At 33.2% G+C, this 203,738-nt stretch overlaps 10 protein-coding genes and 2 non-coding genes across 17 annotated transcripts; 7 read left to right on the forward strand and 5 right to left on the reverse strand.

Annotated features, from left to right (window-relative positions):
• Nucleotides 1–16,177: 16,177 nt before the first annotated feature.
• Nucleotides 16,178–16,628, reverse strand: LOC108727603 (uncharacterized). Its single transcript, XM_018455781.1, is given in 4 exon segments — nt 16,178–16,450; nt 16,453–16,473; nt 16,476–16,504; nt 16,586–16,628. Coding segments are annotated over 4 exon segments (366 nt in total).
• Nucleotides 16,629–51,994: 35,366 nt separating this feature from the next.
• Nucleotides 51,995–88,858, forward strand: kay (transcription factor kayak). Of its 3 annotated transcripts, none has more exons than XM_018455784.1 (3): nt 51,995–52,351; nt 86,278–86,706; nt 86,983–88,858. In XM_018455784.1, the coding sequence occupies exons 1-3, from the start codon at nt 52,220–52,222 to the stop codon at nt 87,556–87,558; spliced, it is 1,137 nt and encodes a 378-aa protein (XP_018311286.1). In that variant the 5' UTR covers nt 51,995–52,219; the 3' UTR covers nt 87,559–88,858. The 3 variants fall into 3 exon arrangements, with proteins under 3 accessions (XP_018311286.1, XP_018311287.1, XP_018311288.1); XM_018455785.1 differs by lacking the exon at nt 51,995–52,351 and adding an exon at nt 61,107–61,477; XM_018455786.1 differs by lacking the exon at nt 51,995–52,351 and adding an exon at nt 78,680–79,095.
• Nucleotides 88,461–92,108, reverse strand: mRRF2 (mitochondrial ribosome recycling factor 2). Of its 2 annotated transcripts, none has more exons than XM_018455783.1 (5): nt 92,068–92,108; nt 91,395–91,593; nt 89,504–91,275; nt 89,154–89,300; nt 88,461–89,080 (listed from the first exon to the last, which is right to left on the reverse strand). In XM_018455783.1, exons 2-5 carry the CDS (start codon nt 91,543–91,545, stop codon nt 88,919–88,921), a joined length of 2,232 nt encoding a protein of 743 aa, XP_018311285.1. In that variant the 5' UTR covers nt 91,546–91,593; nt 92,068–92,108; the 3' UTR covers nt 88,461–88,918. The 2 variants fall into 2 exon arrangements, with proteins under 2 accessions (XP_018311285.1, XP_018311284.1); XM_018455782.1 differs by lacking the exon at nt 92,068–92,108 and adding an exon at nt 91,915–91,950.
• Nucleotides 92,109–92,170: 62 nt separating this feature from the next.
• LOC108727609 (uncharacterized protein C45G9.7) lies at nt 92,171–95,194 on the forward strand. Its single transcript, XM_018455791.1, has 3 exons — nt 92,171–92,516; nt 93,531–93,659; nt 94,658–95,194. The coding sequence occupies exons 1-3, from the start codon at nt 92,460–92,462 to the stop codon at nt 94,844–94,846; spliced, it is 375 nt and encodes a 124-aa protein (XP_018311293.1). The 5' UTR covers nt 92,171–92,459; the 3' UTR covers nt 94,847–95,194.
• Nucleotides 95,195–99,940: 4,746 nt separating this feature from the next.
• Nucleotides 99,941–106,041, reverse strand: retm (real-time). Its single transcript, XM_018455790.1, has 15 exons — nt 105,814–106,041; nt 105,320–105,469; nt 104,968–105,099; nt 104,662–104,790; nt 104,433–104,536; nt 104,065–104,144; nt 103,684–103,986; nt 103,460–103,548; nt 103,244–103,381; nt 102,975–103,095; nt 102,775–102,899; nt 101,313–101,559; nt 101,090–101,205; nt 100,230–100,372; nt 99,941–100,161 (listed from the first exon to the last, which is right to left on the reverse strand). Exons 1-15 carry the CDS (start codon nt 105,874–105,876, stop codon nt 100,092–100,094), a joined length of 2,010 nt encoding a protein of 669 aa, XP_018311292.1. The 5' UTR covers nt 105,877–106,041; the 3' UTR covers nt 99,941–100,091.
• Nucleotides 106,042–107,239: 1,198 nt separating this feature from the next.
• LOC108727601 (uncharacterized) lies at nt 107,240–108,026 on the forward strand. The gene is made up of 2 exons (XM_018455778.1): nt 107,240–107,748; nt 107,946–108,026. The coding sequence occupies exons 1-2, from the start codon at nt 107,427–107,429 to the stop codon at nt 107,978–107,980; spliced, it is 357 nt and encodes a 118-aa protein (XP_018311280.1). The 5' UTR covers nt 107,240–107,426; the 3' UTR covers nt 107,981–108,026.
• Nucleotides 108,019–109,995, forward strand: Gint3 (GDI interacting protein 3). The gene is made up of 5 exons (XM_018455777.1): nt 108,019–108,105; nt 108,481–108,630; nt 108,754–109,162; nt 109,247–109,512; nt 109,594–109,995. Exons 1-5 carry the CDS (start codon nt 108,029–108,031, stop codon nt 109,979–109,981), a joined length of 1,290 nt encoding a protein of 429 aa, XP_018311279.1. The 5' UTR covers nt 108,019–108,028; the 3' UTR covers nt 109,982–109,995.
• Nucleotides 109,996–118,759: 8,764 nt separating this feature from the next.
• Nucleotides 118,760–188,115, forward strand: ec (ubiquitin specific peptidase echinus). 3 transcript variants are annotated; one of them, XM_018455787.1, is made up of 11 exons: nt 118,760–118,815; nt 138,577–138,817; nt 168,542–168,634; nt 178,474–178,608; nt 179,624–179,788; nt 182,030–182,164; nt 182,505–182,774; nt 182,865–183,239; nt 183,364–183,783; nt 183,921–184,221; nt 184,302–188,115. In XM_018455787.1, exons 2-11 carry the CDS (start codon nt 138,602–138,604, stop codon nt 188,000–188,002), a joined length of 5,811 nt encoding a protein of 1,936 aa, XP_018311289.1. In that variant the 5' UTR covers nt 118,760–118,815; nt 138,577–138,601; the 3' UTR covers nt 188,003–188,115. The 3 variants fall into 3 exon arrangements, with proteins under 3 accessions (XP_018311289.1, XP_018311291.1, XP_018311290.1); XM_018455789.1 differs by lacking the exons at nt 118,760–118,815; nt 138,577–138,817 and adding an exon at nt 165,048–165,194; XM_018455788.1 differs by lacking the exons at nt 118,760–118,815; nt 138,577–138,817; nt 168,542–168,634 and adding an exon at nt 176,066–176,305.
• Nucleotides 128,414–129,118, reverse strand: LOC108727599 (uncharacterized). Its single transcript, XM_018455776.1, has one exon. It carries the CDS (start codon nt 129,116–129,118, stop codon nt 128,414–128,416), a length of 705 nt encoding a protein of 234 aa, XP_018311278.1.
• TRNAE-CUC (transfer RNA glutamic acid (anticodon CUC)) lies at nt 135,558–135,629 on the reverse strand. Its single transcript has one exon. It is a non-coding gene; the product is annotated as a tRNA-Glu (tRNA).
• Nucleotides 135,727–135,798, forward strand: TRNAE-CUC (transfer RNA glutamic acid (anticodon CUC)). The gene has a single exon. It is a non-coding gene; the product is annotated as a tRNA-Glu (tRNA).
• A 4,932-nt stretch (nt 188,116–193,047) lies between the features above and the next one.
• LOC108727602 (mannosyl-oligosaccharide alpha-1,2-mannosidase IA) lies at nt 193,048–197,836 on the forward strand. The gene is made up of 2 exons (XM_018455780.1): nt 193,048–193,551; nt 197,546–197,836. Exons 1-2 carry the CDS (start codon nt 193,165–193,167, stop codon nt 197,834–197,836), a joined length of 678 nt encoding a protein of 225 aa, XP_018311282.1. The 5' UTR covers nt 193,048–193,164.
• Nucleotides 197,837–203,738: the final 5,902 nt, after the last annotated feature.

Genomic DNA, 203,738 nt, shown 5'->3' on the forward strand with positions numbered 1-203,738 from the left:
TTCATCTTTTTAAATATTCTTATTATATAAATAACATTAATTATATTTTAATATAATATTTGTAAAGACGTAGTGTTAATTATAGAGAAAAGAAACAAAGAGCGCGATAAAAGACATCAATTTCAAAAAAATTAAAATTAAAAAAGATATTAAATATATGAAGGAGAAGATAGCGCAGAGTAATAAACTTCAACCATCCCGACCAACGCGTTCTCAAATCATACAACGATATCGATCACTTTTGTCTAGAGTTCAATGTTAGGTCGAGTACTCGACCTCAATGAGGCTCAATCGTGACTTAAACGTCGGAGGATCTCATCGACTTCCGGCCAATCAACGGTGAAACAATGTTCACTAGAATTCATGAAGGCTTTAAAAGCGGTCCATCTATGTTACAAAGCGAGATAAGCGACTGCATTTACGGTAGCGCGGCTCCTTCTATTCGAAAACAGTCTACCGCCGAAAGCCGCAACAGAATTGAATACATTCCCGTATACACGTATGCATCTGCATATTTATCGGACGCAGTAATGCACCAGTTGATAACGACAGATGCGCCCTTGCTGTCGAAGCGAGGCCGACGCATTGAATGAAATTCCTTCGCGCATTTCAAATTATTATGCAGGAATTCGCGTCAAACAAACTGCATGTTTACATTCATAGAGGAGGCCCGCACTAATTACATGGATAATTGAGTTCCGGCGAAATGAGTTGGTTTTCACATATGTTGTAGCTAACAATAATGTGATGAACAAAAAATAATATGGTTTCTTGAGTTACAGTGAGTTTTACGTTTCTGATATTCGAAGAACTATCCATTATGTGAGCCATGTGTATATAACATTTTTTTGTTCACCACATTATAAGTTACAACGTGAAAACCAACTCATTTCACCGAGACCCAATTTTCCGTGTAATTAGTACGGAGTCCTTTAAATTAAACGAAACTGTTCTACGGACGCATTATTTGTGTGTAATTAAAATTTCACGGATTTGTTTATTTACCATAGAATATTTAATTGTGTCCGTAGCATTATTATGTATTCATTATAAACTGTAATACATCGTTAATAAGATATATTCGTCATTACATATTTGTGTCATTACATATATATTGCGTTTGTTCATAAAAATTTTAATTACAGTAGAATTATTCGCACGGGACTGCCGTTAATAATGACAAATTACGTAGTTTTGTTAATCTTGTTAGGCCTACAAGAATACTTTGTCCGTAACGAGAAACAACAACTTTATGCAAACGTATGTATGTATGGCATAATATGTCGCTGTCCCATTGCAGTTAGTTGTAGATTCTAAAGATTACGATCGTATACGTATTGTGTGCAAAAATTTTCCAGCGTTCTCAATTTTCACGCTGTCCAATAAAGAAAATTTGAAACATGACCAAGCAATAAAATGACGAGGATAACACGTGACCAAAATTTTATATTTAGACTACGTGGATTTAGAGACGAAATCTTACACATATATATATAATGTATACAAATATTTTATCTCAAAGGCCCATATAAGCCAAATGTAGATTCAAGTCTCGTGCAATGTTATCGGCATCAATTCTGTTGTCTGATTATGTACCAAATGTTTTATATTGGATATATAGTATATGTATATACACATATATATATATGTATATATATGTCCTTATGGTATTATGATTTGTGTTCTATTTGAAACTCTGTGACAACAAGATTTAAGACTATACCCAAAGATGACTTTTCACAGAGTTTTCCACAAGTTATACGAACATTGTCAGAAGTGTATTATCTCTAGGAGAGATTACTTTGAAGGACGTTAAAGGTCATTTGTATATTAATTAAGTGGTGTTTATTCTATCATAATATTCACTAAACTTTATTGCCACCCACATGTATATGTATAATATATATTCGTTATATGTATACACTTATCGAAATATTTATATAATTCATTCTACTTTAAAAAAAAGAGATTATTTCTACAATGTACATTTCTTTCTAAGTGATTATATTTTAAACAGTTTGTATGAAATAGGATTAAAATTACTTTTACAAGATTGCTAATCATATAGGTATTTGCGAAGAAAAAACACGTGCACTGGTGTGTCGATAGGCTGACAAAATGGTTTATCGTAAAAGCAAAGAGAAGTTATTTCCGTGCGTGACACTTTTTACGTGCGACCGTAAAATAGCCTACGGCCGAGGGATTATCCTTCGGGACACGCGTCGGGACATTCTGCCGCTTTTTAACGATCTCTAACGAAATTCAGGAACACCGGAGCGTACTCGATTGGGGCGGGGAAGAAACCTGATAGAAAACACGTCCGTTGAATGGCGAACGCGGACGATCGTGTCTTGACCAGAAATTGAAACTGGTATAATTAGAATGAGTTTAATTTTCCACATTGCGAACAAGACAAGAAGGATGCTCTTCAACAATGAGAATATTTCACATAAGTTCGCAAGCCATTGACGGTTGGACTTAAATAAAAGCTCAACAACATAGCGATGTATTTTAGTGAAGTCGTACTTTGTCATCTGTTAAACTTCAATATATTTAAATCTTCGGTTTATAATTTATAATACGTAAAATCCATTTTAAATCTCTGACTCACGTCAAATTTCAAAATAAAATTCTATTTATAATTTCCTTGCTGTTTTTTTTATATGTTTTATATATTTTGAGTGTTATGAAATGTGTTTATTATACAACACATAAACTTATAAGTAGGGTTCTATTCTGAATTCGTTAGTATATAATTCAGAACAGAGAGAACCCCTATAGAATTCTGAATTCTGATTAATTTTAAATTGTTTAAAGAAGAATATAATAATATAATATTATAATATTAATATTATCTATATATCAAAATGGTTATTTTGTCACAAAATAATTTTCACTATGTTCATGCACAAATTTATTAAATTATGAGTAACCTTGGCATGTGCTTCGTGCACGAGAATTATACTTTCGCTCGCGTGAGCTCTCTTTTCCGTGAGCGCCAGATCTACAGCGTGTCTATGCTTCCCTGCCGTCTCCCCAAGTGACTTGATAAAATACGAGGACATTCGGCGGACATTACTCTTTCAATAATCTTTTTGCCGAGACGCCAAGAGATGAAGTATCATGTTGACGACGGGCGTCGCTCCCGTGTGACAAGAAGAAGGCCGACGCCGACGCTGCGACGAGGCGTTCCGCCGTGTGGAGGTCGAGATGTTTCGAAAGTTAATAATATAACAAAGCACAAGCGAGAGCAGAGCAAGTACGTCCACTCTACAGATCCTTGAGCAAAGTCCTCCGACAGAAACGACCTTCTTTAAGGTCCAATCGTTCGTCTTCGTTGCAAAATTTTTGATAGTCGTGAGTAATAATGATTGACAATAAGACAATAATAATAAATAATTAAATATTCATGACTTATGAACTCCCTCATCTCTCTCTCTCTCTCCCTCATATATCTCTCTCTCTCTCCTTTGATTATAAATAATTTAATAATTACATAATCCATCTATTGCTTGTAGTTCTTGTATAAATGAGGTAGGGTGTTTATGCAACGCTAAGATCATTTCGCGAGGACAGCTCAACATGAAGCTACGCAATGCAATGCGCATACGCACATGTGTGATTTTACGATTGCAGATTATGCGCACTAAAGAAGAGACATGCATGCTTCGCGGGTCTAAACTAGTTTAATACGTCCAATTAATCTAATCATGCCCGACTGTTATTTGTCCCGTGCGAGCACCGTTTTACGTAATACGGAGCAGAGTTTTCAACGAAGCTATCTGTTTGCTTGTAAACACACTCGGAAATTGATTGTCGTCTATACGTATCGCAAGATGAAAAGAGACCTCGACAATTTCTTGATTACGTCTACAATAATCTTATTGATATGAATATAATAATCACATTTTAATTTCAAACTTTCTGTTCGTAATGATCTTGTTATTGTCAGCTCACAATCTCAAGAGAAGTCATGTTTCGCTCTCAGCGGAATAAATATTTTTCTAGAAAAAGTATGCGGATTATTTTATAAATCGTCAAAATAATTTTCTTCCTTAATTAAAATTTTAAACTAAAATATTAATTATTTAATCTTTTATATTAACGTTATCAAAAAAAAAAAAAAAATAATTAAAAAGTAGAATAAATATAAAAAAATTAAATCAATGAGAATTTAAAAGCTATGGGTATTTTTCACGCGCTTTATGCATATTAATACGTTTCAATGTTGTCGATTCACTTTGAAACATTCCACTGATTTATGTTGAATCACATTAAACGTATCCCTTTGGCTCGTATGTTGGCCGCGATAACGCAGGTCACCATTAGCGGAGTTAAGTAAAGCCAGGCGTAAATTCGTAAATGGACGTAATACAAGCGCGTGCACAGTGATGCTTCACAAACGCGATTGCCTCGTGCAATCTGCATACCTAAATACACGCGGCGAGTGCTTGTAAACCTACTTGACCCATTTACCCGATGACCTCGTCGCAAGAGATTTCTGAAGAGAGTATATCTACCTAATGGCGCGGGCGAACTTGTTCCTTGAGTCAAGAACACCGATTATTTTGCCTTTTTTTCTCTTATATTTTGAGAAACAATACTGTAACACAGATTCAAGACGCGGACGGGCGTGCCCTTCGGAATTATTTCACGGACGGTGCCACACAATGTAAAATAAAATATCAAACATCCGAACATCAAACAGTATATCAAACAGTAACTAATTTCAAAAATCTGCAAGAGATAATTTTTTACAAGTAAAAAGACTTACTTATATGCTTAAAAAAATAAAATATAACAAATAAACTATAAAGTAGATAAAAGAGAGTTGGCTTAATAAATATACGGAAGAAAATTAGAACTCTTAAATATTTATGAAACATATTTTCGAATTTTCGATACTAAAAATTACGCCGTGTAAACGTATCTACATAAATTTTAGCATAAAGTCGATTCAAAAGTTTAGCACCGGAATTCACGACACTAAGTGCAAGTTAGCAATAAGTTTTAAAGTACCTACGTGACATCCTCGAAATTTCTTACGGCGCACTTAATGCTCAAGGTGGATTCCCGGAGAATTTGTTCGAAATAGGTAAGTAGGGTACGGCGACGTCATATCCTTCGCTCTGTCCCTCGGTAAATCGATTCCTCGTGCCGGGCGATTCCAGCTTGGAGAAACGTTCGAACAGGAAGTACGAAATGAACGCGCGCCCAATAATTTAATCAGGAAACTTCCGCCAGCTTACGCGACTATGCATTTCTTGCAGTTGCCATCTGACGTATCTCCGACTCCATGCGCAGAAGAAGCCGGCAGAGAATCTTCTAGCTCGCGAGGATCTTGGACACGTATCCGCATCGTAATTCCGTGGACGTGCTCAGACGAGAATATCTTAAGCTTGGGATTAATTTATGATAAAAATCTTTAAGAATATATGCGATTAAATCGATTTTACGGATATTAAGAAATATATTTAGCTATACTTCTAATTTCTACGGAAAAATAATTCTTTTCTTTTTAGTATATTTTTTGTTAAAATAAAAAGATCGACAACTTCGAGGAATTTTATGAAGATAGCATTATAAATAACATTTATAATGAGATTATTTACCTTTGAATAATAATGAGATGATAATATGAAGCGAGGTGAAGGATTAATTCTAATGAAATAACCGCAAAATGAATGCATAATTCATTCGCATTATAACTTTAAACGTTCGTTAGAAATAAAAACTATGCGAATTTTATTAGGAAGAAAAATAATTGATTTAAATGTGAAACACACACACACAAGAAAAGTGAGATATCTCGCGATAAAATTTCGTGGCGCATATTCTATCGGTCTTCTCTTAATATCGTAATAATTTTGTAGAAATAGTTTACAATGACGAAAGTGTCACAGGACGACGATATTTCCAGACAGGTCGACCGAACGTTTTCGAAGGTGAAGACCTCGGGAATGCGATCTAAATTTGCGGTCATCTTGCATACATCTGTGTATATGTGAATACGTGCATGCCGATATGTATGCACGATAAGTACATACGCGTGCACATATGTATTCGATAGCAGATGGCAACTCGATAGCAATAGATGCGGTGGCACATCCCAGCCGCTGCCGCTATGCATACGTGTGAGTGCATCCTCACATAAAGGGGCGGCGTCGGCTGCTCCTTTGTTTTCTCTCGATATAAGAGCGACCTACCGGAACAATCGATGGTTCTCGTTACCGATCTGAACTCGATATTGACCGTGACCTTGATGGCCAGGTATAGTAAGCTTTTTCTACGGGTAGCGAAAAAGGACTTTTTGCTAAAAGCGTACACGGAAAAAACGATTTGCTGAGGTATCTAAAAATTTAACTACATACAGACCTAAAAATAAATGTTATTGGACTATCAAAATGATATAGGACGTTCAAGCTGATTGATAGAATATAAAAATGTTTTGCAGTATTGCTCATCATTGCTTTAGTTTTCTACATAATATTTTAATGGTCTAATTAAATTATTTTCAGATTTATAAGTAAAATTTGTTTGTAGCTACATTTCTAGATATTACAGCAAAATCGTTCTTTCCGTGTATGACAATATCAAGTATCCATGCGAAAAGATAGTTTCAATTCCTTTATATGCCTAAATAATTATAGCTGTTTCCTCAAAAATTATAAATTTTTATGACAAAAAGAATCATTTATCTGGCCATAAAAAATTATAATTTCTGAAAGTCTGTAGATACATATATGAGGCATGCCACAAGAAAATGTAACTTGTAAGTGCTAAAGTAAGTAAATTGTAAGTACTAAAATTGTATAAATGCATTTTATTGTATATGAATGATCTATAAGTACTATGTTCTATTACATATTAATATATATATATATATATATATTCACTCTTAGTTACTGTAAATAATAACAAGACTTACAATATTTTCATTTGTATTTTTACTTGAAATGTTCCGAAATTTGAACTACATTAACAATTTTTTTTAAATGTAAACGTAATTAATAATTTTTATATATCTTTAGTTGAGATAATTTTTTGTAAAATTTTTTAAATGATAATTTTCAAGAAAATCAATTTTCCCTTTCTCCTGAAAAATAAAAAAATAACACTTGCAATATATTTGCTACGACGCACCTCACATGTTATCATTGTTTCATTTAAAAGAACTAATAAAACTATCAAAAGTAAGGTATTAATAGCCGAAATAAATCACAAAAAGCGACATACAAAGGTAGCGAAATTTTTTCATGAGATTCATATTTCATAACTGCGTATATGCAGTTTATATGATGAATTATTTGAAGCACGAATGATGTAAGTTCATAATATAAATTGTTCTTTGAGTATAAAATTATATAATAAAATAAACTTTACATATTATAAAACCTATTCTTATTTCAAATGACTCACATGTGAAACATGTGACATAGCATACATCGTCAGTAATAAATTCAAATACACAAACATGTTTAATGCAAGTTAAAATCCTAGAATTTAAAATGCCATCCAAGTAGACGCCTTTAACATAAATATTGTCATTTCTAAAATCTTGAGAATTACTAATAAAAGCTTATCAATAAAACGATCAGAAATATAAAAAATTATCTTTGTATTTTTAGACACCCTAAATGTGATAATCCACCTTCAACGCGTGTACATGTCAAAAAGTGAAATTGGGACATCGAATAATTATTCCCTGCTAAACGACGCGCCGAATTGTTCCACCTATATACAATACCTATCAAATATCTCTATTTATACGACGTATGCATCACGTAGGTAACGTCTATACAAAGTGGCTGTATCGTTGACCGAAATTATACATATACCGGATATGGAAGTGACGTCTTTGGTCGTCTGTTCCCAATGTATCTGTCGCATCCATGACACGATTCGGAAATCCATAACATGTATTACAAGCGGCTAATGTGTCGCTATATATATCTACAGTTTATTGCACCATATGCATTGAAATGGATAGTGTGTAATAATGGAAAAAAACAATGGTAACAAAATATTAACATTTTTAATAAAGAAAAAGAAGTATCTATCACATCTTTACGTTAAAGTACCTCGTACTGATTATGTGGAAAATTGGATCCCGGTGACATAATTAGAAATGGGTTAATTTTCGTATAATAGTTCAATTCACGTATAATAGCTTATAATGTGTTAAATGGAAGTTATTCGAAAGATATAGCTGAATAAGACTGTGAAAGGTTAATGCTGCAGTATCATAAGTATTGATGAATTTACTTTCTCGTTTATTATTCCTCAATCTTACACATATATGTCATTTATTACTAATTTTCCCATAATAAAAGATGATTTGAAATCATTCTAGAAAAGAATCGGGCAAAAGACTCCGCAATAATTATATAGAAAATTGAGTTTTGATGAAATGAGTTAGTTTTCATGTATAATATAACTTAGAGTATCGTGAACAGAAGATATAGTCATAGACACAAGTAATGGATAATTTTGCAGCTATGTGTGCTCATGTAAACACAAGCTTTATATCTTTGATACACTAGCTCGAAAACTATTCATTATTGAGCCTTCTATGACATCTTTTGTTCACCACATTGCATTGTAAGTTACGTAAAATCTAACTCATTTTATCAGAACCAAATTTTCCAATTAGTGTGGAATCCTTTGCCTGATGGTTTTTTCTAGACTATCTTATTCAAACTATCTGTCGTTGATATTAAAATAACCAAATTATGATTAGAATAACATAATTATTAAATGAAAAAGTAAAAAAGTTTTCGTTAGTTACATATCAATAAAATAATATGTTATACGTACCAAACATTTTTTTCAGTGTAGCATTAACCTTTCACAGTTTTTTCATAAAGCTGTTTTTTAAAATATATAAATTCCTTCCTATAATAAGAGTCTTTCTATTTAATTTACTCATCTAATTAAATTGAGAACAAAATACATTTCGCTTATTAGTAAAAAATAATTTGGATCGTAAAGAGTTAATGCCACAATACCATATGATTTTTAAAAGACAATTTTAATTCAATGCAAGAATATCCAAGCGATAGTCAATGTAGAAATGAAATAAGAAAGATCCGAGCTACTCCATAGAGAAATCTCAAGTTATTCAACTCTTGTATTAATCAACATGCGCAGAAATAACAAAACAGACAACGTGAGTGCGAATTGTTCGATTGGTCTATCCATCGCGTGGAATTTCGAGGTGGAAAAATAAATTCGGTCCTCCATAAAGTGGAAACTGCTGCGGAAGACAGCGAGGATGAAAAAATGCGGACTGGTCCGGCGATAAAGCAAACAAACACGAGCCTGGAGAACTCGAGCACGAGATAATTTATAGTATCGGACGTGAAGCTGACCCAACGGCGAACGAGGGGTCAGGGTCGTGCAGAGGAACGAGTTGGCGAGTTCGTCGGCCACTATATAGGTGATGGCTATTTAATAACTTTCCCTCTCATTTTATATGACAAAAAAAGGTCGAAATCGGATCACGAAAGATTGGATAACGAGTTGCGCGCGCGAGTCGGATAATCGCAGGCCCAGCGGATAAATCATTAGTCTGAGGCCACGCCACCGCCGCAATATTTGCCCGAGAAACACGAGATTGGAAGAAATTCCCATGACATTCTATCTGGCAATTTCAAGCGAATGTATAATTATTATTATAATTATTACATAAATCTCCGACTTCAAAATTAAAATTGCTCTTAAGTCGTCTGTGACGGGCTGATTTTAAATAAGATTTTTTTGTTACTGCTTAAAACGCTTCAATAGGGGACGCCCATATCCATCAGATATCAGTATTTTTTTCTGAAAAGAGCTGATATGATAATGTATTATAAAAGTGGATAATAATCAGAACCTACGACCGCCATCTGCTGGGTACACTTTATACTATACAGTGTCCGGCTTATCCGGTCTTATGGTAATGGCGGTTTCACGCCGCTCATTTATTAAAATGATCGATAATCCTTACTTTATAATGTAACACGCGCCATACACCGAGTCAAGTATGACCCGTTTCGAAGAAAAAAAATTCCCGTGCAAAACTTATGCGCCCAGTTCATGAAGCTTTCTACAATATTAACTCCATTTCCGACAACATTGTGCGAACAATAGCGCGACATTAAATAATTACAATACAATTTGTATGACACAATATACTGTACTGCAAAGTTTACATATTAAATATTAAATGCATCACGAAACATTTTAGTTAAATACAAAATAAGATTTACTCAACTAGAAAAATGCGCACAAATTTTAATCAAGAATAATATGACACACAGAAGTATCTAGCGCAAACAAGATCTCTCTAGAACAACTTTATTACTGTCTCGGAATCCCGTTTCGAAATCCACAAGACTTACATTACTAAACATAAAAAGCTGAAAGATAAATTTACGATGGCATAATTTTCGAAGTACTTATTTAAAATATTTCAAATTCACAAATCTATCGTAAGTTCATCGCAAGCATTAAATTTATTCAAAATATATAATATTCTGAATCCTAATAAATTTAATATTTTAAATACAATACTTTAATCGAGATTATTATTAAATTAAGACACATTCGATATACTCATTATATAAAATCGTTCCTTGAATCAATTTATAATATTCTTATAATATTCTTCGAAAAAAAATAAATTCTTGTTTTAAATATACAATAATGAGTTTTCTAAATTTGTAGTAAGTATATTTTAAGATTATTATCAAGAAAACATTCTTTGTTAAAAATAACCGTTATTTAAAAGGAAAAAAATTAATTGAGTTATCACTTTTCTTAGTAATTAAGAGATCTTTTTCTATGTGTTTTTATACTCTCGCGTCAATATATAAATTCTTTTCTTATAACGCTTCTTTTAAACACTTTTCTCAAAATAAACCATTATTTCATTGCAATTAAAAAATAAGAGAAATATACAGCACATTAAAGCAATATTGCAATAACATTACAACGTTCTAGCAATATTAAAATAACATTGCAAACATCGTAGCAATATTGCTGCAAACTTGTGTGCTATATGGGTATATTACTCTGTTTTCATCTACTCTTATAATTCTTACATCTTCATGTAAAAAAGCTCATTTAACGGTGTAATACCATCAGTAGCGTTTATTATAACGTCCTAAAGTAAATCCTTTAAGAGCGTAGAAGAAAATTACGCGCGGCTGACGAGGAAGGCGAGGTAGAAAATAAACTACAAAGGGATGCAAAGTAGAGGGGTCGTGCGGATTAAAAATGAAGTCTGCCAATTTCCATTTCGTAAATCACGCGGCAATACTCACTGCCAAGCGAATCCGCCGGTGATTCCTTCTCGCAGCCGATCCTTGAGGCTCCGTTGCCTAGAAGGGATGGTGTCTTCCGGTTTAATAGGCGGCCCACCGCCGCCACCACCGGCACCGCTGCCGCCACCGGAGAATAACGCCATACCTTCCGCGTTTCGATAACGTCGATTGTCGAATTGCACTTGACACTCCTCGCGATCCCCGCGATCTCTCTCCTCGCGTCAACAGTTTCACATCGCGTATCGGACAGGCATGATCGAAGCCGCTGATCGACGTATTTCGAGCGGCTGTTTGAAACTGTTCCTACTCCAGATTTATTATTATTTTAGATATTTAAAGAACTCGACTCGCGCGTCGAAAGCTCGGTCCGATTTTCGATCGGTCGCGTCGACAATCAAAGTTCCTTCTCGGGAACGTGCGCGAAAAACACTCGCGAGCGGAGCTTCGGTGAGCTTCGATAGCGGTTATCGTGCACCAGGGTTATCGTCACATGCAAACACTAATTCGCCGATCCGTAATGATCAGCGAATCGATCGGACTTCACTGACGTTGTACTTGTCGCCAACGAGCGTATCAGCTGCACAGGCAGACACGAACGAGCCGCGAACGAATCGCGGCCAAGACGACATCTGATGATGACCGTTGGCAGCGACGTCACTCACCTCTCTTATATTTCCCTCCGCGTCTCACCTCTGACATGGTGCCAATTGTCGCAAATCCCCGGCACACCACGAGTCTACAGGAGCAATCAAATTCAGTTAACTCTTTGATAAATGCGGACGTGACAGCGAATTCACTTCGACAGAAACACGTTTGTTGCGATTATTTCCGAAATTAATAGAAAAAAATGAAATATTGATACGAATCTATATTTTTTCGCGAAATAAATATTTTAATTTTCTAAAATTTAAACGTACTTAATGAACAATTTATGACAACAGATCATCCTAAAAGTGTTTATAAGACTCTTGAAATTAAACGATAAGGACCTCAAAACATAAAAATTCTGAAATATTACTAATTTTATTAAATGGTATCGAGTATCATTCTAGTATTGATTTGAAACGTTTGATGGCACTTCATAAATTTAATTATCTTAATCTACTTATATTAATAATATTTAATAATTTTGGGGCGTTATTTCATTAAATATCGTAGCCAATGAACCATTATTTAAAATATAAATAACACACACATTGTTCAAACCAACGAAAACTCTTTCTATGAAGTCTTATAAAAGAATTAAAAAATTTAATCTCTCCTTCTTTTTTCTTTCTCATTTTTATAAAATGTATGTTCTTTTTTCGCAAAATAAAAAATTTCATGCTAGAAAAAAATTCGTTTTTGTAGTTAGAACTTATTGAGCAATCTTTTACACTCAGAGAAAAACATAGCGATAGCAAATATAATATATATGTAGGTGACTTACAAATTTTTTATCATGTAGGATTAAATTAATGTTGCAATAATTGTAAAATAGTTTATTCAACTATGTGTGTGTGCATGTGTACTTCAATTCTACACATAAAACTTTTATAGTTATTACCTATGTGTAGTTTGCTACCACTATATATCTTTCTCTCTGAGCGTACTTTTACGATTATTCATCGTGATGTAATTTGTATACAATTGATAAAGCTTCTTAATAATTGATAATTAATTACTGGAACAATATTTCTTATTAAGAATATTTCTTATTAAGAGAGAGAACTGAAAGCAAAATAAAAACACTTACATATGATAAATGAATCAGACGGTAGCAAAATGAAATAACACGGGATGTTACCGATGAAAATGATACCGGTGTCGTATACTTAATGTATTCACGTGTCTCCACGCGTTTTAATCTTTTTACGTTATCTCACGTTGCGACAACGCTACGCGAGAACTGCGCACTCATCAAAATAATAACAAAACGTGAACAAAAAACGTATTTATCAGCACAGTTAAAAACTAACCTGTGTGAGATACACACGCACGCACGCACGCACACAGGGTGTTAATTAAGTATGTTGCCATACTCAACAGAGCGATTCTTTGGTTTATTTCAAGTAAAAAGGTTCATATAAACATGTGTCCTAAACGGCTTAGTTTCCGAAATAAAAAAATTTAAACGTGTAGTAATAATCTGTTTATTTGAAAGAAATACAGCTGAACTAGTCAAAAACTAGTCAAAAGCTAGTCAAAAAAACTAGTCAAAAACAGAAAAAAAAATAAATAAAAAATAGGCTTCAGTTCTTCTGATGAAATAAAACAATTAGATGAATTGTTGAAAACGTGTGTACAAGCTAACTGACCCGCAGCAACATCAAAACTGAAATCTATTTTTGATTTTGTGACTTTGACTTTGTCACTTTATTTACGGTTGTGCGAATGGTAACTCACGTGAAGCAAGGCATATTTATGCAGGAAGATATCTCCAACGCAATTTACCGTTTCGTCAAACATTTGCGAACATTCACCTGTATTTCGGAAACTAAGCCGTTTAGGACACATGTTTATAATATTTATATAGACTTTTTTACTTGAAATAAACCAAAGAATCGCTCTGTTGAGTATGGCAACATACTTAACTAAAATCCTGTATATATAGTTACAAAATATGTTTTCTGACAACCATTGTGTTTTCTTGAACAGTTAGCCTCCCCCCCATACCTTTAATGATCGAATCATGAAACGCTGTTTTATATCGAAAGGATATTTCCAAATATTAATTTAATAATCATTCGTTATTTATTGATATATAAATATGCATTTGTAAATTTCAAAGAAACTCGCCTTCAGCTTTGCAAATGCAATCCATCGTTAAAACGTGTATTTTTGTCGATTCATCATAAAAATATACAGACGATCGAGGATTGAGAAAAGAAATGGAGGGTAAACGAGTAATCCGAGAAGGAATTGTCAGAAAAAAAAGAAGAAGTGCCGTTAAGAATGCCAGGAGAAACTGATCGCTGAAGATGGATCGAACATCCTTGTAGACGTTCGAGATAATCAATCAACCGATCTTCTTGACAGACAGCTCTAGTCGCAGGATAACATAACGATCTACGGATGTTCTTACAGCCACGATAGGAGGCTTTCAAAGGAAGAATGAATTGAATTTACAATACAGTCGATAATATATATGTTCACGTTAAACATAAAATCGCTTTATACATATAGTAAATCATAATTTATATTACGATTTATTTTACTTCAGTAACGTTTTATACGGTTTTATGTGGTTGAACATTACTCTTGTCCTAAACGCTCGACATAAAAAAGCAAGAAGATTTTTAATGCATCGACGTGTACACGGTCATCTCGATTCTAAAGGCAGGGCGATCAAATCGAACATAACAACCTCGGTTAAACTTTATTACGTCGAGCTCTGCGCGTATAGTCAAGGCCGCGACGATGATAACAGTCGATCTTAATTATATGGAAATCGAGCAGAGTCTTATTGTTCAGTTGAGACATAATGATTTCCTTTGAAACAGCTGCGACCGTTCGAGTAGAACACAATGATCAAAGTCGAATGTTAGAATATTTAGGTAAAACGTTTATCAAAATATTATATTAATTCTATCATAACTTAATTATGTTTATCAAAGCAGTTGTTATCATCGTAACGTCATAATTTCGATAGCACGATAGATAATTTTACTATAACGCTCCCTCACTTCAAAAGACACAATTAAAAAACGAAAAATATTTTCGATTATTATTTAAGAATGAGTTAAGTAAACATTAATATCAAAGGTGAGCTAAATAATTATTCATTTTACCACATTTTACATTCCAAACAGTCCATCCACAAATTTTTATATTAATTTAATACAAAATGAAGAGATATATTAGAAAGTAGAAATAAACATTAAGTGAAAATTAACACAAGAAATGTAACACTTTGACCAAAGGAAGCAAATTGTAAGAATATATTTCTTCAATAAAATTAACGCTTATCTTTTATTCATTTATCTTAGAATTTACGTTTTAAAACTATATTATTTTTATGTTATCTATTTGTTTACTTACTCATTGTGTTATTTTAACATTAAGAAATGTTAAATATCAATTTAACTTAAAATATTTACATAATCACAGTATGATAAATTAATACTCGAGTATGTTAACAATTCAACACAAAATTCCTTTAAATTTAAGTTTAATTTTTTTAATTTTAAAGACCAGTTTCAATACAAATACAGAATGTATGTTTTTTACTATATAATTTAACTTCATAAAAAATCAAAATCGTCACAATTCAAAAAGATAGATTATTTTAAAAGTTGTGAAATGAAAATGATAAAAATAACATTTGATGTTAAGAATTAGAAATTATAATATTCTTTTTGCGATATTATTCGATTTAGTTAACAATTTTCTGTCAAGTTGAAAAATAGTTTTTCTCCTTTTCTGAGAAATTTCATTTTTTGAGTTATATACTTTTGAAGCAAGGAAGCGATAATTCCATTGTAAATATACAACACTCTTATGTTAGTTTCCTAAATTTTATTTGGTTGCACTTTAGAACACCTATAGTTTATATATAATAGTGTTAAAAAATTGAATAATTAAAAAAATAAATATTTTGAGAATCAACGATCAAAATAGCATCCATTACATGATCTTTTTAAAACGTTAATCTCCATGTTTGACAACTCGGTGATTTATAAAGAAAGTTTATCAAGCACGCTCGATGAATCAGAACGAAAAGTTTCAAAGTAGCTATCTGCTTTCAGGATCATCGTACGTTTGTCTACCCTATACCAAAGGTATCTACGTCAGCGTTTCGAGAGCCGCTTCAATGGCCTTGTAACATATACAAAGGGCGACCTATAAAATCCGCAACACACAGTTCAACCGACATTACAGCGAAAACTCGACTACAGGGAGTTACATGTGGCGACGAATTTTCCGGTGCGGAAATTCCCGTCGTTGCCGATACGACGACGACGGGCTTTTGTATCTCGCTCAAGGGCGTTATCAAGGTTAAGGTCACAATCAAGGTCGTGCCAGTAGCAGCCGTTAATCCCGGTCCTCGTTCCTCGTGGTGAACACACCGGCCTACGCCTCTCCATGTCGAAAGCCTCCCAGTATTGATCTCTCTTCGCCCACCAAACTCGACCAATCCCAGCTGGCATTGCATGGTAACCAACATGCTCCGCCACGTTTTCCGAAGAGAACCAACCTACCGCGGGAGTCCCTACTACCTAAACATTCAAAAAATTCCGTGATAGCCGATACTAAAGCCGCGATTTAATTCGCCGACACGCCGCGCTTCTCGTGCGTACCCTCGGGCGTCGTCGACCTTCGTCCAAATCGCGTGACGATCATCGTCAGGGAGACCTTCAATCTACGATCAGCGTTTAAGTACTGCCTGTTTAATTGTTTACTACTTTTTACTACGGTTACTTAGTCGTTCATTTGATTTAGCAGTTAATGAGAGCTAAAGGACTCTAATTATTACAATTTTTAAGCGTCATAATAATCGATTACTCTCTTTTAGTTAACTTATAGTTCATCTCTTTTTTGATATTATAAGCTGTAAAAATTAAGATAGAAATACGAAGTAGAAATTTTTTATGTAAGTGCTACATATATAAAAGTCTAGTTCGTTACACAGCAAAGCATTAATAATAAAGATGGCCAGAGAAACGAGCAAAATATTAAAAAATAGTAACTGCAATTTATTCATATATCAATAATATGAGAAATAGAATGAACATTCCGCGTATCCTCTGAATCTTTTTCAGTTAGTATATAAATAAAAAATTAAAACTAAACTACAACTTTGACTTTTCTGATAAGTAATGAACAGATTCTAAATACGTAATGGTTTATAAAATTTGTATAAAGATCACTGGAATACATAAAATATAATAATCACTGAAATTCGAAATATAAACATATGCAGATATCAGAAAATTCTAACTTTTTTAATTATTGCCAAAATAAAATAAAATCTACATTGATATTCAAATCTCAATAATACGATAACGCAATATCGTTATCTTTTATATAATTAATAAAATATAACATTTCTGATAACGTTAGGTGAAACGCGACCTTGACACATCTCAACGAAAGCGGGTCATTCTCATGCATTCCCTTGAAACTCCTACACTTACATTTGGCCCAACAAGATGTTCTAGGTAGGTATTGCGCGATTGTTTCGGAAAGTAGGCCATACTCGGCCTACTGCAATCGTAAGGACACTGCACCTGCGCGTCGCAGTATCGCGTGGGTCTATTAAGTGTGCTTATGTGCTTCCTACAATTTATCTACTCGAAATCTTACAATTCATTAACCATTTTCTATTAATCAACCAAAAAATAAACTAAAAAAATTAGATGAATTGAGTTAACTAAAAGAGAATAATCGATCATTGTTATGCATAATAATAGTAATAGTTATAGTTATATATATTCTTTAGCTCTCATTCTCATCAATTCATTAACGTATTTCGAAGCATCATTCTTCAAGATTGCTTTTCTTGTCGACATGAAACTTTCGCTAAACTCTGCTATTTAACTAAAAAATTTCAGCTCAAATGAAATTATTAATCTACAATGAGCTTTCGAATTTGTCAATTGCAAAATAGCTACAATTACTAATTGACAATAGAAATGTCTATTTCGGGTGACATCCACAAATTGATGAGCGATCGTTTTACGCCACTACATAAAAATTCGAACAAAAATTCCAAAATCTATACAAATCTATACGGTTCAATTAATCGAAGCATGATAAATAAGACCGTATAAATCAAAGGCCATTGCAACAAATATCTCGCTAATCTCTCTGATCGTATTAAAATATAATAAATTTTTGCATTTAATAAATTAATGCGTGACCAGTTCTACAGCTTTCTGCGTGATATATACAATGTATATGATATTTGAATATATGTTTTTTTATAGGAAAAAGAGAAAATCGTACATATTGCAAATCTGCTAAATGCACTCGAGCTTTTTGCATAGAAAAAAAAATATGTAATTCCATTTTAATTGTATAACTATATCTATATATTCGAAATAATAAATTGGAATATGCAATATGTTTGCGTTATATTAATACATATTGCATGGTAAACATTACAAATATACTTGTATATATCAAACATGTATGGAACTATAAAAACAGCTGTTAACAATTAAAAAAAAAGGAAACGATGTCTGCCTCCATTCATTTGTACATTTTTTCTCTTTTTTGCTATGACGTTATGTAATTTTATACAATCTTCTCCTGTTTCGAACTCATCTATTCCATTATATGACATGCCGAAACGCAACAGAATTGAGCAGACTTTGCTATGACAATGCAGATAAGAATTTCCATAGTCGTCACGTAACTGTATCCCAGTGTTCTACCTCGTGTCTCAGTTTCGTATCAAATCTACCCAAGTATTTTGCGAGTAAATCGCACGCAAAGGCATCCCTAAGGGAAATACCTACGCACACAAATCCGTCTCAAAATTCATGAAATTTTAAGATCTTGTGAATTAAAATTCTAGATTAAAGATTCCAGAAATTTTACACATATAATATCCAAAGCTCTCCAAAATGAAAAGTTAAAATTCGCAAACAAAAAGAGAAAGTTAAATGTTATTTCTTATTAAAAATTCAGTAACGATAATTTCTGAAGTGCCTACTAAATAATAAATACTGAAAGCAACATTTCAAGAATGATTGCCAAAATACACGTGTATTTTGTAATAAAACGTTATTAGAAATGACAGATAAATAACTGTCACAGTTTTCTTTTAATTTGTTGGTACCACAAAGAATCTTGAAAAAAAAAATTTTTTAAGCATTTTTTAAGAAATCTCTACGATATACTATTGTATATCAACAAATTAAATAACGATTGTAAAATAGATTACATCGACAAGCGAGGAATGTATCCATATGGAAGAACACGCTGGTGCCGAGTTTGCCCAAGCTTTCGTCAAAATCAAAATGCCAGTTGCCTCACCCCGGCCGCGGCCGGAGGCCGATACGTGAGTCGAATCTACTCGTAGAAAATATCAGAGAGGGAAATAAACGTTTATCGAGGGCGCGAGAGAAACAATAAAAATAACTTGGAAGCTTTCCCGAGAGGCCGAGATGTTCAGCAAACATGTTAACACAGGCAGAGGTTCTCAAACACTCCCCAACGCCTAATTTTGTATCCTTTCAACCACGCCCAGTGCATATGAGCTATATGTATTACAGTAGTACATATAGCAATAGCAATGTATATCGATGAGAGAGAGAAATGCTATACATTAGATTGGTACAAAAAAGGTTTGTCATGTTTATCGAATAAAGATAAAAACAAAATCGAAACAAAATTACCGCCACGCGCTTCACAGTATGCTCTTTTTACTGCACCTATAGAGAAACTTTTCAATTCCCTTTTCGCAGAACTTCGATTTTCAGACTTTATTTAACACAAAGCTAAATGGAAAAATCCATCTGATGATAGATCTTTTGTACCAGTCTAAACTATAGTAACAATATGTAAAATGTAAAAATTACATATTTTCGTTATTACATTTATGAAATGTAATAATGTACGAAGATCGCTATCGTACACATGGAAAGAATAGTTTTGCTAAAATATCTAAAAATTTAGTTAGATACAAATCTGAAAATAATGTTGGAATCATTAAAATAATTATGTAAAACGCTCAAGTTGATTGCTATAATGTCAAAACTTTTTGCAGCATTATTGTTATTATGCTTCAATTTCCTACATAATTATTTTGATGGTTCAGTAAAATATATCTATCTAAATTTTTAGATATTTCAGAAAAATTATTCTTTTCGTGTAATTGTACGAAATTAATAAAAAAAACTAATAAAAGAAACAAAAATCAAATGATAAACTTTCAAACCTGGAATGCGAAAATGTACGAAAAAGAAATAGGTCACGTACGAATGAGTTAAATGATTCGGCCGCCGGCATTAACCTCCATAATACACTGACCTATCATTCATTTTATCTCGAGCCTACATAGCGCGAGCATGTTGCAAACGTTATCCGGTACGGTGCAATGTTTCGTAGCACGTAGTGCATATTGGATTACAATGAATCCTCTTATGATGTGGCGCAAAGCTCTCAAGGTTGTACTGCGACCTTTGCCATTATCAACAACGAATCGCGAAAAAGTAAGCCCTCACTATATAACTCGGAGCGAGGAGTCCTCGGAACTCCAGGAGGATCTCTTGCCGTCTTATTCCAGTTCGGTAAATCGCGAATATTCGTGAATGTTGCACAACTGAATTTACTTGTTATCTACGATGCAACGGTATTACGTCTTACGCAAGTACAAATATTGATGTGAGTAATAAATATTGAATCGAAACAAAAGTAGCATTACTTCATTTGTATCATGTCTACATATTTTCGCCTAGCACACCATTCTATAAAGCAAAGTTTCAGCTTTAAGAACCTGTTTTTTAATTGCAGTACGATGATTTTTAACGAGTCAATTTTGAGCAATCAAAGTCTCAAAGTGTTTCTTTTATTTAATCTGCAATAATTTAGTATTATAATAAAAAATCTTAAGAACATTTCTTAAATAAAAGATGATTTTGTAGAGAAAACTTTCACGTCAATGTCGAAAATTTTCCATTTTGTGTAGCTCGTAGTTTTCCATATATAAAAATTATTAAACTTAGAAATTCAAAAGATACAGTGACAGAATGCAAAAGAGATAGTGACTTTTCGAAAATATAAATTTTAAGTTTTAAAACTACTTTTTTTTTATTTAAATCTCATTTATTTTTCACGAAGTTACAGCTGCTTGATATTTAAAGTTCGTAGCTACGAACTTATGTTCCAACCCCAATACATATCATATCGTGATTTATTGTTATTGTTATACATATTTGCGTCATCATATTGCATTTCTTATTCTATATTATTGTTAAATTATTATTGTTAAATTTTTATGGCGGATTTATTTATTTATTTATTACGCACTCGTGCCGAATTCATTAATATTAATTGTAGCTAAAATATTGATTAAAGCTCTGCGTGTATATGTATATTTATGTACATGTATATGTACACATATATACAAATTCAATACATAAAGTTTACTTTAGGACATATTTATTATTCACGATAAAACTTTGTACACAATTCGTTTCACGTTAATGGCATAAACTTTTATATTCTCTGTCGTTTCTTATCCCCGGTTTTAGACTTGCCGCATTATTCGTGAAACAATCAGAAACGAGGCGTCTCTTCGTTGCGCAAGTCGGACTTCTAGCGAAATATGTAATGAACGTTCCTGCAGCTGCACCTGCCCACACGCGGACAACAAGGCTCATATATGTAAATGCCCCTCGTTATTATACGAGATGTCGCGACAATATAAAAATGATGCAGCTGCATCCGTAAAATCCTTCCCACCAACACGGGGTGCACTAATAAAAAGAAAAAAAATGAAAAAGAAAAAAGATATAAAGCATTATTGGGGAAAAATCGTGTGCCAAATCGTGGATTATGTTTTGTCACTTTTGCATTAACATCTACATAAAATCTTTGCATGTCGCGAAAAAAATACCGAGAAATCGTGCATTGTTTTTTAAATCTAATGCAGAAGATGTGTTTCGAAAAAGAAACATAATTATTTAATATTTCTTTTGTATGTAACACTTCAAGTATATATTGTAAGGAAATTAATATTTCAAGCTGGAAACATTAAAAGAAACTCATAATCAGCAGTAAGCTCTTTTTTTATTTTTTAAAATATTGTTATATCAAGTATCTAAGTGGGTTTAATTGTTAATCTTATTTTCTTATTCTTATTATTTTTAATTAGATTTGATAGAATTATGCTATGTTTCCCTTTTTCTTCAAATGTGTGTTTATCATACTACTGTTCACAAAAATATGTATGTACATAATGTACATGTATGTTGCATGAATGTATATAAACATCTACAACAAAGTTTAAATCCATGGATTTACTAAGCCTAAGTAATTGTGCGGATCAGTCGCCTTCGTGGGAAACAGCATTAATTTATAAATAAGTTATTTCTTATTTTTATCTTTTAAGCTTTTTTTTATATATATATATACTATTACGTTATATACTATGACCAGTAGAACTTTAAACTTGATTCTTTTTCTTCTTGTTATATATTATAATATAGTGATAAGAATGCCGACTTGAAGGATTAATAATGAATAGATTATGAACTGATTACCGCAAAACTAAACATTTGCATTTCCATTATCAAACTATACAATAATCTGTGTATACATACGATGTTCATACAAAAAAATGTCATTTTTACTCATTTATGTCGTTATTGCGCTTGACAACTCATTTTTCATCGACCAAAATTACAAACATTAATCCAGACGCAACACACCGCAATATCGACGCGCTGTCTGCGGTCGATAGAAAAAAAAGACAATGAATATGAGCAAAGTGGGGCGCGTTAATGAATTTCCTTATCAAATCAGAGCAGCATCGTGCCACGAGTCGCTATTATTATCTCTCTCATCGATCAATACGACGTATAGCCGTAGTGCACGACGACTTGCAAATAACACCAAAACAGCTATGCGCAGGAACCTCACCCGCGGACATTCATTTATACCGAGGCTCGCTTTGGCAAAAAAAAATTCCGAGAGATGAAGATACGTGTTTCGTCCGTGGAACATTCGCGTTTTTAATTGGTATCGAAAAGGGGAAAACAACGAGATAAAGCACCGTATACATATATTCGCACTGCGCATCTCGCGCTAAATGCGGCTGTCAGTTTTTCACTCTGACACTGAATATATATTTTTCACGATAGATAAATCTCAGAGTAACATACACTCGGTAAAAAAACTCGCAAATTCGAAAGTTACAATTTGTCTCAAAAACAATCCTTTATAAAATATTGTTTTGAATCTTCTTAGTATTTTTTTTTGTTTTCACATATAATATTATTTAGCAGTAGATTTATTCTTTTTCCACAAATAATTTTCATATATAATAATAATAATATTATATATATAATTTTTATATGCAATAAATTAAATTAAATTTCCCGAAATATAACTATATATCCTTCTATATTAATTTCTATAATACTCTCTATATAAAATCATATCCATATTAAAATTACAAATAAAATATCGACATTTTAAGTAATTTTATCATTAAAACTTTTGACACAATCACAGAAATAAATTCACGTCTGCGCTCGTACGTTACTTCCGGCAGATTCTGGCGAGTGGTATGTCACTTAGAATCATCTGGACGGATTAATCACCCGAGCGAGTCGGCTTCATTAATCGCGATAATTTTACAAACGACCGCGCCTACGCCAATTTCCACAGCCGGTATTTTTCTCATCCGGCAGAGAATCCCATTAGGAGACACGCGATATAGACCGCGAGATAAATAAAACGGCGTATCATAAAAATTATTCTATCATAATAAATGATTCTATCGTAATAAATTTGCATCCATATAAGTACTTTGTTAAGGTATTACAAAGACAATATTCCTTAAATAACTGAACTGCATTTTATTTCACATAACCGAGTTTTTTTTTCTAAAATCACAATTTTACTATTTATTTTCTGCAAATTTTTTCATAATGATGATATTTTCTCGGAATTTCACTGATTGGACACGAAAACGAACACATTAATCCCTGACTTCTGTATATTGGCCAGACTATTGTAGTCCAATTTAACAAATTTAATTAGTTCGACTGGGATGGCTCTCGTTAGTAAAGAACAAAGGACACAAAGCGACACAAACGAAAGATATAACAAGAAAAACGCTTTTCTGCTGGTAATGAAATATTTTGTACACGGGCGTATTTTACTATCTTGTCGACACAAGAATCGAGGTCAGTACGATGTATGGATTAAAATGTACTTAATATGTAATACTTTCTATACGTGCGCTACAATAATCCCCCATATGAGAACTATGAGAGAATTATTCTTAATTTCACCGCTTTCTATGAAAAGCTTTTTATAATCAAATGCTATTAAGAATCATGCGTACTGTCCACAAGATGCGTAACACAAGATGATTTGTTTGCTTTTGAATTAATGTCAGATTTGTCATTTCATTTTGATTTGTCGAAATTGCGATGCTGACTCCGCACGAAACAAATCTGTTTCTAGACGGATACAAATTAGGAAACTTCAAAACACGATTTTAATGATTAAACGGATTAAACTCAGATATGATCAGAATTTTCTGGTCCGTCCATTTTCAATCAAAAATTTTTCTCAGTCTAAGTTCGCTAAACAATAAATTCAGAAATAAAGTAATTTTAAATAGTTATGTTCATCTTAATTTTCAATCACAGTATTAATTCCTTATATTAAAGTACGAAAGAAGAAAAGCAATTCAAAACGTATTTTATCTGTTAACTTAAAGAGAATAGCTTGTGAAGGAAAAGAAATAAAAGGATGTCTCGAATAGATGTCACGCAATGCAACGCACCGTTTTGATTCGACATTAATGCAAAACGTTCGAATGATCTCCGGCAAGGGTGAAGGTTATTATCCTTCGCTGGCAGAATTCCAACAGTCAAGTGTATTCGAGAAGAGTGCTTCTCGGCGTACTTAACCCTCGGTAGATTGAAAAGCGATAAAGCTCATCCTCCCCTTTCACCACTCGTCGCGACGATGCGCGCCTTAATAAATCCTGTTATTCGATCTCGAGGAGATCGACTCGTTCTTTTATCTCTTGCAGATCGTCTCAATAAAGTCTTCCCATTGCATTCCCATGGTGTTTCCGCGTCGCGTCTTGTTATTAAAATGTAAGAAAGATAAAGAGAAAAAGAGAGAAAAAGAGGAAAAAACGGATCAAGAGAAATGAGATTGTCCGAATACCGTACACAAGCACTATTTTGTGCTAAACAAACTAGACACGTGGCTAAAGCACGTGTTTCGAAAAATTCGCAATAGAAATAGACAAACTAGTACGCCTAACACAAATATTTACTACAATAATTAATCTTCTTCTAACTTTTATTTTTTATTAGTTAATATAAAAAAATGAAATTTACTTTTTAAATATCTTTATATTTATGTATATATTTGTTTCTGCCTTCATTGAAATATAGCACACACAATCATTTAAATATTTTTTACATTTTTTCTATTTTATTATATTTAAAAAAAAAAGAAAAATTATATAAAAAATTTGTAAAATTTTTTAACAAACGTTTCATATATTTTTAGCAAACGGTAAGTATACTAAAAATAAATATATCAACTCATTTAAATCACAAGAAATACTATAATTGTCCATCAGGGCATAATTACGCAAATTATATTACTTTATGCTTCAATGATCTGCATTTCTTTTCGCGCGGAATGAAACAAGTGTGTATTTCTTTTTCATTCTATCGACGAGGCGTAAAAGTTAATAGAAGTCTACGTGAGTGTAATTATGCGTAGTGATTATTATCGCGATAATTGCCTATGTATCAGCATGGAAATGACTGACTATATTGAAAAGATTCATCCAAAAGGATACACCAGCTCCGATTTCACGATTACGAGCGCGGCCTTGAGTTCACTCGATTTTATTTTGTCAACGATGCATATTTTCTCAAATATTCTAGCGTGAGAAAACATAAAAGTTGACGAACAAAACTTTGCGCGCGCGAACGCGTGAGTGATTATCATCGCCGTAATTGTCCATCGTGTCGGTATGGAAATCGCTTTTTATCAGTCCCGTCATCGTGCGCGCGCTTAACGGCGTGTTAATGCCTGCTTAATCAAGAAATATCCTGGTTCTCGGTAAGGGCCACGTTTAGAACGACCGTTTAAGATTTATTTGCGTGCACGTCAATGATACGTCAGTAGTACGTCAATAGCACATCACTCCCTGCTATTGTTTACAAGTTTACATGTAAGAATGCATTGGGACCTTCGCCTTTAACATTTATGTAAATCTCGATACGTACGTAGATCTTATCACTGAACATTTACTGCAAATAAGCAAAAAAGAGATCTTTTTTTATCACACGACGGTTGTCAATTAACTAAAAATAAAATAAAATAAAGTAGACATGTAATGTAATATTATGTCTACTATTATAAGCTCAGCCGTTATAACTGACAGAAAATTGCGACTGTAAATGCGAGGAGTGTTAATTTTAAAGATAAATTCTGCAGTCAATTTGAATTTTCAATTAAACTGTCAAAGCCTCAATATATTCACAAAATATTCATTATTTACGAATATGCAGACTTAATGTGGGCAGATTTATCGACTTAAAGGCCCGTCTACAATACAGTAGTAAGCTTGGTTTAAGAAGAAAGAGTAAGAAATAAAATTAATTTATTTCGCTTACGCCTACATCTACTCTAAACTCTTACATCTATACTCTTACTTCTTAAACCAAGCTTACTACGTATATTGTAGACGGGCCTTAATGTAGACAGATTTACTCGCCTCATGAGTGAAACAAACAAATCTCGTGTTTCCTCCCGAAAAGCAATGTTAATAATTCCGTTGTTCCCGCAAAAAGAGCAGTCAAGAGACAAGGTAGTGTCTCGTATGTAAAACTAATGTCATACTACTTGAGCATTCTCTACCTTATTTCTCCAACTTATCTCGAAATCGCTTGAAATCGTGCATACGCATTTAGCAATTCACGTTTATCCCTTTCATTTCCATCTCTACTTAACCGTTCGACAAAGTCATCCGTAAGATAATTTCCTGCTTTTTCTTAGCAACAGAAACCTAAGATTAATTAACATACGAACAGATAACCGAGCCTAAAGAGAATCATACGCGTTCATTCAGCGCAACCCCCTTCTTCACCTGTGGTTAACCGTTGCAACAAAGCCGAAGAGATAAACGGAATCAACAAACTGACTCTATGGTCTCCTTTAAGACTGCAGCACTGAGAGCCAAGGTTAACTACGCATAAAGTTAACAGAGAAACTGGTTATAAACAAACGCGACGCAATCGAGATAGTGCATGGAGAACCGAACGCGATCGAATAAAGTCCTCGCGGAAGGATCGTCGCGAGGTAACTGACGTTTCACCGACGTTCAAACGGAAGCGCGCACCCTCCGCGCTTCGGGGCACCCTCCCGCTCTACCAGCGAGGTAACCTTTCCCACCCCTCGGACCGAACGCGTCACGGCCTAACCCACCCTCAACGACCCCAGGACCGTAGCCATCCCGTCAAGTGGAGACTCCACCTCCCTTCGCTACTCGTGTGTCTCGTCCGCCCGTCCCTTACGACGCAGATGGACGGGATCTGTTGTCGAGTTGCCAACGGAATGGACTCCTCCTCGTTTACCCGCCATTGTCTTACTCGTCAGTGTCGTCGCGACGATGGATTGAGAAATTGCGTCGAACAAAAAACGATAAGAAAGAGTCTTGGCACGAGTACCTTCTTGTGAACCGCTTCGATCTTTATTTCACCGTAAAAACATCACTGCCACGCCGTCGATATGTCGTCACGTCAATTCAACGACTGTAAAACGCTTTAAAACACTTTGCAACGAGAACAAGCATTATAAAGGATGCTTTAGATTCTTTAGAAACTAGGATCGCTGTAAAAGCAGTATGTTTAATTCAGAATCGACAAATGATAATGATTTTCACTTATACTTGAAACAAAAACAAAGTTAGATCAATACCTATTTAAGTACGCATTGCAATCGAAGATTGATCATTTCCGATGTTAAACTCTCGTAAAATCCTATATGTTAAATACATAACATTTCTGTCATTTACTGTAATAAATGTCATTTCAGATATGATTTCCTACATTAGCAGATGTATCGAGTAATCGATGAAACTTCTAGCACTAATACAAAGATAAACAAAGTACACCCATATGCATCGATGATAAAAATAATACATGGCAAAAATGTGCATCAACGGAGTGAAGTTAAAGCATCTAACTAACGCGAGCAGATACTTAATTCGTTCTCGATAACGCGCAAATCGAGTACACGGATCATTGCAACTTTCTCGAAGGCTGAAGAGGGTCAGACAGCGTGGGAGGACGGTACTCAGTAAGGGAAAAAGGAAACGAGAGAGCAGGTGTATGTGTATCTGTGAGAAAGAGAGAGAAAAAGAGAAAGATAAAAAGAGCAGGGGGAGGATACAGAGTGAGAAAGAGAGAGAGAAAGGACAGTAAGAGGGCGCAGTAAATGGAGAAGCACTGTATATAGACTCGAAAAGTCAAGAGAAGAGCGGAGGGTTGGTCGATGCCGCAAGGTCGTTCGGTATCGACGGTCTCCCCAGTCCCCTCTTGCCCAGAATGTCCCGATCCAATTGACGTTTCGTTACTCTACCACGATTCATTGAGGGCGAGAGTGTGACAGACGTTTCTAACCATCGGCATAAATCACACACCAAAGGTGCTACCAAAGGTGTGACTCTACTCGATACTTTGTCACCCATGTCGAGGCCAAGGTACCAATATATTCAATGTTAGGTCAGAGATAATCGATACAGTGATAGTTTTCAACAATAAACGTGTTTAGAAATTATAATAATTTCAGTTATAGTCGTTAAATCATGAAGAAAATGTCAGATAACGTCGTTAAAAATATAAATAGTTGATCATCATCTATATGAAGCATTCTTCTGAAATTTTACTCAATTATTGCATTCTTTTTAAATTAATGGGAAATTTATGCACCATTAAAATGTTCAATAAAAAGCAATATAATGTAAAGAAATAATAATTAAGTATAAAAGTTTAATTCGAATTCTCTCAAGAATTTCTTCGTTTTAATAATTAATCTCCAAGTTCCTATTACTCAAGTTGATCCTATCATAAGATTCTACTAGAATCAATCTCAAATCTGATATTTCAAGGAGATAACTCGATGCTAGAAAGCTCATCAGCTGATCGGCCGATCGATGTCACACGTGATTAGATAATCGTGATTAAAAAGTCATATCATCACAACATCGCTATGGCATCGTTTGCCAGCCAACTAACAAAGTCCGTCGCTATCTATTAATAGCGAAATCCATCGCTGGAATTATTATTCTCGCGATATTACCCTACTAGGCGTGCATACACCTCTGTCAATGTCAGTTTATCCGTAACCCTTCGCTACGAACTATGAGAACATTACTGATGCACAATCTGAAAGCATAGCAGCAAATGCTAAATTAGCGATAAATCGCGATGATATGGCTAAATGCATCTAATGTAGTAGATGCGTGTGAGATAGATCTAACATTATATTCACACACATTACATAATATATAAATATTATAAAATATATACTTTTACTACACAGAGAAAAAAAATTTTACTAATATAGTATATTTTATCTTATTGTGATCATCAATTTTTATATAAACAACAAGGAATTTACTATAAATTTATTAAATAAAAATTATTTCAATAAGTTTATTTAATTTTATTTATTTAATTAATTAATTTTAATTCCGAACAATTACTTATAGTATAAGCAAAATTTAAACTTCTACATTAAACACGCAATAGCAGCAATTTGCTGCGTCAGCAAAATTCTTTTTTATCGTGTATGTTTTATGCAGTAAATATCTACGTCCAGATATATTTCTCTCTAAAGACCTATATCGGTAAATAAGATATTTATAAAACTATGTTAATACATACATTAACATTTGTTCCTTTACATTACCGAGTAAAACAATCTACATGTTCGACATTCCGATTGAAAACAGTTGCGCACCCATTACATTGATCGTTTATCAGTCTACCATTAACCGTTGAACGACTAATTATAATTGTACCATTGAATATGCCTCGTGAGTTTTATATAAAAGCGTACCCCACGTTTTATAGAAGACCTTGGACGTCAGTGCAACGAGAGGATATAATGAAAACGTGAAGCTCGACGAATCGAAAATAGAAAAAAGTGGAGAATATGTTCAAGCGACAAGGTCATCTTTAATGAGAATTCGGGCAATTTTTTTCCATTTGTTTCACAAAATTACGATTAAAATTTGAAAATAAAACTCAATCTGACGAATCTCTAATTGACTATTTTCTTAAATCATGTCCAACTAAACACGAACAAATATGAACGAACGACTGCTTCCATGAGTACTTACAATGTTGTTCACACTCATCAATAGTCATCAAAGTATATTTTTTCTTCACTCCTAATTGTTCGTAATCGTTACTTGTCCTACATTCGATTTTTGCTATGTATTTGAAAAATCATTTAATCCTTAACAATAGATTTTCTCAAACGATAGGTTTTGTAAACATTCATAACATTATATAATACTTAAATGGCGTATTCCAAGATTAATTGATCGAAAAATATAAAATATAAAATATCAAGGTAATATAGTTCTACAAGATAATTCTTGAATGATATGCGCCCAATGTTAGCCGTGCTCTCATATGGAGTTCGCGCACTAATGTCCTAACTGTGCTTATACATGTATCTATGTCATCTATTATTGATTTTCATGGCTCAAGTGATATTGACTTTTATTGCTCAGCTGATTTTGTCATTCGGTTTCTCTTGTGCAGGTATTTATGTGTACCTACTCTAAACGATTAATTCGGTATGCATAAAAATAATAAATAATAAATAAATAATGTTCATTCCTGTATATACCTATATATTAATATATGAGTACATAAGTACCCATATTAATCTAACGTCGCGTCGCAGTCGTTTGTTGTTAGTAATGCTTCTCGAATCTTTTTCTCCTTCTCTCTCGTTCATCCATTCTATAACATTTACGTAGTACTTACTCGCAACGTGTTGAATTATACGGTCACGCGAACATTAATTACCAAAATGTAGGATTATGTAACATTTCCGACGTTAATCGCGCGCAACATGTAATTTATTGCATTATGATGAAAAAAATAATACGGAAATATAATTACAGTGTAATCGCACGAAATCGATCTGTTCGACCTCACATTGTCTCATAATTAGTGAGGTCGAACAGATCGATTCCATACGATTACACTGTAAACTACGGACGAATCTCGAGGTGGATAAATCATAGACATATATTAATCAAATTTATGTTATGCGATTGACAAGTGTTTAAAAAATACAAAATTAGTTACAATTATACTCATTACGCACAATAGATTTCATACCTGTGATATTCAAAAAAATTAATAACTAAAAGATTGGAGTTAAGTAATAAAGTCAAATTAATGTTAATAAAGCTACTAACAATAAAATGCAATGGACCGGCCGAAAATACGCAATCAAAAATTTATATTACATACCATAATACTGAACAATACAACACAAAATTTCGAATGTATAAATTCCGAAAAGTACACGTATTGTTAACAAATAATAGAAACGCCACGGCTTTACGTTATCTGAATTATTCAACCTGACGCGCAATTCGCGTATTATTCCACAGTCTTAATAAAAAAAAAAGTAGATTGCAATTAAACCAGCGAAGAATTCAAAGCGCAACGTGAGATACATTTAAATTCAAGAAATTATCAAAGAAATTATTATCACGCGTAATTACCATAAAATAACCATTTGTAATTTCCATATTCATCGTATCGATACTACTTCGAGTTGATAAATTACGTGTAATAGCTGCTTCGATAGGCAGTTGTCGTTTCAATACGTTTACGACGGATACTTTAAATCTAACATTTATTTAAAGAATAAAATTTACCCTCGTTTTAATCGAAAAAACATTTTTATAAAAGTAAATAAAAAAGTATGATTTATTCAAAGTAAGTTGATTTATTATCATTACTCTTCTCTAAATTTTACGTTTGAACAAACTGAAATCATGTAGGTTGCTTTTAATAAGTAAAAAAGCAAATTAAATCGCTGCAAAAAATGTAGCGATTTATTTCTTCTTTATTTATTTAAATCACATAATCTCCTTCCGGAACGTAAAAATTTGAAACGAAACAAAAAAAAATTATAATTTTTATGTTTTCTATGTGTTGAACACAAAATATTTTTTTAATTTATATTTAAAATTAAACTTAATAATTCTTTTTAAATAAGCTAATTATTTAATTAACTGAAACTTTTAATTTAAAAGGAAGATTTAATTATAGGTAACAATTGAAATTTGTTATTAGTAATCAACTTAGTGATATCAGGTAATCAGTATAATGTGTGTAATACTTATATTACATAAAAGATGAAGTCAGCTGAATAAGAGTTAATAATAAATGATAAATCGGTATACGTCTCACAACTTACAAGCCCGAACTTCATAATATTAGTAATTATTTTTTACTGTTTATAACTCAAAAACTATTGTAACCTCAATATTTTTTCAAACTTTAGTTTGTAATTAATCGGTAGAATATGTATATCGTGTAATATTAAAATATTATACGATATCCTTTGATAAAATATTTTAACAAGTAATTATTTCATATACGGTGACTGAAACCTCACAAATTTCTTATTTAATCAACAATGTTTACAATGCATATTTAAGGTTTCGCATTGATATATGTATGTATATCCTAAGAATATGAAAAATTTCAAAAATTACAATACTGAGGCAATAATAATTTAATCATAAAGACAATCTCTGACAATTATTATCTCTGCTGAAACAAAGTAGACCTATCGACAGTAATTTATTCCATTTTGCATGATCCCGCCTCGTTTATATTATGATACGAAACATGCGAATAAACTAAAAACAAATGATATTCATAACTTATAATAACTTACATTCGATACAGTTTTATGTTAAAGTAAACCTTTCCAGGGTACCATGGAACAAAGTCGGAATGGATTCCGATCGGAATTATTCCGTTTTCTCCAGAAAACACAATAGAAATCTAGAGAATAATTGAATAATTCTGATCGGAATCCATTCCGATTTTGTTCCATGATAGGTGTATACACACAAATTATAATTTATGTTAATTTTAAACATTTCATGCAATATGAATAAAATAATTTTTTGCTGATATATTATATCAATCGCAATAGAAAATATATGAAAATATATGATGATATGTCGCATTTTCGTTATTTTCACGGTACGCTCGCAAATTAATGTGAGCAAAATTACTTGATAAAACCCGCAATAGGAAGAGGAGGTTGTTAGAAAAGCAGATGCAGTAGCTTGTCTGACTTCTGAAAACATCCCTACACATAACATACGTCGTCATACGTGGTTCTTGCGGCTGCATATAATCAACCATGGGCCGCGTGTGCATATGTATCTAAGCAAATTAACTAAGATACATCGCAAACATTTACGCGGGATGGACGCCGCAAGCAAAACAAGTCGTGTCTTATCTTGGCCTTCTTTTGTTCGACTTCTGTCTTGTTACAATCTTAGCAACCACTACGTTTTCAACAAGAAGTTTTCCAGAGCGATTAAAAACTTTAAACGAAAACATCGAGATTGAACATCGAGAATTAAAAATGAAAACAATTAAGAAAAATTATGTAATAAAATTATATAAAAAAATGCAATATAAAACATAACTATTACCTATATAAAAATTTTGATACTTAAATGCATTCCATTTCGAATTTAATACTTTTTTTCATTATTATATGTAATTTATGCAATTTTAATAAAATTTCCTTCAATCTATATTAATTCCTTAACAATTATTACATACATTGGTGTACTATATATGATATATAAATCAAGTGCGCGGAATAGCGAAAAATCGCTTACGTTTTCTTTTATATGTCGATCCACTGTGTTGCTTGGATGCAATAAAAATGTATTTATTCATCTGACATTATGTCGATAAATCGAAGAAATCGGGGACTTGTAACATACTATAGAAACCAATATATTTTTAATAAATTCAATTTTTCAATACCGCAGATGCGGGAAACTGGAGCTTGCGTCAATTATTGCTATTGTTGCAAATGAATAGATTTATTTCGTATGAGATTTATTCGTATGAAATTATACTGGTCTTAGACCCGGTTCCACCAATGCAAGATTAACTTTATTCTCGATTCAATTTATTCTTTATCTTTTTCTAAAAATTAGAAAAAGATAAATAGTAAGTTAAATTAAGATTAAAGTTAATTTTACATGGTAAAATTGAGCCTTACGCCTTAATTATGGAATAACAATGTTTATTGTTCTTTGTATGATAGGCAATGCACGCAACATATCAACTAGTCAAAATTCCACTACAATGTAATTATTCTTTTATTTCCTTCTTTTATGAATTATCAGAAAAAATAAAGAATAATGAAAATTTGTATTCTCAAGTGTAACTTTACTTATTTAAAAAAGACTTTATTTATTTAATGTAAATTTAATTATTTTCCCTTCGATTTATTTTACGAAGAACAGTCTACTTTAAGGTTAATTCGACATGAATCTTAATAACTTCTCCGCTGTAACTTTTAGTGAAACTACGGGTAAGGCTATCAAATAGAATCATAATTAAACCATGTGATATAGTGAAAGCAAGGAACTACTTCTTGCGTCTTATCTTCCTCAGTTGACGTCAAACGCATAAATATTACCATGTGATGAACTTCAATAACGCTTTTAATTAAAAACTGCATAATTTAAACAGAACTTGGACTGTTATTGCGCCAAAACAATTATTTCAATGATCATGGTTAAACGACAAAATATTCATTAATATTTCCGTTTGTCATATACATGTTATTTCATTAAATAAGGAATTCACGTAAAAGAAAATGTCTGACTGCAACGAATGTATTTAAATATCCATAAAGTCTATGCCCCTGTGTTTTATTCACGTCATCGCGTTGAACCAATATGTACAAATAATGTAATTTAGATAAGAAACATACTGTACATGTTTAAAATAAAATTGTAAGATAAAGAACTCTCTATTTTAAATTTTTTGTACTGTAAACTCGATGAAAAATTAATATAAATTTTTTTCAAATAAATTTTTTATTCAAGACACAAAGAATACAAAAAATGTTATGCTTAAATCACCTTTCTCACCAATTTGATAATTTTATTTATGTGTTTCATTGTTGTTTCATTGTTAGTACTCGTTTCGTTACTTATTTTATTACATTGGTTTCTTAAACTAAATAATTCACTGTTCCAATATTTTTTATAGCTTCTTAAATTATGAACTATTAATCATCTCTGTAATTAACACGTGTGAAAATTTACTGATAAGCAATGACGGAAACAGAACAGTGTGTATGTGTGGTCGTAATTAACGTACGTTAGTTCTACGAGATAAGTAGCGAACAAAAGAACAAAATTTACCGACATTCTTGGCATCTTTTCTTTTCGAGATAAAGCACACATGCACAGAGTTTTACAAGAGAGACAATCTCATCTTGTAAGCAGACGTCTCTGATAAGACAATGTCTGCATAAACAAATGCAACGCAAGTAAAATTTTAAGAAGAAAAACTTATTACAAAAATGATACTAGTAAGAGGTTTCTTATCTAACTTTCTTATCTAATCTAAGTTATTACATTATTCGTGCATATTATTTTATTAATTAAGGTACCGAGACTAATACTAAATAGATACATATGTAGTTCAACGCGTTTATGCGAGATTAAATAAGTGCTGATAACGATCAAATATAAAGAAAAAGATTTTAAAATGTCTCTTTTAAACTGTTTCTAAATAAACAAAAAATCGTTAAAAAATACACGAAGCAAATTTGCATATTTTAAATAGTAATCGAGCAAAACAAATTAAAGTATATTAGAAAATATTACTATAATATTTGTTAATTGTTGGTATTGAAATATGAATATTAATAATTAATAAATTATTAATTAATGTTTAATTATTAATATTAATATAAATATAATTAAATTATATCACGAAAACATTCCAAAAAGCAAAAATATTCGGAAGATTATATATAGAATTGAATTTATATTCTTAATTATATGATCAAACGTGATCCTATGTTCGTGACGATGGACTTCTATAGTTTGTTCGACCTCCACAGTCTCGACACAGGAATCGAACGTGAACATTCCGCTCTGGTTCTCAATATTTCATTGTGAGACACCCGGTATATATCACATGTCTCCGTATCGTATACATCTTCTGAGGAATCTAGCCCAAATATCGACCACTGTATAAAGTTCATACTTATACAACGTGATATGTAATGTAATTCGATATATATGTATTGGAAGACTTGATCACTGCGATTCCTTTCGAATTTAACACGAGCAGAAACTTGATTTACCTAATCGATATAATTGTTCTATCCACATGCTACAAACAGAATTCTACGGAAATGCTTATCGATTACTGTGAACGAAGTACATCGCTTTATAATGTACTGTACTTTAATGTCTAATCTAGTAGTTAATAATCAAGTTTTAGTAATCAAACAACGGGCAATCAATAGATTGAAATTAATCGCGTTGACGAATTATTATATTCAAATTATTCGAATTACGCTGGCCTTGCACGTTTTGTCGTCAATTTAAATAACAACACTTTGAAATATATATGTAATATCCAAATATATCAAAATATATCAGAATTGAGGGATCTAGAAAGTAGGAAATTCTATAAAATATCATCGAATTATTGGATAGTTACGTTTGTTGCGGGAACCGTCCATCAGCGAACACAATACCATATGTCACTGTCACTATGCTACAGAAGTGTTGAGAGTACTCAGAAAATGGCACTCGCAACAAAATGTCATTTTAGATGCTGCATTATCTCGTACGCTATGCTATATGTATGTAAAAATGCGCGGATACGAGCTAGCGAAACGCATACAAGCCGTAGCAGAGGGTTGGATTTGGGGTGTGTCTTACACACCTATATATGCGTTACACTCTTCCATCACCAATATTTGTTACAATTTATCATTAAGAACGAATGAGAAACTTTATGTATAAAACTCAAAAAATGGAAGCTCAATAAAAGCGCAAAATCCATCCAAAATCTAATAAATAAAAATACGAATTAATACATACATAATGGCGTAATTCGTATTTTTATGTATCTATTAGACTGACATTTAGACAGTATGTAATACAGACAGTACAAAAAAAATAACCTACTGAAATATAAGTGTGTATATATATATATATATATATCGATAATTCTGTAACATACACTGAAAAAAATGCATGACTGGTAAATATATTATTTAAATTATTTAAATATGATTGGAGATTTATTGGAAATTGTAAATTTCCAATCATATTTAGGTAGGTTTTACAGTCATGAACATGTAATTTCCATGTAAAATTACATGCATGACTTATTTACGATATGATAATCGTGCGATTACAAAAAACTCGAACATGATTAGTCAGCATTCATCAGCATGATGCATCAGCATGATGCTTAGTCAAAATTCATATCATTAAACATTATAATAGCACTATTATACCTGGCATAATAAGATTTTCAAACTTTCTCTTGATATTCAAACTTTTTAGAAACCAAAACTGGTCAATAAAAAGTAGAGAATATTGATAAGATCATAGGATTATAATTAATTATACATTGTAATACTAAAATAAGAAATTTGTAAAAAATAAGTTGAATAAAAATGGAATCAATCAGATTGGCTCCTGAAGGCTCACCTATTTCTATTTCATATATTGTTACTTCGGGCTCAGACTTTTTGTACTCGATCCTACACGAACAAGCCAGCACCCATAATTTCACGCTTATGTAGGCGTAGAAAGATCGTAGAAAGATCCTAGCCGAGAATGTTTTCAATATATTATATGCAGCAGTTTTCAGCAAGAGGCGCCTGTGCAAATTCGAAGAGTTTTTCAATTCGCGATCATATTACTCGCAGGAATTTATCCGTCAAACACAATTATTGAAGGAATCACGCGATTAGTAATTTTATATTACATTTTTTATTCGCTTACAAAGCTATTCCAAGAGCATCGGTCAAAGTTAACTAGAGTTTACTTTAATCTCGTTTTCTTTCTGATAAGCAACAAATTGAAATAATTTAAATAACTAAATTCCTATAAAGTCCATTCAATTAAAATTATTGATAAATTTGTGTGAATATATCCAATATCGCTTCTATGTTTATTAATACTTCGCATTAATTTTATTATATTTGATATTAACAAAATATCTCATTGACTTTAATTTTCATCTCCCTAAAATAACATAAGCTAATCAGTTAGAATTAGTTTTGCAAATAAAGTGCTGCTTATACAGCATGTATATTCAAAAATATTTTATTATGTAAGTATTTAACATAATTAAATATTGATTGATACACACATTTCGAATATAAAAGCGTACATGGGGGGGGGGGGGGGGATATCCCGATCCTCTGCATATTTCATACGCTATTGTTATTTATATCCATAGAAATATGATGAAAGTACTGATCAGAATAAGCCGTTTCGAGATCAAGTGGATTTTTCTCGAATACGTGCGTCACCACTTGAGATAAAATAGAATATCGGAGAGATACTTCATTAATATTACGTGTAATAGAATTTTACCTGTCTACATTTGCACATCTGTCGCAAGCCGCAACGCTTAGCTACGTAACCAATTCGCTAGTCCAAACTAGCGGCAACTTAATGAGCAAAGTGTCAAGTTTCAATACGACGCTGAGAGGGTATCGATTCTATATTTTCAAAGAATTCGATATCGTGTCGGTGCTAAAGTTTCTATATTAAAAGTCGATACGTCTCGACGTCCGACCATAAATAAATTAAATTTAAAAAGACTCGAAGAGGACGGTAAGGCAATTAGGTTTTCCGATGTAAAACCGCGAATTCAAGTCTAGTATCTTGCATATCTTTCCATATGGTAACAGCGCAGTAGTGTTCCTTCATTGTCAAGAATGACGCAGGTCTCGAAGGACACGAGCTTGCAAGCTCATTTTAGGATCCAACATCGGTTTAAACTTTAACTCTCGTCCCTTTCTACAGCTGAAGTTAAATGAAGACATGGGATAGTTAACCCTTAAGATATTCCTATTTCTATCCGCTGACACAGACCGGTATTCATAATCCGTTCTTATTTCAAGACCATTTTAAATAATATTTTAAGATGATAATACGGCCCTCTCATTGATTCATGGCATCTTAATTATGCTTAAGGCAGTCTTAAATTATAAAAATCGACTATGAATATCAGTCATACCGATACTTTAAATGTACTATTTTAGGTAAAATATATTTTCATAAAAAGGAGCTCCAATGCATCAATAATGCAAAAACACATTTCGCAAAAAGCAATTTCTGTAATTATTGTGCCAACTAAACATTTACTTACAGTAAATATTTACTCAATAAAAAATAATAAGTAAATCAAATTAACGATAAATTCTCGTATTAAATAAATATCTTCTTACATTTAGTAAATATTTAGTTGGTATTACTCAAACAAATGATTTATTAAAATTTAGTACATTTTTTTTCAGTATAATAAGGAAACATTAAACTGATACAGAATGTATTAAGAAGAACGCAGAAGGAAATCAAGTGGTAGTTTCTATAAAGAGTTAAACCTTTCTATAAAGTACTTTTATAAAATTTTAAAGAGATCGGCAGATTAATTGATAATTGAACTACTTAATTTTAAGTACTGAATATCTGAACTATTTCAATGTAAGTATTGATCGACGTCGCTGATACCGATCAGACCGATCAAAAGGAGATTAAATATATCCGTCTATATCGGGACGAAATCCCGAATTAATTTAAATCACATCGCATCGCATCGAAATGTTTCTTTTCGCAAAGGGCTCGCCTTTCGTGGCGTAAAGAACGCAAAGAGAGTAAAAAGAAGCGCTCGCTCACATTTTGCCTTGATCCGCCATCCCCGGTTACGCGTATCCGCTGTTGGTCGCCCTCTCGAGCCCTCTCGGTGGTGGTGTCGCGTTTTCTCCTCCCCCTCCACCTCTTTCTCTTCCTCCTGCTCCAACGGAGCTCCGGCGCCTTTCGGCGGATAACTCTGACGACGGAGTTTTCCCGGACAGCGGCGACGATGGTGAACGTCGAGGAAGGCGAGGATCCCGTCCCCGGGGACGCGGTGAAGATCCACGACGGCCACACGGGAAAATCGCGACGCGATCACATAAAGCCAGCCGGTCGCGCATACATGCACACGACGTAGCGCCGCGCGACGAATACCGCGGGCGCGGGGGAAAGCGGGCGGGAGAGGGGAAGGAGGGGGTAAGGGGAGGGATGGGGAAGGGAAGAACGGCGGCGAAAAGTGACAGCAAGGAACGCGCCGCGTGCGGGCGGAATTTTTCACGACTCCGACCAGCTCGATGATCCTCCCTCGCGCGCGCGACACGCACGACCGAGGACTCGACAGCGCGGGAACGACGAACCGACAACGACACACGCGTCGCACAATTCGGTAGGAACCGTGGACGCGTTTACGGTTTACGCACCGATTAAAACGCGATTACGGAACGCCTGTCTCGCGACCGCTCGCGACTCGCGCGGCGCGGCACGAACCGTCATCGATTGTGACGGGCGGCGCGCCTGCAACGCTGCCGACATCTACCGGCCGCGGCAGGAACGAGCGGCGGACGCGTCGGTAAAACAGCATTTCGAAGAATTTTAATGCGATGTAAATTGTAAAAGATGAAAAAAAAATATAAAAAAAGGCAAAAAACAATCAGATGATATCAGGTATCGTGAACAAATGATGATTGATATTAATGAATAGCTGATATCAATTGTTAATTATAAGTCATTCTTACCGCGCACTTTAATCAATTTGTCAATGAAAAATTTATTATACTACGACTGCACGAAATTTATTCAACGCAACAGTCCCGCGTTTGCGCTGCCGACATGAACTGTTTGTTCTTTTTCGAAGAATTCTGAACTAATGCGATATGTTGGAGTGAAACAAACTATACCTGTCTCACTCTAACTTACTGCATCAGTATACACCAGAAGTTGATGTAGAAAAATAACAGACCTTCATGATACTATCATACTCGTGCGTCGTTTATTTGGCGAAACGTTTATTTGTCACATGTTTACGTTGTTTATACGATATCGTGTATCGTATTCGTGCGTAACACACGGATTGTATGACATTTTTTTTGGCGCTACCGATATTATATATTTATATTCGTGATTCCTCGATAACTTCAAATGGAAACTTGAATACAAAGATATTTTTATGATCAAAATGGACCAGTGTCCAACCCGTGTCGTATCGTAATATAATCATGAGCGCATCAATCACGACACGGATCACAGACATCGATTGATTCAATTTCTTTGATACTTACGATAGTGCTCGATTAAATACAAGCAGAACACAAGATCTTCATGACATCAAAATATAAAAATTGATTCCAATTAAATGGTTAATTATTAAAAGTCATTTTTCGATTGATTCATTTTGACGCTATATTGTGACCTGTTGTTCTGCTTGGATTATCTTCCTTTTTTTTAATGGAAATAGAAAAAAAAATAGATAATTCGAATGCTGATATACATCAAGTCAATACCTAGAATTACAAAGAACAGTACTGAGCAAACCTAGAATAATAATGCATACTGTCGCGAGAGTAGCTTTCTTTGCTCTTTTTTTCATTATGTTATTATATGTATAATTCTAGCTCTGAGTAACTCAAGTTATGAATACGTTGTGTTCATAATTGAATAATCTTATGTAAAGAGACTTTCAAAATTGAAGTTAGCAACTTTAAAAAGACAAAATATTAACATAAAATTATCGTATAGAATAAAGTTAATTTTACCGTATTCAACGTCGGGTATAAAGCATTGATAACATTGTAAGAGTATCTGTAGTTGGTAACATTTCCACGTGCGAATCTCATTTTAAACATTCTACTTACCGATTCACAGTAAATCAAACATTTTATAGGCTTCAAATATTTTCTTATAAATTTATAAATTTCTAAAAAGAATTCTCTTTATTGCCATGTTAATTCTATATTATTTACCTTTATATTTCTCTTTTATTATTCTATATTATAAAATTAACTTTTTAGATATTAGATTTTTTTATTTTATTAATAATGTATTGAAAATTTCTCAAATGTATTGTTAAAAATTATTCTGATTTTTACGTAAAGATGATATTAATAAATACAGGATCTAGTTATAAATATTAAATAAATAATTTAATAATAAAAAATTAATTAATTAATGAATTAACAATAAAGTAATTAGATATAGATATAATTAGATATAGATATAATTTTATAATTAGATATAGATATAGATTTAATTAGATATAGATATAGATATATTTATAAATATAGATAGTACATTCAAAGAAAACGATATAGTAATAACAATTGTAAAGGTGACAATTTTACAAGTTTTATATGCAAAATATATGTATTCCATTTTCTTACTTCGTACGAACACAAGTTTATGTTGAGTTCTAAATATCCGAACAGCTGCGGAGTTCTTATTATCTAAACTACGGTACTGTAGTTCGGATAATACGAGCTCAACGTGCTCGACTTTAGTTTCCTGAACGTTAGCTCTTATTATCAGAACTAATAAGTACTGATAAAGAGGAGAGTTAGTGAACTTCTATTATCCAAACCATTTGGTTATCATAATTGTTTGTTCCCCGACATGTTCGTGTAAACAGAATTCTACTGTATTTCTGTATAATTTCATATGCAATATAAAAGTTGCAAATATAAAATAATTTATTTAAATATTATACAAGCTGTTGCGCTAATATATTAGTACATTTAACATGGTCCAGTAAGTTGAGCTGCCTCCTCTAGCAAGCAATACATTTATTAAAAGTAGTAGATCAATTTTATAAAATGTAATCGATTAACCACATGCGCTTGCTAAAGAAGGCAATGTGATATATTGATGCAACACCTAGTATATTAGATTATTCAACTACATTAATTCTACATATTATAATATTTATATAGTTCTCATTTTTACAATTATCATTACTGTTTTTCTCTGAGTATAATGTTTCGAAGATTGAATACTAGCGAAATTAGAATAGACCTCTTGTAAGCATATAAACCCAATTAAATCGTTCCAATTGGCCCGAGTCTATTCCTAAATATTACGACTATTCATTTTCTTAAATCGATTCTTTCTATCTTTCTATAAAATAAAAAATTGATGAAAAAGAAAATTTTAAATTTATAGTTGTCATAAAAAACATAATGACAGTTGATTGATCATAGTGCATAGTAATAAAATTTTAAAATTTACGAAAAGTAGAGTTAATCAGTTAGCCTCAGTTAATGTTTTACATATAAAAATATATCGAGTTACCATCGCCATTATGGATTTTTCCGTTATCAGACACACTCGAATCGCGTTTAAAACGATGTGCTTATCTGTCTATCTGTCGATAGTTTGACAGAAAACAAAAGAACGTGATGTAATAGATCGTGTCTTATCTTACTAGCCGTCAATACCGTTCCAACAAATCTTACTCATACTCGATAATTACGTGACCAATTACGACTCTAATGTCTCCAATTTATTCATAGTTTAATGGTTCAAACTTAAACAAAAAGATATTTAAAATAAGTAATAATAAATTATACAGAGTAACAAGAAATATATGTTTCAATGTTTTGAAATTTGCGTAGTTTGTATTATTTGAGTAGTGCTCAATTTTTAACTTACAGTCAGTGAAAAAATGTATACACACGTATATCTGTAATTTAATTAATCCAAATTATTGATGAAAACTGAATCACATGTATAATTTTGGATCAACAGTGTAAAATTTTGTAGTATTTTAACTTAAACTCATTCGCTTCTTAGTAGAGTTTTTAGTTATTCTTTTATAATACAGGAATGAAAAGATTAAAACGTACATACTCTCAATTTTAAATCACTTTCATGGAAGCCATTAACGTCCGTTTTACCAATACATACGACTAACACAGCTGTGCTTTATTTCCATATATGCCTCGCAACTATGTCTCTCAATGATCAAACTTTTTTGCCGCCATGCAAACCGTGGTAAACGGAAAACGAATCTCGATAATGTCTCGGTTTGTAACCGTCGCCAAGGCTGCAGGAAAGAGACAATGGAACTACCGCGTGGTCGATGGAAAAAAGGGAACAAAGACATTGTTTTATGCCTGGGAAAATGCTTCCTTCGAAAGTGAATGCAAGGAATGCAATTTTTCAAGGTTCGCGATTAACTTAATATCAAAGTAATTTCGAAGTAGAAATACTCGCTTAAAGTGAACAGCAAAAATTTTAGTTAATTTTAATGAATTTTTTATAAATCTTATTTCTAATTGTTTTGACTCTATTATTAGATATTCCTGCGTGGATATATGATAACACTTATAAATTACACGCCTCCACGAACGCCAGAGACATATTTCATCGAAATTAATAAATTTAAGACGACACGTCCAAAATTTCGTTGGCCCGTTTCATTATGCAGGAGAGACGAAGCTGAGAAAACAATGAGACCGTGAGTCTTTGTGCGGCCCAGTGCCTAATACAACAACGAGCCCATTGTATGTAAAATACTTTCCGACAATAATTTAATATTCCCGTCTACGAGAAGCAGCGACTTTGTCACGGTTCGTTAATAAAGCACATACGATGAACGCATTAAACTACGTGTTGGCTCATCAGCTCATTGTTACGTAGGTGCGTAAATTTTGTAGAATTTGAAATGGGATTCCAGTTTTTCTCGTTAACTATTTGTGGTCATTAATATTGTGCTATGTGATGCTTTATGTAATTTTCATACTGCGCCATTTCTGTTTTTTTTTAATTTTAATTATTTAATCGATTTAGTGCATAATTTAAGCTGATTATTTATATATTTCATTATTTTCATAAATAATAATGAAGTTACTTCTTATCATCTTCATAAATTTTGAATATCTTTAGATATAATTAATATCTTTAAAACTACTTTAATAAAACGATAATGAAAAAAGTTTTAGAATATATTATACATATATAAATTTTTATATTATTGCCTTAAAAATTTGTTGTTATACAACTATACGACGAAATTCGTGAATTATTATTATACTTTTTTGAAATTATATTTTATTATTATTTTTTTATATTTTTAGATTTTTTAGAAAATTAAAAGGATTATCTTCTTAAAAAAAATTTACAGAAACAATTAATGATGAATTGTGTTACGTGTAAGTTGATTAGCAGAAAATCTTTCCGATAGTCAGATTAATCTATTCGTCAGCAGACTGTGCGACGACTACATCGACGAGTAAAAAATGTGCATAATCGGTCCATCTTGTCTGGTCCATTCGCCGCACGATGAACCGAACACGCACGTGCGTGTTTTCGGAGGCAAGGACTGCAAGGAGTGTTGGTTGAGTCATTTTGCGTAAATAATTTCCGCGTATATAAGTCGCGGCTGAATACTCGCTCTTACAGCTGCGAGTGCAGAGTCCGCTCGAGAGTTCAGCTTCGCCCCCGATTCCTTCTTTGTCACGCTTTGTTCGAGAAAATAATGCAAGATCAGCGAACACGTGATTTAATCAACGTAAACAGTGGAAAAAAAATAACGAGTTCCGTCCAACAGAACGACGCAAGGCACGATCGTGCGCAGCATGAGATGAGTTCGCATGATGACTTTGCGAGACAAAGAACTAGCAATTTTCATCGCGCAAGCGTCGACGTACGCAGTTTTTTTTATTTACACTAATTATTTACATTTTTCATCGAAACAATACTTCTCTGTTTAATTAAATCGTTATTCCTGTATTCCACAAAATTTAGATCGAAATTAGATTGCGTGATGGTTAAATAAATTAATACACATACAGATAATAAATTAGAATTAGATAACCAATTAAAAAAACGGTCTTTTTTATATAATCATAAATCCAATTTATATCGTGGAATATAATAATTTAGAGAAAGGATATAGCGTTATAATTTATATTTCGCTTCGTCGTGTACTGCGCTGTTTCGTTATTATTAGATGCGGTTGGAATGAAATTTCTTTATCCAAATCATACTGATAAGATAATGGGGGAGTTTGTGTGCGTTACGCCGCAGATATTGAGTTTGCAAAAAAATATTTCCATGCAGAGTTCTTTGTATCTGGATCACGACCAATCGACGATTCGAGAACATTATAGATAGGAGTAATCTTAATTATTGGATCGAAACCTTTGTCTCTGAAGAGTATATGATAAACAATCACACGTCATTAATATTCACGACAAAGATATAGGGAATCTCTTGCAGCAGAATAGAAATATTTATGTTCCTCAACATATAACAGATAATTTTTCAGTCATTAAAGAATGATCGAGAGATAACTTAATTGACACTTGATTTTATAAAATTAATTTCTCACTAAGCTCGTGCCATGTTTATTAATATAAGACTGTTTATAAATCTGCGAGTAATAATTCTGATTAATCAATCAAGTGTAAATCAAATAAATTTGTATGTGAAAATACTAATTTAAAAAATTTTTCACAAAGTTGCGAGTAGATAATAATTCTACCTAATTTAAAATCTATCAAGTGTTAATTAAGTAAATTTATATACAAAAGTACTAATTCCTAAAACTTTTTACAAAACTGCTATAGTAATAATTCAGAAATCATTTTAAGAACGAAGAAATTATTTAAAGAACGAGTAATATATGTATATCACGTATAAAGTTTCAATTAAAGAAAACAAGGTTTAGAATGGGTGCTCTTACTAGCTTAAATACGATCGCGATAACACGTACGAGTGCTCAGGTGTGCGTAACGGGTTCTCGATTACACCGAGAATTTCCCACTGAAATTCATACGTTTCGCAAGTGGTGCATTCGCGCTCTCTATTTTTGCGGATGACTACCAACGATGGTGGAGAAGTTTCCCGTGTATTCGAACGATTCCAACGCATTACTCCGACGTCTCTGACGTGCGTATGTACAAGCCGAACGACAATGACATTCCGTAACGTCGCTATTTTTCTAATCGTTTCAGATGTACAGGAGGCAGTTAAGTCGACGGGTCCTTGGCTGCAAGCAGAAGCTAGCTCAAGGATGACGGCTGCCTGTCTATTCGAATTTCATCATGGTGCGAAGCTAAGCAGGTGAATGTCAGAGCCCCATGAAGCTTCATCGCATGCCCGTAATGAGACGTATCTTTGTCGCATAATGTTGCTGCTACTTGCTTAGGTAGTCTTTATTTTTAGATAGAGTTGGTCACGCGAGTTCGTCCATCGAGCACGTGTTTGGCGTATTAAGAAGAAACAGAAAGAAGTATTATAGAATTGTGTCTCTTATGAGACAATAATTTGAAACCCCAGTCAACACTTTATGAGAAATACCAGTATTATGAAAATGATATAACGACTGATGAGTGCGTTATATATCAGATTTTTTTTATCAAAGCTGCAGAAGTTTTTCATAAAAGAGCGTATTAATAAAACAAATTCTACTCTTTTATAGTAAAGGTAGAGCTATTTTAAAAGTCATCACGTTAGGTGTTCTCCAGAATTACGTGAGACCTTGAATAGGTTGGCAACCTACGCCAGACGTTCTCTTCGATCCTATCATTTCTTCCATCTTAATGCTTCCAGGTGACATCCGTGGTTAAAAGCTTCGAGAAGTGAGCACTTTAGTAGGAAGCTCATGATTACGCTCGCACGGCTATTACACGGCTATTTACTGCATGCTTGGATTATCAAGCAACATGTACATATAGTCGTTAAATATAAGCGGCAAACAACGGTAGGTGGATGGATTTTTCCGTTGATTATAAAATTGCAATCTTAAAAAAAAAATTTAATACACGTCTATCACACGTAAGATTGTACGATTAAAGAGATAAGAGATTAAATTAAAATATTAAATCTAGTATACACTTTTTGATTCCAAGTGTTTTTTCTTGTTTTGTGGACTTTGATGAAAAAAATATTTTATCGCTGTATTTATGATTGTATAAAGATCGATAGAATTTACAATTTTAAGGATGTATTGCATTTTTTTAATATAATGAAAAAATTTTGAAAAAATTACAGATTTTTTTATATTTGTGGAAAAATATAAAGTTTGACGGCGATTTGTATAAAAGATTATTTCAATACGAGTAGACATGTTTTTAAAAAAGAATTAAGATAAAATTTAAAAAATGTAAATATTGATTTCATTGAATTATTTCATATAACATTAATTATTATATATACGAAAAGTATAAACTTCCAATTTCAATTTTTGTAAAGACTATAGATACACCTAAGCTAAAATATCTGTTGTACAAAAAAATTTTCTTTTATTTTTCTTTGCAAGTAATTTATATCTATATGTTTACAGTGAATGCAAAAAGTATTCAGAAAATATTTTTATTAAAAAAGCCTTATTCGTAAAAAAATAAATAATTATTCACAATTTATTAATAGAGAGTATAGATTTTATATATTTTTCAAAAAGATTTTATCACAAAAAAGATATAATGATTAAAATATATTCCAAAAATAAGCAAAAATGAAAAATTGTATTATTTGGACACACATAAAGTATTCGTAAAAATCGAGAAATTTAGCTTCTAAGATCATAAACACGATTTGTGCGAAGCTCTTTTATCAATTTTATCTCTTATTTATCAATTTTAAAATATAAATAATATTTCCCGAAACGAATAAACAATGTATAAACAATTAATAGAAGACGAGCACGGTAAGAAATGCACAAAGATTCTTAAACAAATTATTTGTATAATCAGATAATTGAATAACAGAAAACAGCTGATGTTTTGATTCACTTAGAACCATCCTCAGTAAATTTCGATGACATTGATTGTAAGATTTTTTTATTTACCTATATTAGGATAGCACGTTATGCTTTTGATGACTTTTGAAGAGCAAATCTCCCAAAAAAACGTTTTCGCCAACCTTCGGTTGGCAGCAGTCGGGAGTAAAAATGAGGCTTTTTATAAAAAAATTCTCCTTTGTGTACGAATCGTACTTATTTGTATCTCTTAACGCATTTTGTATTCACATCTTCTATCAACGTCTTCTTATTATCATTTATCTGTCGATTATTTCGGAACAGACCGAAGGCATTTCTTGCAGGGATCGTTCGCAAGAGAACAGGTTGGCCACCCTTGGTCTAGGAGGCAGGTTACGAGCGTGAATATTTGACATATCAGATCGATGAGTCACGCATCTTGTTCGATATGTTCCGGCTACCCCATTCGCGACGCCCGCGCCCACGCGACCAGCTCATGACTCATCTGCGATTCTCGGAAGCGCCTCGCCACTCTCGGAATCTCTCGCTCGAGATTTTCGTCATTCGCTGTAGCGGTACCGTTAGTGGGAAATTCGCGTGTCACCTCAGTCCACTCGGGGTTCGAGATCGAGGCAGTATCCGTCACTTTCAGTCAAGCGTATCAAACTGTTTTTTTTTTCAATCGACGGAACTGTATGGTCTCAAGGAAAACGAGAAAGTTCAAATTTTATTTCGTTTAGAATTGTACCACGTTCAAAATTACATCATCTTACCTCAAAGACAATGAGAAAGTCAAAATAATGTCGTATTGAACCGAATTATGAAAAAATGATATAAATTGGGTCAATAATGACATAAATTCGGCCAATATGACGTCAAATTGACATCATTTTGACTTCTTTGTTCTTCTTGGGGTAAGGTGATACAATTCTAAACGAAATAAATTTGAATCTAATTTTCAAGGTCCATACAATTAAATTTGGTAACTGTCTCATTGTGTGAGAGATGTACTGAAGGGTACTAAAAAGAAAAAATAAACCTTGAACTTCGAAAATCAGATTCAAATCTTTCATTCAGAATTATACCATGTTCAAAATTGTACTATCTTATCTTATAATTCAGAATGACACGAATGATTACATAATATTATAACTGTATCGTGTCAACGAAAATAAACGAGTCGTCATTCCTAATTATTAATGTATTGAATATAATGAATCTAATTGCAACAATAAGAGATGTTACGTGTCGCATTAGCCAGTCTATCTCGGAACGTGTCCACGCGCATCGTCCGATTAAACAAACATCGTACAAACATGTGATAATATTATTTTGAAGATATTCATACAGGATGCTGACTTATGAAAAAAACGACGACGCAATTATTGGCTCGTGAGAACAACTAGTAGTACTCATGTGTACGCACTCTTAATATGTCCTTCACGAGAACGCCGAGATTACCTCATACATACATGATACAAATCTGATAAAGTTACTATTATATAAAGCTAAACATTCTTATGTGTAGTCAAGATAAAATAAAAGATATTGCTAAAAAAAAACTTTGTCTTTCCCATCTAAAAACTTTTGATCATAACTTATTTACTTTTTTGTAATTTTTATTTACCTTTCGTAATTTCGGAAAAACAAATTATGTTCATTTTTATCATGTAAATTAACTTTAATCTTGGTAATAAAGAGCAATTGAGCGTTAGAAGTCAATACAAAAAACGATGCGTATTATCACTAATAAAATTTAATTTTTTATATAGATATGTATAAATTACAAATGTACGTTTCGGCTCTAGTTTGAGTCTTTCTCAGCAAACACTCAATCGTAAAATTGTATATTACAAGTAGAAGAAAGTTAAATAATGTCCACATATTACATAGCACCATCAATAATAAATTTATACATTCAGATAGAAAAGACCTATAAAACTAAATCTCTTACATAACAAAGTCAATTTCCTTGTGTACCATATTGTGGACCATGATGAACAAAAATCGGATTTCTATAACCAAAAGGAAAGAGAGAGAAGTTTTCTGCGTTGAGCAGCACTTCTAGCATCCACTACTTGCTCTTTATTATTAGTTTTTGAATTTCGGGAGTCCTTTATTGTAATTAATTTTTTATCTTGGTTTAATTTATCTTTTTATCTTTTTTTAAATTAAAAAAAGGAAAAGAGTAAATTAAACCGAGATTAAAGTTAATTTATATTGGTAGAAACAGACATTAGAAATGCAGAGGATCATGGAGAATAAAATCCATCCACTTCATGTACTCGTATATTTTATATAAGTACTTTAAACTATCTATAATTTACATTAGATTTCTCGGCAGAATTTTAATTATAATTCTTTTATTCGTGAAATGCGTTTTGCACGACGCATAAATTTAAATGGAATTCGTTCTAAATTCAGACGCAAATTATAGATTGTCTCTAATAGACTCCACGAAAAATCACAAGATAATATAATGACAACTTTCGCCTAGATGTTTACAACAACTAGCTATCACGCGCCAAGTCATAAATATAATTTAACAGAAATCTATATTCAACATTTATTGAACAATAACTTTTCTTTTTTAACAAAAAGAGAAAATTATTAATCGTCCCAACTATTTAATGCATTCTGCATAAATACTTTTTAAAGAAGATTAACAGCCGCATATTTTTATCATAATTAATAATCAACATTTCATCTCTTTTATTTCATTTAAATTGACGTTTATAAGATGAATTCAACAATCAAATTGATCGCTACGTCAGTATCTTCGCGTTTCTGCAGAATCGCAATTTTTACGTCAAATATCGGGGAATAAAAGATGAGATGCGATTAAAAACGTATCTAATTACAAGCCGCGATTACGAGAGAGGATCTAGGCGCCGCGTAGATAAACTCTCGTGTTTCGTCGATAACACCACGTATCGAACGGCACGGCACGGCACGGCACGGCACTGCCGCGGCGACCGGCAGCTCGACGGCGATTGGTCGGCCGGGAATAACTCATGACGTCATCCACGCTCGCGAGACCTCGACTCTCTCCGCGGGCTTCGAACGGTTTGCCGAACGCGCGTGCGAGGTATTCCCCCACGGTATGAGTCATCGATTGCAGTTTCACACAGTTTCGAGCAAAGGGACCTGCGATTCGTGCGTGCTGCTTTCGAGTTCTACGTACGTCCATTAAGCTCCGCGGTGATCTTCGATCTTCGTCTCCCTCGCTCTCGCTTGCATTCCTTTCGGAGGAGCGTTCGGGAGAGAGAGAGCGAGAGAGAGGGAGAGAGAGAGAGGTTAGAACGCGACGTACTCCGCTCCGACGGTCTCTGTTCCGACGGATTCGCGAGGGTGAACGGCAACATGAAGCTCGACGTCTCCGACGTGCTCTACGACAGCTCCAGCGTGTCCAGCGACAGCGGGGCCTCGCAGAGCTCCCGCGTCAGCCATGATTTTCTCTCCAGCATCGCGAACACGGCCGTGCTGCCGAATAATGTAAGTACCAGCAGGAGTTTTCCCGCAATAAGTATGTCCCGCGTCGCTTTCTCGGCTGTCCGAAGGTCCTCGGTATCCTTACAGGATGCATCGCGATTAAGTCGCGCCGACGATCGAAGTCTCGTCTCGTCTCGTCTCGTCTCGTTGCAAGTGCACGCGTTACGTAACGCACGCGCGACAATAATGCGTTAAACGTTAAAGCGGTTGTCCGCCTTTAGGCGTCGTACATGGCGCGAATGCGCCTCGTGACTTGCTTCGCGTGGCGGATTCGGCCTTTAGATTCGACGGGAGATGTTCGTTATTTTCTTCTTCGCTACAGTAATTTACAATGATTGAAAGAATTGTCTTTTTATCACATATAAAAAAAGGTTATATTGATGAGACAAGAAGTTTAAGAAAGATTTGTGTGAAATAATATAAATGATTGTATTTGCATTTTTGAAACTCATAAATAAAATCTATACAGTTTCAACTAATTTTGCGGATTAAAAATATAAGATATTTTGCACTTTTATTTTTCTATTTAATAAAAATATATATTTATTAAAAAGAAAAATAGAAGTATAAAATAATAGAATAATAATAATAATAATAATATAAATATTCTTCCAATTTTTTACATACGAACTTGAAAGAATATCTAAAATTATATATAGAGGATTGCACTCGAGAAATCGCTAGTTTCTTATCTTGTTTACAAACGTAAAAAACAGCCCGATATCTGAAAACATTCCATCAACATGTGTAAACAGCTATATAAGCTTGCTAATAAATAATTATTCTTGCTTGTACAGTGACATTCGAGTCATCGCAATAAAAAACATTTAAGATATTCTTAATTTCACAGTGTATATGCCGGATTTAAATTAGCTCATCGTTAAAAATATAACTTTGAACTTCCTCGAAGAAATTTCATTAAGATTCAGCTTAAGGTTCAGCTGATTAAAGTGTAAGGAACAATAAAAGAATCTCCTTTGCAATCATAATTCTTCGATTTGAACAGTTCCTATCTTAATTCATAAAAAAAAAATGTTTATTTTTATAAACTTGCGAGATGATGTGGCGATTACATAAATGATTATACATCCGCGACGTAACGTTTTTTGTTATTCTTTATTTAAACGTTTAGCGGAATCGATTGGAATTACGTGGCTCACTGTCTTACTATTATTGTATGACGCATATCTGGTCAATCGTGCATCTGGAAATTGCATGTTATTTCACAGGAACATGAATTCTTAGGCAGGATAATGCACAAGTGCTGCTGCTTATCTGTACTTGTCTCTTAGTGCTGCTCGTGATGACTCATTAGTGGTTTTATACTGTAAAATATGCACGGTGTGTATACCCATCTCCTTTCTGCCGATCGATTTTGAGCGTTACTTGAAGCGTTACTTGCATTAAACGAGTATGTAAAGAATGGGATGTGTGATTAATATTTATTATATGTATGGCGAAAACATTATGACAAACGTAATTGATTAATTATTAAGATTTTGTGCTGATGACCTAGATTCCATTCGCTTCTGTGATTCGATATACCTACATGTAACGATTACAAAAGATGTCGTATGATTAACTGTATTGATTGTTTTAAAAACTATTAAGCACTCACAAAATTGATCGTTCCGAGAATGTTATTAATGCTGATATTTAATCTAGTAAAAATTTATAATTCTTTTTTATTATTTTAAATTTTTATTACTTTTATTTGTTTATTACTTTTTAATACTTTATATAATTTGATACTTTAGATAACTTTCCATGTAGTTTGTGCAAAATTTCGTATAAAATACTAAATTTGTTAATATTGTATTTTATCGAATTCAAACAGTTAAAGTATCTTTTGACACGATACACTTGTCAAGCTGCTACTTCGTTGAAGAGCTCCTTTATCCGGGAATTAGAGACAGAGCGTTGCTAAATTTACAAAGCGCGTGCCGTCATCGCTATAAACCGAACTGCTCGAGTTCGAATGAAAAACACATTTTCGGTCGCCGGGAATGAGTCGCGCGAAAATATCAACGGCGTTATCATATGTGCATCTAATTATGCGTCATGAGTACGCGATAACACGCTACGTCTTATTATTTACACTCACGAAGCCTTCATAAAGCGACGAATATCAGACTGCGGTTTCCGAAAGTATAATAATTTTTTTAAGAAAAAATCCTGACAAAAAATTCTGAGAACGCAATTGACGTTAGTACGTTTAGTTATTAGTGGACAATACTGTTTGAACTTTTTCTGATAGAGCCTTATTTTACTTCATCCACGGCGTGGAGCCGACAAATAAATTAGACGCCCCTGCGCGCGTAGATAAAAGACAACTTTCATTCCGGTCTTGCATAGGTGTCCTTTTAAGGTGCATACCACGTGCACCGTCAGTAAACCTTTGAGTTACTACGGAATTATCCAATCGAACGTTATCTTTCATACTACTACTGCGTCCATTCACCGATCGGGAGAGATCAATGATCTCTCGAGATTGCCGAGTGTTTGCGTTTACGAATGAGTCTTCGCTTCGCGCGAACTTCCAAACGTGAGATTGAATTTTATTCATATTAATTTTTTCTTCTCCGTATTATCTCGCAGATCATACTACGTTGCGGTTTATAAATGACGCGCCAACGATATGCGGTTCGACAATCAATCTTGCTGTACGAATGAGTGAGCGATTTCGATCTTAAACCGCAGCTTAAACAGACGTTTGTTTTTCGTGGTCTTCAAGCACGCGCGAACAATCGAATCCTTAAAACTTCACCGAGTTGTTTAACCCGAGAATCTCTCTCTCTCGTCATCCAGTTTTTTTTCGTAAACGATCACCTGAGTGATTTTTACGCCAATTTAAAATCACTATTAATTATATATTGTATATTATTGATTATTCTACAATTTATTAATATTGGACGATTATGTAAGATAGATTTGTATAGATAATGTTTCCTAAAATACATATATATACACATAAGGAAAAATAAAAAAAAGCAAATATAGATTTTTTTTCATCAGTAAAGAATTCGTGTGACTGAGCGTGATTTCCTCATTTCTGGGGTCACTCGGGTTAAACAAAGATATATAAAACATTCGAGAGATGTAAGATAATTTTTTATTTAGATATAGATAGGTTATTAATTATGACAAATATATTTGTTTTTGATGTTAAATTTAAAAATCAAATTCAATTCAAGAAAAAACTTGTCAATTTTTAGGCTGCAGGTATAAGATTGATGAGAACCTTGCACATAATAGAAGTTAAAACCGGTTTTGAAAAGAATAATCTACTATCGTGTATATATACAATGAATCAAACTTTTAAAAAACTGTTTAAAGTACAAAACACTTCGTTACATCTATATTCGCGATTTATTCTCATGTTGGTCCTTAAAATTAAATTGCTGAAAATTGTTCATCTTTTACTAGTGGTAATCTTTGTAAGTTATTATATTTTGTATATTAAACAAGTAAAAATACATCTTGTTATTTATTATGTAAAAAATTCTATAAATATGACTTTTTAATTCTTTATGGTACGTAAAGCGTAGTGCACAATTAACTTGGTAAGAGATTAAGATCCAAAATTATTTATTATAGCTTAGGTGGAAATAACTGTCATTCTTTTTTAGATTTATTTCTCAATATTTACAATGTTGAAAATGTCTAAATTTTACATTCTGTATAAAAGTATTTATTAAATGATGTTATGTAATTTGTTAATCACGTCATTATCGGTGTTATTTAATAATAACAATTGTCCAGTCTATTCATACCGTAATTTGTTACGTCGGTGTGGCTTATGTATATTTATAGATACAGACAGGAAGTAGAAAATTCTCCTCGTCGCGACGAACAATATCTCTATGGCATCGACAAGGGTTTAGTGCCAGTACGTCTGTCTCTCCCTTCTATAGGATGTCCTAAAACTGAGGACAAAAAAAACTTAGCACACTGATAGTTAGTGCTAAGAATTTAAAAATGAGCGAAAATATAAAAAAACTAATCGTTTTTTATAATCATAAATCTATGATCATAAAGAACTGTTTAACTAAACGTTAAGTTTCTCTTTTTGATCTTTTACTCGTTCGCTTACATTAAGTTTGAGTATATTGAAAAAAAAATTTACTAAATCTTGATACATATTTTTTCAATAATACTAAAAACATTTACTTACAATAAATAAATATTTACTCAATAAAAAAACGATGGTTAAATCAAATTAATGGTTTTTGAACCATATAGATATACGTTTATATTTGGTAAATGTTTAATTAGGATTATTCAAACAAATATTAAAATTTAGTATATTTTTTTCAGTGTAACGTTATATATTCTGCCATAAATTATCGAAAATGAGCTTTCGTGAGTCAAGTATTACAAGCACAGATGATACTATAATTATCTGTCGTCCAATTTAAATTGCACTTTAGCAAAACTTTTTGAAACAATTAGGACGGCAGAGAAATTAGAGCTGCTTTCGAGGAGCGCTCTATCAGCGCTATTTGTGTCATTTATCTTTTTCTCAGGTCTAATGGACAATGAAGAACGACACAAAATAGCGCTAATAGCCTCTCCCCGAATACAGTCTAGATAAGAGAGATTAGATTTTATAATGATGTTTTTATATTTTGAAAGTTATGAACAAAATGTAAAAGTTACAATAAAATTATCTCGATATCTCTGAGATATCTATGGATACAGCCCAAGACACAATGCGACAGAATAGTGATAGCGATAGGAATAACATGATTTCAACCAGAAATCGGATATATCGGAATACACAGTTTCTGATAGGTTGAAATCGTGTTATTCCTATCGCTATCGCTATTCCCTCGTATTGTGTCTTGGACTTTAAACTTGAAATTCGCAACGAATAACATCGTTTCATTGTAATTCGAGGACACCCGATGTATTCTCCGCATGTAAGCAGCATGGCGGTGGTATTGATCTAGCTAGCATTTCGCCTGGCGTGGCTTTGGCCGCCTTCAACAGCTGTTTTATAAAGCGCCGACGTCTCGTGACGACTCGACCATTTAAAAACACGCGTGCACGAGCACGCACGCACGCTTACACGCGCATGCATTTGGCGCGCGCGACACGAATTACATTCTACTGCTGCGCAGTAACGCTTATGCTACTTAGATAGGAACTCCCGAGCCAGCTGTTGTCACCTAATTATCTTTCCCTCTAATAATGAAAGGGTTCCTATGGAGAAAACGACCGATAAAATGCAAATATTACTTATAATGATCAGAAGCGAAAATACATCTGGCTGTTAGATCCATTAAATTTCTCTTTTTAACTCTCGCGTTTACGGTTGCGTAATTATTTCATAAAATTTGGCAAATCTGCGTAAAGGAACTTGCTTCTTCACTCTTGAGAGAAAGTAATAAAAAATTAATGAAGCGAACGATGTTCAATAAACACGCACGGTCATAAACTTCAGCCGTGTGTTTTTCTTTATGGCTCGCGCTTAAAGTATAAGCACGCGCTTTGTACAAAGAAACTGGATGATTCACGATCTTTAATTTATTCCTCTATTGTTCTCTCGGATATTGAAAATGTATACAGAAACTTTCCCGAGTGACGGGCCGATTAAAACTTCCGCTTTTTTCCTTCGTACGAAATTCGGCGTTTGTTATGCCGCGCACACAACGTCCTGCAGCGCGCATTACAGCTCAGCCGGATAGCTGCAACCTCCCTCCTCATTAAAATATCTCTTTGTCGCGCGAACAAAGCTGATCCTCTGGTTGCCCGCCGATTTTCTCGTTACCCCGTTATGCTCGTTAAGACACATATCTGGCTGTCAATCACTTGAAAACAAAGTTTCTCTTCTACAAAACGAATGAAAATCCGTGCTACGTATATTTTAATAATAAATATATGATAATGTATTATATATATATACTATATAATAATGATACGTATGCTATTATATAATTGTCTTGTGAGAATATAAAGTTAATCTCAACGATTTAATTGTTATTTTTGCTTTCCCATTAAATTGTTAATTTCGATGCTAGAACCTTGCTTTTAAGAAAATTCCGATGTATAATATTTCAGTTGATTACATGTTCAAGTGTTTTGAATCAACTGAAATATTATACGTCGGAATTTTCTTAAAAGCAAAGTTCTAATCGAAATTAACAAAGTAAATAAACAAGATTTTATAAGGTAGATAACTGATCAAAGATTTTATATAAACTCAAGACGTCACATTATTTAGAATCAAGAGTCAGCAGATTGCTCAGACTTTTGCTTAACGGGACTCTTGCCAAAACTGAATATTCTGTCACATCTAAATCAATTTAATTAATCTTAGTTCTGTTTGAGATTGACTTTGTTAACATTTTTTTATTATTAAATATTCTTAAACAGACAAGCTGAATCAAATTAATGAAGAATAGATTTTCTAATCTTTTTAGGAAATATTAATAGCTATCACGTTTTTATTAAATATTTAGTTGAGTAGAAATATAGTTTGTGGATGATAAATTAAAAAACAATAATTATTACAATAGAGTTTTGTGTAAATAAAATATGTGCGCATAAATTTTGTTATTCTGTACAGTAATCTCACATTTGTGTGAGTATAACTTATCAAGGCAATAATTAAATTAGCAGTTCAAAGAACACGTGAAAATATTACGATTGTTTCCAATGTATCCCGCTGTGCCGCAAACATTATACTGTTTTTTGCTTATCCTGCAGTGTATTTGGTTGTTGCACAAACAAATCTGACGGTATGTTGCACCACGGATAAATAATTTCTAGCCTCCGCCGTTCCTCGTTGCCGCGGCTTGTAATTTTAAGAACGGATGTGTACAATTCTTTTGCAAATATTCAGCGATAGCGTATAAACAACTTGTGAATTAAATTGCATTTAATCTGTAATCGCGATGGAAAACGCGCGCCTTTTCACGAGAGTTCGTTGCACGCAGAAAGTACTATATGTAGTCGCGAAACGCAGCACAAAACAAAGAAAAAGATAAAGAAAGAGAGAGAGGGAGATAAAGAAAGAGATAGAGAAAAAGAGAGAAAGAGGAATCGCGCACGTACATTGGGGGACGTTATTGTTGAAGATAGTTTCTGCTATATAATTCATTCGCACGTCTATTTAAAAAAATTGCAATCAACATCAGTAGTGAGTCATTGCTACTCAAATAACGTTATTTCGTGTGACGTTGGTAGTATATTATCGCGCACGTTTGTCGAACGCGTGCGAGGATAATTAACACTCAAGTGACAGAGTTTCTGATATGGAAAAAAAAAGTTGAATGTTTCGATGTTGAGAGAATTTTGGAACGTTATCTGGGTCTCTTTTTTGAAAAAAAAAAACGTATACGAAAAACTAGAGAAAAACTATAGTATTCGTACATACTAATAATATCCCCCTAATATATATATTATTATATTATATTATATTTATTTTTATATATATATATATATTATATTTTTCGTATAAATTTTTTTTTTCAAGAATAGAGGCTCTAAGCTCTAATGTTTAGGTCTGTTTTCTGTGGCTGAATTAGTGTACACTTTTAGAACTTAAAGTGAGATAGGTATACGTTTGATATTTGTCGAAAGCCAGAAAGAGTTCCAGCACTGAGAGAAAATTAAATAGTTCGAGCAACTATAAATTTGGCAACTTTTGCAATTGAAGTACCTGTAACTAGTTTTACAAAGTAATAGAAACTAAAGTAGTGCTGAATATTATATAAAAATATAGTCACGGTAACAAATTGTATGCACTATTAATTGGTAGTGACTCAACTACATTGAGTAGTTGGACTTCATGCAAATAGGTATAACAATTACATTTTTCTAGTTTAGACAAAAATTTTTAAAGGGTCGCTCAGTACGAGTAGTACGCGGCTTTGTCACCAGAGGGACGTAGCGGAGTTCAGTTTCTCCTCTCTCTAAGAAGAAAACCACTCGCTTACAATAAAAGGCGCAGCGTTGGTTTCAAACTTGGAAGACAAAAATAAATAAAAGAAATGCATACACAAATTTGTAACTACGTATTATAAAGCTTTAATAAGAACAATAAGTAAATTAAGTGAACTAAGAAAATATAGTAATATTAACCATTTATAAATTGATTATATGGTTAATATACTATATTTTCTTAGTTCACTTAATCTAGTATTCTTATTAGAATTTAATAATATGTATATAATTGAGGCGCTATTTCACTACAAATTTATAGTTACTGATACGACTTTTTTCTCTGAGTGAGGGCAGTCTATTGCAGGAACAGAAAACAGACGATTTACTTCGCATCACGTCGAGACCTAAAATTTTTCATTGCCCTCGAACATCGATTCAACCAATTTCGCTGACCTCAGCGCACATCCTGAATGTATCGCGGATTGCAATTTGCACGCTTCCGGCATGCTGACGAAAATCCCCCTTGATCGCCCATGGATCCCCCTCCGGGATCCGGGCGGATCGATTTATCGGATTATGCGAGTTAGCGCGGAACGATCCGCGCTACCTGGAAAAGGGGATCTGGTTCTCCGTGCGTTCCCCAATTCCGTGAAGTGAGCGGAGTCGTCGTCGGAACGAGCAGCGACGCGCGAGGCTGCGGACCGCGCCGATTGGCCGGGCGCTATCGCGCGAATCAGCGATCAACATGGCGGTGACGTCACGGGGAGCGCGCCCGTAATGGAATTAGTGGGGGAAGCGGCGACGGCGGCGACGGTGGCTGGCTTTTCTATATAGTTACTCGGTCACGTTGGCGAGCGCTCAGTCGACGAATGCACGCAGTCACGTGTGGTACGGGGCGAGTGATAAGACGCGCGTTGATATCGATACTTTTGTGACAGAGTGTTTAATTATCCTTCGTCACATTAAGATTTGTTCTTTTCCCGAAGGCGAGATAGTCTTGCTTTCCCCAAGCTATAGCTTTTTTTCTCGACCATTTGAATACTCCAATCTCGAACTCGTCGAACTCGAAAATCCAAAGCGTTGAAGTGAAGTTAACTGAAGCGCAAGATGACGCAACGAGTGCCTAGTACCGGCTATTACGACAATATCATTGAGGACCACAGCTACACGATGTTCTCCATGTATCCGGCGACCACGAACGCCGTGGACTGGCAGCTCATGAAGGAGGAGAATTGCATGGTAAGAGAGTGCTGTCAATTTCACTAGAATCGAATCTCGGGCAGAAAATTGGGGAATTAGCTCGTGACGCACGTCATTGTTTATCGAGATAAACACATTGATATTATTTATCTCCCTCCGTAAGAGAATTCTTTTAAATTACAATATAAAGATACAGAACAAAGAATTTGTTCGAAATATTACTCGAAATATTACTTGATAGTATACATTTTTGTGCAAAAAATAAATACATTTCCGGATTTCCCATCGTAAAGTATTTATACGTTAAAATGTGTTTTCAAATTTTATATAGAGTGCTTTAAATCTTTGACAGTCTTCTTGCAATTATGATTAATTTTTATGTATTGACGTGTTACATATTTTTAAAACATCTTTAAAATATTATATGATTTGTGAAATTTTCCCACGAAAAGCTACTTGCGACAAAACGTAAAATTAACATATCGCGCGTAAATACAGCACGCAAACGGAAGACACGATCGACTTTTAACGCATACAAATCATTGATTACGCGTTTCTTGAGCAGGTGTCACGGTTCAAGGCTGGATCGATAATGCTGAAGCTATGGTTGTGCTTCTAAAAACTTCAATTGCTAAACAGTTTGCGTCCATCAAGACCCGCTCCGGTTTTTTTTAAAAGGAAAAGAAAAGTTCGAAAAATTTTGATGTAGCCTGAGTTTGTCAAATTTTTCGCACCGAAATTCCTAAGTAGTATCTAATTTCGAAATATTTGCCCGTCCATTCAGGTAGCAAAGGTCCGAAGAAAGGTCGAACAAAGACATTTTTTCCCCAAATATAGTCATCCGAAGCAACCTTAGGGCGATAAGTCGGATGTTTGTCGGACGTTAAAACATTAACCTGCGCGATTTTCTTCCTATAGATTTATTAGGAGTCACTGCTAGGCAATCTGTGGTACTCGGCACCGACAAAAATAACGTATCTACTGATTAGATAAATGTGGCGTATTGTTAGCGATGATACCAATGGATGACCGTAAGTGAAAACGCGTGTCTACATTGAAGATGTGGAAATCTATATACTTTGTAAATGTATTTTGTAATAGATAAACGCCCAGAGACCAGATCGTTTGAATAAAGATTAAGAGTAGAGATTACGGAATAATGAGGTGCTGCAAATGATAGTCTAAATCAGAGCGAAAGTATTTTTAATATCATATTTCTAACAACTTATTTATTAATTTAATTTCTTGAGCTATTTAAAATATGCAAATTAATAAGCAATACTCTAAAAGATTTAATGTTTGCATTTGGATCGAAAATATACTTTGTCTTTTTGAGAATACTATTTAAACAAGTCGTAAATGTTTTTAAAACTACGATAATTTATTTTATTTCGATAGGTTTTAATTATTGTATTATTATGTCTAACATTTATAAATAAAACTTATTTATCATAACCCCACGCAATAAATACGTACATCATGAGTCTGATCAGTAGCAGCTTATAATCAGTCGGTGTGTGTTATTTAAACTTGTTATCTAAATCTTTCTACGAATAATCCGTCGTTTAGTATGCACGAGTGAACAATGCATAATCACAAAGGAATCAGTTAATAATTACATGCGTTTCATGTCAGCGAGCGTGTCACGAGAACTAGTAAAGGGAGAGAGACAGAGAGAGAGAGAGAGAGAGAGAGAGAGAGAGAGAGAGAGAGAGAGAAAAGGAGAGTCTTGCATAACGGTTTACAATTAAGCTAATAATCGAGGTCATGCTCCTGATGACGTGTTAGTTTCAAATTTTCCAAGAAGCGACTAACTTATCGCGCTGGATGCTTGAAGCGACGACTCTCACCTGCCGATCCCACTGATTTTGTTTGGCTTCGATTTCTACGAATCCCCATTCAACGTACGCATCGTTTACTCGCTTTATCGTTAAACGGTACTTTCTTGCTGGAACGGGCTTGGCAAATAAATATCACTGTGCAAACTTGTACAAATTTTAAAAGGAATTATGTAATAAAAGTCTGTGTTCATAAATTAATGTTTCGTGTAATAACGAAAAAAAGAGTATTCGGTGAAAAAAGCATATAAGGGATATAGAATGCATTTAGTCTTCCAAATTAGTTTGGCATTATTAAACTAATTTACAGACTAACTTTAAAATGAATATTTTATGAATGTTATTAATAATGAAACAAGCTTTTCTTTTGTGTGAAACTTGTATCTGTATTGAGATAAAAGATATCGAGGGTCTATAAAATTATTTTACGATAGCTGTATCCGTAATTATGAAAAATTTTATTAATAAACTAAATATTATTATATAACAGGAATAACAAAGGTTATCAATATTAAAGGTTATTTAAGAAAAATTTACATATTTGAAAAATTACATTTTGTTCCTTAGATTTTTCTATTTCACAATTTACTTAATTGCCATGCTTACCGAAAGTAATTGCTGTCCAGACTTCCTAGATTATTCGTTATCGCTTAATATGTTTTTATCGTAGCATTTTCTACGGCTAAGAAGTACGCGAAGGTCTTCCTCGAAGCTGATATTTATCGAGGTCTATTATGTAAGAAATCTGCTATACTTTCGAAAGTAATTTCCGCTTTTTGAAGAAAACACATTTTAACCCTTGCGAGTGCAAGAAAATACATTTACTTTTTAAACAACTTAAAATTAATTATAACCATTTGAACGATTAAACATCAATTTGTTGACTTGTACAATTTTCAAGAAGCTTATTATGAATTTATTGTTAGATTTTTATTCTAAATAAAAAATCGAGAATTATTTTATCTTTTAAATAAAACTAAATTTAGACAAAATTCGAGTGTTAGATGTCAAAATTTAATATCTTATAAGATTTATTTTTATCGTGTAACGATAATATCTTTATCGTATAAAATATGCGATAATTATAAAAATCGAAAAAGTTAACGAAGATATTTTGATTTCATTTAATAAATTGTTAATAAAAAATATATATATAAATACGAAAAAAATATGATTTTCTGAATGTATATTATCTGCATGAAACCGAAGAAAAACAGTTAAATCTGACAGGAAACGAGGAGTTAACGCTCGTTAACCCGCCAATTAGAAGGTTTAGTTAAAGGCAGGGTTAAGTTTAGCGAGAGCAATACGTACGGGTCATAAGACAAGAGGTGTCATCCTGCTCCCGGCATTAAGGAGGGAGGTACTTCTTGTTGTTTCCCTATTTGCAGTTACTTATCTCTTCCGCAAGAAAGTCGCGCCAACATAATTCCTTGCGACAACTTAAATCCAAGTGAATAAATTTCTTGTGCTTTCCAAGCATGCTCGCACTGTATATTTTTCGTCGTAAATTTTCCATTAATACATCATTAGGATTTCTACATTTTGACACCAACTATTTGGGAAATTGCCAGAAAACTTATTGTATTCATTTTGAAAGATCGTACAGTTTGAGAATTCTTGTTTTAAGAATCATAAATACTTTTTCTATGGTCTGTATATCAAGTAATTAGTAATTTATTCGCTTTTACTTGATATCAATTATATGAAATAGTACTTTCAGCAACTAAAATAAATGCCCTGTTATTAGAATAAAATAATGTAATAATATGTTAAATGAGCCAAAGACTAGCAAAAAATAGTACATATTTCAATTTTCATATTTCAACCTCTTTCTTAGTTTTTTCTATTTTATAATCTATTTTTAATACGCGAATATTTTTCTGTTTTTCTGACATTTCGTTTATTCGCGAATGTCTTCTATTCACCGTTATCTACGATTTCTTTTATCTTGAATATAGATTTGAGTATAGATAATCGTGCAATTCGACGTTGTTCAAACAATGTCGTACGCAAAAATTTCCGGTGTTGGTAGTCGTTTTTCTTTATTTTTGACATGCTTATCTCAGTTTTGCGTCTCACGAGAGGCGGGGCGCGAGTGAGTCATCGCGCGTAGTTCGCCAGCGATTTATGAATGAAAATCCACGCACGTGTCGCGTGCACGTGTCGTCGTCTCGTAATGACGCGTCGTTACAATTATTCGCGATGGCTCATAAACACGTCGATTATACCTTACTTATTCGCGCGAGATAGATCGATACCAGGAAAAAGGAGTGCATCGCAGAGTTGTACACTTGTAACGAGCCGCGCCGAAGGTTCGCCTTCGCATTCTGGGAAGTCGCCGCGCCAAGGAGGAAAACTTGTTCAAGGTTCAAAGTAATTCTCTTTTTTTTTCGAGTAAAAGAACAAGATTACTGGAAATAATCTTAGTTGAATATAAGCTACAATACTTTGGCGCTGAATTCCAAAATTAATTATATTACGAAATTAGAAACTCTTTAATTACAACTTTAATTTCTTTCCTTTTTCTTTAAAACACCCGCACAGAATAAAGGCCAGAGATTTATTCTAAATACAGAGCGTTTAAAAAAGATGAAACTTACGGCCTTTCGTGTATTCGAAAGGAAATATATTCTAAATAGTTTCACATTCGATTCATCGAAATCCTCGTTGCTTTCCTCGTTGCAACATTTTGCGCGCTCGATTTGTTTTATGGCGTCGATTACGAAAGAGGAAATGGCGCGTGCGTTGTGCTCTTCTAAAGCAAAGTTATAAGGACTTTTTGCGTGTAGCGAACTGGCGATCCGGTGTAGTCGACCTCGAAAGGAGGTTGATTCCGCGGAAAGATATCTTGCGTATGAATGACGTCAATTGGCTTAACACTTTCCCCCGAGAGAATGCTTCGACTTAGTTGGACTTCTTCGCGTAATCTGGTAAACTTTCTCGAAGAAGTGCTTTGAGAATTTATTATACCGTATTAATATTTAAATCAAGCTATTTCTGTAGTTTCATAGTAAACAACGTCTAAATTAATTATGCATTCAGTAAACAATAAACTAAATTTATACATTTTCTTGAGTTAAATTATTAACTATTATTTTAATTAAATTAACGACGTATTGAATAAGAGCATTGGTGACCTATAGAAGTCATTAAAAAAAACTCAAACAGGTATAATTTGACTTATGAATTTAACATTATACGTTATTAAAAACTACTGTCTGGACATTGAAGTAGTGTTTGCTGTGAATAATGTTTTGCTTTTAACGTGCATATTTGCTTTTAAAGTGGCTATTTTGCATAATAAGATCTATAACTACTTATTTATATCTTTAGACGAATTATCGTTTAAACATCTTAAGAAAATATACATATTAATATAGTTATATAATAATAAATAACAGAATAATTTTTTTTTCTCGAATATATATTTATACACGCGTATTATTCTAGAATTCATCAGTCTTCGTTTCAACATCATTCAACAATAAGACATCTCGAATCGGGTATTGAATCCACCGATCTTACTCTTCAGTGTACAGATTCTTTCATGTTATATTCATAATATTTTAAAATCTTTTAAATTTCTTGATTGGTCGCACAGATAGAATTCGGAAAGCAGAAGTCGGCGTGTTTCACGGTACGCCAATCGAGTTGCTGCTCACGGTCTTGCTCGGCGAGGCAATTTCTGCGATGCAAGGTCATAATGTCGATAATACGTCGTCTGTGTTAAGCGCGTCGCGATAATAACGTCTGTTAACTGCGCCTTGGTTTACCTGGGCCGCCGACGAAGACGGCGGTGCGGCCGATTAACGTAATAATATTATTACCGTACGGTGCGCATACACACATACATACGTCGGATTATGGTAAGCCGCGCTCATGCGTCATACGCTCGGGATTATATCTGCTTATAATAACGTCAACCGAAAGAGCCCGCCGTCTCTCTCGTCGTTCCTAGTACGAGCGAGTACCGCTTTAATATCACGAAACCACGCGACTCGCGATACTAGCGAGATATTAGGAACATAAGAAATAAAACTCACCGGTCATTAAGACATGTGATTTCAAGTATTTTCAGGAAAATGTGAAAGTTTTTCAGATATACGTGGCTAATTTATGTTTATCACTGATCGCTCGAGAGACTTGAATGCAAATTATCCAATAGTCGCATTAAATTTCTGATTTGAATAATTTCGCCTAATTATAAATTGTTTAGATAATTTGGAAAGTTCTAGGAATATTGTGAAATTATTGTTGGTTATTTAAATAAATTGATTTTTAATTAATGTTGATTGTGTAAATAAATTGATTATTTTTTATTGACGATGAACGACGATTAAAATTAATTATAAATAACTGACGTCTGATGTATTTTACGTATTCGTACATTATCAGTCACAATGTAGCGTTGTGTATTTTCCAACGTCACGTTTCTTGCTCGGACGGCGATTTACTAATGAATATCTAATGCGATCGTTTCCACATAATAATCCGTCGCGTTGGAATGACTGGTTATTATTCGCTCTATAATGGATTTCCTTTTGTACGCTATGAAAAACGCGATATAGAAGGAGATAAGATCTGGATCCTTTGAGAGATCTGACGTTGTCGGATCGGGAGAGTAACACTCGCATGGAAGAGAAATAGGTGAATCGAAGAGTCGGGGACCGCGGTGTGGCCCGCGGGCCCATAATTCAAAGCGGGTTCTCTCGAGCATGATGGCATGATAAACTGGCCCGGCTATTCGGAGCGATGCGCTCGCGAGTTCGAGAGGTCGTAGAACCCTGCGGGCCCTCTTTTTAAAGAGTGCGTTATGACGCGTGGGATAAACGTATCCAATTTCGTGGAACTATTGTCCGCGCTCGCGACGGATACGAAGGCCATAAAAACTACGGAGGCCGACACAAAGAGCCGACCTGTCCGGATATCGTCAAATGGATTAGTGTTAAAAGCCGAACACATGCAATGTGAGTGAGGATTGAAATACGGTGGAAATTTAATTATTCTTTAATTTAATTGTCGCGGATGCATCTAGAAGTTACAAACTTAATCTAGATTATATCAGAATTAGGACAACTTGGTCAAAACGAAAATGATTCGTAAAACATAAAGTTTAAAAAATTTGATTTTTTCCTCTCCAATTTTTTAAGTGCTTTTAATATTAATCATTAATTTCTTTATTATTAATAGGAAAATGATAAGGATAAGATAAAAAGATGAATTTTGATTTATGTTGAAAAACGAAAAGTGTTACGATAAATGCAGTTGCATTTTCTAAGAGTAATCAGCGCAATAATGTCGAGCAGCCGTTTCTGAGAGACAAAGGAGATAAAGCTGACATGCATGACTGGAGATACAAGAGCAAAGTAGGTTCCTAAGAAATGCGAGGTAGAGAGAGAAAAATTCGATAAGAGGAAACAATGGACATGTAGTAGTCTACCATTGATCGTTCGAAATTAGGGAGGTTAACGTCGTAGATTCCGAGAATGGATGCTTTCTATTTAGTAGTGACACAAATCGACACAAGCACGGTTCTACCTTTTTCATCATTCAATAAATAACAAAGACAGACACTTGTACGATTTGTATCAGATGAGTGCAAAAATTCGTGCTCGATTTATTATTCAAAATTCAAATAGCTGTAATTTTGTTACAAATAAACCAAATTTAAATTTAAAAAAGGGTTTTAAAGCTTGAAATCTCTTCTTTCGAATGGTTATTATATTTTTTTAATTTATGTGAGTTTGTAATTTTTACATATAGAAAACGAGAGTTAAACAAAACGGGACATTTTTTTTTCACTTTGTGGGTTTGTTATATGTTCAAAAAAAATTTGCAAAAATTTTTGAACTTCTAATGTGAAAGCTTAAAGTTTTCCTTATAAAATCGTTTTTAAAAAATGTCCGTACGATTTTTTGATACTGAGTTTTTGCGAATTAAATAAAAAGAATATTGTGACTTTGATTGCTCATAACTCCATCAAAACCATCATAATTTAAAAAAAACAGATTTTTAAATTCTCTCATCAAATAGAGTAAAATTTAGATTTTTATTTTTAACAAAAATACCAGCTGTTTGAATTTTGAATAATAAATCAGTCATGAATTTTTGCACTCATTCAATAGCATTAAATAAAAAAGCACTCAATAAAAATAAAGAAATAAAAAATGCGTATTCATATCCACATTTAGCATCATTAAATGCGACCAATTCCCAAGTCGTATAATTCTTCGAGATTAACACGAATTTTATATAAGATAGATAAAATCAGAGATGGTCACTTAATTAAAAACATTTTTTTACGTTATTGCGTAGAAAGAAAGACGATGGTCAGTTATATCTGCGAGGTCCAACTCGCATTATATACGCAATTATGTAGGTACTCCTCTCCAAAGAGGCTGTCGAAGAGTGCAACCAGTCGGAAATGCCTTCGTGCTTACGTCATTGGTCAGGAATTCATGGACCGTTGTATCTTCAAAGTGTTTTCTCCTACCTTGGAGGTCCTTTTTTTTTCATTTCACCTTCTTTATCCTTAAGATATTTCTAAGAGTTTCTTATAGTATGGAAGATTTCGATAGGATTTCTACGAAATAATGATAAATAATCGTCTTTGCATGAATAATCTCTGCGATAATTTTTTTTTTAAATTTTGCACTGAATTGTTTTCTACAGATAGTTTTCTACAGTCTCTCATACAAGAATTAAAATTGATAAGCGCAATTTCTGATAACCTTGATGAGTGCAATTTTTGTGTTATAGACACCCCAAAAGTGAATCCTTATTTTTGTTATAAACATGTGATATTTGATTAAACATATTTAAAATTAATTTTATTAAAATTATATCAATTTTAATCCTTATTTTATTTACTTGCAACACCGGTAATATTATCGATAGCTTTTAATCTCGGCATTATGATCTGATATGGCATGGGGACAATTAGGAATATCATGGAAAATGATAGACTAACTGTCAAGTAATCTTGACAGATATTACGATAATTATAGTGTGATTTGCTGACCGGCCAATTACTCTATATTCGCGCCGTTCGCGTCAGCGAATCCAATCGATCATCCTTGGTGAAAAGTAAGCGATCACGTAGCCTTGAACTAAAGCGTTGGTTTCAATAGACTTCTGTATCTTTTATATTGTGAGGGATCGATTACATGGATATTATTCGCGATAATAGGACGAGGAGGACGACTTTGTCAGCAGAAGAATAGTACCTATCTGCTAGATTTATTAATTATGCTAGATTTTTTCGATTTCGTTCTACACTGTGAAAATGTTTTCTTTATATGGTTAGCTGACATAGGTGTAGCTACTTAGCATTCATATAAATACATTATTCCTAGAAGAAGCACGGCGATTAAGTTTGATTGTTATGTGGGGGAAATGATTATATTCTTTGATACAGACCACTGTCTAGTAAAAAACAAAATATTTGCAACTTTTTTTTAGTGAAAATTAAAATGTATATTTATATAAATATCATTAAAAATTAATTTGATTTGATAACTTAATTATTTTAATAATGAATGAAATAGGAGATACATATACAGGATGTCCCATTTTAATGTCCCACCCCAAATAACTTTTTATTTTTGATCTTAAAAAAAAATGTTTTAGACAAAAGTTGTATGGCTTTTGAGGGGAACATAAGATGGTGTCATTAGTTTGATCTTGAATAGTTGCTTGAATGACACGTGAAGGTTACCTTCAATTTTTTTAAACGGAACCCCCTACTTTTTATTGCATATTCTTGTAGATCATCTCAAGAGCTTTCTAAAACTATAATTAAATACCTTTTCGTTAAGTACTTGTTAAATTATAAGACAAAATCGGGACATGATTCAGCCGGATCGTGCCTTTATCTCGTCTTGACCGGCCGAATTGGGACCCTGTATAAACGTCTATGGATTTTTTAATCGTAAATTATAAACGTAAAATTAGGAAATATTTTTTTCTAGAAAGATATAAACCGCAGTTCCCAAAATTTCTCTTAGTGAATGTCCGTTCAGCGGATTTGCTTAGGCGACATGACGAAACCTTGGCACGAGATTTCGTCGGGATATACAGACAAGGCCGCGGCATGCCACGCAGAATTTCCAAAATTACGCCGAACATGCGACTCACTCTACAGAGTCGTTCACCTCCGATCGTGACTTCGCAGCATCGCGCACTCGACTGGCCTTTGTTCTCGGGCTTTAGTACTAAAAACAGTTGAGCTAAACCACTCTGGTCTTATCTCGATGTTTATTGAGTACCCGCGGGCCAGTTCGAAGTACTTTGTTTGGCGTTACGTGAATGCTGCGTAGAACCGGCTCTGGAAGCTAATCGCAGGGAGATATAGTTGTTCCAGTTTTGAGAATCTATATATAATTTGTAATTATATTTTATATAATTTATAATTATTTTTTAAAGCAAGAAGGACTATCATTTATTTTTGTGCAATTTTTCTGAAATTTCTAGTTTATTTTTGTTTCTAATGATCTCGCTGAAAATAACTTAATTACTCACGTTTTTTTTAGCAATCGTAGAATATGTATGTTTAAAAAGGCTTTTGAATCGCATTACGACGACGGAAGGGCGGCGTGTGACCGACAACGAGTTACTGTTCTCAATGATAATCGTTAATCGAGACTCAGGAAAGGCCAGACTTCAATTAAGCACCCTAGACGCGGTCTCAAGAACTCGTTGCATCGAAATGATTTAAATGAGATTTAGAAAAGGATTGGCTAGATGAAGTTCTATATAATATTCATTTTAATGCATTGTGCGACTTAATTTTTTAATTTCTAATTTTTTATATTCATTTCCTATCGAAAATTATGTATCGTAAGTGTTAAAATTTATTTCCTAATAATATATTACAAAAAACGAAACTGATCTTATTGCAATCATTAATATATCGCTGTTAAATCCTTTATAGTTTTTTTTTTTTTTAATACGATAGCATATAGAAGATACATGAAAATTAATCGTACTACAAAATTTACATTCGGTGACTATCTTTGAAAAGTATTCGCTGAATGTTAGCCCCGACCGATAGTACACAGGAAGTAGTCGGTGTGTGTGACGTAACGCGATCAATTTTACATTTCTTAGTAAGATGATTCGTCGTGTCACGACGAATTGTGAATCATATCGTGCCACTGGCGCCAATCAGTTGCCGGATATAACCGGAGTCCGTCGTCCCGATCGCGGTGATACGCGAGCGCGTTTTTCCCCGTATGTAAAACGGATCGGCAAATAGCCGTCGCGTTCGGTAGGTGCTTGAGTGCGACATCGAGAGACCCCAATGAAGTCATCTCTCGTATCCTCTGTTCCTCTACTGGTGCCGGTTGACGCCGACGGCGCGTTCACGGATCCCCTCGTGCCCCGGTTGCCCACCACGTTGCACGGCCGAGGACTCTGGCGACTCCGGCGCGCGAAGTCCTCTCGAGAAACAGCCGAAGGTGGCCGAGAATGGTCGAAGCGGCGCGGCCGCGCGCGCGCGACCATGTGGCGACGGGACGATGACAGAAGCGCTGTCAGTATCACTGCGACTGTCGTCCGACGTGGTTCTGCGGCAGGTTTCTCACTCGCGTTCGCCGTTGGGATTCTCGATCTCTCTTTTTTTTTTCCCTCCTATTTCTCTCTCTCTTTATCACGTCCGACTGTACCGTGACGGCCTATCGAATTCACCGCAAGGTCGGCGACGGTGGCGACGTTTTCCCGCACACGCTCGCGCGTGACGTCAAGACGATTGTCAGAAACGCACGCGTACGAAACGTGCCACGCTTCGTTTCTGTGAAAGGAAACGCGATCAGTTCAGGTTAGGCCCCGTTGGGACAGACAGCGGTTTCACGAACAGGCACGAGGTCGTCCGTCGAGCTCTCCGTTTTGAGGTGAGTCGAAAATCATTCCCATTTTAGGCTATTGCGAAAACAGCGGTGCCTCAACGTGTCCTTGCACGCGACTCCGTTCTTAACTACGCTCTTAGCAGCGCGCTGATAATGAACTTATTTGATGCTGTCCGCTGATTTAAGAGCGGCTTTCAATCGCGACGAGTTCGATTCGAGACAAGATTACGATTTGTAATCCGACTGTAATCGCGCGAACCGTTTTGCGCAGGTGGCGATCCCGTCTTTAATTGTGCCGCCATCATTTACGCTCCGACTGTGGAAAATTATTGCGGATGTTGTTCTGCTGTTGGGAAACTCAGAACGCGCCTGTCGATCCTCGTGCATCGGCGAAGAATACAATTTATCTTAGCTTTTTCAGCACGCTTATTATCGTCTCGCGATTTCTCGTGTTTGTTTTTTTTTTGCCGTTTGCACTTTAGACTTGTATTGTTCCGATTTCATGCACGTAACGTGTCGTGCTATTTAAAGTAATTAAACTGTACTTTTGCTTTGATCGTTCTTCATATATAGCTATCTAAAGTTTGTATTTACTAAAGTCTTTGCCTCTGGAGAAAATAAAAATCGGAGCAGTACCTTCTACACACAGAAAAATTTTACCGTTCTACTGTCAAGAAAAATAATTGCTCAATTTACTTTTTTTCTTTTAAACAACAGTTATTTTTAACAAGAAATATTTTCTTGATAATGATCTTAAAATACACTCATTACGAACTTAAAAAAAAACTTATATTGATATGTACTCGAAATAAGAATTTAGTTTCTTTCAAGAATATTATAAAATTTATTGAAGAAACAACTTTAGTATATATAATAAATAAATTGAATTTGTTTTAATTTAATAATCTTGATTGAAATATTAATATCTCTCACTAGGATTCATATATATTTTGAATAAATTTGATGTTTTGATAAACCTACGATGGATTTGCAGATACATAAACTTTTAAAATATTTGACACAAGTGATTATTTGCATCTGTATTTAATTTTTAATTTAGTAAAAATATAGTGTGTATTTTTCCGTATTTAAAAGGCGAAAATTGAGATAACATAACATAAAAGAAGCGTCAACACGTCTTTTACATTTCATTGTTTCAATTTTCACCTCTTTGCAAGATGTTGCTCCAATTTTTATTTTCGCCAGGATCATAGATAAAGCAATGTCGCATTATAAAATAGGAACATTTCATGCAACAAAATATATTCCATTAATTAACACCGATGTATACATAACGTTTACCAGCGTTATAAGCAGTGATTATTTGCACGTAAAATCAGTTTTTAATCATTGCATTAGTTTTCGAGAGCAGATAAATTATATTAAATTGCATGCTATTTGTGTGTGTGTGTCAATATTTGTAGTGGAACGTACGATTCCACGATATCGTTTGCTGTCGATTTGAAAAAAAATAACGAGTGACGACATCGCCGCGCCGATTGACGTCACATCATACTAGATAATCGCAGTGCATAATGGCATATCTTACGTGCATCTGCTCGACGAATCAAACGTTGCATTTTAGTAAGTGGCACGATGCGAAATTGTCGCAACGACTTAATTAACTTGAGAAAATTCGCTCGGAGTGAATTTTCAGTCGCTTTGAATCGTGACGTTACTCGACGGTGTTACAGCAGATCTCGAAATCGCGTACTGATCTAACCAGGGATCTTCCGGGAAATCCCAATTGCGCTTTGTGTTTTTCTGAATATCTCGCTGAGTATCGCGCCAACATAGCGCTCAAACAGCGTTCTTTCCTGCATCGTACTTGATAAAATAATAAAAAATTACATGGAAAGAATGATTTTGCTGAAGTATATTTAAAAAGTCAGGTACAGATCTGAAAATAATTTTATCGGATCGTCAAAATAATTATGTAGGAAACTCAAACATAATAAGCAATCTACAAAAAGTTTTGATATTCTAGCAATCAGCTTGAGCGTCCTGTACAATTATTTTAATGGTCCAACAAAATTATTTTCACATTTATATCTTAATTAAATTTTTAGATAGTACTTCAACAAAGCCATTATTTATTTCTGTCTATCTATGTAGAAAGTCGCATTATTGCTTGAGCATCCTACATAATTATTTTGATAGCAGAACAAAATTATTTTCAAATTTGTACTCTTATGATCTTTGGAATGGAATCTAATAAATAAAAGAATAACGAAAAGAGCGACAGTTAAGCTAGTTGAAAAAGAGTGGTTCAATTGTTAATTTTTAAGGGTGAGATTTCACTCTTTAGAGTTAAATTCCACTCCAAAGATTTTAAAAAGTATCTAACTAAACTTCCAAATCAACAAAATCGTTCTTTCCGTGTTACATTCGTTGTAATCTATGGTACAATTATAACTTCTTTTTTCTTCTCGTATTTTTTCATTTTCTCGCTTGTTAAAACAGTGATAAAGCTGCAGCCTTGTTTTCCGTTACTTTCAATTGTATATCAGTTTTTGGTCACATATGAAATTACGTACATGGATTTTCCTCTAAGTGCAATATACTCTATCTGCATACGTTGCACTTTACGCGCACACGCAATATAGACGGCCGCGTCGTTGCGATGCATTCGGAACACACTACTCGCTCATGCGTCCGTTATCATGTTTACATTCTTTGTTCTCCGTCTACCACTGGCATCAACACGTTCATATCGTAGAAAGAAAACCGTCCTTTCAACTCACGGAAACTCGCTATAAACTTGTAACATATGCGCGCAAATATTATACGATAGAATTGATTTATTCATCGTTAACTTTGAATTTTTCTTCTATCGATCAACGGAAAGTTTAACGAATTCACGGGAAGAGTTATGATATCAGTACTAAAAAGATAATCGGTACTAAAAACATGTTTACGCGAGGTGAATTGAAAGTACGTACATAATAGAATGAGGTAAAAAAAAATGAAAAATGATGTTTCTATGCTCCATTTGTTATTATCTCTATTGGGAGTTCGCGAGCGAGTTGTGAAATCGGGTATTAAGAAGGCATTGGATCTTGCAAACGGAAGCGTTAAAAACAGTAAAAATGGAAGTAAAGGATAGAGGTTCCTTTGTTATCCAAGGTTGCGTTCTTGCGGCCACAGCGGTGGCGGCTTTCAACCGCACTTTTTCCGGCGTTCGCATAGAACACGCTATTCTGACGTAGTTGCGTTATTATTTACCGCGTAATATCCATGGCATAATTAACCGTGTGTGCGAAGGGCAGCAAAAACATAGGAAGAGAGAGAGAGAGAGAGAGAGAGAGAGAGAGAGAGAGAAAGAAAGAGAAAGAATGCGATAGACGCATAAATAAATATTGCGCAGTGCTTGGTCGATTTACTCGTTTACTGTTTGTTGCGTAATCACGCGTTGCATTACATAAAAATAAATATAATCTTCGCCACGAACGTGATCCAATAAAAAGAAATGATCCAATCACAAAGACCGGTTACTTACGCCTAGAATAATTCCAACCTTCATTACTACCTATTTATTTTGTTTAAAAAATATTGTTTTAAAAAAATGATATTTTATATGTAGTAATTTCATGTGGATAAGAATAGTACGAAATATTCAGAAATGAGGATTAAGAATGACGTAAAATTAATGTGGCATTAAAAGAAATAAAATTTTAATCTTGGAAATATCAAGAAAATAGAACGTAATTAAACTATTTTGAAAGGTCATAAAAATGAAAGCTCGTTTCCTTTTCTCGTCGGATTGGAAATATTCCGAATACCGTTGGAAATTTACATACTTCGGACGTTAAATTTTTCTAGTAACGTCATGAGTGTATGGCAATTTTTTCACGCACAATAATCGTCGCACACAAGCGACGTGTGTTTAGTGTTGGCGAAACCTGTGACAGGCTCGGCTGGTCAAACACGCAGATTGTTTATCATAACCTGGTTACCACGTGTTTTCATATCAAGGCGAGATAAGCCTGGTTTTGAATGTCCGTACCGTGTTCATAGCTTCCCTTCCGAATGACACAAAAGCGAATAGATTTTAACGACATATTAGTTTCTTGATAAGAAGAATCAAACCGTGTATATAAGAAAAAAGATTCTATGTAATTTATTTAGAATCAATATATTAACTTTTATAGTACCGTATAATAATAAATTTTTAATTTATTGACCGAGCAAGTTTAATTTTTTAATTTTATATTAACAGGTCTAATTGTTTATATCTAAATTATACATTTCTTGATTTTACCGAGCTGTTTTTCAGACTTTATATTTAAGATTTCTGTCGAAAAACAACAATCCGAAATATTTTTAAAGTAAACCTCGATATCGTTGCGACGCCACACAGTTTCTTAACGATACGAGGAAGCCGCATCCTGGAAATGTCCAGCGAGATAGACAAACAACTCCATCCAGTATGACGCGACCGTTTTAAGCCTTCGATTCTCTGCTGGTTTCTCCAGCATATTAAAAACAACATATAAATTACAACGGAAAAGAAATATACACAAAAAATACACATAATACTTAAAAAGATAAATTTATATATTTGTTCAGATAGTTCAAATAGTTTTATGATACAAACACATTTTAATTAATATTTTAAAATAATTTTTTAATTAGAATGTTTATTTTCTAAAAATATATATTAAAATGTAGATGTTGTTACGGTTGTTATATTTTTTAAAATTAACTTGACAATTATTTGAACGATATAGCCAATCTGATTTAAGTAGACGAGCAACTTTTTTTTTGTATATGCTGATGCGAAAGTATGCGAATGATAGATGCATCGGTCGTTAATTCACGCGTCTTTCTGATATCTCGAAATTGAAGCGTTACGAACGTTTGAGATCGGTGGCGGAAGATCTTTTGGCCAAAGTCCAAGTCGACGAATCCACAAGTACCGGCGTCGACGACAAACGATCCTACACAGGTGTTAAACTTAGAACTCGAACTAATTAAGGCCTTCCAGACAGCGAGCGGCCGCGTAACAGGGAATTTCACGCCGGGAAAACCACTGATCGGGAGTAAAGTCATCGTCTCGCCGGCTCTTTTTTTCTAAAAAAAATTTCCATACTTTTGCATTACATAAATAATCGAAACTTACTGTTCTTTGTTATGAATGACAAAATAATCGACGGTTTACACTAAATAAAGTGTATCACAATTTTAAATATATATAAGTATGACAATAATAATCATGTAAAATTAATTAATAATTATTACAATTAGATATATATTTGCTTTTTTAATAATTCTTATATTAATATCTTATTCTCTATTTATAATCTGATCCAAATTACGATCGATTGTCTTTTAAAAACGATACACAAGTTCATAAGCGCATAAGGATTTTTTTAGCGGTCAATGGTCCATGCACGTGAGACCAACGAAGCTGCAAAATGTTATTTTTCCCACTTATTCTTCTTCTTTCTCTCCTTCATCGCGTACATCGCGGAGCGCACATACTCGAAATTCGAAGGTTATTTTTAGGATGAGTTTCGTCGTCGCGTAAGGCCACGACGAGCGGCGTCGGCGTCGCTCGCTCAGTGTTAAAGAGGCGTCGGTGGAGGACGCAGTGGTGACGACGAACTCTTCGACAAGTGAGAAGAAACGAGCGCACGAGGGTGGTGCGGTTTATAAAGAAGGGGGTGCGAAGCGTGACAGGAGGAACGAAGCGCACACCGACGCCCGAACGATCTTCTACGAACGAACGATCAACTGAGATATCATTTATTCTTCATTATTTATTTCCGCTTTTCCAGTCCCACTTCCAGTTAACCCTTTCCCCATTCCCTTCCTCGACTTCCCGTACGCATTATCTCTCACCGTCATATTTTCGACGACGAACAAACGAACATTGAACGAATAACCGATCCCTCGAGCTATGGCAGCCACCGCCATGGACCCAGTTGACATTGCGAATATACTTGCGCAGGAATTGCTTTATCAGCAGGTAATCATCTCTCGAGCGCGAAGATTTTCCAATACGAAGCGAAGTATTATTGTAATTTGTACAAGAAAGATAAGCTGCACGCTATTTCAGAAGATACATCAGATAATCAGCGTGTTCTTCCATTATAAACCCGTTGAATCTAATTTTATAACATGTTTCACCTAAACTTGCAAAATATTATAATTTTCCGTGGAATGAGTATAAGATACTTTTAATCAATTTTAGACAAGTATAAGATGAAAGATGCAATTTTTATTTATTCTTGGGGCAACTCGTTGCGGCAAAAAAATAAATTACAAGCTAATTATTTTTAGAAAAAAATCTTCGTTTATTATCCATTATCTAACAAATATTTTTCTCGCTATTTAATGTCATTTTTGATACGTGCGGGCGAGAGAATTCGAAAAATATTTACCGCACACGTTGACGACGTCATGTAAACTCTGAGATGGATACATTTTGACGGGGGCGATATTCGATCTCATTGTGATCGCGTGGCGCGAATAAAGTGGCTCTTTGTCCAAGTCGGAAAGGGTCTCGTAGAGGCGAGGAGGTTCTCCACGATCGTTTCTGATCTGAAAATAAACGCGGCGACTGGCGCGCTTTCGAAGCTCGATGAGAGCGCTTCATTCACGTCTTCATTCTCGATTAATTGCGAATCGTCGAAAGCTAAGCTTTCGCCAAAAGATCAGCTAATCCGTCTTCGTCGTGCTTCGTTTGATCGCAAATAACGAAGCAGCGAGCTAATCGCGTAATTGCTGCGAACTTGAAGGAGAGAAAGCTCGTCTTGGAATGAGCGAGCGAACGAATGTTCGGTTTATGCGGGATGATGATTGCGATGCGAACGAGCGAGGAATTGTGCAACATTGTGCAATAATGTTGGAAGTTCTACCCGCCTCGGTGAAACTATCGCAAGTGTACCGAGAATCGTTTATGTCGGCCATTATTTGATTAATAAGTCTGATAAGAGGGATCATAAAACGTGAATCGAATCCAATTTGTGATTCGTTGTGGATCTTGAGACAAGTTCGATTATTTAATACGTTCAGATTATTTATATTCAAAATCCAATCCGACATCTACAATTTTATTCGGATTATAGGAAAAAGTGAAAATCTATAATTTTATGCTAACTAATCTTTCTATTTTAAGAGAGAAAAATTATTGAATATTCACACTTATATTTTGAAATTAAAAACGTTATTATATATACCTTAATTTTTAATTCGACTCGTCAATTTATTTAAATTGTAAAACATTTTAAATTTCTAACGTGCGGGGATTTTCTCAGAACTACTTGGCTAAAGAAATGATATGCTAAGGACTCAACAAAATTGCAAAACGTTTTAATCATTATTAGACCTGCGCACGCGAAGGCCAATAATCTGCACGTCGCGACATTTCCAACAAATATCGCCAATTAATCTGACGTTGTCATGTGATAACAAATTATAATAGAACAGTTATTCTAACAAGTCTGATTCTCACTTTTTAAAAACTATGTACATAAGCGATATGATAGGACAAGTCTTAACATACTAAATTATGTGTATTTTAATAATACTTAATTTTATTTTAATAATAATTTTACTAATAACTTTATATTATTTTAATAATAATTTATTATATGTATTTTAATAATACGTCTATAACACAAATTCTACAATAAGTAGAACTTGTCACAGTCGAATATAAGAAGAATAATCGATTGTGATCGTCAATTTCTTACGGCCTGAGACTTAGAGCTTAGGTAACGGCTTATTATAGAAAGTCCATAACTGAAATTTGTATTCTGACAGGAGCAATTGCAAGTCCCATATATCTCGCGTTTCCATTGATTTATATCTCGATCGCCATATAAGCGCGCGATATCTCGCGATAGCGAGCGGTCACGAGTGTGCTTTCTGGATTCGATCGCACAATTAGTCTATCGTCCTCGTTCTGGAAGCGACGTTCTAGCCGAGGATCTATTTTCCGCGGTATAGAATTACACGAGTGGCGATGCGATGTGATGCGATGTGATGCGTTGCGATGCGGGGCGCGCTCGCTAACTCGTTTTTGCGCGCTTCTTGCCGCGTTTCGGAGCGAGAACGACCGCGCGGCTATTATCTGGATACGCGTTTCGCAACGCGATTTTCTGCTGGCTGATATCGTCCTTTGTCCATAGACTCGCGACGCGCGTTCAGGACAGATTAGAGAGACCAGCAAACGTATATATATATTTATTTATAGAATTGCGGACCGCGTGCGCGCGCCCGCCGTACGTGTCCGGCATACATACGTGTGCGTGCGTTCGTGTCGTTGTCGCACGTGTGCGCACATGTGTGGAGGAGAGAACGAGCGAGCGAGTACGAACCGCAACGCAAAACGGAAGACGCGTGCATGCCAACAGCCGTCGGCTTTATGAAAAAAAGCGCGACGTCGCGCACGCTCGTTCTTGCTCCATCTCGGAGTAGAAAATTCCGCGGTAAACGCGGATCACCAGCGATTCGCGAAATTCTGCGTAGTTCGCTGCGAATAAATGAGCTTTTTTTTCGTTACATCAGCGGCTGTGATCGCAACGAATATCAATTATCGCGTATGTCGATCTACGTGTACTAGATGCCGTAAAACGAATGCCGTACTTTACTCGTTGCACTAATTCGGAGCAGATTTCTGTGGAATTGGATTAAACGCAATTTTTTTTCACGTTTTAACATTCATATGTTTGTGTAATGATTCTTTTGAAATTAAAATTTTATTACATTATTATCCACTAAGTAAGAATTATTTTTTAATTTATATATTTAATTGCTTGAAATCATTAGTTTTTCACACGAATTTAGTATATAAATTATAAATAATTGTTACGTGGATTATATTTTGATAAAGTTTTAATTTGAAATCGTCAGAAAAACATAAATGTATGTAAAAATGTAGGTAATGGAAAAAATGGCGTCTAATTCCATTCCAAAATTCAATTGTTTTATAATTAAAACATTTGCATCGTTAACGCGTCTTTTAGATTTTATTATGTTCGGATGTTATGAAAAGAGGCACGAACATATTTTTTTTCTACACGAGCAGTTGCAGTATTGTGCATATCGCGTGATGTGCACGGAGTATTGAAATATGCTTGAACAAAGGTACCGAGAGGGGGATCGTCGCGCGTGGTGTGCGAATGTGATTCACGTTCGGGTGAGGGAAGAAGTCGATGCTGTGATGCACGCGCGCATATAATGACACCGTTCGAATGAACGATGTTCCGAGTGATCTCGCGACGAACAATGCGGAGCAAGGTGAACGGCCCGAAGGCCGTCGAGAATGACCGGAAGCTGTCAGTTCGGCGATAGTCATAAATAAGAGACCATCTCTTGATCTTGTAAATATCTTTTTATCAATTCTTGCTTTTTCTACCGAAAATTTTCTTTTTCCCCGCATTTAAATTTTGAATAAGAAAATAGATGATTTCGAAAATAGATCCTGATTCCTGAAAATAGATTTCTCAGTTTATATCCCACTATGAATATATTAAAAGCCATGGTTATCCTGTCAATGTCCCGCTTATCGAATCTCATCGCGTGATTCTTCAGCGTATCTGTTTTCGGCAGAAATCAAATAACGCCTGATAAGTCGATTTGCTCTCGAAGATTCTCGAAATTCATCTTCTCATAATAACTTAGTCAAAAACGGAATTCATTCCTGCGATTAAAAATTTTCTGTCGTGCCAAATTGCAAGGTGCCCATGCTGAAAAAGATGCCGTAATTAAATTAACCCTCCATCAATAATATGGGGTTTTTTTAAGATACATAGACTTTTTTATTGTAGATTTTAAGAGAAAAAGAATAGATAGCGGGGGGGATTCGATATTGCCTCCTAACAAACTTAGTAACGTCGAGATGATGTAGGACCCCAGTATCCAGTTGTTTATTTCGTTGTAAAGACGAATAGAAGCTATGTCTGTACTCTCAGCAACCCATATTGCAGACCGCGTAAGATTTACAAAAAATAATTTTTTTTTAGTTAAAATTTTACATTGCCGTGGAGATCGAGAAAATTGATCAAGATTCGAAAAAACTTGGCTAGCGAAAAAAGTAATTGATTTTGTAGATAAGATATTTTGTTCTAACGATTAATATCTTCAAATATATAATGTAAACAACTTCAACAATAAATCATAAGCAAAAATTGTGAAATAACATGTTTATTATGCTATATCTTATCAATCGCAGAATCGACAAAAATCGCACAATAAGACGAAGTTGTGCAATCCCACTGGACATATAAAATCGTAATTAATGACTAATGTAACGTCAAGATTTGCAATTTTTTGCACTCTAACTCTCTATTTGTAATCATATTTTTACTCCCTCCGTCTGCAATTTGGATCTTTAAACTTAAAACCTTTAATTAATTGAAATTTGAACAAAAATAAGGAAGAATGGAAAATTTGTTTAAAAATGTGTGTAACTTAGCAGTAAGCGAATTAGACTTTATCCTTCTTTATTTCGGAGAAATTTGATAGTAAAATTTCGCTCGTACCAAAAAAAATCCAGATTGCAGATGGAGCGGAGAGTTAAAAGTTCTCTCTTTCAAAAATTGTAACACTCTTCTGATCGCGGCACGATATCGTTTCCAAGCTTGCTAATGATTTATTAAATAATGAAAATCACTGATTTCGGGAAAGAGCAAGGATATGCGAACATTACGATTTCTGTCGATCAATCGATGGATCGCTCCCGGCAATTTCTGTAATTTCCAGGATTACCTTCGGCATTTTCTCACACAGGATTGGAATTCCAGTGACCGTGACGCCGATACGTGTACGAACACGATTCGGTAACGCCTAAGTTTAACGCTCCGGACATTCCTTAAGTTCCCCGCATGATGGTTTGCGATGGGTGCGAGAAGCGTGGCCGGTCGGTGGGTGGCCAAACGACGACGGCCGAAATCGGCGAAGCCGTTCCGAGCTGCGCTAAGTAATTTTAGCGATGACACTTAAAGCGCCTGCCTACGGTATTTTCTCTCGTCTTAAAGCATCTCATCGAAAAAGATGCACTAATCGATACTGCGTATAAAAAAAAAATCTTGTTTTGCATCAGCATGTCAAAACATTATTTTTTAAACATTATTTACAGATTTAAAATTCTCATTAACGTCAGATTATTAACATTTTTATAAAGATGCTTATTAGCATCAAAAGATATTAAATTGCTTGTCAATTTAATAAGTGATGTCACTATTTCTGCTCATGATTGTATTTCAAGACCAAAAAAATTTTCTCTTAATTAGATTTTTTAACATGGTTATTTTGCTTTGTTATTATACATACAAAATAACCATGTTAAAAACTATTGCTTTGCATATTTTATATGTCGACGCAAAGCAAAATTTTTTCATTGTAATGTGACCGTGAAGGTTATAAATCGCAGTATAAATCATACGCGAAACTATAGGCCTGTTCTTTTTAGCTGAACGTCTTGCACAGTTCATTTTTTCTCTTTTTCTTTCCAACGTAAAGAGAAAAGGAAAAAAGATGAACCGTGCAAGAACTTTAGCTAAAAAGAACAGACCTATTATTACTGCCCTGCGTGCTATTTCATTGATTAGAATTAGACGTTTAGAAATAGGAGACAATTAAGACATCTTTTCAATTAAAATAACATCTCGAAGAATATAGAAGAGGTGAATACGTTGGGATACTGGGTGCTTTTTCTTGATTATATGAATATCGTGGATTTTAGCCCTGCGTACTTCTTAAATGTACGCAGTGATTCGACGTTTCTCATCGCGAGGCGAAGTCGACGGCGGTGGCCTTCATTAAACGGCCGGAGGATGGCGATTCGTAATTTTAGAAATGATAGCGAGCCGCGCGGCACGTCTTCTCTCCCGCGCAGGAGAACGAAGGACGCCGCGGGGCTTCTCTTTTCCTTCCTGCGTCCTTTTGTGTTTTCTGGGAAACGCGCAACGCGTATAGATTACGTCCCCGACTGTGGCGATTGGCGGCGCGATAATGGCGCGCGAGGTTGTCGCTACGTGAGCTGCGATTCGAGTTGCTCGTTAATACCGTCGTAGTTAGGGAGAAGTGGAGAACGACGGTCTTGTAAAGTCCGTCTCCCTTCTCCCTCTGCCATGCCCCTCCCCCTGCCCCTCTCTTGCGGTGAAATCGCGTTCGAGTGACCGCGAATCTTTTTTATCGTCTCGCCACCGCGCCGCATAGAAACGACGTTTTTAATTCGATGAGAATTATAGTATTGCGCAACGTTATAACGCACGTGTATCGCTGGCGCGGCGTTTGTAAATTACCGCCGGAGACGCGGAACGCGAGGGAAAGACGCGCGAATATTTTCGCGAAGTTAAATCACGAGACGTGAGCGTTTTGTAATTTCAATAACCGTGCGCGGAATCATAACTCTGAAGGAGCGATCTATCTCGCTAGCGCGATGATACGTTATCGACTGTATTGGATCATGGATATTTTTATCAAACCATCTTGAGATTAACCGGTTGATATCGGACCTGGAAAGTCGAAGATAACGCGATACCTCTACGTTAGTAGTAATTTCTTTCCGGTGAAAGAACACGGCGTAGCAAATTTTATACCGCAAAATCACGTAGTTCGTCACTTTCTGTGATTTTGGAACGAAACTGGAACAGTAGACAGCAAGAAGTAAACAGTTGACTCTTGTTAACAGTTGTACTAAACCGCTTATACAATTGTTATTAATGGTTCCACGGGTACTTTCTATACAGAAGCTATGCGTTTATCTCCATGTTCAGATCCATTATTAGAGTGCCAACGTTCGTGAACATTGCAGTTTAGTTCATCACCCGATAACTCGTGAAATTTGTATTAATCTTATCTACTATCACTGAAATATTTTGGTATAAAATCAGATTCTATTGTTCTTTACACTGCACTGGAAAAAGCCCGAGTGTATTAATTGGAATTCTGGTTGAAAATGAACAACTCAAACAAGAATTTTCTGGTTAAATCTATTATAATTCTAGTTGAGATAACCAGAAGAATAGAACTCTGATTGATATACTTAATCAGAATTTTTTGGTTCGTTCATTTTCAGTTATAAATTTTTCTCAGTGTAGTTATAATTATGAATAATATAATTAAAAATTGTAAACGTTGATAAAAGAGATCTTGGATACACTTTCGATCAACACGGTCTGTTATCTTTATGTTAAAGCTGGTATCTCTGGACGGATTACATAGCGGAGTGCCGACCAGGACGACGCCGACGCTGACGCCGACCACCCTCCGCAGCATCGAGCAAACGTTCCTGGAGCTAACAAGCGAGTCAGCGTCGCACAGTCGTGAAGCCGGCTTTGTGCCGCCGTTGGTCGAACCGTCACAGCCGACCCCAGCACAGACGCAAAACACAACGGCGGTACATCTTCCGGCGCCGACGACCACTCTTATCGAGACCCAGCAGCAAACACAACCGCAGCAGCAACAGCAACCAGTTAGACGCAATATGGGTGGCAGGCGGCCCACCAGAACGATCGGGATGACCCCCGAGGAAGAGCAGAGGCGACAGATTCGGCGCGAAAGGAACAAGATGGCAGCGGCGAGATGCCGCAAGCGAAGAATGGATCACACCAATGCCCTACTCGAAGTAAGTACGCAGATTATGGACATAATGTTGCGTGACTTAGTTAGAATATTGAGTTTTCCAGTCTTCTTCATAGCTTTCACATTTTTAAACGGTTCCTAGACGATCAGTATTATTGAACAATATTTGATGTTGCACAATATATTACCGATTGTCTACAAGCCATATTGGAGCCTCCAAACTTTGTTTTGAATTAAAAGAAGCATCAATAATATTGAGCGTCTAGAGTTGCCACTTTAGAGCTTCACATTCACTAAAGATCTTTAATCTTTTTTGTAGGAGACCGAGGGTTTGGAAAAAAAGAAGCAAAACTTGCAGGATGAGATTGAACAGCTGAAGCAGGTCAAAGATGAACTGGAATTTATTTTGGACGCCCACAGAGCAGTCTGTCGCCGTTCGCTACGCCCCTCGTCGCCGCTGGATATAAAACCCGTGATAAAGACCGATCTTTCGGTCGAGGATCAATTTGCCGCCGAATCTGTGAAAGGCGACACGACGGTAGCCGCGGCGAGACCGAATAGACCTAATTCATTACCAGTCGGATTGGACAACAATAACAGATTGAATTCCCTGACAATGTTCGTGGAGCCAAAAGAGAGACCAGACACGCTTGCTTTCAAAACGGTAGAAACACCATCCTTCATGAAGTCATCGATGGATGTAGCCGGTATGCCGATTACCACTCCAACCAGCGGCATACCGTTTAATTTTGAGTCCCTAATGGAAGGTGGTACTGGTCTCACACCGGTCTCGACGCCCCTGATACCGTCGTGCTCGACGCAACAGAGAAGCAATTTGTCCGCCGTGGATCTCAGCTCCCCAGATGCGAATCCTCCAAAGCTTGTAAGCTTGTGACGCCACGACGACATGGTGGAGCACGGGTCCAACGAAGAGAATGATCCCGAATAAAAACGGGAGTACCATGACGCGAAGGATTTCTACAAGGGGGAGCAGAAGTATTATGCGCGTGCTCTTTCAACGAAATTTTTGATCACTCTTAAAAATTCTTTCACGCGATTTTGCTTATAAAATAGCTAACGCTTTTTCTTTTCAATTGTATCTTTCTTTCAAAATTTCTACGTGCACTGCGAGCACGTATCTAGAAAAGATTTGTGTATTCAGATTTTAATAGTCTGCGAATAGATATTTGACTCAGTATTTTTCTATTCGTAGATGAATGTCAATTTGTCAATCTGAAATTTTTAATTGTAACTTTGTATATATATGAAATATTTCCCTCTTCATAGAAGAGGGAAATGAATCTTGTCAATTGAAATTTTGAATTGTCACTTTGTATGATGAAATAATCTTTTTTTGTTGTTGTAAATATAAAATTGTGAAAGATGAAAGAGAAACATGTATGAAGAGAAAAAAACGATAGCTATTTGCGCCTTAAAGGAAATTGTCGCAGATATGAGCAATAATGTCTGCATACAAGTGATACAAGTATATTTAACGTTTAAAATAACGAATTAGAAATAATGAATGTAAGATTTGTCGTTTTGTAAGCGATTCAATGAGACAAGTGAAATTTTATACTATAATTCTATTGTGAAAATAAAAATTTAAAATATAAGACAAAGCAAGATTTTAGCTCAAACTTTTAAGTACATTAAGAGCCTTAAGAGCTCTTTGAATTGCGCTTAAGATAGAGCAACAGTTTGCATAATTTAAATGTATATTTAATATTATAGGGCGGATGAATAAAAATTACACGAATGCGGGAATTCCTAAATTTTCTTCAATATTTTTTCGCGACATTAAAAAGCAAATCTCGCTTTTGTGTTATCCGCGTTAGCATAAATTTTTATACGCGGCTGTCGTTTTTCCAGTCTTACACGACATTATAACATTTAATCCCTCCATACAATATAATATATACATATATTTTACGACGTATGACATTTTTGCATGATCTTAAGCAATATTAATATATTTATGCGCGACTACTAGTTATGATGCATGAATAAAAACTGTAATGATGATTTTCTGATAGCCAACTAGCGATTTTTCTGCTCCGATTGATTATAAAAAGCTTTCTGTATCATATTTAGTAGTCGCTATTGAGAATTGTATATGGAGATTGTAACGCACCAATGATAATGTTGCAATATATTTTGATTAGATTGAGTCAATAAAATGAAGTGAAATTGTACTTTCAGTAATATTATCTCTCTGTTCATTGCTTCTACTATCAATAGAAGTAGTATTCATTTTAAAATCCTTTAATTTTTTCGATAGCTTGTTTTTCGTTGATAGGAGTCATTAGTTGATAGTCATTAAATTCCAATGAAAACATTGCATTGCCCGATGTGATGATTCTCAATGTTGTTGAATATCCCAATAATTCCGATAGTGGCGCGAGAGTTCTGATCACCTATGAAATGAGATACAAATTTAGTCGCAGTTTGTCAAATAATATTAATAAAATAATTATACAATTTATTCACTTTATTATTGCCACGCATATCAATTTGTTGTATTACTGCTCGTCTACGAGTAAGATCAGCATTGATACTCGATGAATATTCCTCTGGTGTAATGATTTCCAGTTGCATTATGGGTTCTAATAACATGCTATTTCCATCTTGAAATAACTGCACATATGAAAAATATTGTCATTTAAACATCCTATTAAATTAAAAAATATAAAATCTCCGTATTTACTTAAATGCAACATAATAATATGCCCTTTTTTTATAATGATATAATATGCAATGATTATATATATAAAATCATGAACATCAAATAATATTATTGTAGAACTAATAGAACTTATTTGGAGATCATATACACCGACCTTTCGAATGCATTGTGAGACAGCGGCAGAAATAATGGTATCTGAGGTACCGCGTGCTACCTCCAGCCAGTGGAGCTTGACGCCAACATTAATCACCGGACAATTTAATTTCACACCATGTAGCAATGCAGCGTTCACACCGTTTTTAATCGCGCTTATTGCTCGTGGATGAATACTATCGATATTCGAAGCATTATCTGGAGACCTGTCCAGAAGCAATTTTTCTTTTCCCTCATAATTAGGTATTAAAGACATAGTGATAGTAACTTTATGCGTCGTATGGCCCATCTTGTGCTCCAGACATAGTGTATCTTTAACGGCATCTTGAATCGTTTCCTTATAAGCGATTTGCAAGGGACCCAGATCCACATCAATCTTATACTCTGTCCTGATTCTTTGTTTAATGATATCTATGTGCAGCTCTCCCATCCCTCCGAGAACAATCTGTTCCGTCTCTGGATCGTTTTTCACGTGCAGACTAGAATCCTCTCTCTGCAGTTCCTGAAGAGCAGTCTCCAGGGCAGATTGTGCCGAAAGGGAGGGCGGTTCTATAGAACAGAAAAAAACTGGATCGAGCAAGTTTACTCCAGATGCAAAGAAGTTGTTTACATAGTCTAATCGGTTCGGGTCCTTCTTCAGCATAATTTGTTTAGCGTGATTGCCTACAGATTGGCTTGTCGTTACTAGATCGCCCGTGATAGTACTCTTTAGTCCACTTACAGCCGCGATATTACCGTAACTCACTTCGGTTACCTCCTCGTAATCGTCAGCGCAAGCAATGTATAGACGAGTACACTGTTCGCTTTGCTCACGCGTTACATTATACAGTTTTTGACCTTTCTTCATATTGCCAGAATAGATCCTGAAAAAAGTAATTGATCCCCTTTGCTTGTCATGAACAATCTTGAAGACTCTGGCTGCTAAATTATTCTCAAAGCATCGATATGGATTAAATCGATCTAAATTCGTAGGTGACGGTAGGTAGAGAATGACGCTGTCCATTAAAGGCTGAACTCCAATGTTCTTATATGAACTTCCTAACATTACAGGCACACCTTTCCTACCTATAGTGACTCTGCGTAAGGAATCAACCAACATTTGTGGCTGTACGTTATCCAGAGACTCTTGTTCTATAATAATGTCTGCCAGTTTGTCGTCTAAGCCTGATAGCTTATCGGTCAATAGTCGTCGCTGTTCACTGGCAATATTCCATAGTCTTGCATCTTCGCTTTCAGTTATTTTTGTTTTTATTAAATTCATACCTTGATTTTTTTTATCGAATATTAACCTTTCCATAGTTGTCACATCTACAATACCTTCTAAGACTCCTGCCTTCTTTACAGGGATCTGAATAGGTAGTGCTTCTACGTTTAATTTGGATTCAATAGATCGTAAACTCATATTAAAATCAGCGTCCGCCCTGTCCATTTTATTGACATAGATTATCCGAGGTATATTATACCTGTCTGCTTGTCTGGAAACTGTTAATGTTTGGGCTTCCACGCCAGCAGATCCATCTAGAACTATAATTGCACCATCTAATATCTGCAAAGTCTGCTCGACTTCCATAGTAAAGTCAATATGACCAGGGGTGTCTATTAAATTGAAACAATAGTCTTTCCAATTGAACGTGACTGCAGCTGAGGTGATTGTTATTCCACGCTGACGTTCCTGCTCCATATAATCAGTCACTGTGTTGCCATGATGAACTTCTCCCATATTTCTGATGAGACCCGAATAGTATAACATCCTTTCAGTCGTGGTCGTTTTTCCTGAAGAAAAATATAGTTATTCGTATCTAAACATATCAATCAAAGAAAATCAAGTAAGTTTTATTTACTATAATTAATAAAATAATATTAATAGAGTAATCAATCAAAATAGTACTAACCAGCGTCAATATGTGCCAGTATCCCTATGTTACGTATCTTCGCAATTGCACACTCTTTACTTTTGGATGCCTCTGAGAGAGAAGCATTCTTGTGTGTATATCGCGTGCGCAATTTACACCACGATGTCTTTAAGAAATTGTGCTTCAGCATTATAATATTTGTCAAATCTGACAGTGTTTTCCAAACCACTATCTGTTCCTATTGAACATATCATTCTTTTATTTTTTCTTTCAGACTAATTTATGCTTAATCTTTTGTTTCGGTCAAAAAGATTCTTAATAAATTAAATTTTATCATAAAATATTTTAACGCTCTCCCCCTGTCCTCTTTTTACCGGATAGTGAAAAAAATTAAATATTTTGTTTTTAATAAAAGATATTTATTCTTTTTTTCGTTAAAAATACTTTATTAATACTTTATACGTAAATAATTGCTGTTTTATATTTAGAATTAAATTTGTCAAGCGTATTAAAATTATTACTTAAAGAAAAAAGTATATAAAATATATAACATTATAACCTAAAAGTATTTATTTCATATCGTGTCGAAAAACCATGTATGCCAGGTTGAACATGGAATGGATTATTAGATGATTGAAGAGACATTGTATTTTCTTTCGGTTTCTAAAAATACTTTTTATTTAACGAATAAATAATTATAAAAATTACGTACACCCGCGGCAAAGCAAAGCAATCGGACACTTCCCGTCTCGATGAGTTTTGGAACGCACCGATTGCACGCGCATCGGCGCATGGTCATTCTTGCGCTTTACGCATGGCTGTCAAGACGTTGAGTTCTGTTCGATATAGATCCGCTTTAAGTGATCATCTGTTTGCGCTCCAAAATTGACAAGAAGTCTTGCTGCTCCAACATTCATTAGCGGGCAAATTTCTCGTTCGTTTAAATCACACGTTGCGCAGTACACATTGTCGAGGAACGGGCCGTGGATTGGTTATTAAGTAGTTGTGATTAGTCGTGCGTCATCGCTCGGTTGAACTTGAGTCAGGGAGGGAATTTGTTATAAAGGAAAGAGCGCGTGGCAGAGCCCGATCAGTCACTTGATTATGTGCGCGAAAATGGCTTTTCAACATCAGCCGGGTACCGCGATGGAGTGCCTAAGCGTAGGGATCCTGATTTTATGCAGATTTTATCACATAGTTGTTGTCCACGACACACGCCCTTTTGTTAGGAAAGTATAGCGGGTTGTCTTTTTCATTTCTATCTCGCAACAATGTTCAGAATTTTTTATAACACATATAATATTTTAATGTAATATAATATTAATGAAATATTAATAGATGTGTGAGACAGTAAAGGGCTTGTGTTATAACAATGACAGAAATTTTTAAATGAAACTTGAGTTTTACTTAAGTTTTATTTAAGGAGTGGATTAAATGTTATAGTTTTGATTATAAGAATATCTATTCTCCTTTGGAAAACTGTGCTTTAAAAGGAACGGATATAAGTATTGCAATAATAGATCCTTTTTAAAAAATTAAAAATTGTGATTTTTAGGCTCATAAGATTAATAATGGATAAATGAAGGATAATAAATAAGGGCCGATGAACTGATTGTGAGTTGGTTTTTCGTGTTAATGCTAATAAGTATGTATTACAAGTTATTAAACATAAATTAACAAAGTCACAGATATTTCGACCTTTATATATACAATTATGTTTAGTGTCAACCAAGTCAAATAATCAACAAAATAAAATGTAGACACTCAAATATGGAATATTGATGCAAAAATTAAAAATCAATTTTCTTAAAACTGTTGTCTACAGAATGTTAAAAATTGTGGTTCGACGCATGCTTACAATATTGATAGTTCCATAATTAATTTAAACATCTATATTTAATTTTGTTTTGATTTATTTTACTTGATTGGCATACTGAAGATGACCGCATGTATTGAATGTCGAAACGTCTGTGACTTTGTTATTAATTTGTATGTACATACTAATTACTAATTTGTATATACTGTTTTGTAAAATACATTATCATGAAGAATCAACTCGACTCATCAGCTTTCATTTATTATATCCATATTCTTTTTACATTTATATTTGTGTGTTATATATATCATATATATTGCATTATATATGTGACATATACATTTATTGATTTGTTATAGATACCAATTACATTACACAAAGAGACAGAAATTAATGAAAACGGTGAAGAAGTGATGAAATGTGGATTTAAAATCGGTGGGGGTATTGATCAGGATTTTACAAAAAGTCCACAGGGTTATACAGATAATGTAAGATATCATATTTTGTGTGTGTGTGTGTGTGTGTGTATGTGTGTAGAAAATATAGCGTTATTATAGTGTCCCATTTTAAATAATGCATTAAGATTTCTTGAAAACTATGGTAGACACGGAAAAACGTTTCAAACAAAAGTTGTATGGTTCGAAGGAGGACATAAGAAGGTACCATTGATTTGACCTTGGATGGCGTCGTCAAGGTTAGGTCAAGGTCACATTGATTTTTTTAAATGGAACCCCCTATTTTTCATTACATTTTTTTGTAACTTATCTCGAGAGCTTTCTAAAATACTATAATAAAATATTTTTTTATTAAGTATTTTTTGAGTTATAAGGCAGAGACTTACAGTACAGCTGACATTAGCATTACGCAAGTTGTCCAACCGACGGCTAAAATCTCTTGAATGTTGTTCAGAATTATGTCCTGGATAACATTTGTCAAGATCAAGGTCATTGGAGGTTGTACTTCTTATTTTCATTTTTACGTAAAAATGAATTTTTAGTGCAAAAATGAAAATAAGAGGAATAATCTCCAATGGCCTTGATTTTGACAAATGTTATCCAGGACATGATCCTGAACAACATTCAAGAAGTTTTAGCTGTCGGTCGGACAATTTGCATAATGCTAATGCTGACTGTAACTTTCGAGCCTTATAACTCAAAAAATACTTGATAAAAAAATAATTTATCATAGTGTTTTGAAAAAACACTCTCGAGGTAAGCTACAAGAAAATGTAATGAAAAATAGGAGGTCCCATTTAAAAAAATCGACGTGACCTTGACCTGGTTTTGGCGACGCCACCTTAGGTCAAATTAATGGTACCTTCTTATGTTCCCCTCCAAACCATACAACTTTTGTTTGAAACATTTTTCCGTATCTACCATAGTTTTCGAAAAATCTTAATGCATTATTTAAAATAGAACATCCTGTATAAAGTATATAATATAAAGATAACATAAAAAAGCTTATAGAAACGAATCTTTTCTTTAAGGGAATATATGTAACGGAAGTACACGACGGATCACCGGCGGCAAAAAGTGGTCTCAGAATGCATGACAAGATATTACAATGTAATGGGTATGATTTTACAATGGTAACTCACAAGAAAGCAGTTTCTTATATAAGAAAGCATCCAGTATTAAATCTTTTAGTAGCTCGTAAAGGTGTTACCAGTACTTAAAAATATGCCAAAAGAGATTTTTATATATTGTCAGATATTTATTTCATATTATACTTTGAGGAGATTTGCCTATCCGATGTATTTTTCTGCCAAATATTACAGTATGTATTAGCGACCTCTATCTATTAATTAATATGTAGAAATTATAGTTCGGAATATATAAGACAATGTTAAATCATGGGACTGAAAAAGTTAAGGTTTTTTTTCGAGGCCGACATGAACAGATGTTATGCTAACTTGATATAAGGATTGGGAAAATTGAAAATTTAACTCGTTATTGTTAAACGTTACTCATTGAATCATTTGGATTGCATTAGATAGTATAACATGCAAAAGTTTTATTTTAATTGGCGCAATGTGATATTATTATTTTTTAACAAGAAATTAAAGTTATTATTACTTGGGTTATACATACCACTTTTATTTTTTAAAAGTACTTGTATAACACTTAATTTTTTAGGAGCGCATGTATTTGGCGTCTTTTTTTTAAAGATAATTTTCTAGCAACAACTTGTTACCGTTACTCATTCAGAAATAATTCGTTACCGTTGCTTGTTACCTGGAAAAAGTAATTTGTTACTGTTATCTCAAAAGTAGTGAGTCATTATAATTTCCATTACTTTTCCAAATTTAATGATCTTTTTCTTAGAATAACATCCAATTGCTAATTGACCGGTTTAACAAAAAATATAGTGATTACGATTATATGATTAATCACAATACACAGTCAAACATATTATAATATTCTCTTTTTTAAAAACTCGCTTGTATCAGTATATATGTATTGTACAAAGTAACGATAATATTTGTTATCATTATACAAAAAATGTAACTATGTTATTATTATCGTTATTAATGAAAAATATAACGTCGTTACAAATTCGCTACTAAAAATGTGACGGTAACGGCGTTACAAGTAACGTGTTATTTCCCAATCCTGCTTGATACTACTAGCATTTTTATGAAGAAGTATAAAAAGAGAAATGCCAAAGTATAATAATGTTGCATTAAGTTATATATATCTTTGACTATAATCATATGAATATTCTTTCACCAAAAGAGTCCTGCCAAGAATTTGTATTACATACATCTTTCTTGATGCATTTTAGTCATGAAATTTAAATATGTATAATCATTTTATAATTTTATAGTCAAAGACATACATAATAGCCACAATGTCAATTTTTTATATACTCGATTTGATATACTCTAAGTCCAGTGAAAACAGAATTGATATTTGCGAGAAAAGATATTGAAAAATTTAAAAAAAGCTTCCATTTACAAATGTTCATATTATTTTACATGAATTATTCTCTTTAAAATGTAATATTTTTTTATAAGTCTTCGTATAATCCAAGCATAATTACTAATTATTTTGATATACTTCTTATATCATTTTTAAAATCATTGTGATATAATAATCACAATCATCCTTTTTATAATGCCTAAAATCGAAGATTAAAAAATGGAAAAAACATTCCAAACTATCTGCCTGATATTTACATATATAATATTACATTATTTGAATCAGGGCCAGGCCGAGGAATTATGGCGCCCCGGGCAAAAAATTTAAAAGTCGCCCCTCCCCCCTTGTGGCTTTCTTGCCACGTTTGCTCTGTGCACTACCCAGGATCACAACGAGGACATAGCAAACAAGATCCTGTTCTTAATGTTTTTGTTTTTTATGTTTTTATTGTATTTTTTAGATAAAAAAAATTTTTATTTTTTTAATTATTATTTTTTTATATAGTATTTTTGTTTAAACGGTTTTTTATACAAATTAAAAAAAACTGTTATCTTATAAAAAAACTTTATCTCTTCCTCAAATTTGGCAACTTTCACATGAACTTTTTTCTTGCTTTCACGTCAGCGAACTCCTTCACTACTTCACTAAAATGAAGTTTATCAACGCATTCTCGACAACAATGCCAATAAATTTAACCGTTCCTGACTCATGGAAGACTGCAAATATGTTTCTATTAGCTTTAATTTACTAAAGCTACGTTCCCTACTAGCAACTGTTATAGGAATTGTGCATCAATTTTTTAACAGTAATTTTTTTCCTCATTGAGCGGCGCTCAATGCCCTGGCGCCGCGAGCGGTTGCCCGGGTCGCCTACCTCAAGGGCCGCTCCTGATTTGAATTATTAATTTATCATTACAAACTATTATAAATTTGTTTGTAAGATATTTCTGCATATTTTTTATTCAATATAGTGTTTATTAAGAAACATGATGAGTATATCTCATAAAAAGTGATGAAGATAATATATTTGCAATTTTTTTATTTTTTATAAGAATGAAAGAAAAGTATAATTTATTTATAATAATATATTATTATGTATACACATTGTTTATATTTCAAATAGTTCATTTATTCATGGTCATATTAGATATGGATATGTTGAAAAAAAAATTTAAATATAAAAATTTTCTGGTTTACAATAAAAATATATAGGCATATACCTACTGTATTACATTTTTAATCTTTTTAAACAAATAGTCACGTTGCAAAATTACGTAACGCTATATACACGCGGGTAAATAGAAATACGATTTTTGTACTTCGTCTCTTTATTTTTATACAAAGAGCGAATTTTTTACGTATTTAATAACTTTTAATACGAAATAATTTTATATTTTATCTCTTTTGAAATGGATTGAAAAGTATAAGAGTTCCTGCATGATATATGTAAGGATATCCGATATATGTAGCTCTGGGAATATATACTATATGTGTATATGTATACCCTAGTCTAGTAATGTCGAACGATTTCACATATACAATTACTCTGTACACAATGAATGCGTAAATGTACGGTTGCGAAGTATATATACTCTCCATATGAATTATAGAAGTGTTACAAAAAAACTGCAAAGAAATTGTTAAACTATACTTTTATTGTTACTTTCTTTATCCTGATTTAAGAAAATTCCCTAGTATGTATCACATTTATTTACTGCTTATAAAATATTAAAATTTGAAAGCGGGTTTTTTATTCACAATAATAATCCTCTTGAATAAGTCTGTTTCAACTTTATTGCCTTCAATGTTGTATGTGATGACAATAGAAATAACAGTACTACTAGCTACGTCGCTATATTATGTGACATTTCAAATTAGTGACATAGGTACATAATTTTTCCCTTACTTTGAGACAATGTTGTAATTTTTTAGTTGCTACATAGTTTCTAGTCGTAAAGAAGACACAAATTGCATACTATGGAATAAATTCTACAAATTTTTCCTGTCTATCATTAAAACAATAAATTGTATACTCATGTATACATCCTATTTCTTCACATAATATAATAATCTGTTACACGTTTTACGTATACTAGTTATACTACATTTTAAAATAGCTAATTATATCTTACAGTGATGAACGATAAACGTGATATTTTTAACTAACTATTTAACAATTATTGGCCGGCCATACAATTTCATTTCGCTATATATCCTAGTAAAAACACATGTGTTCTGTGTTCATTCTAAAAATCTGCATTTTAAAAATATGTTTTCTCACTTGAACTATTAGTTGTAATCAGTAATCATCAAGACAGAATTTGTTAAGAAGACATAGAAAGAGATTTCTATTTATTGATATAATGAATTGATAATAGAGTTTGTGTTCTCACAAATTATGTCTTTTGATGATTAAAGATAATTTCTTACACGAAAGCTTTTTCAGCTTATATTTCCATATATTTGCCATCGAAAGTATGAGCATTCTTAACATTATTTTTATATTATGCACTGTAATTGACTATAATTATTTATAATTTATATGTTTCGAGTATCCTGCGTTTTAGAATTAATTAATCGTTATTAATTTACATATCATTATGTTAACTTATTAGATAATTTATACTGTTACATCTAAAATTAAGGACTCTTGTTTGTAGATTACCAGAAAGTTAACAATAACAGATTTATTAAAATATTATGTTACTGCCAAAACATTCATATATTTAATAAATAAATGATAAATTATATTCCGTATATAATTATATTGTTACCTCAAAACTAGTTTTTTCCACTTTCATTTATGATAAAATTTGTTCTATTGTACTGAAAATATTTTTTATTAGTTTTTACATTTGTTTTGGCACATAATAAATTATTAAATGTTATTATGTTCTTATTAATTTCTAAGTAGCTTGATTTGAAACTATAGTTACTGCGATGTTTAATTTGAACAAGATATATCAATAATAAATTAATCTAAACCAGGTCTGCCCAATTTGAGTTCCAGAGCCAAAACGCAAAGCCATTGATGTAAAAAAATCAACATGGGTAAGATTTCGGAGACTGTAGTGTTGATACGCGCCTGAGCGATACTTATCAACATTTTACAGTCCATGAAATCTTACTCACATTGAATTGTTTTGCGTCGATAGCTTTGCATTTTGGCTCCGGAGCTTAAATTGGACAGGCCTGTTCTAAACTATAATTCTTCTTATCAATTCTCTAATTAGAGAACTTGTTATTACATAATTATTAATCTTCTTGCATAATATGTCTTGTGGAAGTATGTAAAAAATGATGTAAATATGTGTTCTATCACTCAACAATGGAATGTAATGGAATTTCACTCTAACATATAAAATTACTATTATGCTATAAAAATTAGTATGCTTATGCATTTTTCTTTAAGACGAAATTTTAGTAAAATGTAAGTTTATGAGGGAAGAACGTTTTCTGTTACCCGTGTTCTTTATGTAAATATATGTATATATAAATTAATATTAAATCACAATTCACTTACACAATTTGGATTATCGTCCACTTTGGAGCTTGAAACTATAATATGCTCTTGCAGTGAGATTTCTACTGTTTATATTACAATATGATTTCTAAAATGTACATATGACTTTATTCTGAGTATTAAATTTCATCTAATTTATTTTTATATGAAAAAATAAAGTTTAAATATATTAGGTAACATTATTATATACTGTATTATTGCTTAACAACTATATATTGTATATAACATGATAACATCGGTTATGTAGTTACGGAAACGAGTATTTTAGGCTTAAGATTTGGAACAGCATTGAATTCTTTATGAATAAAGAGAGAAGCTTTACCGCGTCAACAAAATTAAAATATTAGACTAAAATGTGAATTGTATTTTAGCTCCGTTAAACATAAATGAGATTCGTATTTTTACAACGCATATTACTAAAATATTACGAATGAAATTTCATGTCTCCTGCAATTCGACGTTCGTACTCATTGCTTTTCATCTGGATAAGGATGAACTAGCCTCTGACCTTCCGCTTATGGCTGACTGTAAACTCATCATTGAACCTCTGAAGGAAAAAAGTATCATTATAAGATTATTCTACCAGGAAAATATATATCTTATATGTATAAGTACCTGTAATGTGCAGATGGTAATGTTTCATAAAAGTACATAAGTTGAGCCTTATGAGAGCTAATGGATGGAAGAAATTCGACTTGGTCTTCTTGATTTTGCCATTGTAATACATAAGTACCTGTATCCTGCATGATATGAGTACCCTATGATATAAAAAGAATTAATAATTCCATAGAAGTAATAATTATGTAATTATAATTATTAATATGTACAAAATAATCGCATACAATTATTCGTAAAAATAGATAAGTTACGAGAAAATAATATATATCAAATTTTATATTACTATAAATATGTTTATATGCAAATTCTTTAACACAGAAGAAACAATAAATTATAATTTAAATCATAATATAATATTTTATAATAATTATAATTTAATATGATAATAAATTAAAATACAAAAGAATTAATTAAATATTATATTAAGAATATACTTTTATGTCTTTTTGTACAAATCTTTCGTTCAATTTGTAACTGATATGATAGCTTATTTGCTACAATACAACTATACAACTAAACAATGACTCAAAAAACAAAGTTTTCCAGAAAATAAATTTTAATATTTATTTCCAAATAATTAAAATTTTGTAATGTTGATTTTTAAGTGCAATTTAAGTATAATAACTGATTGTAATAAAAATTCTTTTGAAGTATATTCTTTTTTTAAGTTTCCGTTCTTTTCTGCAAGCAACTAAAAAATAACAGTTTTGAGTTATATAGTTATTGTAACAAATGAGCGATATGTGGATATAAAAATATTAAAAATATTGACTTCATCAAATATATAAAATACACTAAATTTGACTAAATACAATACTAAAAATACAATATAGTACACAAATTACATGAATACATACTTGGATGCTTTCACCATCGTGACAAATTATGCTATGTTCGACTTTAATGTAATTATCTTTCAATTCTTTTGCAGCAACGATTTCATGATCACCCCCTATTGCAAGCTCTGGAAGTTCTATAAAATAATTATTGCTTGTAAACTGTACATATTATATCGTTAATTTTAATTAAAAAATGTTATATTTGTTTCACCATAACACTGTTCTTAATATTAAAATATACCTGAAATAGCACCGTTTTCACTGTTTCGAGATTTGTGAAGTACTGTAAATATTACATTATGACGCATTACATCGAAATCCCACGTCAGGACAGCACCCGGATCATCCGATTCTATGAACACATGATGAGTTTGACTACGGCTTAAGCTAATAGAATGATACAGACTGTGCTCGTGTTCACCGGTAGTACCCTCCAAATCCACTCTGTATAAGTTTTTCGGTACTACTCCACCTTCCATTACGTATGTCTGATATTTATAATAAAAAGAGACCAATTTTAGACATATATTTAATTGTATTTGTTTAGATTACTTATATAATCTTAAAGATATTTAAAATTTTAAATTTTGTGAAGATTAATAGCTAATCAAATTTCAGATATTTAATAACTTTCGTGAATTTATTCAAAGTCTAAGTATGTAATTTAATATGTTTCATTGATAGATGCTTTGAGCTTAATTTGTATAAAATACTCTGAAATTTAACTAGCAAGAATACGCAAAATTACTTCACTTTTTGTGCACGCAGTGTTAATCTATATTTCCGAATTAGTGCTCGAACTTGCGTGCATTATATGTATAAGTACATGATTTTGATCATATCTTAAAACTATATATTTGATAATACACAGATAAATGTTTCAACGTAGACTATCGATAAAATTCCTGTATTTTATATATGAATAACAAAATTATGACGACATAGATGATTTACACAAAATGGTTTTCTCTCAGGCGTAGATGATCACAGATAAAAACATACGAATATGACACGGACAATGCCTATGTATCTAGCAACTGCTGATATTATACATGACAATTTTCTGACCAATTTCTTTGATATTTCTAATATATACATAATGATATACACAATGTGCATTTTTTAATAACTATAAAAACGTCACATATTTTTTCACTAAAGCCAGTTAGCTGCAGAAAAAATTTCTACAACATATTTAACATAAATTTTGTATCGTTTTCTTACGCTGTTCGCAGTTGCGTCGAAAATGTAAAATCTTCGAGGTACCATATTATAGACTTCGCATATATTCATTTCCTAGTATTCAACACGTATACAAAAAATATATTACTCCAACGTAAATAAATATAAAAAACGGCACTATTGTTTTTTTCCAAAGGAAAAAAGAAAGATAATTAGAAATTTCATAAAATATTACATTCAAAAAGTAACGTATTAAAAAAATTATTATAATCCTTTAATGATATATATATATCATAAATCGTTATAAAATAATATATATTGTATTCTTTTTAAGAAAATATGATCAAAATAAGTTATTAATAAATATATCATATAAAACCTGTTAAATGTCTTTTATACTAATATAAAGACTAATATAAAAACTACATTCATAACTCTCTCTATTCACAATTATGTATTAAGTACTCATATTAAGTGCGATATTTGCAACATTTAATATTATTAATATTATTATATCTTACCTCTGAGGAACCACCGAGAAAATCAGGAATAAATTCTTGATTAATATATTCATTAAGACCACCGGGTCCCTGTTCTTGGTAGTCTGTACCACAATAAAAAATAAACTTTTTCCTAGTATTTTCATCTGCAATTTTGATATATGACATATGATTAGAAAAATATTATATTATATAATTAAATTAATTGAAAAAATTCCTACTTATAAAAGTGCTGATAAGTGTCCACAAAATAGGGAAACATCTGGGAGCACGCATGATTAAAACCCTTCCCATTGTTTCTGGATAATTTGCTTCAACTATTTCTATTATTCTCAATAATGCCTGAAGCAAAAATTAAGCAAATATAAAATTATTAGATTTAACAGTATAACAATTTATAACAGTATATTAAGGAATTATAGTTATAAGTATTTATTTCATTTAAAATTTATATTTCATTTATGGTATATATTTAAAATAATCATCATACTTTTATTCCAGGTCTCCATAGATGTCGCATATTTAAACCTTCTAAATCTATCAATAGTGTCCATTGGGAGACCGGATGATCCCAAACAGTAGTAGCCTCTTCCATCAAGTGCAGACCTTCTTCACAGATATGTAAAGCCTATAGAAAAATAAGATATTATTAAATCACTTTGAAAAATTTTCAATTTTAAAACATTTTAACTTACTAATAACTTACTAATAATAATAATTCATCTTCCCCAATAGATTTAAGTAGACCTTTAACATCCATCTGACCCAGCCTTAAGATATATAAAGGTCGTCCGTCTACATCAAAGAATATATAAATAGAAGATGTGATACGTCAGATATTCTTTTATATCACATGTACTGACTCATTACTCTTCATACCATAACTTAGGATAGCGTGACATTTGCAGCAAGTTTATTATAGACGATTACCTTTATCAAAGTGATGCCAGCCACCAGGAAAGTAATCTTTAACCACTTGTGGCATTTCATATTCGTCTAGAAGTTTATCGATCTGATGCTTCTTTCTCCAATGTAAGGATTGTGTTAACATTTCTCTAGCCTTTTCAACAGAGAATTCCGTGGCCCTTAAGAACCGTAGAAGCGTTGCATAACCTGGTACGGAACTACCCCTTAGTTCTTCAATGCTATGTCTAAGCTGCACTAATTTGCTTTCCTGAAGCATATCTAGTTTTCCTAAGTATCTCTCTATATAATCCGATGATAGTTGCATTTCTATAATTAAAGAAAACAAACATAAAATTAACTACTAGCTATTATAGCAAAATAACATGTATCAAAAAGGTAATATACCTCTATTGCTGGGTAGTTTGTTGTCGGTATTACATAATTCTTTTTCGCTATATAGCTCACTATTTTCGTCCACATTTTTCCTATATAAAAAAAGTAACCATTGCAGACCGAAAATATTGTTCAATATAAATTGTTAGTATGAATTTAGGTAAAATGTGTTAAATGTTTAAGGCTGGAAATTAAAATTGCAAGACGTTACAATTAAGGTTTTAAATATTATTTTACAGAAACAATCACTTGTATACATGTGAGTGTGTATATGTGCTCGTCCAGCATGATGTTCCCTTACAAGCAATGTGAAATTTATGCAATTAAATTGTACAAAGAGACTCTAATGCATTACATTTAACTTAATGCACTATACTTACTTTTCTTCTTCAGAAGATCTTTTCTGTGGATCTTCCCAAGCAGCAACATAGGTAATACCTTCTTCTTTCAATTGATTTATAAAATATTCGATAATTTCCTTACCCTGTAATTAAATATGTAATTACATTTTAGGAAATAAAAAAATTATAATTTCTATTTTATTATAACTCTCTATCATATCTGTTATTTTAAAAATAGGTATGATATAGTAATTATTATATATATTACCTTAGCAATATTTTGTGCATATTGCTTCATCGCTAACTTTTCCATTGAGTTTTCAAAACCAAAAAAGTTTTTAATATCTAAACTTGCAGTTTGCTCGAAGCAAGTCCATTCTGGATTTTCAGGGTGAATCTAAAAATATGTGTGTGCAAACAATGGTATTAGATTGTATAATTATTATATATAATTAGAAAATATTCTAGATACAGTATTTCTAATATAAAGTAAAAGTTTATAAGGATACATAAATAAAATTTATTATGATTATTACATATTTTTTTATAATAAATATTTATATATAATACTTACAAAATATTTAAATTTTTCAATAACAGTTACTCTAGTGGAAAAGCTTTCATTGTATGCTTCTATTTCTAAAACACTATTGCGCCTATTTAAAACATTCCTTTGAATAAAGTATACAAAATCCACACCAATTATCTGAAATAAATTACTAATTAATGAATATAGGATTTATACTAATAAGAAATTATTTTAGTTCTCTAAGAAATATTTTTACATCTATATTATTTTCTAAAAAAATTACCAAATCTAATATTGAAAATATAAGATGTTTTAGATCTATCAAACTAAGTATCAGAATAAGTGTACATGACAATCTAACTTTTTTATATACATATATATATATATATGAACAAACCTTTTTTAAGATATAAGGTGCTTCAACATTTAATTTACATCGCCTTTCTGTGGTTCTAACAGCACTATCCTCGCTCTCTTCATCTAACATAATTTCACATCCAATAAAAACTGGTATCTGTGGACAAGTTGGAAACCTACGCTCATATGCCTGTAAAAGAAAGAATAAGATTTTTTTAAATTTCTTTTTGCTCGCTCAGTGTATCATATTATAATGTATTGAAATAACTCATGGAATACTTGACAAGTAAAAAGATCAAAGACAAAAAATTTGTGTGCAGTCGAAATTAAAAAAAACTTGAAACAAAAAAAGAGAAAGGGACATTTAAAAGATAGTTGCTGCTTCCATATAGTTCAATATAGGTATTTGCAATGAGAAATCGTTTATTGGATTTTCTGGGATATGGCATATGTTCTGTGAAGGACATAGGAGCACGAAATGCAATAAATATTTTATGACAGTCAAGTTTGAAGGCCACATAGTATTAAACACACCATCATGACAAGAGCGAAAGGATGCTTGTAAACTCGCACGGGCGATTGGTATTGCTGAACCATGATTATTGGTTCCCCTCAAGTATCAAATCTACTCCGATTACGCACGAGACCTATGATAATTCAATCACAGTATAGATATATACAGTGTAGTCATTACAGATAATCAATTGATAGACGGAAGCAGACGGAACTCACAGCGCTCTCACAAAAGCACTGTCACTATTCAGCGAGGACTAGATGGAACAGAAGCTCGCGAACCCGCTGCACTTTGTGGTCGTGATTTCCAGTGCCACCTTGAATCCGATACTGTAACTTAAGTAATACACAATCATGAAAAACATTTGCAGATGTTACTCATTTCGATGAGTTTTGGAATACCGACAATCTTAAACTATAACTAAACATTGATTAATTTAATCAGAGGTTAATTCAACCTATAGACTTAATTTAATCTCCTTTTTTTTCATTATAATTATAATATGGTCCCGTATTATAAATTACGACCTAAAATATTACTGCAGTTTATTTTATCTAGTTTTTATTTTCAAACTGTAAATATACATGTTAATTAATTATAATAGTTTTATAGAGATATTATAGCTAGATTGTACACATTTTATGCTTTATAGGCAGCATGTATTTTAATTATGTATATTTAAAAACTTCTCAATGACACACGATATCTTTCTTCATTTATCGCTGTTAGGTGATAAAAATAATTACAAATATCATAGTGCTTGCGGAATTATTATAACTTCCTTGAAATAATTTAAGACTTTCAATGTTTCTAAGATTTTGTGTTATACTGAGTTATCGCGGATTAAATAAAAGAAGCATTTTAACTTTGATTTCTCATCACAATTCAAATAATAGATTCTTAAAATTTAAATTTTACTTTATGGAATTGCCAAATTTTTTACATACGTAAACATTATACAAATCGAAATAACGCTACGAATAACTTTTGCACAAACCCTGTACATTGCAATATAAAAATAATGTAATAGAAAAGTTCTTATAATAAAGTAACATTTTGTAAATATCAAAATATTTTTATAAATTGCTAACTTAATTGTCATGTAATATACGCACACAAAAATACGAATATTGTTTTAGGTCTAAATATTTGAGAATATACAGGGTGTTTGGAAAGTAATGAAAAATTTTTCGCATAGAGGCAGAAACTGGGTAGTCCTAATATGGCTTCGAAATCTTGGTATCAATCGTGAAACTTTATTCTTAGGATAGAAAGTGAAAATTTTTATCATTGAAGCTAATGGGAAATTTTTCACTTTTCACTTTCCATCCTAGGGATAAAGTTTCATGATGATATCCCTTTTTTCTTCAATCGATCTTACAATTTTCACGCATTCCAAAACTCATCAAGAAAGACGTCGCAATCTTCGAATTGTAGCCTATCGGTGTCATGATCGGTGTGATGATTGGAAACTTGCGTGGCTTCCCAACATTTAATATTTTGTGAATCGTGCTACAGCTACTTTTGGTCTTTTGCTGCAATTTGCTATCAGCTGCGATAAGAATTTCGATAAGTTCGAGATTGAATTGAGTGCAAGTGATAATTTCGATAGAAAGAGTTTCTCTCTCATGTGATGAGCAGCGCATGTGAGGATTCGTGTCCTTGGACGAACTATTTGTCGGAGGCGATCAATAAATACGTGCTCAACCTGTTTTCATTTCTGTCGACGACATTCGGTCTAACCTTTAATTTTGGCGACATCGTTATCTTTGATGACGAAACGTCGTTGAAGCTCCGCGAATTTCTCCACGAATTGATAGCATTGTTGTCATTTGACGATTTTCAGCTACAACTGCTCAAAGTCTTCCTGTTGACATTTCTGAGCAGCGTGGCGTTGATCTTCGTTGCTTGGCACATTTATGGCTCCAGAATTACGGAGCAATTCATGAAGACAGGTAAGATCGCGTGAACACTTTTCCCTATTGCGCGTAATTATAAAAATCATTATTATGTAAAGGATACCAACATCTGTATCTTTTCGTCATCCTAATATTATATTTGAGAAATATATAAAAATATTGTAATTTAATGGCGATAATTTTTAGACAAATTAACAATGATTTTTAAATATTTTTCATAAAACACCTTTCAGGCGTTACTGAAGATTGTAATTCATCAACTGAATAATATATTAGATATTTGACTACTGGACAGTCTATTGACTTTATAACAGACATGGCTGATAAAATCAAGTCTTTTTTTCAAAAAAAGAAGACGAATTCAAAATTTGTGAAAGCAGGAAAGGGATACAAGTAATTGCAAATAATAATAATATAAATCGAAGGGCTTGCTACAACAGTGTGTTAACCTACATTTTGTAAAAACAGAGTAAATGGACTCTAAAATTAAAATCTAAATACTCTAAAATTAAAGTAATGTAAAAAATATTATATTACTTGATCAAAAGGTCAAAATCGAGGGTCGAAACATTTATATTCTATTAATATAAATTCTATATACTTCATAACCTATATTCTTTAATTTATTGTTTTTAATTTTATTACTTTGTTTTTACAAAATGTATATTAGCTCTGTTGCAGCAAGCTTTCAATTGTTGATACAGAGTTAGCAATAACGTCGACAGATTAATTAATGACATCTAATCGCACTGTTTTCAATTTATATAGATTAACGGATTCTACCAGTACTATATGTTCTTCAACAGAGCCTAAAGAACCAATAAGGAGGGCGGAGCCTACAGAGGAAGCTAAAATAGCAGGTCAAGCTGCTCTAGCAAGATTAGAAGCAAAGAAAAATGACAAACCAAGATTTAATACGTGTGTAATATTTAATATTATTTTTATTTATTATTATACATGTTTATATATTATTATTTAATTTTAGCAAGATTATTAGAATTTTTATCGTGTCAATCTGATTAATATTACGATTATTTGTAGATCATATGCTGCCATTCAAGCACGTGTTAAACGTGAATTGGAATTAGAAAGAAAAGCAGCACAGCAGCAGAGTTTACAACAGACAGAAGATACAGTGACATTAAAAGAGAAGAAAATTGTAGATCCTTCTATTTTTGCAGTTACTGATGTGTTCTTCCGTTGCCCATATCTATCTGATGAAATCTTGTCGCGGGATGAGTGGAAAAAGAAAATACGAGAATTTCTATATGAACAGTTAATGGGAGAAGAAGCAGGATTAACAGCATGTCTAATTATTCAAAGTTGCAATTTCGGAAAAGAGAAGATCGAAAGTTGTGTAGAAACACTCGGCAAATATTTGGACAATATTATTAACAATCCGAACGTTGAGAAATATTGGAAAATTAGAATGTGTAACAAAATATTCCAAGTAATACTGTCTCTTTTAAATAATTTATTTAAAATAATTTTAATTTTTAAAATAGCTTATATATAATGACCTATATTTTTATAGGAAAAGGTTTTGCCTATTGAAGGAGCATTAGATTTCTTAAAAGCAGCTGGTTTTGAACAGCAAAAATTACTGCATAATGAAAACGAAGAAGACTTCTTAGTATGGAGTCCTGATAATTGTAACATTGAAAATCTCACGATGTTAAATGAAGCATTAAGATCTGCTGAACAAGTATTAATGCCTAGTCAAGCTCGTATGAGAAATGAATTACCACCCAGCTTCTTCACGATAACTCCAGAAGAAATAAAAAAAGAACAACAGCTACGGTAAGTTTATATATATTAGATGGCAGAATCTCTCGGAATATATAGATAACATACGTAAATGAAAACATTGATTATTATTAGGACGGAAGCCATAGAAAGAAACCAAATGCTAAGAACAAAGGCTATGAGGGAGAAAGATGAGCAGCGTGTACTTAGAAGATATAAATTTGCCGTACTTCGGATTAAATTTCCAGACGGAATAATATTGCAAGGTACTTTCTCGGTACACGAAAAGTTCCAGAATGTAACCGAGTTTGTTGCCGAAAACTTAGTTGATGATAAAGTGCCCTTTTTGCTGATAACACCAGATGGAATTAAGCTAATAGAAGAATGTCATGGAAAGACACTCCTAGAATTACGATTAATTCCTACAGCTATAGTGGAATTCTCCTGGAACGTAACCGACAAAGAAAGTATGCCTAAGAGATATTTGAAAGAAGATGTGCTTTCTTATATACAAACAGTTTGAAAATAATATATTCTGGTACAGATATAATTCAAAACGCTTTTTTTAAAAATATTTTCTTGACACTTTTAGCATTATTGTCACAATTTTCTGTCATTCCAGTTTTTGGAGAATTTTTTTCTGATACATTGCGTCTATTCTTCGTACACTGTTAGATATCAAAAGAGCAATGACCCAAAACCTCTTGAGTTTTACATTTTGTTATTTTTAACTTCCATGTGTGTCTAGATTAATTAATTTTTGTGGTTGGTTTCCTGATGAAAATAAAAATCGGAGCGTAAGTCGAATGTAATAGAAGCGTAAACGAAACTTTTAGGAGACGAAAATTGAAACAACGAAACGTAAAAGAAGCGTTTACACTTCTTGTATGTCCCGTTGTTTCAATTTTCGCCTCCTAAAAGTTTCGTTTACGCTTCTATTACATTCGACTTACACTCCGATTTTTATTTTTACCAGGGTTTTAATGTAAACTACATACATTAATGTGTGCTCTCAGTAAATAATAAATTCGAATCAAGTTTAATACATTTTTTTGAGATAAATTGTTTAACTATATAGGGGAGAGTAGTATAAATCGGACCTATTTGCAGTTTTTGCTCTCTATAAGGCGTAAATAAAGTCCGATCGTAAAATCGAAGGTGCCATTGGAAAGATCATTTAATTCCCTTCATTTTTGCTTCAGATTATTTTGACGTATCTCTCACCTGTGTTAAACTATAATGAAAAATGTAAAAACGCTTTTTCCGGTCCGATTTGAAACCACCGTTCCAAATCGGACCATTCTCTGGTTCAAATCGAAAACTCCTATTTTTATGGATTTTTAGATAATTTTAATGTATTTTTCTTAGTATTGAGTAACGAGCAATTTGACAGTTAAAGATAAAAATTTTTTCGGAAAAAGAAATTACTGATTATTTATATTATTAGAATTGAAATCAATAGAACTCAACTAATCTGAGTCTGATGACTCATGATAGTTTACTGATTTAATTGCTTGGACCAGATCTGGTCAGCCGATCACCAATACTACAACCAGGCCTATAAGTTATTCATTGTACTGTCTGATTTGGACACGGGTCCTTTCAAACTTTGGAACAAATTTTATAATAAACCGCAAAAGTGATCACGAAATGCTTGATATTTTTGAATTCTACACTCTTTAATTATCTTAAATCAATTACTTTTCAAATTTTTAAATAATGGATTTACAAGGATTTTCTTTTTTAAAAAAATTTTCGCACGATGGCTGAAAATACATATTTGCCTCTATTTTATGAATGTTATGACAGAACTGTCAAACTGCTATCACATGTTCGGTGTCTTTACATTATAAACAGTACGAAAATCTGCTTAACCGTATTCATTTAAATTAAAAAGGTCTTATTTGGAACACGGTCCGATTTAAACCATTCTCCCCTATTGTTTTAATTAAATTAATGACATATTAACAAGGAGCAATAATATATGACTTATAGAAAATAACTGAGAAAAAGTAACTCAAATTGGGTACATTATGAATTTAACAGTGTACATTATTTATATCAAAACCCCAATTAGTGTAAGAAAAGTGATCAGAATATGTTGATTAGGTTTTTAATATATATGAATAAATTTATTATTATTGAAGTATGTACATTTATCTATTCCATTATCTATAATATAAATAAATGTAAAGAAAATATATGCAATTTTACTATATTTTTCAATTTTATTGATATAATATATGTATGTAAATAAGTATTAATAATATTTATCTAATCTTACATATCTTACGACACATATTTTTTTGCGATCATATTTATTTCAAGTAATCTTGTTGCATATCTAATTGGAGAATATATGGTTGTATAAATAATATGAATATGTATTGATTCATGCACGGAACAAAGTTAATTATAATAATAGCAGTTATATACATAATGGCAATTGCTGCGCTCAGCAAAGAAAACTAATCAGAGCTTAGTAATTGATTCTTACATTTAGATCCAGCGAAGAACTAAAGACAAAAACCAATCATATTAAAGAATCACACTAAGCGCTAACTGATTAGTTTTCTCTGCTGAACGCAGCCATTGTATATAATATCGAAACTCGGATTTTACGTTCAAATTTTACAATTGTTATATTTATTTCCTACCACATCCGTATCTCATCCACATTGTAGTTTGTTGCGCCTTCAGATTTGTACAAACATAGCACGAAGTATGAAGCGTTGCCTGCTCTCAGGGAAACCGGTTATTCATAATCATGATGAATCGCTGACTGTAATTTATGTCTCTTAATAATTATCTAAAACCAGTTTGGGAGCACCACTTACACCGCCCCCAATAGTATTTATAGACATGTGCGTATATGTGAAATGAAGATTCCTCTTATAACGGTAAAAACTCGGATTTTACGTTCACACAAATTTTACAATTGTTATATTTATTTCCTACCACATCCGTATCTCATCCACATTGTAGTTTGTTGCGCCTTCAGATTTGTACAAACATAGCACGAAGTATGAAGCGTTGCCTGCTCTCAGGGAAACCGGTTATTCATAATCATGATGAATCGCTGACTGTAATTTATGTCTCTTAATAATTATCTAAAACCAGTTTGGGAGCACCACTTACACCGCCCCCAATAGTATTTATAGACATGTGCGTATATGTGAAATGAAGATTCCTCTTATAACGGTATTGTGACAAAGTAGCGTATAAACGGTAATGTGCGTATGTAAGTTTCGATTCTCGCAGAAACAAAGTTTACTCTCTTTATATAGTTATGTATACCATAAGCCTACAGTGAATAATTTTCAGAAAATATTTATTAAGTTGAATTACGAGAATAATTTGTATAATTAGTTGCATTTAATAACGGTGTAAGCAAGTTTCCGATCCAGTTGGACGATTCACGTATGATTTCACGAAAGTTGCCTCGCACGTTGCGTGCAATATCGACCGACACTCCCAAATGCGTGTGTAAAACGCAATACGTACCGGCTGTCGCGGTTGTTCCGTATTGTTGTGTGTCATACGCTTTTTTAACCGCATTGTTCGAACTGAATCGCTCGCGTTTCCTGTTGCGTGCCAGAATAGGGCTTAACGCTGCATTTAGGCGCGTGCAACTCGGCACGAGGAATTTTTATTTTTCACTAGATGTACGTATCTAACACGTGAAGACACATTTTGGGAAAAGATAAAACAATTGCAGAAAAAGATAAGATTGTATTGCTAATGAATTTTTCTCTAGGATCTAGGCGACGCATTTTTTTGTGTATCATCGAGTTTTAGAAATTTTTCGCTCGATTTTATTTTATTTCTATTTATGTTTGTGTATTTGTACATATCACGAGTATCAAAATACTTTTTAAATATTTAATAAACAAATTTTTATAGAGTATTAACAAATTGAATTTTATCATAATTAATATTGTAATTTTTTTTTGTATTTTATCCGTAAAATGTATTATTAGCTGCCAGGTAGCAAGGCAACGTTTTAATGATGTCTTATTGACGTTAAAGATATCATTAAAACGTTATTAAGACGTCACTTTGCTACCTGGGTTATTGCTGTTGCTAGTATATATGATCATTAATAATGTATTATATTTTGCAATTTTTACAAATATGATAAAATCTGCATTAATAATACGAAACACTTTTGTCTTGTATAAATAAATATACGTATAACAACTCGATTTATTTCCATATACTAGATTATAACACACATTTAAGAATTGAAATTCCTAGAATTATAAGGTTGAAAATTTCAACGTAAAGGTCTAAATTACACTATTAAAAATTTTTCGAATTTTCTATAATATATTTCCAAAAATTACAATCGTAAAAATTTGGAATTTTGAATCGCGGAAATTATACGAATTTCAAAAATTGAAAAAATATGAATATATAATATAATTAACAAAGAGCTTATGAATATATGGTGTGACAATTAAATTCCCGCACTGAAAAAAACAAAAATGGGACCAGAAAAAAAAACAAAAAAAGATCGAAAATATTATATATTATTATTTAATACAATCCGCCACCTGTTTCCAAACAATGTTTACATCGCTAATAACAAATTGAATGCTTGAGAAAACTCTTCTTGAATGGCTTTCAGTTTTTTTGTTACAAGTTGTTAAGTCGATGACGCATTCTCAAATCTCGTCCCCTTTTTTAACTTAGAAGATAAAAAAAGGTCAGCGTTAAATCAGGCGAATAAAGAAGATAAGCTAACACAGAAATCTTTCATTTCATCAAAAATTCGGACACAACGATTGAAGAATGCAATGCAGGTGCGTTGTCATGCAGAAGAAACTAGGACCTACTTTTCTTAAACTTAGGCCTAATGCGATAAACTCGATCAAGAGATTTATCGCATTAGATCTGAGTTTAAGGAAAGTGAGATGTTATCAATCCAACAGACTGTGACAAGATCGAAAATTGAAGACGAGATTCGAAAAAAAAAAAAACATTTTCTCGTTTTCTTTTTTTCTCATTCGATTCATTGTTTGAGCGATAAATGTTATTTGGAAGCAGGCAGGGAATATATTAAATAATAATATTAATGAATTTTCAACCATTTTTGTGTGTTTTTTATAATCTCGGTGGAATCTCCTGCACACACACACAGGCACTTAATTGTCACCAAATACATGACTTTAAACTCCGATAGAGAACTATTGAAGACCAACATTGTGACTACAAAGATGTAAGATAATGATTGATAGTAAATTATATAATATCAATAATAAAATATGTAAGTTGTGCTTTAAATATGTATTTAAATTAACTTTTAACAAATGAAGCATTAAAAAATTATGTGGCAGTCAAAACTGTTTTGAGGAATTTATTACTTTAAGAGTTCAAATTTCTAAATAGTGTAGATACAAACTGTATCACGTTGGGAAAAGTATATTTCATGTGCTGGCGTATGGCTTGATTAATAAAAAAATTTATTTTAAACAAAGTTACTATACAGTTTGATGGTTCATTAATAAATTTAATTACAAATTTGTTTGTACAACAATCTGATATTATTATTGGCTAATTTCATTGAAATTTTTCTAACGTGAAATGATTTTCTTTGCAGTTTTCTGCCTGCGATATAAAGGACTTTCTTGTCGACGCTTTGCATTGTCCTTCGATTTACCGCAGCCTCGTGGTTAGTTTCTCATCCCAATCAGTATTGCATCTTGTGGTTAGATACATCGATCTGTTTGGTACTCCGATCTGCTTTCTTCTTATTCCAAAGGTACAGACTATCAATTTCTGCTTCGAATATGACGAATTTATTGCAACGTGCAAACGTCAATAACATTTATTCCTGTCAAATCGGGTTTAACACAAAAAGAAGAATCGTTTCTATGTTTTAGATCCTCTTAACAATATTTTTGTTGTATGCGTTTTTTTATATTTTTAATAATAATTATTGTGGAGCAACGTTTGGAAGTCGTAATGTTTTATGTAGTCTACAAAACCAGAAAGACATAAGGATACAAATGTATATATGTGTATACATATATTCGTACTTTGAATATTAATTAAAGTGTGCAAAATATTGTAAGTGCCAAAATTATAAAAATATTTTTTATTCCATAAATGGATTGTAAGTACTATGTTCTGTCAAATATTAATATTTGATATAAAAAGTACTGCGACAAGTGGAAAAAAGTAGGTAGTGCTACTCAAAACGTTGTAAATCCATTGTGCAACATTTTTACTTGGACTTATAATGTTTTGACTTGTATTTTTATTTATAACATTTCAACTTTTATTTTTATTTGGACTTACATGGTTTTGAAATTTTAACAACTTTAACACGATTTCAAAAAAATTATAGTTAATTAAAAAATTTTGCAAAGACTGATTACATATCTTTATAGTTATTATTGCAATAATTTTTAAAAATTTTTGAAGTAATAATTTAACAAAAAAAGTTTCTCCTTTCTTCTGAAAAATTTATAAAATGGCATTTGCAACGTTTTGCTTTGGCACGCCTCAACTAGAATTATTGAAATTGTTGAAATGGGGATATATTTCTACTTTTCATCCGTATACAAATCAATTTTCCATCAGTCAGTCTTTCTTAACGATTTGACGAAAATGACTAGGATTGTAAAGATTGAAGAAGTATAATTGTATCATTTCAATGATTGCGTATCCTTTAGTTTAAAGGTAATGTAGGATTATGACGCAACTTCTCGCGCGTATCAAGAGTACGCATTTGATTATACCATGAGGTTATTTGCGGTAAATCAGCGGTTTAGCGCAGCATATAATGACAGAATCGTGATATATTTGCGATTTTCAACGTCCGTTCGACCGCGCGTATCTAATAGCTGCCTATACCTAATGTTAGAATGTATACATGGCCGCGGGATGCATGCGTAAATGCTCGCGTGTGCATAAGCGCGCGCTTCGTAATTCTCGCATACCGCGAATCGTCGCTCTTTTGCAATCTGCTTAACGATCCCGGCACACCTGTTGCAGAAACAGGTAGCAATGATCGCGCCGAGCCAGTTCTTTTCTCCATACAAGGGAGAAATGATATCGGAATATCTGTCAGAAAGATTCTGAGCGTTCTAAACTGTCGATGAAACTATTAAATTTGCGCTGTTTGCAAAGTTTTCGTTTAAAATGTATAAAATAAAATTGCACAATGGTTATATCATTTACATTTTTAAAGCTAATCGAATTTATCTTTGTCAGAAAAAAAAACGATAATATAATAGAATGAGGGATCATCTGTTCAGATCTATCGAAATCTGAATTTAATTTGTGGCTTAATATCAAATTAAAAATTAATTGAAATCAAAAAGATTCTCGAGATCTCTCGTGTAACGGAATCATTTTGATGCCGCCCTTACACGCGTCGACGTTAAGAAGTGCGGAATGACAAGATCCGAGAGATGATAACTGGTTTACGCACGCAAAAGAAACCCGACGAAAGGAGACGATATCGCGCAAGGGCGGTGGCGCAATTGCGATCGGGTGATGAGGTAAAAAGGGAAAAGTCGCGGAGAGCGTCGGAAGCGAACGGCGCCCGAGGTTATTGTTGGAGCGAGAAGGACGGGCGGAATGAGTTCGAATGAAGAGTATACGCCCATTCCCGCTTAGAATCTAGTCTACCGGAAATTTGCAGTTACCTTGCATTCCTCGTAGGGTCGAACGCCCAGGGGGACGCCCCTCTGATCCACCGGGAGATCGTTAATTGCTCGTGGCTGAAACGGGATTTCCAATTTCTGCATTCGTCGCGGGGATGATTTTCATCCGCCGGATGAAAAAACAGATTTTGGCGGCGGAAAGTGTTGTCGGACGGTGTGCAATTATCAATGAAGGTACAAGGCGACTAAATTTTGCGAAATTGAGACAAAGATGAGACAATATCGAGTCTTTCTTCACATTATTAGATATCAGGAGTAAAATGATAATTTAATCTCTAGAGTTAAATAACATTTTGTTAGTTTTAATCTTCATATGTCAAAATCTCTTTTAATAGGCCGTTTGGCACCAGTTTAAAAATTGTAGGCCCCATATATATATATATATATATCAATGGATATATGCGGTAAAGGTCACCACATTTTTGACAAGAGACGACGGACTTGAAAGAGAGAGAGAGTGTGTGTCAAAATATAAACAATCAATTTCTGATTAATTTGAAAATCGACAATGTCCATATTATAATGTATATGCACGTTATAATAAATAATAAACTAAACTTGGATCAAATTTAATACATTTCTTCAGTTAAATTGATCAACTTCGTTGTTTTAAATACATTAATGACATATTAAATAGGAGCAGTAGCGACCTATAGAAATAATTAAAAATAAATCAATGGATATGATTTGACATTACGAACTTAGTGGATGTCTTTACTGAAATACAATGTATTTAATAGTAATATTAATAAATGTATTCGACGAATAAAATTCAACCAATTTTTATTTTATTCACTTACACATATAAAAAAAAAACGTAAATGTGAAAGGTCTGAAGTTGTATGCGTTTGATTAGCTGAGAGATCGGTAGGCCGCTCCCTTCGATGACAATCATTCGTATCATTTAGCGTCAATTGCACCTTTGTGTCGGAGTATCGAGGAATCGCGGCGGAGCCTTTTATCGTTGCGATTGTCAGCGAACGCACCGAGCGCGTGATAACGCGCGTCGCGCACCTGACAAGCGCTGCCGACCAATGGGAGCGCGCGCTAGTCGGCGGCCATTTTGCGCGGCCTCGCTTTCGCGTCTCGGAGTCGCGTGGCTCGCCGCGGCCTTCTCAGTGTACGCCGACTGTCGGCCGCGGCTGACTGGATGTTTGGAGATAGACGATTTTCATGCGGTCGAGCCATCCGTTTGTCATAATTAAAAGAAAAACGGAAAACAGACCCGGTCGAGATTCAAGAGCCGATCTTAAACGATCAGCGATCGATCGATAACAATGACGTTCCAAATGCGATATTGAAATTTTTAGATGCACGTTTATTTGCTGTCGGCGATAGTGTGTGACGTCAGTGACTTATCTTCGTTTATATTTCGCGCGTCGCGAGGATCACGTTGCGCTCGTGAATCGCTGCGTTTTTCGCAATTTGTATATGCGAACGTATGTGACAAAAATATACATTTATTGACGATCGACGCGGGTGTTTCGTCGGTCGCGACAGTGGATGAGTTAAGTCCTGGATTACTTCGATAAAACGGTACTGCAATTGTGGTTCGACCAGTTTGGTCCAGCGCGACAATCAACCGCTCCTGTCGCCGGCGATTGTCGATGCAGACGTGAACTCCGGTAACGAAAATTGCTTCTTCGAACTTACGAGGGAAATATTCGCATATGCAGCAGAGGTAAGTCCAATATTTATTTTATTTTAACATTATACCGGAAAAAGAGTCTAATTAACTGAAATTCTGATTGAAAATAGATAAATCAGAATTTTCTGTTGAATCTATTATAATTCTAGTTAAAACCAGAATTCTGATATGATAAGAATCTTCTAATTCGTTTATTTTTAATCAAAAATTTTTCTCACTCACATCAGTAGAAGTTTCGATGTTTTTTATTTACTAAAAGGTAAATGAATTATACTATGAAAATTAAGAAAGTGATAAAAAAAGGATTTCAGTATAAAAGATATAATTATTGATAAAGTAAAAAATTTCAGAATTTTATCTTTCACATAAGAAATATTATATTAATCTGAAAAATAGAGAGAGAGAGAGAGAGAAACATGATCAATAATGACCGCTCGATTTAATGTTAATATAAATAAAACGTACGTTGATACATGCATTCTCAAAAATATCGGTGTAAATATAACACCATACGATATCTATATGTATAATTCTCACCGTGTTGATACAAATATAATATTAACATCAATGGTGAGAATATATACAATAAACACAGCATAGTGTTAAATTCACACCGGTATTTTTTAGAGTGTGGAAAATTTCACACACTCGGGTACGATTCGAGAACCATGCGAATCCATTGTATCGATTGTATTCCCGTTTGAATCTCGAAGTAATATCGCACGCGAAGCAAGTCCCCTCGATTCTTTGAAGATGTATTAGCTAAACGTGTTTCTATCCTTTTACTTTTTTTTATCTTTTTACTTTTTATCTGATCCAATATGTAGATAAGCGGTAAGGAAAGTTATTGGTCTCTTTCTCTCTACGTATTGTACATGCGATAACTGCAACGCTGGATGTGTCGTTGTGCTTGCATAACAAGACGTGCTAATAAGGACATGACCACGTAAACACGGGGGACCACCTGCGCGCGCGTAAATGATAGGAATTTAAATCGCGCGATCCCATCGCGATAGGCGACCTTGATTACGTAGTGCAGCAATGGCATCCTTGCTGGGCAGAAAGCGTATCCACGTAAACCGTGTCACGCCCATCAGGAGACCCGAACTTAGTCTTGCACTTTCGCCAGGATTAATGTTTATTTGTCGCGTTTAATAAACATTACGATTTGATTTGCGAGAATGTTGAAAGAAAGGGAACTAAATCCAAAATTCAAGCTTTAAATCTGAAATCGAAAACGCTCAACGAATCCAGGAAGGACTGACAATTTATTTATTTATGTTGAAAATAATATCTATGAAAATTTTTATATGTTTGTACTGTTCGAACATTAAAAGGTTATTGTTTGGCTCGTAGCCCTTCTTTTTTATTATTATTGATTTAATTTTATTGAGCCATGTTATTACTTATGTATTTTATATTTTAATCGCGCAAGTTTTTAATTCAGTTAATAATTGTAAATAATATTTTGAATATTCTATAACTATATATATATTCATCTTTATTATTTTATATGATAAAAAATGTTACATTTTAAAAGAGATGACATTTAAGCTCTAAATTTCCGGCATTAAGATTATCAAATATTAATACTAACATAATCGGCTCATCATGTGAACTTCATTCATCCATGAGCTATGTAATTAATGCCATAATTATTTTATTTGATTGCAGAGCTGTAATTTAAGTAGATATTGTTTGCTTGATTAACTGTAAGTAAGCAGGAAGTCAACTGTCAATATCATTTAGCGTATAAAAAAGTATAGCGATAATACAAATAATACAGTTTTATCCCATCTTATGATACTTTCATTATAAGTATGCTTGATATATCACTGGTAAGATAACGAACTTGGAAACGTGTAATTAAGAACGCATTCTAAATACTAACGAGAAGGTAGATTTGATTTTGCGAATAGCAGTATTTCATTTGCGGTACAAGATGGATTTGCGCGAATTAATTTTTTTGTGGTATAAGCCTCTCTTCAATTTGTCGATCTATTGTCATCCAGAAAATTTTGCCGATGATTTGCCCACACATCATTGTTCCTTCTCAAGAACAATAAGCCGTTTAGCTGCGTTTTACTGTGTACTTTTGTTCGCCATTCGCATTCTAAATGCGAACGAAAGCGAACTGGAGTTTGCTTCGCATATAGACACAATGACAGTTTCTTGAATCAGGCAAATTACCTGCTATTTATGTGATTCTGCTCAATTTTATTTTATTTGTGTAAGTTAAACAGGAGTGGTTTGAGCATACATTCTTGCTTGACTCTTTCTTTTACTTTATTTTAATGTCAAATATTCCACATAAGTTAATACACATGATTTATCTTGTCGAAATGTTCTATTATAATCGTTATGAAGGTATAAATCGAATTTTACTCTTTAACCGGTTTTTATATTTTTAAATTTATAATAGATCGATAGGACACTTCGCTATTCACATAAGCATACAATATGTTTCTAACTTCTCGCATTTACTTTATTTTTTACAATGTATTACAAAGAGATTTCAAACGATATATCGAAAGTTCGACGAATTATCACGAAAGCCTAATTATGTTACAAAAGTTCGTGAAATAACAATTTAAATTTTACGTATATTTTTTCGTGAAACAATAGAAAAATTTTTACCATACAATATTAATTGTGAGTAAATAAATTCAACTTTAAGCTTGTTGTCATTTCTTTATTATATTTATTACAAAAGTTTATTACAAAAGTATTGCTATAATATTATTTTTATTATATTACTTTTTTTGCCCCTTTGTTTCTTGAAATGCTTTCTTGAAAAAGTTTAGAATAATTCATCACATTTAAAAAATGTATTCTAAATTTTGGAATGATAGAGTTTATTAGATTTATCTAGAGATAGATTTATTATTTTAATTTATCATGATATTGCATTCTATTTGCATTGCAATATTACATTGAATCATAATAAATTGACAACAAGAACTGTATTTTATTTCTCTTGCTATTGTATTGTAATATAAAAAATGATCTTATTTGCTGGGAATGGTGTTTTTATTGTTAGTATGAGTAGTTATTTGGTTTTTATGTGATCGCTGACACCTACCATTCTTTGTCTTTCACTTGGTTTTTTCTTTGTTCTTGAAAGCGAGACTGTATTGAGCAGAATTTTACGAAGATGTCATAACATCGGAGCGTTTCAGAGAATAAATGGAGTCTTTCCGTTGCATCGGCTCCGGTGCCAGACGCTCCTTCATTAAAATCTAATCTAATTAAATCAAGCGAGCATGTATGGTGTGCCTTTGTCGCTCTTATCGTAGTTTGATGTTTACCGTTAGATGCCGATAAGCTCGGCTATTCTTGCAATCATTTTACATGAGGCAAGTAATTATGCCCAGTTATTGATAATTATGAGGAAGTGAGTAGCAAGATTAGATAACTAGAATGTTATAATTTTAATTTCTTACTCTTAAGCTTTTTCCGAGTACTTTAGGTAAATAGCTCTTGATTTAACTTAATTTTTTATTTAATAATTTTTACATTATTATTATTAAACACACTAGAATTAATAAATTAAATTTTTTAAAAATTATCCAGTTTTAATAAGGTACCTCTCAAAAGTTAAAATTAATTTATTCAATAATGATGATAAGTGAAATTTGGAGGCAGCTGCATATGACTATAGCATGCATGTATAAATAGATGTGTGTCGAAATATTTGCGCAGCATCCTTTCCGTTCGCCATAGTGGAGCCTGACTCATGCTAGCTATTTTTTTTAAGCAAAGAATTTGTACAGGGCGTTCCATTCTGTGCCTATCCTACGTTTGTACAGAGATGCTGACGTTATCTGGTCCTCGTCGCAAAACGCCCACCCACACATTGCCTTAGGCAGTAGGTATATACAGGGTGTCACATGATAGTGTATTGATCATCGAGCATGACTCTTAGATGAGAGTAATGCCTAGGAAGCTGTTGGCTTGCAAAATACGATATTAAAGATTCAGCTAGTCATTAACGTGTCGATTTTCTTCAGCAAATCTCGCAAAAGCAGCTGTACTTAAATAGAATAAAGTGAAATTACTTAAATTAAGCGAAACATACACGACGTGTCTTTCTCCTTTTGTGATTTTATTATCCACGTTTTTATTTTTTGTAATCGCACTTGCTGAGATATTGTGAAGTTCTTTTGTTACACATTTACTTTACTTCACATTTGCACAGTGGCATAACTAGAAACTTCAAAAGATTCTTTGTTAACAAAGCCCTTGTCTTATTCATCTTATTATAGAGAAAGATTCCTTTTGCTTTCCAACGCACGGCGAAGACATACATTAACTTCGTTACAGCGACGAAAGATCCATTCATTTCTTCATACAAGTTCCCACTGAATGCACACTGAATCGTTTCTTGATTCTGTTGTTTCGTCGGGAAGCGCCCATATACTAGTGCGTTTAATATAATGTAAGTATTGTGTGGTTTAATTCGATGGTGCTTTATACGTATATATCCACAATAGAGATATATAATTTAGCGAGAACGAAACAAATAGCAAGAAATAATTAATAGAAATAATATTGATGATAATAATAATAAATTGAAAATGTATAAACCGAAAAAGATGTATAAAATAATTTTAATTAATCTCCAAATAACGTAATAGTTCGTGTAGCGAATGTAAATTTCCCCTAATTCCATAAATCCTATCATCTTTCAAATTATGTGAATGCGATGTGGAGTAAATATTAACATGGTGCAAAGCTATTTTATATGACATTTAATCACACTTTAACTTTTATTGCTGTATCGCAAAATCGTACAGCGATGAGAGAATGGAAAAAAATAATCATGCCCAGAGGTACCGACTTTTAATCATCTTCGCTACGTGATGGGCACGCGAAATGTCAATGATGAAATTCGATGGTGTATTCGTTTGGAGAGAAATTTATAAATAATTTATTCGCGATTGCTCGATCGATATGAATGACAGAAAATCGTGTGAGCACAATAGCACATACATGTAATACGCCGATCTGATTACGAAAATATATGTATAACAAAATTAAAGTGTGACGAAATTAACAACGGTACAAAACAGGGTCAGTCAGTTTCATCCGTTCGTATTTCAAACCGTATTTTGATGACCATACTAATTTATGATCGCAATAATTATGCGATAATTTTTATAATCCTAGTGTTATTTTTAATACATTTTGTTAATAATTTCTTATTTTTAATTGCGTATGTTGATATCATACATCTTTAATATGATAAAATTAATAAAATCAATATTACTTGCTATCTTTCATGAAAACTTTAATCTAATTATTTTCATAAAAAATATTAACGGACTTTGTACAAAGTTTTGTTTTTGTCTGAGGCTGTATGTAAGCAGCAAAAGGAGAAATATGTTGAAGAGAGCATAACTTCGCGCGGGATCTTCCGGTTATGATTTCATTAAAACTTCGTGAGACTTTACTCAACAGAAACGATTCCGGGACCTGTAACGATTACTAAACTTAGCTTGAACGAAGGCATTAAGCTTGAATATGATAATGTATAATTCTTTGTCTTAGTTTTTTATGTTTGCACCTAATTGCTTAAAAATTTTTTAATACTGAAAAACTCATGTTTATTGTTTTTCAAATACATATATTTATTTTGTTTGTTATTTCTTTATTCTATCAAATAATTATGTGAATATACGTATATATGTATTACTTTATTTATTAAGTACACATAAATTTTTACCATAATCAACTTTTATAATATAAAATTCTACGAGTTAATTAATTTAGCAGCAGCTATTCGACTTTTTTAAAATAAAATATACAACGCAATCTGTTAGCATACAGATCAAGAATTTTGCTCAAGGCTTGCACTTCCAAACTCATTATTCAGGGCAGCTGCACCCGCTAAAAATTTCTCGAGGCTTTTCAGGCACCCGCACTTGATAAAACATTTCCCCATGACGCACAAGCGCAGGGCCTATCGGTGTTTGGATAAGCTAGTGTGAAAATAAAGATCACATTAATTTATGTCGAGAGAGGAAGTTTCATACATTGTGTATGATGTGTTTGGAAAAGCATCCGGTATTGCTGGATTCTTTTTATTCCACAGTCATCGCAGTGATAGTGACAATTATTGTTCCCTCTGAAGGAAAAAGGACTGCTTTAAATAAATTTATACCTACTGCTAAAATTATTTTTGACAAATTTTTGCATTTTCGTTGCATTATCGCCGCTTTTCTGTTTCTCTAACCGTTTCAAAAACAATCTAAAGAAGCGCACATTCGTCTTGTGTCGGAAGGTTAATAATTAAGACCACATATATTTCGACTAGATAAGGGTGTAAGCAAACAGTTGAACAAAGCTCCGGGTGTTCGTTGGTCCCCACATCAAACTTGATGTTGATCGCAATCGATACAGTCGCGCTGTTTTTTCCAGTAGCGAGCCTGAATGGAGTTTCTATTCGCGTTACTCGGTCGCTTCATTCACACGTCGCGTCGAGTGAATGTTACGTTCGATTCGCATTCATCCGTTCCGCTGGCTACCGCAAACAGCGTGGCGTCTATCGCCTTTCCCATGTCCCCCGGTTCAGCGATGCGTTTATGCATATGTATACACCTGCAACACCGGTCTCGGTAATCCTAGTTCGATTTTCGCTACGCACCGGAACATGCTTCACAGCCCGCAGCACTTTACAATTCTTACATCTTTTCGTGCTTTTAAGACAATGAGACGGAGCTAAAAATGTTTTAAAGCGGTTACAAGATAACGCTCGCTATTACTGTCACTGCATTTTTAAATTGTCCGTGGTATGTATTTATAGAATAGAACGCCAACCACAAAGTCATATAGGCTGATGCACCGCCGCAAGCAAACCGTTCGTAACACTGTGTTGTGAAATTTGGACTGCAAGGACGAGTACTCATGATTTATAACTCCCTATAGACTAACATTTTTATTGCACAAAACAATGTTTTCGATCTTATATGTTTTTAGAAGTAAATTGGATATGAGATCTAAGAAAATTAATATAAATCTAACGTGGTACAAACAAATGGAGAAAGTTAAAGACTTCCTTTGTTTCACAAGAAACCGATACACTATCTGCAAATATAGTATATTATTCAACTAAATTACAAAAACAATAACAGTGAATGATTTTAAATTTCAATACTCTCTATATTACTCTAATTCTTTTACTGCAACCTGCTGTTTTTGTAAATAACAGCACACAATGACATTAAAGTTTTTATTTAATAAATAACGAAAGTTAGATACATAAAATAGGTAAATACAACACAGTTTCTTTATATACGTCGGGTATATACGATACATATGTCGAGATACATCGATGTTACAGAATGAAAAAAAAATACAAATAATTATAGTTTTAGTAAAAATAAATAGTTTTTAATTTTCTGAAATTTATATTCTGAAAATGGAAGAAAGAATATCAATGTTTACATGATAGTTTTTCAATTTAGAATTCACATACAGAAAATAATAAGAATCTATTGTTGTTATAACTTTTATAAGAAGTGTTACATTGTTTAGCGTAATGTAATAATTTATCGCAATATGTATTTTTGTAGTATATACATGTTTTTGTTTAATTTAACTTTTTTCAAGCAATTTTAAGTGCTAAATGTGATAAACTTAATAGATATTAAAATTATATAATGGTAATAAGGCTCAACAAATTTAATACAAATGGGAAATAGAGCTACGAGCCGAGGTTAATACATATGGTCAACATTAAAATACAAATAAAAATAAAATAAACATCCAATAACTTTAATACGAATACCGGTAATCACAAACGTTTCGATCCGTATCGGATCCTTCTCAATGTTAGAATTGATGAATATATATGAATATATAACTAAATTAATAGACATTAATTATATTTTGTGTGACTAGTTATACAGTATATTTTTCTTTTTAATTCTGATCTAAAAATTTAAAATCTAAAACTCAATTGTTTCAGGAATGTATGTATTTAAAAAAGCAAACTTCGCGTTTTTCAAATCGGAAGTTTGTGTCTGAGTGTTCTGCTTCACCGATTTCCTGGTTCTTCGTGATCTTCCTTTTCTCTGTAGCAACAACATATAGGGTGTATCTTATGTATTGGCGATGTACTTTACAGAGATTATTTATGTAAGAAAAGAAACATACATTGTTTTCGAATATTTTCTTTGTAATTTTTTTATGAAAGGCTTATACAAAATTATTTTTATAAAGTTAATTTGATTTTTCAATTTTATATTTTCTGGAAAATACAATAGAAAATTAAAAGTAAGAAAAAGAGAAAAACTAAAAGTTTTACTAATTCGTGAGTTTTTATTAGTTTTCAAGATAATACTGTGAGTTTAAGATACAATTAGATTTAAACGCTTTCTTTCAGACGTTAATTATAAAGGATAATTAATCCTCTCAAAATACTATAAATGCTTAAGTGTGAACAGATCTTTATCATTAATTTTACGTTATATTTTTAAATATACACATGCTTGATCTTTATAAGCTCCATTCTTTCTTGTTAGCATACCTTCTTGTTTAGATCTTGTCGTGAAATTGCGAAGGAAGGAATACGAAACGAGTCGCGAGAGGAATTCCTAAACGCGAAGGGACAGACAAGCTGCTTGGTATAAGTTGTAAACTCCGTTTATCCTCGATTTGATAAACGCCGACTTCTCGTTAGAAAGGAAGTACTACGTTACAGTTGAATAGATTGTAGGAAATACCTTTTACCCGATGTGTAATCTTAATTCAACGAGGCGCTTGATGAATACACAATATAAAAGCAGTAAATTATACTTTAACGGAAGTTCCTAAAAAAAATTAACTTATTATTATTGTTTTAAATAATACATATATTTAATAGTTTCACATAATACTGTAAAATTTATAATTTATAAATAATATCATATATTTCCTTATCTTATCTAAGTACAAGGTTTTTAAGTACAATGCTAGTTTGAAGGAGAAAATTAAATGGAAACTAATTTGCATACAGAAAGCTCAGTGAATTCAAAAATTTGTGTGCAGATTGCACATCGGTTTTTTTCTCTCATGAGAGCGGATGTGCTTGGTTATCGCACGTACGAGTTATCTTCTTAGGAATAATAAATCATCTAAAGATGCATACAATGGATAAATCTTTACGAGAAAATGCCATAAGATAGATTAGATTATCAAAAAATTGAATAGATTAATGGAATTGCATGAATATATAATACTTTGATCTCGTCATGTATCAGAATATCTTTTATTTTATGAGGTTTTATGCCGTTGATAATGTAGTCTTGTCTGAAATAGAAAAATTATTAATTATTTTTATATTAATTAATATATTGTGTTACTAACCTCGAGAGATTTGATGAAACTCTTTCAATATTACAAAACATATTATTGGTAAGATTATCGGATACATTTTAACCATCGTATAAGTTATCTCTATTGCCATGTTGTTATAATAAGATTGTGTTATGAGAATGATAACTCTCGCAATTCGATATGGTACCATAGTTACAAAAAAACCAGTATTAACACCAACTGCGCAACACAGAAGTTATTTCAATATAATGAAGAAGCATAAGAGATCTATGAAGACTTAAATAATTGCCATATTTGCATTAAAATGAAATTTTTACGTACTCAAAAAAATAAAACGCTTCATATCTTTGCTTAACCACGTTTCAGTTCTTGATTTTAACAGTGTCAAGTCATGTAAGATGAAGTAGTTGAGCAAAACAATAATGAAACACGGGAATATTATGAACATAATAGTGGATGAAACGTAAATGTCGTACATAATTTCTTTCACAAAATGATCGTACAAGTGTAATTCTATGGCTGTTGCCATTATACACATTGTCCATACGAACAAGATTCCTTTTATAGCTGTCGAAATTTTTAAAAGCGACTTGAGAAGAGGTGAATTTTTTTGATAAACGATAACATACGTCTCAATATTTAGTAGAATTATCGTCAAGTTGGACGTGGCGTAGCTCATTAAAAATACGTAATCGAGATTCATCTCTAAGTTTATATCGAAAATCCAGTTAAGTACTCGTTCAAGTGGTTCAAGTAGGATTACAAAGTTTGATAATATCAGACTCATTATGTAACAGTTAGTGGACGTGTGCATGGTAGAATTTAATACGATAAAGAGACCGAGAAAAGTATTTAGGCTAATGCCTGCCATCAGTAGCGTGAAATCCATGATATTACGCACGGTTGCGGGAATGATTGGTATAATAATGTTCATTTTGGTAGGATTAGTTGTTGTAATGAGGTCCACTTGAATACGCGGGAATGAGTTCTGTATGTGTACTGTTCTCATATCATACATGTTAGACATTCAATGTCAATAGAATGTCCAATAGAAGAATGCAATGTATAGGAGATTGATCGATCTTCTACAATCTGCGAATCCAAGTCTCTCATTAACACTTAAAAAAATTCTATGTACACATCCTTGTGCTCTTAAAACTTGTACACTTTCCTTGAACTTTGGTATGATAACAAGCTTTCGCAGCGATTGAATTATGTTTTACTGCAGGAAGAAATATGGAAGAAGTTAATTATGGCGCGGCATACGTGCTTCGTCGATCCACACATTTATATTACTGACTGCGAATGGACGATAGTTTGCAGGATCACCACCTATTTACCTTCCCCTATGGGAGTGTGACGCCCTGCAATATCGTAGGTGGACATCGTCGAGTAACTAATAATATTATACAATTTGCCGACATGCAAACGTTTCATTTAGTAGAGTGGTTTAACGAAGTGCGAGTCGGTTATTGGAACTTCAACGTTGCTTATACAATCATTTATAATTCCGAAATAAATTTATTATTTTGAAAAAAAAAATCAACAAGAGATGCTATGCATTAAGTCAAGCCTCGTTGATTATATAAATAAAATTTAATGAGATACACTCAATGAATGAAATTCACCCTATCTATGCGATTTTTTAATTTCTCCGTGTTAATAATGGACTGCTGCAGAATTCATTCATTTGCATAATAAGATATAAGTGTAAATATGAAAGCGCGTCGAATATCTTGCGAAGAATTTATGGACATTTTTATTTACGGGTAGGAAGCATCCGTCCTTGAGGATTCGCTCGAAGGGCTTCGCTTTCTGGCCGCAAATAACGACCAAGTAGCAAACAGAAAAAATAATGTTACTAGAATAAATCATATTTCTTACGGCTTGCTCATTCAAGAAAGAGAAGAGATGAGCTGGACAATGTGGTTGGATATAGCTATGCGAAATAGGAGGAAAGAGAATGTCTCGCATGCGACTGTATAATACAAGATTTGCGGAATGGTTTTGGCAACCAGCCACAAGCGCGATATCGGTCAGCTTTTGCTGGTGATAGATTTATCGTTAGATTTATAAGTTCAACCCCTTTGGCGCAAAGGGATGTTGTATCTTTCTGAAAATGGAGCGCGACTATCTGGCGTATTGTGCACTCCGGAGGTACTTACAATCGAAGCGTTATCGAAAGGAAGGACTTGAGAACGACGTATCGTCGTTCCATTGTCGTCGAGGTAATGGAACGAATTAAAAATTGCGGGGGCGGATCGACACGAATATTTATTGTATTGTATTCGTGAGGTTAACATCGATCTAAACTCCGAGTATGTGAATTGTATCGAGCAGTAATTAATGTTAACTATAGTTCTTTGAGCCAGATTTACATGCAATACGTTGTATTATTTATAGCGCCGTGTGTAGCAATATTTGCTTGCACATATTTCTGCAATGACAATTACTTCATTTATAGATTTTGTATATATATGTGTATACAATAGATTACTTTGCCAGAAATAACGTCCATAAGAGTTGTTGGAGTCTCTCTTGTGGTTAAGGGCTTTGAGCCAGTTTGACTACGTGTTTTCATCTTCGAACCAGGTGCGAGCGAGCGCGTGGTTAATTTTTGTGGGTTCCTTCGTGCCCTTTTCTTCTTATTTTCGTCTGCCTCGCGATCGGTTTAGTGATGGAGGGCGGTCTCGGGGCCAAATAAGTGCAGTGGCAGGGCCTTAGGGTCCGGGACCGTAACCGGTTCGCCGCCTGGGCATCATTACGATGTAACTTAAGTGACCCTGAGGAGGCTTCGAGCTGCACGATAATCAGCGAGCTGTATTATCATCGCTGAGTAACAACATTCCATTGGTGGCCTCGAAAGTGTAAAGTAGTCATCGTATAATATAGTCGAATGAACGAGTAGTCTAATAAAAAGTATTATATCACGATATTTTATTATAGCTACTTTAATTAACACAAGTCACATGTTAGATATAAAATAAATTTATTTGATTGTTTTTATTGTAATTTTATTTATTTTATTGTATCTATTGAAATTTTAAATGTCTTAAAACCATATTAAATAAACCTTACATAAACTGTATTAAAGAACATGTCTTGTTGCTTATAATCGTTTGTTTAAAATATATTTTTTTTCTTGGCAATTATTTCCGTCTTTAAGTGTTAACAGTTTACATTAAAAATATTAAATTCGAAACGATATTTTTAATTATCTTCATTTTATTTTAGTTTATCAAAATATAATATATATATATAATATTGTAAGTAATCATACTGCGAATATGTAGGTAATAAAATAATTTACATATGTTCATGCGCACACGTATAAAAAAATACATATCATATAGTTTTGCTATCGAACTGTTAACATGAAAGTTTATCTAGGGACTGGTGGTTACATATTTATTTAAATGTGGCACACACCTACCAGACCTTCTGTCACACCTGTTTGACCCGTTTCTCATGTAGTTGAGCGACCGGCCATCAGTCGGAATTATGCCGTGACAGTGTTCCTTTTCCGTGTTTATCATATAATTAGTTATAATTAGTTTGTCGTAACTTACTATTATGCATTCTTCCTACATCAGTATTATTTGCGGTACAACACGCGAATTAAATCATCGTATTACATTATAATCTTAATCTTATGAATGAATATTAGTTTGCGGGCTAATTATATAAGCCGTACTTATTGTTAACAGATATTTCATGCATTACTTATATACAATAAATATACAAAACCTGAACCTATTTTTTTATTAGAACAGGAAGCTGTAAGAAGACGTGTAGTTTGTGTTATGTAAATTTTGTGCTGCGGTGATATCAGAAAAAGGCAATTTATTAAGAGTTTGTACGTTTCACCGCAGTCTCGTGCTCTTCCAAGTACTTTGCTCTTGTTGGTTCTCGTGTCAATAGACTCGATGTATTTTATGCATGACCAGTCGGACAAGTTTTTCCTGATGACCGCAAGCGCGATGCCTGAAGCTCGGTAACATTCGATACTTTATATGCAGGTGTATCTTTGAAAAATTGAACGGGTTGATGCTCGAGGCTGGCGCTTTAATAGCATAATATAAAAACAAATAATCTTTAAAATTTTATATACATTCCAATAATTTATAGCTTAAAACAAACAGCGAAACGCTTTTTTAAATGCACATAACAAGCTTATATCTCAAGCTTTGAATCTGCTTTTTAATGAATTTTTTAAATGTTTAAACATTTTTATGTAAATATAATATTATAATATTTTTAAATCTTTTATCCTATATTTCTAAAAAATATTTAAATATGTCATATAATTTAAAATATTTAAAAAATGGCACTGTTCTTTTGATAAAAATATGCATAAAATGCATTTTGTTTGCTCTGCTTTTTGAATCGAAACACAAAACAGTAAAGGAAGGAATAATCTGATAAAAATATAGAATTTATAACAGAGTTTTCAAAAATATTTGTGTCACGCGATCATGTGTGATTTAATGTGTTAATGATGATCGCATGTTACGATCAACGATCGCACGTCAAATACAAAAGTAGCCTTCCGAGAAATTCGGCTGGAGATTATACTAGTAACATACTTTTTCTAAAAAAGGAAATCATCAACAAAAGCACACCTGTGGATTGCCAAGTAAATTACAGTAATCGGCGCTTTTGAACTTAGGATATTTCGGAAGCATAAAGAAAGAAAGAGAGATGAATGATCTAAGGCTTTTTGTTTTTTTATGAGAAACATAATTTGTACTATGAACCGATTTGGGAGGTTATTTAATAGACCAGAAAAATAAATAAAAATCGCGAATATTTCAACAATATATCTGTAAATTTTGATGATTTCTATATAAATTAATTTTTATAGATCAAATGAATGAATTACATTATTTGAATTGATTTAAAGTTTTTTTTACTTAAACTTCTAAATTCGAGATTTGATGAGATTTGTATTATACTTTGCATCTTATCGATCACTCGGTTGGCATACAAAATTATGATAAGACGGTCATTGAATCTGAAAATCCGTGGATTTTTGCGAAAAATAACCGGAGAAATCAAAGATTACTGCGTCAATCATATTTCCGAATAATAAAAACTTTTTTTATTGTCTAAGCTTCAAGCAACTTTCCTGGTTTACACAATACTTCTGTGTTCTGTAAGAATTTTTTATTGCAGTTTTTTTTTACAGAGGAAGGATCTTTGAAACGATTCTTTGTTTTATATTCGCTTCTCTCGTCCTACATTCCGTATGAAGCTTTTATACCAGTTTCAAGATACGTACATTCTTCTGTTTGATCGTACGAATCATTCCGCTATCTCTTGATTAACGCACTGGTAATTTTTCCTGCCATTACCTTTCTATCTAGACTGTTTCTACATCCTGCATGTTATGAAGTGAAATTGTCTTGCGGTCATTTACGTTTTTTAAATTATTCACTTAGTCCATTATCATTCTCATCGTTTCATAGGCATTCTCCACTGTATATCTCTTCATGCTACTTCGTCATGTTCACACATACGTATAGAACCATAATAATCGCCGTTTTACAGGAAAACCGTGCAGATAAACCTGGAACTAACTCACGTTAACTCGTTTCGCACGGTCGCGAAGTACAATGTGATTCATAATTAATTCGTAGACGTTTACCAACGAAAATATATATGTGAGATTCATTCGCGATGCAAGCTTGACTGCAAAAGCTCTGTTGAAAAGAAAAGTAGCGAATTGTTATACGTGGATATTTCTAGCCATGACGTTTTTAATAAATAAATCGACGTTTATTTTGCGGAGGCTATAGATTTGAAATCTTAAGGCAAACCTCTTTCTATGTATATAATTATCTTACATAATGCTTTAATTATTTCAAATAGTTATTAAAGGAAGAGATATAGATTCTATAATCCTTCAAAATTATAATAATTCAATGAATCTTTCGTTCAATATAAATTAATGTCCTTTAAATTAATGTCCAGTTTCTGCAAAAGCCATTTTCCTTCTCATTATTTCGCATCTGCATCTGCCACATAAACCGCGAACCGCACAATCGAAAAGCGAATTACTTCTGCGAGAATGAAGAACGTCCGGTTTTTTTTTCCGCGCCGTGACCAACATCGCCAAGGCTTTCTTTCGCAGCGGATTCTGCCAACTTTCTTCTTCCGCAATGTTCATCTATTGTTATTTGCGTCGACTGCGGTTGTTATAGCGGAGACAAGTTTCATGGTATTACGCTCACGACACGTTGCAACGCAATGTATCGTGATAATATGCTGAGAGATCTGTTTCTCGGCGAAATTAGACAGACACACACATATAGCTCTATATATAAAAATTTTGTTACGTAATGATGAGAGAATCATTCGGTGTGTGAAAAATTATTACGTAAGAATTTTCTATGTGGAATCGGTCGATCCAGATAGAGAACTCCAGACTTTGTCTTTTAGCTCATGCAACTTTTATTAGACGTACTGGACTTTTACAACCGTCTGACAACCGCCGAACGGCTCTATGCGTCAAAGTCTCTGGACTTGGATTGGCAGCGCCGTTTAATTTGCATATTTTTCTTACGAGGAGATGGACATCATGGCGCTTTTATGACGATTTCTTCTCCTCAACATCTCGCGGATGGTGTCGCGAATGAAACGCCAACGGAAATAACCGCGCGATAGCACAACGTCTAAACTTTATGCCGTAATTCATGACATTCTTCCTTCGTTTTTCATCCTCCTCATGTCATCAAGTGATCTTGCATACGTCTCTTTTTTTCATGGTTTATTCGTAGATACGAATTATTCCTTTTCCCTCTGTTTATTCTTTCATTTTTTTAAGGAAATTACGTTCCTTTATCATCGTTATTAAATATTTGTAAAATATTAAGAAGCTGCATGTTGGACGTGAAAAAAGAAGAAATCATCGCAGCGTCGTGGTACGTTTATAAATACGTACGCCTTCGTGCATTTATTACATGAAAGGTGCGGTTTCATTAGCATTCATAACACGTACGTGAGGGAGACCACTGTCGTTCAGGAAATTTCTCCGTATTTTGGAACCTGCAAAGCATCAAATAACACTCATTATAGTAAGACGAGTTTTAACTTTTGCGATTAATAATATTAATATAAAATTCATACAAACATAAGATTTAGATAAAACGATTTTTATTTTTATTATTATATCAAAATTATAATAAGATATATTTAGAATTCATTATTACACGTTTTTAATTATCTGGTAGCAAATATTGTTATATTTATTATGAATTCGTTATTTTTCTCTTAATAACTTTTGTTATTTATTAAATATTTATATTGTTTTATGAGCGCATAGAGAAAATATTATCCTGTTAATTCGTTTATTGTAACGTTAAAAAATATAGTAAATTAGTATATTTTTAAATAAATTTAGGAAAGAGAGAATGTAATTTTGATTTAACATTATAACAAAGAGCAAAAAATTAACATTCCGGTACCGGGAATCGAACCCGAGCCTCCTGGGTGAGAGCCAGGTATCCTAGCCACTAGACCATACCGGATTACGAAGAGATCTTCTCTCCCACAGTTTGACAATGATCCAAAAGCATCATCTCTCTTGGACAATGTTACATTTGTGAAGTTGCATGCCGTTTGTAATCCGGTATGGTCTAGTGGCTAGGATACCTGGCTCTCACCCAGGAGGCTCGGGTTCGATTCCCGGTACCGGAATATATTTTGCTTTTATTTATCATAAAATTTAGGGCAATTTTATATTTTAAAAGTTTATTTAAAATATTTATTATTCTATATAATAAATATTTAACGAATGAATTAATACAACTGTTAATCATGATTATTATATTATATTTTTTAATTATATCATTAGCTTCTCGATGAAACTAATAATTTGTTTACACAAATAGTAAGAAATTATAAAAAAAATCTGTCATATATTTTAATACAAGACGAGGCGTAAGTGGTAACTATAAAATAACGAAATTAATTAATAACACAGGATCACAAGGAAACTTGTATGAAGTAACTCTAATCACACAGAGTAGGTGTTTTTTATAAATTTTCGGTCACAAAAGAACAATGTCACAAGTCACATTGTTTTATCACGTTAGATTTTAAAGTTATTTTGAATTTTAGGATGAAAAATCAGCGAAGTATTTATAGAGAAAGAGAATGTATGATAAATAAAAAAATAATAATTATCAATAAAGTAAAAAGAATTGGTAAATGTTTCAATTTTATGTATATATTAATTTCTTATTAGTAAAGAATAAAAAATTGTCTCTTAAATAACAAAGACATTTGTCAAGAATAGTGCAGAAAAACAGGCACTTTTTCACGTTTGACAAGTTTAGTGAGAACGAATAGTCGAATTTCAATATTATGAGTTCTCTTTGTAATAATAAAATTTTTTAAAAGTTTTATTAAAAATGGATGAAAAAATACAATTCTAAAATGGATGATAAAACAAATATGGAAGATGACAACCTTTTAAACCATTTCTTTGTTACGTAAAAGAAATTTAAATCAATTAAATGGCTGCTTTTCACATTGTGTGAAAAACAATATTAATTTCGTATTTGAACTTTGAAGTAGATCTAACGTTTTTAGCACAATGTAAAGAAGATGCCGTTTATATAAGTCGGATCATATTGAATCTTTTTTTACTTATTTGATTGATTAATAATTATAAAATGATGTAGGCATTTTGTATTATTAAAAAGAAATTGACATTAAAACTAAAAATTTTAGAAGAATAACATTAAGTTGTTGCTAACGTAACGCATTCTAGACTCAGCTTTCATTAAGTGTAAAAAATTAGCATTCGATGTCATTGTTGATGTCTTCTGTCTGGATGGCGTTATCTAAAATTAGATCCATACATGACAATAAGCTATTTTAGTGTATCATGTAGCAACTTGGAAAGGCGTGAAATCGGGTATTCTTGGTTATCGCGACTCATGCCGTGTAAATGGAAATTCCTTTTGCATGCTGTGCCAAGGACAGCAAACGCGGGACGACACATTAAGAGACCAACTAGTCTGGTTTACTCGCAATTTCCACATGGTCAACTGAATATATATATGTATATATATATAATATATATGTATAAATGTCATTTGCCATAAACCCGCAATTTTAGATGGGTACAGGAAAGTCGCGAAAGCGTACGTTTATGCTTCACTTGTGTTTGTCATCGGAGAGTGACAGATCAATGCAATTGTCAATCATCATTGTGCTCTATTTCCTAGCTTTTGATAGCTTCTATTCTACAATATGACAATTCATATAACGCACCACGTCCTTTAAGATGCTTATAGATATTCCGCGATCAGAATTATTTCGTCCGATTATAATAATTTAGCATGGCATTGTCTAAAATTTTTTTAGACCCTCGAATTAGAATTATCTAAAGCGAGTATTGCAAGTTTTTAGTTTTTATGTGTTTATAGATTTATATGTTATATACGAAATCAAATTTTCATTTATATAGCGTTAATTAAACAATTTATTTAGACATTAAATTATCTCGATTACTAATAAAAATGCACAACTTAAATTTCACTTATGAACTGCTTAGTTTATAAATTATCTATTAAAAAAATTACGCTGACGACTTCGCTTTTGAATTTGAAAACATAGACGTAGTCAGCCACGTCTGGTTTTCTTCATCGACTTCATAATAAATGCAACATCGAGTACGGTGGGACCTCGATGTCTGTAGAAGAATGTGACCAGAGTATTGTATCTGGAGCCGGTAAACCAAGCCGGCGAGACTGGCGCCAGGCCTGCTCTCAAGCACGTATTCGCTCCGACCACTTTTCTCAGCTCCTCGAAATTAACAGCCGTCCACTCGCTCGTAGTAGCATTTAGCGTGGCGGTTTTCTCTTCTTTTGCCTCTTTTTAACCTTCATATATGACTCTTTATAATTTCACCTTTTTGAGGGTGACACTCGAGGCGATGTTTTTCTCCTCCACTTGTGAGCTGATTTCTGGGGTCTCTTTCTTTTGTAAAAATGCAAGAAGGTCATTTGAGTTTTTAATTAGAAGAATTGAAACTGAATCAACGAACATACATGCGTAATCGGTTTCTCTGGAGGTATGGGTCATAAAATCTTGTATTACATTTCCGTATATGCGTAAACTGATTTTTCCGATTTTCCCGTGTAATTATACTTACAATAGTAGTTTTCTCGTTAACTTGGTTTTACGAGTTCCCGCGAATGCCATGACTTGAGTTCATTACCAGTTTAAGGCATGATAGAGACTTTCTTTCGTGTGCATACTGCAACTCAATAATATTTTGTTGAACATTGAACGTATCTTCTCTAACGATACGAAACATTTTATTACTGACAAAAAAGAATATGTTTATTTATACTTTTCTAAAATAAATGTATTATTTAAAACGATTGTGTAAAATATATTTAAAAATTTTACAAGAGATGAGATATTGTTATAAATAAATGTGTTTATTGCAAATGTTTACAGATGACTCTACTTTGATTTATCGAGCATGACGTCTACAATGGGGTTGCAGCAGCAAGCTGCATCTCACGATACAGTGGATTTTACTAGTTACCTTCAATCTACACAATGCCATCAGACGGAAGGACAGGTGCAAGGTTGTCAAAAATCACCACATCGGGAGCACAACAGCAGCTTTACCAGCACGAAAGGTCTGCTCAATGGACCCGGGCAGAACAATTGTTTCCTCAACAGTGCCGTACAGGTAAGGAATAATAGCAGTAAATTGCGTTTAAACATTACATCGAATATCGCCGAATCTCATTCTATTAAATATGATTAGTGAATACCATAAATGTGTCTTGTTGGATTATATAATAAAAAAGATGTCTGCGGGAAAGCGTACACAAAGTATAATTAAATACAAAAAAGCAAATTCATGCATACGTGCACACATATGTTTATACGATCTTACGGTATCGCGCGTATTTTCTGAAGGTAAACAGGCGCCTTATGTATATGCAACCCGCTGAATCGTGTTGTTCGACTTTCTCAGCAGGAGTAGGCGCAAACAAGTATCTACGTTATACATAGATAAAACAATAATCAGATCAATTACAAATAATTCAATTAATATAAATTTATGAATTACCATTAAAACCAGGAAATAAAGGAACTTGTTTAACATTTAACATTCTTTCAAAGTAATTTTTTATAAAGTTTTTAATATTAATGTATGTGTAAGAAAAAACTGCCGCAAAAATAATCTTGAATTTGAAAGCATAAAAATAATTTGTATACAAAAAGATCATGTATATTTATATAAATATAAATGCAAAAGCTTGTTTTTGGCATTCAAAAGATGTTTCGCAAATTGATTGCTCCTTGCTGTTTTCTCGAAGACTTTTACGAGTCTTGTCCGTGATTTATGAATACAATCCATCGCCAAATCTTTCAGCTCGCTGTCCTAAGAAGCTGTCGAAAGTCGAAATGTGTATAAATATTCATGATCGGTAAGTGAAGGAACATGTGAGGACTTCTTTCCAACCGGATCATGAGACTGCTTTTAACTCTCGTGAATATCTTTCAACCTCACTGTAAACTTCTCGCCTTTTAATGGTAAATTTTACAACGTATGCAGTCACGCTACTTCCTCAGTTAGGGACATCGGCCACCGGTTCCAAAGTCCAGAGGAAGAGGTCACGTTTATTCGTATTAAGCATTAAGAGGTGGACCGAGAGTGCCGTATTAAATATGATTTATTGCTTGAACAAATTTGAGGAGATAACTACCTCCGCCAAAGATTTAACTAATCGCTTGTACCGCCATAATGCTAGAAAAAATATCTTCTTCTTTACTTGTGTAATTAAGGTTATTTCCGATATTAAAAATTTTTAATCTTTTTTTTTTAAGAAATAGCAATTTTTTACACAGCATACACATATATATTTTATCCGAAGCTAAACACTCACCATTAAGTTAAAAAGATATAATATATTCTTCTTTACTGTTAGGTTTATTTACTATATTTTCAATTTTTAATTCTTTTTTCTAAACACGCATAAGGTAAGACATACAATTTCAAACATAGTATAATTCTGAACGAAATAAGATTTAAATTCGATTTTCGAAGTTCAAGTTTGATTTTTTTCTGTTTGGTATCCTTCTGTACCCTCCACACAATGAGAGGATTACTGAACTTAAACCTCAAAAATTGGATTCCAATTTTATTTCGTTCAGAATTGTACCATATTCGAAATTGTACCATATCTTATACATGTTTTATCTATTTTCTCTTAAAACACTGGATATCGTAAGATCGATTTTATAAAAAAAGGAAAACACGAATGCTAATCTAAGAGATGTTACATTCTGTAAGTTGGCGAGGTCTGATCGTGAGGCACGCGTACTAATACTACGCCTTACGTGACATGTGATACAATTGTTTTAAGCGCAAACGCGCACGCAGCCAGGGTGTGGTAACTGCTTTGTCTCGCGTGTTACGAATAGAAAACAAACGGCATAACAGCGTCAATTTTTCTTCTGACCGTAGTAATAGTTTCACAACAGAATTTGCGATCGGGCCGGTATTTGCGTTAGCATTACTTATTAATTCCGCAATTATGTGTGTGTAGTATGAGTAAAGATGTTGATGTCATTGATAAATTATAGAATCGATGAACAGATCCCGTGTACATACACGAGATGATGGAATTGTTTATGAAGGATTTATTGCAGGAAGCAATTATGAATCCTTATAGAGGATTTTTATGTTGCAATAATTTTTCTCCAATACTGATACACCGTTTAATTGACTTATAATGTTCCACAACGGATTGATTAAAGCTGGGATGTGTATCCAGCGATCTGTGCATCATCGGCGCGAGTTTACTGACGAAGCAACGACATAAAACACATTTTGGCAGGCTATTGCGATGCAGGTTTGCTGCCTAACAGTCTGACGAGTGTTTTTGATTTCGTTAAAGTGTCTGATAATCGTTAAACGCTCTCGTTATCGTTTACGGGTTGCCAGCCACGGTGAATAACGGCTTTAAACGCTTGCGATAAAAAAGCATACGTATCTGCGTTCCCATCCCTCTGATGATAGTCACCAGCCAGTGAGAATAGCGACATAACAGCACGAAGCACGCATCGATAACGTCACCGTGCGAGTGAGAACTACATACATTCTCGACGTGTGTTTTACGCTGATCATGTTAAACAAGCGACTTCGTGAGCGCTATTGATCTTTGATAATGCTAGCAGAATACGAATAAGTTAATCGATGCAATAATCCATTAAAAAATTTTTCATATGGGAACATATATATACATATACATATAATCATATACGAAATATGTTCATACAGTCTTCTTTCTTTTGTAAAATTATCATTTGATATAGAAGAAATAATAATAATAATAAGGAAACAATAATTAAAAAATATATCTACATAACAATTTATATATATAATCATATATACGAGCAGTTTTTTCTAATTTTTTCAAACTTGACTTTTCGTAAAAAAAAAACAATGTGAAAATTATCCTTTTATTAATTATTCTTTGTTTTTTCATTATTAAATTATTTTTCTTGTACTAAACAATAATTTTACAAAAGAAAGAAGGATATATAGATATATACAGATATATTTTTAATTATATACATTTATATACGTTTTTATATGAACATTTTTTTTAATAAGATAATCAATAGAATTTTCGTTTTACAATAAATTTGCAATAATTCTAACTGTTTTAACATTTTAATATAAAAAGTTAATATTGTTATGATGAAAGACTTAATTTTTTTAGATTTGTTTTGTTCGTTTACTGCGTATCTTCGTATTTCACGGATTACGATAGATTTTAGTATTTTACGAAACGTTTCTATCGCATTGCAAGACGTTCAACGTTTTGCGGTGCACGTTCATAAAAATCTTCGACCTCTCGAAGAAGCGGGGAAGCGTTTCATCGTTGTACGATCACGATTGGTTCGTTCGACGGAATGCACAGTAAAGCATTGACGATTATCAGAAGCAAATCGCGGGTTACGAGTACTCAAAGATCTTCGGAGAGTAGGTTTAAAATTCTTACGGATTACCGAGTTTTAGATCGCGTGCAAGGCATTGATCCGCGTTTTCTTGTGGATACTCCATTTTGTGCAAATCGAAATGTGGTTCAATTGTATTTTTATTTATTTAACAATATGTAAAATTTAAGGATATAATCACTAAAATATTATTTTTACCTATTAACAGAATCTACAGATAAATAAAATTAATTCTAATTTGAATTTTGATACATTAAACTACTGTTTAATTTGCAACATAATATTAGAATTGTAAGTAAAACAAATAATGATTACTGCTTTATTTATGGAAATACTTTTTCTTGCTGTTAATCTGATGACAAGCATTGTCTTGCCGTTACAAATGCGTTACGAAAAGAAGTGGTATGGGAATTCTTTCTAGCTGTTTACCTAGATTACCGTACATAACGGTGCTGCAATGTCCAAGACTTATTTTGTTACTGGTTTATGTTCTCATGTACTGATTTATGTTTATTGGTATATTGGCTAAAAAATTTGAGAGACTTATTAAAAAGTATTTACTTTATTTACATTAAATATTTTATATTCTTTAAAAGTTTGTAAGAGTTCCAAATATGGAGGTGCATTTGTGCATCTTAAATGCATCACTGAGAGTTAATATTGATTGTATACTATATGCGTGCAATAGTAATGGCATACGTAACATATTATTACTTTTATAACATCTGTCATGGAACAACTCGTCGATTCGAACAAAACTTCCGGAAGCAATTAAGCTATTCGTGTATTTGGGGCTGCACTCGTTTGTGCCGATGAATCGATTAATGCCATCTGTCTTGATGTATAAAATACGTGTTGTAAAATACGTATTATTTTTTTATTTAAATTTATCAATATCAATTTTTAGATGTTTCGACAATTTACTGAAAGACGTTTTTGTATTCAATCAAATCTTATTTTTTATTTATAACTAATTTAAATTCGACAGATTATTTAAGCCGATCTTTGTCAGTATAATTAGATGTAATGATAGAAATTGTGTCATGGTAATTAATACAAAGCTTTTTTTGTTATGCTTCTGTTTCCGGACGATCCTATGCCATCGTCCTCGTGTTCGTGTTTTCTGCACCCACGCCAACTCATTGTCAGTTGAGGTTCAAGGTTTCTCTCGGTCGCCCTCATAAAGAGGCGTAGCTTTCATTCTCACCGCCAACAATAATCGCAAGAAAGCAGCTTCTCTCAATACGCCTACCATTTATCGACACTCCTGCCTCTTAATGCGAAACGAAGAGTTACCTTGCTTACGTTCGTACGCACATCATTGCGTTAATTAGTTCTTATCTGGTTAAATGAGTTTCCCGTTCTTTGGGACAACGTAAAAGGATGGAAAGCAACTCGTAATGTCTTTCAAACGCAAACATTTAATGCATTTTACATTGCATTCTACAATTGTTCTCTGTGTAACGGACAATGTAGCTTTCTCCTTTACTATTTGTCACTTTGGTGTCACTAGCTGTGCTTCTGTTTTACGAGATTTCCGTATTTGATGATCTGGTTTCTCCATTATAACCATACAGTGCTTCTATTTTACGTGATTTCCGTATTTGATGATCTTGTTTCTCCGTTATCCGTTATAAGGATGTAACGTTATTCAGATTACAATCTAAACCAATCATACCTATACATAATTAAAGCTTATGTTGTTTTAGATTTCCATATAAAAACTTTTAAATAAAATATTTATTACCTATATGAGTATATCATTTGTTCACGATTTGGAATCTTTAAGGATTTCCTTCGGCTGGGTGAATCAGACTTCCTGTCTGAATTGAAAAAGGAAGTGTCGAAACCTACGTGGTAATATAATTATTGAAGTCACGTGTGAATTATATCATGATTTGATGTTTTTTAAGGAATTCTTTTTTCATTTCACATACTAAATACTCGTATTTTATGACATGCTCTAAATAGCGCGATGATTGACTATAAGATGCCATTCGAAGAAGCATACTTTGAAGCAAAAACGGTGCTGTTACCCAAGACGAAAAAAGCCGTATCTTCCAGCTGCCGATCGATGTACACCTGACCCGATCTGCCCTTAGGATTTAGCTTTGCGATTGGTAGAGCGAAGATATAGGATACCAACACGTGCCATCCTTGCTGCCGGGATACAGCTGTTTCGCGATTCACGTGATGATGCAGATGTACGCACCGTGGTGTCAATTTAGGGAGATTACTCACAGAAAATGATCGAAACAGGAATTTAGTGATTGATAGCCTTGATAATTTGTGCACTAATTATCTTATATTTGACAATTTCATTTTATCTTCATTAACTGTGCGATTTTTATCTTGATCGATATAGATTTAAGTGATGCAATTTTAGAGAGATTTTACCTTCGTGTTTTGCTTCTTTTTTTATGGTAAGAGGGAATTAAACTTAATTGCGTCTGCAAAATAAGTCGTCGTAACGAAGAAATAGGAGTGCCCGAAGGTCCCGTGATGTCACAAGTCGCTGGCCCATGAATCCGGGACTCGTTTCGGTGACAATAGAGTAAAACACAGCGCATGTTTGTATCGAGGGTACACACAAGTAGCGCTCGACCCTTGAGGGAGCACACGCGTGGCTAATGGCGGATGGAACCTGCTACGCGATTCTGACAGCAGGTGTCTGGGAAGCGACTTCTCTGACTCATCGCCAGGTGATATCTGCCCGATGCAGGAAGGAAGGAACCGGAAACTCGCAGAAGGCGCAAACTGCCTCTTTCGCGTTTCTTCATGAACGAAAGCAAAGTTCGTTATTGCTCGTCTCCGTTGCAGCTTTGATTTCGTGATCAAGAGACCGTGTCGTTACTTCGCGTATCCTTCAAACTTCATCCGTTTCGCTACGGCTTATTAACTTTACCTTGCCGTAGCTGATGTCGTTGCAGACGGATCTAATACTCGATTATTCGGTTATTCAATGTTTATTATTATATAGCTCGCTACTACGTCGCGTAAGTAAACGATATAGCGAAAGTTAAATCAATATTATTATTTATAGAATACCTAATCAAGGCTGTGTTCCAAAATTTATTGCCAGTACTGAAAATTTATAGTTTACGTCATGTGCACTATAGATTTTCAGTACTGGCAGTAAATTTTGGAACACTGTCCAAAATAACGTAAAAAATATTAAAATTTTTGTAAAGCAGTAATATAAGACAATGGAAAACGAACAAGCAAAGATATCAAAATATAATAAATATATTTATATATATATATATGTTCAATTTTTTTCGTAGTATCCTTTTACATAAAGAATAAAATACTTTGATTGAAGGATTGAATTTCGTTTAGTCGTTTTATATAATTATATATTTATATGTAGAATTTAAAAGACATAAAACTAGTTTGAAAAAATAATATCCTTTTCATTAACTTTTGACATTATTTCTCTATAAATTTTCTATTTATCATTATTAACTATTTTACTTTCGAGGTCATGCTATCGATATGGAATGTCTCCAGACAGCTTTCAATCGCGACTGAGTCTATGCGAAATCATGACGTCGTACGTGGCAAACCACGGTTACACAATGCTCGTTCGAGGAAGACGAGAAGGAATAACGAGAGGAAGAAATGGAGGAGAAACAGGCGAGGGTAGGGATTAGGACGAGTCGGCCCAGAACGAGAACAGAAAAGGGAGTCGTGTCTAAGAACCACGTGTGGGAAAAGTCTGCGATGCGAGACTGAGAAACGCGTGCATTCGATCGTAAGTTCACACGTGCATGCGTGTGCTGTCTTACTCCCACATGCATGCACGCACGTGTAAAAGTGCGCGCAAATGTGTCTCGACCACCTACGCGCGTTAGTGCGTATACGCGACTTTTCTTTTCACTCACGAAACCCGCACTCCGTGACACATCGTCGTGTTCGTCAGATAGTATATGGAAATTCGCACTTAGTTGCAGGAAGCACGAATAAATTAGCCGTTGATTTTTTAAATTTCTACGAAACGAATTACGCTTTCAATGAACTCTTACGCTTTTATACTTCTTTCGAAGAAAAATATTTGAAAGTAAAATCTAAACAGTTTATAAAGAAGACATAAAATTGTTAATTTATTATTTAATTCTAATTACTTTTCATTATTAACTTTTGAAGTCAAATTGCTAGATAATAATATACAGAAAATATTTTGTAACTTTCGACGAAACGATTTAAGGATCTTTTTAGTCATAAACGCTCGGTCTACTTTGTTAATTTAGGCCATCTTATGGCAAGACTTATCTAAGTTCCTATCTTTATACTCGAGTGACTTCTTTAATGTGGATCAGCCTGTGAAATCTAATGCTTTTGATGCTTCGAAACGTTCACCCGTTAGTATGTCTGTAGTCTAGGTTTTAGTGGACCAGAACCGTCTCGCTCATCTCAAGCTCTGGGAACTGAATCTTGTTTGGATAAAAGTTGTATCGCTCGCGCACATTTCACTTAACATTAATGATAAGCTTTCTTACGATAAACTTTGATGCTTTTATTGCAGTTTACAGTAACTCCCTAGAAAGTTATTTTGCTAATTGAAAACATATTAACTGCACATACTATTTCTTTGACTTTTTCTGGAGATATAATTTAAAATTTTATATAAATAACAGCTGTGTTTACTTTTTGCTAAAATTGCCCGTGTACAACTGCTTCCGATAAAGGACTGGTTTACATTTTTAACACGGATTTAATTAATGATTTGCACAACATAAGAGAATAGTATAATAAGCTTCGCTTTTTAATGTCCCGTTAGTGATGACGAAAGGTGCAAGCGTTTGCATGTACATTTCACGCGCGACCCAGTTCCGTTGTTGAACGCTATTGGGATCACAATCTGCTTGCTCAAACAATAAATGACGGAATACGTCGAGATCATGTCACATCATCGTACATAATAGTCACTTGAGAAATTACCGTTTAATCTACTTGCGATTTATATAATCTTGAGAAATTCGCTCTAGCGTAACACTATTGCTTTTTACCTCTGGTGCTATCAATGACATCACCGCGTACACCCACATCAACCACAATCTCGATCACCGCGATTCCATGAGTGGTCGTCTAGAAGAAATTGCGATAATGCGTGCGTGACTCACGATTCGATATCCTTAAAGGGTACGTCGCACCGCTTTTTGGTATCATCGATAGATCGGAAGTCTACTTCAAGCGGATGTACCGGAAACAGTAGGCTGTAATTTTTACCGCGAAGAAAAAACTTTGCCTGCAAAGAACTGTTATCGCTTCTCTAATAATAAACCAACAACGTCCGTGCGGCAGTAGCGCGTTTACGCGGAATTTTAACGCTTTAAACGGGAGCATTGTGGGCGCGGTCGCGTATTAGAGTGCAGTAGCACTGCAGAAGCGAAGTGAAAAAAAGAGGGAAAGAAAGAGCAAGAGTGCAACCGGCGCGGCGGTTAACTATCGTTGATAGGCGCCCGGTTATCTGTTCTTGCGGTTCTTCTAGCTGCACGGCAATTCGACGTATTCCTGCATTCTATGGCATCGATAACAAGGCACGCAAATAGAGGACATTTCCTTCTATTTTCCATCGATTATTTTTTTCCCGCGTTTCTTTTTGCCGACAAGACGATTAAGCAATTTTCTCCTTTGGATGGAATTTCCTTATGTTAGATCATACGCATCCTGCGTACAATCATTTCCCGATTCTTATTCGTAATAGATTACTACGATATTATGGAATCGCTACCAATTATCGTGCCGTCGAAATTGTTCCGTGTTTAGTTTCATTAATGAAAATATCATACTGACGCTACATAGTGTATATACACTGAAAATCCCCTTTAATTGAATCAACTTATCCTTTGTTTGGACATGAGCAAACAAATCCTTGGTTGATTCAACTAAATGGAATTCTAGAAGATGATACTCATTCATAAATAATAATTCCTTGACGCTGTACGCAACAATTATAAATAAACATGCATTGAAGAAAAGACAACGTATCCGCAGAACGCAAAGAATCTTGCAGAAAATTACCAATGTCTTTCCGATGTTTTTTTTACCATGGAACGTAACGTACTAATGATAATGATTCGAGAAGCTCTTCTTATCCCGAGCTCGTGCCGGCCATTTCGCGCGAGTAATTCGCCGCGACGGGGTACGAAGAGGAGGGCTCGTTTTCGAAGAAACCCCGCGGAAGACGTCGCTCGTAACGTCGTAAAATATGCAGTTAATGTGCACAAAGTGTCCCCCCCCCCAACTTCTTTACGGCTAAACTGATGTCCAGGCTTCCCCTAGGTTCTTCTTTCCGCTGGAGTGTTACCTTTGTCTTTCCACAAAACGCGCAATTTAAATCTGGACGATCTCTGAGAGCAGTGATAACTTAAAGAGGATCAGAACATGATTATAATGTAATCTGCATTTAATATAATTCATTACTTAAATTTTTATATATTAAAAATGAATTTTCTTTATATTTTCCAAATTCGAGTTTAATATTATCATAATTTTTAATCTTGTGTATTGCAATTCTTATGAACTTTTCTTCGTAGTAGCTTTTAAAGTTGTAGGAAAAAATTTAAAAAACGGAGGTCGTTTATTTTTAATTTCTTTTACGAATCTTTGTTTTAGATCTCTTAAAATTGTTCTTTGTTAGTATCATACCAATTACTTATCAATAGATACTGATTTTTTTACAGAAATAAATTATTTATTCAAATCATCTTAATTCCTTATAACAGAAATTATAATTATATAATATCTCTTTATTAATATACAATATTCATTTTTACATAACATTGATGTTGCTACAAATTATAATTATTAAATATCTCAATTTGCTGGATTTTGTGTTTGTGTTAGAATCAAGATTTTATTATTTAACAAGAAAACACAAGAAAGTGTTTCTCTGTAATTTTAATGAATTTTTAATATATTTTATTCTGCACCAAAATAAGTAATATGTTTTTTTTTATACGTGCCCATGCGCACTTTTAGGGAATGTAACATTCAATCGGTTAGTTTCTCTTAAAGCTAATATCACCGAAACGATAAAAGATAAAAAAATTTTTTTTAATAAGATTGAATGATTTTTCAAGAGTATGTTAAAATATTATAGTAAAAAATTTATTTATTATAAAGTACTCCTTAAAATGATTCAACTTAAAAATTTTTTTTTATTTTTATAATTTTAACGATATTCACTTTGAAGAAAAAATGATTTTCTTTAAAGAGGTTTCCCCTTAAAAGTGCGCATGAGTACATATTAACAAATACATGTTCTTCATTTTAGTAGATTATAATATATTAAATGCTCATTAAAATCGGAGGCGGACACTTTCTTACGTTTCTTTATATATCGTAAGATATACTACATTGATACTAATTAAAAATTAATGAAAATGCTATACTACATCAGAGCATTAACTCCTTCGCACAAAGGAGATGAGCATTAAAGGGAAGAAAAGGAAGTAGGCAACGGCAGCAAATACAGGAGCATGTTTCGTTCTTAGTCTACTAAGAGAGGCTCGTGGGCAGGTAAACACGCGTTCGTACGAGACATTCTCGTGGGAATCCTCATGCTGAGAATCGTTAGTGCTTGAATTAACGGCGGACAGGTAATCATCATCGTTGTAATTTTGTTGCTCTCACGACTCGACGCAACACGCCGTCGCTTCGCTATTACTGACGATTTGGTAAGGTAATGTAACGCGATAATGCACCGTGATAATATCGTCACTAACAAGGTTTGTGCTGGATCATCATCATTTTTATACATTCTGACATTAACACGCTATCGGTGACAGAAATCAAGACATCTATATAAATTCTCCTCTAATTCTCGTATAAAAGATAGTATCATATTGTATAGTCAGTTATAATCGCTTAATGTTTTAATGTAAACTTTATTGTTTGAATAGTCAGTTATAATCGTTTAATGTTTTAATGTAAACTTTATTGTTTGATTTCGTAACAATGGAGACCACAATTGACAATTTTATTAAGAGATATACAGCGTGCATACAGCTTTATTTATGAAGATACGTTTCACTAACACAGGAGATACGCTGTTATCAATTAATCAACTTCAGGAATAAAGCTAGTATTGTGGACACGGTAGCTGCCTCACGTGGGAGTAATCGTCTCGAAGAAGTCTGAAGTCTTTAACCCGATCCTTGAGAATTGCTTCCTTCGATTCAGCAATGACTCATTGCAGTAACACAATGATCCCTGATTTTCCGCCTAGTTTGTATAACTATTCTTAGTCAAAATGCAATTTAATTTAATGAGAAATTAAAGATCAATAAAAGAACGAACTATTTTTAAAATCTTTTTTATTGTTTTTATATACAATCGATAGAAAAGGGATACGCTACATATAATTTGTTAAATGCTATAAGGATTATAATAGAAGAATAGAAAGCTTTCTTAATCAATCAGGCGATTTTTATTTACTTACGAAAAATTTACACTTTTTGATTAAAGAAAAAATGGATAATAACTTGTGAACGAGATAACCTTGAATTTAATTGAGGTTAGAAGGGAGTTTTTTTTTACGTGATGAGATAACTAAAGAGAATGCAAAAGCGAGAATGTAATCGTACAAAGGAAGAGGCGGCAAAATAAAAAACGAAAGTGACGCCGCAGACTTTTTATGATAAATAAATCAAATAATTAAAATGTAGAATAAACAGCTACTAATTTTATAAGCACAGAATTCAAGTCTCACGTTCTCCAATCATGATTATTTATCAAATGTGTGTGTTGATAAATTAGTATTTTTACATTTTACAATCAGTAAGTAGTACGTCATTAATTAAGATTATAATAATTATTCAAATGTGAAAAAATGAAATTATCGGTATACAATCTCTTCATAACTGTGCTGTATGATTAAACGGTGCGAAGCGGCGTATTATGCCAAGTAAAAGAAAAATCAAAGTATCCAGTGGAGTATCATGATTCCACGTACATTACACTTACATTGTATCAGGGCCAATCGGAGTATACGTCGGAGACCCCGATATTATTAAGACACACTTGAGACGCCAGGTCCCACGTGGTTCAGCCACCGTGACCACGTGGTAGGCAATGGTATAGTAAAATGCCCACGAGATAGGAAAGACGGTGGTTGAATGGGAGACTAAGTCGAAAGGGGCAGGAAAGTGTGGAGGTCAGGTTAAACCGGAAGCCGCCACCGGAACAGCTTCTACTTTGTAAGTTCACATGGCCGACGTTCACCCGCGGAGGTCAAGATAATTTTCTCGTGTCAGTGCAAATGCTCGCATCAGATAAAAGGGGGTTTTGCGTCAATGCCTATTGTTTCTCTTTTTCAAACACCAAATTTGCTTCTGTCATTTGTGATGTTCAATTCGCCTTAATAGATTTTTAAACTACTTTTAGTTTCCACTATTATATCCTAATAAATTAAAAGTCTTTTTAATGTTCTTATATATATAATTATTGTAAATTTAAATAATTTTTATTCTGTAAAAAGGAGGACTAACTTAACTATATTTATGATATGGTTAATATCCTTTAAAAGCCTCTCTCTTTGAACGCGACATTTATTATGCTCGAAAAATATATCTACGTAAAAATAAGAAAATAAAATTCAGAAGATATAAATTCAAACTTAAGAGGGAATCGTGAGTATCTTTTAGCATTTGTGAATAAATTTTTCTCGCAATTCATCGGATGAAGAATCGTATGAATATGTAAAAGATAGTTATAGAGAGAGTAGTAGTATATATATATGAATATGTGTGCTAATAAGTTAAAACGATGCCTAAGTATACGTATTAGGATTCAAGACTATGATTTATAACAAAAATTGATTATCAAATTAAATTGGATACTACATTGATTGAATTTATTGTGGAAGATAACTTTGAATTTATATGATTGTACACCCAGAGAAAAGTTTCTTCGATTCAAAGTAATGTTTCTTTGCTATACTGTTAAAGAAAAAATTTCTTTGATTTAAACATCATTTCTCTCTTTGACTTAAACATTATTTTTTTAAATCAAATGAAGAAATTTATTTAATTTAAATAAATTATGTTCAAATTAAAAAAATTTTTTCTTTAACCGTATAGTAAAGAAACATTTCTTTGAATCGTAGAAACCTTTCTCTGTGTGTCTAATTTAAAGCCATACAATAATAACTTCGAAGAAATATATTTATATATGGCTTCAAAGCTAATTAATAGTGTATTTAAGTTCACGTTATTAATCAATATATTATAAATAATATACATATAATGTATTGTTCAGGATGTTTATTATTCAGGATATTGGATAAAACCTAATGTAACAATATCGATTTATTTGATTCAGTCTCGTTCCGACAATTAAGTGCGGTATATCGTGAGAAATTTACTGCCAAATTCATAATTTCTAAGGGTAATGATCTGTATAAAATTGTTACGACGGATAGAAACATACCCACTATTGCTCTTGTAAGATTAATATAGACAAACAATTTTAAAACGTTCATGACTCACACGCAAAATATCTCGATGAATTTTTAATCAATTTTAATCTTCTTCATTTTTATAAAAAAATATAGATCCACATTTTTAAAATACTTATTATAAATTAATCCTTTGTGGACCGGCAATTTTATTTGGGGTAACACTTTTTTATTTTCTAAACTACTTACCAATTTTCATGAAATTTGCTTATAAGGTAATTTGTTAACGTCTTATTCGTATCTAAAGTCAAAACTAAAGAATTCAAAATGGTTAATGCAATATGGTGAACAAAATTTAGAAAAATAATTTAAGTATCTATCATAAAACTCAGCTTTAAGAATTTTTTATTATTAAGTAACATCAAATTTTCAATTTCGATTTATTTGAAACTCATTAGTGCTACGCAAATAGTTGGTATTAGCTTTCCAAGCTGACTTTCAAACTTTGATTATGAATTTTATAATACTATAAGAGCCTCTTTCATTACTACCCTTTTGAAGTTCGACATTTTCAGACTACATTCAAACTCAACGATATCAAGAACTAAAACTGAATTTTATGCTTTTAAGAATATTTTTTTTAAATTTAAATTGAAAAATTCTCAGGTCAAAATCAAATTTATCGATTCCTTAGAAAATCCTTAGAAAAAAACAAGGATTTTTTATATATATATATATACATATACATATATACACAGTATGCGCCAAAAAAAAATGCGACTCTCTTTTAATCACTATTATGTTTGCTGAGTGTGAGTGACACAGTGATTGCAATTAAAGGAAATCATATCAAATAAATATTTGGTAGAAGGACAAAATATTTGTGTCATAAACAAATTTGCCCCCGTCCACTCACTTTATTTAACTAAACTGATAACTGAAGTGTTAGTTGTAAGAGTCGCATTTTTTTTTGGCGCATACTGTATGTATACATTTTCGTTTTGTTAGAAAACTTTCGAAAACATTAAAATAATTGTCTTATCTCATTTTGGAGCAGATTAATTAATTTCTGTAACGGTAAATGACCGGAAATCATTATTTGCTAAGATTGCCGAAGATATGTATTTTTAAATGTGTATATGTAACAGCCTCGAGTGAAGAAAATGGATTGTGTCAAGATAGAGCTATCTAGGACTCGGTGATGTTGATTTAAATGCCTCGTGGCGTGCTGACAGTGATAGGTGTACGTATTTGAAGATTTTATAGCTATTTTATATGCCGGCAGGTATATTCTCTGTATTAGTAAGTAGTCCAAAGGAAAGAATCTCAATATCGATAAGCGAATATTAGTTATAGATATTAGTTAGAGATTAGTTATATATCGTACAAATATGCGAGCCACACCTCGTACGTGTAAACAATGCGTGATAATCGTTGCAACGTTGCAATCGTTAGATACCTATATATTATATTCTCAATAGCAGAAGTCTTAAAAAAATATAACAAATTCGAGTTATATTACAGTCATCTTTCTATTTGTCATACTATATTAAATGAATGTTCTATATTCCAGGTGTCTCTGAATAGTTTAGATTTTTCACTTTTCTATCTCTTGAAGGAGAAATTGAATTATTCTTATTGAAGAAGAAACAGCTGAACGATAACAGTGTTGATACTTTTCGATATCTATAGCAAGTTTTCAAGCTTAAATTTAGATACGCATTATATATTACAAATATATACATATAGATATAATCTTAATAAAAACAATCTCTTGTGATACGTGACTCGATATCGAGACGCGCACGTGCTCTTGCGCTCGTATACGTCGTGCATGAGTAATATTGAGGTACCAGCTGTGAGTAGTACTACGATCACGTATACCGTGATTCAAAATGGCGACGTCAGGTCAACATCCTCCCGCCCTGGAGAACATAGTCCCGCGCAGAAAGCGCGCTTATAGCCATCGTACAGTGGCGCCGCCGAGCAGATCTTTTTAACGGAAACTGGTTTGTGAAGCTGTGACCGTGGACCACTCTCGCTCACGTTTCGTTTGACCTCGGTCCGCGTCTACGGAGAGGAACAAAGAACCGCTCACTCGTACTATCCAAGAGAGAGCTCCTTCGAATATGTCTACGTGTTGTCCCAAATCTTATGTGTACGCTGGAAAATCATGGTTTTATCTTCAGTCTTCTTTAATAAAAAATTAAGAATATGTTTTTAAAAATTATGGTCATGCAGAAAATATAAATCAGTTAATAATTTGCTGTTAAGTAGTAATGTTTGTAACATAAATATATGGAAATATTAAACTTGATCTATACACTCAGAGAAAAAAGTCGTATCAGTAACTATAAATTTATAGTGAAATAGCGCCTCAACTATATCCATATTATTAAATTCTAATAAGAATACTAGATTAAGTGAACTAAGAAAATATAGTACATTAACCATATAATCAATTTATAAATGGTTAATATTACTATATTTTCTTAGTTCACTTAATTTACTTATTGTTGTTATTAAAGCTTTATAATACATAGTTACAAATTTGTGTATGCATTTCTTATTTATTTTTGTCTTCCAAGTTTGAAACCAACGCTGCGCCTTTTATCGTAAGCTGAGTGGTTTCCTTCTTAGAGAAACTGAACTCCGCTACGTCCCTCTGGTGACAAAGCCGTGTACTACTCGTACTGAGCGACACTTTAAAAATTTTTGTCTAAACTAGAAAAATGTAATTGTTATATCTATTTGCATGAAGTCCAAGTAACTACTCAATGTAATTGAGTCACTATTTCACTACCAATTAATAGTGCATACAATTTGTTACCGTGACTATATTTTTATAATATTCAGCACTACTTTAGTTTCTATTACTTTGTAAAACTAGTTACAGGTACTTCAATTGCAAAAGTTGCCAAATTTATAGTCGCTAGAACTATTTCGTTTTCTCTCAGTGTAATATATTCGAAAAAATATTCAAGAGACACATTTCTTAGCGACGGGGAGATTATAATTTTTAAGAGTAAATGGACTTCTGATGGTAATAACATCTTGCGCAGCATGCATGGCGGGGTCCATCAGACCATCTTCCCGCCACGATGGCCGGCGTTGAAATCACCCTTAATATAAATTCGCGGGAACTGCGCACCAATAGGAACCTTTCCCGCGCTGCCTTTGTCTTTGGATGTTTTTTTACGAAAAGCAGAAGCGGTGGTAAAGGTTATCCCAATGGATTTACCGAGATGTTCGTTTCTCTCGCAATTCATGCTTATGATACTATGTGTAATAATTTTAAAATATGTAGGTGTAAAAATATTACTCCTGTTATTCAGTAAAAAAATTATACGATATTTTTTTCGTCTCAAATGATTTTGATTTATTTGTCTCTTTCTTTAATTTCATCTGTAATGCTACTTAGCAAAATAAAATATAGCGATTATATAGAAACTTTCTTGAATGAGGCTAATTAAATCTTACAAGGGAGTACTAAATCCTGATGTTACGTTATCTATATTCGTAGATATCGCTGTAACTTTACATCACATTCTTTAATATCGACCTTTTGTTATGCAAAATCAACCACGAGTAAACTTCCAAGCGATTGATCTGATGGACAATGAATGCGAACAATCACACAATGGAGTATCTGATTTCTACTGTGAAAGAGGAGAGCAGAATTATACAGCGAACTAAAGATAAACTTACATTAACTTAATATTTATGATAATTTGAGACGAAACTCTAAACAACATGAGAGTGAAATTAATATTTGATGCTGTTTATTTAATTTCCTATGTATCATGATAAGACTTATAAGACATATAAGACTTATTCCTGTTTAACTTTTATAATAGATAAAAGGAAAAGTATCTCTTAGTAAGGAGTAGTGATGATCGTTTCTAATCGAAAGAGGCTAATGATTCTAGTCTGGAAACTTGTTCTCCGTCGGAGGGAAGGCACTTATGTATGGAGACTCATAAAAGATACTGCAGCTTCGGTATTTATATCAACCCGAGCAGCACAATTCATTGGCGAAACATTGGTTAAACATTGACATACATTGGGAATATGTTGGGCCAATGTTGCGCCGATGAATTGTGCTATTAGGGAAGGAAAATGTCAAGTAATCGCGCAATTAAACATAAACTTTTAATTGATAAAATGATAAATTGATTAAAATTTATCTACAAATTGATCTCCTTTTATTCATTAAAGAACATGTTTATGTTTGTGACTTTACGTGAAATAGTATATTATTTTTTATCCAGAAATTGTAGTTATTTCTTCAAGCCATTTACAGTATGCTCTGGATTGTAAACATGGAAGTGCACGAGACGATTTGGCGAAGACCGTCGACGACGATACAATACACTTTTACTCCAGTTTGAATTGTGGAACCGGTTCTCTCTCTCGTAACAGCGCCACGCTTATAGCCTCCTTTACTACTCGTGTACACACTCGTACTCCGCTTCTTGGCTCTTGGAAAACCGGTTCTCTGTTGATCCTCTTCTCGCATATCATTTCTCCTTTTCTACTTCACCTCTTCTTTCTCTCCTTCTTTCTTTTTCTTGAGGTAGTACGGCCTCCTGCAAGTTATACGAAAACAACGGGTTTTCTCTTCTCGCGCAGGAGACTCGCGATGCGATCGTGGTTCCTCTCGCGCGCGGTTAAAATGCATGTCAGCTGTATTAACCCATCTATAGATTGTATGGAACTCGTCCTCCTTATACCATTGCAAAATAACCTACTTCATGCTAATAGCTAATTTTTCTTTATGTCAATGCACGATGATAACAAGGAATTTATTTTTCTAGCGATAAAAAGGCAACCGTAGAATTAAAAAAATTATAATAAGTTATAACAACTATATTACTTTCTTATATTATCTGTTTATTTCATACTGCAATTCATTTAATGCTGCAAATTCTTCTGATTAATCAGAAGAAAGAATTTTACGAATTGACTAATCAAAGAATGCTTCAAAGCATTTGCAGCGTTAAGTGGATCTCATCCTAAATTAAATGAGTGTTCCATTATATTCTACATGTCTCTGAATAATTCAGATTTTTTAGTGACTTTCTTTGAAGGAGAAATTGAATTATTCTTATCGAAGAAGAAAAATCGTAGTTTTCAAGAATTAAATCAGTGTGAATCGATTGGTATTTTGAATGTATACGTTTACAATCTTATTTTCTTATGGACGTTGCAGAATGGCTTAATACTTCTTAAAAGCTGATTTAATAGGAAATCTGTATCATATTAATATACGATTTTTGTAACAATTTTTGTTACATGCTCAGGATTGATGAGTGAATTATACTGGAGCGGATACGTTCACTAGGAATTCTACGTGAACCGAGTACGGGTTGCGCATTGCAAAACCGTTTTTACGCAAGTTCCTCTCTTTCGCGCGTTCAATTCAAACATTTTCTCGATATCGTCTTGCTAAGGCTAAAGCATTAAATCAAATGATGATTCTGCTTTAATCTCGACATCCCGCCACGTGCGTATAAACGTCGCCTCGTTGATGCCGCCTCATGGACGGCATCGCCATCATAACAGCGTAGAGAAAACCAGTTTTGCCCTCACATTGCCGCTCTCTTCGCCTGCTCTTCGTGGCATTCTGTTTTTTCCTTCTTCTATGTCGTAGTCGTCGTTTTCTTCTTCTTATCGCGGTGAACGGCGCACGTGCGAGTAGCACCTTGGAAAATGGAGGGACTCGGCTAGCACTTCGTATGAAGAAGGGGAAAACAATAGAAGATATCATGAGTCTTCAAAAATCAAGTAGCAATGGAATTGTAACTCTTGTTCACGTCACTTTTCGAATTTTTTTTGAAGAAAATCTGTTTATTCTTATATAATAAGTTATAAGATAAATGTACCGTTTGTTTAGGAAACTAAATCGAAAATTTTGTTTTTTATTATATAATTTAGAACTTTCTCATAACTTTAATAACTTATATTTCAAATTGGACAACATTCCGCGATTAGATTCAATCTGGTCTTAATTTTTTTAGATTTAAATTTGCAATCAGAACGTTTGATCGTAATGATTGAGTACTTGTCAGCTCGATGTAAGTCAATGAGCTTGTCCTTTTTCTCGGTGATAATTATGCTGATTGCCTTGGGCTCGTCGTGGTCGGAATTCGCCTACTAAACCTTGTAGGAAGTGATCGAACTGCAGGTGCACGCAGATGTAGTGATTGCACTTTCCTTTTATCTATACAATTCAATATCAATATACTCTTCTTAGTTCTTATTTCCATTCACAGTTGCAGCACGTGCGTGTTACTTCATGATGGTGTAACGACACATCGACGGTTTTTGAATTATTAGAAAGTTTTCTTGATTCGCGGTATATTTACGCGGTTAATTATTGTGAATATTTTTATCAGAACATATTTATGTTAGAGCAATTATCTCATAAAAACAATAAGCGGATAAAATTTATAGGAACAACAATTAAGAAGCGAAGTTAGTAGAGAGAGAGTATTACACGACACGATAAATGAAGATAACCATTAACACCGGAGTATTATCTGCATCTTCTAACTCTTCGCTCTTACATCAGCGTTTGATTCTCATTAGCCTTGTCTGAATTTCTATTTTATTGAGAGAAAGTATTGTTGAAAAATAAAATTTTTATTAATAAATTATATAAGTTATATAATAAATTATAATAAGTAGACAAATATTATAAGTAACGTAATTTAAGGTATAGAAAAATAATGATATGTCGAATCTCATTTACAGTGAAAGAACATATCGGATGCTAGCGGTTTCTTTTCAGGTTGTTACCTTCTTGTGGGAAGTGCCCGAACATTCATTTGCCTAACAACTTTCCGGAAACGGCCAAACTAGGCGAGCTATGCAATCTCGAGTCTACAGTTATAGGAAACTTCTCGCATATGTATTTTGCAAGAATCTAGATCTGGTCGTCTAATCTATTTTGCTATGTTCATATTTTCTTATTAAGCCTCATATTTCCATCAATTCTCATAAGCCGAGCATTTTTCTGTGAAGATTGATACGTTTTCCAAAGATACGTATTTTATCATCACTATCCTAATATGCGAAACAAATTTATTCCCAATCTATTACACGTGAGAGAATTCTCAATGAAATCATCATATCACTTCCTATTTGAAAGATTCATGAGTTGCGTTTTGTACTTGGTAAGATTATGTATCTCTCCCTTGCAATGTCATTCATTAAAATATGAACGTAAGAGTACACATGATATATGCTCGATTACAAATTATATTATATTATATTTTTTTTTTAATTCTCAATATATATATATAGGAGATATTTATTTTCTCCTCTGATTAATTGGAGCAATTAATTCAAACACTCTAAAATGTGCTAACATTATCCTGCAAATTTTAAGAAAATGTTTTTGGTAACCTTCTTATTAAAGCAAAACGTACGATATCATCACCGTTCTTCTGCTAGAAGTCGTCTTTCACGCGACAACAAGACAGCTTCGATCGTTGTTTCGACTTTTAGATTCGCCTTTTACGATCTAGATTTTGCTGGATGCCGTAACAAGACGACGGCGGAACGAATACGAATCGTCGACGGGGATAGCATCGTCTTCAATGAGGTTGCATAAATCATGGGAGATGAGCAGTCTACCGCCGTGCTGGCATTCTGCGCTCAGCGCGTTTCTCGAGAAACCCTTTCCTTTCACCGTGTGATTCGATCACGAAGATTGAGAATGCGTGGTTCATCTGCTCCGAGGTTGACATTTATTCGCCGCTTCGTAACTCACCTGCAGTTTGTCTTTATGGTTTCAAATCGGTCAAATTTGAAAGTTAGACGAATACCCATGTTAAAGCACAGACTTATCTGGAAAATATAACAATTCTTAAAGTTATTAGTTATTAAATAAAGTGAATTAATTGTAAAAGAATTAATTTTGTTCTTTTAATCCATTTTTCCACATGTAAATGTGGATTTTTTAATCTATTTTAATCTAAAATTTAAAAAAACATATATTATGTTAATAATAATTTCACTTACAGGCTATTAAGAATTATTACACTACATTTATGTACATAGCATAACCTGAATCAGAATTGAAAGTCTTGCTGAGTTGCCGACTAAGAGTTTTTATCGTAATCTGACGATAATCAGGCAGCTTAAGATTTCTCTAAAGCTATCTCTCGTGTTGCGCACTCGAAACTGAACACCCGTGTGCAATTGGAGCTCGTCGCTCGCCCTGGTATCATCTTGGATGTAAATAGTTCTCACACGTAGAGTTAAAAGCGGGCCATCAGCTACGAAGTCACACATCGCTGAATATGAATGGATAATAGTTGGCGCTTCCTTGAACGTTGGCACACCTGAGACTCCGCTTGATCCACCTAGCTTAAGCGGCACGCCAACTTCAGGTTTCAAAATGCAGCAGGTAGTCACCATCAACCCTTATGTTGAGTTTGAATACTTGTACCTGCTCCTTTGTATCCTATCGGCTTAGATAGCCTCCTTTTCAGTGTCCCTTACGGCTGCACGAATGCATCAAAATCTTCGTTACACCTGCGCTCTCTAGTTAGTTTATTTAAAAAAAAGAGTGTAAAATGTGTGTTCCCTTATTCTAATATATAGTCGATAACGGATACTATATTTAGATTCTATGAATAAAACAATTTTTTTAATCATTTGAAGGCGCTTAATCACTGTTGCACCATCCAACTATTCAACTGGTTGCGTCTTCTCTTCAATAAATAGCTAATTGATCACTTCACGGAAATATTGCAGATACTAAATGGCGAAAATATGTACTGTCTAACACATCTTTTTACTCACCACGGAATCTTTATGTACTGAAGATGACTAAAAAGCCGAAACATGTATACGAATTTTTAATTAAATACGAGAGATACAAATTAACATTGAAATTTATCGTGCACATAATACAGCGCTAATTCCCAAACTTATTATAATTATATTGTATTTTCTAATATATAGAGTTTACGAATGCAATCATTGGATTCTTGGGCTGATTTTAAATTTTTATATTTAAAGATGATTATAATAAAATTTTCTATAAATTTATTATTGAAAAAAAATATTCTTTTAGTAAACTAGCTTTCATCTGCACCGTATTGGCAAATGCATTCGTGAAGTCTTCACAGGATACGTTTTATACCATATTGTACTATGCTTTTCTATTATGTTTTTTTAGTACATGTAAAAAATACGGTTATTGCGTTCCAAATGTTATGTATGCATCCAGGAACTAAATTCCTCAACTTGACATTTCGAATCAATCATTAATAATGAATAGATTTCATTCGATCTTCAAGTACACCGGTATTTTTCTCGCGCTTTCACGCCTACATGAACATTTTTCCGGTGGGAAATTAACGTCCACCACGAAGTCATTTCATGCCTCGCCTCGAACAATAGAATCTTATGTGATGCGCTTGGAGCGGCCCGTTTACCAATGCAAAGCGCGATGATTTAAGAACATCTTCAAATAATGACCTGCTAACATTTTAACGGCGATATACTTTGATAATCTCTTTTTTAAATGATCTTCGTTTGTTATGGAAATACATAATATATAATAATATTATATTTCTATTAAATATGAAACGAGGATTTAAATGCGTTTTCCTTATTAATAATTGTTTACGCGAAGAAGGAGAGAATATGTATTTCATTTTATATATATATAGATAGAATTAAACTTATGAATTTTTCTGAAGCCACAGAAATTATTAATAACATTTTACTGCACTTTTAGATGTTATTTTTAATTTTCTTAAAGTTGAAAACGCGGAAATAGTAATACTACTAAAGCAGATTGTTATATATACAGCAGATTGTTTCCTTCAGGGATCAAAAGATGACACTCTAAAAATGTTTAAATTAGTGAAACGTCCTTCTCGAAAATATATATCGCGAATAAGATTTACAGAGGTTTTCTTTGTCTCTGAGCTTCATTTTTCCGTGAAGAGAGTTGTCATGATTTACAAGTGGAGTCTAGAAATCTTCAAACGACCCTTCGCGAGCCTCTTTTGAATTTGAAAATGTTTTACGCTGATTAAAGTAAACCAATACTATACAGTATACACACACGGAACCTAGCACTTATTTGAGTACTGGCACCTTTTCACTAATAATATTATTTGCGAATTTGTGAAAAGTGCTTGCGCAAGAACGAACATACACTTCCTTACAGATTATATTTTTATTTTTTTAATTTTTTTATTGTTTTTACTATATACAAAATTATTTTATTATTATTATATCTTCCTTTTATTCCCATATAAATCTTCCTTTTTATAAAGAATTAATATATTTTGATGGTTTAGTAAAAAATTTGCTATCTCTCATTAAGTCGTTAACGAACGAACAGCTAAATTACAATAATCTTAAAATATAGAATTGGTTTTTTATTAATCTAATTCTTTTATGAGATACGTTGTGTGATTTACGTCGTACGATTAACAAAGAATATCGATGTTTGCTCTTTTCTCTGTGTATACTGCGGGAATTATTAAGTAACAGTTAACGGCGCCATGCAAATCCATTTGTGTGGGTATTAAATAAATCAACCGGTGTCGTATTTCTTGATCGATTTGCGGATAAAACGTTTTAAGTAGTTGGATTATAATTGGTCTTATTTAAATGCTACCAATGATTTACATTACATAAATAACGGTGATTGCAACTCTCGAACAGAATTTTATTTCTTTAGAACCTTTACTATAGAGACAAAACGTTTTATATTTTTACACGCAATGTTGTATCATGCTTACACCGTGCTCACGGTTATTACGCATTCCCTATAGGACAGTTTAAGGTATCCATGTGCACAATACAATTACGCTACCGTGGGCCTATATGCACTCTGTTGCAATAACTGGTATCGTAATAACTCGCTGCCTTTCTTGCTATTGTGTAGGCACTCGAAAAAATTCGCACGCGTATATTGATTGCTGTCGAAGGCATGACCATATGTAAACGTATTCTGTACTGCAAAAAGAGATTCTCGTGCTGTACTCCACTATTGTGTGGCAGCGAACAACTCGTCTGCCAACAGCTGCTTTCGTAGTATTGCAGTTAAAAGGCAGCACTTTTGACGAATATTGTGATCGTCTTGATAATTATTACAACAAATTATAATATTTTTACGGTAAAAGAACATACTCCTTCTGTTTCTTTTTCCGTGTATGCAAAAAATGTTCTTAAATAAACGTGAGAATTAATAAGTACGTATACATTACAGTTATTATATATTTAATTAATAAAGCAAATGGTAATCTATCGTCTAAGTATGTGAGAATATACTCTTTTAAATTTAGACTGTCTATCATACACCGGACATGGGATATAAAAATCCACTAGACACGAGGGGAAAGAGAGAGTTCCCAAATCACTCGTTCATTCTTTTCCGAATCAAATTGCGTAACTATCTCTCGTAGCAGCGTAGCGTAACGTAAAGCATTGTTAGTCCCATGACTCCCTCTCCTATCCGTCTCATTCGCCATTCCCACTTCCCACTCTTTACTTTTTCTTCGTCCCTTTCCCCCATACCGGTACTCTTCCGCGGTACTTTGTGTTCGCTATCTCCCCTTTCCGCTCCTCTGAAAACTGGTCTCCCCTCTGAAGCCGCTTATCCCCTCATCCCTTCCTCAATAGTCCGACTGACCCCGGGCCTCTCACCCACGCTGTAGCATCGTAGTAAAAATGGCCGATGCCTTGTGTAGATTGTAGTAAATGTGTTAGGATCGGATCTTCATATCGTGTTAGGATAGTACTCTATACTCATAGATAAATTGCATTAGATGATATAGATGATATTTATTTACATGATTTTAATAGATTAGATAATATTTATAATAATTTCCGTTTAGAATATTTCTATTTATTATTCTGTTTGTTATTGATCATTATCTTTTATTATTGTCTTATCGCTCATGTATATAATGAGTTAATACATATTTATGTTAAAAATACATACTGAGTATGTTAAAGTCAATATATTGTACTTAAGTTTATCATAATTAACATAATTATATATATTTTGAGAATAGAAGATCAAAAGTTGAAATTCATTTTGTTTCGATTCACACGAATTTTTGATGATAATTTCTTAAAATAGTTAAGTCTAGAGATATGACATCATGCACTTTAATGAATTAATGAAAATTCGCGTTACGCAATGTATGTTTATCAAAATATTGAAATCGTATCAGTAAACAAATTCACGCGAACAGTTTCTTGATACGCGCTGAGAAGAGATGCGTCCCTGTGAGGTCCCAAACATTATACTACACCGTACTATATGTTGTACTATAGTAAGTATCAGCGGGACCACGACCGCGTTCACCGGTCCCCGCTCGTTTCCTTACCTGCCCACAAGAGTCCCGCGTGGCGCTGTAGTCGCTGTTGAAGTCTCCCGGCTTCGTTCGGGCATTGTTGCATCGACGTCCGCTTAAGAGAGTATCTTGTGCGATCGCATCGCGTCTTACATTTTCTCTATTATTCGGGATCCAGTATGTAATGTATAGTGCAATTCATAATCGACAGGATTGTCGATGATTTTACGAGTGTTTTACCACGGATTTTTATGAGGAAATAACGGTGACCGCAAATTGGAGCAAATCGACCAACCGCTATGAAGCAGGATCAGAGGCCGCGGAGGCAGGCCCTCTTCCAGATTGCCAAGGTTTGGTCTCACGGTTTCTTTTTTATTTTTTATTATTTCATTTATTTATTATTTATTGATCTCGGTTTATCACCGTTGGAATCATTAAAAGTTGCGATACGATATCGTGTGATAATGTGTATACCGTTATATCGTATTCTACGCGGAGAACCTGTTGATTCTCAGAACATTCGTGGCATATAAATCATCTTATGTCGATATTCTTGCATTATGGAGGAAAAGATATGAAAATCGACTACTTATTATGTATCTATATCGTTTTAATGGTTTAAATACTTTACACTGATATGTTTGTTTATATATGTAACACGCTGACAGATGACAGTGAGGGCGTTGATGCGATAGGGTAGTATGTAATATTGATTATAAATATTACATTGAACTGTTAATTATTACTATATAAAAAAAATTCAGAATAATTATAAAACGTTTTGTAATAATAATAATATTGTGATAAAAATATTGTTGCAACATTTACAAACGCTCTGAAGTTAAGTTTTATTTAACTAAATAAGATTATTTATTTTTTTGTAATGTGTATTTAACAAATATTACTTTTTCATTTTTTATATCTGTTTTGCAACTCAAAATGTTGCAAAATAACGCAAACATCTATATGTTTCTATTGTAGAAAGGTATAAGGTCGATTTGTGGGGCGTGGTTGTATAAAACGGTAGATAATTTATTTACGCAATTTTTTAACGATAACGTAGCGGCACTCTCTGTTCGTTACGCTGTAAAAATCCCGCGGAATGCACAATACGCTTTTTCTGTAATTATTAATTAACACGATCCAATGTGAACCATGTGATTTTATACGGCAGTCAAAAGTATGATCTTTTTAAGTTTATTGGCAAATATAGGATGACAATTTAATCTTTCGATAAAGTGAATACATCATAAATTGACTGAAAAGTTTTAAATGCGGTTTTCTAATCATTTGAAATCAGACATTTGACGATTGCAGAAAACGCGGTAAAGCGAAATCTGCGGAGTAGCTTGTTTCTTATTATATGATTGGTGCAATAATTATGGGCGTACCCAGGATTTCAGTCAAGGGGAGGAATTTATCTTTACATAAAACTTATTAACATACTTATATTGAAGTCAATTTTTGAAGATCCTCAACAAACATATGTATGCACGAATAACGTATGACCACACATGGTTAATAAGCGTTTAATTTTTGGTCGTAAAAATTATTTTCATAATTTAATTGGTTCTTTTTACTAAAATTGAGAAGGGGCATATGTCCTCTTACTCCTTTTTACGTACGTCTACAGTAATAATGGATCACGTATAAAGTTTTAAACAAATTATTGAAGCGTCAAAATAAACCAATACTGAAATAACGTCTTGCGCTATTTGTCATTTATTACTATGTTCAGAAGTAGCTCGTATGAGCTTTGTAATTATAGTATCATGGAAAATATCTCGCACGATCGTCACGCAGCAGTAACTAGGTATTTGGAGCACTTTGAAATTCTCATCAGACACAATTCATGCGATAGTTCTTGAATTTTTTTTTTAACACGCTTGCGTAAACAATAAATTATGCGAAGAAGGTGACGCATATTTCAATTTTGTGTTTTAATTATACGTTAATTATATACATATATATTTAATTATTCTTATTTCCTAATATACGTTATATTATCAATAGATAAAAAATAATAAAAAATTTTAGTTAGTTTTAATTAGTATTGCGATAAATTTCGATTTTTTAATATCTTCTTTTTATATTGTATAATAATATTTATGATAAATGAAGAAAATATAGATACAGAAATATTAAAAATTTGATTTATATATTTTTAAAATATTTATTATATATAATTATATTACTGTGTCCAATTAAAAATTGTTAATTATATGCTCGATGCTCGATAAATAATTACTGATGGATTAATAAGTATCAACAACCGTTACATTCGAGCCTTTTGCAGGCTTCTGCTGCTAATTGGTTCGTGCATTGAGTAGCAAACTAATTAACAGATATCGAAGTATACTTGAGACAAGTGTGCTTTAAAATTCTAATCTTGCAGTAAATTTGCCAAAGGAAAAAAGTGTAATGCATAATCATTTACGGTATAATTAATAACAACAGTGAGATGGGAGAATAGTATGCATGTGTTAATTTACTCAGAAATTAAGTTTATTAGAGGAGAGAGAGAGAGAGAGAGAGAGAGATCGGGACGAAAAAATGGAATTTAATTTATTAACTTTAGATAAAAAATAATTAAAAATAGAATTATTAGACACATACAAAATATGATTGTAAGTTTTATTAATAAAACTTTTATAAAACTTTCAAATTTTATTTACAGAACTACTGTTAGATATTGTGGGCGATGTATATTTCTCTACTTCATCTAATTTTAAAAGTTATAATGATTATATACTTTTCTTAAAATGATTGTCTTTCTTTTTCCAGTCTCACTATTTTTGCGATATATAGTATGTCCATATGACAAAAATATTTTCTGCAGAGGTATCAGTCTTTCACGATGAATTTTGCGATGCGATAATAAATATAGATTACAGTAATTATTGAAGTTACAATAAAATTAGTTTTTTCTTGTTGCATAGTAGTAAACATGTGTGATTTGTATCTTGTAGAACATATCTTATTTTATATAAAAAAAATGCTTATGATTCTAAAACTATTAAATTATAAACATAAATATGAATATCTAAATTATGAAAATCATATAATCATTAAAATGTTAAAGCGGAAGTTTCTACAAAAAGAAAATAATAAAAAGTACTAAATTTAACGTTTTAAAAAGTGTCGAATATTGTTTCGCATCGTAACACAAGAAAAGAGGAAATTATGTTCTGCTATGCAGGACATGGGGGCACGGAAATTGTGATTTACTTTCCCCTGGTATAATAATGCGCTCGCATTGGGTTACTGTCGTATATGGCTGTAGATCGATGCCATGTACGGTCTCGACACATTTACATTTTTGTTTGTGTATGTGTACACCCACGTATTACCTTTCTCGACTTGGTGACGTACGCTAATACAAAGGATATGATAAATTCATTCAAACTGATGCCGAAATTTTTATTCAAGTCCATATAGTGGCTGATAATATAATAAAATATGTAATATATATATATAATGTAATAAAATTAAAATTGTCAGATGCAGACACATATAATTATGATAACTCATGTAAATTTAAAAAATGTGGATGGTAAATTTATGTAGCTAAATAAAATACAACTTTTTTTGATAATATAGATATGATAAATTTTTGCTGCATTTTTCTGAAAAATATTTACTGGGAAATTATGATTTAAGAAATTATGTCACAAGATTTTCTAATTTTATTTTTTAGGTCTTGTGGCATCTCGACATATTTCGAAGAAGCTTTAGGGAGCTCTCCGGACATGCGTGCATGCGTGAATCCTGCATTTTCTGTGCACTTAAGGTAAGCAAATCGAAATTGCGGAAGAAGATAATTTCTTTAATGTAATTATTTATTTTTTATATGTAATTTATATTTTCAAAGAATTTCTAACGCAAACGCAGAGAGATTTATGAAATATGCTCATTAACATCTTCTGTTTTTGTTTCCTTCCTTAATTATAACGCAATTGATAACAGTAGTTGCACGCAATGACGTATGTTCTAAGCTTTTATAATACGTTACCTTGACACTTTTACGTATCGATGATCTCTGATTGTTTAGCATTCTAACAAAAGAAAACCTGGGACAATTTTTATATGAAGAAAAAATTGAGTATTTTTTCAGATAAGTTTTACGTTATATGAAATTCAATGAGAATCATCTTTCAAAATGATCCCACGGTTAACAGCGAAAATGGGGTGTGCCCAACAGATAAAATGTCTTGATATTTTATGCGTGAGGGAGCTTATTATTTTCCATTCAATGCACAAACTATTCCCTTCGCACGTATATATTAAACCTGTGATACAAATGAAATTTATTCAACCAATAATCACAACAAAGATGTTAATTTTGCATTGATAGGCTCATTATTTATTTATACATTTATTATTTATTGTAATTTTCTTAGTTTGCTATATTATTTAGCTTACAAGCATATTTTTAAATTAACTATTAATATTTTATATAATTATATTTTATATAATTATGCGAAATATTAACAAACTTTACAAATTTTATATTTTTTTACAACTTTGCATATTTTATTTTAATAAGCATCTTTTCACAAATATTTGTATATAGTCAACTCTAATCACTGCTACTCAGAAATATCTAAGGTGGAAATAAAAAATATTAATAAGGCTCACTATATTAGCACGAATTTATTTATTTTCTTCTTTCTTTTGCTGTTGCGCAGACCGATAATAGAAGCCTTGACTTTATTTGCTATCGTATTTTCTATCATTTTCTCTGTCACGTTCTTTGCAATCATGTAGAGATAGGACTTGTAACGGGACGATGCTCCATGGACAATGATGTTCTCGGTTTTCGTTCGTGATTGGCGAGGAGCGCCACAACTATAATCGCGCGTCGGGTCCATCATTTTGTGCAAGCGTTGTCTGCTTTTATCGTAGAAGGTCAACTGTTTCATCTAGTACGAGAAGGAACTAGCTTCAAGTCAGATGCGATAGTAACGTCGCGCATTCGAGGCAATTCGAGGCTACTCGAGAAGTAGGTGGAAACGCAAGTTCCTCACCGATCTTCTCACGGGGTTAATTAGCAATCTTGAGAGTTAATTGCTTCAGGCGTAGAGGTACCGGGTGCGATTTGCAAGAACAATTACCGGTCGGAAGAACGTATATGCTTCGTTGTTGCCAGATTCGTCTTTCAACCGGCGCAATTTTGCCCAAAATTACTGCAATTCGAAAGTAAGCTTATTTTCTTACTGTAGAGAGCACGTTACTAATACGGCACTGGATATAGATCTCACACAATTTGAGAATATTCATGTGATAATAATTGTGTGATTTAATTGCATTTGATGATAAATAACATTTTTTGCAAGCGTTACATTATTCTAATTTTTGCGTCAAGTTAAATTGCGTACATTATTATTTATAATATAATTGGACAATTTCATATTAGGTAACATAATTTCAACTTGGAAACAAAGAAGAAGCTCTTGGTATTTGAGATAATAGCTTTACCGAGTGAGTTTAAGTTTTTTAATGCCTCTCACGTCAAAAGCTGACGTATGAGTAGCTTTTAGGATTCACTCTTATACCTAAAACCTAAAGACCTTAGCTAGAAATTATATTTCTTATAGAAAATCTACCTGTTACTAGTTTATTGGCTAAAGAGAAACAGGTTTTTAAGCTAAACATTTTTCGAAATAAATTTACATCTTTCAAGATGCTTTTAGAGTTTCTTATCTCACTGACAGCAGGCCTACAATTTTCGGATAATTATATCTATAGCGTGCAGAAAGAGTACACGTAAATTTGTTTATATGTAAATAAATTTTATTCCTGCATATATTCTAAAATTGTAATAAGTTGATAATTAAATAAATTTTGTAAATAATGATAATTTGATAATTAAATATGATAATGAAATAAATTGATAATTATAAATAAATAAATAAATGAATAAATAAATAAATAAATAAACAAATTATAAATAAATTCGTAATTAAATAATTTTTGATAATTAAATGAATTTGGTATATAAATTTTATTCCTGCATATTCTAAAATTTCAATAAGTTGATAATCTGATTGTAAACTTTTAATATTGAATTATGTAGGGGAGACCAGCTGGTTGTCGTACGGAGTAGATTGTCAAAATGCTTATGACTCGAACAGTACATGGCAGAAAAATCTCTTTTTTTAACTGTAGATTGCTATATAATAAATTTGTTGTGAAAAATGATTTGCGCAACAAGCATTGTATATATTATTTATAACGATTTTTAAGAAAATGAAGTTAATGAGTAAATTTTTTTTATCACTTTGTTTCTTTGTTTGAAGTTAGTGAGTAAATTGTTCTTATCACTTATTATTTTGTTGTCTGAGAAGTCTTTGACATTTTTAATCGCGATATCCCTGTATTCATAGAAAATGACATGTCTTAGAAGATCTTTGATACAATTAATTAATCATTATCCTGACAAAGAGAGTTCGTGAATACAATCTTTTTTATTAAAAATAGCTATGTGGGGCAGATTGACCAAATTGAGACGAAGTTAAGTGTGACAATTAATTTTAATATCTTTAGGGAACACGTTTTTAGAGAATGTACTTACAAATATATTATATTTCATATAGATATATATGTTTTTTCATTTTTCATATAGAAACTACGGTATAAAAACAAATTACGTATTTTATGATTAAAATAACCATTTTATTTGTATTAATGTCATAATTACTATTATTTCTCAAAATATAGAACTGATATTAAAATAAAAAAACTATATTTTTTTATATGTGTTGTCCACAACAAAATATGCTACTGCCAATCTTAGAACGTGTGACAATCAACCCAGAACATGGGGTTAATTGTCACATTTTCGCATTCATTTATTTAAAATTAAATAACTTATTTTGACGATGTGATGAATTCACGAGTTATATTTTTTTTAATACCTAAAGGATGTAGGGGTATATTATAACGTATATGATATTTCAAAATCAGGCATCCACTTTTTTCTAAAAATCACTATTCAAAAAGTGTGACAACCAGTCCCAGTCTCTCCTAGACTATAATTATTTTTGTATTGAATGAAATCTTTACGAATAAAGATCCTCAAAAAAAGGATAAGATTCTTACATACCAACATGATGATCAGTATCTATAATACTCAACGAAGAATTTAACTCATATGAAATATCTGAGATGATTCATCATGAATGCATTTTGGAGGAAGGGAGTGAGAATCCTTCGACGAAAACCCTTTGCTACGTGATACGATCTTTTTATTTGTTAATTTAAAAAAATGTACATATTTTAAGAATATATTTTTTAGCAATATATATAAATCTTGTAATTTAGAAATATTTTAACTTACGAATATTTTCGACGTTCTATTATCGGTGTCCAATCCAAATTATTCTACTTAAATTAATCAGGAAGGGAACAGAATTTTTAATGTTGTGCAAACAATTTAATTTAGCTTTATGGTTATTCAGGAAGCGATAGTTTCTCATAAAGTATTTCCTGTTTAGATATTTGCATTTTTTGAAAAGTCGCGGAATGACGTTAAAAATTTATTTAATCGTTGCATTATGGGAATTCAATTCCGATGCAGCTGTATGATATGAATCGTACAATGTCTCTAATGGTACAGATCATATCGGCAATGCTAAAGCATAATTCATCTTTGCATATTTTGTATTCTGAATACAGTTGTTAGATGGCCACGATAATAGATGACTACATGTATAATTAAGGGTATGTTCAAATTCTCATTTGAGTGCTCATTTGAGTGCTCCCCATGTATCGTTTTATCCATATTTAATATTTGGTGAATAACAAGATTAAAATGATACATAGGTGACACTCGAATGGGAATTCGAACATAGCCCATGAGAATGTTCAATTAAAAGTATTCGTCAACAACTAGTATCGCCAACAACTGTTATCTTTAAGTAACATCTGATACAACTTATAATCTTGCTGAAGATGCAATTTGTAACATTTTTTTTTGCGCGTCACGACAATTTGTGGTAGAAGTACATTTACAGATTACCACTTTGGTTACAGACACCTGACATAATTTCCCGTTATTATCGGATCATTTCCGGCTGCCGTTAATAATTCCTTTAAACTTGTGTGTCGGAGACACACTGAGAATTGATTCAAACTATTAGTTCTTGATTTTCCTTTAACATTTCTTTTACATTTTACATTTAATAATATATTTCTTGTTGTTTCTTGTCATTTGAAATTAATATGGTTTTGCTATTTCCTCAAAGGATATTTTGAGGAAACTCGATCGCTGAGATTTTCCACATAACAAGGTTGAAAGTAGATATGTAGTTTATGTAGATTACTATTTAATACTTTCAGAATCGAGAATTTTACAAAACTAATTAGATTTGCATCCTGTCTTACAATTTAACGAGAGAGGAAATGTTCTAAGTCCTTGTATGTAAGTGGCTACTTCTTTTACGCGACAACCTACACTTTCTTGATTAAATAATATCGTCAGGATTTAGTACATACAATTTCCTGTTTGATACTGTGTGCGTATGTGCTCGCATGAAAAATTAATCTTTCGCAATATATACTTCATATATAACATTAAATATAATACCTTAATTTTGATTTGACTTAAATATACTACTATCTAATTCATATTTGTTTCTTATATTTTATTATCAAATTTCTTCAGAATATACTTTGTATTTTAGTGATAATCGTCCATAGCGAGTTTGTGTTAATCTGTATATGATTATATATATGAAATCTAACTTTTATATTTATTGTATATTTTTTTTATACGAACAAAACAATCCTTATATTCTCATAACTCAACTAAGCGAGCGTCAGGAATGGAACGCTAAACATGAAGAGTCGAATAAACTTGTCTAATTCGATTAGCAATATTTATTGTATAAGAAAATGTCAGTGTGTATTTTTTATATTAAAAAAATTAGTGTGTATAACTGTTATGAATATAACTCGCTTGTATGAATATAATAGTATCGTATTGTTTATAATTGAGCTCTTTGGTTACTATTTTACTCACTATTACAGTGGGTTCTTTCTAAACTATCTTTTAGGATAAATTATCAGTACTGATTTTTTTAGTGTTTCAATATCTTGTCGTTATCAAACAGGAATTTTTAATTTTTGATCTGTATTAGTTTTATCGAGAGGACGGTTGCGTTTTTAGTTAAATTCTGCGGTTGATCTGTACGTATAGCTTCTTGTCTAATTTAGCCACATTTTAAGGGTTAATGTAGTCCGTAATTTATAAAATATTATGGCATTATGATATGCTGTATGCAAAAATAAACTTACTCTGAGACGTAATAAATCATTGTATTTGTTATAATTTTCTCAGAGGCATAAAACTGACATTTTCACAAAAGCAATGATTGGATGATTATCTTCTTTGGAAGAAACGGGTCATCTAAATTTTCAACGAGCTACGGTCCTGGTTGGGCTGCCGTCGTTCAGGTTGTTCAGGTAGGTAGGTGAACGTAGGACAGCTAAACGGGTGACGTCATTGACTTCTTGAGTCTATCGAAAGGTGGGATGGAGCAAGAAAGGGGATACTGTGTGGCTCCTTAGAAGAGGAAGACGAAGAAAACCAGAAGAAAAGGTGGGGGATATTCACCAGCACACCGCGAGACGCTGGCTTCAGGTACGGGTGCAACACGGCGCCGCGTGCAGGTAGTTCTGAGCTCCTTCTTCACGTTTCTCCGTGCTATCGTGCTGTGAAATAGTCGAAGCTGTACGAAGGAAAGCGTTTTCATTTTCGCGCTTCTTGATAATCCGGAACTGGAATGTAAAGTGTTTGCAAGGAGAGAACGTGCGATGATATTGTCTACTTCCGTGATGGTGTTGTAACATCCTTTTACGAGAAATGGATAAGTGTTAATTAGGCAATAACAGCAGACAGTGTAATTACTTTAAAATCTTCATTGGAGTTGAGATACGCAGACGGAATAGCGATAGTGCGATGAAAGAAAGTTGCTTCTCGTCTTTCTGAGAAGCTAATATGGCAGAAGGAGAGGAGCACGTGGTATGTCAGGATGGAACAAAGTGATCCACGCCAACATTCGAATCAGACATTAACATCTAATGGAACAACTTAGTCGTCATTTCGGGAATTTATAAATCTACGCAAACTATTCTGTGTTTTGTCTAAAGAAACGACACATAAAGAAATGTTCATATAATATTCATAAATATCTTGAAAATTTATCAAGAAGATTTTTTATTGCACGATTATTTTAAATTCGTGCAACTAATTTTCTCAGACGATTGCTCTCTGACGAATGGACGAGTTTTTAGAGAATATTCTTCAGGATCTGCCGAAGACTTGCTATTTGAAGTCAAGATGATATTGAAGCCACAAGCTTATCACAATAATGCGAAGTTTGTAAATCTAAAAAACAACTTCGCTGGCTAAACGAGTTTATGTTTTTAATCAAGCCTACGATTCATCTAGCAACGGGTTCTGCCAGTATATCCGGGAATGCAATTACTGGATACGATTCTTCCTCTGTTCTTTATGAAGAAGCATCTGCCTCTCTGGCTCTTGCCTGCCTGCTTGCTCATCGTCAACCTTCGGATCTCCTTTCTTCATGCTCTCGAGTTTATCTGACGTATCGTGGTTGCAGCGTTATTCAAAGTTATTACGTAACAAATTAACGCTTGCGGTATTTATTGTATTGTGATATCGTTGAACAATCTTGAAGATGAGAAGGAAAAAGTGAGAAGGAAAAATATTTTTAAGATATTTTGGAGATACTGAGAATAAACAATAAAAAGCAGTCGTTGTCCCTAATTTATCTTTAATACAACACAGCTATCGTAGTTTAAGGCTCTACACGAGGATGCAAACAGGAAAGATAACGGTGTATGTTATCACTTTAGAAAAAAGGAAATTGACAAAGGAAAAATACACAGCATGAAGTTACAGAGCAAATATATCAAATAATATCAAGTGAGCAAGTAAAGTGTCGCGTGTAGACATTGTAAACAACGTTATCGTAAGAATCCGATATGAAGAGTTTCTTTTACTGAGTAGAAGTTTGCATTTATTTTTATCTGGCCCGAAAAATGTATCATTTTGCATTTGCGATATTTTAATTTTAATATTGGAGCATATTAACGTTTGAACGAATTAATTTAATTAATTAAATCTTTCGCTGTACAAATTTTAACATTTGAAGATGACTACGATAATCACAATGTGCAATAAAAGCGATGAAATTTACGTCTCCAACTTGAGCTTATCAAGAATGTAAAAATGTTAAAGTGGATAAAGGTTCGTCAGAATGTGTCGGCGACATCCATGTCGACGACGATCCCGTCACTTATTAAATCTCATCAGGAAATCAAAAATGATGAGAAAAAAGTTAAAATCGAAGATAAAATCAAAGAAGAAGGAGAAGACAGCGGTATGGAGAAAGAAGACTCAGTTTACAACATTGAGCTGAGCGATCTGAAAAAAGTACGCTTATACTTTATTGATTTCTTCATTAGTTTAAGTTTAGAGAGTCACATTAGAGCTTTTCAGGATTGTACTTTTAATAGCAAAAGTGTTAATTAATCTAGATATAATGAATAACCGATAATGAATTTAGCCATTAAACTAATTACCTTAAGACAATCCACATGATTTCTCTTAAATTGCTGTACGTCGTAGCTTGATAATGCTTGGTCGTGTGAAGGTCTCTATAGAATTATGCTTACCTATAGTTATAATTTTTACTCTCTCTTTTTTCTATGTGAAGGTAGATGAGTATTAAAGATTATTCTGAACGTTATTTATTATTTTTTTAACAATCACTTTTTCTGCACAATAGGTATTATTTCTAGAAATACTCTATTAAATTTCGAGAAATATACGGTCGATTTAGCATCACTTATGATTAGCATCAGTTATGATTATGATCAATACCGCTTTCGTTTGACAAACACATTTAATTCAATATCTGGTACGTTAAAACCAGCTGGTTTTTTCAGTATCAGGCTACAAACCTGTCTCGAACAGGTGTCATGTTTTCTTCTTCCTGATGCACATGGACGTGCCGTTACCATCATCGCTTTTACGTCGACCGGCACTCGTACCACATCTGTCACTAGCATCATTACCTACCAGTAGACAGTTAGTATACGATATGCAGTAACTTTCATTGAAGAATTTCACTTCATACGCGAATTGACGTAGTAGCGTACTAGATTGCTTCAGACATAACAGAATGACTAGCATGAATTCCGACTGAAACATTGAAATTCATTAGAAAATTCTAGAAATCAATTCTACTTTATTATTCTATTATCCCATTGATTTTTATTTATCATTTGGCATTTATATTTATCAGATTTTTTGCAAATCGCAAAACTAAATTCGCAATTTGCGTGATTTACATAATGTACTTTGAGTTATTCACAGTTCTTTCTTCCTTTTACATACGCATTTTTGCCGAAATGCTGCATTAGGCAAGCACCTTAAAGCGCAGCACCGACTTTCTACATGTAACTGTTACTAATCGCGGGAGGGAGGATTAGTTACGAAATCTATAAGAACCCGGCTGCTGCCGATAGGTCGCAAATTACGACCGGTTCGGTACTTCTATTTGACCTCTGCCATGTATCACAACGGTGGCATACGGCGACGTTGCAATAAAAATCGAGATAAAGTATGGTCGATGTCCCAACACGTACCCGTCGACTCAGGGATTTCACTTACCATCTTCTCATTGCAAAATTGCTTGCGTTTAACGAATTTTTCTGTGCACTGTCTGACTATCTGGTAGATATGTTGATTAGGGAAATGAAAGAAGCAGAGCAATGCGGTTTAGCGTTACAACATGATTTTATCACAACCAACGGTTTTATTTGCGGTGACGTAAAGATTAACGTAACTCTGCGCAAGAAAATTTAGGTTTATTCTTCTCTTCCTCCCCTTTTTATTTATGAAATGTTTACAAATATCTGTCTGCAATTATTTACATTTTTGTCATTGAAGTTCACATTTATTCGCCCACAGTGATTTATGGTTTTAGCTATAATTTTATTTTTATTAAAAGATTTGTGTTATATGTAACGCAACTAAAATTTAAAAAGTTTCCGTACTGAAAATTATTTTGTTATCTTAGTATATCGTGATATCAAGATACCTTAGATTAATTGTTATAATATGTATAATTAAGATGTAGCGTTCTCGACATTGTGTGCGTGCTAGATTAAAGCTGACCTCTTCATCTTTCATGGTACAATGAATATTTATTCCACCTGTTGAGTCTGTTACATTTTCATATTCTGTACGTGATTGTCACGCAACTTACAGAACAAGACTAATAAACATAAGAAGATATTGATAGTTTAATGAATGCAATATCAATGAAAATCAGATTTTTATTTGAGTCTAAAGGAAACTCTACACTAGATATTAATATCGTAATATATTTTACACTATTTACTCATTAACATAATATGTATATTATACAAGAATAAAATTAGTATAGTTGTATAATGATATGTCTTTGTTTATCTATATTTCACATTGGTATTTATTATTCATTTCGCGTCTGTCGATGCATATACGTTCGCTCGGCGGCGAGATCTTGTTTAGTAACTCGTGCATTAAATCCTCGTCATATTGTCTTGTTCCAGGACCTGTTCTCGCAGCTGCAGTTTTCGCAAGAGAGCGCTCTGCCACCCGACACATTACGCCGTGCGTTGGCCGAGAGTTTTCTCGACCAGCAGAGGTTTCAGCTTGGTTTTATGGACGACGCGGCAGAATGTTTCGTAAGTGTCAATTATTTCAGTTTTTTCAGATGCCATTACTTCTGATTAAATTAAACTGCGCGATATTGATACATGTAACGCAATTCACCAATTGGCAATCGATCAGATTTGAACGTGCCAAAACTTGTTGTGAAAATACATTTTTTATCATTTATAAATCGTGATTGCTGAAACGATTTTTATGATTTTCTTTCGGAATTAATTGGATTTTAAAATTTGTATTATGAGAAAATATAGATATAGATAAATGCAAATCATTCTTTAAAAAAATTATATGTTATTTATACTCAAAATGAGAAGTATTCTTCTCGAGAGAATTCAAGAAGTGTAGTAGAATTTTCTTAATAATAACTTTTTGATAATAATAGAAAGTTTTATACGACATAAAAGGCCCATCTAGATACTAAATGTAATGGAATTAAGTCAAATTGAGGTCTCTCCTTCAAGATTTTCTCTCGCTCTCTGATGCAGATAGAGTCTCGTTATTTTTATTATTGAATACTTCAAAGCTGATCGAATATTTCTAATGATGTCTAGTTATAAGCGAGATTGAACTAGCAATAATAATCTTAGCTGAGCCTTGCAAATATCGCTAGTACACTACTTTCTCGTTTGCACAACGGTCACGTTGGACACTAGTATACTCGTATGTATGTCAACACTAGTTGGTTGAATAATATCAATGTAAGTTGGAACTTACACAGCGAAAACGTACAATAGATGCAAGGACAGTAACATAACCGTGGTATACCGTTATTCTGCATATTCTCAACAATTTTTGTCAAGTAGTATTTGCTGGCTAGCGTATCTTTATTACGCATTAAATTGAACATGTTAGGTTGATGATAAATTTTTATAATAAAATTATATACTTTATTGTTATAAGAAATATCAGAGATATATCTCTGCTTTATGTACATTCAACTTGGCCTTGTAAAGGCAGGTTACGAATTGCGACAGAAAACATGGAGGAATGCGTGCCAGATAACATAAATTTTTTTTTCTCCAATTTCAGGAAAACATTCTCTTACGCATACACCTTCACATCGCAAGCGGTGAAGCTGAAGATATGTGCAGCGCGAGACATTGTGTACCGCATCAGAAATTTGCCATGACGCTGGTCGAGCAAAGCGTCTGTGGAGCTTGCGGTGCAACATCGGAGCCACTGCCTTTTACACAGGTTTGTGTAAAAATTAATATCGTGCTTTCCACATTATATGCTTATCATGCATTGTTACATATATACGTGTATATATAATATATATATATACTGTATATATTTATATACCTATTTAAAATCCGTCAAGTAACATCGCGTTCGAAAATACGATGCTTTCAGTTTGTTGACTAAACGATTCAGTCAATTTTCTAAGTCTTATACAAAGGATCTCTCACTAATTATATGGAAAATTGGGTCCCGGTAAAACCAATTAGTTTTTACATGTAATGTAGCTTATAATGTAGTAAACAAAAGATATCATAGACACAGGTTTTAATGAATAGTTTTTGAGGTATAATGTATCGAAGGTGCTCTGTGAGCATCTTTTTTGTTCACATTATAATCTACATCATATTATGTGAAAACTTATTTCGCCGAGATCTAATTACATAATTTGTAAGTATATATACATGTATATTTAAACATATATTTATTTTTTCTTTATGCATTTATTACATGCAATAGTTTTAAGAACATATAAAATGAAAGATATTATTTTTGTTTCTAAAGTGAAACGCCAATATTGATGTTTAAACGCATCTTTGGGTGATTTTTTCCGTTTACATTTTCTACGTTACGTTTCGTTCGTAGTACGAAGCAGTATCGGTGCATAATATTCATCACTAGATTTTACCTGAGGTATATAAAACCTTTTTTGTGTTTTTCTTTATCTATAGACATCTGCTCTTTTTCAACGTCACGTTTTGGTCCACCTATCTAAACGTCTAGCATCTTGTCTCGTTTTATTTCTGCAAAAAAGAAATTTAGAAAAATAGAATTTAGAATAATAGAATTTAGAATAATAGAATTTAGAAAAATAGAATTTAGAATAATAGAATTTAGAATAATAGAATTTAGAATAATAGAATTTAGAATAATAGAATTCAGAAAAATAGAATTTAGAATTTGTCATTGTGATTGTTAACGTATTTTTTAGTTAAAAAATATTAAACGTTAACTTTTTGCAAAAAATTGAAGTTACACAAATTTACAACTACGAAAATAAAGAGATATTTCGTTTTCTAAAAAATATAGTTTTCGCTTGTTAAAATTTTGTTTTGTAATTTTTCCATTGCACATACAGTAGTTATATAACGAATAGTCATAAAATGCGTTCTATTAAGTTTATGTTTCATTGATGTTTTTTTTTATTTAATTTGCAACTGCGAAACATTGAAAGCAAATTAAAATTTGATTTCACATTTTGACATATATATTTTGACATATACATTACAACTGCTGTATGGTTCCTTTTATTCTTGTTTTAATAAACTTTTTCAATATTCATTATCATATTTACACTGCTAGTATAGTACAGCAAAAAGATATATACTCTTGTAATTTGACTTTCTACTATGAGTATTCCTTTTACAACTAAAATAATGTATATCGTGCAAACGGAAGAGAGCAGCATAAGCCACATATAGCGCTCAGCATCTCGTAGGTGGAGTTAGTTTTCCTTGGCGTGTTTGCATCGGATATCGTTGACCAGCGAACCGTAAAAAGCATGAAACTAGTTGCTGTTATCCCACTAACAGAATGTTAGTATGCCGGCTGTTCAGTAACAGATTTGACAGGATATTGCAACAGATTGCATTAATTGCAACCTAAATTTGTGAATCTGCTATAATATTGTATGATGAGTAGAATGACAAAAATCGGGATCGATTAGTTGTTTTTTTAAAATTAAATTCGAATTAATTTTTTGTTTCGCTTGTATTCAATTAAATGTAATAAATGATTTTATTATTTTATTACCGTAAATTATTCAAAATTATTTAAACACGAAATAGCAAATTTGTATTTTCGAATTTTATTTTAATTCGAAAATTTTATTTCACAGATCTTTTCGGCTTGTATCATAATTCGTTTTATTCGATGTCTGTTCTATCGATATCATTAAATACAACAGATTGTACATCAGATTTGTTGCTTTTTCGTGAGCAAAGTTTACAGGAGATATTTTAAAATCTACTTTCGATAATTTTAATTTTGAATCTATTTGTATGTATATGACTTTTATTGTTTCTTAATTATTAAAAATATCTGAGCTTCCAATTATACGGTTTTTAATTATATTATTACATAACAATTATCCTTCCTTTGCCAATCCATATTTTATAAATTCTGACTTTTTTAAAACTTCAAATTTATTAAATAAAAAAGGAAGCATGTGTGTACAATTGTCTATGCTTTTTTCAGATGGTTCATTACGTGTCTGCGTCAGCGTTGACGTCTCAAGCTCACCAAACGCCACTAAATTCTAGAAATAATCCAGATCTCTTCGGACAACTTCTCCGAAGAGCTGGTGGAATGGGTGACATTCGTGACTGTCCGGTAAGCAAAGTTGAGCGAGCATATTTTATAAATCTTTGGTCAAACTGTGACTAACACGTACAGTCCTACACGTTCTGCCACATATTTTGTCATCAATTTCGTGGTAGACCATTCATAGACCATACAAGATTGAATTTTAAATAAGATTACGTAGAACTGACTCATTTGAATACGAATTTTATGAATACATTCTTTCTATGAATTTATATCCGGTTTTAAACTTTCTCTTAAAAATGGAACACGTTGATCAAAATTTATATAGGATCGTAAAAAATTAATGTTAAAGATTTTATAATAGTATTGTATTAAAAATATATTTCTTTTCTTTTCTCATGCTCAGAGTTCTTGCGGTGCGAAAATTCAAATATGTCGGACTCTGATGAATCGGCCGGAAATAGTTTCTGTCGGTGTCGTCTGGGACAGCGAACGACCATCGTTGGAGCACATCATGGACGTTTTTGCGACCGTGGGCACGTCCCTTCGGCTTAGCGATGTCTTCCATAGCGTGGTAGACTCTCGATGGGGTGCCTCTACCGTGCATAATCTCGTAGGAGTGGTTACCTATTACGGGAAACATTATTCTACGTTTTTCTTCCATACGAAATTGAAGGTCAGTGCTATCTTCGTATTAACAGGTAATTTTAACTACTGCGACTCAGTTTATAACAAGGTTTAATATATTGATAAAATAAATCTTTAGGTGTGGATCTATTTTGACGATGCCACTGTTAAAGAAATTGGGCCTCGGTGGGAGCAAGTCGTGGAAAAGTGTAGAAGAGGTCGTTATCAGCCTTTGCTACTTCTGTATGCGACGCCCGCCGGTACTCCTGTTAATACCGAGAATGCTCCAAAGACTATTATTCCTTTTCCGAATAATAATGGCCTAAAGACGTCCCCAAAGAACAGTGTTCGTCGTTCAATTACACCTAGTCCTGAGAAGCCATCCATCAATAGCACTGCCAGACGTGCCATCACACCTAATCCTGACAGTCCGCCGCATCTCTACACTCAACGAAGCGTTTACAGTGATTATCAGAATCTCACAGACATCCAGAATAATATATTCGGGAATCAGGTACATTGTACAACAATTAATATTTATAAATGATCTTTTATAGATTTTTCTTTTACTGAAGCATATACGTATAGACATAGCATTTAATTTCTTGACATTAAAATAAAAAAATTATATCATACAGAGCGTAGACACGGTTGATGGTGAAATAGAATCGAAGTATATTAGCCGTCGTGCCGTGGAAAATGTAATGCAACAACAGAAAAAGCAGCAGATGCAGTTAACGCGTAGTTTAAGCGTGGGATCAGCGCCGCAAGATGGTATCAGCATCCCTGATCATATGAACGTGCCTCGAAGGCGAGATTCCGGTAATTGGTCCGGTGATCGGAATAGTGCGTCGTCGAGTTCGTCGACTACGATGGATAATACGTATCTATATATTGTTAATAAAATGCAAAGAAATTCGGGCGTACCTAAGAGTCCCATCAAATCTGGGGAACTCTCGAGCAGCAGCAGCGGCCATTATGACGCTGGTTACGATTCCTATTCTTTATCCTCCACGGACAGTCTTCCACTTCAGCAGGGTTTAAAGCACAATTTACAGGTAAATAAAAGATATTAACAAAATAGAGACAACAAGAGCTTAGATTGTATATAAACTTCTAAGTATCTAAATTTCTCAATCGTTACTGTAAGACGTTTGCGCGTTCATTTTTGTAATTTGGATAATATTTTTTACAGCTTGCTCAAATACCGGAAGGTTATCAATCTTCTTCCGGCGACGATTGTGAACGATTATGTAAAGAAACGGATGCTTTGCTGGATAAATCTCGTGCCGCCGAAGATGCTGGCGATCTTAACACGGCCGTCGCATTATGCAGTGCGGCCAGTAATAAAGCCAGAGCCGCGATGGACGCTCCGTACAATAATCCACACACAATCACTATAGCAAGAATGAAACATAATACTTGTGTCATGAGAGCGAGGAGTTTGCATAGGAGAATGCTGCAAGAACAAGTTACTGTTAACGGTGACAAAGAAGGTAACGAATTGAGATATAATTACTCTGAAAATGTGTAGAATAAAAATATATATCTGACATTGGCTTCTTTTTTTTCCCAGATGGGGCACTTGAAGGAAGACATTCGCGAGAGAACAGTAAATCGAGTCAACACTCGAGGCAAAGTTCGCGAGATAAAGGTAATCATTCCCGGCAAAATAGTCGGGAACTTCTAGCGAACGCATCAACGACAGTAGCAGATAAACCTGCTACGAAGAGTATTGAGATTTATGCTACTTTACCGAAGAAGAAAACTTTACGTAGTAAAGCGACAGCAGTAAATGTCATTGAAGACGAAGAATATATGCTGTATGATCGCCCGACACAAAGGACTGGCTTGTTTAGTCGTACAAAACGTTGTGAAGATGATAAAAAAGATAAGAAACGCGCGAGAAGTGAAGAAAGGAATAAGAACGTATCAAAGGATTTTTCGTTAGCACCATCTAGATTGTCACCATCTCCAAAAGGAGTAAAGGTTGATAAGTCGAAAGAGACCGAGATTATTAACGCAACTGTCGTCAAAAATACTCAACTCAATAACACAGCTGCGATCGAGCAGAAGCAGGGCAAGAAACAGCACAAGATACGCAGAAAGTTGCTTATGGGCGGATTGATCAAAAGGAAAAACAGAAGTATGCCGGATTTACGAGAAGGGCAGGATGGTCCCACAAATGTGAATGCGGAAAGATCATCCGTCTTATCGAAACAGTCAGTAGACGATTCCAGCGTTGGTTTAAAAGGAAATGATGTAAGCCAATCACTGAGCGGTTACTTGTCAGAGGGACACTTGGAATTCGCCGGAAATGGACCTGGAAATTCTAGTAATCCGAATCTTGAAAGAAGTCGTTTGATGAGAAAGAGTTTTCATGGTAACGCCGGCAAAGTGTTACACGTAGCAAAAGTGCCTCCGCCTCCACCGCTCAGGACCACTTCACAGCTTAGCAAGTCTAAGTGTTCGGGCGAAGTGCACAATGAGCAGCAATCTGATAAAGCTGCATATCCTTTGCCGGACAATCGATGCGCACCCAATTCATCGCAAGAACAAAACAATTATTGGAATCACATGAACACGAGCAACTCACCCAATGTGACAAAGAGAAACTCAGACTATGCTGATTACTCCTCGGAATCGCATTCGCTGCCATTTCTTCCATCTTATAATGAACAAAATACCAATATTTCTGGAGCATGTCAAACAAATTACAACAATAAGCCTAGGATTCAAGATGACGTTGTACAGTACGCTAACGGTATACTATACGAACCGACGTTCGTTGTCACTCGCGCAGACGTGCACAATGAACAGAGTCCCGTTAAACAACAATTTCAGCCAGATTCCTTACCACCTTATCCCGAAAACGGCAATATTTCGCATTCACGACAACCGAGCGAGGACTTTCCACCACCGCCGTATCCATTAATTCATTCAGTATCGCATTCGAGACAAGCTAGTGAGGAATTCCCGCCACCGCCGCCACCGATCGATGACCCGACTCATCTTCAAGAAACTCAGCAGCATCAAGTTTCCATTCAACCACAACAACTTACGCAGCAGATTGGCAATCTGTTAGCGCAAATCAAAAGGGAGCAGATTTTAACTGATGATTCAAATAAAGAGAAACGAATGCAGGAGCAAGAGGATGAGGAGAAGTCATCAAGCGAAACGTGGTTGAGAGAACTGCAAGCTAAACAGGCAGAAAGGAAAATGAAGAGACAAGGACCTTCAAATCAAGACATTCCAAAGGTTAGGACTCCGTCAATACCGACAATTTCAGGACCGACTATCGCTAGAAGAACTAGTGATTTAATGATGAGTAATCTTGGACAGAGTTACGATCAAGGTCGTGACGTTACGGACTGTCCGAGAGTCGCTTCTTCGGTAAAAGATATGGCGGCTAGATTTGAACAGATCAAGTTGCAACCGACCTTGAAGTCCGACTCAGACGTGAAACCTCAAACGAAGCAGAATGTAAATTGCGTTTCCCCGATGTTAGTATCGGATATATCTCAGGAACCGTCATCAATGGAGGGTACAAAATCAGCCAAATTACCTTCTGAGAATTCCGTAGTCTTCACGAAGACGGAATCTTCAAATTCCCAGACTGTTTTAAACTCCAGTTTTGATTCGAGTTCCAGTCAAAACAGCTTCATTGCAATGATGCCGCCAAATGAATCTGTTCAACAGAGCGAATTAAATGTCGCGATGTTATCCATGTCCTTGACACTCCCGCATGAGAATGGTTTGCCTATTGATTGTCCGGAAGACGACATCAGCGAAGTGGCGATGCAGAACACTATACAAAACACAACAATACTGCCAAGCGAGGAGGATATTGCTCCGCGAAAGGTGAAACGGCGGATTGGGAAAAAGAAAAGCGTATCATTTTGTGACCAAGTGGTGCTCGTTGCAACAGCGGAGGATGACGAAAAGGATTCGTATATACCTAATCCTATTTTGGAAAGAGTACTACGTTCTGCGATGAATAAACCTGAAACTGCTCAAGTACTACGAGAAATCAGAAGTCTTCAGGAAGCAGAGACGATTCGTGAAAACACTGCCGCGAAATTTCAACAACAGACTCTTCCTTTAAAGAGCGAAGCCGATAGCGTACCGGCGACACCTTTCCAGGATCAACTGAGGAGCGTTAATCCAATTCCAGACACCATTAAACCTACGATTGGACGAAAGAATTCGAGTGATTCGATTGGATCACTAATGGATAAGAAGTCCTGTGGATCTTGCGGAAACGAAGGTAAAGACGTAGTCGATAGTAAAGAAAGCTATCCTAGTATTCCCATGAACACTTCGAAACCGACGTCCTATTCACCGCAGCTGCAACAGCAAATCAGATATACTCAGAATGGATACGCGCAATATATGCAGTCGGTATATCCCCAAACGCAAGCGCCCCATCCAAGAAATCAAATTATTCCTTCATCGCAGACTCAGAAACCAGCTAGTCCTTATCCGACGCAAATGAATGGACAATACATTCAAAATGGAATGCAACAAACAAAAATATTACCTCAGAAAAACGGTTATGGAACATATTATCAGCAGCAATTGCATAATCAATTGGAGCAGCAGCATAATCAAATGAACAAGCAAGCGACTGTTCAATCGCAGAATACTCTGAATCAAAGAATTCCTTCTCACAATGCCAGCCCGATAACTGTCCAGCATCCGCAACAGCAATTTTATCCGCCTAATCAATCGCCAAGTCCATATCAAAGTCAATATTCTCAAAGTTCCTATCAGGGTCATCCCTACCAGACTGTTCTTCCACAGAACAGAGCGGGCCAACCAATACCGCAATATCAACCATCATCTAATTCACTCTCCTATCAGCAGCAACAGCAACAAAACACGCAGAATTATCAGCAGAGGCATGATAACTACCAGCGACAATTATCTCACAATCAAAAGCTGGAGCAACAAGGTCCTATGGTGTCTAATCAGTATCCTAAGACGATACAAAATGGTCAAATACAGCCAAATGCGAAGTATCCCGCCTATCAGCATCCTCCACTTCCCAAACAGAAACACTGCTTTACGATCCACTGCGGACAGTCCACTGCGAAGGTTGTTCCGATGGTAACGCAGCCTCCTTTGCAGACGCCAACAGGCATTGCGACCACCGTGAGAGCACACGTAACACCCTGCAATCTCTGTCGAAAGAGAAATGTACTTGAGCCAACACTATATTGCTCGGATTGCGATTTTTACATGTCGCGTTTCCGACCGACTAACAAAACTACTTGAGTTGCTTCGTATGAAGACGATTGAAAGACTTACCGGTTTCATCGAATGTCGATCTTCGTTGATGAAAAAGTAGCACCGCTCTCTTTGTGGTAAATTTATTAGTATATAGTATATCAGTATATATATATATATATATATATAAAATAACAAGTCATTGATGTTTATAAAAATCCAAAATATTTGTATTTTCTATAGTCGCGTTGTATTACAATTTAAATAATCTGTGTCACAAAATACAACACCGAAAATTAAGCAATGCTTATTTCTTGCATGCAATTTAATAAATTTTTACATAATTTCGAAAAATTAGATGTAAAATTAAATATACAGTATATCAATAATGTTTTAAATGACATTCGATGAAGTACCGAAACATATAAATATTATTTATATTATTTTGTAGAAATATTAGATAATTTTTGATTGAAGACCCTCATTGTGCAGCTACTAGTTATACTCGTATACAATTAGATGTGTACGATTAGAATATTTTATTATTAATGACAATTTATTAATTTTAACGACAAAAGTCATTAAACTTGAAAATTTAATAAAAATGTGAAACATTCTATTTTTCAATGTCGAAATGGGCCAATTAAAAGTAAATTGAATTAAAAAACAGGGTTGGGTAAGTTAATTTTTTTTTTTAATTAAATTAAAGTTAACAGCTTTAAAAATTTAACTTAATTAAAATACAAGTTAATCCATAATGAAATTAATTGAATTAAAAGTTAAGTTAATAAAAAAAGTAATTGAAAAGTTAAAAGTTAAATATGGTCCGAACAAACAATAAAAAAAAAGAAAAAGAAAATGTTTGATCGTCTTACATAATTTTTCGTATTTTTCCTTTCTCACAGCATATTTATTAAAGAATCTGATTATTTTTGTTCACAAGTAACGATTATACAACATAAAATTACTAAATTATATACTCATTATCCTCTCGCATTGTTTGAGGATTGACTTAAAAAAAAATCAAATTAAAAGTTAATAGTTACCGATGAAATGTAACTAAATTAAATTAAAAAATTAAGAGTCTAAAATGTAACTAAGTTAATTTACAATATTAATTAACTTTTTAACTTTTTAACTTAACTTTTATTTTTTTAACTTAGCACTGCCCAACCCTGCTAAAAAAGACTAAAGTTTTTTAGTATTTTATTGTGTTTTTTTACTAATTTATTCCCTTTTTTCACTTTCTCTTTCTCTCTCACACACATACACACGTACTCTTTCTATCTTTTTTATTGAGTTTTTGGTTATTCGACAACGATATGATAGAACAAGGGACGGAAGAGTGAAAAAGAAATCCAGAGCTAACATCTGATTTAGTAAAAATTATAATACCTGATTAATCAAGGAATGAAAGAGCGAAGAGAAAATCGAGTATGTGTCATTATATATTATCATTATACATATAGTATCATTACAAGGAATGTGGATCAACAATTTGTCATTGATCTATCCTTAAAATCGAGACAAGTTATGAAAAGATTGTCGAAAAGATCGTCCACAAACACAAAAGTATTGTTACAAATTTGATTAATACAGACTTATTTTGTATAATTTATATTATTTGTAGAAAAATTGTACTTAATCCTATCATTTTTGACATTTTTCAATGTACTTACAGTTTATTAAATTAGATATTATTGTAACAGGCGTAGACTCTAACATAACATTAGATCATTTGTTAGACATTTGTATTTTACAAAATAGTTCACCAATGTATTTAAATTACGTTATTCATATCTAAAGTATATATTTTTATTTGTATATACGTAAATATAATCACGCTTTTTTTTAAATCAGCACAATTCATTTTGTATGTCATAATTGAGCGAACTACATTTTTTATTTCTATACAATTGCATATTTTATTTTATTGCGCAGATGAGAAGTTGGAGTTGTGATACTAGCCATGCTACATAGAACTTATCTTGTTAAGATAGAAACTGTATTGCAAATTATGAGAGAAGAATAATGTAGGGAACAGGTGAAACTTGATCTCTGAGAATGCGTGGAGTTTATTTTATGTTAACAATCTTGAAAGTTACATTTTGTGTATTAACATACATTGCGTTACATTGTATTACTTTACTTACTTTTAATAGCTATAAGATCAATGTACAAATGTTCGATTTTATACTTTTTGTATGAGTATTTTGTTTTAAAAATACTTTACTTTTATTGTGACATTAATAAAATCCCTTTTTAATATTATTCAGTTGAATTTTTTGAACCACTATAATAAATCATGTCTATGATGAAAGAATATGTTTAATTTTGTTATGTTTAAAAATAACTATTGTTATTTTTAATTACAATGAAATTTAAAATTAATAATATATATTATGTTAATTATAACTAACAATCAATAAATTAAGGCTAATAGTTAATAACTAATTATTAATTACTATATGTTAATTATACTAAATATTAAATATACTAATTATTAATTTATACTAAACTGAACATTTCAATTAGACTACAATAATTTATTGTTCAATTTAATTTAATTATTTTTACATTATTTCCATAGTTGCAAACCCATGTAAAACGATAATTATAACCAATATAGGTTTGTAACTTCTTATGGCCGCAGCACAGACTCTTGCATAACGCATAATGCATAGTGCATAAGGGAATCGACCAATCGAAATTCTTCTTTTCCATGGAATGGGAGGAAAGGAAAGATTCTGATTAGTTGATTCGCTTATGCACTATACGTTATGCATTATGCAAGAGTCTGTGCTGCGGCCTTTATTGTTACCAGCTAATGCACTTTTTCATCTAGAGTTCTAGTACTAATTATTATGATTAAAGTTTCTATCAGCAGAAAGAAATCTGAGAAAAGACATGTCATATGATGTCCTCTACTGCCCTCTGAAGAAGTGGATGCAAACTACACAACATCTTTTTTTCGGAGCTTCAGATGAAAATAAATCGCTGAAATCGTTGAAATCTTTATTAATTTAATAAATTTATTTCAGCGATTTCAGTGATTTATTTCCATTAGAAGCACCGTAAAAAAGTGATATATATTGTAAATTATATATTTAAATTCATAAATTATATATATTGTAAATTATATATTTAAATTCACAATGCAATATGCGAAATTTGTTGAATTCTAAATACTAAGTTAAAATATGACACTAATTGAAATAAAGCAGTGATTTGTAATTCCTGTATTCTGTATGTCTATGATTCTGGCGTAAGTATTTTGTTTCTGATTAGATAATGAAGTAATAGTGCGGATTAAGAATGCGGAATAAGACGTAAATGATTGCAGAATTAAACAATTCAAAAGTAACAAAAAGTCACAATACCTCTATCTTTTGTTAAAAATATTGCGTACATTGCGCGTATTGTAACTTGTAACATAATTTGAAATATCTAAGATATAAATGAGTTGTGTGAGCGCGTAACGAATCTAAAAAATTAAGTCTATTCATCGGAGAATATAAAAAATATAGCGAATAGATTATTTTACTTCTTTCGTAATAATCGTAATATGTGCGTTAATATTTCGACAGTTAGACGGTTGGCGCACGGCCTTGGGATTTGTTTTGACGCGGTAGGACTAAGTGGGTATAAAGAGAGTGAAGCCAATCTTGGTTTTCCTTCCTGATTGGTTCCGCCATTTTACGATTAACTGTTAGTTAGAGGAAGACGACGTTAGAAAAAGAAAAGGTTAGGATGAGGAATTACGTCATAAATATTTGTCGTAAAATGGCGACTTCCGGTTAATTGGCTTCATCTCTCTTTATACCAACTCTAGGTAGGACAAGCGGGTAGCGCGTCATGTTTTCGCAGTTCATATGCAGTTACCGCTCACCGCGTAGTCATTCATTTACCGATGCTCGTGTAGGCAGGTAGTCGTGTCGCTCGTTTTCACATAATGATCCTTTTTGAAACATATTTGCGACAAATACTATATATCTATAATTGTAACAGATAATACATCGTTATTGAAAATGTGTATTAAGGGGATGCTAAAGTTGTTCTACTTTACCATCATTTCCATTCGGTGAAATATCTCCGAATTGAATTGACGGATTGCAAAAAATTATTTTTACAGAATTAAAGTACGCACAAACAGGACCTCAGCTGTATCGGATTTTAGGAGAAAATCGAAGAAAAGTTTAAAAATTCGCTTACTTTTAGCTCGTACAGCTGACACCTCAGGTCTATATTTGCTTCATACAAGAGTTTTATAGTTTATATCTTGAAAATAAGCATAGGTCTGAGGTCACATTATTGTAACGAACGATACCAAGTTTATAGAACTAAGATTGAAAGTCTAGAAGGAAAGTAATCCTACCGAATAGAAAATACGTATATACGGGTACTTTGCGAAGACTGGGACTGTCAACAGAGTCGAAATTCCGTGTAGTAATAGTTGCGCGGTCTTGCGATAGATGGTGCTGGCATATGTTAGATAAGGACAGATGTATGCGTTTAAGTGAGATAGAACGATATATAATATAATGTAAGAAATGAAACAAAGATGTCACTATTATCGAATTTGAAATTAAAAAAGTCTGCACTATCGACCTCGATCAAGTTCGGTAATCGGTTTAGGATCCCCTTAAGTATGATATCATTCACATACCGATTCATCAGGTAATTCTAACTTCTGCTTCGTATACTTCCTCTTGTCAACGCGTTTCCGTATCGGTAATTTTTATTTTTATTTTTTAGACAAATATCTGAAGCAAGTCTTAAGGATAACAACTTTCGAAAATGTTTGAAAGACATCTAAAAACGTCTTTTGAAAAGGTCTTAAAGACGTTTAGTTCAAGATGTCTTTCAGACACGCACGTTCTCTGGGTCTCGCATGTTGACCGATGGTAAGTCGGATCCCTCACGTTGTTGACAGATGTCGCCCGCATTGCTATCGGGTGAAAAGTGACAGGCAGCCACTTGTCGCTGCGCAGTTCCGAGCACGCGCCACGTCAGCTGATCGGCGCTTGCGAGCAATCACGAGATGTCAACTGTTACACGCAGGTGGTGCTCGATTCGTAATGGCGTACGACGGCTGAGGAGCCACGGGTGCGAAACGCGCACGGGTGCTCGAGTTTTCGCGTATCCGTCAAGACCGGAGTGGTGATTAAGTGCCGCGGTGTGTTGCACGTGTGTCGGTGTGTCGCGGTAAGATGAGCGCGTCGACTGGCGTGCTGCCGTCGTACCAGCGCCTCGCGAACGGCGTACCGGTGCCGTTGTTCTCGAGACGGTCCTTCCGTCCTCGCGAGAAGTACCTGATCCTTCTGGTATTCATGACGTTCGGTGTCGTGTGCTTCGGTGCGTTCTTCTACCTGCCGGATTTTCGTACCGGCGGTGCCGCCGTGAACAGTGTCTACCGCGTGTACCAGAGCATGCAGAAGGCAGGACCGGAGCTGCTGCTGCCGGTGCCACCGCGCGCCTCCGGCGACCTCAAGGACTCGCGTTCGTCCGCGATCGGACATCCGAACGCGGTGCCGCCGGGCCACGAGGGTAGCGATCACCAAGACGTACACCTCGTCGAGGACAAGCAAAAGCTGCAGGTGCAAATTCGCGCTCCCCTTAAATCGATTTAATCTCCTCTCGTTCGATTGTGTGAATGTCTTCTCTCGAACGCCTTGCCTCTTGAACGAGTTTCCTTGTCGTCAACAGGAAACACTTTTCTCGCGCAATGTTGAATTCCCTTCAGTAAACAGTACCGTCGCGGTAGAAAACACAAGGTGGACATGCTCCGTTTGCGTTAGGTTGTGCTCCGTTTGTTTACATACGGCCATTGTAATGTACATGGCTGACGCACGTGCGCGGACTCCACGCGCTGTCACTTCGTTCACGATTCCGTCTCAATGAGCGATAACGATCATCTCCGTTTATTTAAAACAACCGAACCAGTCGTCTCATTAATAGATATTAATTAAAGATATTAACATCTAATAATAATAATTGAGATAACCGATCTCGATGCAACGTTAATATGATCGACAGTTGACGTAGTATTTTGAGATTAGGACGTCGTCGTGGGAGCGTCTCTTGAAATATGGATCCAGATAGCACAGAGAGTTTAAAAGGAATTCTTTTTCTCAACTTACAAAATAAATTCTTGTTTGTATTTTGCCTGATTTCTGTTCTAAAAGTGTTCCTGAGAATCTCAAAAGATTTCATTTTTATGTTACTATATGTATATAATTGTAAGCTTTTTTCAGATTCAAAAGGTATTCTTTTTCTGCCCTTTTTTATTTCTTGATTTTGTGTAAGGATAAATCATACCTACTTCGATATTTATGAAAATTAAATGTTACTTTTATTAAATGTAACGTATAGACAAATATGTATATCAATAAATTTGTATATATTTTTAAACTTTTTTTTCATAGAATTTTGAATAGATTAGACTAATTCATATAAAGAATTCAAGAGGGTAAATTATTTTAAAGCTCAAATAGATCAGATGTGTCATCTGGAGAAATGTTCTTAAATCTTATTTTGTTGAGAATTGTTCGAGTATAGTCCCCCCTTTGCTCATTTTCTTATGTCTTTCCATTAAATGCAGACGCATCTTAAAACGTATCTTGCGTAACTGATTTAATTGTTTGAATTCGTCCAGATTAAAGTCGATCTAATTTCACTCGGTAAACGGGAGCAACACAATATCGGATATCTTTAGCGACTTGCTGTGCACGCCGACGTTGAAAAACTCTCGCGTTTTGTTTGCGCTCTTTTCCTTCCATTCAACGTGAGTAGGTCGCGCAAGGTCGTCCCGTGAACTTGCCCTTGTATGGCAATGCATCTCCGTGATTCAATATCTGGACGAAGATGGTCGATTATGTATCGTATCTTGAAACTAGATAAAAATTACAAAAAGTAAGCAAATTCACTAGAATATATACAGGGTGTAATTGAAATAACGCTCACTAATCGTACATTCCTAATAAAAAAGTCGAAAAGTCCTCTACCATTTTGCAATTTTCGCAATAGTTAACGAGATATTAATTTCTAAATATTGCCGAATAAATGGATAAAATCGATGTATAAGACAATTTTGAGATATCTTTCCGTGTTTCTTGAAATATTTTGAAGATTTTTCTTAAAGAACTCTTAAAGATATCTTAAAGCTGTTTTATACGTCGATTTTAGATATTTTACTCATTGGGTAACTAAAAAAAAAAATTGCAAAATGATAGAGAACTTTTCGTCTCAGTTTTTTTTATTAGGAATAGCACTATATGATTAGTGGATGTTGCGATTAGTGGTTTGTTTCAGTTATACCCTATATAATTTTATTGGTCAACATCTAATGAATTTGCTAAAAACTATAGCTGATGATTTTTAACGGGTTAGCAATTGTTTTAAAGAAAAAAAGGGAGAAAAACAAATAATATTTAAAGAGAAATTTATTTTTGTTGAAAAGATACATATTAAATTTGATATAGATCACGGATAAACAAATAAATTGTTTACGTGTGATACGTTTTCTATGATAAATTTACGCTTTTATGATAAAATTTATATAAATCAAAGTTTTGGCTGAGACGTTAATTGATACAGATAAACGTACTATTAGAATTGTATGTAGCAAATATGATTTATCTTGTTCATACGCGCGCGTGACTCGTCCTGCTGTTATTTCTGTTTCGCTGTTCTCTTTCGTAGGAAATAATAGTCAAGATTCGTTTTAAACGCACGTTGCACTTTTTCGTCATAAATCAAACGCGCGTTGTTGCAATCGATTTTTCGAAAGGTCGCTGGTCAAAACCTGTAGTAAATTACATCATTATGGCTGGCAATATCTTAATTTGTTGTTTAAAAACTGAGATTTCACGCCTGGTAGCTAAACCTAGTAGAATGCAATGTTTTGTTTTTTTTGTATTTATTCCGGGTCTTGGAACGTGGGAAGTGACTCGAATAAAGACATATGTATACGAAGGAAAATGCGATCTATTGGAGCAGCGTTATGTGAACATGCGAAAGAAGATATTCTTATTCGCGATAATATAAATAACATTATCGTTGAGTAGCGTTCATGCACGCACGTTGCGGCATTTGTCACACATAAGTAGTAATCATACTAACAATAAGTAGTTATGAAATGGCAATTATTGAGATATACAAGATAGATATGCAGAAAGTATTTATTTAAAAACATTGGCGAGAGAAAGATGTTTGTTTTATGACGGTTAATAATGTTGCATTATTTTCGTCGTCACTATCTCAATAATTATTGTTTCTCAGCAAACTTTTTCTCGGGGAAATATCATTTTACAATCTTGTAGAAATGAAATTAATTAATGAGACTCAATAGAAACATATTATTCCGTATACGAAAGTAGTTCTCATAGTTTTCTTTTTTTTTGTTATGATACTTATAAAGATAAGGCGTTCGAGAGCATGCAATTGTTCGGAGGTGAACAAGGCGAAAATGAATATACTTCCGTGGAATCTAGATTACAGATGGCATGCGTGATTTTCGTAAAAATGCATTGGTTTCTTTTCGTAGCAATGACTAATCCGTACAGTCATTTCCGTACAGTCATTTAAATTTAACGAGTCTATGGACTCCTGAACTTAATAAACTGCGGACACTCACATACATTTATATTCATATATATACATTTTTGCAAGTGATAGTGCAGTTTAACGGTGGAAAAAAAGATTGCAATATTAGTTCAGGATACAATCTTTACTTTATAAATACTGGAATAAATAAAAATAAAAAATAAGTTTTTGTTTCATTTTTTGTTTAATAAAGCAGAATAGCGAAAGCTGAAGCTTATTTTACATTTATGTCTTCTAAGTAAAAAGAGTATTGATTTTTTAAGTTTTAAATTTTTAAATATAATCTCTTGAGAGAGAGAGTCAGATTTTCGACTAACCTAGTTTGATCGAAAATTAGCAATGTGCATTTGCATAATTATTGTCTATTACGCATTAGAGATAGCGAAGCCAGTCATGGAAATTCAAGAAGTTTGTTGTGCAACATTTAAACCAAATACTGATATAAACAATTTTTTAGATTGAAATTATTTCTACTAAAATGTCAGTAGTTTGTTTCTTATTTATTGCTATATACGTGTGGATGTGTATATACGAACAGATTCTTTGGCTATTATTTTTATTAAAAAAATAAGTATAAATGAGCTTAATGAATAGAAAGTAAATGTGCAAAGTAAAATGCCCAAAAATAATTTTAAATATATGTTATACATTTTTTCTATTTCAATTATATTTTTATATATATTTTTTTAAATAGCAATGCCTTACGATTAAATTGAACTCATGGATTTCTATTTTTTTTTCAAATCGAATATAGAAATACAAACGAAATATTTGTTCAAAAATTGAAAAAAGCGGTTATATATATTTGTATATTCAATCTAAATAAATCCAATATTCAAATGTAAAAATGTAGTAGTACAAATCAATGCATTTCGTGATTAAATGTCATATTCATTAATAATTATTAATGAAAAGTGTACTGTATGACCTTCGCATGCCATCTAAAATGATCGCGGAATACATGTCGATTGCGCGCTGAATTTTTAGGCAAAAATCAACGAGGAGTATCAACAACAAAAGACATTAGAGAAACCGGACATGGGTGAATCGCGAGTGCGTACAAGTAGTTCCTCATCGTTGATAGTGCACAAGGAAGAAACGGTTTTGGTGACAGTGCCACCAGCGCCTGCGGATAAGCTGCCATTAATCGTCGGCGGAGAGGATAAGGACCACATCGCCAGACAACGAAGGGACAAAGTGAAAGAGGTGAGTCTTGGTTTAGAAAATATTTGCATGACAAACTATAAAATATTTGCGAATAAACAACGACAAATGTAGGGATGACTTATTGACCATATACCTACATATAATTTGAAGCTCTATATCGTACATTTTAATTAAATATTTTTAAATAATACACAGTAAAACAGTTTGTGTATTTGTATTGGAAACGGTCCACTCACGTTTGTGTTAACAATTTGTGTTGAATTTTCTAATATATTCGAATGTTAATTTAACATAATGTGATTATGTTATGTAAAGATTTTTTGTGAAATTGATATTCAATGTTTCTTAGTGTCAAAATGACATAATTTATGAGTAAGTGAACAAGTAACATAAAAATGTGTTTTAAAACGTAAATTCTAAGACAAATGAATGAAATATGTGTTAATTTAATATATCATAAATGTTAATTTTCTGAAAAAAATATGTTCCCACGGTTTGTTTACAAACTGTATTATCTTTCTTTGTTCGTTGTTATCTTCCTTTGTATTTATTCTCTCACATAATATTTATGTTATAATACTTTTCTAACATATTCATCTTGTGTAAAATTAACTCAAAAATTTGAGTGAATCGTTTGGGACATGCGATTTATGTTAAATTCAACATATTTTTTCCAATTGTGTATGCTTAAATGAAAAATGTACAATATATATAATACTTTTTATGTTTTAAAAGACCATTTCTACGAAGAAATAGAAAAGAGACTTCTACAACATAATTATTCTCATAATCGCTTGCCATTGGGCAATATATTAATTTTTTGAGCATCGCGTTGAGTATTTTTTGAATAGCAAACTTATTTATTTTAATATTAAATTAAAATTATATTTATTTTAATGTAATATTAAAATAAATAAGTTTGCTATTCAAAAAATACTCAACGCGATGCTCAAAAAATTAATATATTGCCCAATGGCAAGCGATTATGAGAATGAGATTATGTAAAATTATTATTTTATGAATAAAAAGTTTCTACTTAATATCTTTTACAATAATTATTACGATATAAATTAATATTGTACTTGTTATAATATAATACAATTTGATTTTATTATACGATGAAACAAGAAGTAGTTTAAATATTTTATAAAAAGAAAATTTGTATTAAAATTGATTAATTATATTCATGATATATTGGTCGAGGAAGGAAAAATTAATATTTGAATTAAATTGATATAAAATTCAAAATTATTTAAGAAATTATTATGAGCGATTTTTTGATAAATTTTATATTACAAATGTGAAAACGTATTAAGATCGTGTTTCTGTTATTTATTTTGAATGAGGAATTCCCATTTATTGCGATTTTATGGAAATCAACATTGTCAAAACTCGAGACTATTTAAATAGTATCTTTCCATGTGATTTGCGAAAAATTATGTAGCGTTTCACGCATCATCGAAGAAATGCCATCATTTTCACATGAAAGAGAAGTGAGAGAAGCTGTTTTTTCGTGATATAGTAATTTTGCTTGCGCCGATCTATGTCGTGTTTTGCAAAATAATGAACCGGGATTTTTAAATTGACCCCGAGAAGTTCAATCTTCTTCTACAATGCGCCACTCTACGCTCTGCATGCAAATTGCTTCTATAAAAACTGTAGGATTATAAAGGACTTCAGCCATAAAAAAACACCTCTCCGCTGACTTGCACATTCTATATATGTATAAGTATATACTTATTTCAAAATTGAGTTTTTATATACAATATAATATATATATACATATATATAAAAACTCAATTTTAGAATAAGTTCAGAAATTGCATAATGCACACTTAAAGAAACAGATGAGTCTGTACCCGCAAGACCCTCGCGGCCCGAGGGACCAGCAAGACCCTTCGCCTGAGCAAATAAAAGTGACTGAAATATGAAAAAACTTACTTACATTTTTAAGTGCTACATACAAGGTGTTCTGGAAATCGTGATACAACTGGAAAAAGGGCTACTGACTCTACATGAAAAAAATAAGTAAATAAAATTTTGTCATATGATGCTTTATTTTTTTTTTTTCAGAAAATCGACTTTATATTTGCCAGGTACGAATTCAATTGTTCAATTAATTATTAAAGCATCAAAACACATGTTAGGAAGCGTTTATAGAAACCGAGATAGAAATTTATTTCGTTGGACAAGATTGTGTATTCGACAGAATGGATCATATTCCTAACAATTTGTAAAGTAATAAAATTTATCATGCTTGAATATCTTGTTTTTATTGTGCATTTTCGATTATCCAGTACAATATTAAATACAAACATGATCAAAGATAATAGTCTGCAGCGAGATAAAGTTAAATGCACACCGAAGCGCAATACGTCGAATATTCGAAATCGATTTTCTCGAAAACAAAGTCTCATATGAAAAAATTTTATTCTACATTTTCGACATACTTTTTCATGTAGAATCACCTCTTTATTTGGTTGTATAATTTCCAGAATATTTTGTATGCACGTGCATATTTCATATATGTATAAATATATTAACATATAATATATTAATTATATATAAAATCAAATTTATAAACGTTTTATATATACCTTTGTGTATATTTTTAGTATGTTGATGTGATATTTTTGAATATTTTACGGAAAAAATGAGGTATAACAGCCTTAACCGTCAACAGTTTAATTGAAAATAATCTTATTATTTCAATGACGATATTAATAGAACAAATACGCCATACTCTTGTTTTAATAAAATGTTATTTATTTCATTATATAATACTATTATTTTACAAATACGATTATTTTCAATTATAGGCTGCTGTTGGCTTAATACAACATAATTTTTTTACATTTTGTTTTTACATAATAATATTATATATATATCAATATTAATTATTCAAATTATAAATATATAATTTATTAATAAAATTTTATATATACAGGGTGTTTCCAAATTAAATGGCAAAACTTCGGGAGCGTGTAGAGGAGTAAAAAACTAAGAAAAAAAGTCCTATAGACATATGCTCCTTTTTGCTTTGTTTCGCAGGAAATCACGAAAAAAGAAAAAAATATATTTAATTTATTATTTTAATTATTTTATTTATAAACTTTTTAATGAAGATTTTGTTCGAAATGTGCACCTCTTGCAGCAATACAAGCATTGCATCTGTCAAACACGGCTCTTGTAGCAGCCAGGCACTGTTCTTGCGATATTCTGTTCGCTGCAGCTACGATACGATTTCTCAAATGTTGCTCTGATTGAATAGGCGAAGAATAAACTTCTTGCTTCAGAGTACCCCATGCATAGAAATCTAATGGCGTTAAGTCGGGCGAACGAGTTGCCCAATGTACTGCTCCTCCACGTCCAATCCATCGTTGTGGGAATTTTCTATCTAACCAGGTTCTAGCGACTCTGCTGTAATGAGCAGGGCATCCATCTAATTGAAACCACATTTCAGTACGTTGTTGTAATGGGATGTTTTCTAAATAGTCAGAAAATTCATTCTCCAAGAAATTTAGAAAACGGTCCCCATTTAATCTTGCAGGTAAAAAAAACATTTTTTTTCGATTTCTCTGAAACGGAGCAAAAACGAGCATATGTCTATAGGACTTTTTTTCTTAGTTTTTTACTCCTCTACACGCTCCCGAAGTTTTGCGATTTAATTTGGAAACACCCTGTATATAGAGAGAGAGAGAGAGAGTAAGTATACTTTTAAGATACATATGTACACATTTAATTCATCTTCATTAAATTTTATTAGAGAAGGAGATAGAAGGCTAGAAAAAAGGAGTTGAGAGAGAGAGAGAGAGAGAGAGAGAGGGGGGGGGGGCAGAAAGAGAACGGGCATGTGTTGATAAGATTTTTTTATGTGCTTTACAAATTACTGTAAAATTTCACACAATATAAGTATACAATTTTTAAATTGCTAAACGGTTTAACTAAAATTCATTGCATGGCAGTGTAAGCTGATAATTTGTTACTCAACTAGATTTTCCATGATATCGGCATTCGAGGTCGATTTTATTTAATTTGGTTCATCCACCTTCCGTTTTGTTCTTTTTTCTGGACTAAATAAAAATGTATGGAATTTGCAGTCTCGTTTGATTTGCAATTTTGCGGCGATATCGATTCCAAGCGCAATTTTATAAGCGCATGTTATATTTTAATTGGGAAATCGCGTGCATTTACGGGAAAGTTTTAATTACCTCGTTCTCGATATAAAGAGATAATACAACTACTTCCTTTTTCCTTTTTTTGGAAACCGGAAATTGCGATTATTATCGGCGCGTTAAATACGGTTATATTTGAATACGGTCGACAATAATGATCATCAATCGACGCGTACATACGGTCTAGCAATTAGGTTTGTGCTACATTCGTGTACGAATCGTTTGCCATTCGTCATTTGATGCGAGATAGGATTTGAAGTCACGCGATATCCTGTGCAACGTGGTAGTAGCAATAGTGTGGAAATATCAAATCACACAATTTGCGTTGCTCTGTTATAACTTTTGTCAGAAAAACCTGTCTTGTTACGAATGGAACGATTTACAATTAAGGATAGTTTTTTTAATGTAAATTTTATCGGAGAATTTATAACGTACTATTCTTTAAACAAACATATTTCAAAATAATGTTATGTTCAATTTGATTTTATTAATTATATGTTGGTTTTATCTTGTAATGACATTCGAAACAATGTGTTGTATTGAGATTCATCGTTAGATTTATTTGTACTATTTGTTGACGTTTTTTTTTCCATGATAATAGCAATATGCATAAAAGATGTCACAAGATTTTTTTTGTTGATTATATATTGTTGCTTTGTATTCATTATCTTCATCATCTGATTACGTCTATTCATTTCGACGTCATAGAGAATTTTCTATTCTTTTTCATGCTAAAAGTATTCGCAGATATTGTTATCGTACGACTAGATACGTTGAACATAAAATAATATTACACATAATTAAAAAATACTATTATTTTAATAAATAAAAACGTTATTAGTGGGAAAATTCTTTATTTTTGTTTATTTTTTTTAAATAGGTAATGGACCGACAAAGAATTTAATTTTCGATTAAAGCAAACGCGAAAAAATTTTTTAAATGACAAAATTTTGAAAGATAAATGTAAAGCGTAAAAAAGATTTAAAAAATTCCTACTATTTAGTTGAAATCTATTAAGCACATAATAAAATGAATACAAGTCTCTTTTTTTTAAATGAATACGATTCTCTTTTTTTCTGGAAAACCTAATATTTATTATAAAAATTGTTTATTGCTAAGGCCATTAATTGATGTTGGTTATTATTTATGTTATTGCGCGCATACTGTGAGTGCAGTCGCTTTTTAAAAGACTTTTCATTACGCTAACGTGCATTAATTACTACCCCCTTTGGCTTTTAGCTAGTGTTTGTACATTGAATCCTAAATGTATAAAAAAACATTACGTTTGAGTATCACTACTGTTACGATGTGAAAGTAAACTAGAACGCGCTTATAATTTTTTAATCGCATGATTTATCAGTTGTAACTTGCGGCTACATTTCAGTAAATTTTCACCGATTCACGTATAGGGTAAAAGCAGGGATTATGGAATAGCTTTTTTTAAATTAACATTACTCCGATATAAATGCATATGAAGACTTTAAATTTACACATAACTCTTGAGGAATATGTTAGCTACAACATCCAATAAACGAAAGTCGCCAAAATTTAAGTCCAACGTCAATATTAACAAAAAAGTCAAAAGTGAGAAAATGGGGGGGATCTAAATGGGATGTAATATGGAATACCGATGAAGTTTTGACCATAGTAATAAATAACACAATAAATGAAGTCCAAATTTGTTTATTTATGTAAACTGATCAAGAAAAATAGAAAACTGTTCACATTTTTAGTATACAATAACACACACTGAAAAAAAGATTGGCTGCTGCAGTAAATTAGATGGTAAAATATGGCATAGTATTTTTAATTGGCTACAGCAGCCAATTTTTGGTTGC

This window comes from Mycetomoellerius zeteki, unplaced genomic scaffold (genome assembly GCF_001594055.1).
Source record: "Mycetomoellerius zeteki isolate Tzet28-1 unplaced genomic scaffold, Tzet1.0 scaffold512, whole genome shotgun sequence".
NCBI classification, from domain to species: domain Eukaryota; kingdom Metazoa; phylum Arthropoda; class Insecta; order Hymenoptera; family Formicidae; genus Mycetomoellerius; species Mycetomoellerius zeteki.

Coding starts and splice junctions, on each gene's coding strand:
- kay (XM_018455784.1), top strand. CDS start 52,220: ATGAAGCTCGACGTCTCCGACGTGCTCTACGACAGCTCCAGCGTGTCC. Junction 52,352..86,277: donor CGGCCGTGCTGCCGAATAAT/GTAAGTACCAGC, acceptor TTTATGTTAAAG/CTGGTATCTCTGGACGGATT. Junction 86,707..86,982: donor ACACCAATGCCCTACTCGAA/GTAAGTACGCAG, acceptor TCTTTTTTGTAG/GAGACCGAGGGTTTGGAAAA.
- mRRF2 (XM_018455783.1), bottom strand. CDS start 91,545: ATGCTGAAGCACAATTTCTTAAAGACATCGTGGTGTAAATTGCGCACG. Junction 91,276..91,394: donor ACTGGCACATATTGACGCTG/GTTAGTACTATT, acceptor ATTTTTCTTCAG/GAAAAACGACCACGACTGAA. Junction 89,301..89,503: donor TCTCACAATGCATTCGAAAG/GTCGGTGTATAT, acceptor TCATATGTGCAG/TTATTTCAAGATGGAAATAG.
- LOC108727609 (XM_018455791.1), top strand. CDS start 92,460: ATGTGCGCGAAAATGGCTTTTCAACATCAGCCGGGTACCGCGATGGAG. Junction 92,517..93,530: donor CCGCGATGGAGTGCCTAAGC/GTAGGGATCCTG, acceptor GATTTGTTATAG/ATACCAATTACATTACACAA. Junction 93,660..94,657: donor CACAGGGTTATACAGATAAT/GTAAGATATCAT, acceptor CTTTTCTTTAAG/GGAATATATGTAACGGAAGT.
- retm (XM_018455790.1), bottom strand. CDS start 105,876: ATGGTTCAGCAATACCAATCGCCCGTGCGAGTTTACAAGCATCCTTTC. Junction 104,537..104,661: donor ATGCACAAAATATTGCTAAG/GTAATATATATA, acceptor ATTTAATTACAG/GGTAAGGAAATTATCGAATA. Junction 103,987..104,064: donor CAAACTACCCAGCAATAGAG/GTATATTACCTT, acceptor CTTTAATTATAG/AAATGCAACTATCATCGGAT.
- LOC108727601 (XM_018455778.1), top strand. CDS start 107,427: ATGAGCAGCGCATGTGAGGATTCGTGTCCTTGGACGAACTATTTGTCG. Junction 107,749..107,945: donor GGAGCAATTCATGAAGACAG/GTAAGATCGCGT, acceptor AACACCTTTCAG/GCGTTACTGAAGATTGTAAT.
- Gint3 (XM_018455777.1), top strand. CDS start 108,029: ATGGCTGATAAAATCAAGTCTTTTTTTCAAAAAAAGAAGACGAATTCA. Junction 108,631..108,753: donor GACAAACCAAGATTTAATAC/GTGTGTAATATT, acceptor GATTATTTGTAG/ATCATATGCTGCCATTCAAG. Junction 109,513..109,593: donor AAAAAAGAACAACAGCTACG/GTAAGTTTATAT, acceptor GATTATTATTAG/GACGGAAGCCATAGAAAGAA.
- LOC108727599 (XM_018455776.1), bottom strand. CDS start 129,118: ATGTATGATATGAGAACAGTACACATACAGAACTCATTCCCGCGTATT.
- ec (XM_018455787.1), top strand. CDS start 138,602: ATGACGTCTACAATGGGGTTGCAGCAGCAAGCTGCATCTCACGATACA. Junction 168,635..178,473: donor GCATTTTCTGTGCACTTAAG/GTAAGCAAATCG, acceptor GTCTTGTTCCAG/GACCTGTTCTCGCAGCTGCA. Junction 183,240..183,363: donor ATAATATATTCGGGAATCAG/GTACATTGTACA, acceptor TATATCATACAG/AGCGTAGACACGGTTGATGG.
- LOC108727602 (XM_018455780.1), top strand. CDS start 193,165: ATGAGCGCGTCGACTGGCGTGCTGCCGTCGTACCAGCGCCTCGCGAAC. Junction 193,552..197,545: donor AGGACAAGCAAAAGCTGCAG/GTGCAAATTCGC, acceptor CTGAATTTTTAG/GCAAAAATCAACGAGGAGTA.